General features: G+C 34.8%; 1 protein-coding gene across 3 annotated transcripts; it reads left to right on the forward strand.

Annotated features, from left to right (window-relative positions):
* Positions 1-101,593: 101,593 nt before the first annotated feature.
* On the forward strand, positions 101,594-195,662 carry SH3BGRL2 (SH3 domain binding glutamate rich protein like 2). 3 transcript variants are annotated; one of them, XM_051997312.1, is made up of 4 exons: positions 101,594-101,692; positions 159,682-159,867; positions 182,893-182,973; positions 193,638-195,662. In XM_051997312.1, the coding sequence occupies exons 1-4, from the start codon at positions 101,648-101,650 to the stop codon at positions 193,647-193,649; spliced, it is 324 nt and encodes a 107-aa protein (XP_051853272.1). In that variant the 5' UTR covers positions 101,594-101,647; the 3' UTR covers positions 193,650-195,662. The 3 variants fall into 3 exon arrangements, with proteins under 3 accessions (XP_051853272.1, XP_051853274.1, XP_051853273.1); XM_051997313.1 differs by lacking the exon at positions 101,594-101,692 and adding an exon at positions 102,434-102,472; XM_051997314.1 differs by lacking the exon at positions 182,893-182,973.
* The last annotated feature ends 92,696 nt before the right edge of the window (positions 195,663-288,358 follow it).

Here is a 288,358-nt window from a genome sequence, read left to right on the forward strand (position 1 = left end):
AATTTTTCAATTGCATAGGAAGAATGTGAATCATATTTCACAAATTAAGCTAAATGCAAAAATTATAAGGGATAGGAGCAGATTACCAATTGTGTTGTGTTCTCTCTGTCTCTGTCTCTGTCTCTCTCTCTGCCTTTCTGTCTCTGTCTCTCTTTTTCTCTTATACACACACACACACACACACACACACACTTGCCCCATCCTGCTATAAGGCTACAATTACCACACTGTTATTACTTGTCTATAATAATTTGAGGGTAATCTTCTATGGAAGCAAAGAGTATATTTGATGACCTTTTTTAACTCATTGATTTATTTTTTTAATCACATGACTTGCCCACTAATTACTTCTCTGGAGGATGCTGGGGTAAAAAAAAAAAAAAAAAAAAAAATTCCACCTCTTTTTGAGAGGAGAATTCAATGATAAAAGGCTTATAATGATCTTTGAGCTTTGCAGTAGAAACCCAGAAAAGCTAGGGCACAGGAAAGGAATTCTTTGGGGTTTGTTTTGTTTTAGCATTTTTCTCAGTATTAAATTGTGAAACATTCAATGAAGTATGGGACTTGTAACTTCCCCATCATAATATAATACAGTGCAAAAGATGGATTAATTTAGCATGTGATTGCTTGGTGGATTACTCATCCTCAATGAGTTTGCCACAATAAGTACAACTTATGGTAGTAGATGTTTCATAGAGGAGCTATGAACAAAGTATTGTAAGAGTTAAAAGGAAGGAGGGAGAATTCATTTCCAGTTTGGGAGCCTGGATCAAGAAGGCATCACAGCAGTGGTGGCATTTGAGCTAAATAGGATTTCAAAAAGCAGAAACGGCATTATTCTAGGTAGAAGCATTGATAAGAACAAAGGCTCCAAAATTCAATAAATGCTGTTGACTTTAAATATAATCCCTCCCAGCTCTCTGGCCAACACAAATTAGAACATTTTTAGTGATTTTGTTCTCCAAAGTGCCCTCCTACAAAATTTATGTAGTTATTGTCCAACCCATTATCATAAGAGACTTGAGCCATACATTATTGCTCCATTTGGAATAGCCTCCGTTAAGATGAAGCCCTGCTATTAAGCTTTCAGAAGGCAAAAATGTTGAACTCCTTTTTCCTTCTATTCTTATAAACTTAGTATTCAGTTTTTGTTTTCCACCATTTCTCTGGCATCCCCAAATCATGATAACAATATACTTAATTCTGAGTGGTACTTACGGATGAAAGTTTTTGACTGGATGTGTCCTCAGTGATCATGCTGAGATTACTCTGGGCAGGTAGATTAAAGATGGCTTATATTTCCTTTTTTATGTGACCTTTAATTTATTGTTATTCATCAGTGTCCAAAACCAGTTCAATTATCTGTTATCTCCCCATATATATGTCTTTATAATCCTTTCTCATAACTGTTAGTACTCAGGCATTGTCCGCTAAAAGGGATAGCAAGTATATAATTAGAGTTTATTATTTGACCAGGAAATGAAATTGATATTGTAGTGTTCATATAATATTCACTGCCTTCTGTTGAAGTGATTTGTTGAGGTTAAGAACTATCTTATGCATTTTTGAAACTTCTTACCCAGCCTAGCAACAAATTATTAATCTAAGTAAGCTGATAAAATGGAAGTTCCTTGAGGGCAGGGACTGTTTCATTTTTGTCTTTTCTCTAGGACCTAGCATGGTTTATAAAAATCCTTTTATTAGAAGCCTTCCCCAACACCTCTTAATTCTTGTTTCTTCCCTTTGTTAATTAATTCCTATTTATCCTTTGTATATATTTGTTTTCATGTTGTCATTCCCATAAAATTGTAGGCTCCTTGAGGGAAGGAACTGTCTTGCCTCTTTTTGTATCCTTAGTGCTTAGGATAGTACCTGGAACATAATAGGTGCTTAACAAATGTTTATTGGTTGAATGATTGATATGTCACAGCACCTATATCACACCTAACACATAATAGACACTTAATAAATGCTTGTTGATTGATTAATTGGTTACAGTTGTGATTATAAATTAAATGAATACACTAAAAAATCTATTTTTCCCCTTCTGTCATTCATATACATAGATGACTTCACAGAGAATTGTAACAAGGGTTTGGCTCCCTTTTACCCCAAACCAGCATGAAGCAGAAAACACACATCAAATGTAATGGGAATTAGCTAATGAGCCCAGACTTTAGGAGTATGCACAGAGTGCTTGGTAAATACAGTTCCTACATTAACTTTAGAGCTTTTTTAGACATTCTGTAATTGGTTTCAGTATGGTGAATAGAAACCTTTTTATGGGCTACAGTAGTGTATCTTGGAAGAAAGAGAGAATGTATTAAAACAGCATTAGCTGACCTTGACTTTTGTCTTTAGCTGTCTTCTTCAGACCTAGCCACATCTGATGAGAAAAGAGCTAAAATGCTATAAAGAGAGAAATCTTGAGCTCTCCCCATCCACAGCTAGGTGTGACCCATGAATATAGGATTCTTTGCTGCGTTGGGGTTTTTTTGGTTTTGTTTTGTTTTAGGAAAAGGGGATTGGAAGCCACAATCTTCTAAGTTTTGAAAGGTTAGAGGAACAAGTTACCAAGAGCTCCCAAAATAAAATCTTAGCTTTAGCTTTTAGGTCCCTAGGAAAGTCTTTGGGAGGGAGACTTTCCAGACCCAAGTGAGATAACAGTTCATCCACTAGTGATGCTCTATTTGGATATAAACTTGATGAGAGCAATGTACAGAGCAATTGCACAGTCTGAATCCATTTCCCCCAGAAACAGAGGTTATGTAGAGAGAGTATATTCATAAAGTATAGGTAGGCTGTGAGTATTTTTACTTCTGAGCTTGCTATATAAATGTCTCTTTACAGAAACAAATTGTTAATTTATTAATTAGAGCTAGAACTGACATAATAAGAAGGTTAACACTGGCATATCTCCTCAAGATTATGACATTACAAGAAGACATACCCTAATATCTGAGGGATCCCTTTAGGGAGATATGGTTGGTTTTGCTTTGGGAGAGTGTGACCAAAGTACTTGATCCTATATAATGTAGTGGAAAGAGCATTGAACAAGGAATTAGGAGATCTGAATTCTAATTCTAAATCTTCCACTAATTTTGTGTGATCCTGAATAAAACTTCATCTTCCCAAATTTCAAGTCTACACAACTTTAAAATGAAGAAATTGATGAATATCTATATCACTAGGATTCAGTCTGGCATTTGTTGGATTTGCTGTCTTAAAATTCTCTTAGAAAAACAACTTACTCGCTAGCACATACCTTCAAAATTCTAAAAATACCACAATTTAGTATTGTTATTTTTCAGTTGTGTATGACTCTTGGTGAGTTCATTTAGGGGGCAGAGATACAGGAGTGATTTGCTGTTTCCTTTTCCAGCTCATTTTTACAAATTAGGAAACTGAGGTAAACAGGATTAAAATGACCTATCCAGGGTTCCACAGATAGTAAGTGTCTGAGGCTAGATTTGAACTCAAAAGGATGAATCTTCCTGACTCCAAGCCCAGTACTCTATCCACTGAACTAGCTAGCCAGCTCTAATACAATTTTATATTTACATAACTTTCTCTTTTACCATCTTAGTATTTTAGCATCTTTGGTCTTTGATTGCATGGCTTCATTTATAACTTAAATGATTTGTGACTTTTAAATTTTATTTATTTTAATCAAATTTGACTTCTCACCTGTGTTAAGGTCTCATATTAACAACTGCTTTTATAATATCCCTGTCATTCCAAAAACATCATGTCTGAGAACTGAACCCTTCCTTTTCTCTACCCATAATTAGGTTCTCCTCCCCAATCTGTCAGTAGTGCTATCTTTCTCTCAGATTCCAAGTTTGCTCAGGGACACACTATAAATGTCAGAGGCAGGACATGAAATCAAGTTTTTCTGGCTCTGTGGCCAGCTATCTATTAACTATTTTTCTTCTGTGAAAATTTAACACAAAATAAGATCAACTAGGTAGATTAAAACCAAATTATAGATAACTCCAAAAGTGTAGAACAGTAGAGTTCAGACTTCATATGTTTGTCAAAAAAAGCAATGTTTTGTGTATGCTTTCTTAAATTGTATTTGGAAGCATCTTTATAGGATAACTCTCTATTGGAGGCATCTTTATAAGATAACCATAGGCTCACTATAGGGATTTAAAGGAACTCCCAAACAATCCCCAATGCATATTAAATTCTGTGTTATTCTATATTTTCTTGCCATCTTTAATGTGTGTGTTTTGCATAGTTATAATTGATGTACATGTACTATTTGGTTATATTAATTTCATTTAGAAATTTTCAGACATATATATGTACACACACATACACACATCTATGTATCAACATAGTCCCAAATATACAATTGTCATTGCTAATAGCAATATAGGGTTTCATTAGTTAGCATTCCATGTTTTGCTTAGTCAGGTAAAAGCTTTGAAATAATCTTCCTTTTTCTATATTGATGTTGCCCATATTTTCCTAACCAAAAACCAGAGTACATGGTTTTATTGAAGATAATTAATTTTGCAAATCTATATTAGAAGCACACTTTATTTTCTTGAAATGGGAACTCTAGAAAATGTGGGACATATGGTTATTGTATTCATAGCAAATCTGTCACCACATTCTGTTCTTTCTTTCTTGGAAATATTTTTCAGATTTTCCCTGTCTTCCCATTTCCATTGCTGCTATTCTAGCCTAGTGTTTCATTACCTAATGTCTACATTAATGCAAAAATATTCCTTATTCTCTTCCCTCAAATATGTATATTTTGTATTAAGACTAGATAGATCTTAAAATTCTACTTTCATTAAGTCACTTCCTTGCTCAAGTGGATACAAAGAATCCTTTTTTGATTAACTTATAAAGTCTATGTAGTCTACTGTCTGCTTTTCAGAGTTATTGACACTCCTTTCAACCTACCTAGTTGACTTAGGCTGAAATGGCAAGAGCCCATGGGAAGCAACATCAAAATTTACTTATTCAAAGCATAGCAAAAATTCAGGAATTAGATAAAAAAAAAATCCTTTGTGGTCAGAGATGGTTAAGAAAGAAACTTAAGAAAGTTAAAAAAGTGCTCCTTACCCTGCCCTGCAACAGTTATTATGTTATGGCCTCAGCTTATTAAATTCTATTTTTCTAGAGGAAAATCAAATCTCATTATATCTAGCAAATATTTACTAAATAATAGGCATTTATTAATCACTTATTAGGGTATCAAGTATGGTGCTATATAGAGAGGATACAAACATACAAATAATACAATCTGGGCCCTTAAGAAATTCACATTATTGTATGCATATAAATAAATACAGAGTAAATAGAAGGTAATGGGGGCTGCGGGGGTAGGTGGATAAGAAAGGCAGGGAGGTGTAAGAGTGTTGAGCAGAGCTTTAAACAAAGGTAAGGATTCTAAGAAACTGAGACGAGGATGGAATGTGTTCTAGGCACTTTCCCTTACAAAGGTACAGAAACAGAAAATAGACTATCATGTGAGGAACTACAAGAAAGTCCATTTGTCTGGACCATAAACTGTTTGAGGTGGGGTAATGTATAAAAATAAAATTGAAAAGATCTACTGGAGTTATATTGTGAAGGGTTTTTAAAGTCAGATGGAGGAATTTTGTATTGTATCCTAGAGGCAATAGGGAACCACTGAGTTTAATGAAATTTAATGATATGGTCAGAATGATGCTTTAGGAATGTCACTTTTCACAGCACCTTGGAGGATAGATTGGAGAGTAAGAAGATTACAAGTCTATTTCTGTAGTTCAAGTGAGAAGAGATGAAGGCGTGAGGACTCTGTATATGAAAAAAAGACTAATTCGAAAATGACATGAAAGTAAATTGATAAGTCTTGGCAACTGATTGGATATGAGAAATGAGGAATGATGAATTGTTGAGGAAGACACCAAGGATGAAAACTTGATTGGCTTGGAGGATGATGACTCCCTTAGCAGAAGTCTGGAAGGTAAGACGAAGCAAGGGTTTGGGGGAAAGATGAGTTCTATTTTGGATTGGTTGAGCTTGAGGTACCTTCTAAACATCCAGTTCAAAATATGCAATAGACAATTTGTAATGTAGTTCTGGAGCTTGAGAGAGAGATTAGGATATGATATATAAAGCTGGAAGTCAGCCATACCTATCTTAGGTACATATGATGTTCAAGGTACTCTAGTAGGCACTTGGATGTACAAAATGAAAAAAATAGCCCTTACCTTCAAGAAGCTTACAATCTACTGGAAACTTTTCCAAATTACTCCAGCCTATAAAGATCTAATTTTTGATCTGGAAGAAACTAGAGATCATTTATTTCTACTACACTTAGAAAAAATAGGCTATAAAGTTTATGCTTTATAATTAACTTAATAATTATTTTTTGTCATTTCATGCATGCTAATCTCTACACCAAAGAGATTGTATAGAACAGGGACTTTATAATATATTTTTGGTACCATTCACCAGCCCAAACATAAATACTTAATAAATTCTTTTTGATTGATTAAAAAAAAGGAAGCATACATACTTCAGAGATTTTACAGAGAATCAGAGTGGTAGGACTAGACTACATTGGAGTTCATCTCATTAATCTTGGGTGAATTACTATAGGCTATTATGGTAACCTGAAATCAGCTAATGACTGGTTTGTGCTTTTAGTTTTAACAGCTAATAGGATTGTGTCAATTTAATTAGGTTTTTAGAATTGAGGTGATTAAGTGCTGAAAATAATAGAAACATAAGTTACCTGGCCTTATATCTGTTCTAGGACTCTTATAGCATCCAAACATTATAAAGGAAAAAAATTAAAGAAAAACAAAAGCTGATCTAAAATATCTGAATTTATGGGTATTAAATAAGCTAACTCCATTTCCTATTTGTAATCCTGATTCTCAAAGTCATTTTTTATTTTCTGACCTGTTGAACATCTATCAGATAGATGGTCAAATTTCATCTATTTTTCTACTTATTTCTACCCTACCCCCTCCTCTTTATCCCCATCTTATCCTATAAAGGATTGTGCCACAAAAATGCCCAGGAGTTAATCGTTCCCTAAGTTTTTTTGATATGGCTGATGTAGATACTAGATGATGGTAGGCACCAAAAGTTGGAGTTCAGTCATGTGAATAACTCACAATGGCCATTCTCGTTGGCAAAAGGCACACTTATTTATTTATTTATTTATTTTATCTATCTATCTATCTATCTATCACAGACAAAATGAAGGGATATAACACATCAGGAATGGTAAATATGAAATTGGGAGAGCATAGAAAGAAGTTATAATAATAATAATTTAATAATTAATAATGGCAAGGAAAAGTTCCCTAGTGGAACTTGCCATTCACCAGGAAAAAGGAAAAATCCCATGAGGTTGGGGCATACCCTTAGTTGGCTGGCTAAATACTGAAAAGGATTTATTTAGCATCCCCAAAGAGTTAGCTAACCATAAGGAGAAGAAATGGGGCCAGGAGGAGCATCACAAGGCATGATGTGGTTAGGAGAGACCACGTGGCATGGAAGAGAGATAAGGGGAAAGACACCATGAGACAGAGTGCCATGGCAGACTGACCCATGGCAGACAGACATGGCCATAAGTAGATTTTATTGGGAAAATTTAACTTCAGGGACATGCCTGGGATTCCTGACAGGACATGGCAAGGTGAGACCCCCAAACCCCTATAAAGGATGGGTTTCAGGGGTTTGATATAACTTATATTTCTGACTGGATGATCTTCCAAGAGTAGGGAGCCATAGAACTAAATTAATCTTTATCAGTGCCTTAAGGATCAATGCTCCAGTTTCTGTTTGTCCAACATCCCCACCACTCGGGACCTCATTACTTATAACCTATGAAATAGAACCAGGATTATGAGGTATTTCTTTTTCGTTGAAGTTGTAAACTAAATTCAGAGATTTTGGGGGGAGCAACTTAGTTTTATTTGGTGAGAGAGTGAAGGACAGTTTAAAGTCTCTTAAGAGCAGACTTTTTACCTTTCTTATGTTTCTAGCATTTAGCACCTTGCCTTGCATATAACAGCTTCTTTGGTGAATGCCTACTGAATGCCTACAGTCATATAGCCAATAGATGGCAGAGGCAGAACTTGAATCCAATTCTTTCTGATTGTATGGCCAATTTTCTTTCTATTAGGCCATACCACCTTTCATGTATATTGATCTTTTGTCAGATTTCTGCCTCATTTTAGACTGTACTTGTACACATACACATGTTACAAATATTTTTAAAATCACATTATCTAGAAATAGTTTCATTCTCACAAATTCTTCTCCAAACTATTTTAGGAAGCATTGTATGGTTACCCAGAGAAAAAGCTGAATAAACGTCTGAAATATTAATGTGTTTTGTTGTTATTAGCACCAAAAAAGAAAAAAAAAAAGAAAAAGAAAACTCAGACTCAGGCACACTTCTGGAATAACAAGTCCTGCCTGCCAAATGGTATTATAAAAAGAAAGACAAAGATGGTTGCACATTGACTAAGCAGACAGATGGAAGGTGTGAGTCAAAACACTCTGGGAGTCTTTAAACTCAATTCATTGTGCTGGACTCACTGCCCAGGGAGAGATTGGGAGGGTGGGGAGTGGAGAGGAAGGAGGGGTAGAAATGAGAACAACATCAATTAACCCATTGGAAGAATTGTGAAAGGGCAGACAACCCCTACTAAAGGATAGGGAATTTCGAAACATAAGGGAAACAGCTGAGGTTTTAAATGTCTTCTGTTAACACTAAAGAAAAAATATAAATTGTCTTAACAGTTTTGTAACAAAAGCTCTTTCTCCTCCCTGATCATATTTACACCTTCTATTCTTGCAAAGTTCCCGGCAATGCCCAGTGCACAAAAAGGTAATTGTTTCTGTCCATTAGAGCATGGTTGGGTTATCACTGAACTAGGACCACCTGTTACTCCAGTTAACCTGGCTGGCTGCATTCCTATAAGGGAGGGTTCCCAAGGAGACAGGTCTCCACCCTAGATAAACTTTTAACTATATCTTAGCTTGAGATTCATAGTAGGATTTTGCTAACTCCCTCACCTTTGAATAATGAACAAAGCTGTCATTGTGTTGGAGAGACCTACTTTAAGCAAAACCAAGTCAAATAAATTCTCTTTTCCTCCAGTAACTTTTTTTCTGTATTTCAATCACAAAGAAAATGAACTACAATTAATATAAATGTAGTTATAGAAAAAAGCCCTAGGTGGAGCCTCAGTACTGAGTGGCACAGGAGTAGCAAAATACAAAAACAAAATGAAGCAAAAATATTCTCAGAGCTTAAAAAAAAAAAAACCCACAATAAAAATATCCTTCTCCACTTTGTCCATTAATTCAACATTTGCATTGTGCTAGTATGGTTCTAGGTACATGTGGAGAGTTTAAAAAATATATGGGATATGCTCCCAGTCTTCAGCTGATTAAAAAAAGTAGCCAAATTGTATTTTATACAGTTTTATAGAGTATACAAATTGTATTTTAAGAACAGCTTTTATTTGAGAAATTTCTCTGCTTTCTAAACTATTTACATAAAAGCCACAAATAGGTATCATTTGGCAAACAATTATTAAGCACTTAGTATGTACTAAATTCTGTTTTCAGGGCTAGCTAGAGACATCAAGACAAAAGCAAAGTGTGTCAGGCATTGTGCTAAATTAACAGTAGGGATTACAAAAATTAAAATTGAATACTCTTGCTTATAGGATATAAATATATACAAGGCATACACTAAGCAGATAAAAGATTGTCTTGGATGAGAAGATGTTAGTACCAGGAGGGACTAGGAAAGATCTCTTGCCAAGGTAGCCCTTGAGCAAAGTCTTTAAGGAAACCAAGGATTCTAAGAATTGAACATCAGATGGACTAGCATTGAAGCACAAAGAATAGCCATTAAAATCATTTGCATACAGTTAATGAAGTACCTAGATTGCACAGTATTTTGTCTTTGATGATAATAATGATAATAATAAAACTCATATATAACACTTTCAGGTTTTCAAAGTACTTTCATCTGAAGTAGGTACTATATTACTACACTCCACTGAAACCCCACGATTATTCTCTCCCTTTAGCTTCACCACTTCACAAAGGAGAAAACATATTTGGATAGCTAGAGTGACATTAGTGTCACATATATAGTAAGGTATCTGAGCTAGGATTCTATCCTCGATTGCTCCAAGTACATCATCTCTCAAAAAAGGAATGCTTTTAAGGACTTAATTACAATTGTTGATTCATTTCAACATGCAATTAAACATGTACTGGGTGCAAGACATTGTGTTAGGTATTGATGGCACAAAGATGAAAACTCATATGAGTTCTGCCCTTGAGGAATGTACAGTCTTTCAGAAGGAATATACCATTAGTCCATTGAGATAAGTAGCCCAATATACTTTTCTCCACTAATGGAACTACACCTAAAAAAATAAATTTTTTTTTCCCCAAAGTGGTCAAGATATTTGCTTACCTGAATGTGCACGAAAATTAATCTTTTTTTGTTCAAATCTTTTTATTACTAACTTCCTAATTGCTTCTCTAATTATTATATTTTGTAACATGTACACATTTATAATATTGCATATTATTTAATATTACAGAAATATTTTTTGAAGGATATAAAGTTTCCAACTCAGGTTTAGACCTTGTCAACCAGACTGGAGCCAGTCTCTGGTTGACTGAAGCTAAATAAAGCTAGCTCAAGAGAACTGTTCGGTTCTGCACACATATATTGTATCTAGGATATACTGTAACCTATTTAACATATAAAGGACTGCTTGCCATCTTGGGGAGAGGGTGGAGGGCGAGAGGGGAAAAATCGGAACAGAAATGAGTGCAAGGGATAATGCTGTAAAAAATTACCCTGGCATGGGTTCTATCAATAAAAAGTTATTTAAAAAAAAACCCCAAAAAACAACAAAGCTTGCTAGAGACTGGAGAGTCAGGCACAGTAGGCTTAAGCATTTCACCTTCTGAGAGTGCTTACAAAACAGTGTCCATCCACATACTGATGTGGGAAACTGGGGAATGTGTAGATAATATCCCAGTCACTAATACAGGTAGACAATGTGTGACTTATCACCCAGGAGAAGTAGTAGCATCAGGTCTACTGTTACATACTCCCAATAAGCAATTTGGTGATAGTAGCCCAGATTTTGACTCCCAGCAACAAAATCCAAGAATGTTCTAGATTGCAACTGTTATAGCTGACCATCCTATGCTCACTATCTATGTAAATACATACTACTGGAAGGGTTGGTAGACACAAGTGCAGATCGTACAGTCATTAGAGGTGCCGACTGGCCCACTCACTGGCCAAAGATTAAGGCAGACACCTAGATGTCTGGCGTAGGGGGATCAATAGCAGCTGAAGTTAGTGCTGCCCCTTTCAGATGGACATTTGAAGGTAAAATAGGAGTTTTTACTCCTTTTGTAGTAGAAAAAAATCCCCATCAATCTGTGGGGAAGAGACATCTTACAACAGTTAGCATTACAATTGAGTACTTCAGTTTTTTAGGCAGTGTTGCTGTTGAAGGCCTGCCAACACTCTCACCTGTTCCTATTCAATTGAAAACTGATACACCAGTGTGGGTGGAACAATGGAGTGGCCCTTAGCTAGTGAAAAAATTCAGGCCTTATTAGATATAATATAGAAACAACTTGATCAAGGACACTTTCTCTAAGTCTTTGGATTTTTTTTCTTTTATTGTTGATATAATCAATTATATTAATAGTTTAAAAGCATCCCTGTATTCTTGGTATAAATCTCACTTGGTTATATTATATAATCTTTGTAACATGTTGTTGTAATCTTTTAACTAATATTTTATTTGGTTTCTGCTTCCATATTTATTGATGAAATTAGTCCATAATTTTCTTTCTCTATTTTTACTCTTCCTGGTTTTAGTATTATATTTATTTCATAAAAGAAGTTTGATAAGATCCCTTCTTTGTTTTTTATTACAGATAATCTTTTTAAGATTGAAATTAGTTGATCTTTCATTGTTGACAGAATTGACTTGTAAATGGTCTTGGTGTGCTGTGGTCTTGGTGCTTCTTCGTTTCTTCCTTTTTTCCTCCATCCCTTCTTCCCTTTCTCCTTCCCTCCTTTTTTCCCTCCCTCCCTCCTTTTTTCCCTCCCTCTCTCCTTTCTTTCTTTCTTTCTTTCTTTCTTTCTTTCTTTCTTTCTTTCTTTCTTTCTTTCTTTCTTTTTTCTTTCTTTTTCTTTCTTTCTTTCTTTCTTTTTTCTTTCTTTCTTTTTTCTTTCTTTCTTTCTTTCTTTCTTTCTTTCTTTCTTTCTTTCTTTCTTTCATTTATCATCCTGTACAAGAAAAATCAGATCAAAAAAGGAAAAAAAAGAGAAAGGAAAAAAATCAAATAAAAAAAGTGAAAATACTATGTTGTAATCCACATTCAGTTCCCATAGTTCTTTTTTCTGGATACAGATGTCTCTCTCCATCACAAGTCTATTGAAATTGGCCTGAATCACTTCATTGTTGAAAAATGCCAAGTCAATTAAAATTGATCACATAATCTTGTTTCTGTGTACAATGTTCTCTTAGTTTTTCTCACTTCAGTTAGCATCAATTCATGTAAGTCTCTCCAGGCCTTTTTGAAATCATCCTGCTGATTGTTTCTTATACAACAATAATATTCCTTAACATACATATCTGATCCTTTTTTTTTTTTTAGGAAGCTCACTTGGGCTGTCCTTCTGCCTTTTATATATATCAGACAGAAACTATAAAAATGGGAAAATAATTTCACTTAAAAAAAAAAACTATTATCAATGCAATTTATGTGTAAAATCCTTAATCCTTAATTAATAAATTCTTAATCCAATTTTGAGAACTTATTATTAAAATATATTGAAAGCCTGAATTTCCATGATAGACAAATTTTGGAAGCCAATAACCTATACATACATGCATACATACATATATAAACATATATATAGTTCTTAAAAAAAAACAGTCTAATTCTATTGCTTTCTTAAAATTTTCTATTTCATTTACTTAGAAAACTTTTTACATTACATTTTGTCTTATTACCTTATTTAATTATTTCCCACTTAAAAGGATACTATCTCTGTATTATAATTTGATCACAAATTATAGATTAAAAATTTAAATGCTCATACTTGCATCCTATTATAGTAATTCAGAGAAGTTCTAATATTAATTATTTAACAGATTTAGTACTGTACCTACAAAACTTCTTAATTATAGAAATTTGCTATAAAAGGAAAAAGAGGGACATGGTTATACCAAAGTCTTATGTCATAAGAGGGAAAGACTCCCTAACTCTGTTGATTTTATGCATAAATCATATCTGACAACCAATCATAATAGTCACAAGGTGTCAAATGTAAAACTCAGGATTAAACAGATAGGAATTATCCTTTTCAGAAAGGAAATAGCATAAGGGGGAAATAGAGACAGAAGGATCTTACCTTGGGTTTTGCCCAAGTCATTTCCACAACTTTTCCCAGGAACAAGTATCCACTTTTAGTAGCTCCCAGAAAGCAGTACATACCATTTTCTATTATTGGCTTTATGGCAATTCAGAGAACTGTCCCTGTAATCAAAGTTCAAAACAATAGCAAATTACAGTCCCAAGGATTTTTACCTTAAGTAATAAAATTTCACTCACCACAACTTAGAACATAAATATCTTTCCTGTTGTTTCCCCAACAGTTAACATTTTATTAATCATTTATTGAAACTAATCATATTCTGGGACTTCAGACATCTAGCAAATATCTTCTTGCTGATTTATCATTAATATTTTGAAGTTATATCTTTGAGCCACCCTATACAATTTCATAATAGCTAAGAATTTTTAAGTGAAAATTCACTGTTATAATAAACTCATCATCATCATCAACTGTTTTATAGCAAAATATACCTCATGAAACATTTAACAGTTTTCAAACATCTATTTTTAACATGTCTTTTTAAAAGCCCAATTCATATGTAATAGTATCCCGATTAAAAAATTGTTTTATCCTAACAACATTTCTTTTACATTGATCTTTCAAATTTCGCAATATAAGAGAATTTAGAATATAAGAACAAACAATAAACTTCAAATAATATAAATTCAGTTAATTATATTTCCAAATCATCACATATAAAAATCATTTATCTTCAATTATGATAGACTTGGCTCTTTTCAACAAAAAGGTGATTCAAAGCAATTCCAATAGACTTGTGATAGAATGTGCCATCCACATCCAGAGAGAGGACTATGAAGACTGAATATGGATCACAGCATGGTATTTTCACCTTTTTGTTGTTGTTGTTTGTTTGTTTGCTTTTTTTTTCCTTGTGTTTTTTTTTCTCTTTTGATCTGATTTTTCTTGCATAGTATGACAAATTTGGAAATATGTTTAATAGAATTGTATATATTTAACTTGTATTGCTTACTGTCTTGGGGAAGGGGGAGAGGGGGACAAAAATTTGGAACACAAGGTTTGGCAAAGGTAATGCTGAAAGCTATCTTTGCATATATTTGTAAAAATAAGATATTATTAAGAATCTTTGCTTTTATTGCCTTTGACATCTTAAAACTATTTTAGAGTTATCAGTTAGTGCTTAGCATATGTCAGTCACAGTGTTAAGCATTTATAATCATTATATCATTTTGATCTCACAACTAACCTCGGAGATAGGTACCATTGTTATTTTTCCCTTTGCAAATCACAAAACTGGGGCAAACAGAGATAAGGTAATTTGCCTAAGATTACAAAGTTAATAAATTTCTGCAACTAGAACAGAGAAGAATGGGATCATCAACGGTAGAGGCTGGCTGCCCTCCCCCTAACCCCATCACCTCAAACTGCTTTGTTAGGTGCTACCAGGGACTCTAAGACCTTCCTAGACAGCAGTTGAGCAGAGCCTGGGCTGGGCCTGTACTGCAGATATTGTGGGGTTGGCAGAATCCCAGAGTCTGAGGTGCCTGGTGCCAGAACCTGCCCGTTGATGGTAGTTCCTGGTGGCAGGGTAAAGGGCATGTTAGTCTTAGGACCTGAGACCCTCCCTCCCCTACAGCTGCAGCTTTGGGGCCAGGTGCTGTTGGGACAATGTGGGCAGGATTTACAGCATCTGGGTGATACTTCCAGGATTACCTAGAGAGACAGGATGCAGGATGCCCAGGGTCACAGAGCCATTGGAGTCTCACTGCAGCTGCTGCCCTCCTCTTCACCAAGTGGCACAGAATGTAATTCAGGTTTCCCTATATTTTTCCAGCAATCTTTTCAACACCTTTATTTAGGGATCTGATCTGGGATGAGAGGGATTAACAGAGTAGGAAAGGGTCTTTGACCTGGGGGAGTTACAGGGGATCAAGACTTGTTAGCAATCTCCCCAACTCAGACACTCATGACTTTGGGGGAAGGGAATAGAGAAGGGGGAAGGGAATAGAGAAGGCAGAGGGGTTTAAAATTTAAAATGTGACGACCAGTGTCAATAAGGGCAAATAGCTCTTATCTTTGTATGAGCATTGAGACAATCCCTATGAATTACAGCCATGTTCTGAATATCCCCTTTCTTGTGTCAGTCTTTCTGTCAACCCTTCACAGAGCTGCATCATACTGAGTGATTGGTATTCTTCAACATTTTCTGGGGTTCTTTCCCTATGCTTTTAACATCTATCCTAGCCTTCATTCTGTGCTCTGTCTCCCAGTGGCTGGGCTCTTAAAAAATAAGTTTTGTAACAGAAAAAATTTCTTTTGACTCTATTATTAATTAAAGGGACCAAATTTTCCCAGTGGTGCAGAAAGGACTCGAGAAGAGATGGGTTGTTCCAAGAAAAATTTTCTTTTTACCATCTCTTAAATTCTATCCTCCTCCTTTTTTTTATCCTCCTCCACTAGAGTGACTGCCATTTGTACTGGATCTTGGGAAGGAATCCAATGTCAGAATGTTGCCAATCAGAAATATTCAGCTTAATTTGCACGAATTAGGGATCCTCAAACTACGGCCTGCGGGCCAGATGCAGCAGCTGAGGATGCTTATCCAGCGCACCCAGGGCTATGAAGTTTCTTTATTTAAAGGCCCACAAAACAAAGTTTTTGTTTTAACTATAATCCGGCCCTCCAACAGCCTGAGGGACAGTGAACTGGCCCCCTATTTAAAAAGGTTGAGGACTCCTGTCACATGCAAGGAAAAATTATTAGTAAAATAGGATAAAAACTGAAATGTCAAGGAAGGGTTAAGAAAAGATTATTATAAAGTGAAAACTATTTACTTACAATTAATATTTTCCCCCTGGGTTACTTCCAAACTAGCTGCCTTCCTTTTTTTCTCAAAAATAATAAAGCTTATTACTCTTGTCATTTACTTTTAAAAACTTTTGTAAAATTTAATCTATTTTTCCTTAAAAGAAATTATACAGAGTGATACCCAAAACCTACTAAATTATATCAGAAAGGAGTAAATTCCTGAAATTACTCCAAAATCTCAGAAGTTCTCTCCTACAATCTTAAAATGATTATTCTTCAAACTCCTTATTCTGCTAAAATGTTTAGTAGTTCCATAGACTGATATCTGACTTTATTTCTGTAATTCCAACTTGATCAATGTTGAAATGACAGAAAAAAAGTGTTTTGCTGATAAAAAAAAAGGGGGGGGTGAGGTTCCTAATATTTTGACAGTCTCATGGACTGTCAGTTTCTCAAAGTACTAGCTTCTCATTACCTTCAGCCCTAGAACTCTTTTATACTTTTTACATAATTTATTGAATCCTTGAAACTCTTATCAAGCCCTAAGTTACCTATCTAGGACAATGAATACATTTGACTCTTTAGTTCTGAAATCTGCTGAATGTAATTCCTATTCTTTTTCTTCTATTTCTATCATATCTAAGTACCTTTTCTTAGTATTTATCTTTTTTCTTTCTATGCAATTTCCACAAGTGCTAGAACATTTTTCAGTTTTATAAAATGAAAATTGAGTATACATGTTAAGAAGTTAAACTATAAGGGGAAAAAAAAGAAATCTACCTAATTCGCAAAGTAGATGACGCTAAACTTCTTTAATTCCTCAATACTAAAATGTCTAGGTCCAGCCTGGTTATCTTAATTCCCTCTCAAATAGGAATGGCAACCTCTGAAAGTCTATTCCCATCATGACTGGTGTATGTTTGAATCTTGGAAGTAAATATTTTTCATCCATTTTGGACTTTTCTTGTGGATGAACAGACCAAATTCCTTTGTATGTTACAGATTTCTTCAGGAGGCTTTGCAATGTCTTAAGGCTTCATTTAATCAATATACTGTTGTTTGAAAAACAAGAATATCTAGAGGACCTCACCATTCTCATAGAATCTTTCCCCAACTAAATTCTGTACTGGATGTACTATCTTACAGTGGCAAATACTTTTGGCAAGTACATGTCTTCCTGTTTTATGTCTTGCCTGATACTTATTAGTGTTTTTTTTTTTTTTTTTAAGAAAATATCCAATGTAAAACACTTAGTAGGATTATCTAGATCCCAGATTGATAGTTCATAGTTTCTAATCCAAGGTCCACTCTCAGCCAATCAGGAATCATCCCAATAATGTGGTAGACTTGTCATATATATATATATAATATATATATATATATATATATATATATATATATATATATATATATATATATATATATATATATAACAGCAACCCACTGAGATTCATTTATTGCTTCTAAAGAGACATGAAAGTGTTACAACTCTTAGATTTGTACAATATACATGTAAATCTCTTTTCAATTAATATAATGTAATCAGTGTAAGGGCTTAATGAAGTTTAAGTATATTAACTTTAAATATGAAGATTAAATGTATTCATTTGCCATGATCTCCTTGAGAAGTGTGAAATTTTTAAATTGAATTCAGAAGAAAATTTTTGACCCAATCTAGCTAAATGTATCTCTGGAGACTTTAAAAACGTGAATGAATTTCAGCAGAAGGAAATCTTAAGAGCAAAATAGGCAAATGGTAGAGGATTCTAGGTTTAGGGGCACCCTGAAGAAGCAGACCCTGGAACCTGTTTCAGAAGAGAGCATGTATGGGAGTGAACTTAGAGGAAGTGTTATTCATATTCTCCCCTTCCCCAAGATTAACTATATTAATAAAGAGACCAAAGAATAGAGAGAAATGAATCCAATGAGAGCAGAAAGAGATGCACACCAAGGACAAATACAGATTCTGAAAGATAGTCATTTGAGGGAGGAAACACTTCAAAGAATGTGATTCTGGGATGGATGGTGGGTGGGAGGGTAGAGCCAAAATAGTGGGATAGAGAAGCTATCAGTCAAGCTATTCCCCTCTAAACAACTTTGAAAAATGCCTCAGATTGAGTTCTGGAGTAGCAAAAGGTCAGTGAGACATTTGTACAGCCCAAAACAAGGTGAGAATTTGGAAAGAGAGATTTGTGACAAGGGAGAGATGCTGGTCCAGAATCCACGTGAATGAAATGCCAGTTATAGGACTAGGTAGTGGCAAAAAAACAGCAGCAGTTTTGGGAGCTCTCAAGCCAGAGATAGTAAAGGAACCTGGCCACTGGTCAAAAAGACATTACAAGGTACCTCTTTGCTAGCACAGGAAGCAGGATCAGATTCTATTAGTAACTCCATTGTTTACATCCTCTTCTGGGTAATAGTTTAAGGGCAGGAAAGAACATTTTTCTATCTTTTTTATCAAGAAGGAGTGGAATTCTTGAGGGGCAGTATCACTTCTGGCCCCAGGGGATCAGGGACTCTGAAGAACAAGATATAATCTAATTCTAAAGAATGAATGGATTAAAGAACAAATCATAGAAACATTAATTTCATTAAAGATGGCCACAGTGAGACAATATGCCAAAATTTATGGGATGCACAGAGGAAAAATTATATTTTAGAGGAAAATTTATATCTCTAAACATTACATCAACAATAGAGAGAAAGAGCAGAATGATGAATTGGAATTGCAATTAGGAAAATCAGAAAAAAAGAGCAAATTTTAAATCCCCAAATAAACACCAAAAGAAAAATCCTGAAAATCAAAGAAGAGATTAATAAAACCGAAAGTAAAAATAAAACAAAACCATTGAACTAATCAATGAAATTAGGATCTCATTTTATGGGGAAAAGACAATAAAATTTTAAAATAAAATAACTAGTATTAAAAATGAAAAGGGTGAATTCACCATGGTAAAATGAAAACAATTATTAGTGGTTATTTTGCTCAATTTTATGCCAGTAAAACTGATAAAGTGAAATAGATGAATATTTACAAGAAGACAAACTATGCAAGTTAATAGAAGAGAAAATAGAATACTTAAATAACCTTATCTTATAAAAAGAATTGAACAAATCTTTAATAAGCTCTCAAAGGAAAAATCCCCAGGACCAGATGGATTCACAAGTGTATTCTATGAAGCATTTAAGGAACAATTAGTTCCAATTCTAGATCAACTATTTGGAAAAAATATATAAAGAAAAAGTTCTCTTAATGCCTTTTATGATATATACATATGGTTTTGACATCTAGATCAGGAAGAGAGAAACAAAGAAAGAAAACTATAGCCCAATTCCTTAATGAAGATTGGTACAAAAAATTTAAATAAGATACTGGAGATTACAGAACTATATCAAAAAGATCATATACTATGACCAAACGGGATTTATACCAAGAATGCAGGGCTAATTCAGTATTAGGAACTGTGTTCGTATAGTTCCAAACTTTGTCTTGGCATATAAACTCCTGGTCTGTGTTCCAGTCCTTACCCAAAAGGATCCTTGATTCCCTTGGGATCATAATTAATACTGTTATTCAGGATTTCCATTCTCTTATGACTTTCTACTCTTGAGTTCTTACCCAGAAGTGAGTATAGGCAATGGAGTTACCAAATATCATTCAGTCCTGCAAAGAGTGCTAGTATAGGGATCCCCTGTAGTCTTTTTCTGTCCAGTTATCAGGTCCCCTTATCATCTCTGGCTTAAGAGTTAGTCATTACTTATAATATAAAGACTCCTACTTTGATACTTCTGTGGCTAAATCTGTAATCTCACTGAGGTGTGTATATTGATTGTCTTGTTATAGATCATCACACATCCAGGCTTCTTATTCCTATGTGATTTTTGACCACATCCTTCTATCAGTCTTTTATAGCGAATCTATCCATTACTTAGGAAACCTTAGCATTTTGTAGATGTTAATATATTACAAAGGCTACTCTCTTCAACTCTTGCTAAATGACTTTATTTCAGAGCTTCCAATGACCTCTTCCATAACTGACTTAATTTTGATAGATTACTGATCACTAAGTAGTCCTTTCTGTGGTTTATAGGGAGGGTTGAGGAAAATGAAGCACTTGCTTTGGATTTGTAAAGTTCAGAGGAACAGAAAATATACATTATTAAGTCATTAATTATGAGACAATTTTATACTCTTACCTAAGGTACACAAATGAATTCATTATGAAATTAGTGACATCCATTAAGGACTTTAGATTGTAATATGAATGGAACATGGTTAGCTGAAGAAGAACCTCTAAAACTATATTTTGCCTTATCAGGTCAGATGCTTCTTCCTTGTCTTCTTCTTCTTTCCTCTTCTTCTTCTTCTTCTTCCTTTTTTTTTTGGTCTCCAGACATTTAGGAGCACATGGAAAGAACATTGATTTTGTGGTTAGATGATTTATGCTCTAACTCCTTCCTGTGCTGTTTACTATCTGTATGTCTTTCGATAAATCACACAATTTCCTGGGACCTCAGTTTTCCCTTCTCTGTAAAAGGGATTGTATCACATGGTCAAAGATATCCCTTTTAGTTTTACAACTATTATCCAATGATTAAATGTCTTTTAACATCCCTTTCAGCTTTCAATCTAGGATTTAATAGATTAGATGTTTTATTCTCTATACCTCTTGGACAATTGTGTAATTGAAGATATGGTCTATTTTATTTTATTTTTTTCATTATAGCTTTTTATTTACAAGTTATATGCATGGGTAATTTTACAGCATTGACACTTGCCAAACCTTTTATTCCAATTTTCCCCCTCCTTCCTCCAACCCCCTCCCCCAGATGGCAGGTTAACCAGTACATGCTAAATATGTTAAAGTATAAATTAAATACAATATAAATATACATCTCCAAATAGTTATTTTGCTGCACAAAAAGAATCGGACTTTGAAATAGTGTACAATCACACAATGCCTGTGAAGGAAATCAAAAACGCAGGCGGACAAAAATAGAGGGATTGGGAATTCTATGTAGTGGTTCATAGTCATCTCCCAGAGTTCTTTTGCTGGGTGTAGCTGGTTCAGTTCATTACTGCTCTATTGGAACTGATTTGATTCATCTCATTGCTGAAGATGGCCACGTCCATCAGAACTGATCATCATATAGTATTGTTGTTGAAATATATATGATCTCCTGGTGATATGATCTATTTTAGAGACCTGTCAGGAAAAAAAGGCAGATTCATCAAGGATAGAAAGAATCATGATACAAATGAAAGAGTCCTGGATTTAGATTAAGAGAATTCAAATCATTTCCCCCTTTCACTCTCAGATTCCTCATCTGTAAAAGGAAAGGGTTAGACAACCTATCCTTCTACCTAGATGGTGTGGATAGAGCCCTATGTCTGAAGTCAGAATTTGGCCTCAGATACTTCCTACTTATGTGATTTTGAGCAACTCACTTGAACTTTGTCTGCCTCAGTTTCCTTAACTGTAAAATGGGGATCATAGAGAACCTATTTTTCAGGATTGTTGTAAGAATCAAATGAGATAATATTTGTGATGTGCCAAGCACAGTATCTGGCACATAGTAGGCACTTAAAAAATGCTGGTTGTCTTCTCCCCTTCCTTCTGTGTCTGTGGTCCTTTAAATGCATATAAATCACTTTTATAAAAGTTTTATGGAGATGAGAAAAGTTTATTGATCAGACAATCTTCTCAGTTGTCATTTTCTGGTAATAAAATCATTTGATTTTCCCCCATTATTTTGGCATTAAGTTTTTCAGTATATTCACTGTGGAAAACATATTAAAAACCTTCTTTTAAGGGAAACTGAAAATATCAGAATATTATTTTTCTTTAAAGCCTTTTCCAGCAAAAAGCCTCTTAGAAAAGAAAGTAATATAATAAATTGAAGACCAAATGTCTTTTCTTAGGGAAAAAGAATTAAAGGTGGTACTTTTTAACTAAGATTAACTTCATTGCCTCCTCACCCACCTGAATCTGATTGGCACCTTGACTCGTCCTTCTCTATTAAAAAAGCACATTAATATTTACTATAGGAAAGAGGTCCCTTTGTTTACTCCAAGAGTGAGGGAAATGATTAAGAGACAATGGGGTTGTTATTGAACTATTCTGGAATATTAAACCCCAAACATTTCATATTAACTGAAATCATTTTGGAATAGAAAGTCATCTTGGAGAGCAGGAGGAACTGTGTCATTCTAGATATTTCTCTGTCCATCCTAGGAATGCTTGGTTGTTAGATTAATGTTAAATTAAATAAATTTATTTCTGGCAAACAAGTCTAAATATGTTCTGATCACTATTGCTGGAATGTTGACTGACAAGCTAGCTTTATTTGCATTTAGTCCTATGACTCCCTTATTACTGAGTTCTTCCTGGAACCTCTCTTTTGGGGCAGTGGCCAGACCAACTATCTTTTTTTTTTCCCCCCATCCCAGATTTACATCTTAGTCTTTGAACTTTACCACTATGCCTTCATTTCCTTCTCACCTCGGAACTTCCCTTAATGCTTGGGACCTTGTCACTGTGGACCATCCTTCTGCCCCTTTCAAATGCATGGGATAAGTGTTCTGAGTTCCATTGGTCATCTGGGAAAACTTCATGGAGGAGAGAGGATGTTTGCTTAAAGGTGAAGAAAGAAAGAATTCATTTACTTTAAGTAAATATTTCATTAGAAACATCATTAAACAGCAATATGAGTGTGCTTTATTGATAATTATTTATCTTTTAATTAATTCATTCAATGCAAAGAGTATCATGGCCTTTTTAATTCCTTCCACTAAGTCTTCATCAGGTGTCTTTACTCATTCTCCTTCATTTTTCCCGATAGTGTCTGTTACATTCTTCTGGTTCTATTTTTTCTGCTTTGCGTTATTTTATAAAGACTTTTCCATATTTCTCTGTATTCCTTATAAGTAGTAGTATTAATTAGAATTAAAAGTTAAAGAAAACATTTATTAAATATTATTATATGCCAGACTCCAGGGTTGAGTTTTAGGAATACAAACACAAGAAGAAAAAGAAAAAACCATCCCTACCTCTAATGTGCTTGGATTTGAATGGGGGAAGACAATATACAAAAGGGAGATGGAAGGTAGGGAAGAGTAGTCCAAAAAGTGGGGGGCTGAACTGGGTTAGAAGTGAGCATCGCTATCATAAATATTTCATCAAAGAGAGTTTTCAAGAAGCAACTTGACAATTTTTCCAGGGAGCCTTTAGAGTGAACTTGTTGGTCTGAGAGGTAGAAAAGCAGTCAGTCAGAGCCTGGACCTGGTTAGAAGTAAGTATGGCTAGTGAGGATAAGACATTACAGTATTTCATTGTTTAATATCCTGAAATTCATTGACCCATTACATGGTTGTTTTTTGCAATTATATATTATCCTGCTATGAAAATATTTAAAAAGATAATACTTTCATTGTTTTTGATAACACTATCGGATTTAGTCTCCAAATTGTAATTATTGCGTTTGCATATGAGTATTTTTAGAACCTAGTAAAAACGTTTTCTACAGCACAGAAATATTACCTACAAAGACATAACATTTAGTCAGCTTCAGCAGTAACCTGTAAAACATAGTTTCTCCATTCTGTTTATAATCTAAGCCAGTGCCAGATCTGGAAGGTTTTGTTCTTTAGTTAATTAGACTTCAAAACAGAATACCTTCTTTGTTAAAATCCTCTTTGTTTTGTTGAATAATCAGCCTGGGGCTTAACCTTGTCTTTGCCTTTTTGTGAACCATTCATGTACATAGAATAACAAAAGAGGTTTAGGTGTGGAAAATTGAAGAACAGGTTCCTCTTCCCCTACTCCCTAGATTGTTGGTTATATAGGACAGTATTGTTCACAAAAATAATCAGAGACTCTCAGAGTAAGAAAAGGCAAAAAGGAGGTTATAATGATCTCTCGAGATCTCTTGAGAAAGGGCATCTCCCATCTGACAAGATGTTTGTCAGTAAAGAAGTGCAAAGCATGAACTGCAAAAGACAAAATTAAATACCCTAAATGCAGAAGCTCCCACCTGGCCTTTTCTCCCATTATTTGGGAGAGTCTGAGCTTACATTTTAATGGGGGAAATCTAACCCAGAAATAAAAAAGTCCAAGTCAATAATAATAAATTCAATTTAAATTTTCCTATAGAACTGCTATATAAGCAGTTATCAAAGCCAACTTTAAAAGAAGTACTTAAATGCTAATTAAGAGGTGATGGGAAACAGGAGGGGACAAACACCTGCAACTTTTAGCTATAGCTCTAATTGTTATTATAAAGTCTCAAGTCACAATTAAGGCTATGGTTTAAGACTATATTCCCATGAAAGTGTTTTCATTCAGTTAATTCCACACATTTGGTAGTTGGCTTCTTTATAATTTAGACTTGAGGAAATTGAAATTTGGAAGTATATGACATATTAATATGAACTAGATAAAGTAGGGTTGCTTGAGAAGATCCCAAAAGTTGAGTCCGAAAGAAGTCCTTCCATTGTTCCAAAAAGCTTGGTATCTTGCTGGAAAAGTATTTTGGAGATAGGGAACTTTAAGCTAAGGCTCTTAAAGAGAACCAGAAAGCATTTCTTTTCTGTTCTCAGGCAACTATTTCTGCCTTTTGTAAAAGAACTAGCAAAAATCTATAAACTTTAAGTTAAAAGAGCATAGCAGCAAGGAGTTACATCACTAACCTTGCAGTTTTGGATTTAATGTACTCCTTCACAAATATGTCCTGACTATGTGTTCTCTTTGTGTTTGCCTTCATGTGAATGTCCTATCCATATAATGGATATTTGTGGTATTTGTGAAGAAGAATGTCTTAGGTATATAAGGTTTTTCTTTTGAAAATTGTCTTTTCCAGACTTACAGGAACTGATGCTGAGTGAAATGAGTAGAACCAGGAGATCATTATATACTTCAACAATTATATGAGGGTGTATTCTGATGGATATCTTCAACAAAGAGAAGATCTAATTCAGTTCCAATTGATCAATGATGGACAGAAGCAGCTACACCCAGAGAAGGAACACTGGGAAATGAGTGTGAACTGTTTGCATTTTTGTTTTTCTTCTCAAGTTATTTTTACTTTCTGAATCCAATTCTTCCTGTGCAACAAGAGAACTGTTCGGTTCTGCACACATATATTGTATCTAAGATATACTATAACATATTTAACACATATAAGACTGCTTGCCATCTAGGGGAGGGAGTGGAGGGATGAAAGGAACAGAAGTGAGTACAAGGGATAATGTTGTAAAAAATTACATATGTACTGTTAATAAAAAGTTATTAAAAAAAAAGAAAATTGTCTTTTCCTAATCTTTTTTTTGTAAATTTTTTTGAAATTTTTGTAAATTTTTAACAATTTTGTATTTTTTTAGATATAAATTTCTAATCTGTCATATTTGCTAGAATTATTTTGCCCAATCTTAGAAAAATTTTTAATTACACTTTTTATTATATGGCTATTATTTCAATGTAGTCAAGTACATCTATCTTGTCCCTAGTAATTATTCCTATTTGTTGGACAGAAAAAAGTAATTTTTCCTTTGCAAAGAAGATAATACATCATTCCATATTCTTTCATCTTTTTTTATGTTTGTCTACCATCTAATGGATTGTAAGCTCCTTCAGGAAAGGTATTTTTCTATTTTTGTCTTTATAATCCCAAAGTCTCTCACATAGCATGCCCAAATGGATCTTTGAACTCAAGTCATCTGGATGTTCCTTTTAGTCATGTAGATTGCAAGTCATTCATGCCTGACCATGCTGTGTGATTCTTGTCCATGTCCTCCCATTAATTTCTTATGAAGATTCTATTCTTTCTCACTTCCATCAAATCAGTCAATCAATAAATATTAAGTACTACTATGTTCTGGGCACTGTACTAAGTGCAGAAAACGCCTCTCCCCCTCAAAAAAAAGAGTCAAAAGACAGCACCTATTCACAAGGAGCTCATAATCTAATCTAACTGATATAAATTGTGTCCCCTTTAACCTCTGGGGGAAGGGGGGGCTGAAACTCTGTAGGGAAAGGGTGATTTGAGGTCTCAAGCTCTCCCCTGGAAAAAAACACACCTTTTTCAGACAACACCCTTTCCAAGTTAAGTGGTTTCATTCAATTGGAGATCTTGGCCAGGAGCATAATCACAATCTTCCATTGAATTGGAGATTAATCCTTAGAATTGTTCTCAACTGGGGGCCTAGGCCCCCCCAAAAGCCTCAGAAGGGTAAATAAAAGGTGACTCTGAACCCTGAATCTTGGTGGAAGTCCTAACAGGATCTTGCCCACTGCTGAAGATATTTTCTTCTCAGTGTAACCCATCTTTGCAATAGTCCTGACTTCCTAGCAAGCTGTCTTCTCAGTGTAAATAAATCCCATTCTTCACCATAAACCTCATGCCTGTATTCTTTGGGGTTTGTTAATTGTTTCACAAAGCCTGCCACCAGCCAAGGGGATCCCATTACTGTTAGGACATTTCTTATCCTCAATTCTCACACTTCATCAAAACTACATTAGGTCATCCTTTACTCTTAACAAAGAACTAGCTCATCTTTTCTTCCTGTTATTAATTTCCCTGATTGTGCCTTCAGAATTTCATTCTTGATGATTTCCTATTTCATTTGAGCCAGGTCTCCACATAAAATTTTAGATGAATGGATCTAGTCTATATTTTCTGTGAACTTTCTGAATCTGTTCTACAAAAATATAGTGTATTCATCCAACTATGCATCCATCTCTGGACAACGTTCCTTTCCTCTCTCACAAAAAACTAGTAAATTAATCACCAGTTCTCAAGGTTTGTGTATCTTGACTCCAGCAATCAGGTCCCCTTGTTGGTTAGAGTCAGATTCAGAATAGTTTCTTTTACTATTTACTCTACTTTTGAAAAATGAAATTGTGATTAAGAAAAATCAAGAATTTAACAATACTTTTGGCAAAAAGAGTTCCAGCAGATGTTTGTGATGGGGTGAACTCTGAAACTGTGTCCCCTTTAATCTGTAAAAGAATCACTCTGAAACTGTGTCCCTTTTAATCTGTAAAAGAAGGGAGATTTGCAGTTTCAGGCCCCCTCCTCTGGGAAAGCATATCTTCCCAGACAAGTTAAGCAGCATCATTCAATTAGAAATCTTGGTTAAAGCACCCTACATTGATCTTTTGGGGTGGCCCAGATCTTCAGGAAATTCCAGAGTCTGAGAAAAAGCTTTCAAAATGATTTTATTCAATTGGAAATCTTGGTCAAATCACCCTCCACTGATCTTTTGGAGATACCCTGGACCATCTTTAGGAAATTCCAGATTCTGAAAAGGTCTTGGTCTGATAATCAGTTCAAACTGTTCCCAGCCACCCTGCCAAGATTTGCTCATAAAATAGGTTGCTTGTTTACACACTTTTTGCAAATCTCTTTATTAAGAATTTGCTCGCTAAAGGAATTCCCTCAGCGAACAATAAAACTTCCTTTTGCCACAAACAGATTTCTGGTTCGTGAATTCTTTCACGTTGGACCTGTGCTGAGACCAGAGGGGATTCTCACATCAATTCTCACACCTCAATTTTTTACCACTAGAACTACATCATTTGAACAGTTGAAATTTCTTTTCACTATTGTGTTATGCTTTCATGTTGTTTCTTTCTTTGTTTCTAAAATCCTCTTCTAATTCCTTCTTCTATCTAGGTAGTTTATAGTATAATTCTATAAAACTATAAGTTTCTATAAACTATAAAACTTTCTCTGTTGATGCTTACCAAATTCTTTCCACTCTGAATTTTCCCTAATTCCTGTATTTCCTCATATAAATTTATCTTCATAATACACAATGCGACTCCATTGCTTTTTCCCAATTATTATTGGGAAATTATCCCAATAATAACAATATTATTATTCATTATACAAAGATTATATTATCCTTAATAATGGCATAATAATCTAGTGACATAATATCTGTGAGGTACTTAGCACAATGTCTGGAACAAAGTAGGATCTTAATAAATGCCTGTTCCATCCCTCAATAGCATTTATATAACATTGGGTTTGCAGAGCACTTTACAAATGCCATCTTATTTAACAACAACCCTGGGGAAAAAGATGTTATTGTTATTTTCATTTTACAGATGAAGAAAATGAGGCAGATCGAGTTTAAAATGATCTGTCCATGCAAGAAGCTAGTAAGTGTCTGAGTCTAGATAGGAACTCAGTTTTTCCTAATTTCAATACCCACTATTCTACCTTGTCACTGGCTTTCTTTTGAATAAAGGATTTTCTTTTAGCAACAGATTCTAGTCATAAATTCCATTTCACTAAATCAGATACCTGTGAAATTAAATTTGCATCTTTATATTGGGATCTCTACTTTATCCCATTTATAACTTATATTTGGTACATAGATATTGGATGCTACAGATTTTATATTATGTGGTAAAATAAATTCCAGACTTAGAGTCAGGAAAAAATTGGGTTCAAATTCTGGTTTAGATCTGACACCTGTTATTTGTGTGACCCTGAGCACTTAGCATTCTTCAGTCTTATTCTCCTCATTTGTTAAATGGAAATATATAACAGCATTTGCATAGAGTTGTTAGGAAAGTACTTTATTATAAATCTGAATGAACTATATAAATATTATCTATTACTCTCTTCTTGGAGGCTGACATCTGCAAACTATTGATTTTCTCTTTTATTACTCTTCTTCTATTAGATCTATTATTCTTTGTGTTATTTGACTTGGCAGATATATGAAGATAGGTTTCTCACTTGGCCCCCCAAGTTTAAAGTATCCATGATAGAATTTTCAAATCTCCAGGAAAAAAAATTCTATTGACTCTCTGTAAATCTACTCCATATATGCTTGCCAGGAGCCTATTATTTCAATATTTTAAGCTGTCACCCAGAAATAGAAATTCCCATTCCAGATAGCATTTTCTTAGCAAACTCTTCACTTTCAAGATCACTCTTCTTCTTCTTTTTTTTAAAATAACTTTTTATTGATAGAACTCATCAGGGTAATTTTTTACAACATTATCCCTTGCATTCACTTCTGTTCCGATTTTTAAGATCACTCTTCTTTAAAAAAAAAAAAAAATTAAACAATTTTTAAAAACAACTTAAACAAATAATAACAGTCATTCTTTCCCCAAGACATCAAATTCTTAACAATGTTTTCTGGGGTCTTATTGTATGTCTTGATATGAATTATCACTATCTATTTGTTCTCCAAATTCAACAACTCTGCCTTTCTAAGTGTGGAAGTAGTAATTTAGTTATCACTACTTGAAAGTTGGGTAAAATATTTTATTCAAACTAATAGAAGATGATCTTATATTTCGTGTGATCCTTTCAAAGAACTCTAACTCTTTGAAGAATCTGTGATATCATTGATATAAGTAGTTCACACAACATATCCATGCCTCTGTGAAAAGAAATTTTTAAAAGTTGCTAAAATGGAGTGTATTCTTATCACATGATATAGATAAAAATATTCAAACCTCCATAGAGAAAAATAAATATTTCCGTACTCACCTTGAAGTAGTCTCAGTGATACTATTTATGATCTAATAAAATGTTTTATAATAATTCCTTAGGATCTTAAAGTTCACATTTGTAAACTTATGAATATATCCCCCAAAATACATATGATAAAGCAAAGCTTTTTACTCTGGGTCATGACTCCATATAGAATTGCATAATTGAATGTACAGGTCATGAAATTATGATTCAATATAAGAAAAACATTTGATTTGTATATATTATAGACTATATATCAGGATCACATAAAAATTTCTCCAGCAATAAGGTTCATGAGCGAGAAAAGTTTAAGAAACCCTGATATAAAGAAGGGGCTCTTGTTATAAAAGAATTCATACTATAAATAAAGAGTCTGGGAATTAGTTTTTAAAAATATTTTTGTAATGATTTCAATATAATTTGCTTTCTTTGTAATCCTATGTATTTTTTTGTATGCATGTATACATTTTTCAGAGAAGAGATTCCTACATTTTATCAGACTGCCAAAGAGACCATAACACACAAAAAAGATTAAGACTCTTGCTTTATTCTCAGAAGAGGTTGTCTCCTGTACCATATGGTCCTCACTATTCTAATATATTTTTCCTATTCTTTTTGAAAATCTTCAATTTGTGATACTGCAAGTTACAAATCAGATAAATATTTAAGTTAACACTACTCTTTTGAAATGTAAATAACCTTGAGAAGGTTAAGAGGCTAGCAGTTATTTATATCTAAGCATGAATTAATTTAATGAGATTGCTTTTATTCTAATATCCCCATTAGATGGCAGATAATTGTAGATTTAGGGCTGGAAGGCACCTTACAGGTCATCAAGTCTAACCTAATTCTACAGATTGAGAACATTGAAGTTGCACTATGAGAAAAGACATTTTGAAGGCCCTCAGTAAAGTGGATAATTTTAGATCATAAAACCTTGATTTAGGGAGGAAAGGGAAAACTAAGGGTTGACTAAGAAAGGCAGGATACCAGTTAGGGGTAGTCAGAGAACTTCAAGTACCTACCTAATAAGCAGGGTGAACAAAGGCAATGAGAAATGCAGAAAGTGAAATGAGAATAAACAGAGAACAAAAGAAAGGAAAAGAAACAAGAAAGGAAGAAAAATGCATAGGTGATATTTGATAAGTGATAGACAGACACAAACAAATAGATTAGATAGATAGATAGATAGATAGATAGATAGATAGGTAGGTAGGTAGGTAGGTAGGTAGGTAGATATTGAAGGCAAACTGTAAGAGCCAGATAAGGCTTATTGGAATTCATCACACAGGATTTGACTAACAAATAGGAATTTGGAAGGCAGGAATGTGGAAAAGTAGAGGTCAATATATTTGCCCTTAGTTCTTTTGTTCTTGCCACAGGTTCAATTTTTTTTTTTAACTTTATAAAAAATTGCATTAATGTCTTTTATTTTTACACTACACACTTCTACAGATTTTTTTTTTCCCCCAATAAGAAGATAGAGTAGGAAAGGGGATACTACAGATGGAAGAAAGTAAAAAAAAATTTTTTTAAATAAGTAAAATTAATAATTCAGTGATTTCATTTTAAGCAGTTTGCAACACTTCATACATATACATCCTGCCATCCCACTGAAAAACTTTTTTTTAATTTTAAAAATCAACAAAAAATATATTTTTTTGCTTATTCTTAATCCTATTCCATGGGGGGTGAAGGGAGAGGAGAGAAGCAAAGAAAAAAAAATTCCTTGTAACAAATATGGATAGTCAAGCAAAAAAAAAAAAAAAAAAAGTCCCTCATTGACTGTATATAAAAATGTCTCATTTTCTCCCTAAATCTATCACCTCTATGTCAGGTGTTAGATGATAGTAAGATTTTATCATTAATCCTCTGTCTGAATCATTTTGTTGATTATAGTTCTTGTAATTTTCAAAGTTGTCTTTACAATATCACTGTTATTGTACCCATTGTTCTCCTGATTTTACTCATTTCATTTTTCATTGTCTTATATCTTTTTTTAAAGTTCATGTCAATAACATTAATATTATAATGTAAATTGTTCTTCTGGTTCTGCTCACTTCATTTTTCATCGGTTCATAAAAGTATTTCCATGTCTTTGAAATTATCTCTTTCCTAATTTTTTTTATAGCACAATATCATTCCATCACATTCACACCACAACTCCATTACCTAGTTAGTCCTCAACTGAAACATATTCCTTTAGTTTCCTGTTTTTTGCTACTCCCAAAAGAGCTGTTATGAATATTTTTATATGCATAATACATTTTCCTATTTCTTCCATTCATTTTGGGCATTAACCTGGCACTGGTATAACTGAATCAAAGAGTATGCATTATTTAGTAACTTTTAATGCATAATTTTATATTGTTTTCCAGAATAATTGTATACATTCACAGGTATACCATTATTGTTTTAATGTGCCTGCTTTCTCAAAGACCCTCTAACATTTGTTCTTTTCATTTTTTTTTTTTTTTGGCCATTTTTGCCCAGGATGTAAAGTGGAAACTCAGAATTATTTTCATTTGCTCTTTTCTAATTAGGAGTGATTTAGAACATTTTTTCATTTGACTGGGTTTTTCATATACTAGATTTCTTCCCTCAAAAACTGCTTCTTAATATCCTTAGATCATTTATTAATTACCCAGTGGCTCTTATTTCTATAAATTTAAATTGATCAGAGGATTCTGAGAAGATAGTGGAGTGGGTCAGAAAATTCTAATTTCCCCCCCAAAAAACAAAACAAAAATTTACCTCAGGGTGAACATAGAATGGTGAAAAAAAATAAGACTTGGAGCAGAACAGGAGTCTTCCTGGGAGAACAGGAGAAGACTAGAAGAAAGATTGCAGGAAAGAGATTTAACAGTGTGTGACATATAAATATCCCGCTAGTTCCATAAAAACTGCAAGAGGAGAATCTTGGGATTAGCTGGACTGGAGGTAGCCTTGACTTGAATCATAGAAACTTTCATTTCCCGGACAACCTGGGAAATCAGGAATCTGAGTCTAGAGAATAATGAGGGACCTTCAGCTGATTTGGACCATCAGACCCAGCTGTTCTGCAGAGACAGACCCAACCCCAGTGAGAAAGAACTATCACATTGGTGAGTTGAGAAGCAGTGGGATGGGGATAGTGCTGGCTGAAGGCACTTGAAGGAGGACAGAGGTCTTGGTTTGGGGTTCCAAGCCAGAGGAGAGAACTGAAGTAAAGCTAGAGGTACCATCCCTCCTATCCTTAAGGTTAAGTAATAAGTTCTCATTAAAAAAAAAAAAAAAGAGCAGGCAAAGGAGAAACATACTATAGGAATAGGGAAGACCAGTGCTTATCTTCAAAGGAGAACTTTGAAGTAACAAAAAAAAAAAAGCCTGTCCTACTCCAAAGACTAATGTTAAATGGTACCTGCCCAGAAAGAACTTAAAGAACTCAAAAAAGATTTTAAAAACCAAATGAGAGACTGAGTTAACACTTAAAAAATAAACATAAGAAGAATAATTCAAGAAAAATAAAATTATAAAAAAAAAGTCAACAACTAGGAAAGAAGATCCATAGTTTTAAAGAAAATGATTCTTTGAAAGTAAGAATTGGACAAGGGGAACCTAGTGAATCTATAAGAGATCAAGAAATAACAAAATAAAATATAAAGAATGAAAAAATAACAGAATGTGAAACATGTTTAAGAAAAACAACAGATTTGAAGAACAGACCAAGAATCATTGGACTGCCTAAGAATCACTGGACTATCTAAAAGCTATGACAAAAAAAATGAACCTTGACACTTTAAAAAGAAAAATTTTTTACAAGAAAAAACAATACAAAACAATTAAAATATGCTGGAACTATTATAATTAGAATTGAACAGAATGTATCAGTAGCTACAATAACAGACCACAAGTCCTAGAATACTATATATCTTAAATCAAAACTCTAGGTCTATAGCCAAAAATATTATATTCAGAAAAATCAAGCATAATATTGAACAAAAAAAAAAATAGACATTCAGTCAATGAACAGATTTTAAGGATTTTGTCTCAACTAAACCTAAACACAATTTTATATATAACTTATTAAACTTATTATTATTATTATTATTTTAAAGTTTATTATTAAATAATTTATCAAATTATTATTTAATTTAATATATAAAAACTAGCTTCAAAGACCTCAATTAGAATAAATTGTTTAAGTTTTATACATGGAAAGGTAAGCCATATGTCTAAGATTGACATAAGTAATTGAGTAGTCCAAAAGAAAGATTGTTGCAGAGCTAACTATGATCTGACTCTTTAGCAAAACTGTTTAGAAAAAGGTAAAAATAAAAATCATCCTATATGAATGAGGCACAGAGGAAAAACTGACACATAGAGACATTAGATGGGGGAGGAGGACTGGTAATTTAAAAAACCTACTCACATTGAGACTGGGTTAAATGGGGAACAATATATGTATAGATCATGAAAATTATAACACCCTCCAAAAATTTATAAAGAAATAAGAGGGGAGTTAATAGAATAAGGTTGGTGTAGAAGGGTGTGTAGATTTATGGCAATGGGACTAGGTGTGTAATTTAATGAGAATGGGATAAAGAAGGAGGAAAAGAGTGGGGAGAAGTTAAGTAGTAGCAAGGCAAATTAAGGAGTAGAACTAAAATAGAAGAGTTAGCAGGGATAAAAAATAAGATAAACACAAACACAATAATAAGGATCAGAAGTGGAATTTATTAAAGAAAAAATAGATTAGTAATTATTGATCTCAGACAAAGTCAAACTAAAAGATTCAATCAAGAGAAATTAATATCGTTTTAGATGCCTATCTGTGTATGTGTAAATGTATGTGTGTGTCTATGTGTATAGGTATGCATGTGGGTATATATATATTATATGTGTTTGTGTATGTATGTATGTATACGTAAATATATCCATGTTTAATTGTGGCCTGCTTGGGAGAGATGGGGGGGAGGGGGAATGAAAGAAGAAAAAAAGAATAACATAAAAAGAACACAGCAGAGAACAAAAGAACAACCTATAAGGAAGCAAAGAGAAGATAGACAGTTATGAATATAATGTCTTTTTTAAAATATTTTTTAAAAAAATATTTTTTAAAAAAATTAAATCAGGTTCTTATTTATTTTGGATATGAGACCTTGTCTGAGAGACATACTACAAAGATTTTCCCCCCAATTAATTGTTTCCTTTTGTTTTCTGCTATTTTCTAAAACAACTTAATCCTCCTTCCTGCTGCTGCCCTTCCCAAGCAATTCTTTCAATTGAAGTGTGTATTCAAATCCTGCCCCTTCTGATCCTCCCAGGACCCCTTGTACTATGAAACTGCTGTGGTGCCCCAAATTGCAATTCCCTTGCCTCCATTAAAAAACTCCTGGTGATGCTTATTGGGTAATCCTCTTCATTTCAGGTTGGCACATGTAATAAATTCTTGGAGCAGAAGAACACGTTGGGACTCCTGACTCCTTTTCTTTCTTTGCAGAATTCCCAGAAAGTTTGTTTTATAATGAGACATCAACTATGGCAAAGTCATTTCCTTGTTCAGGGGGACCTGGGGTTTTTTTAAGTCAAGCAGATGCTGCCATCAGCTCTGGGACTTCAACTGTGAATAGAAACTTGGATGGGTTTTTTGGGATCTTCTGCTCTCATTGGTCTCCTGAGCTGTCTTGTCTCACTACACTGGAGAAACACAACACTAACAGAAGCCCCAGTTGCTCAAGGACATATGGTAGCGGGGTGGGAAATAGAGCAACCTGCCCTTTCCCCATCTGTCAGTTTACACCTCAACTTTGAATCTTTTTGCTCAAAAGTTACCTGGAAAGAATGTACAAGATTGGAATTTCAAACCTTTTGTATGCACATTCAGGCCTTGCTCAGCCTCTCCTATTTCATCAGATTTCATGCTTTTCAGCCCCAAAAGATTCTTTATCACTTGACAGTAGAGCCTTTCAGTCATAGCTGCTTCTATGAGGTGGAATCCTGAAGCTAGGCAGGGGAATACTGCAAATACTCTGAAGCAGGGGGAAGGACATCTCCATCTTACATGCCCCAAAGCAAATCTGACCTTAAGCTTCGCCTGAAATGCTGATTAAGTCCATCCCAGGTGTGAGTGGGACTGTAAGGAGATATTACATTACATATGTGTGACAGTTTGAAAGCAGTGCTATGTGAAGAGGGTGGTGTGGGTGGGAAGGTCATTTTGGATAAAGAAGATAAAGGAAAGTTTCATTGAGGGAATAATATTCTCAAATATAATTATTTGGAAATTTGTTTTATTGTGCTATGTAGATATGAACAGAGGGATTTTGTTCTTCAGGTTTTTAAAAATAGTGCTTGTGGAGTGATGGAGAGAAGGAATAATAACAAAATGCTACTTGAAAAAAAACCAGAAATTAAAAAATTTTTAATTTTAATAAATTTTAAAATCCATTTCTTAGATATTTAAAACAGCATGTAGATGCTCATCTTTCTGGGAGTGGTTTGATGTTTCTTGATGGCAAGGGGTTGGGAACCTGATTTTCATCAGGGTCCACTGACTGTCAGGATTTTTCAACCTGTATCAGAGGCATGTCTAATGGACAAGGGTTAAGCAAAGATGTGTTCAGGATATTTCTGTCAAGGACCTTGGAATAGAATCAATGTTTTCCAGCCTTTGGTATACTTTGTACTTAAGACTTTGAGTAGTTTATAATACAGCTGAATGTACAAGATTTTCCTATGGGACACACATTACAAAGAAACAAAAATACAGACAAATCCACCCAGATAACTTGGATTTTTTTTTTTTTTTTTGCATTCCCTTCTACCAAATCACATAGCTCTACAATTATATTATAATTCCATTCACATATGTTGTGTAGTACAGATATCTGTGAAGTACAGAATATGAACCTCCTTTTTTATAAATAAATATATATATATATATATATATATTTAGCTTCCCACGTGACTCTGAAGGAAGGGAAAGGAAGGAAGACAGCTATGTTGCCCCATCTCTAGTAGGGCAGCTCCTTCTTACTGATGTTGTTGTTTGGCCTTTGTTCTTGAAGACAATCATGGAATTGATACATGCAAGTGAATTGAATTTGAATGCCCCACAAGGTCATCATTCTTACTTTCTGCTCCAGAGACACCTGGGTCCACTAGCCAGATATAGATCAAGATAATGGAGATGGCCCTGGATATATCTAAGGTTTTTTTTTTTTTTTTTTTAACAGATCTTAGTATGACTGAGGCAATGATCAATCAATGATTAAGGATTGATAAGAAATGAGGTAGAGAATAATCTCTTTTACCTAGTCAAAAAAAAAAAATCAATCTGGGAGACGAAGACATTCTGGGGCATTCCTTAAAGAGCACGTCTTAAATCAAATCATTGGCTAATATTGATTGGTCACCAAAAGGTCTTAGACCAAGCTTGGTCTTTGTTTTGGCCCTGAAGGGCTCAGAGTGAATGTAAATAGCAATTATTGCCGTTTTGGCCAAAAACCTTAAGGGTGCATGTCACAGCATTAACTCCCTGTTGTCTTCAAGAACAAAGGACAAATAACAACCCAAAATGGGTACTACAAAGGGAGAAAGTTCAGACACAAGACAACATAAATCCTAACTCCCCTCCCTCCAATCAGTTTTTTCATAGTGATTTTTTTTTTTTTTTTTTGCACACATTGTCTCAACTCTGAGCAAGGCTAATATCTTCAGAAAAGGGCACTGTCCAAATCTCCCATTGAAGTGGGTAGGGAAGGAGGGCACCTGTTTGTGCCCATTATTGAACTGCTCTCAGTCCTGTATCAGGATGACAAATTAAAACCTGGTTTAGTACGGTTAGATCAACCTGAAATCATAAGCATAGAAGGAACATAGCCCTGCCCAAAAGAACCAATAAATAAGATACTCTGGGAGAGTTCTCTAAGGGTTCCCTTGCTTTCTCCAATTTTGTGGCAAAGGGAAGAAGGCTTTGAGACTTGTTTGCTTGTAGAGTTATATGTACAAATAAGATAAGAGGTCCTACAAGAACTGTAGAGAAATATGGACTGCATATGATAAGGAGGGAAAAGACCCGAAGAACCAACAATGAGTCAGCCCTCAATAAATTTAGAAACTAGGACATCCCTTCCCTTGCTTCCACCTCCCTTTCTCCCCTTTTCCCCCAAGAGTGTTCAAGAGCTGGAGTAAAGATATCCCTTTATCACAATCAGAATCCCCTCAGATAAAAGACCTGAAAGAAAACAGATAATTCTGCTTCTGACCATAGATGTGAGCACCATGTGTCAGCATGTGGGATATGTGGGAAAGGACCCAAGAAATAAGAACAGACAGTACATCTCCAAATATCACCTTTACTGGAATATTTGTTTTTGTAAGGAATAAAAGTGGAACCAAAGGCATGTATACATTGTCATGTCAATGTCAAAAAAACAAAAACAAAAATGGTTTGCTACTGAGAGCTCTTGAGTCAAGAGGGGGCAGATCACCTCACCCAACATAATTGAACATTTGAGATTAGGCAGTTGGATGCAGAGGTAAATCCAGGTCCCAAACGAGATATTTTTCTTTGCAAAATAAGTCCCCACATATAAAAACATGGATTTGGTTCTAAAGTGGCCTCTCTTTCTAAGCCCTATTAGCCATTTCCACTGATGTCTTTCTTATAAGGCCTCCTTTCTGATACTATACAGATATTTTTTACTCTCCCCAATACAGAAACACATAGGCTAAATGGCCTGGGGCTCTAAACGAAAAGCACAGATCATGTAATTCAGTCCTCTAGAATTGGATGCTTGCCAAAAAGCTCCCCAAAGCAGCTAAATGGCATGGTAGAGTCAGGAAGACCTGAGTTCAAATCTAGCCTCAGAAATTTACTAACTATATGACTCTGATCAAGTTACTTAATCTTTCTTAACCTCAGTTTCCTTATTTGTTAAAAAAAGAAAAAAGGATAATGATATCATCCTCTCAGAGTAGTTGTGAAGATCAAATGAGATAACATGTACAGCATCTTAAAATTCTTAAAGTTCTATATAAATGCTAGCTGTCATTATTTTTATAGTAGTAGTATTAATAACATGAACTCTCAACTTGGTTAGGTGTCTGAGAGCTCTTCTCCCCTATTTAGTCTTTTGGTCATCAGTTCTTACTCCCTCTGTTGTTTTAGTCTTGATCAATTGTCCAGATGGACAAGTAGGTTCATTAGAGAAATTGTAAGGAACAGAGAATCTGGCAGATAGCTCAGCTTATCATAAGTTTTAATTTATTTCTGAATCCCTATCAAATCTACCTCTTCTCAGACTTTGATTTTGGTACTCTATTTGGGCCCTTATTACTAAAGCTCGGTATTAACACTGCAGTGTTCCATGTGTCAATCAGTCAACAAGCATTTTATTATTCATTTACTACATGATATACTTGCTGGGGATGCAAGGAAGCACATAAGCAAATATTCCATCAAGGAGCTCATATTCTAGAGGAGGAACTATGTCTAAAAGTTACTAAACTATGCTAAAAGTCACTAAAAATCCTTTGACCCAACAATGCCTTTACCCTAAGGGTATTAAAAAAAAAAAAGAAAAGAAAATATTTGTGTGCAAAAGTAATTCTAGCTCTTTTTATGAGGTGGCAAAGCACTGGAAATTAAAGTGCTACCCATCAGTTAGGGAATGGCTAGATAAACTGTGATAAATGAATGCAATGAAATACTAGTATATCATAAGAAATAATGAAGTATATCATTTCAGAGACATCTCAGAAGACTTACGTGAACTGATGCAGAGTAAAGTGAACAGGCCCAGTAGAAGAATTTATATAATAGCAACAGTAATAGAAAGACAAATTACTTTGATTTTATAAAGGATGTTTTTCAAACATCTCTAAATTTTGCTTTAGGGAATTAATAGCTCTTCCAATATTTTTTGTCACATAGAAAAAAAATTAAGACCCCTAATCTAAATATTCAATACTGATCCATTAGTATTTACTATCTGCCTAGTATATGCCAGACATGGTGCTATACCCTGGGAATACAAGAATGAAAGTGAAATAATCCCTGCCCTCAAGAGATTTACATTCTACTATAAAAGATAGCAGTTTCCACCAAACAAAATTACTAAAGACCACCTAGATCCACCAACTTCTAGGAATTCAAACTGTCTGTAAAGCTTTAAGCATTTAAGAATCAAAAGAGAGGAAAGCAGTGTTGCAAACACATGCCTTTTATTCTTTCTTCTAATTTGCCTTTAGACAGAGGGTTGTGTTGCCTTTGCCTTAATGTGAGCACAACATTGGGGAAAAAAATCTGACAGACTAAAAACAAACCTAACTCTTGTTGCCATGGAGATTCCTTTGCCATCTGTTTTCTTCTTGGATGCTCTAGACGAAAGCTAAGGTTATATAACCCAGCAACCCGAATACATATTAACACTGACCTGATAGTGAAACCCTTGTTTTTTTTCTTAGCTTTAAAAGGGGATGACTTTGAATCCAAATGAGACACATTCGGTTGCTATATGTGCCCATGGGATGAACCTAGGATTTAAAGGCAGTTCATTCTGATACCCGAAGGAATATCCTAACTCCATCATTGGCCCTGGATCTTTCTCTCATGAGGAGACTGTTTTCTTTATTTAATTTAGATCTAGGCAATGTTATATAGGTTCATTAATCTGTATTATTACAATTTAGATTTAGCGAAGTTGAAATAGAACAGCTCCTGAAGAAGAGGACTTTAGTGACTTATGAGTGTTCTTTGCAAGAATATTAAGCCCCTGACTGACCATTATCAATCCCATTTCTCCTTGTCATTACCTGGGAGGGAGCAGAGGACACATCCTCTCCAGCATAGAAGAGCCAGAAATCTCTCTTTGTGCTTTTCTCCTGCTTGTTTTGACAGCCTCTAAATAAAAGCAACCTTCTCAAGAACAGCTTCAGGGAGCTGCTATGGGGCATATAGTGAAAGTCATGGTACAAATTATGGAACCTCTAACTCGCCTCCTGAGGATCATTAGATTTGGAGTTAGAAGAGTTCTTAGACATCATTTGGTCCAGCCTTTTCATTTTATAATAAATTGAGGCTCTCAACAATCATAGGCAGCTGGTGCAGCAATGGATAGAACTATGAACCTAGTATCAGAAAGACCAGTTGAAATAAGACCTTAGATTCTTCTTAATTATATTTACTAGTTATGTGATCCTAAGCAAGTTATTCAATGTCTGCCTCAGTTTTTTTAAACTGTAAAATAGGGATCATAATAGCACCTACATCTAAGATTATTGTGAAGATTAATTGTATAGTATTGATAATTGTAAAGTGCTTAGTATGTGGCAGATAAAAAATACTATGTAAATATTACCTAGTATCATCATCATCATCATCATTAAAAATGGTAGCCCAGTGCCTGGAACATAGTAGATGCTTACTTATTAAATGCTTATTTCTTTCTTTCAACGGACCATATATTTAGAACTGGAAGGAAGTCAATTAAGTTGTTGTTCAGTTGTTTCAATCACTTCATAGCCCCATTTGGGTTATTTTGGCAAATATATTGGAATGGTTTTCCATTTCTTTTTCTAGCTCATTTTACAGATGAGGAAACTGAGGCAAACAGGGGTAAGTGACTTGCCCAGGGTCACACAGCTATTATCTGAGGCTATATTTGAATTCAGAAAGATGAGTACTCTGTATACTGTATCACCTAGTTGCCCTTAGTCAATTGGGTACAATTTCCTCATTTTACAAGTAAAGAAATCAAAGCTAAAATGGATTAAAGTACTTGTTCAGAGTCACAATGCTAATAAACATCTGAGGCAGGATTAGCACTCAACTCTTTCTATCGTCCATATTAAATGTTCTTTCTTCTTATGCTCTTTAGGACTAGCATTCAAACTAGGTTTTCCAACAACAAATCGAATATTATTTCCATTATATCATATTACCTTCCATTTGCCTCCTTTAAGGTATCAGACATTGGAGTGTCTAGAAAAGTTTTCAGCTGTGGAGCAAGAGTATTGGACCAAATGGATGACATTAGCTAGGTATATATATACAATTTAAGTTCATAGGATGTATCCTAGAATCTTAGAATTGGAAAGGATCTGAGAAGTCTAATCTTCCTTTAAATTCAGGGATTCCTTCTCTAGCATTCCTGATGTGTATTCATCTAACCATTACTTCAACACTTGCGGTGACAGCAGCTCACTACTTTATAAGGAAGTCTATTTCATTTTTGAACAGCTCTGTTTTTAAAGTTCCTATTTATAATTGAACCAGAATCTACCTCTTTGTGAATTCCATTCACTGTTCATGCTCTCTCCCTGCTAAGAACAGAGAGAAACAGAACAAGTTATCTGCCTTGTTTGTTTAATGTGACAGCCCTTCAAATATTTAAAGATAACTTCCACATCTCCCCCTAGTTCTCTCTCCCCTGGGTTAAACATTCCTCATGTAATATGGTTTCCAGACCCTATATATCAGTCTTCCCCTAGACCCAAATTTTCCAATGTCCTTTAAAAAGTGACTTCCAGAACTAAAAAGATAAACATCAGAGAAAAAAAATTCATTTTCTTGGCAGAACAGAACAACCTCTCCTTTTGAAAACTCCACAACATGGTCAATCACCATTTCAGATGTGTTCAAAGGGTTCTCTGGGACAACATCATTATTACTTCTTATTTTGAAAGCGTCTTGATTTATATATTATGGTCTTCAGATATAAGGCAGGCAATCCATCATTAGGTCAAAACATGAAGTCTTTCATCTTAGTAGGATCTTCCATAAATTATACTCCTTTGATACAACTTTTAAGAACACATGGTCAATTCTGTGACAAGAAAAGACTTTGGAAGATTGGTAAAATAATTGTAATTACTAATTATAGTACTTTGTTTATTACTCCAGTGTACTTGAAGTTGTTTAGAATGCAGTCGTTTAGGATATATATTTTCCAAATAAAACATTGTATGGAGACCATTGGAATCAGTTCAATTAGTAGGAAGAGTTACAAAAAAGATATTTAAATGAGAAATTATTCCTCTTGGCACATGATGAAAAACAGATGTCGAGGGTATCTGATGGCAAGTCATTTTGGCAACATCCATTACCATGAGGTAAACCATCTGAAAATCTAATCTTGGTATAAGATTTGGCCTTTGTTAGTTTTTATTGAATGCTACATTGTAGATTTGATTCTTTCAGTTCCTTCTGTAAGACTTCTATGAGTTCCCTTACAATCTGTGATTTCTATTTTATAAATTACAATTCATTGAAATTTTGTGATATAATTAACTTTTATGTTGATCAATCTTCAAACCAGATTTTATAAAGAGCAAGTTAAGAAAACAAGAGATGAAAGGTTAAAGAGATGTTCTAGATTAAAGATATTATGAAAACTAAAATACCAGTCAGATAAAGTAAAGCTTATAAACCATCTGCCCTTCTTGGCAAATTTATGCATGAGCGGCTTGCAAGGGGAATTTTTACCCTCTGGAGTATCAATCAGAGATAGAACTGATGGGAACCTTCAAACTTCTTTCTTTCTCATTTTCTAAATGAGGATATTAACTTGACCTAGAATGACTTCCCCAAAGTGATAACTAGTAAGTGACAGGTAGGATTTGAACTTAAGTCTTGTGACTCTAAAGTTAATGTTTTTTTCTTGTCCCATCCTACCTTTATGATTTCATTAATGAGGGGCTCTCTTATTGTGCATTCTTTTTCCATCAATGCAGATGGACAAGAAGTCTCTGGAACTTTTTTGCTGGGCAGAGTTGGCTGAGGCATTGAGGAAAAATGCCCAGGGTCAATGGGGTAGATGTCAAGAAGGTCTTGAATCCAAATTTTCCTGACTTTAAGACTTCCAGTCTTCTATTGTATTATTAGATCCACTTCTAAAGTGATAGTCTTGCTAAAAAAAAAGGAAAAGACAAATCTAGAAAGCTCCATCCAAAGTCCCAAGTCTCAGGATTGGTGACTGCTTGCTGGAACATATTTCTTTCCTTTTTTTTTTTTTTTTTAAATCAAAGCTTTTTATTTTCAAAACATGTGTATATAGACAATTTTTCAACATTTACCCTTGGAAAACCTTGTGTTCCAATTTCCCTCTCCTTCCCTCCCCCTCCCCCAGATGGCAAGTAATCTATGTTAAATATGGTAAAAGTATATGTTAAATCCAATATATATGCATACATAGTCACACAATTATCTTGTGGCACAAGAAAAATCAGATATAAAAAGGAAAAATGAGAAAGAAAATAAAATTCAAGCAAATAACAACAAAAAGAGTGAAAATGGTATGTTGTGATCCACACTCAATCCCCACAGTCTTCTCTCTGGATATAGTTGTCTCTCTTTATCATAAGATAAACTGGCCTGAAACATCTCCTTGTTGAAAAGAGCCAAGTCCATCAGAAATTGATCTTCATTTAATCTTGCTATTGCTGTGAACAATGATCTCCTGGTTCTGCTCATTTCACTCAGCATCAGTTCATGTAAATCTCTCCAGGTCTCTCTGGAATTATCCTGCTGATCATTTCTTATAGGACAATAATATTCTATAATGATGAGGATGAACTCTGAAACTGTGTCCCCTTTAATCTGTAAAAGAAGGGAGATTCAGAGTCTTAGGTTTTCCCCTGGGAAAGCATAACTTCCCAGACAAGTTTAAGTGATTTCATTCAATTGGAGATCTTGGTGATTTGACCTCCATTGATCTTTTGTGGGGTGGCCTGGATCCCCTTCAAGAAATTCTCAGACTCTGGGGAAAAGTCTTCAAAATGATTTTATTCAATTGGAGATCTCTGTCTGATGGTCCTTTATTGATTAGTCCAGACAACTCCCAGCACAGGCCAACATTTGCCCATAGAAGCAGGGGTCTGTTAAACACATCTTTGCCAAACTTCTAATGAGGAGTTTTGCCCACTCAGAGAGCTTCTTAGTGAACAATAAACTTTCCTTTTTTGCCATTCAGACTTTTCAGGTAATGAATTCTTTCGTGTTGTACTTGTGCGCCAACTAGAGGGGATTCTCACATCCCAATCCCACCACCAGCACCACAACATTTTTGATTCCCTGACCAGAAATCCCCAAGAACCTGGATGAGGTAAAGCTTTTTTTCTTGTTGTTTTATTCTATAGCTAAGGACACTCCAAATTCCAGGGAAATTTTGGATTGTTGGAGCTCAATTCTTGAGCAGAATTCTCTCAGGAATGCTTGAAATGGGAATTCCTGCATTCTCTTACAAAAAGTCCCCTTAATCAGGGAGCATTTTGCATTTTCTCCATCATTAGAGACATCTAGAGATGGACAAGAAGCTATAGAATCAAGGAAACTAAGGCTTGTGGCAAAATGGGACAAAACACCTCTGTTTCTAAGAATCCTTCCTTAGGCAGAAACAAATTCAGCTTGAAAGATGTCAAACCTAAAAAAGCTTAAATTAAAAGAGTATTTATTGCAGGAGGCTGCTGAAACTTGCTGGAAGGAAATCAAAGTCCCTCCTTCCTGCTCCTCTAGGACCTCTAAATCCCTTTCAAAACAGGACCTTATGTCCAGCAATATCTCTAAAGCACTTTTAGTTAGAGTTAGATTTTGAGAAGCATCTTATCTTGATCTGCAGTCCTGACAGGCAGGGCCACGCCCCGGGCAATCCCAGTCTGGTGGTCTATTTTCTAGCCTCAAGGAGCTACAGGGTCTCCTTACCCAAAGTCCATGTTGCCTGCCAGCCTGTCAAATATTTGGGCCACAATCTCACGTCACTAGTCGCTCTTTAACTGAGGAGAGAAAACAGACCATTTAAGGCCTTCCAGACCCTGCCTCAGAGAAGCAGCTGCATACTTTCCTGGGCATGGCTGGTTTCTGCAGGATTTGGATCCCTAATTTTGAGATTATTGCCAAGCCTCTCTATGATTCTATTCAAGACCCCAATAATCTTCTCCTTGAATGGGGACCTGATCAGGCCAAGGCTTTTAAAACCCTGAAGGCCAAACTGACCTCCGCCCTGCCCTGGCCCTACCTGACTTACTAGACATCAGGCTCTCCTGCTAGATACCCCAGACCTAACTCTCTGAGCATGTCATACTTTAACTCCTGCCACCTTGCTTCCTGACACTTCCCACTCTGGAGAAATTATCCATAATTGTGAAGAAGCTCTAGATTCTGTCTACTCCAGCCTACCTGATTTAAGGGAAATTCCCTTTGAGAACCCAGATAGGGAGTGGTCTACAGATGGGTCAAGCTTTCTTGAAAATGGGGAAAGAAATGCGGGTTATTCTGTGGTGACTCTCAATAGCACCCTGGAGGCTAAACCACTGCCCCCATTGTCCTAACCAGAGCTTTGGAACTGGGGAAGGGAATGAGTGAACATCTCTACTGACTCCAAATATGCTTTTCATATTTTGCATGCTCACGGAGCTATATGGAGAGAGAGGGAGTCTGTTGACAACAAAGAATTTTCCCACTAAACATGTAGGAGAAATTCTATAGCTATTAAAAGCTGTAGGTTTCAGTTATATTTTGCAAAGGACACCAGAAAGGAGATTCACTTCAAGCCAAAGGAAATAGGTTTGCAGATTCAGTTGCTAAAGCTGCTGCTCATTTACCCCTGACTATCCAGCTCCCTGATTCTTATATCTCTTCGTATAGTTCATAGGAAAAAACCCTTGCAGAAGAAAGGGGATACATCCTTTCTCCCTCTGGCTGGTTTCAAACACCCTCAAACCCACTTTTATCTCCCCCTCTCCAAAGTCTGTTCGGGGAAGGGGCACACACCCAGGGGAAGATTGGCAAATAGACTTTACGAAAATGCCCCTTTGCAAGGGGTTTCAAAAACTGCTTTCAGTTTTGTTTACACTTTTACTAATTGGGTAGAAGTTTTTTCCTGCTGGACTGGGAAGGCTCTGGAGGCATCAAGGCACTTGCTAAGCCTGCCTGAGCTCATTACAGAAAGACAAATAGTCCAGCTTTTATTTCTCAGGTATTTTTTCAGAGTTCTCCTGTGAGCACTCTGGAGAAAGAAGGGTGAAGTTGTCTGTGTCCTTCTTTCTCTCACTCTCACTCTTCTATCTAACCTTTTCTCACTCCAAGGATGAGAACTTTTGCTCCTAGCATTTTCTCTCCTATTTTTTTTTTTTGATTGTCATTCTAAGATCCCTGCCAGCAACTAACTCCTTAGCATTCCTCTGCAAGTAGTTAAATCCCTCTCAGTCTTTCAGCTAGAGAGCTCCGTGGTCAGTGGGGGTGTTCAGCATTTTTGGGTGAGCTATCAGCATCCTTAAAGCAACCCACAGATGGTTACTGACACATTTTTTGCAAAGGCCCCATTCCCAAATGTCACCATCTCCACTCTGGATGATACCCCACTTTTAATCTGCTCCTGAGATTTGTTTCCTCTAGGCTTCAAGCTGAAAATTTTCAACTGCTCCTTCAGCCTGCACATCACAACTGACTGGGACACACAACACCCCTTAGATGCTGCTGTTGCTATTTTCAGATCTCACACTTCCTCTCCTGGCTCGGACCCTCATTGAACTTATGGACATCTCTACGACTTTTGCTAGCTTGAAGCAGTTACTGAAGATGAGACTTTCGTCCCATTACCCCAAATGATTTTAGGGGAACTGTTCGGAGAGGGGGAAATGATGGGGGTGAATCCTGAAACTGTGTCCTCTTTAATCTGTAAAAGAAGAGAGATTCAGAGTCTAAGGCTTTCCCCTGGGAAAGCACAACTTCCCAGACAAATTAAGTGATTTCATTCAATAGGAGAGCTTGGTCAAATCACCCTTCATTGATTTTTTGGGAGTGGCCTGGATCCCCATCAGGAAATTCCCAGACTCTGGGGAAAAGCCTTTAAAATGACTTTATTCAATTGGAGATCTCTGTCTGTTGGTCCTTTGTAGAGGGCTGAAACTCCAAAAAGGTGTGCTTGAATCAGACAAGCGAGCACTTAAGGCTAATCACCTATTCCATGAGAGACAATGACTCTATTAGCATATATTTGGATAAATGGCTTTCCTCTTGGTGCTTACTGAATGTTTGGTGTTAAGATAATCATAGGCAAGAATTGAGGCGGGGGTGGAGATAGAGAGGCCAGAGGCACTTGGCAGCATGAGAAGGAGAGAGGCTGGAGACTCTGGACTCCAGAATCCAGGATTTTGCTTGTCTATCTCCTTCACTTCTTCCCCTAAAGACCAAGGACTTTAATTTATCTTGACTCTGGCTAATGCTGAGGTCCTCCAGGGAGCTAGTCCGTACTCTACAATCCTTTATTGATTAGCCCAGACAGCTCCCAGCCCCAGGTCAACAACTGCCCATTTAACTAGAGGTCTATTAAACACATCTTTGCCAAAGTTCTAATGAGGAGTTTTTCCCACTAAGAGAGCTTCTTCTTAGTGAACAATAAACTTTCCTTTTCTGCCACTCAGATTTCGCGTTTGCGAATTCTTTTGCAGGCCCCGAACCAGAGAGGATTCTCACACCTCAATTCTCTACCATTAGAACCGCATCAATAATATTCATATACCATAACTTGTTCAGCCATTCTCCAATTGATGGGCATCCACTCAGTTTCCAATTTCTGGCCACTACAAAAAGGGCTGCCATAAACATTTTTGCACATGTGCATCCCTTCCCCTCCTTTAAGATCTCTTTAGACTATAAGCCCTTGCTGGAACATATTCCAAGAGGGGGCCAGGCCAGGCTCCACAGACCTATGGCTCTATTCTCCAAACCTTTTTTCATCTTCCTGTCAACCACTTTGCCTACAAAGGGTTTCCTTCCCTCTTCCCTCTCCTGCCTCCTCCCAGCTTTTGAGTCGTCTTTCTCTATTAGAATGGAAGCCATTGAAGACAGGGATTATATCATTTGAATGTATTTATCTCTCATTTGAATGTATTTGTCTCCCCTGTTTTTATTACAATGCCCAGCACATAATAGGCACTTAATAAAGATTTCATTCATCTATCTTTTATGGTCATTGATATATCCAAATTTTATGTTAATTCTAGGGATATATTTCTAAGTCCTAAGAAGTAGAAACCTCTTTGTCACCCATCCTGGTCCAGGTATAGCACCATCTTGAAGTGTTTCCTTTGCCAAATGAACTTCTTGTATCATTCCTCTAATTCTTAACAATGTGAAACCTCTGAAGGAAGATTTAAATTTTTACTGTAATTATGACCCATATTTCTTTTCAGGCCTATTGTTTATTGTGCATGGCCCTTATATCTTACAGAAGTCTATTTTCCAAGTTCTAGGACTGATTGCTTGGTGAAGCAGTTTGCATTTTGGCTAGAGTAGCTTAAACTCCTATGTCTGGGAAATTTGATCCCTGACTCTTTAGAAATCAGAAACCCAGACTCTGTCTCTTTTTCTTGGTACAGAATTTCAGAAGTCACAGACTCAAGACAGTCTCCTTTCTCCATTAAGATTATATAGATGAACCTTTCTTGTCAATTTAAATCTGTTCACTGTCTCTGAATATCAGGAGCCTCATTTAAGCAAAGCTGGCTTTAGAATCATGTTGTATAAAAAATGTGAACCAAAAACACACACATGGGGGGTCTGCATTATATGCCTATAGTTTATATAAATGTATATTGCTGAGGCATTTGAGGTTAAGTGACTTGCCCAGGATCACACAGCTAGGAAGAGTTAAGTGTCTAAGGCTAGATTTGAACTCAGGTCCTCCTGCCTTCAGGTCCAGTGCTCTATCCATTGTAATATTTTTTTTTAATAGCCTTTTATTTACAAATTATATGTATGGGTAATTTTATAGCATTGACAATTTCCAAACCTTTTGTTTCAATTTTTCCCTTTCTTCCCCCCACCTCCTCCCCTAGATGGCAGGATGACCGGTAAATGTTAAATATATTAAAGTATAAATTAGATACACAATAAATATACATAATCAAACCATTATTTTGCTGTACAAATAGAATCGGACTCTGAAATATTGTACAATTAGCCTGTGAAGGAAATCCAAAATGCTGGCAGGCAAAAATATTGGGATTTATCCATTGCAATATCTAGCTCCCCCTGTTGAAATTTTGTAATTTTAAAACATATGCAAGGATAATTTTTCACTATTGACCTTTGCAAAACCTTGTATTCCAATTTCCCTCCCCTTCTCACCACCCCTTCTCCTAGATGGCAAATAATCTATGTTAAACATGGTAAAAACAGCATTTATGTAATTATCTTGATGCACAAGAAAAATCAGATCAAAAAGGGGAAAAAATGAGAAAAAATAAAATTCAAGCAAACAACAAAAGAAGTGAAAATGCTATGTTGTGATCCACCCTCAGTTACTACAGTCCTCTCATTGGGTGTAGATGGCTCTCATCATCACAAGGTCATTGGAATTGGCCTGAATCATCTCATTGTTGAGAAGAGCCACATGAGAGATTATTTTTTTAGCTTGTATTTGTATTTCCAGAATTTAGCACAAAATCTGATATATGATAAATGCCTGATATTTCTATCTTTCTATCAATTTAACAGTTTGGATAGGGGAGGAGGGATGTATGCTTGCTCTTGAGTCATTTAATTTTTTTATTTGACTTTGATTAAAATAAAATAGAATTCTTACTAAATTTGTAGATGACAGAGTATCCTTGTGGGGCTCCACAAGTTCTCACTGGTATGCTTCTCATGAACAATTCAACAAATTTAATTGATAGTTAACAAGATTTCTAAAATGATATAATAAGAATAGTCAATGAGTTCTTCATTGAGTATTTACAAAGTTCTTACTATGTGCCAAAGGCTGTGCCAAGCTCTAGGGATAATAAAAAATGGAAAAAAGAAAAAAGAAAAAAGAATTGTCCCTCCTTTCAAGGAACTCACAAGGAGAGAGACAACATGCTAATAACTTTAGATAAAAAGTACTAACCATGTGGAGAACTAAGAAATGCCATTTGCAGAAATCTGAGTATATAGATCTGGGAATCATCTGCATAGAGAACATAATTGATCTGATTGCCATTATGAAATAATTAAGCCAGAGGAAAAAGAGAAAATGGCTCAGGGCAGTTTGTGGGGAACAAAACTATTCCCTTTTAAACTCTTGGGGTGCCATCTCCTTAAAAGACATTATGTCCATGGGAGATTGGGATCAAATGTAAATCATAATAGTAGTAAGGCACATGAGTAGGATAAATGTGTATCAAAGGGTAGTAATATAGTAGTGGAAATCCTTTTTTTCCTTCTTTAAGTCAACATACAGCTCACCTTGGGTGCAGCTCTCTTGGGAAGGCTAGCATCTTTGTTTCCAAGACCTGTTCCTTTCTTGAGTCCATAGCCTGCTATTCTCTCTGCCAGGAGGGTCATATTCTCTGAATCTGTTTCTATTCTTGGCTGACTGTCTTTCTGTATCAATGTCTGGCCTTGACCTATTTCTTTGCTCTCCACTGCATGAATTGCTTCCTAGGTCAGCCTCTCTGATGATGTGGTCATGACCTGCTTTACACCTTGTGATCACCTTTTGAGCTAGTTATTGATTTTTTTTGTAACTACATCAATTAAGGTGGGAAGTCTGGGCCTTCTGTGATTACATTAATTGAGATGGAGGGTAGACATCCCCCATTAAGATCTTTTTATGACTTTCTCCTTAACTATATGGGAGAAAGAAGTCCTAGTTGCTGGTATTTTAACATCCTATTCATAGTTAATCTTAATTTATTTCACCTTGATGGTGTCCAATAGCAAAATCCCTTCTGGAGTTCCCTTAGGAATCACTGTGAATGTGCTAGAATTTCTGCTTCATTGCCACCAAAATCATTTTTATAATTTATATTATATATTATATTATATATATTTATAAATATAAAATATAATTTATAAGGAAGATACAAGTAGTAAAATCCACTCAAAGTTACACAGCAATGGAACAAAGTTCAGAGAGTGAATTCTTCTCCAATATATAAAGCCTCATAGGCTTACATGACTGAGAGTGTATTATCTTGGTTTCATGACACTCTGTTGTCTCTGATGGGGGAGAAGTGCATGGGAGAGAGTATGTAGAGAGGGGATAATGAAGCAGAGAATCAAAGTGAATATTTGTATCAAACATAAGATTATTATTGAGGCCGGAAGCCTATTCTGATTTGTAAGCACAATCATTTTCACTTGTCTGATAAACCCCAGTGTTTTCCATTCAAGATTCTGGCCTTCTTGACCTGCATTTAAAGCTGGCATGATGATAATCAGCATTCAGATAATAGCCACCCGTATAGTGTGTATGGGTGTGGGTATAAACTCCTGGAATAAAAAAGAAATTCTGAAAATGAGAAAAAAAAAGGTTAAAAAAATTTCTGATTGTCTTACCATATTTTTTTTTTATTTCTAGGAAAGCTGTCCAGACCTCTCCAGATGAGTTTTACTGGAAGAGGAAGAATGGTCACATAAAACAGTGAGTGGCCTTGGTTCAAAAATGTGCCCTACCCTCAGCCCTGCCTTTCCACGGTACTTAGTCATGTCCTGTTAACTACTCCATGTTCTTCCCTTCCAACAAATAGTTCTTTGAATCAGTATATCTTCCTCAAAGGATTGCCTAAGACACAGAGTAGATTCTCTTTTATCTTTCTGAGCTTCAGTGGTAAGATTTCATTCATCATGGGCTTTGATCTGTACCATAACCAAATCATCTGTGATATAGTCAATTAGGTTGCAGTTGGAGATGCTATCAGGGATCCTCAAACTACGGCTGCGGGCCAGATGCAGCAGCTGAGGACGTTTATCCCCCTCACCCAGGGCTATGAAGTTTCTTTATTTAAAGGCCCACAAAACAAAGTTTTTGTTTTTACTATAGTCCGGCCCTCCAACAGTCTGAGGGACAGTGAACTGGCCCCCTATTTAAAAAGTTTGAGGATCCCTGTGATGGATAGCCCACTTAAGCACAATGATTGAAGTCTCTTATCTCAGTTCAGTCATTAAAAATACAAAATTAAGTAGAATTTTTTAACCCTGTTGATAGACACAGCAGGCTTCATCTCTCAGGTTCTGAGAATGTATCTATCATAGGAGTGGCTACCCAAGCAGCTAGAAAAACCCAATTCAAGTATCAAGGAGCCACAATAAGGATCACCCAGGATCTGGCAGCATCCACATTAAAAGATCGAAGGGCCTGGAATATGATATTCCGAAAGGCTAAGGAACTTGGTATGCAACCAAAAATAACTTACCCAGCGAGAATGAGCATCTTTTTCCAGGGAAGAAGATGGACATTCAACGAAGTAAGCGAATTTCATCTATTTCTGATGAAAAAACCAGAACTTAACAAAAAGTTTGATCTACAAATATAGAACTCAAGAGAAATCTAAAAAGGTAAAGATTAATCTTGGGAACTATATTTTGACTATATAGATGTATAAAGAATACATGTATACCTTGTTCTAGAAATTGATGTGGAAAGGACATTGTACCAGAAAAAGGGTAAAGTGGGGGTAGTACATCTCATGAAGAGGCATAGGAAACCTATTATATCTGAGAGAAAGAATGGAGGGGGATGAATATAGTGGGTATCTTACTGCCTTCAGAATTGGCTTTAAGTGAAAAATCTTAAGACATATTCAATCTATGGTGAAACTTCTCCCATCTCATTGAAAAGTGAGAAGGGAAAAGTGGAAAGGGAAGGAATAAGCTAAGCGGAAGGGAATACGGAAACTGGGAGGGAAAGGGGTAAGATAGGAGGAGGAACTCTAAGGCGGGGGGAGGGACACTAAAAAGGAAGGGCTGTGAGAAGCAAGGGGTGCTCACAAGCTTAATACTTGGAAGGGGGGGAAAGGGGAAAGAAGGGAGGAAAGCATAAACCGGGATTAACAAGATGGCAAGTAATACAGAATTGGTCATTCTAACCATAAACGTGAATGGGGTAAACTCCCCCATAAAGAGGAAGCGGTTAGCAGAATGGATTAAAAGCCAGAATCCTACAATATGTTGTTTACAGGAAACACACCTGAAGCGGGGAGATACATGCAGGTTAAAGGTAAAAGGTTGGAGCAAAATCTATTATGCTTCAGGTGAAGTCAAAAAAGCAGGGGTAGCCATCCTGATCTCAGATCAAGCTAAAGCAAAAATTGACCTAATTAAAAGAGATAAGGAAGGACACTATATCTTGCTAAAGGGTAGCATGGATAATGAAGCACTATCTATATTAAACATATATGCACCAACTGGGGTAGCATCTAAATTCTTAAAAGAGAAACTAAGAGAGCTGCAAGAAGAAATAGACAGTAAAACTATAATAGTGGGAGATCTTAACCTTGCACTCTCAGAATTAGATAAATCAAACCACAAAATAAATAAGAAAGAAGTCAAAGAGGTAAATAGAATACTAGAAAAGTTAGATATGATAGATCTCTGGAGAAAATGTAATGGAGACAGAAAGGAATACACTTTCTTTTCAGGAGTTCATGGAACCTATACAAAAATTGACCATATATTAGGACATAAAAACCTCAAACTCAAATGTAGTAAGGCAGAAATAGTAAATGCATCCTTTTCAGACCACGATGCAATGAAAATTACATTCAACAAAAAAGCAGGGGGAAGTAGACCAAAAAATAATTGGAAACTAAATAATCTCATACTAAAGAATGATTGGGTGAAACAGCAAATCATAGACATAATTAATAACTTCACCCAAGAAAACGATAATAATGAGACATCATACCAAAATGTATGGGATGCAGCCAAAGCAGTAATAAGGGGAAATTTCATATCTCTAGAGGCCTATTTGTATAAAATAGAGAAAGAGAAGGTCAATGAATTGGGTTTGCAATTAAAAATGCTAGAAAAGGAACAAATTAAAAACCCCCAGTCAAACACTAAACTTGAAATTCTAAAAGTAAAAGGTGAGATCAATAAAAGTGAAAGTAAAAAAACTATTGAATTGATTAATAAAACTAAGAGTTGGTTCTATGAAAAAACCAACAAAATAGACAAATCCTTAGTAAATCTGATTAAAAAAAGGAAAGAGGAAAATCAAATTGTTAGTCTTAAAAATGAAAAGGGAGAACTCACCACTAACGAAGAGGAAATTAGAGCAATAATTAGGAGTTACTTTGCCCAACTTTATGCCAATAAATTCGACAACTTATATGAAATAGAAAAATACCTCCAAAAATACAGCTTGCCCAAACTAACAGAGGAAGAAGTAAATATCCTAAACAGTCCCATCTCAGAAAAAGAAATAGAACAAACTATCAATCAACTCCCTAAGAAAAAATCCCCAGGGCCAGATGGATTTACATGTGAATTCTACCAAACATTTAAAGAACAATTAACTCCAATGTTATATAAACTATTTGAAAAAATAGGGATTGAAGGAGTCCTACCAAACTCCTTTTATGACACAGATATGGTACTGATACCTAAACCAGGTAGGCTGAAAACAGAGAAAGAAAATTATAGACCAATCTCCCTAATGAATATTGATGCTAAAATCTTAAATAAAATATTAGCAAAAAGATTACAGAAAATTGTCACCAGGATAATACACTACGACCAAGTAGGATTTATACCAGGAATGCAGGGCTGGTTCAATATTAGGAAAACTATTAGCATAATTGACTATATCAATAACCAAACAAACAAAAACCACATGATCATCTCAATAGATGCAGAAAAAGCATTTGATAAAATCCAACATCCATTCCTAATAAAAACACTTGAGAGCATAGGAATAAATGGACTTTTCCTTAAAATAGTCAGGAGCATATATTTAAAACCATCAGTAAGCATCATATGCAATGGGGAAAAACTGGAACCTTTCCCAGTAAGATCTGGAGTGAAGCAAGGCTGCCCACTATCACCATTATTATTTAATATCGTATTAGAAACACTAGCCTCGGCAATAAGAGTCGAGAAAGATATAAAAGGAATTAGAGTAGGCAATGAGGAAACCAAACTATCACTCTTTGCAGATGATATGATGGTATACCTAGAGAACCCCAGAGATTCTACCAAAAAGCTATTGGAAATAATTCATAATTTTAGCAAAGTAGCTGGCTACAAAATAAATCCCCATAAATCCTCAGCATTTTTATACATCACCAACAAAACCCAACAGCAAGAGATACAAAGAGAAATTCCATTCAGAATAACTGTTGATACCATAAAATATTTGGGAATCTATCTACCAAAGGAAAGTCAGGAATTATATGAGCAAAATTATAAAAAAGTCTCCACACAAATAAAGTCAGACTTAAATAATTGGAAAAATATTAAGTGCTCCTGGATCGGCCGAGCGAACATAATAAAGATGACAATACTCCCTAAACTAATCTATTTATTTAGTGCTATACCAATCAGACTTCCAAGAAAATATTTTATTGATCTAGAAAAAATAACAACAAAATTCATATGGAACAATAAAAAGTCGAGAATCTCAAGGGAATTAATGAAAAAAAAATCAAATGAAGGTGGCCTAGCTGTACCTGATCTAAAATTATATTATAAAGCAGCAGTCACCAAAACCATTTGGTATTGGCTAAGAAATAGATTAGTGGATCAGTGGAAAAGGCTAGGCTCACAAGACAGAATAGTCAATTATAGCAATCTAGTGTTTGACAAACCCAAAGCCCCTAACTTCTGGGAAAAGAATTCATTATTTGATAAAAACTGCTGGGATAATTGGAAATTAGTATGGCAGAAATTAGGCATGGACCCACACTTAACACCATATACCAAGATAAGATCAAAATGGGTCTATGACCTAGGCATAAAGAACGAGACTATAAAAAAATTAGAGGAACATAGAATAGTTTATCTCTCAGACTTGTGGAGGAGAAAGAAATTTGTGACCAAAGATGAACTAGAGACCATTACTAATCACAGAATAGAAAATTTCGATTACATCAAATTAAAAAGCTTTTGTACAAATAAAACTAATGCAAACAAGATTAGAAGGGAAGCAACAAACTGGGAAAACATTTTCACAGTTAAAGGTTCTGATAAAGGCCTCATTTCCAAAATATATAGAGAACTGACTCAAATTTATAAGAAATCAAGCCATTCTCCAATTGATAAATGGTCAAAGGACATGAACAGACAATTTTCAGAGGATGAGATTGAAACTATTACCACTCATATGAAAGAGTGTTCCAAATCATTATTGATCAGAGAAATGCAAATTAAGACAACTCTGAGATACCACTACACACCTGTCAGATTGGCTAAGATGACAGGAAAAAATAATGATGAATGTTGGAGGGGATGCAGGAAAACTGGGACACTAATGCATTGTTGGTGGAGTTGTGAACGAATCCAACCATTCTGGAGAGCAATCTGGAATTATGCCCAAAAAATTATCAAATTGTGCATACCCTTTGATCCAGCAGTGTTTCTATTGGGCTTATATCCCAAAGAAATACTAAAGAAGGGAAAGGGACCTGTATGTGCCAAAATGTTTGTAGCAGCCCTGTTTGTAGTGGCTAGAAACTGGAAAATGAATGGATGCCCATCAATTGGAGAATGGCTGGGTAAATTGTGGTATATGAATGTTATGGAATATTATTGTTCTGTAAGAAATGACCAGCAGGATGAATACAGAGAGGACTGGCGAGACTTACATGAACTGATGCTAAGTGAAATGAGCAGAACCAGGAGATCATTATACACTTCGACAACGATATTGTATGAGGACATATTTTGATGGAAGTGGATTTCTTTGACAAAGAGACCTGAGTTTCAATTGATAAATGACGGACAAAAGCAGCTACACCCAAAGAAAGAACACTGGGAAACGAATGTAAACTATCTGCATTTTTGTTTTTCTTCCCGGATTATTTATACCTTCTGAATCCAATTCTCCCTACGCAACAAGAGAACTGTTCGGTTCTGCAAACATATATTGTATCTAGGATATACTGCAACATATCCAACATATAAAGGACTGCTTGCCATCTAGGGGAGGGGGTGGAGGGAGGGAGGGGGAAAAAAATCGGAACAGAAACGAGTGTCAATATAATGTAATTATTAAATAAAAAATTAAAAAAAAAAAAAAAAGGAGTGGCTACCCCCAAATATATCATTGAATGATAATATATACTTAGCACTTTCAGGTTTGCAAAGAAAAAAATAAATATATATGTACACATACACATACACACACATAGATGTATATATACATTCACACAAATATATACATTTATATTCATAATCTAATTTGACCTTCACAAAAAAGATAGGTTCAGAATCCTTCATAACCATTTGCTTCAGGGTATTGGATACTTTCCAGTCTTTCCCTCCCCAGTGAAGCCTTTATGTAGCTGCTAGTGGAATCTTCCCTTGTACAATACAGGTCTGGGATAGCATTTCCCTGCTCAGAGGTCATCAAGAGCACTCTGTTGCCCATAGGAGCAAATACAAAGTCCTAATCATGGCTTTCAAGGATTTCAGCTACTTTTTTCATTTCAATCTAAGTTTCCACCCTTACTAATAGCATCTTCCTCTGTGAGTCAAGAGATCCGGTTTCAAGTCTGTTGTTTATAGGCTGTGAGTCTTTGGGAATATGACAAACTCTCTTGAGTCTCAGTTTATTTATCTGTTAAAGAGAGAGAGAGAGAGAGAGAGAGAGAGAGAGAGAGAGAGAGAGAGAGAGAGAGAGAAAGAGAGAGAGAGAGAGAGATAGAGAGGTACCATGGACAGTATAGGATGGTCTAGTCTAGACTAGTCTAGTCTAGTATAGAGTGGGCTAGCCTTAGAGTCAGGAAGATCTGGGTTCAAATTATGCCTCTGATACATACAAGCTGTAGAACTATAGACAAGTTAATTTTCTCTGTGTGCCTCATACAGCTAAGTCTATAAATTCTAGAGGATGAGCCCATCTTTACAGTTGAAAAGAGGCTTTTATGTAGAATCCTCTGTACTAGTGATGTCAAACTTCCTTTAAGTCCTCTTATTGACTTAGAAAACCACAAATTAACATAATATCTATTATATTTTAATTTGTTCTGTTAAACATTTCCCAATTACATTTTAATCTGGTTAGAACTGAGAGTTTACAGGCCAATTGGCAAGTTTGGTACCTCTGCTACATACTAATGGTGTCAAACTCCAGTAAAAATGGAGACCAATAAACTATATATAAAGATCCTTAAGGGATGCATATTGATTTAGAAAGCCACATAGTAATGTTATCTATATTTTATCATATTTTTATTTATTTTGTTAAATATTTCTCAATTACATTTGCAGTGCTAATCAGGGCTACCTGTTTGACACTTCTGCAATATACTGATGAAATTACAGGGCCATATTTTTTAAAAGACTAAAAATGAAGAGCATGGACTAGAAAATAATGATGGGATATTTGAGGGTAAGAATGTACCAGGTGATGGCAATATTTGTAAAATGCTTAACCCAGTACCTGGCATATAGCAGGAACTATACATATGCTAGCCATTGTATTATTATTGTTGTTGTTAATTATTATTTCAGGATAAGAAAACTCTAGACACTGAGGGAATTTTCCAGGCGAGAAAGTAGCTGAATTATGGTATTGCTATCCATGAAAGTCAGAAGCACAGTCTGGAAGGAAATGAAGCTCTGCTCTCTTGGACCCATCCTCAAAATAGAGAACCTCAAAGGAACTCACCAAGGGAAATCATCATTTGAGCTTTCTTACATGCTTATCTTATTCCTACTAGTTTTATTTTTATTTGGATCCATGGTTTACTTCCCTAAAAGGCTGCAAATGCTCAAGGACAAAGAGTATACCAATTTTTCATCTTTGCCAATCAGCACCCAGCAGAGTGAACTAGGCATAATGGGCCCTGGCTAAATATTTGTTGAAATTAGTTGAATTTCTTAAATTTACTTTAAACAAGTCTCATTACCTTTGGGCTTCAATTTCATCATCTTTCAAAAATTGGAGGAATTAAACTTCTTGATTTCTAAGGTTCCTGCCAAAACTAAAATTCTTGACTCTTACTCTTGCTTTGTGATTCAAATAGGTGGATAGCCATAACTTATGCCCAACCTGATTCCATTGCACTGCTGTGCAAATGCTAATAGTAGCTTTAGTGAATGTGGCTCTTTGTTTCAGAAACAGATGCTTTCCATTATTCTTTTAGCAGTTTTAAAAGAAATGATTGACCTCTTTTCTAAATACAAGACTAAGAGCATATCAACATTACCATTTTGCATCTCCTTTTAAAACTAAGTGCACTTAATTTGATTCTCCACCTCTGGATGCTTTCCCCTTTGGCTTCTGGTATAGCTATAATATTTAGTTACCCTCTGTTATGGACCACACACTTTAAATATCACAATTATAAGATGCTTTGTGCTGAAGCTCTCAAAGTTCTGTATTCATTCCTTGCTACAGGTGGTAGTGTTGATCTAGAAGATACCCTAACAATGTTAGAGTTCCCAGGTCAGTGTCGCAGGTAAGAAGAATTTGCTAACTGAGTTTATTTCCAAGTTAAGGGGCAAAGATTTATTAAACTGCTAACAGTGGGCTAAGTTCCAAAAGAATTTAACAAAGAGCAGGAGTTAAAAAATAAATTTATTGGAAAAAGAGAGATCAGGTGCTTTATATCACTGAAATGCTAATTTTATGACTTACAGGTGGATTTGAGGAGTGGTTCCCATATACACCTCATTATTGTCTCAGAAACTTTGTTATCATTGATCAACAGATTGTTATCTGACAGTCAGAAATGTCATGAAACTACAGCACTCCGAAAGCTAGGGTACCTTAGGTTTATTGACCCATAGCGAGCAATGTTTGTAGAACTATAGTCCTCTCAAGGCCAAGGGACTTTACAGTGATTGACCAATAGATTGGTCAGTCTATCCTATAGCCAGCAATGTTTGTAGAACTATAATACTCCCAAGGCCAGGGGACTTCAGGGTTATCACTACATCTCCCCTAGAAATTGCACCCTATCAATGACACTTTGTGGTATAATAGAAAAAGCATTGGATTTGGGTTCTAGTCTTGATTCTGTCACTAAATAATTGTATTACTAGTCTAGTCACCTTAATTACCATATTTTTTTTCCACCTGTAAAATGAGGTTAAAATCTCTAAAGATCCTTAGTTTCCCTTAAAACTCAGCTCATTAGATTAATTATATTGATTGATTCATTGTAAGCTTTTTGAGAACAGGGACTGTCTTTTTTTTTTTTTTTTCTTTTTATCTATCTAAGACATTGCCCATAGTAAATACTTAATAAATACTTATTATCTGATTGACAAGTAATACCTTCTGCATGAGGCCTCCTTATGGCTGCTAGTGCTTTTCCCTCCAAGGTCATCTTCTTTCTGTTACTTTATATTATTCTTTAATTGACTTTCTATTCTTCTCACCAATCACTTTGTTTCTAGAGGGCTATCCCTATTCACTTTCCAGTTCCCTTTATATATCAATTTCCCCCATAGATTATAAGCTCCTTGAATGTAAGAACTGTTTTTGTTACATTTATGGAATATAATAAATAATTAGTAAATGCTCAATCAATCTAGCATCTATTTGTTTTCATATAGTTATATATACAGTATATCTTTACTTATCTATTTATGTGTATTGTTGTCTTCCTCCTTGAATGTCCATCTCTTGTAGGACAGGAATTGTTTCACTCCTAGCATAGTACTTGGGACATAATACATGTAAAGTAAATAATAGTCAATTGTTGATTCCTGCAGATTTCATGTTCTTTGATTCTAAGCCCCAGCTCTACTTCAGTGTCCCTGGTCCAAATCTTACCTTTCTCTGACGTATCTGTAGAACTGAGCTAATGCATAAAATAGATTTAGCTCCTGAAATAAGAGACAATTCCTCACCCATCATTTTCTTATCCTTGTTACATTTAAAGCATCCCTGCTATGTAATCTTTCCTTACAGTGAGAAGGAACCACAGTTGTGTAATCCCAACCCAATCTTACAAGTGCTGAGTGGTGGAATCTTATCATTTTTGGGGGAGAGAGAGCTAGGTGATGTTTGACTATAAAGAACTGTTCTCCAGACTAAAGTTTGCAAAGGTTTCTGAATATATTTCTCTTTATCCTTCTATCCATCTTCTAAGTCTTCAAGTTATACTGAGAAAATACAATTTTGGATATAGTGACCATATTTTCCTGAACTAAACTGAGATGTATAACCCAAACAAAGATATACTTTTGAAAAAATCAGTAACCGTTGAGTTTTATTAACAGTATAAAGCTTAGTTTACCAACAGCTTGGTGTGAAAAGTGTTGGTATGTTTGAAGCTTTCTGTAACTCAGTTAAGTTTCCTGGAATCAATGCCTATATAACAGAAATCATGAAGCCAAGAAAATATGCCAGTGGTAAACCAGAAATTCCTTTTGAGTTCTCTCTTCCTAACAAGTGCAAAATAGTTTTGCAGGAGACCTATAATGATGAGCTTGTCAACATTCAGAACACCCTCCAGTGTGACATAAGATACCCTCTTTTGGCTAAAGGACATCTGAATTCATTTTTCATTTTGCTCCTCAGAAGGGGAAGTTGACTCCAAGAATGGTCAAATAAGATTTTACAAGCACACTTTCATTTCTTGAAATCAGTACAATCCGTAAAATCTGGGATGCATGGTTACTGTAAATGTAGGAATTAAGATAAGATGGCAGAACACAGGAGCAAGTCCTGAAAGAAAGGAAAAAAAAAAAGCTTGTGTCAAAAAAGCCAGCAGGTCCCAAGAGAGGGAGGAGTTGTCATTGCCTTTGAGCTGAGTTACTGAGAGGATGCCAGGCTTGTTTTAGCCTTTCTTTACTGTGCAGACTGTGGAGTAACCTTTTCTGGGCTTTGTGAAATCCCAAAGCAAGCAGTGTTCTATTCAGACCACAGCAAATAAAAGGCTAGCTCTGGCATCTGGTTTAGATTCAGAAATAAAAAGCAGCTTGCACTAAAAAGGGGAAGGGGAGCTCCCAAAGGTTCCTGTTCATTCTCATTCCATTGTCTGGAGGGGAAGGTACTTTTTAAAAATCTGTGTCAAAATCAAACTCTTTAAATATTTGAATCAAGTCCTTTGTTTAGGTTAGCTGAGAGTTATGGTTCCACTGAATGAAAGATCACAATTTACTTGCCTTGGTAATTGGCTAAAACTGGAATGTCTTTTGACCTGTGATTTTTTTTTTTAATAAAATCTGCTGGCATTTTGAAAAAATAAGGGTGAAATGAAATACCTTTTTTCTCAATATTTGATGGTAGTGAAATCTAGAGATAAGGTGGTTATAGAAACTTGGAAACAGAAATGAATGAATAAGATGGGGAATCCCACTGGCAAGCCAAAGTAGCTTTTTTTGCTTGCTCTCATTGGGACATTACCAATGCACTTCATTATTGGCTTTGGTGAAGGAAGGAGAATATTGAGCACTAAGTTGACTAACACAGAGACAGCCTTTGCTTTGAGGAAAGTGATCCCTGTCCCTATCAGATCCCCAAAGTTCTGTGTTCCCAAGCTCTAGCTATGGGTTAAGAAGTGAACAACAGCTTTGTTCCATTCCCATAAGTCTTTGCTAAAAGCTAGCAGGCTAGCAGGAATGTTAGCTGAGATGATACTAGAGTGAATGAGTGAATAAATATATAAATGAATGAATTAGCAAACATTTATTAATTTTCTTTTTTTGTTTGTTTGTTTTTTCCTAAGAAAACTGGAGTTAAGTGACTTGCCAGGGTCACAGAGCCAAAAAGTGTTAAGTGTTTGAGGTCATATTTGAACTCAGGTCCTCCTGACTTCGGGGCTAGTGCTCTAACCACTGCACCATTTAACTGCCCTCCATTAATTTCCTATATGCTGTATTAAGAGCTGAGCATGGAGACAGAAATATAGTAATCTGTTCTCATGTTCACATTGAAATTGGGAAAATAACACAGAGAAAACGTTTCAGCCTCAAGTCAGCAGAAAAATCCAGTAATCCTTAAGGTACATTGACAAAGCAGCTGGAAATGCATCTTCTTTAATGCAATATCCTACTAATAAAACCTTATCAGTTTCTGATGTTGAACTATATGGTTTCCTTGGATTATGGCTATTGGTGAGGGGAGGAAGCATTTAGCACAGCACGTATGTAGTAGATTTTTAATAAATGTTTATTCATTACTTGATTGAGGAAGAAGGTTAGAAGAAAAGACTTTATCCAAGATCCACTATTATTCCCCCAGCTCTTAGGTTCAAGGTCTTGGGTTGTCTCTACCTAAGAATAAGAGAAGGTTGTAATAGTAATTAGACTTATCTGATAACATGTAGCCTCCTGTCTCCCCGCTCTAGATGCTTTGCTGTTTTAGTTGGGTTGTCTTGCCTGTTCCATAGATCACTAGGCCAGCTACACATCCAAAATACAAACTTCAATAGAAAGAATGACTATTAAATAACAATTGTGTTTTATATTTGAGAAAAAGACAATTTTGTTAATCTCTTACTATTCCATTCTCTATGTGTCCATGTCAATATCTTAGAATTTAATATTTATTAAGCATTAATCTATTAGTGACTGTGATACGCACTGAAGATTTTGTTGTTTAGTCATGTTCGATTCTCTGTGACCCCCATTTGGGGTTTTCTTGGCAAAGCTATTGAAGTGGTTTGCCATTTCCTTTTCCACTTAATTTTACAGAAGGAGAAACTGAGGCAAACAGCAATTACATGCGTTGCTCAGGATTACATGTCTAGTAGGTATCTGAGGTTGGATTGAAATTAGGTCTTCTTAATTATAAGTCCCACATTCTAGTGTGCCAGCTCACTGCTTTAGGCTCTGAGGATACAGGCATAAAAACCAAAATAGTTCCTTGCTTTCAAGAAACTTACATCCTATTATTTTCCTTTCCCTTGGGACAAGTATTTACAAGTTAGTTAAGAATTATTTCTTTGGAAAACAAGGCCCACTATATTCAGAGTAGTATTATTGGATCTTCATAGGTATATAAGGAGCATCATCTCTTTCTCACTAATTGACCGCTTTTCAAAATGTGTAGACATGTTAATTTTAAATGATGTTTTTTTATATTTTTATATAGAACAGATGCTACACCTTCTGGGAAAATATTTTTAGTAGTTACTGTATCCAAGTCCCTACTATAGGAACATGCAAATAGTGGGTATTCAACAATGTTGACTATGATATGGAGGAGAACAATAAAGTTAAGCAAGTAAATATGTCTAAAGGGTGCTCTGCATTCATATCATCTTGGGTGGGAGAAAAGAGGTTGTTTTGAACCTTTGAATGGAAGACCCACGAGTGGTCTGAAGAAATTGTAAAATTAAGGTAGTTTGTCTTCCTTAGCCTTGTGATTATTATTTTTAAATGCAAGTTTATTTTATTTTTTGTCAAACATTTACTTTATCTTTGCTAGCTCTTTCACTCCACTGAAGGAAAAAAGCATTCCAAAACCAAAACAAGAAAAACAAAACTCTTGTAATGAAGATGCATAGTCAAGAAAAATAAATTTCCATATTGCCCATATTCAAAAATATGTTTCATTTTAAATATTTAGGAGGTGGGTAGTATTCTTCATTATCAGTTCTCTAGAATCACCGTATTGATCAGAAATCTTTAAATCTTTCACAACTGTTCATTTTTTTAATGTTATTATATTCACTCTGTATCAATGCAAACAATTCTTTCCAGGTTTCTCTAAAATTGACCCTTTCATCACTTCTTACAGCAAAATAGTGTATTACATTCATGTTAGCATAATTTATTCAGTGTTTCCTAACATGGTGGACTCATCAAATTAGTAGACCAGGATATGATGTCTTGTGCAGGCTTATCCACCAAATCTAAAGAGTCTTCACTCCATGTAGATGAGCCTTTCATAAACAAGGGGGCAGTTTGTGCCTTAATGCCCTGTGCCAATCAAGTCCCCAAAACAGTAATCATATCTTTCAGGGGGGGAAATAGCTCAATTCAAAAATGACTGAACAACATATTGGTCATGTTACACTCTAATTTCCCCAGTTTCTCAGTTTACTCAGTTCCCATGACTTACTCTTCCACGAAACATCAGCTATACATGGAGATGGTCATACTCTTGATCTTGACAATGTCCCACTTTGGTGTTCATGAACTTTATCTAATTATAACATTTTTAGCATTCAAGTTTTTCTTCTGTTTAACCCTGATTTTCATTCTCACCATGATCTCTGTTGCTTCCATCCTTCAAGTTTTTCTCAGGCTATCACCCTTATAATGGCTACATTTTCTTTTCTTTCTTATCTTGATCCATTGGTAAAATAGTGAAAATCTATACTATCCTCTACATTCAGATTACCTCTTACCTCTTGCACAGATTATGACTACTTTGTGACTACAAAATCATGATGACTGGGGCTACTACAAATTCATGTTATATGATCTCAAATTGGCATTTGTTTTATATTATACTTTCCCAATTAATTTGCCTTAGAGGTTATTTTATGCTTTTTTTCCCTTGCTGAAATAGTACAATCCTATCATTTTTCTGGTGAGGAAATAGGCTCATAAAGAAATGACTTTTCCAAAGTCACACATTAGAGGAATCCAAGTGCTTTGGTTAATCTAGCTCTCTTTCCCTGTACTATGCTGCCTCAAAAAAGTGCTATAAAAGGAATTGAGGAAGGAGAGAAAGCTTCCTTTCAGCTACTCCTTCCCAATAAATCTTCCAGATTTTGGTTATACTACATTCCTATTTTCCTCTCAATTTTTGTTTTACCTAAAACAATATTCAAGTTTTTTATAACTTCCCCTGCTTTCTGCCAGAGCCTAGTTCTATTTCACACAAATGTGGGCTGCAGTTAAATGTGCTAATGAGTTACCCTCTGTAGCTCTATGAGAAGATGTGAAAACCCAATTAAGTGTTATATGATGTTTCTACAGCAAAGACTTCACACTACAGAAAATGTCAGAAGGCAAGGAGAGGCAAAAAATCCTTCCACAGCAATACTGCCTCATATTTACTGGATTAGCCACAGCATAATGATTTTGGGAAAGGAGGCTACTTTAAGGACAGCTAGCTGACAAATAACATGAGGTGGAAGAAACTGAGTCATGAGATGATGGGGTATAATAGTAAATAATTTACAATAGGTTGGGGTGGTATGTAATAGAACACACTTTTATGTTTAATCTACATTATTAACATTTTTTCCATCACTTAAGGATAGACAATCAATAAAACAATCAAGTTATTATTAGTAGTGGTTGCCAATTACCTAGATGTAAATGCTTACATTAAAAATTTTACAATCAGCTCTCACAAGCCAACACAAGCTGGTTCCAACCACTGCTTGGAATAGAACACTAATAATTAGAAGATGTTAATAGGGTTTTAGACATATCCTATAATAATAGTTTTTATGGCCTAGAGTCCTTACCTATTTTACTGAGATTGAATTATTTTGCCTGGGATTCAAACCTAGGTATATAGAATCTGAATCCTGGATTTTTTCTATTGAGGAAAGGTGAACAAATATGGATTAGCCTGTCTCTGCAAGAAATAGAAAAGGCCACTATCTAGAAAACTTAGGAGGGAATCCTTATCTTTGCTACCTTTGGAAAAATGGATGGATATCACAAGAATTAGGGTAATTGCATTCTTGTATCACCAGCATTTATATGGTAGGTGCTTAATAAATGTTTAATTGTATTGTTTCAAAATAGTTTTTATTTCTGATAAATTACTTTGCTTTGCCTCAATCTGACTTTTATTTGATTCATCTTTGATTATCAATTTTTCTTTATTTCAACATTTAGAGGCCATGATCTTTTAAGCTGGTGTTGTGAATTAGGGTATTAGTGGAATTGGGGTGATATGAATTCATCCCTTCCTTCCATTTGACAACATCTCTCTTCTCTCCACTCTCCCAGTCATATCTTTTACAAGTGAGGAAATTTTGGTTCAAGGCTGGAGCAAATGGAGGTTAACTGTATGTACAGGCGTATTGATCTGAAACTAGTGGTGGGCTTTTTGGAAAGGAAGAGAATAAAATTTTTTTCTTTTGTTTTTGTTTGTTTAGTTTTGAGTTTTGCAGGGAACTTATAAAACCCTCCTTTGATTTTTATTCTTCTTGCAAGTAGTTTTTACACACATAAACAGACAGACAGACAGAGACAGACAGACAGACAGACAGACAGACAGACACACACACACACACACACACACACACTTTCATCCTTGGGACTGCTTTTAAACAACATTGAGAATTTTTATTATCTTAGAGTAGCAGATAAATAGCACAAACCTTGAGTTCAAATATGACCTCAGACACTAGCTGTGTGATTCTGTGTAAGTCACTTAACTCTTTTACCTTAATACACTAGAGAAGGAAGTGGTAAATCATTCCAGCATCTATATCAAGAGACTCCATGGACAGTATGAGTCATAGGTTCATGAAAAATCAGACACAACTGATCAATAACCTCTTTGTTTAAACCCTCTGGCTCAAAGTTACATATTATATCTGATGCTAGATAATGACCCAGAGTTCTGGAGGAGGGTAGTGTCTATGAACTTGTTTTTAAAATATTTATTTTGGTAACCATATTTCGATATATCAATATCAATAATATTGAAATATCACTATTGTAATCCTATGTATTTTATTTTACATATTTAAAAGCATTATTCTTAGAAGAGGTCTACTATATGTATGACTTCAAAGCCAGTAGCTTCTTAGTTCAAATTTGATACTGGGAAGACACAGAGATACACAAGTATAATATAGTAGCACTCAGTTTCTCTAGATCCAGGCTGCATGAACTTGGGACCTTTTATGCCTCCAAACCAGGAAACTGGGTCAGAGAAGCAATATCCAGGGAAAAACCTCTGTGAGGATCAGGGAAGCAGCTGGTCCTATCATAAGGTCCATAGACTTCACCAGATTGTCCAAAGTGCCCATGATGTGAAAGAAAACATTAAAAATTCCAAATTTAAGTTCTCTTATTCAGTATTCTGACTTGACTATGTACTTTCTTGGACATTTGAATTATAGGAAAAATGATAACTGCTGGGCAGGTTTTAGTACCAATAGGATGAATTTTAAATGACTATAAATCTATGATGGGGATCTCTAATTTATATGAGGAAGACTGAAAACTGTGTAGCCCTTAGGCCTTTCTGGAATCTAGAACAGTTAAATTTGATGTCAGAGTTGTTGTTGTTTAGTCATTTCAGTTGTTCCAATGCTTTATGACTCCATTTGGAGCTTTCTTGGCAAAGATACTGGAGTGGAATGATATGGAGTGGCCATTTCTTTCTCAGATTTTTTACTGATGAGGAACTAAGGCACACAGGGTTAAATGACTTATTCAAGATCTCACAGCTAGTATGTGTTTGAGATCAGATTTGAACTCATTAAGATGAGATTTCTTGATTCTAGGCCTGGCACTCTATCTACACCATCATCCAACTGTCCTTTAGTGTCAGAGTACTGAACTTCAGCTATTGGCTCTGATATTTATTATATTTGTGGCTACAGCAAATGATTTAATTTCTCTGAGCACTGATTTCCTTATCAGTGAAATGAAAGGTTTCAACTAGTTGATCTCTAAGGCCCCTATCAACTATAAATTTATAATACTATGATATTGGATCTCATTGTAAAATTAGCATAACAGTCCTTGTGGTTGATGGTGATCCATAACAGTTTCATTGAGTATGCATCTCTCAGTACATTCTGCAATCTCTCTGAAGTATGTTACTTTGAATCTTGTACCAATTAAGTGTTAATAATTAATATAAAATCTTAACTATCCTCTTGGGAAGATAAAAAGGGCTGCATTTGAAATTTTCTTCTCCTACTGGAGAAAATGCAAGGTCTCCTGTCTGTGTGTCAGACTTTGGATAGTCTTGAATAAATCATGTGGCTTTGAATGGCCTGAAGTATAGCATTAAGAATTGCTTTTTTCCAAGTAATTTTTGTTGCAATCAGTGTGTAAGTCTAGCTCTTAAAGTCCGCTGAGGCTTCTAAAAGGTGATGTGAGGGAGTAGCTATGAGACCTATCTAACCCAGACTGCTTCCTCAATATCTTTAGAAAACCTCTATCAAAAACCTGAGAGTGGAGGGAAAAGAGGTCTATTATTTTAACACATTCATTTAAAGGCTTAACAGTGACCACTTTATCAGAGTAGGGTGCCTGCTTTTTCAAATTAGAAATAAAAAGCAAGACCTATAAAAGATGGCCCTCAGAATAAATAAGCTTTAGTGGAGAGGAGGTGGGAGAAGGGTGAAAAACTAAAAATAGAGAAAATAATGGACAGCAGACATCCTGTTCAGTACCTTAAGTGGGATATTTCATAGCTCATAGACTCCTCAATTTTGAGCTAGAAAAAATCATCAACTGAAGCCTAAAGCAATGAAACTATTGGCCTGGGGTCACATATAATGCTGCACAGAATTCTAAACATTGGGAAATGGGAAATGAAGATGGTTTTATATAACTGTCAATATAGTACTTAAAGTCACCCCTATCTACAATATATAATATATACAATAAACTTCAGTAGCTCCCTATTACCTTCAGTATCAAATATAAGTACCTGTACTTGATATTTCAAGCACTTTACAATCTGCCCCCAAGCTATCTTTCCAGACTCATTTATATATACAATATATATGCAATATTGTATGTATACAATATTATCCTTCACCACATACTTCCTGTTTTAGCCATCTTGGCTTCCTTGCTATCTCTCACACATAACAGTCCATCTCGCATGTCTGTCTTTGTATCGGATGTTTCCCATTCCTGTCTTTGAAACCTCCCCACCTTTACTTTCTGGAATCACTGGTTTCTTTTATGATAGTTTGAGTACCACCTCCCACGTGTGCACAGGGACTTGACCTTCATCAATAAAGTGAAAAATCGCTTTACAGTGAGTTTTGGAACTGAGGTTACATACATCAGGCCTTTCCTAAAGTCTTTTATACCTCCCTCCCTTGGAGCTATCAGTCCCCTTCCTAAAGCTACTTAATTTTTTTTCAAATGTTTTTTGCCTACACCTCTATATGTGTGTGTCTTCCCTTTTAGAACGTAAGTTCCTCAAGAGCAAGAGTGTTTTAGCATTTACCACAGTGCCTGACACATAATAAGTAATTAATAAATGTTTTCTTGATGGATTGATTATTTGAGTACCTATACACAATAATAATTATGATCACTATAATTCCATATTCACATAGGTTTATCAAGTACTTTATGAATAACAACCCTTTAAGGTAGATAATTCAAATATCAATATCTCTGAATCTTAAATGAAGACTCTGAAACTCAAAGAGGGAAAGTATATTCCCTAATATGGCACAACTAATAAATTTCATAGGACATGGAGCTAGATTTTTTTGACTCCAAAACCAATGTTCTTCCTAAAATACAGAATTAGCAAGCAAATTGTGTTAGAAAAATACATTAAAAAAAAAAAAAGAAAATGGCCAGTTAATCTAACCATATTGCATTTGATATAGCCCAAGGAAAACTTTCTGTAGAACAGAAGAAGAAATACATCTTCTTTCTCTTAGTAGAAGGGGGCCATAGGTGTGGAATTCTGCATATGCTTTCAGACATAGTTGTGTTTTCTTATTTTGCTTACTTGTTTTTTTTTTTTTTTTTTTTTTGGTACTAGAGAGTTTTCAATGGGAGGTGTTGGGGAGACAAGATGTATGCATGAGAAATAATAAGGGAACAATGCCAGATAGCACAGGGCTTGGTATAGAGTTACATGCTCAATGTTTGATGAATGAATGAATAATTAAGTGAAAAATTATGCAGTAGAAACAGATTCAGGACTAGGCAAAATTGTGAAATACTGTGAGGCATTTCTATTTTATTGATGTCTTCTGTTCTTACAGACATAGTTATTTCCCAAAATAGTACTATTTGTCTCCCCAGCAGGACTATGAGCTATTAAAGTCTAGTAAACCATAAGTTCATTTTTCTTTTTTTTTGTTTCTATGTCCTTCTGTATTTACAGCTGGGTTGCACACATGATAAACTATCAATAAATGCTTATTGAATAAATGATTAGATTGACACTGATAATGCAGAGTGCTGAAATATACACATGTATTTTCTTTTTCTTTCTAATGGTAACATTACCATCTTATCCTTATGACTAAATTAGTCAATCAATGATTGTATATATTAAATGCCTACTAAGTGCCTAGTCACTGAAGGTATAAAAACAAAATGAAGCAAGACAAAGCACAAAGCATTGCCCAGATTTTCAGATTTCCTTTTTGTTTTATTTTGCTGCTGATTACTCTTTGTTGTAATGGTTCTGTTTCTTTTATGGCAAATAACTTTCCTTTTGGTGGTGCAGTCCTTGTGAAAATTAATTCTCTCAAAGCTTTACCCTTAGGTTGATTCCCTCACTTGTACCTTTATTCTCTGAAAAAAGGGAAGAATGAATTACAACCTATTTTATTACATTTTAAATATATGTAGACATTCTAAATTATTTCCATCTGGCCTTTATAAATCTGATAACAGAATGAGAATATGGTTAAAAGTCATTAACAAAAGAGTGTATGGTTATTTGTCAATATTTACACACTTTAAATTGCCAACTTATTTTGGGTGTGTTTCTGCTGGTTGATGAATCATTTAGCAACCAAGCTTTGAATAAATGATTTATGGATATCCCAAGGTTAACAATTCCTTAACAATTTTTAAACAAATAATTACTTGTTCATAGCAAATTGTTATATGGTAAAGATTAAATAAAATGGTAATAAATATTTATCCTTATTCAGAGCAGCAAAAAGAGACTTATTTATATCTTTTTATTAATATTTTTGTTTATCTTTTTATTAATTATTTTGTTTTTATATCTCATTTATTACCAAATTTGTCTTTGCTTCCTGCCCTACTGAGCAAGCCATCACTTAAGGAAAAAAAAAAGAAATTTCAAAAGCAATATATCAAAACTAATCAATATTTCAACCACATATAAGGAAAATGTAAGCAAAGAGGGCCCAGATTGTTATTCAATCACTTACTCAATCAGCAATTCAAAGCATTGGCTCACTATCTCCCTACAATGAATTAAAGACATTATTAATATAAATTTAGGATAATCTCGGTGAAGAACACATGTAACAGAAACAAGGCATCACAAACTATACTATTTGTGATTCTGTTATGATAGGTACCTTGTTATTGTCAGATCCTGCTATTTATGACTGTTATTGTCACTGCTAGTTACTGCTGTTAAATTGAAATGTCAAAGGAGGGTCTATACACTAACCCTGGAATATACATAGTGCCACCTGGAGATAGCTGGTGTTAATGCAATACTAGCTTAATTCTGATTTTAATGTAACACTAGTTTAATTCTGGTAGTAATATAACACTAGCTTAAAGAATATATAAACTCTGGTTCTCAGATTAATAAATAGAATTGCTCAACAGATTTCTCCCCCTGGTTCGTGCACATTAAGTTCATAATCACACTCTCAATATTAATTGGCATTGAACTCCAACAGAATAAATGCTTTAATCATTGGATAATGATGCCTGGGAGGAAATAGATTGTTATTGACCAAAAGAATGTCATGTACAGTAGAGTTCTGAATAGACAGAAAACTAACATGGAAGCATTCAATTGAATTATGATTCAATTCAATTGTGCAGAATTCCTCAGAGGGAATTCAATTGTGCAGAATTCTTCAGATGGAATTGTTATCACCTGTCTCTCTCCTCTCTCCCCCTTTAACCAAGTTACTTACCTTTTGAACTTTTATTTTATTATGTTTTGGCAAGACAATTGGGCTTAAGTGACTTGCTAGTGTTAAGTGTTTGAGGCTGGATCCGTCCTTGTGAACTTTTAAAGACAGGAAGATCTGGAATTCAGGTGTCAGTAAAAATGTTTCTATAACAGCAATAGCTGATAGCAAGATCTGTACGAGTTTTTGAGAATATTAACAAATTAAAAATACCTAGGAAAGACAACTTTAGGAAACATATTTTCTCAGGCAAAGAGAAATATAAGGTATGGAACTGAACAAAGTCACTGATCTCAAGAGCCCAATAGATAGCAACACCTAAGTAAAATATATGACTTCACAAAGAAAGAGCCTCCTAGCAATCAAAAATTGTGAAGTATGCCCTTTGTCATATTTGTTCTTTATGCATGTAGTTTGCTATTACTTTAGTATAAGTTTAAACTTTTGTGAGAAACCTTGTCTATAGAAGGGGGTAAGTTAAGGAGAGTTCATTTTGTAATAAATGTCTTTTCTATACCTGCTTAGTAAATACCCTTTCTAAAAATTGTCTGCTGGTAATCAATGTGAAACACGTTGGTGGGAGGTTATGAGCAAGTGTACTAGAACAACTCAGCATCTCAACATTCCTCCTAAAACTCTGAGAATAGTAGCAATTATTGCCCACTGAGGACATCATAGTCTCAGTGAGATTTGCAACACAGATGGAATGCTTCATTTGGCTGACAACTCATAAAACATTTCAAATCCAAAGAACCATCCCTATACAAAAAGTGAAGGGAAATGCATTTCCCCCCCAATTCTTCTCCAATGCTAAAGCTTTGTCATTATAATTACATAGAATTCAGTTTCATATTTTTGTTCTTTCTATTTACATTATTGTAGTCATTGTGTATGTGATTTATTTTATGATGAATTACTCACATGTATGTCTTCCCATGCTTCTTTGAATTTTTCACATTTACTGATTCTCACAGAATGGCAATATTCATAATATGTCAATCACATTTATCAAGCTATTCCCCACTAATGAGAATCTACTTTGGTCCAGTTTCTTGCTACTGCTGAAAATTACTAAGTGAATTATTTGTTTAGCTGAGACTTTTCTTTCTGTTTCTTAGGGGTATATGTCTCCATGAAGGGATCTCTCCATTACTTTCTAAAGAGTAATTACAAATTGGTTTCTAGAAGTGATATGCCAATTTTTAGTTCCACCATACTGTCTTCCTTAGTCCTCTCAACATTGACAACATCTTTTAACACTTATGCCAATTTCTTTGGGTATGGGATTAAAATTCAGAATTGTTTTCATTAAGAACTTGAAGCAAGCTGTCACAGGGTTGTTAAAAGTTTGCAAATCTTTTGTCAACTTTTATAGTAGATATAGACATATAGATATGTATATTGGCCATTTATGCATCAAACAATGGCTCCAAAAAGGCTTTTTTGAGGCCTCTTCAAAGATTGGCAAGTCTCTACTAATTAGTCTTGGTTAATTTAGATATCAATCTAGGAAGTATCTTTAATGTTGTTAAGACTTAATTAATAACTTTGTCTAAGGAAATGATTATATGTAGGAAGTCTTAGAAGAAGACATTAATTTGGTCTACAGAATGCCACATACATAGTTAGAGGATCTGGATTTGAATTCTGGCTCTATTATTTAAAACCTGTTTAATCTTACACAGATTATTTGATTTCCCTGAGCTCTAGTTTCCACATCTGTGAAATGGTAACTTACCTTGAGGATGTTTTAGAGCACAAAATGGGAATTTTTACCAATAATTTTTGAAAATTTTTTAGAAATACAGTACAAATTATGGGAACTCAAGTATCTTAACAGTGTTAATGAATATGTTATTAAATATTTATTAAATTGGACAGAAGTGGGTGGGTCTTGAAAAAAATTATATACTATGGACAAATTTAAGTTAATAAATGAAAACAAAAAGTTTTCTTCTAGAGATATACTTATCACTCATAAGGTCATCCTAACCTTTGTTTTTTGCATCAAAATTATTAATTTAATAATTATAGACAAACCCTATTAACATGATGTTCTACCCAAGGTATTTCTGTGGAATTAATTAATAATGTTAAGATTGCCTATATTATTTTTGTGGCTGAAAATATTTTATGCAATTAGATTTTTTTATTGATGCATAATTTACACATTAAACATTTCCAAACCTCTTCAAACATTTCCTATGTAGTACATGACTACCCCCATCCAAACAGTTAAAAGCCCTCTCCCTCTTTAGAACAATTTTGGCTGTAAATGTACAGTACATGCCAGCATTTGTAGATTACCATTTATTATGGTTGTTTTAACTTTAATGATTAGTACCAATATTGTATTTTACATTTGATTTGTAGTTTGACTATAGTTATGTCTAATGCTCACATTCTTCTTCTGACATATAATGTCTTTGTGATCTTGAACAAGTAACTAAATTCTCAATGCTCTACACAACTATTTATAAGATGTAGAGAAGATACCAATGTGTATGATAGGAGTTCCCTTATGCCAGTGAAATCATAGGTCTAACCCTTATCGCCTTTCTTTCTTTTGCATGTACATAGAAGTCTTTATATATTTCTCTAAATTCCTCAAATGTTCATTCATTACAGAACATTAGAGAGGTAATGTGACTTAGTAGTGAGAAAAATTATTATTTTACTATTATGTATCATTGTAATGTTCTGGTTAGCTTTCTGGAGGTCTTGAGACCAACCTTGGTTTAAGCAGAGAAATCACCAGAGAATAGTCGGGGATAAAGTCCAGAAGTGTTTATTGTCTCCTTCACAGTCTGTCTCCTTGCCTGGGGCCAGGCTAGCTTTCTGGAGGCCTTTCAGATGAGCCTTGGTGTCGGTGGGGGAAGTAGGAGAGCCACCACGAGGCTGATGAAAATGGAATGTCTCTCCCAATCTGAGAGCTTGAGCTCCAGCTATACTCTATTACAATTACATCATTACAGTATACTGAGTATAAACCTGTAATGGGCTGAAGCTCAAGTTGATGCACTGAGTCCCCAAGCACATGAGGCTAAATAGTAATTGGACCATACTCTACTAATATATATGCTTGGAGAAAGAATGGCCCCTGCCCACTCTTTGTCCTGATGTGTTGTATAAGAAATATCGATTTTGGTGGGTGGAGGATGAGGAGCAGGAAGAGAGGCAGGGAGGGACTGCTGGCTGGTTTTCTGTAGCAGCTGCTCACATTGCTATCGCGATCCCCCTTCACCTCCGATCCCCCTTCATCTCTGATCCTTCTTCACCTCTACTGAGAATAAAGATTGAAGATTTTCCCTTAACTTGAATTCCTGACTCTGGCTGATTTTAAAATACGTGGTCATCACATTTGGCACCCAAGAGTGGGAACCAAGGACCCTACTTTCATTGAAGAAGTCTCCAGTGACCAGGAACTTAGGTGAGTATTTTAATAGACTAACAGGGAACTTATTTTCTTAAAGACTAAACTAGTAATCTTTTTTGGCTGAAATAGGACAGGTGCTAGCTAAAGATTCTTCATACACCCCCCCAACCACCCCACCCCCACCCAGGAGTGGCACTATAGAAAGCATGCTTAAGCTGATAGAAGGACAAGGGCTACTTATAACTTGGAAACAGATAGCTAGGCTTCTGGGTACATTAAAACGCACCTCCCCTTGGTTCTTAGAGGAAGAGCAAATCTCTCCAGATAATTGGACATTAATTGGGCAACAGCTCTCCGCATATTACAATGAAAACAGCCCTCATTCAATTTCCATCAAGGCATTCTATTTATACAATATAATACAGTTGGCCTTAAAAAATTGTATAAGTTCTAGAAGAAAGAAAAAGAGCTCTAGGAATAGTCAAATGGGAAAGCCTGAGATAAAGGAGGGAGACAATGAACAGATTAATGACCATATCCCCACAGGGCATGGAGACTTAAGTAAGGCTCAAGGGTGTGGTGACTTTCCACCCCAGGAGGCAGCTTCAGCCCCATCTAAGGAGCAGGTACTTGACTCTCCTCCATCAACTCCACCCTCTGGGATAGAGGGAGGAGGGTAGTGGGGGGGGGGGGGAGCAGTGACAACACCAACACCTCCCCCCCAGCATCCAGCTGCTCCTATGACTAGATTGCAAAAAAGGACTAATTAAGGCCAAGGTGGAAGGGAGAGATGTAACGGAACTTCAATATTACATTTTTCCTGTAATTCAACAGTTTAATTCTTCAGTTCAAGAAAGTAGAAAATACGTTCCTTTTGATATAGAAATCTTCAAAGACCTGAAAAAGGCTTGCACTCTTTATGGGGCTACATCAGTTTATGTTAAGTTATGTTAAGATGTTATTACAGAATTTGGCTTTTGAAATCTTGACCCCTAATGACTGGAAATGTATAGCAAGGGTATGCCTAGAACCTGGACAAAACTACTTGTAGCTTTCTGAATATAGTGAGCTCTGTAGGATACAAGCCCAACAAAATAGTCAAAGTGGAGTTCATGCTGCAATCACCTGTGACCTACTAACAGGTGTAGGTTCCTATGCAGACGTCTCAGTACAGATTAATTATTCCATAGCAGCATATGAGCAAATTGCTGCTAATGCGATCAAAGCATGGGCTTCTCTCCACAGTAAAGGCAACAAGGGTGAGGCCTTCACAAAAATAACACAAGGGCCAAATGCACCCTTTGCTGACTTTGTGGGATGTTTGCAGACAGCTATCACAAGAACTAATGGGGAAAATGCAGTAACAGACATTTTGATAAGGCAACTTGCTAAGGAAAATGCTAATGAGGTTTGCAGAAGAATTATACTAGGACTGCACAAGGATGCTCCTTTAGAGGAGCTCATAAGATGCTGTGCCACAGTGGGCACAAATGCCTTTTATAGCCAGGTTATGATGCAGACTTCCCAAGATCCCAACATGGGAAGACAGGGTCCCTTCTGGCAAGGGACTTCCAGAGAGACTTGTCAATGCTTTCAGTGTGGTAAAGTAGGGCATCTAAAAGCTCAATGTTGGTATAGAGACAGAATGAGAAAACAGGGTAGGAGAACAAGACCCCAAACCCCATGTCCAAAATGTAACAGAGGCTTCCATTGGGCCTCAGAATGTAGACAGATTCAGGGAAATGGAATGAGGGGCTTAGCCCCAGGGCCCCAGGCAAAAGACACTTGGGGCATGATGGTAGCAATGGTGCACCCAGAGAGTGCCTAGAAGTCCAATACCCAGACATGACCAATCAGCCAGGAAGCCATATGATGGGAGAAAGGAATTACAATTGGGGAGAATAGAATTGTATGCGGCTAGGACAACTGAGATTCCCCTTGGAGAGGTGAAATCTGTTCCTCTCCAGCCTATGGATCCCTTGCCTCCAGGCACAGTAGGCTTGAAAATTTCACCTCCTGAGAGTACATACAAAATAGTGTCCATACACACATTGATGTAGGAAACTGGGGAATATGTTGATAATATCCCAGTCACTAATACAGGTAGACAATGTGTGACTTATTACCCAGGAGCATCAGGTTTACTCATACAGAATCTTAATAAGCAACGTGGTGATAGTCACCCAGATTCTGACTCCAGACCACAAAATCCAGGAATATACTGGACAACAGCTGTAACAGATGACCAACCTATGCTCACGATCTATATAAATGGCCTACCATTAGAAGGATTGGTAGACACAGGTGCAGATCGTACAGTCATTATATGTGCCAATTGGCCCAGTCACTGGCCAAAGATTAAAGCAGACACCTACGTGTCTGGCGTAGGAGGATCAATAGCAGCTGAAGTTAGTGCTGCCCCTATGAGATGGACCTTTGAAGACAAAACAGGAGTTTTTACTCCTTTTATAGTTGAAAAAATCCCCATCAATCTGTGGGGAAGTGATGTTTTACTCAGTAAAAATGAGTACTTTGGTTTTTTAAGCAGGACTGCTGTTGAAGGCCTGCCAACATTTTCACCTGTTCCTATCCAATGGAAAACTGATACACCTGTGGGGATAGAACAGTGGCCCTTAGGTAGTGATAAAATTCAGGCCTTATTAGATATAGTACAGGAGCAGCTTGACCAAGGACACTTACAACCTTCTCTAAGTCCTTGGAATTTCCCAGTGTTTGTTGTGAAAAAGAAATCTGGAAAATGGAGGATGCTGACTGATTTAAGAAAGGTGAATGAACAGATGGAAACTAAGGGAACTCTTCAGCCTGGACTTCCATCTCCTACTCAGTTACCTAGAGAATGGCCTCTTTGGGTCATAGATATTAAGGATTATTTCTGTTCTATCCCTCTGGATAAGGATAATATGAAAAGATTTGCCTTTTCAGTGTCCAGCATCAACTTAGCTGAGCCTTATAAAAGATATGAATGGACAGTTTTGCCACAGGAAATGAAAAACAGCCCTACTATGTGTCAAATGTATGTTGCTGCTGCTCTTGCTTCAGTAAGAAAAGCATTTCCAAAAGTTATGCTATTACATTATATGGATGATGTATTGGGATGTGCACCTGAGGAAAAAATGTTAGAAGCATGTCTACAAAAGACAATAGAAACACTAAGGAATTACAAATTGTACATAGCTGCAGAAAAAATTCAAAGACATGCTCCTTTTCAATATTTAGAATATGAAGTATATCCTAAGGTGTTTACAGTACAAAAACTGTCCTTAAGAACAGAGAAGCTAAATATCTTAAATGATTTCCAGAAATTGATAGGAGATATCCAATGAATGTGACCAGTGTTAGGCTTGACTACCTATTAATTGCAACCGTTATATGATATTTTAAGGGGAGACAGTGCTTTAAATTCACCACACCAGCTTACAAAAGAAGCTCAAGAGGCTTTGAGAGAAGTTGAACTGGCTTTATCCAATGTGGTTGAAAGAGTCACTCAAAAACCCTTGGAAATATCAGTTTTTGCTACACAAGAGAAACCCATAGCAGTCCTTCATCAAGGAGACAGTGTGATAGAGTGGGTGAACCTCCTGGCACAACCAGAACAAAGCCTTACTCCTTTCCCAGTGCTTGTGGCTAGAATTTTATTAAAGGCCATTAAGCAAGCAGTACAATTATCTGGGACAAGAGCTGACAAGATAGACACCTTTAATACCAATACACAAATTAATGTGTGCTGTGAGACCATCCCAGAGTGGCAAATTTTATTAGCTATGGTTCCACATTTTACACATGAGTCTCCATTAAAGATAACCAGACTATTACATAATTGGTGATGGATTTTTGAAGAAAAAGTTTCTAAAGTTCCTCTTAAAGGATCAACTATCTTTACAGATGCATCCAAACATAATTATTTGTGCTGTATACTCTCATGATTTAACTATAAAGAGAGTAGTCAGAACTCCTTTTCAGTCCACTCAGCAGAATGAATTGTATGCGATCATGCTAGCTCTCACTTATTACCCAGGAGACATAAATATAATATCTGATTCAGCCTATTCAGTAGGTGTGGTACAAAGAATTGCCACAGCCCAAATAAAATTTGCAGCCTCTAATATATATCAACTCTTTAAGAAACTTCAAGAGCAAGTGAGAAAGCATCCAGGTAAGATTTATGTTTTGCATGTCCACTAGTGGACTTCCAGGTCCCATTTTTGATGGTAATTCAAAGGCAGATAGCCTACTAACTATGTTGGTCAATATTCCTTTATTCCAAGAAGCCCAGACATCTCATTCTAAATATCATTAGGATGCTCGAGCTTTATGTTTACAATTTGAAATAAGAGAGGAAGCAAGGAGCATAGTAAAAGCCTATATGGCTTGCCTTCCTTTCCACCCTCCTACGCTCCCTCCAGGGAAGAACCCTCGTGGTTTGAGACCCATTGAAATCTGGCAAATGGATGTGATCCATTATAAATCTTTTGATTGTCTGTCTTTTATCCACGTTGTGGTAGACACCTTTTCAGGATTCACTTTTGCAATACCAGCAGCAAAAGAGACAGCCCGAGTGGTCACTGAATTCCTCACACAAGCATTTGCCATTATGGGTGTGCCACAAGCAATAAAAACAGACAATGGACCTGCATATACCTCCAAACATTTTGTACACTTTTGTGCACAGTGTAAGATTTTACACACTACTGGCATACTTTTTAATCCTCAAGGACAGGCAATAGTAGAGAGGAGAAACAGAGACATTAAGATGCTCCTCCAAAACAAAAGAAAGGGGAGCCACAGGTAAGCCTAAAGAACTACTAAATCTAACCCTTTATACTTTTAACTTCTTGATTTTTGACAAAGATGCACTGGCTCTGGCAGACAGGTTTTATAACCCACCGGAAGGGCAATGTCCAGTGTGAGCAGCTCCACTATCTTTAGATAATCGCCAGGTGATGTGGAGAGACCCAGAAAATGGTGAATGGAAGGGACTAGATAGGCTAACTGCTTGGGGGAGAGGGTTTGCTTGTATCTCTACAGGTGGAGAAGGAATCAGATGGGTGCCAACGAGCCGTATTTGTCTTGTCCATCGCAGAGAGACAGAGCAGACCCTTGAAACGAAGGAGAAGACCCAAGAAATATCAGGTGGTTCTGTTGCTGATTGTGCCCACCACTGAAAGAGCATGGCAGTTATGGCATTTGACTCATGGACATCAAAAATTGTTGGACTTCAAAAGCCTCAGGAATCATTGGATTCTCTGAGATATGATAAGATAACTATTGTAGGACTTGAAAACCCTCAGGAATCATTGGATTCTCTGAGACATAAGATTGTTGTAGGACTTGAAAATCCTCAAGAATCATTGGATTCTCGGAGACTTAAGATTGTTGTAGGACTTGAAAACCCTCAGAAATCTTTGGATTCTCTGAGACATAAGACTTGAAAGCCCTCAGGAATCATTGGATTTTCTGAGAAATGATAAGATTGTTACAGGACTTCAAAATCTGTTGGGATCATTGGATTCCCAAACACATAAAAAGACTTTTTTGCAGGACTTCAAAAACTTGAGGGGATCATTGGATTCCCTGACATATGAAGCAATGGACAATAGATTGGTTTTGGACTATCTCTTGACTGCTGAAGAAGGTATATGTGTGATTGCTGTTTATATACCTTCCTTCTAGGACTTCTGGCAATCTTTTACAACACCATGTTGATTTATATTGTTTGTTATACTGTTACTTGTGTGTACAATTCATGTTTGTTACATCACATCGAGCCTGCACTGACTGAGGGGAGGGTCATCACTAATAGCTTCTGCGTTATTGCTATGTGCTTGTGTAATACCTCCCATGCTGATGGCATTGTGCATAATAAGATCCTTCAGTCCAGAGACCCGCTAGCAACCCCTACTTCCCTTTGGTGCTTTTCATCTCCTTTCCTGAGATATCAGGGAGGGCATGATCATCTCCTTTTTAGTGCTTTCACTTCCCTTCCTCAGAAGTCAGGGGGGTCGTGATCACCTCCTTTTCGGTGCTTTCACCTCCTTTCCTGAGAAGTCAGGGAGGGTATGATCACCTCCCCTTGGGGGCTCTGACCTCCCTGAGGAATCAGGGATGGCATGACCACCTGTGTTCTAAAACAAAAGAAAGCGGGAGATGTAATGGGCTGAGGCTTGAGTTGATGCACTGAGGTCCCAAGCACGTGAGGCTAAATAGTAATTGGACCATACTCTATTAATAGATATGCTTGGAGAAAGAATGGCCCCCGCCAACTCTTTGTGCAAGCCCTCATGCATTGTATAGGAAATGACGATTTTGGTAGGTAGAGGCTGAGGGGCAGGAAGAGAGGCAGGGAAGGACTGCTGGCTGGTTTTCTGTAGCAGCTGCTCACATTGCTATCACGATCCCCCTTCACCTCTGATCCCCCTTCACTTCTACTGAGAATAAAGATTATATTTTTATTTTATTTTATAATAACTTTATATTGACAGAACCCATGCTAGGGTAATTTTTTTTACAACATTATCCCCTGCACTCGCTTCTGTTCCGATTTTTCCCCTCCCTCCCTCCACCCCCTCCCCTAGATGGCAAGCAGTCCTATATATGTTAGATATGTTGCAGTATATCCTAGATACAATATATGTTTGCAGAACCGAACAGTTCTCTTGTTGCGCAGGGAGAATTGGATTCAGAAGGTAAAAATAACCCGGGAAGAAAAACAAAAACGCAAATAGTTCACATTCGTTTCCCAGTGTTCTTTCTTTGGGTGTAGCTGCTTCTGTCCATCATTTATCAATTGAAATTCAGTTAGGTCTCTTTGTCAAAGAAATCCACTTCCATTAGAATACATCCTCATACAGTATCATTGTTGAATTGTATAATGATCTCCTGGTTCTGCTCATTTCACTTAGCATCAGTTCATGTAAGTCTCTCCCAAGCCTCTCTGTATTCATCCTGCTGGTCATTTCTTACAGAACAATAATATTCTACAACATTCATATACCACAATTTACCTAGCCATTCTCCAATTGATGGTCATCCGTTCAATTTCCAGTTTCTAGCCACTACAAACAGGGCTGCCACAAACATTTTGGCACATACAGGTCCCTTTCCCTTCTTTAGTATCTCTTTGGGGTATAAGCCCAGTAGTAGCACTGCTGGATCAAAGGGTATGCACAGTTTGATAACTTTTTGGGCATAATTCCAGATTGCTCTCCAGAATGGTTGGATTTGTTCACAATTCTACCAACAATGCATCAGTGTCCCAGTTTTCCCACATCCCTTCCAACATTCATCATTATTTTTTCCTGTCATCTTAGCCAATCTGACAGGTGTGTAGTAGTATACTGAGAATAAAGATTGAAGATTTTCCCTTAACCTGAATTCCTGACTCTGGCTGATTTTAAAATATGTGGTCATCATATAAACCAGTCATTATATCATTAGGGAACCATTATTTGTTGTAGGATTAAATCAATTATACTGAACTAGAGAACTCACATGCTAAATTAGGTAACCATTGTCTTATCAATTCCACTGAGTTAACACCTTGTTTAAATCAATCATACTGAACCTTAAGTATATTTCTCCAAAGTTCCTGTCCTTTACATATTACTAATAATTACATTGAGATCCAGGCTTTTCTGCTCTGTTTCTTCACTGAGACTTAACTCTTGCGGAAGGTCAGCCTCTAAAGAATATGACTGATTGAGATTCCCCAAACTTCAGGGAACATGCTCCTTCATCTTGGATCTGACCTTGCTCAAGTAGGAGACCTTACTTCTGCTTAGAGTATAAATCAACCTCAATTTAGTCAAGTTCTTACCCTGAGGAAAAGGAGCTGTGTCCTTTTAACCCTCCATTAGAGTTTAGAGTGACCCGTCTTATGAAGGAGAAAACCAACCAGAGTGATCTGGATGAAGATGTAGTCTCCTGACTACAATACTGGAGACCATTGAGTCTCAGGATCTGGCCATATTCTCAGTACAAGGAGTTGAAGAGTTTTAGCCTACATCCTCATTAAATGTCCACCAATCAGAGTTGATTTTTAGTTGTCAAGGGAATTTCCTTTGAAGCATATTTAAAGTTTTTAAACTCTTTTTAGATGCCAAGAGAAACCACTGACCATAAATTTATGGATCATTAGCTAATCTAATTAATAAAGTGATTATTAATTACCCAGAAATTGTCTTTCAGGTTTTTCATTCATCACAGTAGATAACACAATTAGCTTTGGAATTGAGAAGACCTAATTTTAATTATTGCTCTTGACAAATATGAATTGTGTCATCTTGAGCTAGTCACTTCATCTCTCAGTCTACTTAGTAATCCTCTAAAACTGAACATTACATAAACGTTGCTATCTTAATTGAAAGAAGGAACACCTGTCCAGGAATTCCTTGTATCAACAAAATCACAGATTTAAACAAAATAACAAAGACAATAATAGAGACCAATAATATCCATTGCATCTATATGTCATGCCTTGTTCTGCCATTTTCCAACCCCAATCACTGGGAATATAGTTCATTTCCAGCCTTTTGCTTTTAAAAATAGTGTTGCTAGCAAGATAGTTATATAAATATGTATACATATATTGGATTGAACATATGTTTTAACATATTTAATATGTATTGGATTACCTGCCATCTAGGGGAGGGGGTGGAGGGAAGGAGGGGAAAATTTGGAACACAAGGTTTTGCAAGGGTCAATACTGAAAAATTACTCATGCATATGTTTTGTAAATAAAAAGCTTTAATAAAAAATAGTGCTGCTAGAAATAGTTTTGTAATATAAGGCAATTTTATTGCTGTTTACAAATAATTATGAAAGATCAGGAATTCAGCTAAGTATCTGAGGAACAATGACCTTGATGTTTGAGTTTAGCTTTTTGTGCTTCTGTAGTTGGGTTTGTTTGTTTGTGTGTTTGTTTTTTGGATAGTCCACATGATGCATTTAAATGCACTAAAAAATTGTAGCAGATTAGAGACACAGCTCTGTGGATTTCTTTGGCAGACTCACATCTTCTTCTTGAAATGAGTTTAGGAACACAAGATTCCTATGAAGAATTAGACAGGAAAGTACATAGAATATCCTAAACCAGAATGAGGACTCAGGCAGAGAGGTTATACAGATGAATAGAATTTTAATTCTGATGATACTGGTGAGTTAGCACCTGGATGAAGACCTGTGATTTCATTCCACATGGATAATTTCCTGATTTAGAAAGTTCCTGCATTAAAGATGCAGGATCCTGCATTAAAGACTAGATTTTCTTTATAAAATGGGAGGGGGGGGGGACAATGAAATGTTAATGACACAGCCAGTATTTTAAAAGTTAAGAATCGAATGTACATCTCCTTGATTCCAGCAGCTAGGTTGTGTAGAGGCTAGAGCTCCTGGTCAGAGACAGGAATCCTGTCCTTGTATTCCTGAATTCAAATTCAGTCTTAGACATTTACTAGCTACATGACTCTAGGCAAGTCACTTTACCTCAGTTTTCTCATTTATAAAATGAGCTGCAGAAAGAAATGACAAACCACTTATATATCTTTTCCAAAAAATCTCCAAATGGGGTCACGGAGTTAACAACAACCTCCTAAGGAAAACCCTCTATCTTTTACATTGTTCTCCCAATAGCAGAATATGTAAACAGAGATTATCCTGTAATGAGAGAAATTAGATTTGATAATATATTGTTGTCTTATATACTGTAAACACTTAATAAAATGCTTATGAAATGAAGAATTTTCTCCAGGAAAGGAAATACCTATTTTAGCCAAAGCTCAGAGAAAAAGACTTTTATGGGAAAAATAGCCATTGGATTTTTTTTCCTGGTGTATCAATGACTGGGAATGTTGGAGATTTTGCCTTTGTAAAAGAAACTGTAAGAAAGGAATCCTTTCTTACAGGGTCCTCACTTTTAAGCTAAAAAAAATAATGCAGTGCCTCATATACTTTCTATTAAAAATCTCCTTTGAACACATTAGCTGAGGACTCTAGCTGAAGTCATAAAGAGGAGCTTCATGATCTTGTGCCCAGTGGAACTGCTACGGGCAATGATTAGAAGGAAAAAAGGGACTGATCAATTAGTAAACATTTATTAAGCCCTCATGTTCTAGGTACTATGCTAGATTTAGGAATACAAATACAAGCAAAAAGAAATATAGTCACTGCTCTTAAGGAGCTTCTTCTTTTTTTCCCCATTTTTTCTTTTGGACTTGGTCTTTTTTTCTTTAAAAAAAATTATTTTATTCATTTTGCACTTAAAAAACAAAAAGACAAAAATAATAAAAAATTCACAACCATTCCCATGTACTGTATAATATTAAAACAGGATTTATGAAACCATGAATTTCCATTTCATTTTGTTTATTTTTTTGAAAAAACTATGTAATAAATCACATCTTTTTGAAAACTACTCTGGTGTTTCTACTGGGCTAACACCTCAAAGAGATACTAAAGAAGGGAAAGGGATCTGTATGTGCCAAAATGTTTGTGGCAGCCCTGTTTGTAGTGGCTAGAAGCTGGAAAATGAATGGATGCCCATCAATTGGAGAATGGTTGAGTAAATTGTGATATATGAACGTTATGGAATATTATTGTTCTGTAAGGAATGACCAGCAGGATGAATACAGAGAGGACTGGTGAGACTTACATGAACTGATGCTAAGTGAAATGAGCAGAACCAGGAGATCATTATATACCTCAACAATGACACTGTTTGAGGATGTATTCTGATGGAAGTGGATCTCTTCAATAAAGAGAGCTAATTTAGTTTCAATTGATCAAAGATGGACAGAAGCAGCTACACCCAAAGAAAGAACACTGGGAAATGAATATAAACTGCTTGCATTTATGTTTTTCTTCCTGGGTTATTTATACCTTCTGAATTCAATTCTCCCTGTGCAACAAGAAAACTGTTCGGTTCTTCACACATATATTGTATCTAGGATATACTGTAACCTATTCAACATGTAAAGGACTGCTTGCCATCTGGGGGAGGGGATGGAGGGAGGGAGGGGAAAAATCGGAACAGAAGTGAATGCAAGGGATAATGCTGTAAAAAATTACCCTGGCATGGGTTCTATCAATAAAAAGTTATTAAAAAAAAAAAAAAAAGAAAGAAAGAAAGAAAGAAAGCTACTCTGCTTTTCTGTGCTTTCTTCTAAGTTTAAAGAGTTTACTTTCTAATTGAGAAGATAATATATAATAGGAAGCTAAAGGCCGGGGAGAATGATCAGATGGCAAGTTTAGAGGAGATGGGAAAGGAAGAGATAGGTGGTCACACTCCTTAAATGGAAGTTCTAGGAGGAACCCTCCAATTAGAGGGATGGACTCCAACTTGAGTCATAACTCTCTTAATAAACCTATGCAGTTTTTTAACGATTGCTTCTTTTTATGGTCACAAAACTTTCAGTAAATAGTCCATTTGTGAATTTCACAGTTTCGCTATAATCCTGTTTTCTAGCATGTAGCACCTGGACAATTCTCTAGGATTCCTCAAATACTATCAGTAGTGGTCTGGCAATGACATCAGTAAGTTATTTCAGCACCCTGGGAAGTAGTTTGCTACTTAAATTGTAAACTGAACTTATGAAGGACTGCTTGGTGATATCTTAGCATCTTTTCTCTAAATTTTGGGCTTTAATTCCCTTTTATTCATTTCTCCCCTCTCCTTTCTCTCCTTTCCAGTCTGAAGATCATTTTCCTTGATAGAGAAAACTGAAGCAAAATAAGTGTTAAGTATTTCAGTCCTCTCTCAATTGTCCATTATCATTATCCTATCTACCCATAGCAGCTGGTCTATCCTTTCCTTGATCTTCTTCTTGTCCCCGTTGTAGCTTTAAAGGCTCTTTTTGTTTTTCTTGGTACTTACCATAAGCATCCTCTAAATCTAGGCTTTATCCTTCCTGACACTGTTTTTGAAAGACAGGGCCACCTTTTTAGATTTGTCCTGAGTTGCCTGCCATGACATATCTTTTGTATATGGCTTTTAAACAGTTGAGTTTCTCCTTGGTTTCTCAGTGCAGTTGAAATAGCTAATAATAATAATTCTAATAATTATCTAATAATCTATTATTTAGACTTTCCCCTCTCTTTTCTTCAGCAGAATAATTTCCTAATATGTTTTGAAATATTGTTCTTGAGAGTCTTCCATCCCATTGATTTAATTTAATGTTTTAGAATTTAGAACTAAATATCTCTTGAAATCCCTTCTTTCTCCAGTTCTATAATTCTATGAACTTTAGAGATCATCAAGGGAAAACCCCTTATTTTATAAATGAGGAAAGAGGATCAGAGAAATTAAATGTTAAGTGAAGCCTGAGTTCAGAGAAGACTGAGGTTCAATTCTCAGGTCTGCCTCTTACTATTCATGTAACCTTGGGCTTAATTTAACACAACTTTCAGAACAATTCTGTTTTCTCAGGCTCATCTATTTCTTCTTGATGGTCTGGTAGCCTTTACTATGATTCTTGTTATAGTAAAGCTTCTATTTCTCTCTCATTTGTTCCTTTGAATCAGCTTGGTAGCACACTGGGCCTGGAGTTGGGAAGACCTGAGTTCAGACACTTTCTAACTATGGGATGCTGGGCAAAGCACTAAAATGATTTCTTCTGTCTCAATTTCCTCAACTATAAAATAGGAATTATAATAATGCCTAATTCTCAGGATTTTTTTATGAGGATCAAATGAGGTAATAATTTTTAAAAAATAAAAGAAAGAAAAAGAAAGTCCTTAATACAGTGCCTAGCACATAGTAGGATAAATTAGTAAATGCTTATTCTTTCCCTCCCTAGTCATTCTGATCTACATCTGGCCATTGGATCCAGGTGGCTCCTGAAAAGATGAGTCAAATGACCTTGCACAGCCTTCCTCACTTATATCCCATTTACTTGCATGTCATGGCATAACATCCTTGATGTATGATTCTCTTTGGGAATGAAGGACAGACAATAACTAGCTTTTACTTGAAAGTTCTCTACTAGATCTCCTCCAGATCTCTGAGTTTTCACAGTTGAATATTTCCTTGACATAAAATGTTACCCTACCACCCTTTTATATAATCTGTTTCTTTTAAGTTATATCGCTCCTTTGCTACTGTCTAGTCATGATTTCTATCTCAACAAGACTCAGTTATGATGAGATCATTGTTACCATGTTTCCCCAATAAGACACTGTCTTATTAATTTTTTGGGACAGAAAAACACCAGAGGGCTTATTTTCAGGGGAGGGCTTATTTTAATGAACATTGACAGCAATTTTAATAAACAGGTAAATGTGAACAAAAAAAAAGTACCTTTATTCAATAATGATCATGTCATCTTCTTCAACAACATCGTCATAAGTGTCCATACCCTGAATTCCGTCCTAGATGTCTTGCGCCTCTATTTCCTTCAGAAGAAGTGGACCCAATCTGTCATGTCCAGCAATATAGCTCTCTTTAAATGATCATGTCTTGTCCAGGTAACCTGCTCGTAGTGCCTTGGCGACACAGCTGTCAGTAATTTTATCCCATGACTTCTTCACCCAAGTCACGACTTCTTGCAGACAGGGCTTCACAAAGTTTCCACGCTGATTTCTTTCCATTCTATTTTCAATGTAATCATTGACTTCCATGCACAAATGGTCCTTGAATGGCTTGTTTATTGCAATATCAGGGGTCTGGAGATAGGCAGTCATTTCTGCAGGAATCATTACTTGATCTATTCTTCTCTCTGCAAGGAAGTTCTTCATTTCCTTAGCGCGGTGAGTGCTGGCTGAATCCCAGATTATCAGACCTCTTTGGTTACCTCGCATAACAAGTGGCAGCATTAAATCAACCCACTTTCTTATAAGGGCTTGTGTACACCAGGCTTTTTCGGTTTCAAGAACGTAAATGTCTGATATACGTTCAATCTTATCTTTCTTAACCTTACTGATGATTAGAGGTGTGGCTTTCTTTACATCCAAATGAATTGCCAAAACACAGGTGACCCGTGCAGACAGAATAATAAAATTATGACCATCAGTCCTTCTTTTCACTCCATCATGCCCCTCAATAATGTTTTAACCCCATCATGCTCCCTGAGTGCTCCTTCTGTCCTCCACGATGTCTCCTGAGTTCTTCTTTTATCCTCCATCATGCCCCCTGAGTTCTTTTTTTATCTTCCATCATGCCCCCTCACTCCTGCTTACATACCGGGTTTTTATGTTGTCCTGCCTCAGCTCTCTTCCGCGGCACTGCTCTCAATGGCAGCAGCAAGCAAATCACTGGGGAAGAACAGGATGATGCGCTCACTGCTGCAGCTCTGATTGGATGCAGCGCGGAGCGCAGCATACGTTTCACCCGGGGGAAGGGGGGGGGGCAGTGCATACAGAGGGTACTGTAATGTAGCATGTAGCGCAGGGGATCACCTTCACTACAGTAGCAATCTCAATAGGCTTATTTTCGGGGGAGGGCTTATTTTAGAGGAATCTTACACAGTACGGGGAGGGCTTATTTTCGGGATAGGTCTTATTATCAGGGAAACACGGTATCTCCTTGCAATAAGATCTCTGGCTCATTTTGCTTATTCTTAATACTCTGAAGCTTGATATACTATAACTTTGACTTCTTATTCTTCTCTTCCTCCTCTTTTTCCTCTTCTTCCCCCTTTTCCTCTTCTTCCTTTTCCTCCTCTTCCTCCTCCTCCTTCTCTTCTTCCTTTTTCTACCACCACAACCACCATCATCACCACTGCCATTCTACTACCACTGTCACCACCACCACTACTATACTACTAGTACTACTACTACCACTGAATATTTTTTGCTTGATATTTTATAAAACACTTTATTTATGTTTTTCAATACTTATCATAACCTTAGAAGTTAGGCTGGGCAGATACGATTACTTCCATCTTACAGATGAGAAATCTGAAGTTTTGAAAAGCAAAAATGATTTGCTTACTATGACACAATTAGTAAATTAACATAACCAGTATTTAAAGCCAGGTCTAACTCTAAATCCAATTTTCTTTCCTTTTTTTCTTCTTTATACACCATAGCTGTGGTATATTGAAACCTGACATAATGGATATTGTACTTTTTCTCTTTTCACTTATTGAGTTACTCCAGTGTAATTTTTCTTTCTGTGTTATACCTGTCATTCTCTACTATATCCATCTCAACTATTTCTAGGTGATTTTCTCTTTCTCTCTTTTCAATATAAAGCCCTTTTAACTCAGATCAACTCTTTACTAGATAAATGTATACTTTCCTACTCTCATCAGATATTCTCCTAGATAAGATCATCATCATCCTTATATCATGGCTTTATACTATCAATCTAAATCTACTATTTACTCCCCACAAAGTTCAACATAAAGCTTATCACATATTTAGACCTATTGTAGGCAATGATAATAGTAATGGAGACATACTGCATCACACAGAAAGTTTCTAAAATGGTTATTATCAGTGGTATCTATAACCAATGTTTTAATGGGCATGAGTAGGCTATAACTTATGACCAAGGTGGAACTCTGAAGAACCAAAGAGGTAAAAAATTTTATCAAAAACATCAACCAAGGGTAATAGGAAGAGAAAATGGCTGCCCATAAAGCAAGAATTGAAGATGATGGCGGGGGTGGGGTGGAGGGTGAGGAGGGGTGTGGTGGGAGGGAGGAGGGAAGAGGGAGCAGGGTTCTCTACTGGTACCATTGTAGTATCATGGAAAATTAAGGAAGGTCCAGCACTTTGGTTGGACCCCTTGTGTCAAACTTAAGGAAGAATATAGACAAGATTTACCCAGGCATGGAAAATCTATGATCTAGATCAATGAGATCATAGCGACAATCGAATACTTACATATAAAAATGCTTCTGTCTAAAGAAGCTATATCCCAATTTTAGCTGTTAAGTGTGACTATATAATGGTTGTTGCTTAAACTAAGGAAAATGTAGTTCTTGAATTTAAACTACTTATGGATTAGACAGGAAAAACAGACACACACAATGAGGGAAATGGTGATGAAAAAAAGATGGAGATATTCTAATATTACACTTCATTACGATGCCTCCCACTGCCTTGACTCATAGAAAGTTAGTACTGGTACAGAACCTAGTGATATTATAGAGCAGACTCCTCATTTTACAGATAAAAATAGCTCATATTTATTTAGTACTTCCTGGTTTACAAAATGTTTTATATATGATTCTCGTCAGCTTTATGAGGTAGGAACTATAAGAATTCCCATTTTGACAGATAAGGAAATTGAAGTTTCATGGAATTTAGTGCTGTGTCCAATGTCACTTACCTAAATCATAGCCTATGGGAGGATTTAAACTCAGGACTTTTTGTATTTAAATACAGGATTCTAGCCAGTCTACCACACATGGAAGGATTTACCTATTTTGGGAAAATGATAGAATTCTGATTTCAAGGTTTTTTTAAGTTTTCATCAAAACCACTTAATTTTCAGAAATTACTATGTTTCAATGCACATTCAGTTTCCATAGCTCTCTCTCTGGAGGCAGATGACATTCTTCATCACATGTCTATTGGAATTGGACTGAATCACCTCATTGTTGAAAAGAGCCAGGTCCATCACAGTTGATCACATAATCTTGTTGGTGCTGTATACAACGTTCTCTTGGTATTACTCACCTCACTTAGCAACAGTTCATGTAAGTCTCTCCAAGCCTTTCTGAAATCATCCTGCTAATTGTTTCTTATGAATAATAATATTCCATCACATTCATATACCAGAACTTATTCAGCCATTCTCCAACTTCTGGGCATGCACTCAGTTTCCAGTTTCTTGTCATTACAAAAAGGGTTTCCACAAACATTTTTGTATTTGTGAGTCCTTGTCTCTCTTTTATGACCTTTTTGGGACACAGATCCAGTGGTGACTCTGCTGAAACAAAGGGTATGAACAGTTTGATAGTCCTTTAGGAATAATTCCAAATTGTTCTCCACAATGGCTGGATTATTTCGCAACCCCACCAATAATTCATTAGGGTCTCAGTTTTCCTACATTCCCTACATTCCCTACATTATCATTGTCTTTCTATCAGCTTAGCCAATCTGAAAAATGTGAAGTGATACCTCAGAGTTGTTTTAATTTCCATTTCTCTAATCAATAATGATTTAGATCATTTTTCCACATGACTGTAAATGGCTTTAATTTATTCATCTGAAAATAAGACAAATAATTCCTAATTCAAAAAACTGAAACTCATTTATAATGTGATTTATGAAAGATCAAAAAGTTTTCAGTATTTCAATAGTAATTTAGACATACTCATCTCCCTTTAATACAACAGGGAAATAATTTTAGAAGCTGAAAATTATTCTTTGGAAAGCATTGTCAAGCCCTTGGAAATTCCCATAACTTTGCATAATGTTATACAAACAGATAACAATCTTCCTACTTCAGCAATAAATTCAAAAGTAGAGCAGCAATTTCATAGCACGACACCAATACTGATTTATTTTTAAAGTATATACTTAAAGAAAGATAGAAAGAGAAATTTAATGTTATGGGAATCTTCTGAGATAAAAACTTTACAATGCTACTAGAATTTAAAAGCAGATCTTTTTTTTTCCTTCTTAGTTATTCCTAAGCTATTTTGATTTGCTATAATTGATTTTTGCTATTTGATTCCATTGGAAGATGATAAAAATTGAGCAAAATTTTGATAATTGAAATGTCTCAAAAACAGGAGGAAAGATACTGCTCATGGGACAGCTAAGTGGTGCAGTAGATAGAGCACTAGGCCTGAAGTCAGGAGGACCTGAGTTCAAATCTGACCTCAGACACTTAACACTTCCTAGCTGTGTGGGAAAAGTCACTTAATCCCAATTGCCTCAACACCCCCCCCCCCAAATGTCAATCAATTAGAATTTTATTTTTCATTGTCCAGCACTCTAGGGATAGGAGGATGTTGCCAAGAGGGTCCCTCATCAAAAGAAGAGGATCTATTGGTAGATCCTTGGACTATAAACTCCCTTTCAATCAGAATAAATAATAAATGCTTGTTGGTTGATTTGTTTCATAGCCTTACCTAGTAGAGAGTAACAGAATCTCAGAGTTAGAAGATGACCTAGTCTAACAGTTCTCAGACTTTTTACAATATTAAACACTAGGTTTATATTGTTGTAATATAAATATTGGAAACATTTGTAATCTTAAAAATTAATGAAGCCTGCCCCCCCCCCCCAAAAAAAAAGCTTTTCTATGTCGGTTGAATCCAGGAGTATGCTGGTAAATGTTGACAACCATCTCTAGGGGAGGCCTGGTGGTAAAAAGCATGCAGAACACATTTTCACATATAATCTGCTTTGTTAATATTTCCCCATTTTTTCTTAAGCCTAAACAATCAAGAAAGAAATGCACTAAACTCTAATCTGTAGTATTTGTGAGATGTAGATGCTCTCACTGTAAATTTAACAATTTGCTCTTGGGAGCTATTCAAACTGTTCCAGCATTCCCTTAACTATTTTTATTGGCATTTAATTATCAGAAATAAAAATGTCATTGTATTATTATGAAAAGTTTTGGAAAATACCCTGAGAAGATTTTGGGGACCTCAGAGCTCCTCAGATCTTTGAGAATTTCTAATGTAGCTGAACCCCAATATTTCCACACCATTCCTGATCTAGCACCTAACCCAGTGCTGACACACAGTAGATATTTAGTAAATGCAATGTGTATACTTTTTTTTACAAAGCTCTTTACAAATATTAACTCATTTTGTTCTCATAATAATCTTGCAAGATAAGTGCTATTATTAACCTCATTTTACAGAAAAGGAAACTGAGACTGGCAGAGGTTAAATGAGTGTCATAGAACTAATAAATGTCTGAGGATTGATCTGAACTTGGATCTTCCTGATTTTAATTTTGGAACTCTCTATCTATTAAGCCATCTAACTACTACATTATACATTACAATAATATAAATAAATTATCTATCCTAGGGGTTCATAACCTGATTTCTATAAATATTGAATAGAATTCAAAGAGGTCTATGAATTTGTTGTTTTTTATTATTTTGGTGACTTAAAAATCATAAATGATTTCCTTTGTAATCTTTTATATTTTCTTTTATGCATCCCTGAAAAGGGATCCATAGACTTCATTAGACTGATAAAGACACTCATGACAAAATTAAGTAAATAAATAAAATAAAAAGTGAAGCTTTGATTCATAGGGAAAGAGCAGTCAGCATCTACTGAAGGTTTACAATATGCAGGATACCATACTATCACTTAGGAAAACTACAGAGAATATGACAAGCACATCTCTTATTCTTAAGGAATTTGTTTTAATGATAGATATAGGAGGAAGTACAAGTGTATATACATGTGAAGTACATATACATCCATGTTCATGGAGTCAAGTTCATAATCACCATTGTAACTGCCATGCGGCAATTATTCTCAATTCTTTCACATTCCTCCTATAGATATAAGCCTCCTTCTTGTCACAAGTTTCTCCTAGCCTCCTGCCTCTCCACAAAGTGTAATCTATTCTATTTTCCCAGGAAATAGTTCAAAGGCATTGCCAGTATTTTTCCATCTAGCCATGTTTTGGGGTATAAAAATAGGATGGAGTGGGATTGAGGATCTGAGAGTACTTCACCATGTTCTCTAAGCTGCTCTACATATTGGCTATCAGTGGTGTCCTCAGCATAACTCAAAGTACAAGAAGCTGTGAGCAAGTCTTGCTAAATGGGACTGCCACTTTGGGGCTAGTGGGAATGGATTATGGGGCTACTGAGTTCTACCTGATTCTGACTGTGTATGCATCAATAAAATCTTCAGTCTTATCAGTATCTCATGTAAGTCACTTCCAGCAATTTATGATTAGAAATTTGAGCACTGACTGTCTTGTCTGAAAGTTATATACATGACACAGAAATAGCTCAGTGACTTAGGAAGAAATTATTCACTGCTCCATAAGCATTCTCAGACCCAACTGTCATGTCAGCTTGTTTAACGGGAGAGCAATCTTTTTTTTTTTTTTTTTTTTTTTTAAACACTGAAATTTCCTAAGATATCATAGGGTTTATTGGCCAGATTTCTTTCTTAAGAACCATGATTTGAATTTAAATCATTGTGATTCTCATTGACTGGCTAACAGTGGATTCCAGGCCAAACCCAAACTGGTCATTGGTTGGGCCCTGATTGACTCAGAGTAAATGTAACTAGGAATTTATTTCTGTTTTGGCCAGAAACGTCCAGGGTCTTCCCCTCCAAAAATAGATTATTTATTTATTTTGACGAGGTTAAAAAAAAGGACATTCTTTGCCTCATTTCTCCTTATTTAATGAATGAGCATTGTCTCAAATTGAGATCTGTTAAAGACTTCAAAAGGCCAAGGTCTCCCAGTGCTTTCAGGGTCATCTCCAGTCTATCTTGATCTATATCTTGCCACTTGACCTACATGATGTCAATGTTTAATTGCAATGCCTGAACTTAAATCCAACTTTCTTACATGTCATGGCACCACCTTTCTGATGTCATGGTCCTTTTCAAGAACGAAGGCCAAACAAGTATCTAGCACAAATGTTTAATAAATGCTTGTTGATAATAATAATGAGATGGTAAATCAGACAGCAAATATATCACCTTTAACATTTTAATAAAGGCTGCCTGCCTAAGTCACTCAAAAATGACATTACTTGCGGAAGATGATGGGAGACCTGTTTTTTGGAGACAGGAGAAAGAGTGCATATGTGAATATTCTAAATTGGCCATAAGCAGTAGTGAAAGGTACTGATGGGGATCAGTTCAACCTTATAGTCCCACCCTCTGTGCAAGTCTTGGGTAGCCTTAATTTGCTATGACTAGTTAGAAATCCAAGTTATGTCAAACATCTAACGTTAATCTGTCCATGGCCCATTCCAACTTTGCTGAACTCCTTTTGGGTTATATCCCATCACAGCATTCTGCCTCATAGTGTCTTTCTCCTCACCTTTTCCCCAAGCTTCATGGCATCTTTCTCATTCTTATATCAATTTACTCTTATCCCTTTTAAGATTTAGCCTTCCAGTCAATAGTATACTTCCACCTCTAGGAGTATTTCCTTTTTTCTGGTTAATTGTGAGTTCTACTAGAGAACTTGTCCTTTTCATTGTTAATTGTTACATCCCCTTTCCTTGCTATATGCTCTCCCAACTCTATTTTATATTTATCATTCCTGGTATTTTTATATTTTGCCTGTAACCTCTTCTAAATAAATCTACCTTTTCCCAAAGAGAATGACCACTGTGAACTCTTATATGATGAACCCCCAAATTTGGTGCTGAGTCCCAAACACATCAAGATGACATTGTATGGGGACAAATAGATGGTGCAGTGGATAGATAACCGATCTCAAAGTCAGGAAGACCTGAATTCAAATCCAGCCTCAGACACTTAACATTTACTAGCTATGTGACTCTGGGCATTTAACCCCAATTGCCTCAAAAAAAAAAAAAAAAGTGGCCACAAAGCCATGTGGTTCCAAGAATTGGACTTGAAGTTTTGGTATTTTCATCATATTCATTTCTAGGTACACAGATTGGAGTCTCCAATATAGAAACTTAAGTCATGAGGATTGGGGAGTCCAGGAATTAAGAGTGGGTATTTCAAACAATCCAGTTAGGATGTCTTCAGGAACAAGAATCTGGGAGGCTAGCTCAGTGAGGATTTGAACTTGAACTTGTCAGAATTAATGCTATGAAGGAACTGTGATCCTAAGTCTTCTGTAGGATGGGATATACCTTCCTCTCTCCCCCAGACCCCAAGTATTAGGGAAAAGCATTATAATATATTTTTGTTATCATATCTTTTAATTAAACATCTCTTTGTAAAAGCCAAGATTATATATTAAGTTGTTAAATGGAACTGGGGTGCTGGTTACTGACTCCTCAAAATGGGACAAATATAATCGAGTGGCAGGCTCAAGCCAATGGCTAAAAGAGACTCACCAACTGCTCACTGCCTTAGGGTACGGGAGAAAGTGAGAAGATCAAATGTAATAGAGCTGGCCACTAAGTGGCATTTATCTTCAGCTCTTACACATGCCTCCTAGAGATATGATAAACCTCCTTCCTGAACAATGCTAAGTTACACAATTACTATGATAAGTTTAGAACAATGTAAAACATGGGGAATCTCAGAGGGTCTGGAGAATGTCCATGTTATTTCATGCTGAACCTCTTGAACATATGGATAGTATAGACTTAGGCACAGTCAGACCTGAAATAGTAGAAAGATTCACTGGACACTGGACTGGATTCCAAAGATAAAATCCTGAAAATTGAATGCCTAGAATATTTCAAATAACTCTTTAGTTAATTGGTGGATAAGTTTTACTTTTTTGGACAATAATTTCCTCATCTGTATAAGGAGGGAGTTATCATCTAAATGGTCTTTGAGGTCCTTTCCAGCTCTACATCTAGAATCTAATAAGGATCTCTCTCTAGATTAGAATTACTTGATTCAAAATTCTTCCTCTAAAGTCTTGTATGTGTATATCTGTACTCATTATTTTGCATTATTGTGGTAACCAAATTAAAACAAGCTTGCAGAGTTATAGAACCATAACAATTAAACACACACACACCATATACACAAAAATCCCATGGTTTTTTATTGAGGGACCAAGGTATTTTCATATTCAGAGGAAAATTTGCCAAAAGAAAATATTTTTGTTACTGAACTTTAGTATAACCACTGAACTATTAAAAAAAAAAAACTCATATAATGAGAAATCTATGGTAATAATAATGGCAGAGATAAATAATACTTAAAAATGTGTATATATGTACAAATGCATGTGTATATGTATATATATGTTTACAAATACACATAGATATATTTTCAAAATCATAGATTCCCTGAGTTCAAAGGGATCTCAAAAGTCTCTTGTCCAAATCATAACTGAAAAACAATTCCTTTTATATCCTGCCTGCCAAGTGATTGTCTTAGATCACTGATAAAAGACCTCCAGAAAAGGGTTATTCACTACTTTCCAAAGCATCACATTCCTCTTTAAGACATCTCTTGTTAAGGAAATTTCCCTTATAGTTTAAATCATACTCTGCAAATTTTACCCTTTGTTCCTTATTTTGCCCTCTGAGACCAAATAGAGCATTCTCTTACAATGACAACCCTTTATCAGTATTTATTTTGGAAGGTTACCAAATTGCCTGTGCTCTCTCATTTTCTCTCTATATCTCTGGCTCTTTCAGTCTCTCCTTCTAGTCTCTGATTGTCTCTGGGTTTCTGTGTGTCTCTCTCTTCCTCTTTCTTTCTGTAGATCCCTCCGCCCTAGGTATTAATTAACATTTTACTAGAACTGGGCTAACCTTCCCTGCTGAGATAAGAAAGTAAATATAGGACTACAGGTAGAAAATGGTTCATTTTCACTACCGAGGAAGAGCCTTGTATTTTTTTTTTTTTTTTGATCATAGAATTTTCCTGAAGTATTAACAATAACAAATGGCATACATGTGTGACATGAGGGAATAGGGATGATAAATGGACATCCTCCTTGTTTCACTGGTATCCATTCAATATAAAGAGAATTCAAAGATGGCTTCTCAGAACATTGGGTGGATCCCTGAGAAAGATTTATGGGAGGACACAGAAGTTTCACAAGGTAGCCAGGTATGGATGAATTGCCATTTTGCACAGTTGAAATCAATGGTGAACAAAGTGCATTTATTCAATAACAACTCCCTGGAAAAATGTGCTGGAAAATCTGTAATTAAAAAAGGCACACATTTATCTCAACTTTAGAAATTACTTGCAATGAAGTAAAACCCTACCAGAGTGATTTCCACTTTTTATGTACTTTGTATTTATGTATTTCAAGGTTCTCAATATTTCTCGTCACAGTTTTCCTATTAAAAAAAAATTGATTACATTTCCAACTTTCAAAATGAACGGAAAAAACCCTCATAAATTTTAACTAGTTACAGAGCAATCTATAGAACAAACAGTTCTAACATTGGCGGCCCTAGCCTATCTCCCCTCCAGGAAGCATCCGCCTGACCGATTCTGGGACGAGTTTTCAAAGTGGGGTTCCTAAGAATTACACAAGTCCACCTACTCGAGAACTGCCCACCAGGAGTTTATTTATTTTGCCTTTTCCCCCCCCCCCCCCTTTTTTTTTTTTTTTTTAAATTTATCATCAGTGACTTTCCTGGTCAGAATAAATGGAAAGAGTATTAAGTGTCAAATTTGGATTCTAGGGTTCAAATTCAAAGTCTTCCACTTGCTACGTGTGTGACCTTGGACAAGTAACTTTGACGATCATAGTCTTTTTTCCCTTCCCCCTCTTTCCCCCTCTCCCCCATCACCACATCTTCCCTAACCACCCATCCCATTTTACAAGGGAGGAAACTGAGGTTTAAGGAGTTCAGGAATATTCCCTGTTCGGCTTTAGTTTCATCCTCAGCAAAAAAAGTAGGAGCCAAGTACCAAGCGAAGTCCCTTCTAGTACAATTCTCTTTGGCTGTCCTTTGAAATCAATTTTTACTGCTCCTCACCAACCTTGGCGGAAAGCCTCCTTCCACACCTCTCAGGCAATGGGTCAAACTACAAGTCCCGCCAGCCCCTGCGGCTCGCCTCCTTCCCCGCCCCCGCCCCTCCCGCGTATCTCCCTAGGCTGGCGGCTGGGCTGGAGCTGGGCTTTTATCTCCCGGCTGGCGCTGGTCGAAGCCAGATCCCGTAGTCCTCTGAGACGTCAGGCTGCAGTACTCGTTCCGCTCCGCATCCTCAGCCCGCGCTCGCGCCTCCCGTTGGAGCACCGTCTCCCCCATCCGCACCCTGCCTCCAACCGGGCGAAAAGTCGCTGGGGGGTCCAACCCCGACTGTCCAGCTCTCAGCCCTCCAGTCTCCTCTCAAGTAAGGGGCAGCGGATGAAGTGAGACGATGGTCATCCGAGTGTTCATCGCCTCCTCCTCAGGCTTTGTGGCGGTGAGTGAAGCAGGGGCGCTGGAGGGTGAGGAGGAGCAGCCCTGCCCGGATTGGGGACCACCGGAGACCGTGGCTGTTCCCTGGCCGTAATGGGTCCCTAGCCCGGCTCCCGGCGGGGCGGGAGCCAAACTTTGCAAATGAGAAAGAGAAGGTGGGAACTTGGCAGCTCCACCTATAAACCCACTCCGAGGTTACAGTCTGGGAGAAGATAACTGGGTCTATAGCTAGGAGGGACCTTTGGGGTCTTGAAGTCCAGCCTCTTCACCTCAGTTTACAGGTAGGGAAACTGAGAGGCCCAAAAAAGGGAAACGACATGTCCAAGGTCAGGCAGGGAGTCCGTGAAAAAATCGATATTTGAGCCTCGAGTTCCTGACTCCAGATCCCACATTCCTCCCTCTAGGAAAGAGAGTTCTCCTGCCTCATTCCTTCCCCACCTATAGGGTCATACATTTAAAGCTGTAAGGAATCTCGGAGATTATCCAGTCCCATTCCTTCCTTTCACAGATGAAGAAACAGTTCCAGAAAAGGTTAAGGGACTGGGTTTAAATATTTTCTACTTAGATAAAAAATGAGAGCACTACGGGAGTTTTGACTTCAAATTTAGCACTCTTGTCTACAAGGGACCAAGCAGTCCCCTTCGAGTTTTTGGAAACTCTCTTCTTTCCACCTGATTATCATATCATAGAGTTAAAACTGGATCTAATACGACTCCCTAATCAATCATCAAGCATTGATTAATCATCATGTGCCTGGCAGATGAAGAAACTGAGGTCCATCAAGGTAAATATCCATAGTCCCTCAGGGAATAAGAGACATTGGAGAGATTGCAACATAGGTTTTCTACCTCTGAATCAGAATTCCTTCCAGAGGGGAAGACGAAGATGGCTATTGGCTCTCCTCTTCCCTGACTCCAATCAATCCCCTAATTCCTAGATTTAGGGTTAGAATGGATTTTAGGGATGATCTTTCCCAACCCCATCACTGGGATGAATTGACTTGGCCAAGGTCACACTAAAGTAGTAAGTTATCCAAGTCCACTGATCTGAGACCCAATGCTTGTAGATCACACTCTTGGACTGTATGGGACTCAAGAATTGGGGGTGAGGGACAAGAGGATGAACAATGCTTCTTGGCAATGCCTTTTGGGAGCACATCAGAGAAAATTTTCTTTTTTCTAGTGTTCTCCTTTGCATCTTGAGTCTTTTAACCATTTTTTCATTGGCTATGCCAAGTCCATTGTTTTGTTTTTAAATTTAGCTCCCAAAGGAAACATTTAAATGGGAACCTCCTCCCTTCTGTTCCACACTACCTTCCTCCAATATATTTCTGCAGCTTTGTCTGGGTCCAAAGAAAGGCAAACCAGGTTTTTCCTGCTCTGTCAGTTTTTAATGGTCACTCATAAAAGTAGTTCCTCCCTTTAGTGATACCTAAAAATGTAATAAATGTTTGTTTCAGTTACATATTCTTGCTTGATTTATCTCTGGCCATGCTGGACATTTATCTCTTAGTAATTTAGAATTTAGATCTAGAAGGGATCTCAAAGAATATCTAGTCTAGGTGTCCAGAACCCTCCAAAAGATCTCTGAATAGATTTTAGGGGGTTTGTGAAATTAGAAGGAAAAATAAATTCACATCTTGATTCCTCCTAACATCTAATTGAAATTTAGTGTTTCCTTCCTTGACACACAAAAAGGTTAAGAACCTTTGATCTAATCCAGCCATATCATGTTACCGATAAGGAAATTGAATTTCTGGGAGGTACAGTGACTTTCCCAAGGTGACAGAGAAGAATACCAGAGACAGGATTAAAAATAAATCTATATAGAGAGGTAGATATAATTTGTTTTTCCAATACCTTTATTTCCAAAATATTTTTCTTCTCCCTCCCTTACTCAGAGTGATTCCTTATAACAAGGAAAAAGAAAAAAAAAAACCTCAGGGAAACTTAGCAACACATTAACCATAACTGATAATGTTCCACACCCAAAGGATCGTAGATTTAAGACTGGGAAAGACTTGGAGATTTTGGAATCCAATTTTCTTCATTTTACAGATGAAGAAACAGATCCAGAAGTATGAAAAATTTGTTCAAAGTTACCCAGGTATTAAATAGTAGAGATGGGGTTTGAATATATGCCATATATATATTTTAGCTGCTATTTGGAGATAGTTGTTACTGTATGTTTTAGCCTTGGGATAAAAGCAGTGAGGAGAGCAAGTCTCATTTAAAGAGCCAGAGAGTTTTCCTTTAAAAAAATTGAGTTGACATCTCATACTGCAGGAGTAATCTGTACTAGAGTTAGTGCAATTTAAATTTCTTGAATGGGCAGTTAAAAGTTCATATTAAATTTATAAGCATATCCTAATATTAACAAATGCTTCATTAAGACAAGAATCTTAACATGCCTAAAGAAATGAAGGGGTTTCACTAATTTCTTGCCCTGTACTTGGGTGGAGTAATTTTATAGTGGATTCTTTCCCAAAGGGATTGGTGGAATTAAATATAGGCTGTGATGGCTTATAAACCATCATAAGCATTTTAATTACAAGAGAAATCAACTCCAGAATACTGAGGCATTTGCCCAGAGAAAAATGGTGGGAAGTTATCATTTTGGCTAGGGAGGTTTGTGTGAGGTTTTTGTAATTTTGTTTCTTTTGCTGCTGCTTAGTCATACCTATTTACTATAAATTTCCCCATTAAGTCACAAATCATGTTTCTGAGAAGAGTCTGTCTTAGGAGTGACAATGACTGTCTAAATGTATCCTTCAGTGAGGACGTTAGAAGGCTTTCACTTTTATCCCTGCCCCCTGTGCTTTAATAATTCTGTTCATGAGTTTTTATTTACTAAAGGAAGGGTAGTAATGTCTTCTAGAGATTCAGGCTAGACCTAGGCCTGATTGTCAGGAATTAACTTGTCATATTAATAACTGGATTCATGGGTAATGCAAATCAAAGTAGTTATGTATGACCAAATCTTTCTTTCTCTCTTTAAAAAACAAAAAAAACATTTCTTTTCATTGAAAAGAACACTGGACTGGGAATTAGGAGATCTAAGTTCTCATCCTTGTCTTGCCACTCAGTGATGCCCTATACTGGACAAATTGCTTCACCCCTCTGGGCCCTTGAAGTTTTTAAATTCAAGCTAGGGAATATATAGAATAAAGGGCTGTGACTGGATGATCTCAAGATCTCTTATAAGCACTAACATTCATCCTTTCAATCATGAATCATAGAGATGGAAGGGACTTTAGGGATCATCCAGGCTAGAGGTTCTCAAACTCTTTATGTTCTTAAAAATTGAGGATCCTTTACTAAGAACTTTTGTTTATGGGCATTATATCTATCTCTATTTACTGTAGTAGAAATTAAAATGTCTTAGTTTATTAAAATAGTTTTGAAATGTGAACTCCATGAAAGTAAGGGTCTTGGAAACCTTCAGCTTCCCTGGACCTTGAGAACCACTGATATAGCCCAATCCATACCCTCCAAAGAATTTCCACTGCCACATAGTTGATAAGTGGTCACTCAAGCTTCTACTTGTGAGGTATAAGCCAGTGCTTCCAGAGGTAGACTTTTCCACTAGCAAAGTTTTTCCTTGTATCAGGCCTAATCTGCCACTTTGTAACTTTCACCCATTTGTCCTTGTTCTTCCCACTGAGGCTAAAAAGTCTAATCTTACTTTTCCTCATTACATCCCTTTCAGTGCTTAAGGGCAGCTCTCTTTCCCCCACTGAGTCTTTTCTTCTTTGTGAATTGACTGAATCTGGATAATTTCCTGAATAAAGTCCATTATTTTGTGTAGATAGGTCCTTAAAGTACCTTTATTTCTTTTCTTTAGTGTTTAACTCTGTGGCATCTGTATTCTGTTCAATATAATGCCTTACAGGTATTCTAACAGAGCTTGGCATGAACAGTTAGAAATACTTAGCAGTTGTATACTCACAGCTAATGAAAACTAATTATCCATTTCAATGGACTTCTGTATAAACACTGATTCTTTTCAGGTTTCAAACAATAGACATTCATTGAGGCTGCCTAACGGTAATATCCTATCCCATTAACCAATAGTTCACTTTTTCTGTAATAATTCAATACTGATTTTTTGGTAATTCTGGAGACTGTACCCAAATACAGGAATTAATAATTATTCCAAGAAATAATGAGCTGTTTATAGATTTCATTTAGGTCACCTGGGTCATCTGGCTGGGCAGAATTAATGGGGACTTATTGCTCTCCTACTAGTTATAAGCCTGGAAATAAAGCCCAGTTTCTCCCCCTCAAATAAACATAGTGATCATATTCACAATTTCATTCTTCATAAAACCTAGAGGTTTTAGTTCTTTCCAGAAAAGAGTACACACACACACACACACACACACACACACACACACACAGTCTTAGTTGTCCCAAATGAACAAAAATGACATGATCTTACCATGATTGGACTCTGGAAGAATAAATAGTTGGCTCTGTAAGTTACTTTGGCTTTGGCAGAGTCTTAGATAGCTGAGGTAAGAACTAGATTGAGCCAAGTAAGTAATTTATCAGGGGCTGCTTAAAAAGAGAAGCATTGTGGCTTAGTGAATAGAGAGTTTGCTTGGTATCAAGAAGACCTACTTTCAAATCTGGCCTCTGACATATACTAGCTATGTCACTTTGAGCAAGATAATTAAGCTTTCAATGCCCCCAAACATCTTTCCAACTTGATAAATTGCAGATGAGTTTCTCTGTGTCAATGGAGGAATTTCTTGGTACTGGGAATCTTCACACTGATAATGCCACAACAGAAAAAAACAAAACAAAACAAAAAATTGGACTAACCAGGCCTAACTTTGAACAGTGATTGCAAGTTAAAATTCTCGCACCCTATTCTAATTCGTGTGACTTTAGGCAATTCTGTCAATTCCGTCATTTCCGTGAGGCTCCAGATTCTGAGTTTCATTGTCAAGAGATTTGGGAAGAGGGAATCCCAGGGATTCTTCTATCCATCCCTAAGGAATCATCTGTCCCAGAGGGATTTGATGTATATTGAACTGTAGAGGAAATGGAATTGAAGAGACATTGTAAGTGCTTATGAGACTTGAGGCAGGAGATACCTGCCTTCCTGAAATATATAATCTAGTAAAAGTTGGGGGAAAATGTGACACATATACAGGCAGTACAGACCAGAGTGGCACAATGGATAAATTGTAACTTTAATTTTATATTGTACATATACATACATTTTATATATTATATATAGCATATACACATATGCAGATATATATTATATTGCTTTATGTGAATTTAGATGTGTGTATATATTTGCACATATACACATAAAATATACATTTATAGTTATAATTTATCTAATGTGCTATTGTTTATGTACACACATGCATGCACTCTTAACATTGACAAAACCTATTTCACTGTGAAGTAATAAAATATTCTGTGATATTGTATATATTTGAAAATTGTATATATATTATGTAAATGAAAGTTGGTATAATCCTAATAAGTGGCCATTCATTTAAATATTAGACCTATACTGGTCCTGAAATCAAGAAGTCTTGAGTTCAAATCAGATCTCAAGCTATGGGACATTGGGAAAGTCACTTAACTTCTAACTGCTTTGGGGTCCTTAACTGTCAAATGAAGACAATAATATCACTTATCTCAGTGCTGTTGGGTAAGTAAAATGAGAAGATATTGTCAAGTTCTTGGCACAGTACCTGGCATATAGTGGGTACTTAATAAATGCTTGATCCCTTTTATTTCCTAGAACATGTTAAGTGAAGTACAAACAGCTTAAGATAGATCTGAGAAAGTGACAATCTCAGTTCTCCCCAGAAAATGGAGGCCTTAAAGTATTTGAAAAGGTAATATTAATAGGCTTTTTTAAAATTAAAAGGAGGAAGTTGCAATAATAATCATTCAAAAAATCTTGCTTCTCCTTATTTTATGTATAGCACTATACTAAATGCTATTGCGTAGAATGGTCAGAGTGGAATGAAAGAGAATACCAACAAATCAGAGGACATGAATTTGTAGAGTGTGGAAAGCACTGAACATATAGTCACAAAATCTTGAGTTGTTACCTGGCTTGGCTTTTTGGTATCTGAGTAACCTTCACTAAATCACTTAGCCTTTTTGACCTCATTAGTCTCATCTGTAAAAGGAGAAAGTTGGCTCAGGTGATTCTAAGGTCCCATTCAACTTTGAATCCTGTGCTTCTATCTTCTGTCCTTATGGTACTTACTATTAAACTGTATAAATTAATACTTCTGCTAATAAAAAGGACATGTCATAAAGACACATTTCTTTGTCAGAAACTTTACAATCTAAAGTAGAAATGATAGACTGGGCCTAAGAATACTTTCTAGATTGGCTGATATGGGCATTTGCTTCTAGATACTAATACATCAATTGTAATTTAAAAAAATTAGGAATTACAGAGATTTCTCCAGGGAGAAAAATAATTTCCTTTCTGCTTCAGAAAAATTTTAAACTAGGGTCAAAGTCTGCAATGACAGATACCTCAGTATATCCGGTATCTGTGATTGATCAATGAAGTATATAAGTCACTGCCTTTCTCTGGAAGAAGGTGGTCTTTGAGAGTCTGTTATGCCCCCAAAATTCATCAGTTATGGTAATGAACCTTTCCAAGCTTAAATAAATTGTTCTTCAAACAATATATACATTCAATCTACCATCTGACTTTTACTTGAATCCTTTCCAGCTTGGTAGTACCCAAAGCTTTTTGAAGATTCAGAGCCATCTCTACATCATGAAGAAGGTTCAGGAATGGTTGTTTTATGGAGAAATAAAAGAAATAGCTTAAAGTTTATATACTGGTGTAATTGAAACTTTGAAACTCATTCATATTAAAATACAATCAATCAATCTTGAAGTATAAGTGAGTAAAATGAATGCTTTCCTGTTTTTATAGGTGGATGAGGCAAGAACTGGTTTAACAATTGATAATATGGAAAGAATGTTATGACTTAATGTAAATAAAGCAGTTCTAGAACACTATACATACTATGATTATTTAAGAGAAAAAAAAATGCACTAGGTACAGTGGAAAGGGTTTGGAATTGGAACCAGATTCCTTTACTACTTTTGTGACTTTGGTTTATCCTCTTTAGTTCTCAGTATTCTCATATACAAAATAAGCCAAATGATCTTTGAGATCCTTTATAATTCTTGATCTGTGATCCTTTATCATTTGAATATTAAAATTTTAGGCAAAAGAAAACACTATTCTATGGAAATATGTTTAAGAGGATTGCATATGTTTAACATATCAGATTGCTGTCTTGAAGAGGAAGGAGATAAAGAGGAGAAAAATTTGGAACACAAAATCTTACAAAAATGAATGTTGAAAAGTATCTTTACATGTATCTGGAAAAATAAAATATTACTGAGAAAAAAAAAAAAAAAAGAAAACGCTATTGATTCTGCACAGTTGTTTTTGTTTACTTTCCACGACAACCTGAAGCTCAGGAACTTGTCACTACCCTGTAATTTAACAAAAATCTCCTAAGCACCTGCTTTGTAAAACATATTATATTTAGTGCCAATGATATAATGACAAAATCTGAAGGGAAATATCAAAGGAGTACTACTCCTAATAATAAATGCAGATGTTATACATGTAAAATAATTTTCAGTTATAAGTAGTTTTAACTGTCTATTTGTTTTTGCTGTTTAAAGTCAAGTATAAAAATTTTTGAAAAGAGAATTTCTATAGTTGCAAAATAACAGTTAAATTTCATTTTTATCAATGAACATTAAAAAGTCCTGACTAAGCTCTAGTTATGATTAAATTATCTCAGTGGACAAAGCTGAATTTTTAAAGGTGTCAAAGGGAGTATTTGTTCAGCTGTTAACCTTCAGCAAACTTGACCTCTAAGTTCTAATTGCAGATGAAATTTTTTCTTTCTCATTTACAAAATACTTTTTAAAAGGACATGTTTTGTTCTGACTTTAATTTTGAATGTAGGATGGTTTAGTTAAAAATATGAACCAACTTTTATTGATTCAAATACACAGTACAAATTTTATTAATTTGCTTTTATATGATTCACTTTACATTTTGATTGATTAAAACTCAAAGGGAAAATGGCATTAGATTCCCCAAGTTATAAACTTTATGATGAGTTTGCCTCTTTCTCTTGCTGGGTCACATTGAATGCTCATTAAAATTTTGGGGAAAAGAAAACACTCCTGACTCTACATAATTGTTTTTTGTTTACCTTCCAAATGAAGTTCAGGGACTTGACATTGAACCTTTCTGTTCAGTATTTTTGGCTGATCTTAATGCATCATAGCCCAGGGAAGCAGGAAACCTGCTTCACATAGCTCACACAGCTTGTAGAAGGAATTTATAACAGTGCTAAGCTTTTATTTTGGACTTGTTCCCTTAATAGGTCCCTCCTGATTGGTACCACCAAGACTATTATTCCCAGTAATAGTTACAGTAGACATAGTTATTGGATTAGTTGGATTAATTCACAGAAGTTTGGAAGAGCATAATTCAGTTTTTTCCTTTAAGGCCCATTATGTGTTCAATCAACATGCTAAACATCCAAGAATAAAAATCTAGTCAAATGGTGCTCTACTGCATCATTGGTTCTCCTCTAGGACATTCTCCTAGATCAGTTTCAATGCAAGAATACTAAAAGCTTATTTAGAAATTGATTTGAATCATCAGGATAGCCTAGAACTAAGCTGGTCTTCAGAGGGCTTCCTGTACCCTTGGGTCTTTTGGAAGTTGTTTACTTTTTCATTAGAAGGGGATTGATAGGAAGCATCTCTCAGCATTGTTATAAAACTCTCATATCAGAGGAAAGTAAATCAGTTAATCAACCAACCATTTTATCAAGCACCTATTTTGTGCCAGGCATTGTGCTAGGCAAAGATCAACAAAGAACCTTTCTCACAAGCCAGATCAAATTATTAGACTAGACTTAAATATAGAGGGTGATAGTCACACTATGTTGTTTCAAATTCCTATCAATCAAAAAAAAAAAAAAAATAGATGTGGAAATAGCTCCTTGTCCTCTTGGATTTAATAGCATGGAAAGCAGAAGATTAGTACCTGGATAAATAGAAGTAACTTTTCTGGACAAGAAGTAGCTCAATTTTATGTGATAAACAGATACTGATACAATGCCTGTCAATAAAAACACAGCAGTTTTTATACCTTGGATAAATTCCCTGGACCTGGGATAGCCTGTACCAGTGCAGATTACAACTCAAGTTTTTTTTTTACCCTGTGTGATTTTAGTCTTTTTCCTTTAAAACAGAGCTGGTGGCTAAGTAGATAAAACAATGGGCCTAGACTGGAAGGAGTTCAGATTTGGCCTCTAAATACTTAACTAGCTGGGTAATACTGGCCTAGCCACTTAACCTCTGTTTGCCTCAATTTCCCTATTTAACAGAAGCAGACTGTGGCACTTTTCTGAGGGCCCTGTGGCCTGGTAACAAAGAAAGCTCATAGGGGCCACCATTTTCACCAAAGACTTTGAGTGAGAGCTGACCAAGTCTTTTATACTTACATGAACCTTCCTTCTAATTGGCTTGGCACTATATCATTGGGACCTCCTATGGCAATTCTGATTGATAGATATTTTAATGAGGAGCTAGAATAAAAGTTCTCACTTCCTCACATTGAGAAAAGCAGTGGATCAGCCCTCAGATGTGGTCAATCACATACTTCTGACTCCTAAGGAATGTCTCAGTTGCTAACATTCTTAACAAGAAAAACATAAGGCATCTCAATCAGGTTTTCTCCCTTTTATTTGGCTATTTCTCCCATTTATAAACTGGGTCACCCCAAACTTTAATGAACGAAACAAGGACTAGATTCCTACTTCTTTGATAGAGTCTTATGCAAACTGGGAACATTTATAGACTAAGAAGAAAGGGTCCCACTTGGATGGGGCCCACCCAAACTAATTAAGGAGCAGATGCCTTGGGGGGTAGGAGTGATCACTTTACTCTGATCCAAGGCCTTCAGAGATTGTTTAGCTTGTTCAGAGGTAGGGTCTTGTCAAAAATAGGAAAAAGTATGGATCACAAGTTAATTGGTTATGGTATAATAGCCCAATATTAATTTCCCTCCTATGTGACCAATTTAAAAGTAAAATAAAACCCTTGTAACAAATATGTATAGTCCATGCAAAACCAATTCCCACATTGTCCATGTCTAAAAATGTATGTTTCTTTCGCCATCTTGACTCTGTCTCTTCTTAGTAAGGAGGTGGGTTGACATTTTTCTTCAGTCTTTTGATAATAGTGTGGTCATTACATTGATCAGAATTTTTAAGTCCCTTAAAAATTATTTACATTTATAATGTTCTTATTATAAAGATTGTTCTCTTGCTCTGCTATTTCATTCTGCCTCAACTCACAAAAATTTTCTCAGGTTTCTCTAAAGTCATCTCTCTTTTTGTTATTGGTAATGGTTTTATTTAGAAATATGGATTGTAGTGAAGCATAGGGGTAATTAAATTGCCCATCAGGATATAGGCAAAATAGTAAAACAAACTAATATATATGCAGTCACAAATATTATTTCCAGGGATTTCAAATTATTATTTTTTAAATTTATTGTCATGTTACTTAGTGAATCTTAAAGTATAGGTTTTTTTCCAGGTGATTGATTCCCAAAAAAATCACCAGTCTTTTTTAATCTTTAAACTTCTTATATGATATTTTTTTTGCTTATTGCCTGTGAACACATCCAGGTCTTTCTCTCCAAAAGAAAACAATATCCTCTTTTGACCCTGCCATCCTTTTAACATATTATCATATTTTCCCATTCTTTAAGATAAAGCCATCTCTTTAGACATTCATATAGTATAATATATTCTCTTACATTCATATGCATAATTTATTCACCCATTTCTCATCTGATAAGCATTTCTTTAGTGCATTGCCACTACTTAAAGAGTGGCTATATAAATATTTTTGTACATATGAATCCTTTTCCTTTTTATTTAATTTCTCAATAGTAAAAATCAATAGCGGCATCTCTGAGAAGTCATAGGGTATGTACTGTTCAGTGACTTTTTTTGTGTATATGAGAGGCAGTTGGGCTTAAATGACTTGCTCAGAGTCATACAGATAGTAAGTGTCAAGTGATTTGAGGCCCGTTTTGAACTCAGTTTTTAACTTCAGGGTCAGTACTTTATTCACTTTATCACTTAGCTGGCATGACTTTTTTATTCTAATTCCAATTTTCCAGAATAGCTAAACCAATCTGTAAATCCCTAACTCTTCCAACACTTGCCATTTTTCTTTTTTTTTTTTCTCATTGTCAAATCTGATAGCTTTGAGGTAGAATCTCAGAGTAATTTGCATTTTCCCTAATCATTAATTATCTGAAGTTTATAGATATCTATATGTATAGCTATGTATATTTAACATATACATATATTTATATATGTGTTAGATAGCTTTTGATATCTTTTGAGAACTGCCAATTTGTATCCTTGGACCATATATCAGTTGGTGAATGGATCTTATTATAATTTTGAATTGGTTCCCTATGCATCTTAAAAATGTCTTCTGTCAGAAAAAAAAATTGCTGCAAATATTCTTTTCCTGGTTGCTAGTTTCTTTTCTAATTTTAGCCGCATTGGTTTTGGTTGTGCAAATTTTTAATTTTTATGTAATGAACGTTTTATGTTCTGTCATCTTTATACTTTATTTCATCATGAACTTTTACTATGGCCTACTTAAATTATATCTTTCTTGATTGTGTTTTGGGTTACCTAGTTTTGATGTTTTGAAGATTGTGATGTTCCCATGATTTGGAACCATATGGTATCACTAACAAGTTAACTCCCATGAGTATTTTAACCTAATGTAAGATTCCTTGGTAGATGCAACTATAGAGATAATTGTGTAGAGTAGTTCAAGATTCTGTATTCTGGGCTCCTTAGAGATATTTACTGTTGTTGTGGAGATAACTTGTACATATTTCAAATAGAAGAGTAACTCCTTATCAGTGGTGAAATTCTCCAGTTGCTCCTACTTGCAGATGACATTGTGCTGATTAAATCAAACCCCAGACTGTAGGAGGCCTCCTGACTGAGATCACAGATAATCAAATGAGATCCATTTAGTACTCCACACAAGGGGAAAAAAAAGTAGATAAAAAGAATATATTGATACCCATTTGGATAGGCAATTTGTGGCCTTTGTCCATTAGTACATCTTTTGAATAGAATCTGCGTACAATGAATTAGATCCAGAAATGAACAGAGAAGGAAAGCAGACTGAATTAATTCCAACGGGAAATTGTGCAGCATTTTCAGTGATAATAAACTGTTCCCCAACAGAGGAAGACATCAGTAAAATGCTAAACAAAATAAAACAAAATAGTGTTAATATGATCCTGGTCAAGAAACTTAATTTCTGTTTGCCTTAGTTTCCTCAACTATAAAATGGAAATAATAATAATACTTCAGGTTGTTGTGAGGATTACATGAGATAATATTTGTAAAGTACTTAGCACAGTACTTGGCTCAGACACTTAATAAATGTTTATTCTCTGTCCTCTTATGCATGTTTGTCAAAGTAAGTACAAGTCTTTTTTCTTTCTCATTCATGACATTTCTGTGTACATTGGAAGTATTCTTTCTGCTTAATTATGTTTATTAGGATAATTATTGAAAGATGGTCTCCAGTAGGTTTTGTGACATTTCAGTGAACTAAAACTCATTAACTGGAATTAAAAAAAAAAAAAGAAAAACTAAAAAACCCAGACCTGTAATTTCATTGGTATAGCGAATACAAAGGTCATTACCTTCTCTTCAGCTTAATCTTATAGAATTGCCTGGGCCTGTGTGAGTTACCTATGGTCAAATAGTCATTATATGACAAAGACAAGGACTTAAACCCAGATTTTTTCCCATTCTCTCTTCCCATTAAGCCACCTTGTTTCTCTTAAGTGGAATTTTTAATGGTGCTATAATTTTGGGCAAAAAATCAAATGGGGACAAAACAAATTGATGTCAAATTTACATATACATCCACACATATACATGCAGATTTAGTTCTCATTTTTTTCTCTTAGCTTACTATTGGAGCTGTAACGTGGTAGGACATAATTGTGATTCAAAAACATGATCCAGTAAACTGCAAATTCTCAATTATCAAAGAAACTCTAAATTCTATTTAGGATATACTACTAAAACAGGAAAGCAACATTTTAGAAAAATTCTTGATAAGATTCAAATAAAAAGCGATTATGTTTAACCCTTAGGTAACCAGAAAACTAATTTAGTTAGAACAGTCCATTCCCTAAGCATTCTCAATTTAATCAAGGTTCTTCTGTAATATTTTAATTACTACTGGGTATCTAATGCTTGCCCAATAGTAATTAAAGTTTTATAACTCGATGTAGTCTTTTTTGGATGCCTCTTTTATGTGCACTACTATGTTAGAAGTCACGGGTTAAAACAATTCTTTGAGTAATAAGGAACATTAGAATTTGACTTAAGGCTAAGATTTATATTCTAAGATATACCATTACTGGCTTTCATTCTAATTTGGACTGGAGCTAGAATATTCTGGGGCTGTGAGTGAGTATCATGGAAGAAAAGTATTATTTTTGTGAATTTTTTTAGAAAAACATTGTAATAACTTTCCAGTGATTATTTTCTTCTTCCCCCTACAAGGAAGTATAAATGTAACAAAGAATATTCCTTGTGCCAAGTATACTTTCTCTTAGCTTCACCCCTTAAAAATGTAGATGCTGCCTTCTGCAGAGGTTTGTTTTCCCCTTAAGACTCCCTTATATACATGTTTTTTCCACCCTTCATAAGAGGTTTTTTGAAGGCAGATATATATTTTTAAATTTTTTGCCTTTGTATCCTTAGATCTTAGCACAGTGACTCACACTAGTAAGCACTTAAAAAATTCATATTGATTGATAGATGTCTAACAGCTTAGACCTTGTTCTATAATTAAAGTCTGTTAACCTGGAAAAGGGCAGGTAGATGATAAAGTGAATAGGGTACAAGACCTAAAATTAGGAAGACTTATATTAATGAGTTCAGATCTGTCCTCAGTTACTAGTTATGTGACTCATATCATTGTTGACTTCAGTTTTGTCATCTCTAAGATAACCTGGAAAAGGAAATGGCAAACTACTTCAGCCAAGAAAACTCCAAATAGGGTCTCAAGAGTCAGACACAACTGAAAAATGACTAAACATCAAAATTTTGGCAAAAAATCACTTATTGTGAACATTCCTCCAAAATCTATTTCGTTAATAATCAGAATTCTAGTTTCTTCCAATGTTGGTTTCCTTTAATTTAAAAAAAAAAAAAACAGATCCATGATTTCATTAATATAAGGTACTCTCAGGGAGGAGAATCCCTTTAATCAATGCAAATTGGTTATTTATAATTTTATAATTTTTAGAGAGTTGGCTGGAGGACTAAAACGTTAAATAACGTTCTGGAGGATACATAGCCAGTATTATGTCAGAGCAAGGATTTGAATCCTTTTTCCTTTCTTCTTTGGACTTTCTATTATGTTGCAACAGGTGGCAAAGTACAGTCAGGAATTGTAGATCCAGCCTAGGACAATTATTAGCTGTGGGACTTTGAGCAATTCGTTTAACCTTTGTCTGCCTCAGTTTCCTCATCTGTAGAATAGGAAAAATAGCATCTACCGCCCAAGACTGTTATTAGGACAAAATGAGATAATATTTAATTAATAACTGTTAACTAGCCAAGGTACTCTTCTTTTTATCTAAATTAAAAAATCACAGACTTGTGATTTAAAAGGGACCTCAGTAGCCAGTTATTCAAACACATAAACAAAAAAATTGACACTAAAATATACCCGAATAGTGTAAATGCAGGCTCTGCCTGAAGCTCTCCAGTGATAGGAATCCATAACCTTTTAAGGCAACCCAATTCACTTTTGAATAGCTTTTATGATTAGGAGCTAGGAATTATTACAAAGTTTTTTTGTTGGAATTATGCCTTTATTTGCCCATTTCAGTTTTTACCCCCTTGATCATGGCTTTTGTTTTTGTTTTTCTCTCTGGGAACAAACAGGACAAGCCTAATTCTCCTTCCACAGGTCAGCCTTCAAATTCTTGAATGCAGCTCTCATACGTCCCCTTGCGCCTTCTCTTCTCAGTACTTTGGATGGATCTTCATCTCACCATTTTGAGACCTATGTCATAAGGTTCTATTAATTGGGTAAACCTATAAAATGAGATGGAGATGCTTGCAATATGTAATCATTGGAAAAATAATGATCAAAACAGTGTAAAATGTTAACAATTATAAGGGACTTAGAGGCCACATCATTTAAATACAAATAGACCCAGAAGGGGCAAAATTAGTAAAATCACATAACTAATTAATGGCAGAGAGATGACTAGGAATTAGCCCTCTAAGGGCTGTATTATCTCTCCAGATTCACCAGTTTACTTTTGCTATTTTTAAAGATGTTTTGCTGATGCCTTTTGTTTTTATGCCTCAGTATTTTCTGGATATTAATACCCTGCCTTCACCTTACCCCCACTTTGAATCTTCCTTTGAAACAAAGTAAAGTAGCTAAGCAAAACTGACTATGATTTTGTCTCACAGTATATGCTAAATTCCACACTCATATACCTCATCTTTTTACAAAGGAAGGTATACTTCCTTATTTGCTTTCTGGAACCAACGTTAATTATTGAATATTTAGTTGGCTTTTTTAATGTTCATTTTGTTCACATTATGGTAATAAGGTTGTTATTATCTTCTTGAATCTGATTTTTTACCCTGTGTTCATATATTTTCTTCCTTTCTTTTTTTTTTTTTTAAGGATTTTTTTTTTTAATTAAAGCTTTTTATTTTCAAAACCTTCATGGATAATTTTTCAACACTGACCTTTGCAAAATCTCGTTCCAAATTTTCCTCCTTCAACCACTCCCCAGATGACAAGTAATCCAATATATGTTAAACATGTTAAAAAATATGTTAAATCCAATATACGTATGCATATTTACACAATTATCATGCTGCACAAAAAAAAAATCAGGTCAAAAAGGAAAAAAAAATGAGAAAGAAAACAAAATACAAGCAAACAACAACAAAAAGTATGAAAATGCTATGTTGTGATTTATACTCACTTCCTATAGTCTACTAGCTCTGGGTGTAGATGGCTTTTTTCATTACAAGATCATTGGAACTGGCCTCAATCATCTCATTGTTGACAAGAGCTCCATTCATCAGAATTGATCATCATATAATCTTGCTGTTGTCCTGTACAATGAGCTCCTGGTTCTGCTCATTTCACTTAGCATTAATTCATGTAAGTCTTCCCAGGCCTCTTTGAAATCATCCAGCTGATTGTTTCTTACAGAACAATAATTCCCTAACATTCATATACCGTAGCTTATTCAGCCATTCCCCAACTGATGGGCATCCACTCAGTTCCCAGTTTCTTGCCACTGCAAAAAGGGCTGCCACAAACATTTTTGTACAAGTAGGTCCCTTTCCCTCCTTTAAGATCTCTTTGGAATATAAGCTTAGTAGAAACAGTGCTGGACCAAAGGATATGCACAGTTTGAAAGTCTTTTGGGTATAGTTCCAGATTGCCCTCCAGAATGGTTGGACCAGTTCACAACTCCACCAACAAAGTATAGTTTTCCCACATCCTCTACAACATTTGTTATTATCTTTTCCTGTCATTTTAGCCAATCTGAGAGGTGTGTAGTGATACTTCAGAGTTGTCTTAATTTGCATTTCTTTGATCAATAGTGATTTAAAGCACCTTTTCAAATGTTCACATATTTTCCCACATTTCTCTGAATTCATCATTTTCTATAATTCACATTACATGTATATAATATAATTTATTCATCCATCACTGAAAAATGGGCACACATTCCAATTTCTTTGGGAAGTCGTAACAAACAGTAAAAAAACAGTGGTTTTTGCTATCACAAAGATCATTATTATGTTTGTTATTAGCCTGCTTAAGAATTTCCAGTCATTCTATATTGACTATAAGACATAGTATAGAAACATCTGATTGATATTTAAATCCTTTCACAGACTGGTTTTACTTAACTTTTAAAAATAGGCTAATTTCAAATTGCTATCCATATTGTTAGAGTCAATAAACATTATTACTCGCCTACTGCCTATGCTAAGTGCTGGGGATAGAAAGGCATTAACTAGTCTCTGCCCCTGATTGTAGCCTTAATAGATCCTTGTTGAATTGAATTATTATAGATATTGTCATGTATGTAGTTATTGTTTCTATCTTTACCTTCTTGTAGTTTATGCTCAGTAGTGAGATAACTAGCTGAAAGGATATGAGCAGTTAAGTGGTTTTTCTAACATAGTTCTAAATTGATTTCTAGAATGATTTTTGGCTGTACCAATTAAATATTAATATGCTTGTCTTTTCACAGCCCTTTCAACATTTCTAGTTTGGACAAGAGTTGAGGCCTTAAACTTATTTTAACTTGACCTTTCTCTTGTTATTATTAATAATTTGAAGCAGTCTTTCAAATAGTTACAAATGATAATTTGTAGTTCTTTTGAAAATTTTTGAAAAATTTTCATATCTTTTCATTACTTGGATATTGAGACCAAAGCTCCCTGTATCACATAGTCTCTTTAGTACAGAATTAATTCTGAGGTAAGCATCTCCAATTTTGTCCAAAAACATTAATCAGTTGATCATGTATTGAGCACCTGTGATGTGCTCAGCCCTGGAGGTAGGCCCTGTGAGAGATGAAGAAAAAGCATCAACAAGATAAAGATAAACAAGATGAAGAAAAGTCAATCAACAAGCATTTATTAAGCTCAAACTCAAACTGTATTGAGTAATAAGACCATAAAATAGGGTGAAGCTAGATTGTGAAAGATTTAAATGGTCAAATGGAGAATTTCTTCTCTAAAAGAATTTAGAAACTGATCAGGGAAAGAAGACTAGTTCATGAAACAGAAAATGAAACTTGAACTTGAAATCAATTACAAAATTATGTGGTTCTGAATTTCAACTAAAAAGTGTTTAGAGATGGAAGAGTAACAAGAGCAGCAGTAATCTTATTTGAATTCTAAGAATGTCAAGGATATTTCCCCTGCCCCGAGATTTCAACAGCACATTAAAAGGTTATGTTATAATTTATAAAATGGAACAAATGCCAGCACATCCCCTCACTTATTTAATCGGTGCTATCTTTTCCATTAGATTTGGAGATGATGGTAGCTTGTTCTCTTATTTATGTCTAACATTGGTTTGTAGAAGACATAGCCTATAGTGATACTTAAACATGAGTTTCATTCTAAAGGATAATTAGCAAGAATATGATAATTAATCATTATCTATTCAGATTTCTTTTTGACTTTTCAAATAAAATGGTATATTTTTAATCAATCAATCAGCATGATTTAAGAGTCTGAAAAAAAATATTTGCTCCATTCACTGTTATATCAAAATTAATTTTGCACTGAATAAGAGTTTCTAACTTTACCAATGAGGAGATCATTCTTTAAATAGAAGCTCCTTGAGAAAAAACATACATACTCTTGGCTTCTTATGATGTGGGTCCTTATCATTTGTTTTTGAATAAGTTTTCCATCAGAATGTTTAAAATTAATGTAGGGACCTTTCATACAGAGAGACTCAATCTACATAGGCAGGGTAGTATCTTCTTTGTAATTTACAATCTTATAGAGATTTGCCTAGACTTCTGAGAGGTCGTTACATCATACAACATATGTCATAGGCCTAGATTTTTCGGGCTCTAAGCTTATCTGTATTTATGATACTGTAGTAGTTTTCACTAATATATATACGGCAGACCTTTCTTATCAAGAGATCATATGATAACCTTAGTTATTAGTAATTCAGAAAGGACTCTGAGCAACAAATTTGTCACAAAGCCTTGACACTATACTTGCCAGGATCATCCTTGTGCCCATCCAGACATATGTGGAAAAGTTACATATTAGAAATGAGGAATGCAGTCCTCTCCGTTGTGGCAAGAGGTATAACTGGCAGCAGAGAGTTGAAAAATTTAAAAATAAACAGATAAGTATAGCAGTAATCTGGGTTATAAAGGCAAACAGTCTTAAGAGACTTCACTAGTACCTGAGGACATCTTTGTATTTTTTCACTATCCCAATTGGTTTTATATTTTTCCTATGCTTGTTTTAAAGGACAGAGAAACTTTCACAAGAAATTTGATCTAAAATAGTTAAAATAAAAATTATACTCAAGGAGATAAACTTTAGTTATCTTGAAAATTCAGTGATATGGAATGCATAATATCCTAAAAGCGGCCTCACTAAGGAGTTCATTAATTAAAAAACATTTATTTAGTACCTGCTGAGTTCCAGGTATTAGTTCAAAGCTGGAGATACAAAAGCAAAAATTAAAATAGTTCTTGCTTCTATCAGTGAGACATTACTGTACATCCACGACCTGTTTTACTTAACCATTCTTTTTTTTTTTTTTTGTTTATATTTGTTTCTATCTGTTTGACTCTTTCTTGTCATCTTACCATTCTATTTCCATATCCTTCTCTTCCTCCCAGTCAGTATCTCATTATTACATGATCTTATCTGTACTTTTTCATTCTTTTTTTATATGATATGGTATTGTACAGTAGATAGACTTGGAGTAAAAAGTACTTGGGTTTGTGAACCACTTCAAACACTGGCTGTGTGATTTTAGGTCAAGCCAATCTTTCTCAGTCAGCCACCATTTGTTAAGTTTCTCTTTCTAAGTGGCAAGTACTGTTTGAAGTGCTAGGGATATAAAGACAAAAATCAATGTCTTTGCCCTCTACAACTTTCTTTTCTTTTGGGGGTGATAGTATCTACGTAAATATTTATAAAGAATATAATTATAATAAATATCAAGTCATTTGGGAGGGAACTAGGAACTGGAGGGACCTTGTGTAGTGATTAGTTAGAAGACCAATTTGGCTGTACTATGAAGTTGGGAAGGGAAGCAATGTATGATAAGGCTGAAAAGATCTGATGGGACCGTGTTATAAAGAGGTTTTGATACCAAACAAAAGAATTTATATTATATCTTTCAGGCAATAGGGAGCTATTAGAGTTTATTAAATATTAAATAGTCTCATATTTTAGGAAATCACTTTAACAGATATATGGAAAAAAGATTGAAGAGAAGTGAGACGAGGCAGGGAGAACATTTGGGAAGATATCACAATAGTACAGGCAAGAGATGGTGGGGCCCTAACAAGAATAGGTATCTTAAGAATAGGGAGAAGAAGTAGGATGTGAGAAATGTTGTCGAAGTAAAAAGAACAAGATTTGGCAGTTGAATGGATATGTGAGTTGAGGGATAGTGAAGAGACAAGAATAACACTGAATTTTTGGAACTGGGAAATTGCAAAGATGGTGGTCCTCTTGACAGAAATAGGCAAGTCTTAAAAACGGATGGGTTTGGAGAGAAAGATAATTGAGTTTGAAGTTAGAAATATAAGAGCCTTAGCTTCTATATACATTTAAAAGGTTTGAAAATACCTATAGTTGCTACCTCATGGGGGTATTGTAAGGACTGAATGAAATCCTAAAAGGAGAATGCTTAATTCTCTCATTCTTGATTTTTCTCATGATATCTTTAATTTTCCTGTATTTCCATCCATGTTTTTTTTTTTTTTAATTCACTTTGAATATAGCACTCCTTTTAATTTTTTTTCCTTTTCTTGGTACCTACTCTTTACATTAAGCTCTATTTTATTGTTTTTTCATCCTTTTCTTCCTTTTCTTATTTTTGCTCCTTCTTACGAGGGAAAATCTGTGCTCATTTTGTTTTTCTTTGGAGTAAACTTAGGTAAAAATTAACTTCTACTCAAGGTAATTTCATGTACTTTACATCTTTCATCTCTATTGATCTCCCTATTATGCTGACCCAGGTGGGGAAGGAAGGAAAGAATGGGAGCTATCATAACCTGGTTTCCTGAAGCTAGTAGTGGAGTTGTGGTTGATTCCTCTTCTCCAACTCTGGCAGGGGAAAAAAAAATACAGTCCTCAGTATCTGTCAGTGGCAGGAATGTTACCGAACTGTTTCTAGAAATGTTAAAAAAAAAAAAAAAGTTCCAAAAAAAATGTGCATCACACATTTGGCCAAATAATACCAAAGTACTAAAGCGTATAAAGAATTCTTAGGGAATTTGAATTGTCTGTTCCTTTTCCTTACAAAGACTTAAAACAAACAGTTATTTTGATAGAAATGGACATTTTGTTTTTTAAAGAGATTGTGTTGGGTTTCAAGTCATATTTTTCTTTGTTAAAAATTTTAAATAGTCATTTTAAGTATCTATGTCAAATTTTTAAATTTTAGGCTGACATCTTAGAGTACATTTTTATGCTCTCTTTTAATTGTAAATTGGCATATGCTCCAGATATACTAACTACTCTTATTACTGATCCTTTCATAGTATAAATTGGAAGATAATTCTACCATCTTTTTTCTCAAAAAAAAAATCATATTATAAATTTAGAAGCTAAATGGAAATGCTGTGGCTATATTACTATGAGTGCAAATTCTCAGATAATTGAGGTTACTCTCTAAGAAATTTAATAGATTCCAAACCAAATTGTTTTTGCAAGGCAAAACATTGGGGTAAATAACTTAATAGCTTAGGATATTGGGTAAAGGGAAGGCCTTTGGCTGGAATCCTATGGAAAATATAGAGCTCAGCAGGATTTCTTTCTTACTACAGCAGGATTTTGACTGTTGTAATAGCAGCTTGTGCTGGAGTAGCTATTCTGAAATGTAAGGCAGTAATTAACAGGAAGTAGGGAGTATGAGGGCTTGTATATGGTTTTCAAAAAAGTGTCTCCTTTAATAATTGTTCCCCCAAGTTTTCATTTTATGCCTTGAAGAATGCAGATTTTTTTGTAAATAGTAATTTTTCTTCTATTACTTATAAAAGTTTTCAACATTCATTTATATAAGATTTTCAATTCCAAATTTTTCTCCTTTCCTCTTCCTTCCCTAAGAGGGCAAGCATTCTGATAGAGGTTATGCATGTGCAATTATGGAAACATTTCCACAGTAGATTTTTTTTTTAAGCAAGTAAAGGTGTTATAATCTTGATATTATATTTGAAACCAGGAAGCAGAATACTCACATCTTTCAGTCTGTGTTTCTGTTAATATTTTACAATGTCAATTTCTCCTAAATAGTAAATTTGTATATAACATTGTTTTTCATGTCAAAGACTAAAAACAGTATGTTAACAACACCTACAAATTTGGTGAAACAATCCTATTACTTAGAGGCAGCTAGGTAATGCAGGGGATAGACTAATGGAATTGGAGGCAAGAAAATCTGAGTTCTAATTTGGCCTCAGGCACTTAATAACTGTGTGATTCTGGGTAAGGGATTTATTTGGTCTCTATCTGCCTCAGTTTCTTCATCTGTAAATTGAAGATAAAATAGTATCTATCAGAGTTGTGAGGATAAAATGATTTAACATTTACAAAGTGCTTTCTTTGAAAGTCTTTTTAGAGTGTTATATAAATGCTAGCTATTACCTGAAGGAACTTGAAGGAGAATGTATCAATGAGTGTTTGTGGAATATCACTCAAGGTTTCAGTCTTCTGTAAATTGCTCATTGAAGGACAGAAACAAAAGACTTGCTGATGAAGTTGACACTATGATTGTTGACATGCTATATTGATGCAGTGTTGGATACTAGTGTCTACACATGGACACACTATCTCCTTAAATATGTCTTCAAAGAGCTACTGATCTAATGGAATTAGAGCAGGAATTAAGATTTGATCTGTATTTTAAGAAGTAGATATAACTTGGGATAGATAGAATGGAGAGAGAGAAATTTTCTGAGGGAGAACTATAAAAGTGGGGGTCAAGGTAGGAAAGAACTCAGAATAGTTGGAGATAAAGTAGATAAATAGGGTGAGACCAGATTATAGGTAGTTTAGAAAGTCAAGTAGAAAAGTTTAGACTTAGATTGAAAGATAGTAGGGTACCCCTTTTAAAACCCTTTCTTACCAGTTGTTAGATTATATTTCACAACAGATTTTATAAAACTGTAATTAATAAAATTAATAGTAACAGTAGTAGCTGATATTTATATAACATTTTACTTATGTCCTCTCATTTGATTCTCATAAAGCCCTATGAATATGCCATGAGGAGGGCAAATACCTTTGACCCTTCTCTTTCCCCTCTGACACAGCCAGTTTGGAGGAAACTGGAGTTCAACGTGGCTCAGCTAATAATTATAAAGGATGTAACTCAAACCAACACATATCTCCTAACTCCAGATCTAGTGCTTATACCATTCCTCATTGTAGCTCCTCTTGAGTTGATTCTATATAAAAGACAGCTAGTAATATTAGAACAATTTAATTATCCTTAGCATAAAGTAAATATTTTATGAAATAGCATAGCTGAAGATGACCATTCCTTAAACATGAATCTAAAAGAAGAATACCATTTGGTTGCTTCATGTATGCAAAGTAATTTTTCCTATATTTTAAAAGAAAAAATAAACCAGACAATGAAAACCATGCATTCAGAAACTTAAAAAATAAAAGCAAAGATAGACAATGTTGTAAATTTCTAATTTAATTTCATTTGTAATAGAGGACATTTAGTAAATTTATTTATTTATTTAAATTATTGAGGGTTGTATAACTGTTTAAAGATAGACATATGGGAATTGAATCTGTGACCTTGACTTCATTAGTTAACACTGTGCGCTAGAAGACTGAGCTCATTGACCCATATCAAATCATCATTAATAGTAGTTTTAAATGCCTGATACTTTTCAATATCTTCATTACCTTTACAATCCACATTTTGGATTATATCCATATATATGTGTGTATATATATATACATATATTGAATATATCTATTATACCAGTCATTACCTACTTCATTGTCTCTCCTACCATTGAAAAATGTCTCTCTCCAAAGTTAATTGCCAAATCTCATAGCATTTTCTCAGTTCTTCTAGACATTGCTGCAGCCTTTGACACTATCCTTTACTGCTTCATACTTTCTTCTCTTTAGGTTTTTGTGATATTGCTCACTTCTGGTTCTCTGAGAAAACTAAGGTAGTGCAATGGATTGATTTCAGGACTTCGAGAGTCAGGAACATTTGACTGTAAATCCAACATAAGACACTTAACTAGCCTGGCCCTTGGCAAATCAGTTAATCTTTTATTTTTCTCCATTTTACTTAACTGTAAAATGGGGATCATAATAGCATCTATCTCATAGGAGTTTTGTGGTAATTTGTTTGGTAGTAGTGCACTGACAGATTGAGCAGAGAAGAGATTGGAAGCGGGGAGAACTGGTGAAATAACCCTTGTGAAAGTTGATAAACTCCTGGCCCAGATCTCTGTCAATGGGAATGGTTTGGAATGAGGGAATAATCATGATGCTGCTTGGCTAAAAGGAGATTTAAGAGTTTTTAGCTTGGATTACAAAAATGATACTACTATTGTCAGAATTAAAGAAGACCTGTAGGGGATTGGGAAGGGTTGGTGGTTTTAGAGGGGAAAAAAAAAAAAAAAAAGAAGTTTGGTTTTAGGCACTGAGTTTGAGATATCCATGAAACATCTGAATGAAAATACTTAGCTAGTACTTGGAAATATTGGAGTGGTGCTGAAGATAAGTGATCCTTGAAATGTAATTTAGAAATCTTTTATGTAATAGTGATAGCTAAAACCTTGGAATGGAAGAATTCTCAAGAGGAGGGATTTTTTATATGTTATAGAGCAAAGTTACAGAAGAGAGCAGCAGCTCTGTCTTGCAGAAATGATTCTGCTGAGTTTTCCATATCACACCAGATAATGTATAACCCCCCATCTTTGTTTGCCATATATTCATACAGTCTGCTCTTTGGTTTTCCATCTATGAAAAGATCTTAGAAATCAAATCTTCCATAACATTGTTTAGAAAATAAGATATATGTAAAAAGTAATTGTTTTTTCTCTGACATCAGTAATCCTTGAGAGTAGGACAAATCAATATCTCATTTAAGCACAGCAGATAATTACTATAGCTCATGGCATTTTATTTTTAGTGGAGGCTTTTAAAATAAGATAGTTTGAGAATACTTTGAAAAAGAAAGGTGGGCTATTTGCTGTATGTTAAAAGGCAATGCTAGCAATACTTATATAGAGTATGCTGTGCCTTTTTACATTGTACATTATAGTTTTGATAATTTATTCTGTTTTTAGAGGCAAATAAATAGGTAGAGTTTGTATAATTTTTAGTTAGATACTTAAACTTTAGTAGGATGAGGTTAAATGCTTTTATTTCCTGACTTTCTCATATTATTCCCTTTACTCCTTAAACTCTGCTTTTCTGCTAAAACCCAGTACCTCATGTCTTTTGTGCAAACCCATATTGACTCTATGGCTTGGCCAACTTATTTTGCAGGCTGTTGTCTGCATAAAACAATAATTCTTTTCATTCTATTGTGCCAAAGGAATCAAGGAGTTTGTGAAGAATGAAATTAAAGATAAGTTTATACCTAATCACCATTAATAACACTTCTCTTAGTTTTATTTTGATAGTTAGGCAATCTCAAAGGGAGTGCTGCAGACAGTATTGGTGTATACTTCATTTTGTTCCCCTTTAGATGACTTGTTACACATCTGAAAAAAAAAACACTTTGAAAAAGATGAAACTGAAAATGCATTTTTCCTGCAAGACATAATAGAAGAATTCAGGCTGAATTAGGGGAAATCCAAGTGTCTTGTCACAGCTCCTTTCCAGAGTATAAAGGTCTCCAAGGTGAGGAGAGTAACGGATATTGTTTATTACTTTTGTCTTTTTCTAAAACCCATAAGATCACATGAACAAATAGATAATCTTGATTTTTGGTGAGCAATTTCAAAATTCTGACATGTACTCAAGCAATAAATGTACACACATGTACGGATATATATGAACATAAACATATATATGTATATACAAATGTAAGATTAATATTTGGCCCCCTCTTCTATGCTAAACTGACCTTTTCTTTGTTCATCACACATAATATCCATCTTCTGTCTGTGAATCTTTGCTTTAGCCATTCCCCATCATTGAAATGTTCTGTCTCTTTATTGCTGCCTCACAGATGACTCTTTCTTTAAAATGCAAGTCAATCATCTTTTTTTTTTTTTAAATACCGTGTTTCCCCGATAATAAGACACTGTCTTATTAATTTTTTTGGACAGAAAAACACCAGAGGGCTTATTTTCAGGAGAGGGCTTATTTTAATGAACATTGACAGCAATTTTAATAAACAGGTAAATGTGAACCAAAAAAAGTACCTTTATGCAATAATGATCATATCATCTTCTTCAGCAACATCGTCATAAGTGTCCATACCCTGAATTCCGTCCTGGATGTCTTGCGCCTCTATTTCCTTCAGAAGAAGTGGACCCAATCTGTCATGTCCAGCAATATAGCTCTCTTTAAATGAACATGTCTTGTCCAGGTAACCTGCTCGTAGTGCCTTGGCGACACAGCTGTCAGTAATTTTATCCCATGACTTCTTCACCCAAGTCACGACTTCTTGCAGACAGGGCTTCACGACGTTTCCACACTGATTTCTTTCCATTCTATTTTCAATGTAGTCATTGACTTCCATGCACAAATGGTCCTTGAATGGCTTGTTTATTGCAATATCAAGGGTCTGGAGATAGGCAGTCATTCTTGATCTATTCTTCTCTCTGCAAGGAAGTTCTTCATTTCTTTAGCGCGGTGAGTGCTGGCTGAGTTCTTCTTTTATCCTCCATCATGCCCCCTCACTCCCGCTTACATACCAGGTTTTATGTTTCCTGCCTCAGCTCTCCTCCGCGGCACTGCTCTCAATGGCGCCAGCAAGCAAATCACTAGGGAAGAACAGGATGACGCGCTCACTGCTGCAGCTCTGATTGGATGCAGCTCAGAGTGCAGCGTTCGTTTCACCCGGGGTGGAGGAGTGGGGGGGCAGACAGTGTATACAGAGGGTACCGTAATGTAGCGTGTAGATCAGGGGATCACCTTCACTACAGTAGCAATCTCAATAGGGCTTATTTTCGGGGGAGGGCTTATTTTAGAGGAATCTTACACAGTAAGGGGAGGGCTTATTTTCGGGATAGGTCTTATTATCGGGGAAACACGGTATTAAGTATTTTTATCATACTTTAGGAAAAAAAAGTAAACAGAAGGCTAAACTTTTTTTTTTTTTTTAAATAACTTTTTATTGATAGAATGCATGCCAGGGTAATTTTTTACAGCATTATCCCTTGCATTCACTTCTGTTCCGATTTTTCCCCTCCCTCCCTCCACCCCTTCCCCCAGATGGCAAGCAGTCCTTTACATGTTGAATGGGTTGCAGTATATCCTAGATACAATATATGTGTGCAGAACCGAACAGTTTTCTTGTTGCACAGGGAGAATTGAATTCAGAAGGTATAAATAACCCGGGAAGAAAAACAAAAATGCAAAGGGCTAAACTTTTAAGAGACACATGCTCTGTCAGAAGGGAGAAAAAAGGAAAAAATGGAGGAATAATTGTTTTGTATTTCTTCAATGATGGGGATGTTCATGAAAAGTTTCAGCAATGCAGCTCTCTTAATATATCTCATCCACAATTCACTCACATAGCTCTGCTCTTAGATTTAGTAAATAAAGGATTCTTTGGTTGATGTTGATGGAGGGAACTCCCTGATAGCACTTTCCCCTCTTTCAGTTTCAAGTATTGCTTCTGTGCTGGGGTGATTGGTTGTTAGAATCCTAGTGCTAACTCAGTGGAATTGATACAATGCTTATTGGTTCATACATTAGAGCAAGGTATTAAGTCACTAGTATTGATAGAAACAATGTTTAAGTTAACACCTTACATTAGAGCTCACACATTAGAGCTCACACCTTTGAGAGTTCACACATTAGCTCACACATTGAAGTTCACAAGTTTGGGAGATTCACAAGTCAGAAATCCACAATCCCACTCTCTCAGAGGAGGAGTCAACCTTTGTGTTCACACCTTTAAGAGATCTTATATAAGAAGCTCTTACAGTCAGTCAGTCAGTGGAAAAGATTGAGAGGGGAGCGTCAGTTGGAGATTGAGAAGTCACAAGTCGGAGTTGAGCTAGAGGCAGAAGCCCAGAACTAAAAGACAAGCTGCAAGAGCTCTTGGAACCAAGGAGTGAGATAGGCCTCTAAGAAAGCTACCGGGTCCAAGGAAAGAGACAAGACTTTGTCAAGGAGAAAATAAACGTTTGAATTTTAACAGCTGGCTGCATTTGAAGTGATTATTACTCAGAACTGAAACTAAGACTACCTCCAGAAAACCTCCCCAGGAAACCTGCTCCCAGAGAACTATTATATTAGAGAAAAAGAAGAGAACACTACAATTGCTAGATAAGATTTATCTCTCTCTCTCTCTCTCTCTCTCTCTCTCTCTCTCTCTCTCTCTCTCTCTGTCTTTCTCACTTCTTTCTTTTTCTTTCTCTCTTTCAACTTTATTATGAACTTAAACACCAAAAAAAAATCATACACAGAAAAACAATGCCCTAGGTACTAAAGATGCAAGTTCAAAGAATGTAATAATTCCTGCTTAGCAGGATTTTAAATTCTAATGGGGGATCAAGTAGATGTAGTTGCAGATGTACTTGCAGCATAAATATAAAGTGAATAAATACAGATAAATACAAAATAGTTAATAAGGTGGTTTGAAAAGGAAAGTACTCACAGTTGGGGGATCATAAAAGATCTCATGTAAAAACTGAGACTTGTGTTTCATAAAAAATATTCTTTTTATATTCTTCTGTGTGTATAGGTGTGTCTATGTCTGAATCTCTTGTGTGTAAGTAAATGTGTTCTCCATTATTTTCTTCATTATTTGAAATTTTTTTCTTTTCAAAAAAATTTAACTTTTTTAATTAATAAAAACTTATTTTCTTTCCCTCTCACCTCCTCTTCATTGAGAAAAGAAAAGAAGACAAAACACTTGTAACAAATATCAATTTTCTGGATTGACTATGTTCAAAAATACACATCTTTTTCTGTACCTAGAGACCATAACCTCCCTGTCAGGAAGTGGATTGTGACAACTGCACTAGCACCCAGGATACCTTAGAATTAGCCGGAGTCAGGATAAGCAAAAGTCCTTAGGCTTTATTCTTGGTCTTTAGAGGTAAAAGTGAAGGGGGGGGGGGGTGGAAGTAGGATCTCCACAATCTCCTTCTTCCTCCTCCACCGCCACAGTAACTCTGACTAGTCTTATTCTACTCCCTAGTCCCTCCTACATCCTCTGTAGACACCAATCATCGAGCCAGCACAGAATAGTGGGAAGGGTCATTTTCCAAGCATATGCCCATAGAGTATTGTTCAATCGGTAACTAGCCTTAAGTGCTTGGCTGTCCTGACCTCAGTGCATGGATCAAGAGTTTCAGCCCTCTACAGTGGATAGCATTTTTCACATTGATCTTTAGGAATCATAGTTTGTCATAGTTCTTTAGTCTTTTAAAGTTATATATCTTTACAGTGTTGTATAAGTTAATCTAATTCTCCCTACTTTATTCTGCATCAGTACAAATGTCGTCCTAAGTTTCTCTGAAACTGTACATTTCATCATTTCTTGCAGTAATTACATTCATATCTTATAATTTTTTCAAACATTGCCTAATTAATGTCTTCCCTTCTTTATGAGACAGTAATCAATTAAAGTGCATTTAAAGTTTATCTGCACAGATTTATTATATGTGTTTAGTCAGTTCCCATTGTTCTGACTTCCATCATCCTTAGTACTATTACTATTTATTTATAAAGTTTAACAAGGGCAGAGGTAGTAAAGAGTCCAAAAGTAGTGACTCCACTATTTTTGCCAATGTGAATAATCATTTTATTTAGAAAAAAAGTAAACAGAAGGCTAAATAAACTCTTTAAGAGACAGAAATAAAGCTTGAGACAAAATGCAAGTAGTTCTGTTAACTTTTTTTTTCTTCATTCTCCTTCCAGTTTCATTTTTCAGGATATTATGGTTTAGTTTATTATGGACTTTTTTCACTGAACTGCTTTTTCATATTTCGCAATATTATTTAAAATTTTCTGCAATCCTTTTCTACTTTACTAGTATTTTGCAAAGTCTCCCTCTCTGTCCCCTCCTCCTCCTCACTTCTCCTTCCTCTCTTCCCCACCCCTGCTCAAGATAATAGTAATAATGAACTGACAATGTTGTAGAGTGTTTTATCATTATTTCATTTGAATTATTTCATTTATCACATAGTTACCACAGATGTTATTATTCCTCTTTCATAGTTGAGGAAACTGAGACTCTTAGCAATTAAGTGCCTTACACATAAATGATTGTTGGAGACAAGATTAGAATCTGCATCTAGTAAGATGATATATTACTCACTATGTCTAGCTCCAAAAAAGCTACAAAATCTCCTAGCAAAATGATCAGTCTAATGAAACGTACTGAGGAAGAAAAGTGAAAGGTACATTGTGCATGATAATATGGACATATAGGTTGCCTATTGAAATATTTTTCTTTTTAATTAAAAAATCAAATTAGTCAATGATTTAATCTATTGATTTTTTTCATAAAACTACTTCCTAGTTTTATTAGTTCAATGATTTTCTTACTTTGAATTTTATCAATTGCTGCTTTTTAATTTTTTTTTTTAAGGATTTCTAACTTGATATTTAATTGGGAATTTTTAATTGATATTTTTCTAGTTCTTTATTTTATTACTATGTGTTTAAAAATATAAATTTCTCCCTAAGTATTGCTTTGGCTATATCATAAATTTTGGTATGTGAAATATTCTTCAATATGTTTTTCTTAGGAAATCTTAAACACTAATGCATTGTTGAAGTTGTGAACTGATCCATTCTGGAGAGCAATATGGAACTATGTCCAAAGGGCTATCAAACTGTGTATACCCTTTGATACAGCAATATCTTTACTGAGACTGTATCCCAAAGAGATCATAAAAAAGGGAAAAGGACCCACATGCAAAAATATTTGTAGCAGTGCTTTTTGTAGTGGTAAGAAACTGGAAGCTGAGTGGATGCCCATCAATTGGGGAATGGATTAATAAGTTATAGTATATGAATTATAGAATATTATTATTCTCTAAGAAATAATCAGCAGGATGATTTCAAAAAGTCCTGGAGAGACTTACATGAACTGATGCTAAGTGAAGTGAGTAAAACCTAGAGAACATTGTACACAGCAACAGCAAAATTATACAATGATCAATTATGGTGGACTTGGCTCTTTTCAACAGTGAGATGATGGAGAGTCATCTGCACTCAGAGAGAGTACTGTGGTGATTGAGTATGGATCAGAATATAGTATTTTCACCATTTTTGTTATTTGCTTTTTGTTTTCTTTCTCATTTTTTTCTCTTTTTGATCTTATTTTTCTTGTGTAGCATGATAACTGTGGAAAATATATATAAGATTTCCATGTTTAGCATATATTGGATTACTTGCTGTCTAAGGGAGGGTGTGGAGGGAAGGGAGGGAGAAAAAAATTTGGAACACAAGGTTTTGCAAGTGTGAATGTTGAAAACTATGCATGTATTTTGAAAATAAAAAGCTAAAATAAGAGAAAGAAATCTAGCCAGTAAATCCCAAGATACAGAGGATTCAGCAATTCCTTCTGTCCCTCCCCCCACCCTCCAGATGCTTTTTAAGAGCATCTGTAAGTGAAGGTATGAAAGCCTATGAGCTATACAAGGTAAACTAAGGCAAGATAGCCTAAGGGGAAAAATATTTTATTCCTAAATTAAAATATTTTAGGGTTTGCAAGTTACTTCATTCCCAAGGCCAGGTAGCCTGGGTTTATTACTAGATTATTCCTAAGGGCTATTCCACATCATTATGATGACCAAATAAGATAAAGAATGTAAAGTGCTTTATGAACCTTAAAGTTCTATATAATGATTAAATTTTTTTGGTAGTATTGATCTTGAATGTAGTATCAATGAATAGTTGTAAGAGTTGTAGACATATGTCAGCGTGTGCTCAGGTCACACTCTAGATCTGATGAGCCTTGGTGACATCAGATCTTCATAAGAATTAGAATTAGTTTTAGGTCCCAGTTCTATTCCTTCCTGAATGTGTGATACTGAGAAAGTCACCTGGAACTTTATCTCATGAGTCTTAGTTCATCATTTATAAAATGTGGGCCAAAATACTTGCATTGTATATCTCTTAGGGTTGCTGTGAGGATCAAATGAGCTCATTGAAAGAAAAGAGCTCTTTTTGAGTCCTATAGTCAGTACATGGACAAGTCAATTAATGTTTCTGCATCTGCAAAATGGTGATAACTCTACTACAATATATCTCATCAAGGTGTTTGGGTGACTGAATGAGGCATTATATTTTGCAAAACACTTTATAAAACAAGACATTATACAAAAATATTAAAGCATAATATAAAAGAAAAAATAAAAGTATTGCATAAATGTGAAAAATGTCTTTTTGTAGGCATCATAAGAGAAAAAATCAGTAATAATGAATTTACATATGTGTATGTAACATACATACATATATATGTATACATGCATATGTACACTGATATCTTTAAGGTTTTTGAAATACCTTACACATATTTTATTTGAACTTCATATTAGTCCTGTGAGGTAGATACTATCTTTATCCCCCCCTTTTAGAGATAAGGAAACTAAGGCTAAAAGAGGTTAAGTAGGTTGCCCACGGTCACACTTCCACCTTGAAGTCCTTTAATAATAACTCAGTAATTTGGGGTTTTTATTTTGCAACCCCACCATCCTACAAGGATTTCTTTCATCTCTTTCCCTGGGGGAATGTGTTCCATAATCATGAAAACTTTATATTTATATATATTTAATAAGGTAATATATATCTCAACTCCGATGGCTCCATAATAATGGGCACTTAGCCTCTTTGTTTCCTCATCTATAAAATGAAAAAAAAAAAAAAAACTTGCACTACAAAATTCATAGGAAATTTATGAGGAAATTGCTTTGTAAATTTTAAAGTACTACATGATGTGAACTATGATCATAATCACCATTGTATAGCTATATACATCATCTACAGCTATATAAAAATATAGAATGCTTAGTGAAATGAATGGAAAAAGGAGTTGCTGAGTGATTAGATTCATCTGTGTTTGTATAGGAGGGTTTTTTGCTAGAGGTGAACCAGCAGAATTTAGTAGGAAGAAGGAAGTGTTTCTTTTATGAAAGAGACAAGAAAACATTTCAGTCAACAGACATATTCTCAGTGAGAGAAGAAATGATATGAAGTGATAGCTTTGTCCAGCTAAAGATGGATTGCATATAGTATATTGTTAGAAAATCATAGAAAAATTCACATAGGATGAAGTGTTAAAAATTAATCTGGATTAATGAAGTGAACACACATGATTGTGGTGTTAACCAGCTGGGCTATAACAAAAACTGAAGATAACTAAGAGCCATAAAGGATTTTCTCTTTTTTCTTGTTTCTTTTTTAAATGGAAAAGCAATTGGGATTCTGAGAAATGTGGTGATGTGGCAACTTAGCACAAATTCTGCTTGCTGCTGTAACTGGGATATATTTCATGGGATCTCATAATTGAAAGACACTTCAGAGAGGAAAGAAAAATTCTCTACCTTTGAAAAGTTTTGTTATTAGAAGATCTCTAATGATGGGAAACCCATTACATTTTAAGATAGATAGTCAATTACACTTTTGGATAATTTCAATCATAAGTAGTATTTTCCTTCTAAATCAGTGATTTTCTCCTTCCTCATATTATCATATCTGTACTCATCTTTCTACATGCTGTATATTCTTTGAGCTCAGTGATTTCCCCCTCCCCCCCCCCCCATTTTTTCTTTGTATTTCCAGCTTCTAGCATAGTACTTTATTCATATAATTAGTCATTTTCAGGCTCATTTGGGGTTTTCTTGGCAAAGATACAGGAGTTGTTGCTACTTCTTTTTCAGCTCATTTTACAGATGAAGAAACTCAAACAAATAAGGTTAAGTGACTTGCCCAAGTGTCTTGAGGCCAGATTTGAAGTCATAAAGATGACTCTTTCTGACTGCAGGTTCAGCACTATTTGTTTTACCACCTAGGCACTTAACAAATGCTTATTGGATTAAATTGGATCTGCCATTGTAACTTCAACCCATTGTTTTTATGTCTGCATTTTTTGTGTCAACTGAGCAAATCTAATGGTCTCCTGCCACTCCACTATTCTGATTGCCCTATAACATGTTTCAATTTTGTCGGTGCCTTTCCTAAAATGTGTTATCCAGAACTGAACATGAAAGCTTGGTTTTGGTTGGCCAGAGCAGAGTATAATGGTCCAAATGAACTTTCATCTCTATCATTTGTGCTTAAGATAGTATAGAGGATTATCATCTCCCTTGTTCTAATAGTTTTTCATCTGGTAATGGAGGACAAGCATTTTTGTTGACCATGTCACTTGACTTATTTTGAATTTGTAAACTATTAAAATCCCCAGACTTTTTTTCCCCACATGAACTATTGCCTAACAATGACTTTCTCCATCTTATGATTGTATAGCTGATTTTAATTATTTAATGTGTGGGATATTTATATTTATCTTTATTAAATTTCATTTTATTACATTTGCAAATTTGACATTTATGTTATCATTTTCTTTATCTGCAAATTTGATAAACATTATTTATGCTTTTCATTTAATTGTTGATTATGATGTTGAAAAATGATAATAAAATGCCATTATAAATATGTCTCACAATAATAGATTTAGAAGTGGGAGACTTAGCACTACTTTATAGATCATTTTGCCCAAAATCTTCATTTTATCATTGAGATAAAGTGATGATTAAGGTCATAATAGTTTTGGATAGCAGGTACTAATTTTGCACCTAGAGGCCTCAACTCAGGACCAAAAGAATATTGTACTATATATTCTATATTTTTAGGATTTTCTTCACATGATGTGTGACAGACATATAAGAATTTAAATATACATATATATTCCTAGTAAATATTAGCTATAAGATTTGAACTAGATCTTCCTAATTTTAAACCTATCGTTATATTACATGATGCTGACTTTCACATACCATCTTTTAATTGATAAAATAAACACTAAAAATGTTGATGTGTTTAGGGTCAAGGGCATATATATGGAACACTTCCAAGAAAGAGACTGTTCTCCAATTTACCATCATTGAAGAGAGTAAGGTTGACAAGGAGACTTTTGAAATAATCTGTGCATGGGCCTGGAGTGAAATGGAAACAAATAAGATTCTAAAAACTGAATTTTCAAAACTTGGCAGATGAAGGAATTGGATTTAAGGAGCACAAAAGAGATGATGATTCCCTGGTTATGTCCAGCCAACCATGAAAAAGGAAATGAATGTTATTATACTTAGTGATGGGGAAGCTATGAGGGGCGGAGGGTTTATGGATGAAAATAATGAGGCTGTTAGAGTAAGTCTTGGAAATAAATTATCATAGCTCAAATGTTCTTTAAAAAGGTTAATTAAAACATATGGCTGCTATTTAGGTTATAGGCTAGCTGATTTTATTCTCAAATTTACTGCAATATCTAGTTGCCCCTTTTAAAAAGCTTAGAAATATTAGAAGTAAACAAATCATTTTAGTAGCTTGTTTCTGATCACAGATGTGATGTAATAAGAATTGAATAAACTGCTTTATGAAAATATTTATGTTCCTAATCAGAAACTATTTACTGGTAACATTGTATTCTGATTATGAATTAGATTACAGTTCCTGGGAAGAACTGTTTCTGGCAGCTGTAGGGAAACTGTCTGATTTGTTATGAAAGATTACTTTGAACTCAAAGGTACTAGACCATAAATTCAGACACCTGCCTGCACCTTAGTCTAGTGAATAAGTTGACCCTCAAGAAGTTTAATTTTGTACTAACTCTCTGTTAGTTTTAATATCAGTCATGGCAGATCCCATATTGACTGTCACAGAAGTTTGATCTGTTACATTTAAACAAAGGATTTAAGTCCGAAGTCCCAAGTTCAATTCTGCCTGTTAATTACTAGATACATAACACTGAACAAATCACAATATTTCTTAGCATTAATTTCTTCATCTGTAAAATGGGGATAATAATAGTACCTACCTCCCAGGATATTATGAATGAAAAAACAGATTTGGAAGGGTAAAACTAAAAAAAAAAAAAAAAAAAAAAGACTTTAAAAAAGTACTTTTTGAATCTTAAAGTGCTATATGTAAGTTATCATTGTCATCATCCTCATTGATGGTTACCAAAAGGAAACCAACTGATTCACATATTTAAAAAGACCAAAAAAATTATATTGTCTACTTAGGATAACTTTTAAACCACCTTAAAATGAACTTTTACTTTTAAGGCAGAATTATAGGGATATTGGATTAATTGTTTTTTCTGATGTCCCCATTTTTCACCTCCACTGGTCCATCTCACCACTTTACTTTCTAGCCTCAATTTCATTTTTTGTCTTAACTTCATTGTAACTCAGTTCAAATCCAAAATTAAAAAAAAAATTACTGTGAATGTTAAATCAAATACTGTATTATTTGTCTATTATTTTTTCTTCTCTTTTCTGAGGTTAGTTCATTAGGTTCAAATATTCAGCCAATTTATGGCCAGATAGTTTCACATATAAACAACCTTTTGTTTTCTTTGTACTGTTGTCAACTTCACCTCTGATCCTGAACTGTTATGTCAGGAATAATGATGATAATGATAAAAGTTAAAATTTTTAGAGTACTTTAAAGGTTGCAAAGTCTTTTCTATTCATTGTGTTATTATTCTTACAGCAGTCCCTGACATAGATGCTTACTGACAATATTATCCATATTTTGTAGATGAGAAATCTGAAACTCAGTTTTTTTCAATTAAATAACTGGAAAGTGTCAAGGCAGAATTTGAACCTAGATCCTCCTAATTCTAAATCTACTTAGTTTATGCTGTTGCTCATATGACAAAAAATTAATTAATACAAACTGGAGGTAAAAAAAGTAAGTTCATGTTCTGTTTACATGGGGATATTTAGCACCACATATATATTTATGTATATATGGAGAGTTTAAGTCCCTAGAATGTATAAACTATGTTTTATTTTTTAAAATTGGGTCATCCTATCTCACCCAGGCTGAAAGTGCAGTGGCTACTCATGGCTTGATCCTATTATTGATTGGCATTGAAGTTTTGATCTGTTCTATTTTCAATCTGGGGTTTGGTTTGCTCCTCTTTAGGGAGCCTAGTGGTCCCTCTGCTCCTGAGAACTTATCATATTTGTGCCAGTTTGAATGCACATACCTGATCAACTTTCACTCTATTTCAGCTCAGAACATCTGAGCTCAAGAGATCTGTGACAGCTTCCCTGATAAGAGAAATTATAAGCATGTGTCATCATCTGTGTTTTCTGAAATTTGATTTTATGTACTGTCTTGTTCTATCCATGATTCTTCTGGTTTTGCTTTTTTTCTTTTTACTTGTATTATTTCATAAAAATATTTACAGATTTCTCTCTATGCATCATATTTAATCTTCATTACATTACAGTTTTCCATGACATTCATGTAGTATAGCTTTATTTATCTATTACCAATGGTTGACATTTAGGTGACTTCTGGGGAGTTTTTTGGTAATTATATATTATGCCATGAAAATCTTTGGAAATATACATGCTAGTTTTAAAAAACAGAGATAAATCTATATAGAATTTCCTTTCTTTCTTGACTAGTTGTGCACATTGTAAAATAACTGGTATAATTTGTTGCTCCGACACATGGCAAAGCCAGATGGACCATGTGAGGATCAAATCCACAACCTTGGCCTCATTAGTTTAGGCGGGCATACTGAGCTGACTGGACACAGATACAATATAGAAAATTTCATAGATTTGCACATCATACTTGCATAAGGGCCATACTGTTTTCTTCCATTCAAGAAATATGTATGCTACTAAATTGAGCACAGTTTATAGAGTCTCTTATTTAAGATTCTAATTGAGATTTTTGGAACCATAGAAATAACTTATTTTGTTATAATTATAAGAGAATGAAGATTATAATGCATTTAATTTCATTTAAGTGTGGTGATAATCATTGGATCCTGCTAATATCCAGCTCTGAAACCTCATTATGAATTCGAGGTGACCCTGTATTCTTGAAGGTTAGGGCAGTAGAGCACAAGCCCTGGCAGGGCCCACCAAGCTGCAAAATAAATGAAGGCAATGGAGCCTGGAAACACTTACCATCTTTATCGCCTCATATTATAGTCAATCAACTTTGCTTTGCTGCCAGAATTTTGCAGGTTTACTGCCAAATGCAGTGTAATGTTTGAAGACTTTAAGATTAGAAACCACTGATCATCCCTGATGCATCCTGCTCTTCATATCATAGGCATAAACCCTATGGGCAGAGCTATCAGTATGCATTTTCATAGATAATCTTTATTTTTTTTTTCAGCTTATAATTCTCTATCTTTTGTAACTTTCAGTCTTCAGTGATTTATACGGTTTTTGTGTTCCTATGCTTATGGACATGATTTGTTCAGTTTCTATTTGGTCAAATATTAGAATTCTTGATACATTTTCATTGTTTATGGGGACAACAAAATAGAATATTTAAAATTGTGATTGGCATAGAAAATTCAGGATCTTTGGTTTTGTACCTTCAGGCCAAATTGAATATTGTGTTAGTTCATTTGAATTGATTGAATATATTGAATTAAATATACTGTGTTCAGTATATAAACTATGTGTCAGTCAGTATTATATAGTTCAACAACATTGAACAAAGAACAGTTTTTAAAATGGCCCTCAATCTTGTCTCACTGCAGGTGGTGGAATAGTTGAAAAAGGGAGTAACAATTGTAAGAGTTAGAGTTTTAGATTATCTATTATACTTAAGTATTTTAAATGGGTATGTTGTCAGATGACCAAGAAATTGAGGTGCTGTTAAAACAACTGAACCATATTGGTATTCTTGTGACAAATTAAATCAAATGAATGAAAATTGTAGCTAATAGAAATTCACAGGTTTCCTCTGGAAAGATAAATAAGGATGTCAGAGGAACTGGTTTTATTGTGGGTATATTCATGGAATATTTGTTCATAGCCCTTTGTAACATTAGTCAGCCTAAGCAAAAAGACCATAAGAAAAATAGCTTATGTACTGCTGTAGCAAACTTTAGATCACTATGCAAATGCTAATTTTTGTTTGATTTCCAATTGATGTAGAGGTTCCTTGTTGGATACTAGAGGTGAACACTGGCCTTTGGAGGTGATATGGATGTTTTTGTTTATGGAATTTCTTGCATAATATGGTTTTATCAGGTAGCACTCTTTAAAGTAGTATTTGACTGTTGTGATGGTCCAATGAAGTAAGTGGTGAGGGTAGTGTGTGGGCTGGGTGCTAGACCCCCTTTCCCAAATTAGCTAATCAGAGACATCTTCAGGTACAAAGAGAAAGCATTTATTTAGTCCTTGTAGGGAGAGGCCCAGACACCCACCAGGGAGCCATCCCAGCTCCCCCATGTTCATGAATGTTCATGAAACCCGACCATTTTCCTGCTTCTTGGTTTTAAATAACAAAAAACTCAAGCCTTTTCATTGGATAGACTAAAAGGATGGAACTATCCTTGACCAATGATTACCAATTTTGTCTGCTTCCCACGGGTCACATCACTTCCTGTAACTTCACTAATTTCATATGACTTCCTGCATCCCAGGGTTCAAGACCTGGGAATAGGAATCATGTGACTTAGTCTCAAACTTAGAAAACTTCATCCAATCAGTCCCATTTGTTAGAATCTGTAATTGGGGTAGGAATAGCACATCCTAAATAAAGTGTGAATGGAATTGTTGAAACAGTTCAGGAATAGCTAAAGGCAAAAGGGTGCCCATTTATTCTGGTGGTAATTCATTAATTACACAGAGTTCAAAGGTACAGCTTTTTCCCTCATCAGATTCTTGGTCTAAGGTGTATAGTGGGAAGACAGAACTTGATGTGCAATGTGGGGAAAAAAGACCCATCCAAAATGAGAAACTAAATGTGATCTATGGAGGGTGAGTGAGTGGAAAGTGAAACCAGAACATTTCCTAGAGAAACAGTTATTTGTTTACTCCAGACTTAATTTAGAAATCTTACTCTTCAAGATCATCAAGAAAAATTTCTAAGTAATAGGAAGTCAATTTTCAGCTGTTTCCATATGTATCATTAAATGTATCCAGGGATTGGATTTATGATTTCATTTGTATAGGAATCTTCCAAATGAGGAAATTCTCTCTGCTAATTAAGATGATAGTTGCTGAGGATTGCCTTGGAACATTGAAAAGTGACATAACTTTCCCAGGATCACATAATGTGTGACAGATATACAAAGATTTATATATATATGTACATACAGATGTGTGGCTATGCATAAGTACACATATATTTTATAAGTATTGAAATTATCAATTTTCTGTAAACTCCTAACCTGAAAATTTAATTTTTCTTCTTTTATTGATTTTATTATAACAGGGTTCCCCCTATCTCATCCAGGCTGGAAGTACAGGGGTTACTTATAGCTCCAGTTTCATTCCAATTCACACAGGAGCTTTGTCCTGCTTTGTTTTAGACCAGGGCTGGTTTGTTATTTTAGAGGCAATCTGATGGCCTCCCACTTCATATTAATTTTCACCATATTAATGCCAAACTTAGTTTGGGTAACTTCAGCATAATTCACTCCCATTCAGAGATTTGTTGCTCATGAGATCTGTTAGCTTCAGTTTCCCCAGAGCTGGGATTACAAGCATAAGCATTTTCATATCATCTAGATTTCCACAATTTAATCGTCAAATAGGCTTCATTGCAGAGTAAATTAAATTATCAGCTGTAAATTTATTAGAAGTCTGCATACAATAATGGTAAATATTATAGTGTATAGATTAGCTATTAAGTTACATCAATTAGGAGAAAACTGTTTCTGTCAATTTTAAGTCAATGAATTAATAAAAAGAATTGTGATTATAGACTACATACAATTCTATTAAGCTTGAGTGGAAAAGGTGGTATAGGTTTTATATGTTCTTGGCACTGGATTCACAACACCTGGACTTGAGATTCAGCGCAAATAATACATTTATTAAGTATATGACCTTGGGCAAATCACTTAGTCACTCAGTCTCAGTTTCCTTATTTGTAAAATGAGCAGAATTATCCTGAAGATCCAATGAAATATGTGTAAGTGCTTTGCAAACTGTAAAAGTATGTAATTGTAGGCTATTATTACAGTGATTAATAATATTCTATTCCTGAATGTCCATGTTGACAAAGAAAATGCAGGATTTAAAAAAAACTAAATAATTTGTATTACTATATTTAATGAATCTGAAGAATTACTGTCATAGCAATGTAAAGCTCTTAAACAGTCTTGAAAATCATGGACATCTAGAGAGGCTTGTTATCAGAATAAGGTCTTTAAACAGGTAAAATAAAATATGAAGAATTACAAAGAAAATCAGTCAGACTGAAATAGTCATTTAAAAAAAAATTCACTTATCTCAGGTTAAGAACCCTTGTTGAAGTTCAACTCCCTTATCTGACCTAGTCACTTTCTCAGTCTTAGTTTCCTCATCTGTGAAATTAAAGTATTGGGGCAGATCATTTTCAAGGTCCCTTCCAGTTCTGAATCTGTAATCCTATGATGACAGGGAACAGAAGCCCAGAGTTGAAGTAACTTGTATAAGCATAATGTATAGCTTTTCAATGGTAGAGTTTGACTTTAAGCAGAATTGAGAGGGACCTACTTGTAATTTAGAGCTGTTTTCTTTGTAAGAGTATCTAAAATTTTTAAGACATATATACAGCTCATTAATTATTGTTTGTTATCTATACACGTGACTCATTATTCTATTAGACAGGATGCTGGTGAGATAAGGAAAAAAGTGAGCTTTATTCAAACTCCATAATTCCTATGTCTGGCACAAGGTTCTACATTCTTCATAAGAATAAGGTTCTTGAGGGCAGAAACTGTTTTTATCTTTCTTTGTATTTCTGTATCTTAGCATATAGTAAATGCTTACTGTAAATCCTTCTTGACTGACTTCACTCAATCTATGCTTAATAAATATTTGTTGAATTAGACTTTAGGAGATATAAATCAGACTTAAAAATATCTCCTACCCAGTACCCATATATAGGAAACTAAGCAACCTAAATCTATTTTCTCTACAGGGTTGCTTTATTGATTTATTGAATGAATAGTGCCATCCCATATAGTGCTTTTGCTTTTGTTCTTGAATGCACATGAAACACTTTCATGTTCAAACACATTTCAGTGTGACATTTCTCTTCAAAAGCTAGCCTGAGATGGAAGCTGAATGATTCACTGCACTGTGTACAGTCTTTCAAAAGCTAGGAGTGATTTTGAAACTCCCTGCCTTCCCAACTATGTTCCCTCTCTACTTTGCCTCCTCCAAACCCCCCAATCCATGGATAGAGAGGGAGAAGGGGACATATTTAGTCTGGGTAGCCAGACCTTTATGCTCACAGAATCTGAAAAGAGAACTCTTAAATTCAGTTTAACTCATCAACCATTTATTGATTGGCTTCTGAGTGCCAACAACTATTTTAAGCATCAAAGATACGAACACAGAAGTGGATACAGGGCCTCTCTCTTAAAGGAGTTTAGGTTCTAACAGGACTGTAACATTTTTCTTTCCAAAATATTCTGGAGGACTGTTTGGTAGAGCTTTCCAAAAGTCAAATGAGTGAATATTGTTGAATGAAGGACCAGTCAAGGATTCTAAAATGAGGAGAGAAACAAACTAAACAATTTTGGAGGTTGGTAACCATGACCACCCTCTATTTATGAGTCAGCGACTAAGGAAGGCTCTAGAATTAGAGGACCTGGGGATAACTCCTCCTGTGAGGCTATCTGTGTGACCTTGAATAAATCACCTTCCTAGTCCTACTGTTCAATGAGGGGAAGGGAAATGATTAGGACTAAATTATCTTTGAAGTCCCTTCAGTTCTGAATATTGTAAATTCACCATAAAATGGCTAGCACAGCACATGTGGCTAATGGGTACTTAAACATTCTGCTTGAATTTGCTAGTGATGTATATCATTATCTTCCTTAAAGACCTACTGCAGAACTGATCTGGTGGGAGAGGTAACCTTTTGAAGGCTTTGAAGGCCTGTGTCAAGAAAAAATGAGTTGCAATAGTGTCAAACTAAATTTTGAGTAAGGTCCATCAGTAGGACCACCCATCTTATCTTGTGAGTATAAGTAGATGATGAAATAGATAAAATAGTCAGGAAGACTTGAGTTCAAATCTGGCCTCAGACACTTACTAGCTGTATGCCCACTTAAACCTGATTATCTCAGTTTACTCATCTGCCAAGTGAAAGATGGAAAATGGAGAAGAAAATGGCAAACCATTCCGATATCTTTGACAAGAAAATCCTAAATGGGGTCATGAAGAGTCGAATACAACTGAAATGACAGAATAACATCTGTCTTCTGAAAACAGGCTTTTCTGCAAGCTGATTACAAGAAAGTTTGTCACTAGATGTTGAGTGATTTTAATTATGACAATGAAACAGTTTTGCTAAGGCATGGAAGTAGTTGCCGTGTGCATAGCTGGAGAGAAGCCAATGCAAAAATGATATGATTTAGTTTGCTCTCCTCCTCCCTTCCCTCCAACCCCCCATAATTTTACAGGTAAGGAATCTGAGTACCTATAACACTTAACACAGACAGCATAGTCAACAGTTGAACCCAGATCCTATCATATATAACTCCATTGTCTTTGCAACATTTTGTTCAATTATTTTTCAATTATGTCCAACCCTTTATGACTCCATTGAGGATTTTATTGACTATAGTCGTTTGCATTTTTTTTCCTCCCACTCATTTGACAGATGGGGAAACCGAGGCACACAGCATTAAGTGACTTGCCCAGGGACACATAGTTAATAAATGTCTGGGGCTAGATTTGAACTTAGGAAGGTGAGTCTTCTAGACTCTTGGCCTGGCTCTCTATCTACTCTACTTAGCTGCCCCTTGAATCTTTTGAAATATTAAACTGTTTTGTCTTGGGCCCATTTCTCTTCTCCTACTATACAACTTTACTTGGTGATCTCATCAGCTTCTGTGATTTTAATTATCATATCTATGCTAATGATTCTCAGATTTGCCTATCCTGCCCTAACTTCTCTGCTGACCTCCAATAACAATAAATTGAACAAAGTTTTGTGATATTTTAAAAAATCAATAGTTGTTATGACTTTTAAAATCTAGAAACTCTTAGCTTATATGATCAGTATTATATTTTCACTTGTTCTTATATTTGTTAGGTGTGCTGTACTCTAAAAGCAACTCAAGCAAAGAAAATGAACCAAAATTATTTAATCACAAAAATCTAATATTTTTATAAGGCCTACATGCAACATGGCCCAGTGGAATACAGAGCCAGCATTGAAGCAAGAAAATCTGAGTTCAAATCAAACTGCTGATTTATACTAGTTATATAGCTCTGGGCAATTCACTTAGCTATTCAATACTCTAAGAAAATCATAAGTACAGAGTATATGCTGACTTGCATTGCTAGGAGAGATTTTCTCCACAGGGAATTCCCTATGCCAGGGAAATTACAAGTTCAAACCCCAACCTTTTCCTTGTAGGGTCTAATAATCATTGGTCCAATATAAGCCTAGCATGCTTCATGTTCCTTCTAAAATACCACCCATCTTTTAATGTTATCATCCCCACTGTTCTTGTAACCTGCTTTCTTGAAGGTCAAATAGTTTTGCTGTTAAATGACCTGGTAGCTGCTTTCTAGCAAGATAAATTGGAAAAGAAACCAGACATAGTACTTATGTACTATCTAGTGTTTTTTTTTATTTCAAGGACCCTAGAAAGTTAACAATTAACCAGAATGACATTGGAGTAACTATGCACTTTAAAGATTCAGTAGTTTTGCTATTTTTTGCATTTCAAATGGTAACCAAATTCAGATTATTTTATCCGATTCTTTTAATGGTATTTATTGTGATGATGATACATAAAATTGATCAGTAGTTGTTTATTCTTTAACCAAAAACTTTGCTGTCAGACGTAAATTATAAGTGATCTTAACTGCAATCCTCTGATGTTCTTAGCAAGGGAAGGAAGGATGTCATTCATTCTTTTGCTCCTTATAAGAATGCTGGATAGACGTGGGAACCTTCAAATGGGACTACAAAAATAACATACTGATAGCTCAAACTATCCCTTGATTTATTTAATTTTTGGTTTGTTTTGAAAGCTTGTTGTTGCAGTAAGTACCATTTTACACTTTGCATCTGTATAGAGCCACTGTGGTTAAAATATTTTAGATTACTCCCATTTCAGGTTATTGATGAAGAGAAAAAAAACCCATAGATTGTTATTCCCCTTTGCAAATTAAGAAAAAAAATCCTAGTTGTGAATTATCCTAGATCAGAGTTGAAGTAGAATTTCATTTTCCCTAAAAACCTAATCTAGTACTTTTTTTTTTTTTAAATACTGAGCTGGAGGATTTAGTCACTTCAAAGAGAAGGTGTGGGAGCCTGAACTTTATGGGCCTCCATTGATAATCTTGATTTCATATATAATGAAAAACTATAGGTTCTTTGTGCTTTGTGTATTATCTAGTTTTGAGGGGGCCATTTTGATCTTGTAGTCTTGCCATATCTGCCTTACCTTCTTATAATGAAATGTAGTCTCTTGATTATTATTAACTGACTGGACCAAGTAACAGTCTCCCTGGACCTTGGTTTCCTTAAGTATAAAATACCTCTTCTTTCTAAGCTTCAGTTTCTTCTCCCCTTGGCTAATTTCTGTCCATTTTGTTGATACTTCTATCTGTATATGCTAGTCAGTCAGCTAGCACATTTTAAGTACCTACTGTGTACCAGGTTCTGTGCTAATCTCAGTTTGGTTTGAGATCTTTGAGACCAGAGCTGGTTTTTGTCTCTACTTCTCCAGAACTTAGCATAATTTCTAGAACATAGGAAATGCATCTTTATTGAGACATTTGAATTAGTTGACTTCTGGTGTTTCTTTCAGGCTCTAGTTTTGTCCTACAATATAATTTGAATTAGTGTCTTTCTTAAATTGGAAAGGGATCCTGATTATTCAAGTAGAGGAGATGACCTTTAATAATCTATACTTTACTATTTGGTAATTATTCATATTGAGTATAAAGCCCCTTATTGGTCTAAGTTACTTGATATTATAAGTGTTTTTTAATGAATCAAGTCAAAAAAAAAAAGGATAATGCAAAGAACTCTTTAATTAGGCAGTAAATCTACAGGTAAAAATGAACAAACTGTCTTAATCTTTATCATCTATGATAATTGCATTTTCCTTCTGTCATATGGTTCAGCCTGATTTTTAGTTAGGAACAAAACCAGAACATTTCAATATTTCTGTTTGAGGAAGAATCATATTTGGTGTCTGCCCAGTGACTCATCTGGGAAAGTAGTTTTAGGATGGCTTTTTTTCTTAACTATAGCCCTAGAGAAAAGACAGTGTGACTGGGGATAGAAGGAGGAAGGACAGAAAGGACACTGTTGGGTGTGTTTCTATGTGCAGGGTAGCCAAAGGCAATGTTATCACAACTCAGAATCATAAGCCTTTCAAACTCATAAGCCTACCTACCACAGGGAAGGAAACAACTTTAAAAAAAAAAAAAAAGGCAAAATGAGCCAGGATTGCCATTGTAGGAGGCTAACCCAGTTAATCTTCTGGTTAGCTAAGATCAAATCAACACAATTTCCCCTTTCCATCCCCTATCCTTCCTGAAAAACTGGGCATCACAGGTTGGAGAGAAGAGGACTCATATTTCCACCAAACAAGTTTGGAGTATTATTAATGATATAATAAGATAGTTCATGGATCATAAACACATGATTTATAAACTTTTGGTTTCCATTGTAATCTATCAATAAGCATTTATTAAATAGTTGCTATGTGCCAAATACTGCTGCACAGATAAAATAAAAGAATTCCTGCACTCAGGGAGCTAATATAAGTTTATACACAGCCTATATAAAATAAATTCAGGGTAACTTTAGAGAGAAAATAGTAGCCTCTGAAGAAACTGGCAAAGGATATGGGATAGAAGATAGTGATTAAGGCTAGTGATTTCCAGAGTCTAGGATAAGGAATAAAGGAATGTCTTCCAAGCAGAGATGTAGCATGTAGAGTGTCCAGTACAGAAAACATCAAGAAGATTTGTTTGGTTAGACTTTGAAGTTTGCTAAGGAAGACTGCAAGGCAAGAAGCTAGGGAGTACTTTAAATGCCAAACAGAGAAATGTATATTTTATCTTGAGGCACCTGGAGAAAATCATTTTTGGCATCTAGGTGGAAGAAGGTGGCATCTAGGAAGGAGAAGGAATAGACTTGTAAATTCCATGATTGAAGTGATTGAGTCTTCTTTATCTTTATCAGACCCCAATTGAGCATTCTGGATACTTAAAATATATTCTAAGTGACAGAACCTCTCCAGATAGCAACCAAAATGTATTACACTGACACTGCTACTCCTTAGTTACTAGTATGGTGACCTCTTTCCCATTCCAGTATGTTCTCTTTTTTCTCTCCCAAACACCATGCTCCTGATTTCCTTTGTGGCTCTTACAGTTCAGTTAATTCTACTTCAAGCAATCTCTTTTGTACATGTAGAAATACACTCTTTAACACTACTTTTTCTTATATACCCTTTCTCTTTCCAGTGCTCTCCACTTAACCTCAGAAAGTTCTCTCTTCCTTTTCAGTGATGTCAAAAAGCAATTCTAATCATGGCTGGCAGGCATAAAAGGCTAAAGAAAAGGGAAACCAAAAGTTGTGAAATGAAATTGGAACAACATAAAGAACCAGTGCTATTAAGCCCTTGAAAGATCTCAGAATGTTCTTCAGAATCTCCATAAAAATATCTAAGTACTCCATGAGATAGTTTCTCACTTTATCCTAATCAAAGCATTCAAAAATTGTTCCTCATTCAATTTTATCCTTAAATTTGGTTTAAACTTTTTTGCCATGATATAATTATTAGCTTTTAAACATTTTCCATTGTAAATGTGATTTCTATTATGAGATTTTGAGGGTTTTTTTGGTCTGCAAACTACTATATATAACATTGTTCCTGTGTGAATATGAGTTTCTGATTTACAAATGAACACTTGTAAGTTGGGGACTTCCTTTTCTTAGATGTACACAGTGGTTTCTTTTTAGTACTTATTGTTCTGGCACTGTAGATTTTTGTAACCACCAGAGATTAGAATGATCAACTCAATTGACATTTATCAAGCACCTACCTACTGTGCCTAGTACATACTAATAAATGCTTCTTTCCTTTTAAAAAAAAATTATTGTATTCAAAAAATAATTCCATTTTGCCTTAGAAAAGAGAGATATGATACAATGACTGCCTACAGAATTCCTGCACTCCTGCAGAATAAAGCCTCATTTCTTTCCCTTAGTGCTGTAGTTATCCACATTTTAGACTCATTTTACCTTTGGTCTCATCCAAACTGAGCTATTTTTTCCTCAAATATGCCCCACTTTTCCTGCTACTAAGGCTTTATCCATGTTATTCCTTCCATTTAAGAATGCCCTTCTCTCCCCCACCCCCAGTTCTACTTTTCTGATCCTTACTCATACTTTAAGATCTAACAAAAACCCTTAGTCCTCAAAAGAAAGGATTTGTCTTTGCTCTTAAGTCAGAAAACTCTTTTGAAGTTTTAGAATTATGTCTCCACAGTCTACTTTGCATCAAAGTTATCCATGTCCAGGACTTCAGTTTCTCAGATATCTGTTAAATGGACAAAAAAAAAAAAAAGTTGCCTGGAAGGGAGGGAAATGATGCTAAAAATGAACAAACAAACAATTGGTTTAATCTAAGAATTTTTTTCTAAATTTTATCATGAGCTGTCAGTATTCTTTGATGTCTCCAAGAAATTAGATATATACATAGATAAATAATCAAATAGTTATGCCTAACTAAGCAAGTCAAGTATTTGAAAAATCAGAGTTTACCTAAAAAGTTAATTAAGGGTTCCTTGTATATTAGAAATCCTAATATTCCTTTCTAAATATTGTTTATTTAAGTATCTAATACTTATACCAATTTAAATATAACCCATTTACAGAACTGATTTATCCTCAAATTTTTCAAAATACATCTTTTTGGTATGTATGTGCATATAGCTTGTGTGTGTGTGTGTGTGTGTGTGTGTGTGTGTGTGTGTGTGTATGTATGTATGTAAAATGAATTAAGCTTACGTTTATACTTTAGATTCATGGTTTCATTACTGTGGGTAACTCTCACTAAAACATACCATTTCACCCTTTGTAGTGCTTATTTATGACTTCCTAAAATCACCAATTTCAGATCTAAGAGGCCACTTAGTTCAATTCTTTTTTTTTTTTTTTTTTAATGGACTTATCATTGGTTTAGGAGCTCCTAAGGAAACATTCCTTATACCAGTGCACATTCTTCATCTTAAAATCTTCAGGAGTTGCCTGGGATGCTGAGAGATAATTACATGACTTGTAAAGGGTCATGGAGTCAGTAGGTGTCAGAGGTGGTAAATGAACCCATTTCTTTCTGACCCTAAGATTAACTCTGTATCCACTCTACTGAGCCAACATTCATACCTAAAGAAAAATCCTCTGTGCTATGTGGGTGACAAGTGCTCATGCAGCCATTACTTGAAGGCTTTGGATAAGGAAAACCTGCCTCTTAGTAACACTGGCAGTCATTATAGTTTCTTGATCAGCCTATTATACATTTTGAAGCTTGAATCAATCAGTTTTTCTTTATATTGAGCCAATGTCCATTCTCTCTGACAATTCCACCCATCTAATTTTTTCTGGCGCCTAAGACAATCTTTCAAATAAATGTCCTTTCTTCCCATTTCCTTCCAAATCCTCTCTCCTCCAAATTAATCATCCCTGATTCCTTCAGTGAGTTCTTTTGTGGCATGATCTTGAGGCCCTTGAATCCCTTACTATCATGTGGCCATTTTTCAGCTTATTGACATTCTAACTATGCTGTGTTGCTCCATTGATGGCTTATCACTCTACCTGGAAGTCTTCCTTTGGTTCTTATGTTATTTTGACATATCCATATATGTACTGCATTGTATGGTTTATAATCATTAATAAAGAGTCAGTGTTTTCATCTAGGAATTGTAACTGGTAATTATCAAGGTAATAAAAAATTATTCTTCTAAGTTTTCTAATGTAGAACAAGAATCCTCAGTTTTAATCTTGAGATTTTTTTTTTATGGACAACTAGCTTGTAATCCTTCAGGTTATCCCTAGATGATGATAAAATTCGGAGTGCTTTGTGCTTTTTTCCATCCCTTTTCTTGGGAAATAACTGCCTTGGCATAACCAAAATCACTAGCTGTATAATTCTGAGCAAGTCACTTTAACTTAATGTGGAATGGGGAGATGGAGGAAGGGAAGAGAGGCTCTCTTCTTCCTTAATAAAAGAAAGGCATTTAATTACATGATCTTCCTGTCCTATAATCCTATATATATATTAATATTTCTCATAGGGCAGCTCTGATATCACACTGAGAATTTAAGAACTTCCTGCCTTATATTAGATCCCTTCAAAGAACACATAGTTTTGAATGGAAAGTATTATGGGTGGTTCTTTTATGTTCAGGTGTCAGCATGCTGGCTGTTTTGTCAAGCCACTCCATTTCTCTCTGCAAGACACAACTCCTCTTTTAGCCTACATTCAAATCAGGCAAATGTATTTCAAAATGTATTCATTTCAGAAGGCACTTGGAACAATGCCTACCAGCATGACTAATCATCTTTCTTGGATGCATTTTGGTAAAATAAATTTTGTAAACTTTCTTTTCTAATCTTACCTTTGTGGTGATTTTATTTCATCCTAACTTTATTTTGTCTTTTCTTATTGTTATTTTCAAAAGCTTATTTTTCCTAATAAGTGAAAACAAATCTGAAGACAGAAGCCTGTTAGGTAATAAAACGTGAAGTTTGATTAAGAAGGGGAAGTCTCCTAATTTAAAAAAAAAATCTCACCTATTATTATAAATGCACAAGGAATACAAGACTATTCATTCCATTTTTATGTCTGCCTCAGTTTCCCTCTATTCCTTTAAGATGAAATTTAGACATTATCTTCTGCATGAAGTCTTTCCTCATTCCTATAATTGCTAGTGCTCTCCCTTCCATAGTACTTTGTATTTTACTAAATTTTGCATTATTTAAGTGCTAATGTTTTATCAGAATATTCAGTGCCCACATAGGATTTAAACCAGATATGCAGGGCTTTCAATATTAGGAAAATTAAAAGATAATTAAAGATAGCAATAACAAAAATTATATGATTATCTTAATGGATGCAAAAAAAAGCTTTATTGACAAAACAGAACACTCATAAAAACACTAGAAAATATAGGAATCAGTGGACTTTTTCTTAAAATGATAAATAATATCTATCTAAAATCAAGAACCAGCATCATTTGTGAGAGCATAAACTACAGACATCCCTAATATGAACAGAGATGAAGCAATGATGTCCATTATCAGCACTTTTATTCAGTATTGTAGTAGAAATGTTAGTTTTAGCAATAATACAAGAAAAAAAATTGAAAGAATAAAAACAGGCAAAGAAAAAACAAAACTATCAATCTTTGCAGATGATATAATGATATCCTTAGAGAATCAACTAAAAGTAGTTAAAACAGTGAGTTGCAGGATATGTAATAAACCCACATACATCAATATTTCTATATATTGCCATCAAAACCTAGCAGGAAGAGATAGAAAGAAAAATTCCATTAAAATAACTTACAGACAATGTAAAATACGTGGGAACCTGACAGTCATGACAAACCCAGGAATGATATGAATATGATTACAAAATACTTTTCACACAAATAAATACATCTAAATAACTGGAAAAACATTAATTGCTCATAGACAAAATGACAATTTTATATAAATTAATTTACTTATTCAATGTAATATCAAATTACCAAAAATTATTTTATAGAGTTTTTAAAAAAAACCCAGAGTCAAGAATATCAAGGCTATATATATAAATGTGAAATGAGGCATTTTAGCAGTACCAGATTTCAAACTAAATTACAAAACATTAATTATTGGAATAATCTGGTATAGGTTAAGAAATAGAGCAGTGAACCAGTAAAATAGATTAAGTATTATAATTCATAGTAAAAGACCTTAGTAATCAATCTAGTGTTTGATAAATCCAAAGATGCAAGTTTTTTGGATAAAAACTCAGTATTTGGCAAAAATTCCTGGGGAAATTGGAAGGTAGCTTGGCAAAATCTTAGCATAGACCAACATCTCACACCATATACCAAGGTAAGCTCAAAATGGATAAATGATTTAAGTATGAAGGATAATATTATAAGCAAATTAGGGGAGCATGGAAAATTTTACCTCAAATTTGTGAATAAGGGAAGAGTTTGTGACCAAATAATATAGATAACCATAGGAATATAATGGATAATTTTGACTACATGGAATTAAAAAAAAGTTTTCACACAAACAAAACTAATATAGCCAAAATTAGAAGGAAAGCTGAAAACTAGGAAAAAGTTTTAAGCAAGTTTTTTTGATAAAAATCTCATTTCCTAAATATATAGGGAATTGAGTCATTTATAAAAATAAGAGCATTCCCCAATTGATAGGTGATCAAGGAATAGGAACAGGAGGTTTTCAAAAGAAGAAATCACAGCTAACTATAATCATATAAAAATTCTCTAAATTGCTGATTAAAGGAATGCAAATTAAAACAACTCTGAGGTATAATCCATCAAATTGGTTAACATAGCAGAAAAGGAAAATGACAAATTCTGAAGGAAATACAGAAAAGTCTAGACAATAGTGCATTGTTCATAAAGTTGTGTACTGGTCCAATCATTCTGGAAAACATTTGAAACTATGCACAAAGGTCTATAAAAACTGTCCATATATTTTGACCCTGCAATACCACTAGTAAGTCTGTTTCCCAGAGAGACCAAAGAAAAAAGAACCTATATGTGCAAAAATATTTCTACCAGTTCCTTCTATGGTGATGAAGAATTGGGAATTGAGGGAACATCTATCTGTTGGGGAATGAATGAACAAATTGTGGTAATGATTATGATGGTTATAGCATTGTGCTATAGGATATAACAAGGAGGATAGTTTCAAAAAAAACCTCATAAGACCTATAAGCAGAACTGGGAGATCATTGTGCAAAATAACAACAATAATTTTAACAATGATTAATTGTGAAAGACTTAGCTATTCTATCCAAAACTGTTCCAAAACCTTCATTGTAAAGGGATGAAATTCTTGGACAACTCGAGCACTTAAGGCTAGTTACCGATTGGACAATATTCTGTAAGAATATGCTTGGAAAATGGCTCTTCCCACTATTCTGTGCTGGCTCGATAATTGGTGTATACAGAGAATTGTAGAAGGGACTAGGGGGTGGAATAAGACTAGTCAGGCTCTCTTTGGTGGTAGACGAGGAAGAAGGAGATATTGGAGATTCTGCGTCCATCCAATTCACTTCTACCTTTAAAGATCAATCAGACCAAGGACTTTTGCTTATCCTGACTCCGGCTGATTCTAAGGTATCCAGGGTGCTAACGCGGTCATCACACTTCATGATGAAAAATGCTATTTACCTCCAAAGAAAGGATTGATGATTTCTGAGAGCAAGTTCAAGTATAATTTTTTTCATTTTATTTATTTTACAACATGGCTAATATAGAAATATATTTTGCATGATTTCACATGTATAATTGATATCATATTGCTTGTCTTCCCAAATAGGTGAAGGAAAAGGTTGGAGAGAATTTGGAACTCAAAATTTAAAAAGAATGCTAAAAATAAATAATAACATTTTAAAAAGAAAATTTCATGTTTAACTTAAAAAAAGGATTCTCTTTTTAGGAACTTTCTTTGCCTTTCCTTCTTAATTCCTCAGACCAAGTATTTAAAAATATTTTAGTCATGAGAAAGTCATCATTCTGTTTATAAAAATTGAGCTTAGGTTAGGTAAACATTCTTTACAGCAATGTTTCAGTTTTCTAAACCTATGTATGTCTGGATTAATATTGGTAACATCATTGGCTTATAATATTTATTCTAATGCCATTTTCAGGACCATTGAACATGAACCATTCCACTAAACTATCATGTCTGTCTTTCCTTAAGTCACTGGTTTGGAAACCAGTCACAACATTCAACTCTCTTTGTGTATGGCATGTACCATTATTAGTAGTATGAGTATTTTACTATCTATTGGTAACTGTGTTTTATTATTCCTTAATGTCAAAGACATCTCCTTTTGAATTTATTGTAATCAATTATGTGAGTACTTGCTCCCCAATACAAGATAAAAAATCTTTTAGAATATTGCTTGATACATTAGTATCAAGCACCAGTGCCATAATTTTGACTGTCCATATAGAAGAATCTCTTCAATTCAAACTACAGTGGTCCATAAAATCATATGTAGTTGCCTAAGTCTAAGAGAAATTTAATGATTTGCTCATAGTTTAACCACTATTTAGTCTCAAAAGCAGACATCCCCCTCCCCCCCGAGGCAATTGGGGTTAAGTGACTTGCCCAGAGTCACACAACTAGGAAGTGTTAAGTGTCTGAGGCCAGATTTGAATTTAGGTCCTCATGACTTCAGGGCTGTTGCTCTATCTACCGCACCACCAACTGCCCCAAAAGCAGAATTTCAAACTATATTTTTTGGATTCCAATTCTAGCATCCTATCCACAATGCTATTTTTATATTAGTTATTTTTTATGTTAGTTAAGCCATCTCAAAAAAATTGTGTGTGTTCCTTGAGCAATTATATTTAGCTACTGTTAGAAATTTATTGTTCCACTCTTCCTGGCACCCTCAGGAGTTTTCAGATTGCCTGTATCAGTATAGAAGAACCACAGAAATCTGATTGATTGAATTAATCATTTCATAGTATAAACTAGACATGGACAAGCCATTAATCAATTTCAGAGCCACAAAATGCTTTGATCTTGAATAAACATTTATTCTACATAGGAAACATTTTGTGCTTGCCTGACCTAGATATATCTCTGGGCTTATATACAAAACAACAAGCCATCTAACAATTTCAAAGCCAGTAATGGTTTATTCCAAAGGTGGAAGAACTCCAGTCAAATCTCAGGGTATCTATTGGAGGGAGAAGAGTGTTTCTTACTTCTTTCCCCAATGTGAGGCCATTTTAGGGTTTGGAAGATCTTTAGTTTCCATTAGGTAAGTTTTGCCATTAACCAGAGCTGGTAGTTGTAGCCATTGGAGTGATAGTGGCTAATAACAAAGAAAGAATTTGCAGTCAAAGGTGGAATGACAGTCATTTGAGAACAGCATCAACTTCAGGAAGTGAGACACCTCATGGCACTTAAAAAAGATTCAACTGTGAACTCAATGGAGGCAACAATCCTTGTAGTCCAGTAAAGAGCTACACACAAGGGGAATTTCATGAGAATTCTTTGAAGGGAGAAGAAGATTTTCAGTAAATAGGCACTGTTAACTTATCCTTTTGGTCTCACTTATTTTCCACATTTAAGCTTTACTATCATTGTTCTATCAAGGACTACCCAACTATCTTATGTATATAGTGGGAAGGTATACCTTTAGTTTTTAGGAATGTTTTTGTAACTTTTTGCTAAATGTTCCTCAATAAATATTCTTTTCTAAAAATTAATTGATGATACTAGTTGTTAATAGAGAACATTGGTAGAAACTTGGGAGCAATAGTACTAGGAACCCTGTGTCTCAGGGTTACTTCTAGAATACTGATTTAGTAGTAGTTATCTGCTGGTACAAACTGGAGGAAATGAGTGGTGTGGTTGCATAATCTTGTTCTTTAAACAATACTTAATGATGATAGTAAATAATGTTTCTGTCCAAAATGTTTCAATATATGCTTTTAAATTTTAAAATTGAACATACATTTTTAAGACCTTGTTAATAAGTAATTCTGGCAAAAGAGTACAGGTGACACCTAGTGACTAAGAAAGGTAATAGAAAACTAGAGGAACAAAAAGGGTTAAACCTTTAATGAAACTGAGTTAGACATTGCATCCTTACCTCTTATTTTAGAAGTAGAGTGTGTGTGTGTGTGTGTGTGTGTGTGTGTTTTGTTTTTGTTTTTGTTTTTTTTGCTGTGAATTAATGAAAGAAAATATCTTTAAGATGAAGTTGAATTGTTGCTGTGCTGTTTAAAAAAAAATAAACTGATGAGAAAAGAACACCTCCCAATTCCCCAAATAACTCAAATGTTACCTCCATAGATCATTGGAAGCATAGTTGGTGAAAAGAGCCCTGGACAAAAGTCAGAAGATTTGAATTCTAGCTTCTGTATTTCTATAAAAGTTGTGATTCCTTAAAAAAAAAAAAAAAAAAAAAACTTTTTAAATAGCTTTTTAAAGTATAAATTAAATACAAAATAAGTATACATGTCCAAACAGTTATTTTGCTGTACAAAAAAAATTGGACTCTGAAATAGTATACAATTAGCTTGTGAAGGAAATCAAAAATGCAGGCGGACAAAAATATAAGGATTGGGAATTCTATATAGTGAAAAACACTTAATTTCTGAGTTCTATTTCCCATTATAAGCAATACTCTGTCTATCTTAAAAGGTCATAAGAACTGAGTGCATGTAAAAGTGCTTTGTAAACGGTAATGTTTATACTGATTTTTTAAAATTTGTCCTTACCATATTATCATTTTGCAATTAATCAGTAAATAATCACTAATTAAAGCATCTATTATGAGCCAGGTACTTTGTTGAGCACCAGGAATACAAAAATATAACTATCTTTTGTTCTTTTGAAAAAAACAACACATACACACATAAGTAAATACAACATATATAATTAGTTTGAGTGAGCACTAGTAGCTGGAGAGAGGTTAGGAAAGAGCTCATGTGAAAAATGGCACTTAAAAGGAGCTTTTATAGAAACTAGGAATCTAAAGTTGAGGATGAAAGGCATTATAGGGACAAGAAAAGGGAGGACAGCTTGTTCAAAAGCGTGAGGGTGATAAATAGAATGTCAGAAGGAAGGGACAGCAATATGGACAGCACTTTGGCTGGAACGTAGCATCCCCAAAGGGGAATTAGTATAATGTGCGTGGAGAAGTAGACTGGTGACAGATTGTGAAGCTTTTTAAGAAGGTTTTGCATCTTATTGTAGAAGTAATTAAGGAGCATTAAAATTTCTTTGAGCTCAGGAATGACATCGACAATTAGATCTAGGCTTTAGGACTGGCATTTTTGTAGAGGTTGGACTGGAATAGGGTTCTTCAGGTAGGGAGACCTAATAGAGACTATTGTAGTAATAAAGGTATTATATGATGAGCATCTGAATCTGAGTGGTGACTGTGAATAGAGAGAGGGGGATAAATTGGAAATAAGGTAAAGGTAGACTCAATGTTTGGATATTGGGGGAAGGGGAAATGGAAGAGGAAAGAGAGTGAAAAGGAGAAGATGATTCAAGGATTTTTAACTTTTTAACTTTTTGGCTTTTTATCTATTTGGCTACTACAAGGATGGTGACAGAAATTGATGGAAATACTAAATTGAGACATTTCATTATAATAAATAACCATCTCTCCCTCTTATGTGGTGCTGGGTTTGAGTCTGCATGTGATTTACAATTAAAAAATGAATGTATATTTCTTTTAAGTAACCTTAAAGTATCTCAGAAAACCTTGGAGTTTAGTGAGAGCCAACTGAAAAACAGCTATTCTAGGAATTACTTCAGACATCCCTTGGTATATATTGCAGGTTCCCTGTCTGATTCATTACTTCTTTGCACAACTCATCCTAAGAAATTAAATTTGGTTCATTTTGAATGAAATTCAAAAAGTCTCCCCCAACAAAAAAAAAGAAATCCCTTGCCTGGTTCAAATTTCCTCTCATTTGCTGATCTTTTCTCTCTAGATAAAAAAGAAACAGCAAGATGTAGTTCGTTTTCTGGAAGCCAACAAGATAGAATTTGAGGAGATAGATATCACCATGTCAGAGGAGCAAAGACAGTGGATGTACAAGAACATTCCTCCAGAAAAAAAACCAGCTCAGGGCAATCCAACGCCACCACAAATATTCAATGGAGATCGATACTGTGGTGTAAGTAACCAAAATAGTATATTATAACTTAGATACGTATGCATGTTGATTTTTCTGTATATAGCATATGTTATTTCTGTGTATATTATATGATATATAGCATTTACAAAATATTTTATATAATATGAAAATATGAATGTGGATATTATATTTATGTATATATAGTTTGAATATTATATTTATGTATATATGATTAGAACAGGTAGATAAATAGGTAGTCTGACAGACAGATGGTTTGAGGAAAGGAGGGAGGGAGGAAAGGAGGGAAGAAAAGAGAGAGAGAGAAGAAGAAGGAGAAGAGGAAGAGGAAGAGGAAGAAAAGGAAGAAGAAGAAGAAGAAGAAAAAGAAGAAGAAGAAGATAATGATGATGATGATGATGATGATGATGATTTTATTTTTACTGGTACTCAGTTAGTTTCAGACCACTAACAGAAATAGAGTCTGAAGACAAACACAATAAAGTTTGTGTCTTTCTAACTTTTATTTATGGTTATATTTCATATTTAGATATAAATGACTTTTGAATTAACTTTTTTGGAGACAGGAGAAAATTAACTCTGCTTCTTTGCCTTTATATTAGTATGAATAATTAAGAATTGACTCTGAACCTAAGTTCTCTTCAGCCATCTTTATGAGCTTTTCAAATATATTGGGTCCATATAACTACACATAAGAGAAAACCCAGTACCTATTCTCTAATGCATAACTTAGGTCTTTCCAGACATACTATTAATTTTGCCCCACAGCCTTAAGAAGAAATGAATTGGAGAAATTGGAAAGATGCTTAGTGCTCAAAAACAGAAGTAATACTTTTGAATTAAGATGTCCAAGTTAAAACAGGTAGTTTGATTCTTATTAAGTGGGAAAATAGGAAAACAAGATTTATCAAATGAAATAATTTATGTGAAATACTGTGCAAATATTAAAGTGCTATGTAAATGTGTGCTTTTATTATTATTTATTATAATTTGAAGAAACGGAAAGGGGCAGTTAGAGCAATGGAGCATAAAGTTCCAAGATGAACTGTTATTTTCTTTGGTGGCTGGACTACTAGTCTAGTCTAGGTAAAACTGCTGTTTTATGCGATGAAAAGTGACTTTAGTTGCAGAAACTACACCCTGTATGATTATGAATGAATTTAAAAGAACTTGGGCACTATGCACTGCACAAAATAACAGACTTTTTTCAATATTTAGGTTAATTTTGATAATTTTTTTCTTTCCTCTTTTTCATTCTTTATTTTAAAGGTAGCTTCATCAGAGAAGGGAGGGATATGTTGGGAACTGAAGATAATACAAAAACAATAAAACATTTTAAAGGACTATCTTTACCTACTTAGAGGCTGTGAGTAAATTCTTTAAAATGGGCAGCCTTGCATAATCTGTTAAGTGAAAAATTGCCTCCAAATCTTGAAGGAAGAGGATTTTGAAGCCTTGATATTAAGCTCATTCTTCCTTTAGTGTCTTTTGGGCAGATTTAGAAAATAAATGTTCATTTTTGAATCTTTATTTTATGGCACATAGCTAGTCATAAAACCATACAATGCTAGAACTAGAAGAACTTAGAGATCATCCGGTCAAACCTCATTTTATTTGTTAACAAGTAAAGGTAGCTAGTAGAAAGACCCAATTTCAAATCTAACCTCAAATACTAGCTGGGAAAGTCACTTAGATTTTTTTTCTGCCTTAGTTTCTTCAACTGTTAAATGGGGCTAATAATAGTACCTATTTTCCAAAGCTGTTGTGAGGATCAAATGAGCTGTTATTTGTAAATCACTTAGCATAGTTCCTGGTACATAGTAAGTGCCTAATCCTTTCCCAAATAACAACAATAATAATAGCTAATATTTATATAGCACTTTAAGATTTTCAAAGTGCTTTTCATGTATTATCTCATTTCTTCAGAAAGATAACTTTCTCACTTAGAGAGGTATATCTCTTCCCCCGACATATACAACCTAAGATCTAAGATAAGTAGAGGAAGAACTGTGACTGGAACTCTTCCCTGATACCCAGTTCAGGCCCCCTCTCCAGGGGAACCTCTTTCCTTCTACTCTAATTTTTGAATTTGCCTTTTTGTATTTCATGGGTTTTTTGGTCAAATGGAATATTTTAGGGATTGTTGCATAGAGCACACATATTGAAATAACCTAAGCCAAACACAGAATCAACTTTTAATAAGCAGTTTAATCCCAGGCTGCTCCCTGTCCTTTTTGTCTGTTTTGGAAGGAATTCTGCAAAGAATATCTATGCACACCAAGGCCACTTCATTTTATTTCAACAGAATTACTAAGGAACAAATGGCCAAAGAGTCAATTTCATTAGCTTTCCTTTAAAAATGACTGAAGCTTCCTTTTTTGTCTCTTGCACGTTCCCTGTTGCCTGTATAGCTAGTAGAAGAGTTTGGATTTATCTTTTTGATCTGTGAATAGGAATAGAAATATAAGACTTTACTCTCCCCTTGCCCCTTCACTAAGATGGGGGTGTAAAGATGAATTGATCCTAGCAGAAAAAGAGCAAATGAAGAGGCTACTGAAAGGATCAGTGCTGCCTTTCTTTCCCGATCTCCTGATCTCTAAAGGAGAAAAAGAGAAAAACATATGGCAACTGTTATTCTTCCTTACTTGGTATCCTTCATCATACCTATCAAATGTTTTTGCGATGAAAGAGCTTTATAGACTATAAAGTGTATAGAAATGAATGAATTAGTTTCCCCCTCTCACCCCCCTAACTGAATTGTTAGCACAATGTAAACAAGGGACTGTGTTTCTCACTTCCTGGACACATAGTGCCTTATATGGAGGTGGTTAAAGGTGTTTGTTGAATTAGATTGAACAAGGCCAAAAAATTGGTCTACAAATAAAATTCATTTTATGTATTAGGTCTATTGCCCAAAAAGTATGAATAGATCAGATACTCAAAATTTAATCATAGTTTAAGTGTACTGAGGAATTCGCTATTTAAAGGAAACTAAATCCTATCATAAGGCAAATTATCACTCCCTAATTTATCAGCTTTGTAAATTCAGCTTTCACACACTGAATTTTCCTTAAACAGAGATCACATATATAAAAAAGCTATTTTGCAGCCAGAACTGTTACAAAATGGTGGAGATGGCAAGAGAAGATTAAAGCCCTGGTGTAGGATTGGTTTTGAGCATTTCTTATTAATGTGTGTGAAGTGTTGTATCAGAGCACAGACTAGGAGAGGAAATCTTGTAAAAGAACGTATTCCAGTTTTACTTCCAGCTTCTTGGGTTCTTCAGCCAACTCTCAAAAGTTTCTTGGAAGTCTACTTTGGCTTCTTAAATTGGATGGGAGAATATTTGGGAGGAGATGCCAAATTATTCAGATATTAAGGTTTACAGTTTTAAAGCCCTAACCTTAATAATAATTAGCATTTATATAGATATTTACACAGACTTTATAATAATAGTTAGCATTTGCAAAGTGCTTTACAAATAGGATCTCATTTTTTTAAATAATAGCTTTTTATTTTCAAAATATATGCAAAGATAATTTTCAACATTCACCTTTGCAAAACCTTGTGTTCCAAATTTTTCTTCCTCCCTTCCACCACCTCCTCCTTATTCTAGCAAGTAATCCCATATATGTTAAATGTTTACAATTCTTCTATATTATCCTCACTTTATAATTAAGAAAAGTAAGGCTGACTAGTTCAGTGATTTGTGCAAGGCCATACAGCAATTACATGTCTAAAGGCAGGATCTAAACTTTTAACTCAGGTCTTCCAGCAGTCTTTCTACTATACCTAGTCAGCTGCCTCATAAGGTATTTTTTTTAAAGTGTTGGGAGTGGAGGAAGTCTCTCATAAATAGATGATATGTCACAAAATTGTTCAAAGATTTAATGCAGTAGGTGGCAGTACAAGTGTATTGTGATCTGATTTCCTCTAGCATTTTTTAGTTTGATTCATGGTCCTCCCAGTAGAAGCTTCAGGCTCTGTGAAAGAGAGTCCATTTCATTTTCTCATTGGTTTACTCAATTCCTTGTATATATTAGATCTCTAAAAAAACACCTGTTGAATTTTATTCCATTGAATGCTGCCTCTTCCCCATCCTCTTCATTTGCTTCATGTTCCAGCCAACTTTGGACCTCTTGCTGCACCAAACTTGAACTTTATTGCCAGTTTCTGCATGGCAATATGAATACACACAGTACACACAAGTCATCTTTGAGACTTGGTATATACTCATTTTTTCCTTTAAGGAAGATTCTCTCTTCCTTCAATGCTTTGTCACTTTTTCTTGCAAGTCTTTTATGATTGCCCAGTTGCTAAGTACTCCCTCTAACTTATTTTATACTATAATCATGTCTATATTATATCTCCAAGTAGAATGTATGTTTCTCTAATGGTAGGTACTACTTCATTTTTCTTTGTTTCCTTAGTGGCACATAGCATATTAATCAATCTTTGTTGAATTGCTGTGTTGAATCCTAAATTTGTATAGTTCTCAGAATGGTGGACCACCATTGTTTCACTAATAAAAACTAGTGTCAAATGGCTTTCAGTTCTAGTTTATCATGAGCCTTTTAAAAATTGTATTCAATGAATCTTGTCTGATACTACCTCAAACTGAAGCACCTCTGCCTTAAATGCCATTTTTTTTTTCTTTTCAAAGATTTGTCTGAGTTTTTCACAAACCTATATCCATGAATTCATAGGTGTAGATCTGGAAGGGGCCTCTAGTGAAACCTCATCATTTTACAGATAACTGAGACCAAGAATGTTTAAGCAACTAAGGCAGTTTATCTAAAAAAACTCAGAAGGTATCTGAGAGAGAATTTCATCAATCATATTTCAGCATTTAGCTATCTGTAACACTGAGATAGAAACTTAAAGGTCAGTGGGACCTCAGTGGTCATTTAGTCAACCCATATCTCAACAAAAATACTTTCTTATAGCAGATTCCCCAAATAGTCATCCTGTCACCACTTGAAAACCTCCTCTGATGGGGAACCCACTTCTTCGTGAGGCAGTCCGTTTTATTTGGGGATAGCTAATCCCAAGAGCTCAAATTGTTTCTTCCATTTGGTACTGCTAATTCTGCCTTCTGGAAGACCAGTAGAACAAGTTTGACCCCTCTTCCAATTAATAGCTCTTTGATGGTACCTATCATGAATCCCTTGCAGTGACTTTTCTCCATATTAAACAGTCTCTTCCCAATCCATCTAGCATTCTTATTACCCTTTTTGGATGTGCTCCATCTCACTGACAGGTGGGATAGAGGTCTGGTCAGTTCTCAGTGCTATCTGAGGTAAAAGAATATTCTGATCCTGTAAATATCTCAAGGAGAGGGGGAAGTGTTTACTCCTCAAGTAGGCTAAAAAAGAGCAAATGTGTTTGAATTTCTCATGTCCTGCTGATAAATCTTCAATCTTGGATTTTATGCTCCAAAGCATAAAAATTTATATGATATCTTTTGCAATTTTATCTATTCTTTACAACTCCACTTTCTTTTCTACTTTTCTAAATGTTTAATTCTGCTCCTTTTTCACCTTTACTAGGTTGTTTGCCTTAGTGTTCTACAATGATGAATCCCTATGATGTGATTACACCATGAAAATGGTGATTTGTGCTGTGAATATTAAAACCCCTCAACTAAATAGTTTTCAAGGCCACTCACAATTCCACATCCAACCTTGAACTTGGCCTATAGACTTAACCCAAACCTTTTTTCCCCTTAATGCTCTAAATCTGTGTCAAAACTGGGGTTAGACCAATAGGACCATTTTATTATATGCTTAAGATTAAAACTTGGGAGGAAAAATTTCACAGTTCTGCAACTTAATTTCTTTAGGATTACTTATTTCATTCTAATGGTCTATCAGGCTGTATGTCTCATCATACATACAGATTAAATATTAAAAGTTTTTCCTCAAAGAGAGGAGAAACATGTTTATTTTGAGCACTATAGTGCAAGTGAATATGAATAATTACAGTATTGTATTTTTCCCTTTCAGGCTAATTCTTTGATTGGTTAATGTTAAACATTTTTTCCTTTCTCTTCTCCAATTAAAATAGCTTTTACTGGAAAAATAAGATATACACATATTTTAAATATGTGTATTTTATTTTAAATCTACCTTTTTAAGATTTGCCTTTACTGTTATATTAAAAGAAGTAGTCTATTAAAGACTACTTGAATAGAACTACTTTGTGTAGGTATATCTTCCATACCTTTTTAGGAGAATGTCAGCTTCTCCCATCATGATTTCATGAGATGGACTGAAACAGAAAGTAGCCTTTAGCCATTAAGTGAAGAAATTCAGCTTGTAGGATGCCCTCAGACATGAAAGAAACAGCCCCTGCCCAGTTTAAGCCACTGGCAAAAACCCTTAGACTTTTTTTTTTTTTTTAATTATGTTCATTTCCTTCTCTAGGGCAAGCCAGTTTACCTCGCTTCATTTGGTAGTGATTGAAGTCGACCTTTTTCTTAGTGGCTCATTTTTGTTTTTATCCTGTTTGGCTTAGACTTCCTTATTCAGCAGTACAACTGGTAATATCAGCTTGTTACCTGATTGTCTCTGATTTTGCAATAGGAAACAGCCTAGCTATTCAAAGTAGCTGGAAGGGAGGGATCTATTTCACATCCAACCAAATCTTTTTCTCTTTGGGGGAAATATTGGAATATCATAATACTGTAAAGTTCTCTGTCTCAAATGCTGTCTAATTCAAGACAGCTTAATCAATTCGCCTTTAATATTCTGCAGTGCTCTCAGACTGTGAAGCCTGGATTTGATAACTCTGCTATTTGCTGCTTGTGTGATCTTGAATAAATCACTTCATCTTCCTGGGCCTCAGTTTCCCTCTTTTGTAAAATAATGATTGATTGCACTATATGACCTCTGAGATTCCTTCCAACTCTTGCTATATGATCAATTGTTCCTTCTCTTATTAAATCTTCCCAACACCACTTATAAAAGATTTGACTTAAGGATAAAGTAGGAGCATAGTTGATAAGAATTTTTAAACAATTTAAAAACTTTATAATTCTTATATCTAGAATGGTCAGAGGAGTGTTTTTAAAAGCAAATATCCAGATAGCATCCAGGAAATTTCTGTTACTTTCTTAACCTATAAACCTATAAACCAAGTGATTTTTTTCTTCTAGTCTCAGAAGTTCTGTGCAGGGAACTAAGTTTCTGAAACTGGTTGAGGGCATGTGCAGACTTGCCCTTAATGATATTTGTGCATTTTCATCTTGCCTCAAAGGAGTTGCTGAACTAATTGTTGGATGGAATATTTATGGGTATGTTTGAAGAAAAAATTAGCATACTTAACTAGAGTAAAAAAAACTTCATTGTATTTTAATTGGAACATATATGTTAGATAAAATAATTGTTGATGAGAAAGCAAGAATGTTTTAAAAATGCAATTCCATTAATTATTCTCATGTAATAGAAAATACTTTTTTCCTTCCTATAGCCATACAAGTATTGGACTTACTACTCATTTTATAGTATTCGATGTAAATAGAATGTAAACTACTTGAGGACAAGGACTGACTGACTTTGACTTTGAATCCTTAGTACCTAGAAAGTGCCTGATACATATTAAGCATAAATGTTTATTAGTTGTTAAATTTTTTTTCAATCTGAGATCAATAGGTTAAAGATAAAGACAGAAAAATCTGCTTGCTTAAAGTCCTAAAATATGAACTATCAGTTACTATTCTTTAATCTAACAATTTGAAAATGAATGATTTAATATCTTAAGAATTCAACACACCATCAGGAATGAACTAAATATCACTAATGGAAAGAAGAGTGATGTCAGGGTGGAAAAAGATCACATTGATGAGCAATACAATAGAATTCTGATTCAATAAAGTTTGTGTTAATAACATCACACTATCCATAAAGTGAAATTTTTGCATGTTACTAAGTAACAAATATTATTACTGTTAAGCATCAAAATGCAAAAATATTTTCTTTAAATAAAGAGCTATTCACTCAGTTTGAGGTTTAACACAGTTTTCATCACTAAGGGCAGATTTCAACATTTAGGAACCATGATACATTATACATTTATTTGTAAATGGCTGAAACCCAAATGTCATGTTAATATCTTGCATGAAAAAGAACATGGCACCCAGTTGAAAAATAGCAGGAGAAAAAATACATTTGACTAGTACAGCAGTGTGGTATAGATGATTAAAGAGTGTTAGAATTACTTTAAAACACTTTGAAACATGAAAGTTTTTATTTTTTAGAAAATTGTATGCTTTTGTTTGACTTTTTTTTTTTTTGTCACAAGCAAGGATTTGTTGGAGATAGATGGTAGTTTGAAATGTATGAATATAAAAACTGGTACCCAGTTCAAAAATAGCAGAAAAAGCACATTTGATTGTATTACAGCAATGTGGTATCAATGATTAAAGAATATTAGGATTACTATAAAGCATTTTGAAGACACGAGTGCTATTTAAAAAAATAGATGGTTTTGTTTATTTGACTTTTTTTTGTCACAAGCAAAGATTCATTGGAAGTGGGTGGTAGTTTGAAATGTATGACTATAAAACAAGGCATCAGTAAAATATATTAAAAGAGTAAAATTGCCATTTAAATGCAGTAAAAGCCCTGAAGTAAGGAGCAACTGAGTTCAAAACTGGTTTCAGACGCTTAATACTAACTAGCTGTGTGATCCTGGGCGAGTCACTTAACCCAGTTGCCTCAGCCAAAAAAAAAAAAAAAAAAAAAAAAAAAAAAAAAAAAAACAAAAGATCTTCAACAAACAGTAACAAAAATAACTTTCTCAAGGTTTTATTGTTTTTCAATCATGTTTTTAATCATGTCCAACTTTATGTGACCCCATTTGAAGTTTTCTTGACAGAGATACTGGAGTAGCTTGCCATTTCCCTTTCCAACTCATTTCACAGATGTGGAAACTGAATTGTGCTAAGGGTCACATTTGAACTCAGGAAAGTAATGTTAGGCTTGCCATTCTATCCACTACATCACCTAGCTGTCCTTTCTAAAGGGTTAAGGAACACTATTTGTGAATACCTTTTGGATTTACTTACAGAGTTCATGTATGTGTAAAGTTAATTTCTTTAGAAATTACTTGAATCTATTGATAAATGGTCAAAGGATATGAACAATTCTCAGACGAAGAAATTGAAACTATTTCTAGCCATGGAGCATGAAAAGATGCTCCAAGTCATTATTGATCAGAGAAATGCAAATTAAGACAACTCTGAGATACCACTATACACCTATCAGATTGGCTAGAATGACAGGGAAAGATAATGCGCAATGTTGGAGGGGATGTGGAAAAACCAGGGACACTGATACGTTGTTGTTGGAATTGTGAACACATCCAGCAATTTGGAACTATGCTCAAAAAGTTATCAAACTGTGCATACCCTTTGATCCAGTAGTGTTTTTGCTAGGCTTATATCCTAAAGAGATTTTAAATAAGGGAAAAAGGCCTGTATGTGCAAAAATGTTTGTGGCAGCCCTCTTTGTAGTGGCCAGAAACTGGAAACTGAGTGGATGCCCATCAATTGGAGAATGGCTGAATAAATTGTGATATATGAATATTATGGAATATTATTGTTCTGTAAGAAATGGCCAACAGGATGATTTCAGAAAGGCCTGGAGAGACTTACATGAACTGATGCTGAGTGAAATGAGCAGGACTAGGACATCATTATATACTTCAACAACAATACTATATAATGATCAATTCTGATAGACGTGACCATCTCCAGCAATGAGATAAACCAAATCAGTTCTAATAGAGCAGTAATGAACTGAACCAGCTACACTCAGCAAAAGAACTCTGGGAGATGACTATGAACCACTACATAAAATTCCCAGTCCTTTTATTTTTGTCCGCCTGCATTTTTGATTTCCTTCACAGGCTACTTGTACACTATTTCAAAGTCCAATTCTTTTTGTACAGGAAAATAACTGTATGGACATGTATACATATATTGTATTTAACTTATACTTTAACATATTTAATATGTATTGGTCAACCTGCCATCTGGAGAAAGGGGTGGAGGGAAGGAGGGGAAAAATTGGAACAAAATTGGCAATTGTCAATGCTGTAAAATTACCCATGCATAGAACTTATAAAAAGCTGTAATAAAAAAAAAAAAAGAAGCCTCTCCTTAAAGCTAGCTAGCACCTTATTTCTGTATTGTCTTCAATGTATCCTGAATGTATGTTGTCTGCACATAGTTGTTTGCCTGTAATTCCTTCATTAGACTGTGAGTTCCTTGTGAGAGAGGCTGTCTTGTCTCTCTCTGTATTCATAGCATTTAGAACAGTGCCTAGCATGTAATGTCTTTAATAAATGCTTTCTATTGTTGTCATATGCATGATACAGGCTATCAATACAGTAGTTCAAAGAACAATAATATGGACTATGTGCAATCAAGGAAGGCTTTAAAAAAAATTACCTGAATCTGAATTACACATTGTACTTGTTTGATATTCTGTACCAAAGAAATTTTTTAAAAAAATTTGATTATTAAGAAACCAAGGAAGTTTCATTTATGAAAATAAATAATGTAAAAAAATTTTAAGAAACAGGAAAAAAGTCTTTCAGTTCATTTTAATGAAAACTCAGAGTCAGGAATCAAATAAAGGAAAGAAATACTATCATTGCTGCATCATTTGGTGGAATTATAAAACAAACAGCATGTAGGATGTGCAGTGAAGCAAGTAACTTTCAAACGTTGTTGCATACAGAACATTTTCAGGTGTATATCCCAGACACAGTCAGATACAGACTGAGATTGTAACACAAGCATGTCTCCTTGCAATTCTGAAGACCTAACATTTTAACTTTTGATTCCTTTTGTTTGCCTCCAGCATCTTTTTTTTTTTTGTTGTTGTTGGGTTTCAGTCATATATGACTCTTAGTGACTCCTGTTTGGGATTTTCTTGCCAAAGACTATAGTGGTTTGCCGTTTTCTTCTCTAGCTCATTTTATAGATGAGGAAACTGAGGAAAATAGGATTAAGTAACTTACTAGTTGTCGTTGACATAGTAAATGTTTGAGGCTAGATTTGAACTTATAATGATGCATGTTTTTGACTCAAAAACTGGCATCCTCTCTACAATGCCAACTCAGGCCCTTCAAACTTTTTTGTTTTATGAAATCTGTCTAGGTTGCCTAATATTTAGAAATGCACCATACATTGAGATTAACAATGTTCATTTAAATCTTGGCAAGCCTTTAGTTTTGAAAAGATTATGGTGAAACTGAAGCAGAAACTGCTGATAATCAGAAAATAATACTGATTGGTTACATGTGAAAGTTTTTTCAGATGAGTTAGTTTTTTTTTCTCATTTCTCTTTTCTTTATAGAAAAAGACCAAGTTCAAAAAATGTAACTTTGCTACAATATGTGTTTATTTTTATCTATTCAAATTTTTGTTTCTTCTCAAATAAAAAAAAAAAAAACTAAGATGGTAAATTTTTAAAGTTTCATTTTCACTTTCTAATTTTAAAAACATTACTGATCAAATGTATAGAAATATGTCTTGCTTTCACAGAATCAGTCTCAGAACCAGGACCTCAGAAGCCATTTAGTACAAATAGACCATACTTTGACATCAATTTCCTCCTATGCAGATGGGGAAACTGGTCATATGGTCTTATTTTGAAGAGCTCCTCTAAATCATTGTTAGAATTAAATATATATATATATATATATATATATATCTCAAGCCTAAATTTGCTTCTTAAAGATTTCCATCTATACTTTTCTAACTGCTTTCTGAGACAGAATAGATCAAGTCTAGTTCTTCTTCTACATTATAGCTCTTCAGATACTCAGACGAAAATGATCATTTTCCTCCATGGGAAACTGATCTTAATATGGCATCAGCTCACCATTCTGTTTGCCCTCTTATGGAGGCTTCCATTTTATCAATGTCCTTTCTAAATGTGCTGTCCATTCCAATATTTCCAAACTAGGTGAGTATAGCCTTAGATATTGCCAGTATAGGGAATGCTCTTCATATTAATCGTACTTGCTTCTACTGATGACTTAATATTCAGAAATCCTGTTTCTAACATCATAATAGGCTAATAGGAAACTAGATGCAAGTTTGATGAATCAAGGATGTAGGACTTCCATGGTGTAGGAAGGGTGCTTGGCTCAATCACTAAGTGACTTTGGGCATGCCAACTGACTTGCCTCAGTTTCCTCAGCTTAAGACTGAAGGACAGAAACCTGGACCCACCAGCCTTGGGGCCCAATGCCAATTGTTTCCACAGAATGCTGTACGGGGCAAGCTGCAATGGTACCTGAGTTGAATTTCAGGGGCAAGGATTATTGTGGCCCAAAGCATTATTCACATGGATATTAATTTTAGATTCATGATGGAAATTACCAAATCAGAATGGTGGGTTTTTAAAATTTTTAATAATTAGAAGTTTTCATCTTGCCATATGATTTCTAAGGTTCCTTCCAACTCTACATCTTTGATCCTTTGATTTGAAGATTTTTAAGAATTAGTGTTTTAACATTTTCAGGTAAGATTTCATGAGAAAAATTAATTATATGAAAAAACCTATGTAAGGATTCAGAATGTGTTTTCTTTACATGTGTACACTTAAATGCCTTTATTTATATAAATATGTATGAAAAATTTTATGAGGCTATTGTTTATAGTTTCTGATTATTTTAAGATTGAAATTTGTAATAGAAACATATTGAAACCTGGAATGTAGAAGATAATTTCATATAATTTGTAGTAATTTGTAGTATAATCTTTCTAATGTATAGAACTTGAGAATTATATAAAGTCAGTCTTTTTACAGTCAGGTTCTAGTTACATAGATAATATGTGATAATTATTCTTCATTGTTTCAATAGTAAGAGACATAAATATGGTGTAGTATAGCAGTTTTCAAAGGTTTTAGTATTGGGATCCCTTTGTAAGTCTTAAACATTGTGGAAGACTCCCCAGAGAACTATGATGTAGGTTATATCTACTGATATTTAACATTAGAAATCATTTGTATTACAAATTAAGATTTCTTAAGATTATTATGAAAATAATTGGACCCCCTGCAAGGGTCTTGGGGATCACTGGGGACTCCAGACCACATTTTGAGAACTATTAGAGACAAAGAAGTAACCTCACAGTCTGAAAGACTTAGGATAAAATCATACTTCCAACACTTTTGGGTTATGTGATTTAAAAGTTGTTGCAAAGCAGCTTTTAAATATTCATTGGAAGAGAACTCTTCCTTTACTAATAAAATCACTGATCCAGCCTCTTCCAATCTCAATAACAAATATACAAATTGTCTAAATTCCCCTGTTTCTCTTCCAATTTTAATAAATCAGCCTAGCTGAGTTTTAACACTTAGCAATTCAGAGTTGTTTTTAGAGACTCTGGGCTCTTGGATTGTTTTCTTTTTGTCTTAAAGGTAATTGTCAGGCAATAATTTGCCTGACCAACTAGAGCAACTCTTCTAGCTCATCCCAGTAATTATCCTTATAGTAGAGTTTTCAGAGCTTGAGAAATAGTGACTGAAGGTGATGTAGTCAGTCACACATTGCTATTGTTCCCATATACTACCCTTCCTTATCTCCAACAATTAAAATCTCCAATATTCCTTACCTCTGCTATTTACATTCTTTTTGTCCAGGCTCAGTCCCAACTTTCATCTAGATCTGAAAAAGAAGAATGAGTGAGATATATTGTCATAGGAACAGAATTGCCCAGTCTAACTCTGGTTATATATAAAAGAACATTACAAACTACTCCCTGAGATACCCAGCTTGTTTGCCATAGTATAATTTAGTCACAACTGAACTAACTTGAATGACTACAATGAATAGGCTGTATGTAATCACATTCCTGGCCTGCAGGGATTGGAAATTAAACAAATCCAAGAGCCAACATTTCTGTAGAGCAGTATGTGTGTGTGAGGCAACCGGATCTGTCACTCTCATCCATTTATTTTTGCAGGCTCTAGAGAGGTCTTTTGGTGTTATGTATTGTCTTGGTGGGAGTAAAAGGTTTGGCAGATTGAGGAAATTAGATTCCTAATTTTTGGAGGGAATAGTGAGGATGAAGATTAATTTTTCTATGTGTGTTTCTTCCTTGATGGTAGGATCCATGTATATTTATCTCAGTTTACTCTTTGCATGTATTTTACTATGCAGTAGAGGTAGTGTGGTCTATTAGATAGGCTTTGAAGTCCCAAAAGATTTCAAGTTCCCTCTCTGATACATTCTGACTGTAAGACATTGGATGAGTCACTTACCTTTAAGGTGCCCTAATCAACTCTGAATGTTTTAAGTTGCAGAGAAGGTATTAAAAGAGGGAAAGTGCTCCTTGGGAGTTCCCTTATTATGCCTTTTTTATTGTCCTGACTCAGTTTCCCTAATTGTCCTTCCTTGGTTTCTAATTGTTCTGCTCACTCCTGCAAAACCACCCCTCCCTCTTAATCAGAACATTTGATATGGATAAAAGATCTTATGTTTTAGAATATAAGAATGCCTCTCCCCATCCCAAGCTATCAGAATATCAGATACCAAGATGCCTCTCCCCATCTCCTGGGATTTCTACCCCCATTATGTCATCCCATCTCTGATGGCTTGCCCCACCCTGTCAGAATCCTCTTCCCACTTTCAGCACCCTGACTCTGCCCCTGCCTCAGTCTGCCCCCTGAAAATGAGCCATGTGTATATATGTCATTGAGAACTCACATTGTTTGCTGGATTCTTGGAGACGATAGTCTTATTCAGCCCTGGGACCAAACCATGCATTCATTTGGTCCCCGTAAATCTCTCCCTTTTAAATAAATTATTAAATACTCTCTAATCTCTTATCTTGCCTTAGTTTCTCTGCCTGTGCCAATGAAATCAGAAGTCCATTCCTCATCCTTAAACTTTAATATTGATGCTTCAAATATCAGTGTTTTATACCTATCTAAACTTAGTAAGTAGTTTTTGGGAGTTGCCATGGCAAGGAAAAAAAGGAAAAAACACCGTTATCCAATACTAATGCAGACAAGATTAGAAGGGAAGCAATAAACTGGGAAAACATTTTTACATTCAAAGGATCTGATAAAGGCCTCATTTCTAAAATATATAGAGAATTGACTCAAATTTATAATAGTTCAAGCCATTCTCCTATTGATAAATGGTCAAAGGATATGAACAGACAATTTTCAGATGAAGAAATTGGAACTATTTGTAGTCGCATGAAAAGCTGCTCAAAATCACTATTGATCAGAGAAATGCAAATTAAGACAACTCTGAGATACCACTATATATCTGTCAGATTAGCTAGAATGACAGAGAATGATAATGCAGAATGTTGGAGGGGCTATGGGAAAACTGGGACACTGCTACATTGTTGGTGGAACTGTGAATGGATCCAACCGTTTTAAAGAGAAATTTGGAACTATGCCCAAAGAGATATCAAACTGTGCATACCCTTTGATCCAATAGTGTTATTATTGGGCTTATATCTCAGAGAGATTTTAAAGAAGGGAAAGGGACCTGTATGTGCACAAATGTTTGTGGCAGTCCTCTTTGTATTTGTAGTGGCCAGAAACTAGAAACTGAGTGGATGTCCATCAATTGGAGAATGGCTGAATAAATTGTGGTATATGAATATTATTGAATATTATTGTTCTGTAAGAAATGGCCTACAGGATGATTTCAGAAAGGCTTGGAGAGGCCTACATGAACTGATGCTGAAAGAAATGAGCAGGATCAGATCATTATACATGGCAATAACAAGATTATATGATGATCAATTCTGATGAACATGGTTCTCTTCAACAATGAGAGGATTCAAACCAGTTCCACTTGTTCTGTGATGAAGAGAGCCATCTACACCCAAAGAGAGGATCATGGGAGTTGAGTATGGAACACAACATAGCATTTTCACTCTCTCTGTTGTTATTTGCTTGCATTTTGTTTTCTTTCTCAGTTTTTTTTCCCCTTCATTCTTGATCTGATTTTTTTTTTATGCAGCAAGATAACTGTATAAATATGTGTGTGTGTGTGTGTGTGTGTGTGTGTGTATTAGATTCAACATGTATTTCAACATATTTACTATGTATTGGACTACCTGCCAACTAGGGAAGAGGGGTGGGGGAAAGTGATGAGGTGTGGGAATAGAGGGAGAGATCCCCTCTGCTTGCAAACCCGAAATCTGTTTGTGGCAAGAAAAGGGATTTTTATTGTTCACTAAGAAGAAACTCTCTTAGTGGGCAAAACTCCTCATTAGGAATTTGGCAAAGGTGTGTTAACAGACCCCTGATTATATGGGCAAATGTTGGCCTGGGGCTGAGAGCTGTCTAGGCTAATCAATAAAGACAGAGATCAGACAGAGATCTCCAATTGAATAAAATCACTTACCTGGGAGTTTGAAGGCTTTTTCCCAGAGTCTGGGAACTCCCTGAAAGGGCCCCAGGCCATCTCCCTTCCTTCCACCTCTCCCCCCACCGTCCCCTCCCCCTCCCCCAAACATCTCAGTTTCAATGGAAGGTGATTTGACCAAGATCTCTGATTGAAGGAATCCACTTAGGAAGGGCTTGTCTGGGAAAGATATGTTTTTACCAGGGTTTGGGAATATGTGGGATGGGGAGGTGGGGTGGGGAGGCAGACGTTACATCATTTTCCCCCAAACATCTCATTTTAGATCAAAATGAGGGGCAATTTTGGAACAAGGTTTTGCAAGGGTCAGTGTTGGAAAAATTAATTACCTATGCATATGCTTTGTAAATAAAAAAAAGAAAAAACATTGTTATCCTGCAAACTGGCAAAATAAATGCCTTTGAGATAAAATGAACAATTATTAAGGGTGTATTATATGCTAAGTACTGTGCTAAGCATTTGAAGATACACACACACACACACACACACACACACACACACACACACACACAGGAAAGTCTTTCTCCTCAAGAAATTTATATTCTAACAGGGGAGAGAGACAAGACAACCTATAAAGGGGAATTGGGAAAAGGAGGTAGTGAAACTGAAGGAAATGGAGTGTCCTTTTGTTCCCAGCCAGATAAAGTAAGAGACTCAGTTATCAGAGCTTGGGGAAATCAGCAGTTATAGCCTAGTTGTGGGGGAGATGGAGCTGATCTACACATAATAGATACAGTTCATCATTAAGTTCATATTCAAAGTCCTTTTGGGTTGGAAGAAGCTGCTAGAGGTTATTCTCCCTGCCATAACATTGGAGAATTCAAGGTCACCTTCATGCCCCAGAAAGCTTTGTAAGAGCTCTTTAGTGGAGATCTTGAATCTAGGCCCCTAATGTTTATTTGACTGAATTGCTACATAAAGGAAGACTAATGAATGAATATTGAAGTCACTTAATTTTAGCTTTTGTTTTCCCTGTATTTAGTGTAAATGGCATTATTATATAACTAAGAACCAGAGAAAGCATTTGTCATGAGATCATGTTCTTGAAACCAGATTTTTTGAAATATTATTATTAAGGCCTCACAGCTTGGACATTAAGACATGCAACAAATATTTATTTTAAGCTGCCTTAAGGGCAGGAAGCCTATTGGTTTTCCGGTTCCTTTTCTTCCTCCTTTCTCTTTACTCCCCAGTTTTTAGCTTAGTGCTTTGCATATATAAATCATTAATTATTTTAAATATTAAAAATAACTATAGTAAAATCTGTTAAGCCCAAGGTCCCAGACTAGGTGCTTCAGAAGATGCAAATTAAAGAAGATTAAGGCATGGTCTCTGCTCTGATGGAGTTAACAGTCATCCAGGAGAATAGAGAACATCTAGAAAAGGAATTCTTCACCTTTTTTTGTATGTGCCATGAACCCAATCTGGTGAAGTCTTCTCAGATTAATGCTCTCTGAGGTATAAAATACATAGGATTTCAAAGGAAATCAATTATATTAAAATATCATTTTCAAGAGCAGCTAGGTGGTGAAATCGATAAGAGTACTAGGCCTGAAGTCAGGAGGATTCATTTCCCTGAGTTCAAATCTGGCATCAGATACTTACTGGTTGTGTGACCCATGGACAAGTCACTTAAGCCTGTTAGCTTCACTTTCCCTATCTGTAAAATGAATTATAAAATGTAAGGAACTCATAGACCACTCCAATATCTTTGCTACAAAAAACTCGATATGGTATCTGAAGAGTCAGACATGACTGAAATAACTGAACAACAAGAAGCAATTTTGAAAATCAAAAAATATTTTTTAATGGATCTTACATTAAGAACCACTGCTTTCTTTATTTTAAAGATAAGGAAACTGAAGCTCATAGAGGTTCTATCACTGCCAAAGATTCCACAGCAAGTAGCAGAGTTGAGATTCAAAACTTTGTCTTTTGCTTCTAAATCAAATGCAATTTCACTACCCAGTGTTGCTTTCATGTATACAAAATACTTGTAATTCAAAGTAAAATGCACATTCTCTAAAAAAGACAAATAATATCATCACTAGAAAATTCAGAAGTAGAGGAAATTATTTCCTGATGAATGTGAGAATGAGGAAAGGGCAAAGAAGAATCATAGAATTTAAATCATGCCTTAAAGTGACTTGGACAAGTGGAACTGTCCGGAATCAGCATTCCAGGTGGAGAAATAGCATAAGCAAATGCTCAGGACAGGAAAGCTTGGATTGTCAGGGAATGTTCAAGGTTCCTCAAGGAGCTTGGATTGGCTATAGCAAAAGATATGTGCAGAGATATTAGGAGGAAATAAGAATGAAAAGGTAAATGGAATTCTAATCATGGAGGGCCTTAAATGCTAAGGCAAACAAGATTGGACTTGTATTTTTTAGATAATAGGGAAAGAGACATTAAAGATCTTTGAGTCAAAGGGGGGTGGGTGGGTAATATGTCCACGAATGTGAAAATTGGGTCTCTTATTTCATTCAGGCTCTACGTATACTCACCACCCACCAGTCTAGCCCCATCACTGGATAGGCACAAAATCTTTAATCAATGTAGTTTTTCTGACTGGAACTAGTTCACTCCTCCCTAAACAGCTTGCTAGTTTTCTAGCCTTCAAGGTTTATTATACTGATGCCTTACTTATTATGGCCCCTCATTTAGCCTGAGATCAGTTCAGAGTTCAAAGTCTTCTACCAGTCTCAGCCTCTCCTAGGAATCTACTCAAATGCCACCATTCCTGGCTTAGAAATGTTTTGTTTTTGTTTTCGTTTTTGTTTTTTGCTATTTTTTTGTTTTAAGATTTTACTAGTATTCATATTACACTTAATTATGGATTCATGCAACAATTCACTTAAATCATAACCTTATTTATAATAGGCAAACCATTTGAATTTAGTATTTTTGTACTGTCTGAAGAGCTGCAAGCCTACATAAGTATGATGCTATTAACTTCTCTGTAGTACAGGTGCTGTATTTTGTAAAGAACAGAGACAGTCATGACTATGGTCTCAAACAGCTGGCTTCTGACTAGCTGCAGCCTAGAGATAAGCTGGCTGGAACAGCAGAGGCACTGCTGTCACATAGTTCAAACAATTATGAATCAAATGCACTAGGAAGTTCCAAGAAATAAGGCTTTTCCAAGAAAAAAAAAAGTTACTTTTCTTTTTACAACTTCTGGATAAGGTTCAGTTTGTAACTCTGCAGCAAGAAACTAGGAAATGTGTTAATCAAGGGCCAGTAATCTTTAGCATTCAAATCATATCAGTATTAATTGATGCCAGCAGTAGCAACAATTAAATGTTTATTGTCTGAGAAATCTCAAATGAAAGCAGGATTTTTTTTTTTTTTTTGCTCTAAAAAATGTATATGTAAAGAAGCTTTATAAAAGTTCTCAGTTGCAGACAAGCCATTGATGTTAATAATCTTTTATATTTACTCTTTCTTGTTCATGAGAGGTAGCATGACATAGTTTATAATAATCATCCTTGGAACCCAGAAGATCAAGATTTAAGCCCTGCCTCATATATTGCATATATGACCTTGGGCAAGTGACAACCTCTTAGTGCTTGAGGCAACTCTTATTTAAGACTATGTAAATTACAAAGAAGGCTTCTTTGATGGAAGGAGTCTTTTCACTGAGAGTTCTTTAAAGCAAGAAAATCAGAAATCTGAAATCTCTGAAAAGGATACATAAGAGCTAAACTTGGAGGCAAATTTTCTTTAATAATTTTGTGTATGGTTGTCTTTCCTATATTTGCTCTCCTTTATTTTGGTGGTGTTTTTTATCTGTTTATGAACGCTTAAGAAATAGTACTCTCTACTTACTTCAGGCAAGAGTTTGCAACTGATCCTAGTAACCAATAAGTGTAGTTATGATTATAATCTCAACCTCTTCTTCTAGCTTCATTGGGTTTTACTCTCTGTCCCACATTTCGTGATCCAACAGGACTGGCCTCCTCTGTCTTCATTCATGTTATTTCATTTCCCATCTCTTTTTACCTTTGTCCTCATTGGTCTTCAATCACATAGTAAATTTTTCCATCACAGAAACCCACAAAGAATTACCATGGACTGTGGTCTATAACAATGGAGGACATGCTTTGGCTAATATAATCATGGACTCCTGCAGTATGAAAATACATAGGCAGATGAGGCACAAAAGATACACAATGAGCCTTAACAAAGAATGTTACTAGGCATTTCAAAATTTGCAGCTTTGAAAATTGTAGTTCCTCCTCTAAATATATTTGTCCTCTTTAGTACTTACAACAGCATATTCTTAAGCCACCCTCCAATCTGTATTGGTGTGATAATAAGCAAAAAAACTTTTAAGTTCTCTGTAGAACTCGGCTGCTCCTGAAGAAATACCCCCATTTTATGTTATTTTTATGAGTCAGAATGGTAAGAATGTCCTTGAAGAAACTTTGCCTGCTTCTGTAGGACATTTCATTTTGAAGCTTTTGTTTATCACTGTTACAGAGTTCTGCTCCTTTATGCCTTCTCATCCTATTTAAATATTGTCCCATTTTTTCCTGTGAATTGTCCACAGAAAAGCTGTGCTATATTCTAGAAGCTCTCTAGGTCTTTAAAAAAAGAATAATCTACGTTGTGATTACATACATACATCCATAAAGCAAAAAAGTTTAAAGATAAGTAGTTTAAACCTAGGCTAGGAATTTTTTTTATTAAATGAATGAATTGATGGTGCTGCTTCTACTAAACCAATCAGTCAACAAGCATTTATTTAGTGTCAGGCATTGTGCTAGATACTGGGCTATAAAGACAAAAATAAAAAAGTCTCTTCCCTCAAGAAGCTTTCATTCTAATGGAGGAAACATGTATGTAAATAGATACAAATAAGATTCATGTAATGAATGGAAGTATAATCCCAGAGGGCAAATTAGTAGCATCTGATAATACTTTAAGGCTTATAGAAATGCTTTTCATATGTTCATTCATTCATTCATTCTAGTTCTGTGATGGTTCTTCCTGTAACATAGAGGTAGTATAATATACCTGAAGGAGTTGTATATTTTGGGATGACAGGGCCTGAATGAAGACTTCAGCTCTATCATTTCATAGCCTTGTGATCTTGTGCAAACCACTTCTCCTATCTGAGCTTCAGTTTTCTTAATTTGTAAAATAAAAAAGATTTTATTATATGACTTCCAAGTCTCCTTCCAATACTGGAGGAAAGATTTTGTGATCTGATTGCAGCAAAAGAGAAATAGTTTGATAATTGTGGAACTATGTATAGAAGAATTGCATATGTTTAACATATATTGGATTACTTGCTCTCTAAGGGAGGGAGAAAAATTTGGAACACAAGTTTTTTGCAATGGTGAATGTTGAAAACTATCTTTGCATGTATTTTGAAAATAAAAAAAAAAACTATTATTTAAAAAACAGAAATGATTCTTTAGATAATGGTTTTGAAAACTGTAACTTTCCTATTGAATAATTAACACATTTTAAAACAGCATTTTTAGTATTACAAATGCTACCATCATTAAACACACACACACACACACACACACACACACACACACACACACACACACACACACACTTACTTTCTACTTTACCAAGGGAATCCAGAAGCCCTTTTCATACTGTTTCTTAAAAAGAATAGAAAGTGAATGAAATTAAATAAATGAAAAAGACTACTAATGTGCCAAGTACCAGGGCAAGCAATACAAAAGCAAAAACAATCTTTGTAATTTCTCAAGGATCAAACATGCAAGGGGGAAACTAGACAAATTAGGGGTGTGATTTCCAGGGAATAGTGTTTTGATTTGTGAATCAATAGAACTATGAATCTGTCATAGATGAATTGATCAATTTATTTTTTCTGGTATAGCTAATAGTATTGATATTTGTTAGAGAGAGTTGGAAAGTGAGCTTCTGTGTAACATGTCAAGACAATGTGCAAGGTGGAATGTGAAACAGGACTGGAGCATTCTGTATCTAGTGAACTATGGGAGTTCATGCTTGTGCACTCACCAATCATGACAGTATGAGCCTGGGGCCAGTGTTGCAAAGCTTGAATGGATTAAATCACTCAGGGCACAGTCTGAGGCCCTGTTGTCTGTTTGTCCTATTTCATCTGGGGTGGCATGTCAGAAGAAAGTGCATATACCATTTCAGGAAAATTTGCAAGCACTTAGAAATAGTATGGGGTAATTCTTAATTTGAGTTCATGATCTTTTCTTTTCTTTTTTTTTTTTTTTTAAATTAAGAATTGTATTTCAGTATAATTTGTTTCCTTTGTACTTTTATTATTTTATTTTATGCATTTAAAAACATTATTTCAAGTTGTCAATAAAGACAAAGATTAAGAACTTCTTTCTTAAGAAAGCAAGAATGTAGGGGGAAATGAGTGCATTATTGTGTCATTTTCCCTTTTTAATTTATATGACTCTAGACTTTACATTTGTGTGAAAAGAGAAAGGAGGATTTGAAAGCAAAGTAGAATAAAAGCAACAAATTATTTGGGACTTTCCCTAAAAGTAGATACAGATATGTTTTGTTTTTATTTGCATAGACTTTAAGGGATTATGTGTCTAAGACATTAAAAATAACTGTTTGATTTTGTTTCTTTTCTCTTTTTCCCTTATTTTATTTTTTTAGGATTATGACAGCTTTTTTGAATCAAAGGAAAGCAATACAGTCTTTTCATTCTTAGGGCTGAAAGCAAGGTTGCCATCAAAGGTAAATAAACATCTTCTTAATCCCCTTTTGGAATTTGTTCTTCTAAATCCAGGTGAAACATGTGGACTCATTGCTGTCCTACATTTCAGTTTCCATTTTCCCTGCTGATTAACTGATAAGAAATGCATTCAAAACAGTTATGTAATGATAGCTATGGATAGACCATCAGGAATGATTGAGTATAAATCCTACTCCAAAACCATTCCTATCACCATTGCTGGGCCTATTAGTAGCCAATGTCTATCCAGCATGGGTGAGATAGGGAGAACCAGTTTCAGAAAACAAAAATAAAGAGCACAAATTAAAAATAAGTATCGTCCGTACTGCTGGTATAAAGTGATGTTTTGTTTTTCATCATTTGAGTCTCCAGATGGTTGTGGGTGTTTCCCCTACATATGTGTTAAGCAAAAACAAAGCCCACACATACACGTTTTAAAAGTTCTTGGAAGTGTTCTTAATATAAAACAATTGTGTGCTTGTTAAAATTCTAGTATCTATATAAAATTTTTCACAAAAAGATCTTTAGAATGCAAATTTATCTGGAAAGAACTAAAAATATGTGTTGTGGGTTAATAAAAACTGAAAGGTATCTTAGTGGTTATCTAATACACCCTGTATTTGACCAAAACATTTCTTTACCACATCACCAATGAGTCATTCAGTTTATGCTTGAAGACCTTCAATAAGGGAAAATATCAAGTGGGCTAGTTTGACTGAACAAAAAAAAAATATTTGAAGGGGAATAATAATGTATATAAAAGCTCAAAAGTTAGATTAAAGTTAGATTTTTTTCTTTTTCAAAGAAAAGCTAGTAAAATTCGCTATTTTCCTAATTTTTATTTTTGACTGATTTCCTAATTCCTTAATCAAATTTTGTCTCAACATTTTTGAGACTTTCTTTCTTTCTTTTTTTCTTTTTTTTTTTTAAATAATTATAACTTTTTATTGATAGAACCCATGCCTGGCTAAGTTTTTACAACATTATCCCTTGCACTCACTTCTGTTTCGACTTTTCCCCTCCCCCAGATGGCAAGCAGTCCTATACATGTTAAATATGTCATATATATCCTAGATACAATATATGTGTGAGAACTGAACAGTTCTCTTGTTGCACAGGGAAAATTGGATTCAGAAGGTAAAAATAACCCAGGAAGAAAAACAAAAATACAAACAATTTACGTTCATTTCCCAGTGTTCTTTCTTTGGGTGTAGCTGCTTCTGTCCATCATTGATCAATTGAAACTGAGTTAGATCTTCTCTTTGTCGAAGAAATCCACTTCCATCAGAATACATCCTCATACAATATCGTTGTTGAAGTATATAATGATGATCTGGTTCTGCTCATTCCACTTAGCATCAGTTCATGTAAGTCTCTCCAAGCCTCTCTGTATTCATCCTGCTGGTCATTTCTTACAGAACAATAATATTCCATAACATTCATATACCACAATTTACCCAACCATTCTCCAATTGATGGGCATCCATTTGGTTTCCAGTTTCTAGCCACTACAAACAGGGCTGCCACAAACATTTTGGCACATATAGATCCCTTTCCTGTTAGTATCTCTTTTGAGCTGGATCAAAGGGTATGCACAGTTTGATAACTTTTTGAGCATAATTCCAGATTGCTCTCCAGAATGGTTGGATTCGTTCACAGTTCCACCAACAATGCATCAGTGTCCCAGTTTTCCTGCATCCCTTCCAACATTCATCATTATTTTTTCCTGTCAGCTTAGCCAATCTGACAGGTGTGTAGTGGTATCAGAGTTGCCTTAATTTGCATTTCTCTGATCAATAGTGATTTGGAACACTCTTTCATATGAGTGGAATTAGTTTCAGTTTCATCATCTGAAAATTGTCTGTTCATATCCTTTGATAGATTGGGTTTTAAATGCCAAACAGAAGTTTGTATTTGCTTTTAAAGGTATGTAGGAAAGAGAGACATGATCAAACCTGTGCATTAAGAAAAATAATTTTGGTAGCTATATGCAGTACAGATTAGATGGGGGAAAGATTTAATCTAGAAATGCCAATTAAGAGGCCATTGAAGTAGTTCTGGTAAGAGATGTTGTAGACCTGGACTACGGTGATGATCATTTGACTAGAGAGAAAGACACAAGAAATATGGAGGTAGAATAAACAAGATCTGGCAACTAATTGGATATGTGAGGCAAGGGAAAGTGAAAAGTCAGAGATGACTCCAAGGATATACACTTAAGTTACTGAAAAGATGTGTCTCAACAGAAACAGAGAAGTTCAGTTAAGTTTGAGGGAGAAAGATAATGAGTTAGTTCTGTTTTAGATATGTTGTATCCTATTAGAAATGTCTAAAAGACAGACAATGGTGCAAGTCTGGAGCTCAGAAGAAATCAGGTTAGATATAGAGGTACAAGAGTCATCTGCATTTGAGGTGATTTATTAAACCCATGGGAACTAATAAGGTCTGTGAAAGAGTATATTGAGACTGAGCCTTGGAGTATATTGATGTTTAAGAACAAGATATGGATGAAGAACCTCAAAGGAAACTCAATAGTTTATGTTGTGTAGAACAAAAACTGAGAGAACATTGTCAGAAGAACCCAAATAGGAGAGTTTCTAGAAGAGGGGGGTTAACAGCATCAAAAGCATCAGAAAGATCATATAGGGTGAATATTGAGAAAAGGCTGTCTGACTTTGCAATACAAAAATTATCTCAGAGGCCGATTTCTGTTGAGTGATGAAGTTGTAAGGAATTGAAAAATGGAAGAAAGAAGGGGAAGTAGAGATAACAAGAGAAGAAAACTTTCTGTAGGACTTTAACTTTGAAAGGGAAGAGAAATAGAAAACAATAATAGCTTGTGGCAATATTAGAGGCATGAGTTTTTTTTTTTTTTTTTTTTTTAAATCATGCAGATCAGGGCATTTTTTTTTTTTGCATCAAGGAAGGAAAGATTAAAGATGAGAGAGAGGGATGGAGGGAATGAATTTTAGGAGCCAATCAGAACAAGTTTATCCTTTTTATATTTCAATACTTTTGATAACTTAAGACAACTAACACATTCCCTCCCCACCTTTCCTCACCAGCTGTTGCCTTTTCAAGCTGCTATCCCTAATTCCTTCTGCATAAAGTCAAACCATTTCATGATCCTGGTCACTCTTTTTTGAATGATTTCTATTATTTTACATCTTTGCTAAAATATGCTCCAACATGACTAACCTAACTAGGACAGAATATGAAGACTCATTGCCTCCTTATGCTGGACACTAAGGTTCTCTTAATGCCGCCTAGGAAAACATTAGATTTTATTTTTTACTATCATGCCACATTGATGATGCCACTTATTTCACTTTCACCCCAAGACCTTTGTCATAGGAACTATTTTACAGTGATTATAAACTTGCTATTTTGAACCTAAGTTCAAATTTTATATTTATTTCAATTAAATTTTATTTTATTAGAGTAACTTCATTGTTCTGGCTTGTTAAGAATTTTTTGGACCTTTTTTTTTTTTTTTTTTTTTTTTTGGATATATCTTCTGTTTTTTCCATCTTCTCAAAGTCAGAACAGGAGTCCAACAAAAGTCTGGAGAAAGGGAAATAAGATTTTTCAGGCAGTGTCAAAAGGAAGCTTCCCTCAGTCCTTTTGCCTAACTATCCCATTACTAGTCCATATTGCTCTACCTTGTCACTTATTTGCATCTCTGACTTTGTTAAATGCTTTGATAAAATCTGGGGAAACTTTTTCCTGCATTCCTGTGACACTGATGTTTTTGATATGTGGTTTACTGGGGTTATCTTTTCTTCTTTGTCAAAAAGGAAAAGGAAGTTAGTGTGTTATAACCTGTTATTGATGAAGCCATATTCCTTTTAGTGATCACTGCTTCTTTTTTAAGTGTTCATACACATACACTATCCTCTTAATACTGTCTTAAAGAATTTTTCAGGGAATAAAAATCAAGCTTCCTTGTTTATAATTTCCATGTCCCTGTTTCCTCTCTCTCTCTCTCTCTTTTTAAAAAAGGATATTTGTCCTTCCCTAGATCTATAGCATTTTTCCTATTCTTTAAAATGTTTCAAAAACCATTCTTGGCAATTCAGTAATCTAGGATGTACTTCATCCAGACCTGATGACTTGAATTTAATGAAGATAGTTTGATACTGTCAAATAATATGCTCATTTATTTTGGGCTTCTGTATTTTGCTCACCAATTTTATTCTTTCCTTCCCAGGCCTTTGAAGAAAATAAAAGAGAAGCAAAATATGATTTGAATAATTTAGCCTATTTAGTCATCCTTTTTCACCTTCCTGTCCATCTTGAATAGTAGTTCAATCCATTGATGATTTTTTTTCTTGCTCCGAACATAGCTGAAAATCAAGAAAAAAAAAATTGTCCCCAGTAATTAAGATGCTCCTGACCCAATTTTTAAAAGACCATGTGTCATTTTCCTTCATTTCCTCCATTATTATGATCACCATATAAATTGTTCTTTAGAATTTATTCTGTATCAATTCATACAAGTCTTCCAAGTTTTTTGAAACTCTTCTTATTTGTCATTGATTAAATTATAATGATATAAAATTTAATTATTAAGAATTTTCCATCTTTCCTTCAAAAATATTAAACCATTGAATTAGGCTTGTCCTTTTTCTGAACCTTCCAAAAAGTGTTCTTGTAAGAATTTGCAGGGTTTTTTTTTTTTTTTCTATCACAAATTCTCTGACTGAGTATTCACTTTCCCAAAGGTTGCAGGTTACCTATAGGTTATAGTCACGTTTTCCTTTGAGAATATACAGGACACAAAGATAAATGGGTCCAGTGACTCTCGTTGCTCATTAAGTTCTATCAAAAGTTATGAGCACTTATTACTCTTGGTTTTCCTTTTCCTGAAAGACAAAAGGAATGTGTAATTATTTAGAAATTATAAAGGCTATTTTCAAGAAATTCAATATCAGATACATTGTTGTTAAAAATTATCTAGCAAATTAAAAGAAATTGGAAATTTATATTGGCGTTTTAACTTATGACCATAATATTGAACACTATTTTAGGCCAACAGAAGTTTGAGTAGGTAAAGGAAAAAGAAGTATGACTATTTTATTTCTCTGAAATTTCAACCATTTTATTTTGTGACATTTTCCAATCTGGTGTATGAAATAGTTCTGATACTGACATGAATCTTTATTTTTTGAGTGAACTATTCATGATCCTGAGGATTAATAAATACTATATCATACTTTATTTTTACATAAAGGATGTACGTCTTGTCTTCAGAAAAAAAAAATCACCTTTTCTTCCTACATAACTGATCATTTTTATATTAAGTGATTTTCATTTTGCCTTTTGTCTCCATTTGGAAATCTTTCATAGTAGTAATTTCTAGGCAATAAGAGACAATAGAATAAATCATTATTATACTATGTTAGAATAAGTGTATTGAATTCTAAGATATACTGAGTGGAGATGGGATCAAAACGATTCCATGAATCACCAAAATTGACAGAATTGGCTTCTTCAGAAACTTTAGTATGACTCATTAATCAAGCCCATTGCAAGGTAATTAAGATAAAATGCAGCAGGATATGCCAATTGGAAGTGACACTGATTTCTCTTTTTATGTATGCAGAGGCATCTAGCTGTCTGAAAGTTACAACCCTCAAATACATTTACTTGTGGAGTTTTAGAATTGCTTCCTGGAACATTTTGTAAAACATTAAGAAAAGAAAATGAAAACTTCAATTCAGTGATGTGATTTAGTGTATATTTATTAACTACCTACTATGGATAGAGAATTAGCCTTGTAGCTGGGAGAACCTGGATTCCTGATGTATGCAAACTCTGTGATCCCGAACAAATTTCTTAAACTCTCAATACACTAGGAATGTTTCTTAGGAATATAAATATTTTTAAGTAAAATTTTTTCTGATTAAAAAAAAAGTTCTTTCTTTCTCTGTCTCCCACCTCCTCATACACCCCCCTATCAGGCAAAACAAAATAAGAATAAAAACCAAACTCCCTCATTAGAATCTGAGATTGTTAAGTTACAAGGAGATTGCCAATCTTCAGTGATAGGAAGTTTCACAAATCTGAGAGTTTTTTTTCACAAATGAAATCATTATATCCAGTCCCTAGCTAACATATTTTTCAAAAATTCTAGAATTTTGTTTAAACTTTATCACATCCTTTAAATATTTCTATTTCTGTGTACATTTTACAATGAACATGTTAGCATGGTAGCACACACATATATAATAAACAAATATACATATATTAGTGGTACATGCTCAGAATTTTTTACTGATATTTATGATCCCAAAGAGTTTGAAGATCTTTGTATTAGAGGAAATACTGTGTATGCATATAAATAAAAAAATAATCTGAGAAGAGAGAGAGCAGTAACTATTAGGGGCATCAGAAAAGGATGCCCTTTAGAAGGTGGCACCTAAGGTGAGCGTTGAAGGCCCTAATGATGTTAAGAGGGTAACAAGAGACAGTGCTAGGGGATGGTGTTAACAAAGGCACACAGATGAGAAAAACAGCATCTGGGCCAGTTTTTCTAGTGCATGGACTAAAATGTGGAAGGGAGTCATGTGAAATGTGTCCAAAAGGAGCCTGGGGTCAAATTGTGAAGGGTTTTAAATGCTGACCTTATAGGATGATATTTTGTCCTGAAAGGGATAGGAATCTACTGAAGATCAGTGAGTGGATATTGTGGAGGGGAAGAAAGTTCTTTTACAAAAAATATTTCAATCCAATTCATTTAGTTCATACAGAGAGCTATGAAAGCACAGAAAACCCCCCTGGCACTGTCTTTTTGCCTCTTAGCTGAGGTAGTTAGGTGGTACAGCATATAGAACACTGAGCCTGAAGTTAGAACTATTTGTGTTAAAATCCAGCCTCAGACACTAACTAGCTATGTATCACCCTAACTTCTGCTTCAATTTCCTCAACTGTAAAATGGAGATAATAACTACTTCCAGAGTTGTTGTGAAGATCCAATGAAATAATGTCTGTAAAGTTCTCAGTATGGTGTGAAGCACAGAGAAGGAGCTTAATAAATACTGGTTCATTTCCCTCATCCCCCTGATCAGGAATATACAATACCTTCGATATTTATTGGGAGGCAGTGTGAAATAATGGAAAGGGCACTGAGTGTGCACTTGGAAGCACCTGGAGTCCTATATTTTCCTAAATGACTTACTGGCTGTTTGATATGGGCATGTCACTGAATCTTTTTGCACCTCATCTGTAAAGTTAAGTAAATAAGACACTGTATACTTTAAAGCACTTTACAAAAGGGAGTTTCCATTAACCTAGGGACACTCCTTTTAGATTTAGTATATTGCTCTAGAAAGAACACTGGCTCTAGATTCAGAAGACCTAGATTCAAATCCCAATTTTGATATTTACTATCTCTGTGACTTTGGAAGAATTGCTCTCTGAGGGTCTTAGTTTTCTCATCTGTAAAATGAAATGATTGGTATCTGAAGTGAAATGATATGACCTCTGAAGTTCCTTTGAGCTCTAGATTTATAATCTTACATCAATTTCATCCGTAAAATGAAAGCAATGACTTTCAGAAGTCCCTTCTAACTCTATGATTCTATAATCTAAAATCATTTAATTTCTTTAGACCTTGATTTCCTTAACTGTAAAATGAGGGAATTGACTTTATTGCCTTTTCTGAATTGAGTGCTGTGATTCATTTTGGGCCATTTTGACCATAGGGACTTAGGCCAGACCTTGGATTTCTGTCAAAACTAGCCCGGCTAGTGGTTAGAGTAGCAACTCTACTCCAGTGATTTTCATGTATCATGCTGACAGTAGAACTTTGAAGTATATAATTATTGGCATCTCCAAATAGGGACATCCTTTCCTTTATAGAAATTCACTCATTGGTTTAAGCTTTCATAAATTAAGACAGAAATTCACTTTGCAGAAGTGTATCTGCCCAAACTTAACTGACTTCTGTCCCTGCCACTATTACCAGCTGAAGAGTTCAGCTTTAATTCTTTGTCTCAAGTTAGCCCCATCAACTACTCATGGCACCACCCCAGGAGCAAGGAGCCTTGTCTTAAACTCCTGCCTTAGTGATAAATTAGAGGCACAAAACATTCTAACCTCATATTGTTCATGCCCATGTAGGCCTGAGATAAATATTTGTTGAATTGAATAATGAGGCTATCAGCCAGTAACATCAAATAAATCAAAACAAATTGAACATGAAGTTGAGCAGATTTTTTTGGTTGGGTATAGTGTGTTAATCAGACATTAGTTTCTTTTAGCAAGGTCCAATTTGAAACAAATATTAGAGTTGAACTTTGTTGCCTCTTACAATGTGAAAGACAATTGTAAGGAAGAACACTATAAATATCTTCCAAGTACTTGAAGGCTATCATGAAAAGGAGGTATAGCTCTGTTTGGTCACAGAGGATAGAAAGAAGAACAGTGGATGAAAGTGGTAGAGAATCATATTTTCACTTGACCTAAGGAAAACCTTAATAATTAGAACTATCCCATAGTAAAATGTGCCCTGAGTTCCCCTTCTCTGGTTTCGTCAAACATAAGCTTGTTAAGTAATTTTTAAAATTTTTGTAGACGGAATTCTTGCAACAAAACAAAAGTTGGACTAGGTGATTGCTGAGAGCACCTTTACAAATCCTGATATTCTGTGATTCTGTATTCTGAGGATATTATTAAGTCAAGTCAACTAGCTAAACCTTGGGGATACAAAGTAAACAAAAAGAAAAACAGCGCCAGTTTTCAAGGACCTTACCTTTTAATGGGTGAGACAATATATAAAAAGGAACTGGCAAAGCAGTGGTAGATGATATTGACTCAGGAGCAAAGTGATAAATGGTGGTTGAAGTGATAAATTAGGGATGAAGAATGGCAAGATCTAGGCCCTTCCTCAAAATGGAAATTCCAGAAAATATTCACCAATAAGAAATGATGGCAGAGGTGCCATTATAATTGTCATAATTCCTGTAATCATGACCAGTAAGTTAAAATGATGAAAAAAGCAAAAACAAAAACAAAATTACACAATTTCATTTGCATATAAAATTAGAATTAGTAAGTGATCTGAAGTTGGGTAATAGAACAATGAATGAGTAGTATACAGTAAAACACACATTCAGCCTGCTAGTTTTTTTTTTTTTTAATTTTCTTTTAAATGCAGTACAATTGTTTATATTTTTTTTTAGTATTATTGATACTTTATAGAAAACATGTCTTCTTTCCCTTTACATTTGCTTTTAAAAATCTCTTTTGTTTTAGATTTATGTAAGGTTATTTATATATATATACACACACACACACACACACACACACACACACACACACATACACATATTTAGGTGACAAAAATTTTCCAGAATATTATTTTCTGCTTCTTTATGAAAGCCAAATAGAAAAGAGAATTAATGGAAATTTATTTTTATAGGAGTGATGAAATATATTTATTCCATTAAGCTCGGATATCTGTCAAGTGGTTCTAAAAATGTCTCTCTTCTTTCCTAGCAGTCTGTGTAACCTTGTCACTAAGTGTTAAAGCCACAAAAAGTACCTAATTTTCACTTTCCAAGCCTTTCAGTAGGAGAGAAATTTTTACATCTCCAATGAAAGATAAATGAAAAAGAAAAAAAAAAAAAGGAAACAACAACAAAAAACTGACCTATATCTTATTTACTAAAGTAGGCTTTGACATCCAGACTTAAATAAGAAAGTTCCTTCTCCAAAAATTGCCTTCTCATTAAAATCCTACTTCAGGTTTGGATACCATTAATCAGAACACTTGGATTAACAGATGGTTCATAAAGTAAGATACTATGGGAGGTCCTATTGTAGTTTGAGGCCCTGAAGATACATTAACATCTATGAAGAAAAATCTCTGGAAAGGACTTGTATCATGGAACATAGGGATGGCACATTTAATGAGGACAAACATTTTTCTATGTTTCCCAATAGGATATATAAGTTCTTTGAGGGAGTGTATTGAATTGTTTTTGATTTCATAGTTAGTACTTGGTACTTTTTTTTCTTTGGATCTGGATCTTAATTTCATTCTTTTCACCTGGAGCCCTTCCCTGCTTTAGAAACTTCCTGTACTGATACAAATCAATAACTCATCTGTATCTTGGAACCTTAGATGTCTGAGCCACTGAGAGTTTGTCACTTGCCTAGGATCACATAGCTGGTATATGTCATTATTCTATACATTAAGGCTTGCCTTCTCTGTAGTATAATTATTTACTCATTAATAGGAAACATGAACTGGGATTAAGCCATTTGGAGACAGGTTAATTTTATCTCAATGAGTTTATTGAATTACAGTTTGTTTAATTGAATTGAATTGTTATTATGTTTCTGCTGTTTTTCTTTTCTTTCCTCTTGGTTACAAAACTCAACTTTTAACTCATGTATCAGTTTATAGAATATAAGCTTCTTAAGGTCAAAAACTGTTTAATTCTTGTCTCTGTAGGCACATTGCCTGGCACACAGCACTAAATAAGTTCTTATTGATTAATTTATCATTTTTTTGTTCAAGGCAACATTTCCTTCCATGAAAAGTTGTTGCCAATGTCACAGAAAAAATAGTGGGTTGGAGATAGAAAAATATTGTTTTGCATTTCAATAGAATATGACAAATCATGGTTCTCTATGTTTTCTTTCTTATCACATCTAGGCAGAGCCCTAAGAGTGGAAAGGAAAATACGAAGGCAGAAGCACATTTGGAAGAACAAGAGAAGTGTTCAGCAAACAGCCGCTTACCTAATAGATCACTGTGATAAAAGCTACTTGCAACATCAGCACTTTGCTTGCCACTGAAGAAATGCTTTCCAAAGATGTGGGACCACTGGGCATTACAAAAATCTATAAATCAAATTGGTCATATGGTGGATTGTTCCTTATTTCCTGATTTACCTACATTTGATGAGCTGTCTTGGGGGAGTCTTTTATTGGGTACTCATAGTCTTGCTTCATAGTTTCAAAGTTGTGGATGGTAGTCAGCAGATGATAAATGTAGTATCCCTGTGCTATTGCAGTATATACCCATGTTAGTTAGACATGCTTTCCTTTAAGCTAATGCTGCCCAGATCATGTTCTTGAAATTAGTTTATTAGGAATTTGCATGTCTTGAGCCAGAAAAGGGGCAGGGGAAAATGATGCTTAGAACAAGCAGGGTGATGAAGAAAAATATCTCATAACTAGGAATGATGATATTTCTTCTATTTGTAAATATCACATAAATATAACTTGATGTTACAGCCTACTTACCGTTATAGGAGCTCTTCAAACATATAAGTGAAACATATAAGCGACTTGAATTGAGAAAAATCTTCCTAGAGTATTGAAAACTCTAATGATATTTTGGAAAGTATCTGGGGTTTTTTTTTCTTTCTCCTTAGAAAACTTTTCCACTTAAATGCCATAAGATGCTTGACAGAGATATTTTAAATTGTTAAGGCCATGCACTAATTTAATCAAAACTTAATAAGAAAATTGTTTGAGTTACATCTGAAAGTTTTGTGACTACAGAGATGTATTACATGTGTGTATGTGCATATATGTATATATACACACACATATCTATATGTATATCCCACACATATATTTTTAGTGTACCCCTCTCCAATAGCTACTTATTGTCTCTTGTAAAAGGATTATATTTTTTGAAAAGGGAGCTCTTGGTTAGATATATTTTGTGTACCCACTGATGAGTAATATTAAATGATACTAATACCTCTGCATAAGTGAATATTTCTTTCTATGTAACCTTTCCTTTAACCTTGCTTCTCCTAAGCCCTATGCTAACTTTAATCTTTTAAAAATTTAAACATTTCAACTTAATGCATATAAATACAGTTTTCCTACTAATCCTGCCTTCAAGGATAAATTTGCAGACTATGATTTACAACCAAATTACTTTATGGCATACAGTATCCTTTCCCTCCCACTTGAAGCAGCTAACTATAAACTTTGTTAGGTGATTCTCCCATTTGGACAGGTGTGCTTTTCTGCATCTTAAGTGTTTTTAGTGCAAACAATTTGTATTTTTATAGTATGTGATAGCTAAATATGGGACTTGGGCACGTTCTTTGCATAAGACATCTCAGAGCACCCTTGAAAAACTCCTTGATGTGCATACAGACACACACATACACACATACTCACATATACATGTACAACAATATCTGAGCTATTAGTCCCAGAGAACTGACACAACTGGAATTTCAGCAGGAAGTTTATACAAAATTGAAAGAACAGCTGAAATGCCCACAAGTCTGTTTCAAAAGTCCTTGAACAATTTATTCAATGGGGAAGCATTTCATTGTGAAAATTAAAACAAAATCTCAGACCAGATATTTTTAGTCCAACACTTTAACCAAAAAAAGAAAAAAAAATACAATATTAATTTCTATTCCATAAAAACCGGAGACTTGATCCAGGATCTATCCAAAGAAAAAGTTAGTTAGGAAGCTTGCATGTCATTGGTTGTTTGGCAATGGGTAGGGTAAAGGTCAGATCCTATTATTGTGAATTCCAAGGGCTTGTCCAGGAATTTTGTGTAATTGAGTATTGATTGAATATATGAGCCTTGTGCTGCAATTTTGAAACTGTTATGAAGAGATTTCTATTGTATGTGATAGAATTTAATACATATTCCATTTCATTAAACTTTGCAAACAACAACAAAGTTGAACTTGAAGGATAAGGGTGAGTTTGGATTCTTGGAACAATGAGACCAGTGACATATATCCTGAAAAAAACAGTGCCCAGATTGGCTGTTTGCCTTATGAATTCCTAATTTCCCATTGTAAATCTTTCATCTTTATGATAAATGAGTGTTTGTTTTTCTGAATTCATTTGACATGCAACATCCATCCTTTGTCAGTTAAATAATAAAAGTAGAGCAGGCAATGCATTAATTCCAATGAATAATTAATTTTGGAAGTATGTTATTTATATTAGGACCAATGGATGAACATACTGTTTTAGGGTACTGCATATTACCTGAACATTGTGTCTATGCAATAGTTATTTATTTCATTGTCCAGGCCTAATCAAACTACTGAATAACATACTGATAATGATCTTCTTTCTCTTTCAATTAAATTTAATACTTTTTTTTTTTTTTAAAGCACATACTATATACAAAGGACTAATCTAAATTTGAGTGGTCCCTGCTCTGAAGGAGTTTATAGTCCAATACAGGAATAAAATACATTTATAAATATTTTTATAAAGGTAGATACTGTTAAGGGCAGAAGTAGGATTAAGCTATATGAAGTACTATAAGAAATGTGAGAAATAAATGAACCTGCTTTAATGAAGAAGTCAATTAAGTCTTCACCAAGGAAGGGGCACTTGAGCTGTCCCTTAAAGAAAGAGATATCTTTTGATACAACTTTCATGTGGATGAAATACTTTAATTATTATGGGATTATGGTGGCCAGTGTCTTAAAAACCAAGTTTGGGGAGGAATTATGATTATGGGAACTATAGTTACAAACTTTAAATGTTAGTTCAGTCATTCTCTTGTGAGTTCCTATTGGAAATGGTTTTAGGGCAAAAATCAAATTCTGTGACTTTTAATCAGAGTCTTTTGTTGCTTCCAGAAGGTTTTACAGTATAAATTATTTAGGGAAGGAAATTTTTATTTTTTCAGGTTTTAAATGTTATAATATATCAGATATCAAAATAGACAAGAATTATCTTTGATTCCAAAACAGTTTTCAGAATTTTTTAAAATAAAAAAATTCCAGTGTGACATCTATAGTTTAATATTTTCTTTTTTTAAGACTTTAAAAATATAGCAAAGTAAACTGACTATATATTCCCTTTAGAGAAAACAACAGATTTTGTTTTTACTTTTTTTTACAAGTGTTTTTCATTTTGCTGTCACTCTGCATATTGCATTGTAGCTCCTCTTATGATTTTGTCTTTTGTTTATCTGCTCATAACATAAGTTGCATACCTGGTTGTAAATCTAACAGCAAAAGAATGTATGTGAGTCGCTTTAAAGCATTTACTGAAATTGGGGTGTTCCCCTGCCAACAATTTTCCACACCTATACCACCTTTGTATGATTTTCTTTACAAAGCAAAACTTCCTGCTTAAGTATAGTTGTCTGCCTTATTTCAGCTGTTCACATGCATGTAGTAGTCTAAATACTAAAGACTCTGCTTATAACCAGTATAATAAAAGGAGTAGCCAGTGAATAGGACCCTGGGGAAAAAAGTTTATCAGATAGAAAACCATCAGTCAATACAGCACAAAGCAGCAGCAATTGTATCAGCTCCTCTGTTTTTAGATTAGTGAATCCTTGCCTGCCTGAGCACATACATGCTGCATAGTTGATGAGTTAAAAGTAGAGGATAAAATTCTGGGCTTAGACTTTGGCCTGACACTACTAAATGAGACTGGATGTATTATTAATCTGTACATTCCTAAGGCAATTCCTAGGATTTCTCTAAGTATATAATATATAAGTCATTGGGGATTTTGATCTGTAGAAGCAGAGGGAGTTCCTAGACTGATGAAATCGTACATCCTTACATATCTGGGTAGCAGAGAAAAAAAGAAATCTTAGCTTGTATGGAGATAAGTAGTACCTTTTGTTCAACATGTCACTTTAAAGGTAACAGTACCTGAAATTCATCTATCACTAATTCCAGTTACTGATATTGGTCCATTACATTTTTTCATTGTATTGTGGTGCATTGGAAACAACCCTTAACTGCACGAATCACTTAACCCCATGGGTCTCAGTTTCCTCATTTGCAAAATGAGGAGATTGGATCAGATGATTTTTAGATATCCTTTTCACCTCTATATGATCTTATGATCTTACCAGTCAACAAGTAAATATATTAAGGCAGCTTTGGAAACACAGTGATGAGTCAGGAAGATTAGAATTTGAATCCTGCCTTAAACACTTATTAGCTGTATGACTTATTACTTATATATATAAATCACTTAGTCTCTTTGACACACTTTCCTCATCTATAAAATGGAAATAGTATTAGCATGTTCCTCATGAAGTGCTTATAAGACTTATAAGCATGTAAACTGTTTCTCCAACCTTAAAGTATTGTATAAATACCAGCTAGATACTAGTTATTACATGTTGGTTGCTAGAGATAACAGACAAAAAAATGAAACAATATTAGTGACCATGTATTTTAATGGGAATAAATCTTGAAAGCAGGAGAAGGAGGTTGGGGAAGTTTTAAGACTGTCATGTTTTTACTATGTCCAAATCAAAGAAGAGGAAGGAACTAACCAAAAGGCTATTGCTGTTAGAGGAGAAATAATTCTTCATTCAATTTGTATTATAGGTGCTAAATAGAACTATCACAATGCAGAAATTATAGGAGTAATTAGAAGTTTTATTATGCTTCAGCATTGTTTCAGGATTCAGAAAAATAACTGAGCAAAGAATGAAGTTTCTGACAAAGACATTATAGAGAAAAATTATATCAGAAAAAGTTTGGGTTTGTTTATTTATTTATTTAAACATAGCCTTTTATGCCATAAAGATCACAGAGACATAGTCAAATATTCTTTATCTCATGCTTTCTTCAATTAAGGTTGAACAAACTAAGAAGTAAAGAGACAAAGTTATAGATTTAAATGCTTAGTTTACAAAATCCTACATTTCCAAAACTATTAAGGCTACATTCTAAAGAGGTCTTAATGGACTAATTGAAGGGAGAAATTTACATGTAACAAAAATAACCAAAGGTTCAACATCAGGGAAATTGTTCCAAGGTTTGAGTTAGCTAAATCACTTGTCAGATTTTGAAATTTTTTGTAATTATGTTATTCCCTTCATCCTCTTCTTTTGGTTTCTTATCTCAGGAATATAAAAAAGTCTTCCTTTATTACTGTCATCCATGAATTAGATTTTAGCTAAATGAGTTTAGTAAGAACAGGAATAAGTTTGTTAGCCAAATGATTCAACAGTAATGACATAAAATTCAATAAAAGGGAATAAAAAATTCTCAATTTATTAATGATAATAAGATGCCAAAACTACTAAGACAAATGTAATCAATACTATGGTTCAGTTTTTCCAAGTTTTCAAAAAACATAAAATTCAGACTGGGAGATAGTTTAGAATTTTTGTTGCTACTTTGAAATGAGGATTTGAGTATTTTCTAATTACAAATCAGAAGAAACAGTGTTAAGGTTGCTTCAAAAGTATGTAAAGGAAATTAATTTCTTTTAATGACTAAAAAAATATATTTCAGCATAACAAGGATCCTGAATTGTTGGTAACTCAGTTTCCACAACTCATATTCCAATTGATCCATAGCTTAAGTTATAGAGAAATGCCTGTGGCATATTAAAAGTAAAAAACTTGGTTTTACAGGACCAGTAAGTTTCAGAGGCAGAATTTTTTTTTAATCACTTTTTATTGACAGAACCCATGCCAGGGTAATTTTTTACATTATCCTTTGCACTCACTTCTGTTCCAATTTTTCCCCTCCTCTCCACCCCCTCCCTCAGATGGCAAGCAGTCCTAGACATGTTAAATTATGTCACAGCATATCCTAGATATGATATATGTGTGCAGAACTGAACTGTTCTCTTGTTGCACAAGAACAAATGGATTCAGAAGGTAAAAATATCCCAGGAAGAGAAACAAAAATGCAAGCAGTTTACATTCATTTCCCAGTGTTCTTTCTTTGGGTGTAGCTGCTTCTGCCCATCATTGATCAATTGAAATTGACTTAGATCTTCACTTTGTCAAAGAAACCCACTTCCATCAGAATACATCCTCATACAGTATTGTTGTTGAAATGTATAATGATCTCTTGTTTCTGCTCATTTCACTTAGCATCAGTTCATGTAAGTCTCTCCAAACCTCTCTGTATTCATCCTGCTGGTCAATAATATTCCATAACATTCATATACAGAATTTACCCAGACATTCTCCAATTGATGGGCATCCATTCATTTTCCAGTTTCTAGCCATTATAAACAGGGCTGCCACAAACATTTTGGCACATACAGGTCCCTTTCCCTTCTTTAGTATCTCTTTGGAGCATAGTAGTACTCCAGTAGTAGCACTGCTGGATCAAAGGGTATGCACAGTTTGATAATTTTTTGGGCATAATTCCAGATTGCTCTCCAGAATGGCTGGATTCGTTCACAACTCCACCAACAATGCATCAGTGTCCCAGTTTTCCTGCATCCCCTCCAACATTCATCATTATTTTTTCCTGTCATCTTAGCCAATCTGACAGGTGTGTAGTGGTATCTCAGAGTTGTCTTAATTTGCATTTCTCTGATCAATAGTGATTTGGAACACTCTTTCATATGAGTGGAAATAGTTTCCATTTCATCATTTGAAAATTGTCTGTTCATATCCTTTGACCATTTATCAATTGGAGAATGGCTTGATTTCTTATAAATTAGAGTCAATTCTCTATTTTAGAAATGAGGCCTTTATCAGAACCTTTAACTGTGAAGATGTTTTCCCAAGTTTGTTGCTTCCCTTCTAATTTTGTTTGCATTAGTTTTGTTTGTACAAAGGCCTTTTAATTTGATGTAATCAAAATTTTCTATTTTGTGATCAATAATGATCTCTAGTTCATCTTTGGTCACAGATTACTTCCTCCTCCACAGGTCTGAGAGATAAACTATCCTATGTTCCAGAGGCAGAATTTCAACCCTAGTCTTTTTGACTCCAAGCCCAGCACTCTATCTGCAATCATACTGCCTCTAGTAATTTATATTATTTGCAAATAATGTTAATTTTTAGTCCTCTAAGTGCAAACAAAGGTACTTAGAAAGTTGTCAGTGTATCTTGAAAGACAGACTAAGGCCTTTGCTTATGCTTTCATTTCTTTGTTAGAAATCCAAGCCATTAGAATTACAAATTGATTTGCTGCTATTGAATTTCAGTGAAAGAAAATCTTTGTATAAACTGGAAGTGTGTCTGTGCATCCTTGCTACATGCCTACATGCATGCTGTGCATGTAACAGCAGGAAGATTCACAAATAGGCAAAATAGTGTTCTTATACATTAAAAAAACATGAAGAAGGTTATTTGCTTAAAGCAGGCGTTCTTAATCTGGGGTTCATGGGGTAGATTTCAGGGCCCTATGAATTTGAATGGGAAAATTGCATTGGTTTCATTTATATTTTATGTATATATTCCTATGAATTTATGCATGTTAAGACATGATTCTTAGAAAAGGTCCAAATGTTTTACTAGACTGCTAGTGCAGCCATGTCAGAAATAGTTAAGAACCTCTTGTGTTAAGCCATTGGAAATTTAAATAACTTAATTCAATAATAATTAACTGAATGAAAGTCTTTAAACACTACATAGAATACCTCTTATGCAAGCAGCATGCTTTAGTATATTAGTTAATCACAGGTTGGTTTATGTCAGGAATATGAAACTAGACAGAAGTTATATTCTCTGTGGAACCTGTTGACCTAAAAGGTTAATATTTTTATTTATTTATTTATTTTTTAATAGCTTTTTATTTACAAGATATATATATGGGTAATTTTTCAGCATTGATCTTTGCAAAACCTGTTCCAACTTTTCCCCCTCCTTTCCTCCATCCTCACCCCTAAATGGCAGGTAGACCCATACATGTTAAATATGTTAAAGTATGTATTAAATATAATATATGTACACATATCCATACAGTTATTTTGCTGCACAAGAAAAATCAGACAGAAATAAGGTAAAAAATAACCTGAGAAGGAAATCAAAAATGCAAGCAGACAAAAACAGAGGGAGTGGAAATGCTATGTTGTGGCTCATACTCATTTCCCATAGTTTTTCACTGGGTGTAGCTGGTTCTCTTCATTATTGAACAAATGGAACTGATTTGATTCATCTCATTGTTGAAGAGAGCCAAGTCCATCAGAATTGATCATCATATAGTGTTGGAATACATGGGAACTGCTGCTGAAATACACAGGAGCCACCTGCCAGTAGCTGTTGGAAATTCAACCTAGAATGGATCTCTTCTTGTGAGAGAATGATACAAGGAGACTGAGAGACCGTTGTTCTCTGACCTCTCTGACTGAGAGGCCATTGCTTGTCTGACCTCTCTCCTCTTCCCTCTGCCTCCAGTTTATCTCATTCCCATTCCGCAGTACCTGTGTCAGCAAAGGCGACTGTGCAACTCCTTTAGATGTTATGATCCACAGCTGTAGAGGCTCAGAGAATTGACCTGCCTCTTATAAATTCCCCCCCCTTTTTTTTTTTTGGTTGTTGTTGTTGTTTATTTGTTTTTTGCTGTTATTTCCCCCCAGAGCATGGTCCACATACTGAGGAATGCAAGCAGCACTATCACTTCTGAATGGTTGTAACAGGTGTTGATCAAGGCAAACTTTCGAATGGAAAAGAGGATTGTTGTCAGAACAGGCATTTAAATCTCTCATCAGTCTCCTGGCTCGGTCCTTTAATGTATAGGCCCATTTAATTATCCCGACTAAAAAAGTCTTACCTGGGCTTTTCCTTAACTCTGGAAGGATCCTTCTCATAAACAGCTCTAGATCTTCTTGTAATTCTTGTGCTTTTTTATACCCCACGTTCAGGCGCCATATGTTGGAATACATGGGAAAGCTGCTGAAATACATGGGAGCCACCTAACAGTGGCTGCTGGAGATTCAACCCAGAATGGATCTCTTCTTGTGAGAGAATGATACAAGGAGACTGAGAGGCCGTTGTTCTCTGACCTCTCTGATTGAGAGGCCATTGCTTGTCTGACCTCTCTCTTTCCTCTGTCTCCAATTTATCTCATTCCTAGTCTGCAATACCTGTCAGCAAAGGCTGCCTTGCAAACCCTTCTGATGTTATGATCCACAGCTGTAGAGACTCTCGGGGAATTGACCTGTCCCTTAACAATATAGTATTGTTGTTGAAGTATATAATTATAAAGGGCTGAAATTCTTGAGTTCATGCACCTCAGTCAGATAACCAAGCACTTAAGGCTAACTACCAATTGGACAATACTCTATTAGCATATGCTTGGAAAATGGCCCTTCCCACTATTCTGTACTAGCTTGATAATTGGTGTATACAGAGAATTGTAGGCGGGAGATGAAGGAAGATCATGGCGATTCTGCATCTATCCAATTCGCTCCTACCTCTATAGACCAAGAATAAACACCAAACTTTTGCTTATCCTGACTCAGGCTGATTCTAAGATATCCAGGATGCTAACACGGTCATCACATATAATGATCTCCTGGTCCTGCTCATTTCACTTAGCATCAGTTCATGTAAGTCTCTCCAGACCTTTCTAAAATCATCCTCCTGGGTCATTTCTTATAGAACAATAATATTCCATAGCACTCATATACCACAACTTATTCCCCATTCTCCAATTGATGGGTATGCACTCAATTTCCCATTTTTTGCTATTCCAGAGAGGCCTGCTACAAACATTCATGCATATGCAGGTCCCTTTCCCTTCTTTAAGCTCTCTTTGGAATATAAGCCCAATAGTAATACTGCTGGATAAAAGAGTATGCACAGTTTGATAACTTTTTGAGCAGAGTTCCAAATTGCTCTCCAGAATGGCTGGATGTGTTCACAATTCCACCAACAATGTATCAGTGTCCCAGTTTTCCCACATCCCCTCCAACATTCTGCATTATCTTTCCCTGTCACTCTAGCCAATCTGACAGGTGTGTAGTGGTATTTCAGAGTTGTCTTAATTTGCATTTCTCTGATTAATAATGATTTGGATCATCTTTTCATATGGCTAGAAATAGTTTCTATTTCTTCATCCGAAAATTGTATGTTCATATCCTTTGACCATTTATCAATTGGAAAATGGCTTGATTTCTTATAAATTAGAGTCAATTCTCTATATATTTTAGAAATGAAGCCTTTATCAGAACCTTTGACTGTAAAAATGTTTTCCCAGTTCATTGCTTAAGGGTCAATATTTTTAATAGCCAATTTTTAAGACACTGGTATTTGAAAACTCATTGGCTTTAAAATATTGGGACTTATAAAACATATACACACATATATGCACATAATATTACTTTTTAGTGATAAAATTGAGCACAGATGTTTTATTTTTATATTGTTACACAGTAATAGAATGCTGGACATGAGAGTCAGGAAGACTTGAATTCAAATTCTGCTGCAGATACTAGTTTTGTGACCCCAAGTGACTCACTTAACCTGTATCAACTTCATTTATCTTTCATTATTTATAAAATAGAGATTATAATTGCAATTACCTAATAGGGCTGTTATGAAGATCAAATAGGATGATAGGTAGAGATTATATCTATATTTAGCTATCAAATCCATGTATAGATATGAGACATTTATGTAAGATCTATCAGCTAATTTCTATTATATTCCAGACCATAAAGCTCTATATAAATGTTAGCTATTTTCTTTATAATTTTCATTATTACTACTATTATTAGATTATTTTCTGTTTTATCTTTGTATCCTCGGTGCCTTGTACATTTTTTGTGAGGAGATTAGACTTGTGATTCCATAGTTCATATGATTGTTATAGTTACTGTAAAGATGCAAGTCAGAACTAGCGCTACCACTTACTGACTTAGTTGCCTTGGATGTGCCTTGGATGACCTGAGAAATGTGGGCACAGTTAGGTGGCACTGTGAGTTTTGGAATGAGGAAGATTAGTTCAAATTCTGCCTTAGTATCTATTAGTTGTATGATCCTGGGCAAGGTATTTAGCCTAAGTTTCCTTATTTATAAAGTGTGCATCATAATAACATCTACCTTCCATGGATGTTGTGAGTTCAGATGAGATAACAGGTAAAATATTTTACAAACCTTAAAGTGCTCAATTATTGTTGGTTTGAATACAAACCTTGACAAAAACAACAGGAAAATATATGAAAGTTATTTGACTCTGAATTAAAACTAAAATCCTCCACATGCAGCTTCCCCCCCCCCAAAAAAAAAAAAAAAGAATTTCAAGAAACACAAGATGGAAACATTCATCACTTGGGTAATATAAGTGAAAGTTCTATACTAACCTTCAAAATTGAATTTACAATAGAAAGATAAATATCTCTAAAAGCTTGTACCATGTGTTTTGACGGAATCTTTTCTTCTTCAATCAATGCTTTTAGTAGAAGAGGTGGGGAAATATATTATGGACTATAATTCTTTAGTACAACTGCCAAGATAAAATGCTCTGGGTTTATTTCTTGCTGTAGTTGTTTGTAGCAGGTTTTCTTCTTTAAAACAAACAAAAAAAAGATTTGAGATCTGCCTTTTCTCCTATGTAAAGAAGTAATACATGTGTGTCTATAGCATGTGACAGCTGTCCATATATCTTGTTTCCTAGAATTGGACTTCAGTCCTCTGCTTTTTACATTATTTTATAAAACATTTGTTCTCACTCATTAATCATTTAGTGCTCATATGCCCAATCACAGTGTTTGTTTTTCTTAAGGAATGTGTTTAATAGGTCAGATTCAGACACCATTAATAAAACGCAGGACAGCAGAATAGAAACCTAGAATAATTCCTCTAGAATTCCTGAGATATCGACTCCCTGTGTCTGGGGAAATGTCATGTCACTAATCACTGTTTACCCATTCTCCTGATCAAATAACCAAAAGGATGTGGAGGTTGTAAAGGGAATTTTATTTTGATTTTGTTCTTTATCACAGTATATGGGAAGCTAATTCAGAAAATCTTGGTGATGTTATTCTGAGGGATTTACCTAAAATGAAAGTTCACCTAACATAAAAAAAAATAACAAGTTTATTATAATCCTGGTGAGGTAAGAGGTTGGGTATCTACTGTAATTGTCATCTGAACTCTTCTAACTTCAGTTACATAGATTTGGATTCTGTTTTTTGTTTTTTTTCCTTTGTGTTCACAGCACCCTGAAAGTTCCTCAATAAATGTTTGCTGATTCGAATTTAATTGAATTATTTAAATTTTGTGATGCCAATGAACAATCCTGCCTTTAGGTCTGTGCTTGATTTTTTTGACTTCTTTTTTTCCCCTTTCACCAACTCATGTTTCAAAGCTGTTAAATTTAAATGTACATGAACCATTTCCTTTTAATTTTCTTCAACATGTGGGTTCAGGTTTTCAAACTCTCTTGCTATCCTTCCTGTAAGCTTGTTTCATATTGTGTGCCACTGACATCACTAAGGCTTCAATATTAATCAGTAGCACTAGATTAGCTAGATTCAAAAAAAGAAAGGAAAAAAATGCAAAGCCCAGTCTTGCTCAGTCCAGAAATTGTCTCTTTTATAGCTCAGGCCTGAATGCCATATAATTTGGGGCCACCTGGGTCATCTTAACCCATTTGCCTATCTTTCATTCATCTATAATGGCAAGATACCCACGGACCATTTTACTCCTTCCCACCACTCCCTGATCAATGCCAGGAGCAGAAATAATAATAAAGGCATTATTTCTAATTTTCAAGACATTCTTGGAATCAAAAGAAATTGAATTTTGAACTGCCATTCTCATATTTTTGAGACACCTAATAAATATTTATCATTATTATCCCATCATAGAAATGAAAAAAAACAAAAAACAAAACACTGACAGTTTTTCCATTCAAGCTGTGGATAGGTCGTGCAAACAATCTTAGAAGATATATATACACACACGTATATCAGACAAGATGACTACAATACAACTGTAGACAGTGAATGAATGGAAAAGATGGAGCCCTTCCTTGTCACTCTGTGATTGAGAGCAACAAGCTACCTTCAAGGAAAGCCATCTCTAGGGGGACTCATTTCCCAGTATAGATTGTGGCAGAACTAGGAAATGAGTAAACAGCTACATTTGCAGCGAGGAAGGAGAGAAGATCTCTTTAAACTGAAATTGGATAGATGCAGGCAAAGTGACAAGTTGATGATAAGTGGAATTGGGTAGTAGTCAGGCAGACGGTAATCAAGGGGACAGCTGTCGTCCTGAAACAAATCATTTTGGCAGAGCATATATTTTAAGTTTGATGAAAAGCTGCTTTTTCTAATGTTTTCATCATCATCTCAAACTGTTTATTAGTCACTCACATGCACACAGTCTTCCATTAGGTTGGTAACACTGTGGTTACTAATGTTCCTGTTGTGGCCGATTTGAAATAGGCTCCCTCACATGCTTTTGGAAGAGGAAGGACTTGACAAGGAAAGCTTTCCAGTCAGAACTTAGGCTTCCCAGGAAATACAGAGGCAGGGAAATCTACCTTTTTCCCACATTGTGGTACTGAGAGGGATGGGGGGTGGGGAAGGATGTGTTATCTGGTGGAAAATGTAAGAATAAAAATGCCTGCCCTGGCTCCTTTTACCTTTTTGAAAGGCAACATAGATGGGCAGGCTTTTATGAGATTCTGGGTGTGAGGTCAGTATTCCACAGACAGGGGAAGGATCTTCCCAAATACATAGGATGAGAATCAGAAGGTAGTTCTGTGAATTGGAATCAGAGTTGCATCTGGAAGGAAGGTAAGTATTTCAGAGAGGCAGGATTGAACAATAGATAGGGAACTGTATTTAAAGTTAGGAAGACCAGGGTTCAAATTCCACCTCAGACAATTGCAAATTCAATCACTTAGTCTTTTTATTTTCCTTTATATCTCATTTTCTGGAATATAAAGGGGTTGGATTTGATAGTTTCTATGGTCTTTTCCTGGCATCAAGGTGGCACAGTGGGTAAACTGTAGGACCTGAGTACTTAGTTCAAATCTGACCTCAGATATATTAGCTGTATGACTCAGGGCAAGTCACTTAACCCCATCTGCCTCAGTTTCCTCATTTATAAAAGGAGCTAGAGAAGGAAATGGCAAACTACTCCAAAATTCTTGCCAAGAAAACCCCAAATGGACAGACCAATAAATGCTTAGTCCAGAGTTTCTTCATAATAAAGTTGACCATGTGCCCTGCTAGGAAAGTGATCATCTTCAAAAAAATCAAAGGCAAAAAATAACCAGATAACCTTGGCACCAAACCATCTGCATATGCATTCCATTTTCTTGACAGCTGATTCATCAGATATTTACTAAATGCCTTCTCTAGCCTCAAAATTATTTAGTATATGTTGAAAAACAGAATAGAAGGACATGAACAAATAATAGGAAACAATTTACAAGAGTAACCTAGGGTTTGGTAAACCCAAGAAATTAAGTGACTGAGAAAAAGGACTCCTTTTTTTGGGGGGGGAAGGGAGACACAAGAATTTCTTGAAAGACTAGAAATCAGTATAGCAAAAATTAGATTCAAACATCTTATATAAAGTAGCCAATAAATTCAAAATGACTGTGATATGAATATAAAAGGTTATAACATAAAAATTAGACAAGCTGGGATATGCTCTGCAACTATTGCTAGAGGGAAAGCTCTTAAGAGAAAAATCATAAAATATAAAATTTAACTAATAATAGCTAACATATAACACTTAACATGTACTAATATTGTACTAAATCTTTTACAATGCTCATAACCTGGAAAATAGGTGCTACTTTTGCCCCCATTTTACAGATGAGGAAACAGGTAAAAATCAAGTAGCTTGCCTCTTTTCACACAGATATTAAGTGTTTGAGATTACATTTGAACTCAGGTCTTTCTGACTGGAGATCCAGTGTTCTATCCACTGCATCATCTACCTATCTAGTTATGTTTTAAAATATTTTGTGTGAACATAATAAATTTAGACAGAATTTGAAGAGAAATGGTAGTATGGGAACTTTTTTCTATCTTATGTCATTGATAGTCTGATGTTCAATATATATATATATATATATATATATATATATATATATATATATATATATATATATATATATATATATATATGAAATTGATGAAAAGGCAGGGTACTAATAGCCATTTCCCAATAGATAAAGTTATTAAAAGATACTAACAGTTTGCAAAAAAAAAATGCAAACTACAAATGACAAAAGGACAAGCTGCTATTGATCACTAATAAGAGAAATTCAATCCTGAAATTCTGTCTTACACCCGGCAAGGAAAACAAAATATAGAACAAGGTGATAGAGAAGAAGCTGTGGGCAAACAGGTACAATATTATGCTGTTAGTGTATAGTTGTGAAGTGGTCCAACTATTCTGGTTATCGATTTGGAAGTGGGCCAAAAAAATTACTATTCAGCACTTCTATGGAAACAAAAAACTAATAATTCTTGAGAAGATTTTTTAAAATAATAAAAATAGATTTTTTAAATACATGCAAAGAAAGTTTCCAATATTTGCTTTTGGAAAATCTTGTGTTCCAAATTTTTCTTTCTCCTTTTCCCATTTCCTTGACAATAAACAATCCAATATAAGTTAAACATGTGCAATTCTTCTATCACTTTTTGAGATTTCCTCTATGGACATTTTGTCCTCATCTGAATTGATGTTTTAGTCTTTCTTGTCACCATAGTAGCTTTCTATGATCAAGATTCTTTTCTGTTTCTTGCTCATTTTATTTCCTTTTCTTTTTGTAATTTTTTTTTTTTTAACTTTTAAGGTCAAGCTCTGTTCCTAGGATAAGGGGGGTGCTGTCCTAAGCTCCCTGTGTGGCTTTCAGCCTTGGCTTTGATCACAGGGTCCCCTTGTGTTTTCAGGGTGTGGCTTTGTCTGTTCTATTCGGGAAACAGTCTGGTTTCCCAAAATTTGCCTTCTGAGTTGGGACTGGAAGCTGCCCCACTGTTTTGCTTTTATACTGGGCTAGGACTGAGGATCTTAGTTGCTGATTTGCTTACATTAAGACCCTCTCACCATCTTTCCCAGAGTCTCTCTTCCTCTCCTCTCCCCTCCCCTCCCCTCCTCTTCCCTCCTCACTTCTCCCCTCCCCTATTCTCTTCTCTTCTCTCTCCTCTCCTCTCCTCCTTTCTCCTCCTCTCTCCTCCCTTCCCTTCCTCTCTCCTCTCTTCCCTTCCTCTCTCCTCCTTTCTCTTCCCTTCCTCTCTCCTCCTTTCTCTTCCCTTCCTCTCTCCTCCTCTTTTTTCCCCTCCTCTCCCCTCCTCTTTCCTCCCCTCCTCTCCTCTCTTCTCCATTCCTTGTATTTTTATCTTTGTATTTTGTATTTGAGAGTCTCCCTCCCTTCCTCCCTCCCTCCCTCCTTCCTTCCTTCCTTTCTTCCTTCCTTCCTTCTGCCCTTCCTCTTCCCCTTCCTGTCTTCCTCCTTCCTCTTTCCCCTTTATTCCTTTCTTCCCTCCCCATTTGTTTGCTTGCTCTATTCAAAGGAGAGGATTTGCCTTCCAGGATTGGAGTTATGTTGAAAGTGAGAAGTTGGTGGTAATAGCATTGCCATTAGAAGGCTGAACTGTTGCACAGTTGCCAGCAATAGCCCTTGTGAGCTAATTATTCCGTACAGCACATTTCTTAGACCCACTGAGTGGGTGGGTGATAAAAGCAGCATGTTCTCTTGTCTAACTATATCCTTGGGCCTATTCAAAGACATCAGAATTGGGATGTACTTTTTCAAAGGCCCATGTGCTGTAACAGCTTGTACAGTGGGTGTGTCCATTGCAGAACAGAGCAAATTATTCTAGATTAGAACATATTTAACAAGCATTTCTTGGCATTAGGTAGAGGCTTTCCCCAATTCCAGTTCTAACAATATCTAACTTGCTTATAGGTACAGAAGACATTTGTAATTTGAGACAGAATTTTCACATTTCTCTAAAAGGCATCTTTCTTGTGAAATAGATACTAAAAGGCAATATCTGACTTCAAATTCTAGTCACTACCTGTATGATTTTGGGAAAATACAATCACTTCTCAGGGACTCAGTTTCTTCAGCTATAAAATGAGAGGATTAGATTTGATAATCTTTGTGGTATCAGTCTTCTTCTATACCATGCTTCCTCCACATTTGCCATTATTCTTAGTCCCTCCCATTAGAGATTTATATTCCATCTTTGGGATTCTCAGGTGTGATTGGTAAATTTTCACTTCATCTTGCCCAGCACTAAAGCAACCATACCACTTCTCAGCATCTCCATATGAACACTTCTCTCTACCCTTCTAACTCCCCTTAATATGCTGCCTCCATTAGAATGCAAATTAGCCCCTTGAGAACAGGGACCATCTTACTTACATTTTTATATTCATCCCTTAGCACAATGCCTGGTACATAGCAAATACTTAATAAATATTCTTTTTATATATCTAATCTCTCTGCCTATCTGTATCTATATCATAAATATATATATTTATATAATCAATCTATCTTTATCATCCACCTATCTGTCTATAGTCCTGTGTATACACATATACCATTATTTTAAGATTGCACCAGTTACAAAGTCTATATATAAACTATCTCACTTTATCCTTCCATCAGCTCTGAAGGACATACAGACAAGTACTGTGTTACACAATATGATTTCCTTCCACTTCAGCTTAGCTCTGTCACTTATAATATTGCAATATGAGAAGATTTTTACAAAACCCAGTCTTTCAGAAAGACAAAAGTATTGAAACAATTTCAGTGCAAATCTTAAGAAGAAACAAAAAAAAAATAGATTAGATGCTCTGTTAAGTCTCTTTTGGTTCTAAATCTGAGATCCTATGTATATGGGAATGGTCTGTGAAAAAATGGTCGATCTGAGCAAAGCTTGTGGGACTTTTCTTCTGACATGATACAAAATATTTAGCAAATATCTCTTATTTAAAGTCAGAGTCCTTTTTGGATAGCTCTTGTATGATGCTGACATCTAGAGGTCTGAATATAAAACATTTCTCAAACTGTGCTCCTTGCTTAGCTGAGCTTGGAGCAGTGGAGCCTTTGGATTGCTGGAATAAAAACCGAAAACAGAAAGAGAGGAATGAGAGTGAGAAAAGCTTTTGTGAGTCCTTCAAAAAAAGCATCTAGGCTAGACTGTCGATTAATTGACCTTAGGGATAACAAACTGTTTCCATATGGATACACTTATGCCATTTATTTTCTGAGACAGCTTTATTTTTTTCCAGTTCTTTGTATTCATTATTCAATTCGATTCAATTTCATATTTATTAATCTCCTACTATGTGCCAGGCACTGTGTGAGACTCCTGGGCATACAAAGATGGAAATAAACTAGAAAATTAAACACAAAATATGTAATGATGATTAGCATGCATCTAGATAGTGCTTTAAGATTTACAAAGGACTTTACAAATATTATTTCTATTGATCCCACAATAACCCTGGAGTAAAGTGCTATTATTATCTTCCTTTTTCAAATGAGGAGATTAAAACAAACAGCAATTAATGACTTACCCAGAATCATACATCTGGGAAATATATAGGCATTATATTTGAACTCCAATCTTTTTGACTACAGGTCCCAGCCTGCTAGCCACTGTACTATCTAGTGGCTGCAGTGCTGACAAGTGTGTGACTAATAAAATCAAGAGATCCATTGCTTGGTTTTCTTTGTCAATATATATGAACCAAAAATTTATAAAGTGCTTACTTAGTACAGGACACTATACTAAGATTTCTGTGAAGTAAGCTGAAAATTTAGGTTCAAAATTTTCCTTGTTTAAAATGCAATAAATACTTGTGAACCCTCATAATCCAATATTTGTTGTTGTGAATGCCTAAAGTCAAATGTGAACTCATATATTCCTGACTCCAGGCTTGGTGCTCTATTCACTGTATCTCCTGGCCATCCAAAATCATATATACATGTATGTATATGTATATGCATAAATGTACATATTGGATTCATATATATATACATATGTATATATATGTATATTACTACTGTGTTTTTAAATGAGTTTGATATATTTTGAGTTTTTATGTCTGGGCTTAAACTTTAGATTTTAAAATTCAATATGCATTGCTTTAAAATCAAATGTTTACAAACACACCCACACAAACAAAATACATCCATTAAAAACTCATTTTAAGGAACATAATAACACTAAGATGAAAGGATATAAAACATATTTCCCCTGAAGAAGTAAGGAACTTGAGGAAGAAGTGCTGACAGTTAGTTCAAACACATGGAAACATTTATGATTCTCTTCCTATCCCCAGGCCAATATTTTTATAATTCAAACCATCATTGTTATAAAGCTCTAGGGGATAGGGAAAGAGGATTGCTGTTTGTGTCCACCACTGCTATGTAGGTGTTGGGGGAAATGTAGCTACAATGGAAAAAGTAAGGGATTTGGAGTTAGAGAACTGGGATTTGATGAAGGCAAAGGTCGTGAAAGTAAAGCCAACTAGAATCAAGCAGTTAAGAAGTATCTGGGACAGAATTTGAACTCAGTCCTCAGGTGATCTGGATTTAAATCCTGATTCCATCTCCTTGTATATAACTTTTAGAAGTTACTTAATCTCTGGCCTTCAATTTCCTATTTGTGAAATGAAGGACTCGGATTAGATGGTCTCTGATTCCATTCCAGTTCTAAATCTAGGATTCCCTGATATTATGATGTAATGATATCCATTCCCATGAAGCTTATTTATTCTTTTTAGGGTCTGTCTGTAGCATAAAGGATGCTTCTAAGAAGGTGATTTTGATAAAGAAAATAGGACAGTGGGTCCTTTTGGACAAGAGACATCATTTTGTGCTAAAAGAAAAGGTTATGAAAATTCAAAAACTTTACAAATGTAAATAACTGTGAGGATAATGATAAAGTAGATGATGATAGTGGGGGGGGAAATAAAGGAAGATTTTAAATGGAAAAATAAGATGAAGATCAAAATTAGACAGGATAGGTAGAACTCTATCTAGAAGAATCTATAAAGCATCCTGGGGATTCAGAGATGGAAGTAGTTAAGCAAGATAAAAGGCAGAATTTTTGCAAAAATCTCCTGAATAGACCAGAAACAAGAAAGAAAATCTTGGAGATGAGAGATATTTAAAGACCTGCCAGTAAAGAAAGAAGAAAAGTTTTTAGGGACACAGTAAAGCCCCAGAAGCTTGCAAGTTTTTCATTTTCTATATGAAAGAACACACCTGAATCAAAAAGCACATGTGGATCTCTATGTAGTTTACATTTTTTTAGAATATATTTCACGATATGTTGGAAACACTTCTTTATAATACATATAAAAATGTGTCTAAATGTAATCCTCAAATCTGGCAAAAATAAAACTTCAGTATTGCTTATAGTCATATTCAGTTTCATTTGAATTAAAACATTTATTTTTAACTTTCATGAGAAATAAAAATACTTTTCAATTATCTGTAATTATTTTTCAATGTATACTGTCATATACATTTTTTTTTCTTTTTAAAGTGATCTAATTTGGGAATGTGACATATATTTGAGCAGTGGACCAATACAGTAACCCTATGGATTATATTGTAAAATGAAACTTTTCAGCATATTAGATAACTGAAATTATTCCATCAATTTCTAGCATTGTTTTAATTTAACAGAGACTGTTGAATGCAGCTACATATTTCCACAGGTAGTAATTTCTTTAATTTTTTTTTTTTTGGTTACAACTTTATTGTCAAATAAATTGCTTCCTCAACCTTACCCACTGAGATATCTAACACTTGTGAGCCTAACCCATGTAGCTCCATTCTCAAAGATATATAAATAATGTGCCTTTTGCTTACTGCCAGGCCTGAGTCCAGAAAAGCATGACAAGATAAATTGTGCCCTGAAATTGGGGCACATTTAAAAGGCATTAACTTACCAAAGGCAGTCTCTCTTGTTCTTTCCTGCTGACTGTATTTAAGTGAGGAGGTAAAGTCTACTGTAAGCATTAGGAATATGTCCTTGATGGAGAGATAAAGATCTGAGACATCCCTTCACATCAGTGCATCACATTAGTTCTTGCCTCTTCCACAAACACAGGGATGCCAATTAACGTTGGTTCATCATTCTATGGTTAGAAAGTGGGAACCAGTTGCAGAATGATTGTGCATGCTCAAAATTGGCGAGCAGAACCTTTCTATTACACTTCATAATTCCTTTCTGAAAGCAGTAGGCTCTTCAGCTACTTTAATGTGGGTTTGCAAACAGGTGGAATATAGAACACAAATAGAGATCCATTATTCAGGCTCCTAATGCATGTATTTATTTGTTTTTATAATGCTTTTTATTTTTGAAACACATGCATAAATAGTTTACAACATTCACCCTTGCAAAACCTTGTGTTCCAAATTTTTTTCTCCCTCCTTCCCCCTATTCCCTCCCCTACATGGCAAGTAATCTAATATATATTAAATGCGTACAATTCTTCTATACATTTTCCCACAATTATAATACTGCACAAGAAAAATCAGATCAAAAAGGAAAAAAAATGAGAAAGAACAAAATGCAAGCAAACAACTACAAGAAAAATCAGATCAAAAAGGAAAAAAAATGAGAAAAAATGCAAGCAAACAACAACAAAAAAAAGGTGAAAATACTATATTATGATCCACACTTAGTGTGGGTACAGATGACTCTCTCCATCACAAGATCATTGGAACTGTCCTGAATCAGTTTACTACTGAAAAAAGCCACATCCATCAGAATTGATCATTGCATAATCTTGCTATTGCTAAGCATAATGTTCTCTTGGTTCTATTTATTTCACTTGGCATCAGTTCATGTCTCTCCAAATCTTTTGAAATCATCCTGCTGATCATTTCTTATAGAAAAATAGTATTCTATAACATTTATATACCATAACTTAATCAACCATTCTCCAACTGATGGGCATCCACTCAGTTTCCAGTATATCAGTTTCCTAATATATTTATAACAAAATAATTTAAATAAAGGAGAAAAAAAGCAGCAAAGAAAACCAATCAATACAGCAATCAAATCTGATAGTATATATAATATTCCATATCCATAATATACCCCCTCTGGAAGTAAGGGAGGGAGATACACATTTTCTGAGCTCTTCTCTACAGCAAATCTCTTGGCCAATATAACTACAGTATTTAATTTCAATTTTTTTAATCTTTTAATTATTTTAGTTTAATAGTGGTTTTTGCTCTTCTTATTCTATTTACTCCATTCTTAATGGTTTATATATCTTCCTGTGCTTCTCTGAAATCCTTATTTTTATTATTTTTTCCAAAGCACATTATGGTACATTAATTTACCACAACTAACTTGGCTATCTTTCAGTTGAAGGGAATCTATTTTGTTCCCCACTCTTGTTATGAAAGACATGATTATTTCTTTGTCATATTAATAGCCAATTATTAAAACTAGGGAGACCCAAACATTTTTCCTCTATGCTATTTCATTGTACAACCTCTCAAGGAAAGGGTTGATGAATGATAAGATTAACATTCTCCTAATTCTAGATATTGCTATTTCACCCAATTCTCTCAGGCTTGAATGGGAGATACAGATTCTTTTCTAGATTGCTGGGGGTGTTCTGGTTATAGGGATAGTCTCTTTCCAAGAGTGACATGATGTCACTCTCAGTCCCTCATTGAAGTGAGCTCACTTTGTTTTGTAAACTCCACCTTTCACTAATTGTTTACTAATCAGAGTTGATTGTCACTCTCAAGAACAGTCATTTTCCTAATGGCATATAAGCCATGACCCCACTTCTTTGACATCCTTGGAGGAAATGCCTAATGGTAGATCCCTGAATAAAAGGATATTTCCCACCTCGTGCATCATTTTATAGCTCCCCCCCTTACTTATGGAAGTTATCTCAGGTTCAGGATTAGCATCTACTCAAAATCATAGCCTAAAAGCCCCCAGTGATGATCTTAAAAACAAACAAACCAAAAAAACCATATTTGACTAGATAATACTAATTTAAAATAAAAGATTTTAATTAAATAACATATCAAAGTAGATAAAGGGAAATTCCCCACAGACACAGTTATATACCTGTGGATTCCTACAGCAAACCATCTAATTTCATATTGTGAGACCAGTCCTTATTTCTTCCAATACTGCCTCTTTGTACCAGAAGAGAACAGAGGTATGGTTTACAGGAAAGTTTCCTGACTTTCTTTTTTCTCCCCAACAAATGTAAAGAACCGATATGAATCACAGTTGAGAACCTGAGTTCTGGGGATACAGCCCTGGCCTGGTCCTTAGGGGAAAATATCTTAGAAAGGGAACCTAAAGGAATATTGACACCCTTCAACTGATTCTGGTGCTGAGAATAACGAGAAGCAACAGATAAAAGCTCATGCTTTCTTGTGCTATTTAAAAACCTCAGTTCTCAGAGAGACTATTTAACATTGGGTACTAGGTAAATGCCTCTCACATTGCAATCTAAATCTTGCAATTCAGGATCTGTTCCCAATCCTGAAGCATTGTAGAAGATGTAGTTCAGAAAGAAACATGGGAGTCTGTTTCTGACTTGTTCCTTAAAACTGAAGATATTCCTTACATTTGAACAATGTACATTCCAGGTGGCTTGTTCTATCAAGCCACCAAAGCTTTCCAAAAGATTTTTTCCAGATAATAGTAACTGTTTTAGGATTTGGGAGACCAGGTTTAGATAAATTCAGATTTACAGGGTATGACTGTGAAAACTTGGGCTGAAAATTTCCACATTTCCTTATTTTTTTAAAAATAGTAATTAAAATTCAGATGAATTCACATTGCTCTTTTTTGTAGGATCTTGTGTGTGTATGTATTTTTCTCCCCAAATCATGTTACATCATGTAAAATATCATTCTCTGAATCAAAAATCAACATGTAGAAGAAGTTGAAATTGGCCAAAGATTTATTTAATTCTCTATCCAGGTGCTAATTCCTAAATTTGAATTTGTTTACCGTAAGGAAGAACTTTAATATAAACCATTCATTCACTAAAAATAATTTGGCTTTTTTTCCTCCCTGAATTAAATGAGAATGAGTCATATTTAAGAAGCTAGATGGACAGAAAGAGTTAGTTGTAACAAACTAGGGAAGGGAACCTAGGTGACTAATACTTATAAGCCTTTCAGGTTTGCAATAGTGGGTATTGAAAGGAAGGTGGGGGAAAGGGCAATAACTTATTTAGACAGGCACTGTCTTGTGAACTTCTGTGAATATAAATATAAGCAGAAAAAGAGAAATAACACCAGCCATCATAGAAGAAAGACAACACAAGAAAGAGAACTGATTAGGGGGTTGGAGTGGGAATGATTTGGGGTAAGGAATGGAAGAGAAAGTCTATTGAGTCAGAAATGAAGCCTGGAAAAGAATGAATGCCTAAGAAGATTTCGTCTTAAAAATGATAATTCCAAAATGAGAATAGGGACAGAGGTTTTGTGAGTTTCTAGGATAAAGAATTTTTTATGACAAAGTAGAGAAAGTCCTTGAACATGAGTCAATTGTGCAGTCCAAAGATGAAAGGTATGGAAAAAAGAAAATGTAATTCCAAGGTTTCATGCTTGAGTGACTGTTGGTGTTGGTGATGTCATTAACAGAAATGTCAAAGTTAGGAGGAAAAAGACATTTAGGTAGAGAGGTGATGAGTTTGCTTTTGGAAATATAAAGTGAAATTCAATAAATATTTATTAAATATGTCTATTCTGTGCCAACACAATCTGCTATTGATTAGGAATAAAAACAGTTCATTTTTCACAAGATGGCCTCAAGGAACTTTATAATCTATTGAATTACAAATAATGCACATAATAAACATTTAATAAATGCTTTTTCATTCATTCATTTATAGAGAAGTTGAAGCTTGTATATGCATAACTTTAATCTATTAATGTGTGAAGGATCTCTGCTTCCATCTATGGGAAACCTTTCCGGATCCCCCAACTTTTAGCGGACAGACTCATTGTTTTATAGTTAATTTATAATTATTCTATATATGAGAACACATGTACATATTGTTTCTTTCAATAGAATGTAAGCTCCTGGAGAGACAAAATTTTTTTTTTTGTCTTGGTGTCCCCAGTGCCTAGCACAACTGGCACATAGTAAGCACTTTAATAAATGCTTATTGATTGATTAGATGACTGAGAACTCCTTTCGATTGTTACAGATTGCAACCCTTTAGGATTTCAGAGACAGGTCCAGAAAACTGCCTGAAGCACTGAGAAATTTAATGATTTACACAGTCACACAACTATTAAGTATTTCATGCCAGATGTGGCATGATTATTCTGATTATTCTGATTCCTCGTCTAGTACTCTTATAAATCTCACAGTACTGCCTCTATAAGTGTAATTAATGTGTATGCAGTTATATTCTCATTCTCTCTACAAATGAGAATATACCTACATTTGTAAGAGAAGTCAAATATAGTATATTGAGAATTTCAAGAAAAGGGGGGAATAAGATCACTTCATTTCTAATTCAGGGAGTTGGGGAAGGATTCATTAAGGAGGTAGTAATCTGAGTTAGCAGGATCAAAATTAGTCTGGCTGCTGCACTGAATGTGTGAATGGATTAGAGTCTGAATAAGGCTAGAAAGGTAAAGTGGAATCAAATTGTGTTGTTTTTTTTTTTTTTTCAAATTAGAGCCTAAGAGTTTGTAGTTTATATAATGATCAGAACTAAGAAAACACTGTAAAGCATAACAACAATATTATTTTATTATTTTAAATTTTTTCTTTTTTGCTTTTTTTGCTGAGGCAATTGGGGTTAAATAACTTACCCAGGGTCACACAGCTAGGAAATGTTAAGTGTCAGAGGTCAGATTTGAACTCAGATCTATTATGTTTGTTGATTGGTTAGTCAAATCTCCCCTATAAAACTGTGGGATAAAGTATTTGGGAAGGCTAGGAGATGATTTCCAGATTTTTGAAGAGTAGAGCAAAATATTTAAAAGAATCCTGTTATATGATGAGAACATTATGAGCTAGGAAAAGGAATGGAGTTTGGCAGAGCAATCAGATGCACAATCTTGCTCTTCTCTGGAACAGTAATTAGTGTGCCAAAGTGAAATAGAGAAGGAAAAAGAAATAGTCTCAGCCTCTAATCTAACTGGTACAGTGTAAAAGAGACTTGACTTTAGAGTCAAGGGGCCTGGATTTGAATTCCAGCTTCTCATAATCTGTGATCATTTGGACAAATTATTTAATCTCTCTGAACCTCAAATTTTTCCACATGTAAAATAGGCAGATTGGACTAAGTAACTTCTAAGGTACCCTTTAGCCCTCCATCTATGATCTTATGATATTAATGAATAATAAATCACATTCTTTAGTACTTTGGAACTAATAAAATACTTTCCTCAGCACAACCTGTACAAGACAAGTCTAAGTACTATTGTCATAATTTTATTAATGAGGGAACTAGGGCTTATAAAGGCAATATGATTTCTCTAAGTTATTCAACTAATGTGACAGATAGAGGGTTCCTTCCCAGTTGTCCTGATTCTAAACCTAACATTCCTTCTTCAATGTCTTCAATGTCTACCTATCTATACTCAAACAATAGATATTTGAAGAATCTTGCAGTTTGAAAGGACCTTAATTAATTTTTTTCCAGAAAAACAGCGATCATTTATTTAGCATGCACACATGTATATCCCCATTGCCCTTTGGGTGACATGTGTTTTGAGTTTTTGAAAATCACATTATTCCATAATTTATCTAGAATCACCAGAAGAATAATGATATTATAAAGATGGTTTTTAATTGTATGGAGAAATAAGGGTTGTCAAAAATACAGTATCTCAAATGTAATCTAGCTCATGCTTTTCCTCCTACTTAATTCAGCACACAACTCATTTCCACATGTAGTGTCTGGCTGTCTATTCAATGGTATATCTTAGCCTAGACAATAGAAATTCTTCTTCTTATTTCACTGACCTCTTCTGAATGGTTGTAGATCTCATTTATTCAATATTCTTGGGTCTGATCTGATCAGAACAATGTCATTTGCAAACAGAGACATTTGGAGACCATCATCATTCATGAGGAAGCCTTCTTAAGAGGACTTGGATGCTATAACGGACATCTGACTGCAAATAGGAAGGATGGTTGAGGAATGTACATCTTGTTTTATGCCATGTTTGATTTCATTAATTGGAGCGTACATACAGAGCTCCCAAAGAATCTATAGGCAGATTTCAGGGTGTTATGGCCAGATAATGGTGGACACCAAATGTTGAGGTTCAGTCAACAGGTTTATTTATGGGAAAATATTGTATTGCTATTGTATATAATTTGCTACCTGCTATCACTCTTTGACACCTGATATCACTTTGCTTCAATCACAACATAAGTTGTCACTGCCCCCTGACTTCTCAGGAAAGTGGAGAACCCTTAGGGGAGATGGGAGCTGAACCAGACATTGTTAGCAGGTTCCCTCTGGGCTGAAGGATCTTATACCTCACCCAGAGTTTCCCTACTGATTGTGACCCTCTACAAATCCTAAAAGGGAGTAAGCCTCTAAAAGAGTTAATTAGCTATAAGGGGAAGAAGTGGGGCCTGAGAAGAGAGACACCATAAAACACAGTAGAGTTAGGAGAGATACCACACAGCAAGGCGGAGGAATAAGGGAAAGACTCCTTAATGCAGAGTGTTGTGGCACACTGACCCAAAGGAGGTTCAGCAAAAATGGCATGCCATAAGCAGATTTATAGGGAAAATTTAACCTCAAGTTCTGAATGAGATTTATGACAGGACATAGCAAGGTAAAACTGCCCACAACCCTCATAGAGAGTGGACCTAAGAGGCTTGACAAAACTTGGATTTCTGACCCTATGATCTCCATAGAGAGTAGGACCATGCTTTAAATTGATCTTTATCAGAGCCTTCTCCCTGCCTGCCCCCAGGAACAATTCCATCAGTGCTTCAGTTTCTCTCTGTCAATCCCAACCAACTAATTTTGGTTCCTTTGTGTTTTATTTTCTGCATTTAACAAGATTTTTCTGAGAAAGTGTTCCTAGTCTTCTCCAGATTCCCAAAGGGGTCCATGGAATATTAAAAAAGTTAAGAACTGTTAAAGGAGAGGATCAATTCTTTGTTGTCATATCTATTAAAGAATCTTGCATGATTTACACAGGAATGGAAGACATTTTTATATAAGACATTTATATTTTATTTATTCTTTAAGTCTGAAATTTGTTATATTCATTGAATAAAGTGTTTTTGAGAAAAGGAACACACAAGATAATGAAGGTGGGAGGTTGAGCAGAACCAGGAGATCATTATACACTTCAACAATGATACTGTATGAGGATGTATTCTGATGAAAGTGGCTTTCTTTGACAAAGACACCTAACTGAGTTTCAATTGATAAATGATGGACAGAAGCATCTACACCCAAAGAAAGAACACTGGGAAACGAATGTGAACTATTTGCATTTTTGTTTTTCTTCCTGGGTTATTTATACCTTCTAAATCCAATTCTCCCTGTGCAACAAGAGAACTGTTCAGTTCTGCAAACATATATTGTATCTAGGATATACTGCAACATATCTAACATATATAGGACTGCTTGCCATCTAGGGGAGGGGGTGGATGGAGGGAGGGGAAAAATCGGAACAGAAACAAGTGCAAGGGATAATGTTGTAAAAAAATTACCCTGGCATGGATTCTGTCAATATAAAGTTATTATAAAATAAAATAAAATAAAATATTTTTTAAAAGACATAGTAAATGACTTTGGGGAAAAAAGGAAAAAAAATGCCAACAGACCTTTGTCAAAAATGTCAGAAGTGGCCTAAAGATGGAATTGATTTAGAATGCCTTAGACAGTGTCTTACACTCTCTCTAATTACTATTGTTTAATCATAATTGAATTGCATCAAGTTTCTAAGTGTATTAAACACAAATCATAGTGTGTTAGGCTTTTTCTCTTCTGTTCCTGAAGAATATCTTGAAAAGGCAACAATGAAATAGTAATTTAAAGCAATACTTGACCCAGTCTCCTCATCACAACCTATATCCAAACAATCTATTTTTTTCAGAACAACAATGCTTTGAGAACATAAAATTCTCATTCTTGTTATCAAAATTGATTTCCTGATTTAGAGAATATCCTTTTCTCAAAGCCAAAATTGCTTTAGGGGCTAAATAAGGGAAGAAATCTCCAGAATGGGGCTGGAGATGTGAGGGAGGGCCTCTGCAAAGTTTTGTGAAGGATAGCTGATTGAGATTGTGTTGAATACAAAATCAAACTTTTCCTGGTTGTCTGTTCACAGGAAACCTCCTTAGGGGGCTTTAATACAAAAGTCAGTGTTTATGTGGCCCTATTGTTGTTCACAAGGTCCTGTCTATTTCTTGGTTTACAAACAATGGACACTTTATTGACAATGGCAGTGTTTAAGATTATTAAAAGAGAATTTGGTTTGGTTAGGTTTTAAAACAAAGAAGAGGCAGCTTCTTGCTTCACTATATCCATGTTTTTTTTTTAATTTAAATTTTATTTTATTTAATAATAACTTTGTATTGACAGAATCCATGCCAGGGTAATTTTTTACAACATTATCCCTTGCACTCGCTTATGTTTCGTTTTTTCCCCTCCCTCCCTCCACCCCCCCCCAAGATGGCAAGCAGTCCTATATATGTTAAATATGTTGCAGTATATCCTAGATACAATACATATTTGCAGAACCGAACAGTTCTCCTGTTGCACAGGGAGAATTGGATTCAGAAGTAAAAATAACTTGGGAAGAAAATCAAAAATGCAAATAGTTCACATTCGTTTCCCAGTGTTCCTTCTCTGGGTGTAGCTGTCTCTGTCCATCATTTATCCATTGAAACTCAGTTAGGTCTCTTTGTCATAGAAATCCACTTCCATCAGAATACATCCTCATACAATATCGTTGTCGAAGTGTATAATGATTTCCTGGTTCTGCTCATCTCACTTAGCATCAGTCCATGTAGGTCTCTCCAAGCCTCTCTGTATTCATCCTGCTGGTCATTCCTTACAGAGCAATAATATTCCATAACATTCATATACCACAATTTACCAAGCCATTCTCCAATTGATGGGCATCCATTCATTTTCCAGTTTCTAGCCACTACAAACAGGGCTGCTACAAACATTTTGGCACATACAGGTCCCTTTCCCTTCTTTAGTATTTCTTTGGGACTATATCCATGTTTTCTTTAAATTCCATATACAGCATGTTTTTTCTTCAATACAAAATATTAACTTTGGTGTAACTGCCTTCTCCACCTCCAACTTACTTCCAATTTTTAAGGCTCATATTTCCCTCAGCATACTCCAGTTTTATGCAGGTGGAAGAGAAGCACTTAATAAGCAGAAATCAACATTACCCAAAGTATGCTTTTTTTTTTCTGTTTGATTTTATACTCTCTGGACTTATCCCAATTTTAAATAGGCTTATCTGGCTAGTGAAAAAAAATGTTTTATACATTGCATGCTAATTAAGGTTCAGGAAATATGAGTATTCTCAGCAGATATATAAACATATATCTTTATTTGGACATTTCCACTCTTATTAAATTTATAAGAGAGATATAGGGTCTTTTGTATTATTATACTGATGCTAGAATATGTAGCTATAATTTCTTTTGCTATTCATCTCCTGAGTTTGGTGACCCACAATTTAAATATATTTTTCACTCAATTTTGCTAGCTAAATAATTACATTTAAATCAAATAATTTTTCTCTTTTTTTAAAGTTATTTTTTGGTTTTGTTTTTATTGTTCTTTCCAAATGGTTTCCTAAAGTTGTTATAATATGATTTGACTTGTTTCTATGCAAAAAAACCCCTCAGATTTGTCCAGTTAGCTGTTTAAGAAAAAATTGATATCTTTTGTTTTTACATAATCCATATTTCCTAATGTATTCATCCTGTCTGCCCTTCCAGAGAGCCATCACTTATAAAAATAAAAATAAAAAAAATTACTCAATTAGCATTTATTAGTTGCCAGCCACCTTGTTCAGTGTTAAAAGACAAAATGAAATAGTTCCTATTATTAAGGAGCTAACATTCTATCAGAGAATTTTAAATCAATTTCTTCAAGTAAATCTACAACTTTTTTATGTTAGAGTTCAACCATTTTGATAAAGTGAATTTGGAAAAAGAACATTAGCTGGTGATATATCTACCTTTTTTTCTTCACATGAAAGCTGATAATAATGAAGGTCTGACCAAGAACCCTATCAACTTGCTTGGCTGTTGCAACCTCTTTATGTGGATGTGTGATGTTGTACAGTGCCTTGAAGACACTACAGAGCATATATAGATTATCTGCTTCTTGTTCTAGTTTGTTGTGAAGGAAAGGATCTCTTTGACATCAGAGACACTCAGAAAGGCCTTTAAGCATCAGCTTTCTGGTCTTTTGCCTCAATCACTCATGGGGAGATTTTGGTGACTTCTTAACAATGTGAGGAGTCCAGAAGGTCATTCCTTGTTCTTCAAAGCATCATGCTGAACTTATTGCAAAACTCTTACCTGGAATACCAGGATGCCAAAAAAGATGATTGTAGGCTTTACTCCTGTTCAAAATGGAAAAGGGGGGGGGGAATGCCTCAAGAACCACATGGCCTCAGAAAAGAAAAGAAGACTTCCTCTGTGATATCATATTTTCTTACTGGATGATGTAAGCAAAAACATTTCCAAGCAAGTTCATTCAAATAAGCAAAAGGGTGAGAGATGCTAAGAATCAATAGCTATGGCAATACTGCCAATAGAAATAGGCCCTTATTAACCACATAGTGGAACAACCAGAATAAGTTATATAATATTCACAGATGTTTCACTTTCTCTCTAAGGCACACTTACCTTACAAGTCATTATGATTTTCTTAGAATTCAGCTCCCTAAAATACTTCTTTTGGAGAGGTTGCATCCATCAAGCAAGTTAACAGGAGCTGTCTATGTATCAAACCCTATTAAGCTCAAAGTTCAAAATATCTTTGAAATGTTACAACTTCCCAAGGGCCTAGATAATATCTTGTGCATAAAGTGAGCTCAGTAAATATTGTTGATTGATAAACACTCAATGTGTTATTGCAATGATTAGAAGTATTTCCTCCCTTTTGGTCTCATATTCTCTCTTTTCAGGGCAATTTCACTCAAAAGCTTTCCTGGTAATCTTCAGCCTAAATGAACTTACACTTGTTGAACATTATACACTTTGATATTATTAGACTATGAACACCTTCCCTAGACATGCTAGATCCAAGATGATTTACTTTTTATTGTTTTATCTTATTGTTTTACTTAAAATAATGAATCTTTTTAGGACTACAAGTGAAAGATTCCTGATTAATGTGAAACATATTTGTGATACAGTTGAAGTATATCATCAGAGACCTGTAAGCCAAGAAGAGCAAAAAATAGCTGATGGGAAGTCTTCATGCTATATTTGTAGCCACCTATTCTGAAACAGACCAAGTTTTGTTAATTTGTGTCAGGGATTCCTTTAGTTCTCTGGTGAAGATATTATTATCAGAATAATAAATAAATAAAGTAGATAAAGTTGCAAAGGCAACCAATTTTATTGAAATAGAGAAATTATTTTTTTTTCTCCATGAAATCCCAATATTCAGTGTCCTTTTCAGTAACATCTTATAGACCTCAGAATGCAAGAGTAAAACACAGGAAAGAAAATTCTCAACCGATTGAAAATACTTATGGGAAAAGCAAGGTGGCACAGTGGATAGAGCACCAGCACTGAAGTTAGGAGGACCAGAGTTCAAATCTGACATCAGACACTTAACACTTTCTAGCGGTGTGACCCTGAGCAAATCATTTAACCCCAATAGCCACAGCCAAAAAAAAAAAAAAAAAAAAAAAAAGAATACTTATACCAGTGAGATAATAAATCCATTAAAGTATGCAAGTAAGAAGACTGACAGTCTAAAAGCCTTGGGATCAAGTAGACTTTATTCTTTTGGAATCCAAATCTCTACAAAAATCATTCTCTATTTCCTCTTTGTGGCATGTAGATAACCCTATGCTAATGAAATAAATTCTAGAGGGTCTTATGAAACTGAAAAGCCTTCACATATGAGCCCAACAATAGACTGCCTATTGTTCATGTGTGATCTCAAAAAATACAGAAGCTCATCACTAGCAGACTGGACATTTGCTAATGAAAATTCTTGAAAAACTTTCTATACTTGTCCCTCATTTCTTTCATTCCTCAACCCTTTGCAATCTGGTTTCTAACCTCCTCATTCAATTGAATGATACTAAAGACATTAATGATTTGCCAAATCTAATGGCCTCTTCTCAGTCTACATTATTCGCAAACTATTTGTTTCATTTCATACTGCTGACCACCCACTCATCCTGAACACTTCTTTTTATAACACTATTTTATTCTAAATCTCCTCCTATCTATATGACTCACTCCTCAGTCTCTTTGTTGCATATTCCAAATTTCTTTGGCTAATCTAGACATAATATGGATTCAGTGGCTTCACCAATCTTTATTGCCTTCCTCTGAAAGTTCTCCAGATGATAAAAATCTTGTGGAATACATAAATGAACACAATAATCCAGATATGTTCTAATCAGAGTAGAGTACAGCAGGACTATGTAGATATAGGGTCATTGAATCGCACTAGTATGTGGAAATTATCCCAGAAATATCTTTGAAATGTTACAAGCACTATGCAAGATACTATCCAAAGCCATCTTTTTTCTACATACTCTCTTTTTGGTAACTTCATTAACTACCATAGGTTTAATTATCATTGCTATACAGTTGATTCACAGATATGGATAGAAGCCCCAGTCTCTATACAAAGCTTCAGTTTCACATCACCAGTTAACTGGAAATCACAGAAATATTTCAAACTCAACATGTCCAAAATCAGACTCTTAATTTTGCCCCCAAAACCCTCCCTTTTTTCCAACTTTTTTATTTCTTTCAAAGTCATTTAGATTTTTCTCATCTCTCCAGTCAACTTCATAGTCTCAACACTATTCTTTACTCTTCACTCTCATTCATGTGTCCAATTGGCTGCCAGTTCTTGCCACTTCTATATCCACAAAATTTCTAGCATTTGACCTCTTCCTTCTCATCATTCACACAGTTACTATCTTATTTCATGTTCTCAATATCATCATCTAGATCAGTGGTTCTCAAAGTATGGTCTAGAGAATCCTGGGGATCTCTGAAACCCTTTTAGAAGGTCTACAAATTTAAAAATAGTTTTTTATTTCCAATATGGTAAATGTCTATAAATATAATCCAGATAAACAAAAATACTTTGGAGAGATCCTCAATAATTTTTAATAGGATAAAGATACTGAAAACAAAAGTTTGAGAACCACTGAAGATTATTGTAACAGTTTTGGTCTTTTCATCTAAAGTCTCTCCCCACTTCAGTTCTTTCCTACATGAAACTGTCGAAGTAATTTTTCTTAAACACAATCTGACCTTGTGATTCTCCTATTCAATAAACCCCAATGGTTTCCTATACACTCAAGGATAAAATGTAAACTCCTCTCTCTTCAGCTCTCTACTGAGATGAAGGAAGTATATTTCAACAGCTATCCTTCTGAACTATGTTGATACATTTTAAATTCTCTATCTATTCTTTGTTACAAAGTCTATTTGTTTGAGCTATCTCATTACTGAAAAGAAACAGTTCATAATAAATTCTTTTTCAATTGAATTGACTCTTAACTACCTCCCATTCAGGAGGCAGCAGGGGAGAGCAAAAGCCTGTCCACAGCTATAACTCATCCAGTATAGTCAAGCTGGGCAGGTTTCCTGAGAGGAGAAAAACTGCCTACTATAGCTCAACATTAGCAGCGATTGTTAATGAATATGTCTTCTAGACATGAGAAAATATTCTATGCCTTGGAAAACAGGTCATTACCATATTTTGGCCCCAATTCTCACCAACAAGGAAGAATTTTTGCTAGAATAGAAATAATGGCATCCTTAGAGGGAAGTGATTATGTCCTTATGGAATTTTTTATGGAATTTATGTTGCAGAAGGAGAAGGGAGTTGGGCAGTTTGGCATGTATCTGATGTGATGAGAATGTAAATTTGAAAGGGTTCAGAGCAAGAATAGATGGGATCTGAATGGATTAAATGTTACATAGACTACAATTCTACAGTGAAAGTCAAGGTTTAATACTGAAACTGCAAAGGTAAACAATTTAGATGAGGGAGAAAGAAAGAGCTTTATCTGAAGAACCCAATATGTGCTCACAGAAACCTTACAAATCCATTTTGATTAAAAAAAAACAAAAAACAAGATAGGTTGAGAGCCCAGAGAGATGTCTTACATGGTTCTTTTCCACAATGAGATGATCTGATTTATATTGTGTAGCAATGTAATTGTATAAATATATATGCCTATATTGGATTTACCATATATATATATATATATATTTATCATATTTAACATATATTGGATTATTTGCCATCTGGGGAGGGGATGGGGAAAAAAGGGGGGAGGGGGAATGGAACACAAGGTTTTTCAAGGGTCTGTACTGAAAAATCATCCTTGCATAATTTTTTTTGTTTTCTTTCTTTCTTTCTTTCTTTCTTTCTTTCTTTCTTTCTTTCTTTCTTTTCTTTCTTTCTTTCTTTCTTTCTTTCTTTCTTTCTTTCTTTCTTTCTTTCTTTCTTTCTTTCTTTCTTCTTTCTTTCTTCTTCTTCTTCTTCTTCTTCTCCTTCTCCTTCTTCTTCTTCTTCTTCTTTTTTTTTTTTTTCTGAGGCAATTGGGATTAAGTAACTTGCCTAGGGTCACATAACTAAGAAGTGTTAAGTGTCTGAGACCAGATTTGAACTCAAGTTCTCCTGACTTAAGGGCTGGAGCTCTATCCATTGTGCCACCTAACTCCCCCCCTTGTATATGTTTGAAAATAAAAAAAAAGAACTGTGTCTTTATCATTTTTATCAGTATTTACATAAAGATATAGGCAACCTGTATTACAGATTTATAGATGACACAAACCTGGGGAGGATAGATAACATATTAGGAGGTTGAATCAGCATACAAAACTATTTTTGCTGACTTGAACTTTAAATTTAATAATATGAATTATAATAGGAATACAATTTTTACAATTAAGGAACAAACTTTGTAGGAGAAATGATTAATTAGAAGTTTCTCTGGAAGAGATCTGGATTTTAGTGGATAGCAAACTCCATCTTAATAAAAATATACAATGACAGCCAAGGACTCAAATCTTGGATTAAATGAAGAAAAGCATACTTTCTAAGATTAAGAAAACATAATCCTGTTGTACTCTACTCTGATTAGATTTTACCTGGATTATTATGTTCATTTATGTATTCCACAAGATTTTTATCAACTGGAGAGTTTTCAGAGGAAGGCAATAAAGATTGGTGAAGCCACTGAATCCATATTATGTCTAGATTGGACAAAGAAATTTGGAATATGCAAGAGAAAAGAAGAACTGGGCATATGATAGCAGTCTTCAAGTACTTGAAAACATTTTATGTGGAAGACTCAGAGATGTGTTGGTAAATATTTAACAACAGGCTCTCCAAAAAAAAGTATGTAGAATACATTTTTAAACTTAATCCGCATTTTTGACAATTTTTTTTATCACTTGGTTAAATCTAGAAAATCAACAAAGGAATAATTAAAGCCCCAATGTGTAGTGTTTGCCAATTTCTGAAGTGTAAGTGTTCTCACAGAAAATTTTACTATTGATTCTTGAGAGTTTTAACTAGTGGGCTTTAGCACATCTTGGAGACTTATTCTAAATGGCCAGAGAAAGTAGAAATAGAAGTTGATTGTGAAAATTGTAAATCAAATTTAAGCTTAAAAATATTCCTATAGGAACCATTCCAAAGTAGAAAGGATTGAAATGAGACAAAGTGGGCCACCCCTTACTGAAAACTTTTAGGCAAAGGCTGGATGACCATTTATTAGGTATATTTTAGATGATAATATTATCAGGTACAGATTGGACTAGATAGTTAATTGCTGAAATCCTGTGATTCTGAGAGTATTTTGAATACTGTTTTCAATTGTTAATTCAATCATAACCTAAATAGGATTGTGCCAAGTATTCATCTAAGGGGCATAAGAAGGATTTTTAAAAGGGAATATTACAACTCAAGCTACAATGGGGGATTTTTAATTGTGCGCTGATTTTCAGACATGACTTTCTTCCACTCAGGAAGTAACAGTAGTAACTAAAAGATTTTCTACAAATGTAACTCATCTGGTAGAGCTGAGCCAGGCAAATTATTCGAAAGTCCCAAGAGTAAATTGTCCTATCATAGACCAAACTTTAATGGTAGCTCTTAATGACTGCCCCCAGGAAATAAAAATCTATGCCTTAGAATAAAGTTTATTATTTATATTTTATGGAATTCTGTGGGGGATAAAAACATTCGCCATGCATGATGCCTTTTAAATTGCTTCTTGGCAATAGATCGATTTTAGTGATTCACTGTTTGTGCTATTAGTCACACCAATGCTAAAAACATTTTTTCACTAACATTCTCACCCAAGGAGCTCTCTTTTCCTCAAAAATACTCCCAACTTCCATTTCCACTATCATTTTATATATTTTTTACTCTTTTGTGACTAAATTTCTTGAAAATTCTGGTCTATAATAGATGCCTTCACTTTTTCTCCTTTTTCTCATCTTCACTCCCTATAACCCGATTTATAGCCTCATTATTGCACTGAAACTGCTCTTTCTAAAGTTGCCAATGAGCTCTAGGTTGCCAAGTCAAATGACCCTTTCTCAATCTTCAATCTCCTAATTTTCTTTGACTCTCTTGATGCTGCTAGTCATTTTCCTACTTGATGCTCTCTAGGTTTTCAAGACACCATTCTCTCTTTTTTTCCTCCTACCCATTAAACTGCTCCTTTTCAAGCTCCTCTGCTGGATTTTTACCTAAGTTATGTCTTCTAATCATAGGTGTCCCACAGGACTCTATCCTCGGCTCTTTTGTCTTCCTTTATATTATTTAATGATCTCACAAGATATAACTATGATTTTTATGCTGATGATAATCAAATATACCTACTCTGCCCTGACTTCCCTTCTGTCTTTCAGTTTCATATCTCCATTTACCTTTCAAATATAACAAATTGTGTATACAGTAGAATTTTAAACTTAATATGTCCCGAATAGAACTCATTGTCTTTCCCCCTAAGTCTTCTTCCCAATCTTAATTTCCCTATTATTATACAAGAGACTACTATCTTCTCTGTTCCCTATATTCACAGCTAAATATCATCCTTACTATCTCTCACATCCCATATCCCATTTTTGTCAAGACTTGTCAATTTTTATCTTTACAATATTTCTTTAATATTCCTTTTTCTTTCCTCTGACACTGACACCATCTTGGTGAGGTCCTGCGTCTTGTCCTTGTAATGTTGCAGGAGCATAATGGTGGGTCTGTCTGCAAGTCTCTCTCCATTATAATAAATCCTCTATTTAATTGCCAAAAGGTTTCTCCTAACGTACTGGTCTGATTATGTCACTTTTATATTCAATAAACTCCAGTGACTCCATGTCACCTCCAGAATCATATAAAAAAAATCTGCTTAACATTCAACACTTTTTATAACCAGTGACCCCATCTTTTTGTCTTCTTAGGTCTCATTCCCTTCTGTTCTTTAATATAGTGACACCAGTCTCCTTTTTTGTTTAATGAACAAAATACTCCATATCTCAGTTCTGGTTTTTTCTCTTCCTATCTCCTATGCCTGGAAACTTTTCCTTCTTATCTTTTGATTCTTGACTTCCTTAAAGCCCCAACTAAAATTTCATTTTCTATAGAAAGCCTTTTCCAACTCCTCTTAATTCTAGTGTCCCTTAATTATATTTATATTACAAAATTATATCTTATTACTAAATAAAATTATTTTGTAGTATAGGTCATTTGTACAAACTTGTTTGCTTGTTTTCTCCTTCACTATACTGTGAACTCCTTGAGAATAGGCATTCTCTTTTACCTCATTTGTATTGATAACACTTAGCACATTAACATAAAAGGGTTTTAATAATAGTTTATTTACTGAGTGACCAGTTTCATTTCCTTAGTATTCTTTGCTTTTGCTTCCTTCCTCTTCCTCTCCAGTAGTTTTTCTACTTTATTTTTTCCTGTCTCAGTGTATTTGGTGACCCACTCACTACTGAATCCCCATAGTCCTAGTGTAATAAATTGTATTTTCCTTGTATGTAAATTCTTTTGTTGAAGAAGAAAAAATGCTGTTATTAAAATTCATGCAGGGTGATGTATGGTACTTTATTTATCCTAATCTTTTTCTTCTTCCTCAAATTTCATTTGAACTTCTGGTCAACAAGACTAAGTTGATAAAGAGTAAGTAATTGAATTTTCAGTGAGGTATAACGACACAACTCACTTGTCCTCAATTGATAAGCCAAAATAAGAGAAGACAGAAATACAACTTTGCTGACTGAGAAAAATGTACCGCAGAAAAGTGTTTACGTGATATGAGGAGCAACTATTTCTCTTCAAAAAAAAAAAAAAACTATGCCTTAGAATAAAGTTTATTATTTATATTTTATGGAATTCTGTGGGGGATAAAAACATTCGCCATGCATGATGCCTTTTAAATTGCTTCTTGGCAATAGATCGATTTTAGTGATTCACTGTTTGTGCTATTAGTCACACCAATGCTAAAAACATTTTTTCACTAACATTCTCACCCAAGGAGCTCTCTTTTCCTCAAAAATACTCCCAACTTCCATTTCCACTATCATTTTATATATTTTTTACTCTTTTGTGACTAAATTTCTTGAAAATTCTGGTCTATAATAGATGCCTTCACTTTTTCTCCTTTTTCTCATCTTCACTCCCTATAACCCGATTTATAGCCTCATTATTGCACTGAAACTGCTCTTTCTAAAGTTGCCAATGAGCTCTAGGTTGCCAAGTCAAATGACCCTTTCTCAATCTTCAATCTCCTAATTTTCTTTGACTCTCTTGATGCTGCTAGTCATTTTCCTACTTGATGCTCTCTAGGTTTTCAAGACACCATTCTCTCTTTTTTTCCTCCTACCCATTAAACTGCTCCTTTTCAAGCTCCTCTGCTGGATTTTTACCTAAGTTATGTCTTCTAATCATAGGTGTCCCACAGGACTCTATCCTCGGCTCTTTTGTCTTCCTTTATATTATTTAATGATCTCACAAGATATAACTATGATTTTTATGCTGATGATAATCAAATATACCTACTCTGCCCTGACTCTTTCAGTTTCATATCTCCATTTACCTTTCAAATATAACAAATTGTGTATACAGTAGAATTTTAAACTTAATATGTCCCGAATAGAACTCATTGTCTTTCCCCCTAAGTCTTCTTCCCAATCTTAATTTCCCTATTATTATACAAGAGACTACTATCTTCTCTGTTCCCTATATTCACAGCTAAATATCATCCTTACTATCTCTCACATCCCATATCCCATTTTTGTCAAGACTTGTCAATTTTTATCTTTACAATATTTCTTTAATATTCCTTTTTCTTTCCTCTGACACTGACACCATCTTGGTGAGGTCCTGTGTCTTGTCCTTGTAATGTTGCAGTAGCATAATGGTGGGTCTGTCTGCAAGTCTCTCTCCATTATAATAAATCCTCTATTTAATTGCCAAAAGGTTTCTCCTAACGTACTGGTCTGATTATGTCACTTTTATATTCAATAAACTCCAGTGACTCCATGTCACCTCCAGAATCATATAAAAAAAATCTGCTTAACATTCAACACTTTTTATAACCAGTGACCCCATCTTTTTGTCTTCTTAGGTCTCATTCCCTTCTGTTCTTTAATATAGTGACACCAGTCTCCTTTTTTGTTTAATGAACAAAATACTCCATATCTCAGTTCTGGTTTTTTCTCTTCCTATCTCCTATGCCTGGAAACTTTTCCTTCTTATCTTTTGATTCTTGACTTCCTTAAAGCCCCAACTAAAATTTCATTTTCTATAGAAAGCCTTTTCCAACTCCTCTTAATTCTAGTGTTCCCTTAATTATATTTATATTACAAAATTATATCTTATTACTAAATAAAATTATTTTGTAGTATAGGTCATTTGTACAAACTTGTTTGCTTGTTTTCTCCTTCACTATACTGTGAACTCCTTGAGAATAGGCATTCTCTTTTACCTCATTTGTATTGATAACACTTAGCACATTAACATAAAAGGGTTTTAATAACAGTTTATTTTCTGAGTGACCAGTTTCATTTCCTTAGTATTCTTTGCTTTTGCTTCCTTCCTCTTCCTCTCCAGTAGTTTTTCTACTTTATTTTTTCCTGTCTCAGTGTATTTGGTGACCCACTCACTACTGAATCCCCATAGTCCTAGTTTAATAAATTGTATTTTCCTTGTATGTAAATTCTTTTGTTGAAGAAGAAAAAATGCCGTTATTAAAATTCATGCAGGGTGATGTATGGTACTTTATTTATCCTAATCTTTTTCTTCTTCCTCAAATTTCATTTGAACTTCTGGTCAACAAGACTAAGTTGATAAAGAGTAAGTAATTGAATTTTCAGTGAGGTATAACGACACAACTCACTTGTCCTCAATTGATAAGCCAAAATAAGAGAAGACAGAAATACAACTTTGCTGACTGAGAAAAATGTACCGCAGAAAAGTGTTTACGTGATATGAGGAGCAACTATTTCTCTTCAAAAAAAAAAAAAAACCCAAACAAAAACCTAAACTTATTTTACAAACTGCTTACAAAATACACTGAAGGGGATAAGACATGAAGTGTTTTGCTTAGAACATAATATGATTCTAATGCACTAATCCCTTAATCCTAAAATTAGCAAATGTTTGCATTTCTCAAAATTAAAGCTCATCTTTCATCTTTCCTAGCTTATATTTCCCTATTAGTGGATCTGCTATTTCTTTGAAGTCAATATTTTCTCATTGGCCCATTTGCACCTTCTTAATCCATGTGATTCTTATTCATATTTTCCCATAGAATCATAAAGAATCATCCCAATCTGTTAAAGTGTTATTAGATTTTCTAGCTATGAGTATAACACTCTGGCTGTCCATCTGTTATCTCTTGGTCTTATTTCCTATATTTTCTTAATTATATAGTCTTATGCCACTTCTTGTCCAAGAATATGTTTTAGCTTATGATACCCACTATGGGTAAAAGGGTGCAAATTCATACTAATACTTTGATATAATGTAAGGAATATTTTCATTACAGCATCCTTGATATGAAAATCTGCACTTATCCATCACCATCACTCATCCTCCACATCTACTCGGTTACAAAGTCTTATTAATTCCATCTCCAAATCATCTTTTTAAACTGTCCCTCTCTCATAACTACCCCAATTTGGGGTAGCTCATCATCTCTCACTTGGTTTATCACCATGATCTTGTTCTTTCTGTATCAAGGTTCTCCCTGATCCTCCATTGCCACAATCTTTTTATTTAATCAGTGTATATGCCAATTCCGGAAGAATTTTAATTCCTCTTCAGCAGAAATTAAAATCTTGAAAGGAAGGACTATTATATTTTTGGTCTCTTTTTTACCCTCAGTGAAATTATATTGGATTGATTTTTAGAGTTATCAAGTGGTAAAGCTGTAATTCTAATCTAGGTTTCTTGAGTCCAAAAACAGTACTCTTTTGACAATACCAAGTTGTATGTACAGATCAATTTATTTCCTCCTGGGTCTTTAATTTTTCTTTTCCTTCCTATTTCTCCCATGTGCTTTTCCATGGTCATTTAACATTTTACATACACACACTTATATGTATATTATATGTATATATATACCCTTATGTGTATATATATGCATATAAAAATATATATATATTACATATTATTCACACACACTGTGTAGTACAGAAGCAATATTATGACAATTTAGGAGCTCATTTTAAAAGTAAAGGGATTAGATAAATAATCTCTAAACTCCTTTTCAGGGCTGACATGATGTGATTTCCTATATTCTTACAAGGAAATAGCAGACTACAATGGAGATGTTCTATTTCTAATATCTTGTATTGAGGCAGCATGATATAGCTGAAAGAATGGGACCAGCAGACTTGAGAAATAGGCCTGGCTTGACCCTAAGGGTACCTCAAGGAATTATAATAAGTTATCTCTCTGAATTTCAGTTTCCTAATCAGCAAAATGAGAAGCAAGACTTATCCCCAAATTCAAAGGAGTGTGGATGTTCTCCAGAAATCTTCTCTTCTTCAGGCTGATAACTCCTAGTTCTTTCCATTGGTCCATCTATTTCATTGTATCCTATCTCCTCAAACACATCACTGTGTTAAATGAGTAATGTAATCATCATATTCTGGGACAAAGGTTCCTAATCTGTGGATTTGGTTTTTTCTATAATATTTTGATAACTATCTCAATAGAATTTATTTCTTGGTAATCCTATATATTTTATGATATGCATTTAAAAACATCATTCCAAGAGAGGGTTCATTAGGTTTTACTAGATATTAATCTATGATATAAAAAAGTTAGGGCCCCTAGCTCTGGGAAGAAAGAGACAAGATATATACATTGCTCATATATCTAATAAGGTTTATTGAATTTTTTTTTCAGCTGGTAGAGATTTCAGAGCTACTGGAAACAGAAAGAGACTGATGTGGTTCTGATGGGTCTGCCTGTAGAACTAGGTCTAACTAGCTCTCTGGCTAATCTTAGAAAAATTAGGGAAGTAGTTTCCCAAATGATAAGTGGAGGGTTACAATATCATAAGAGTATTTCAGTGCCAAAGATTTTTTTTCCAGAACAGCTTGTAGCTGGTAGGTGATACAGTGGATAGAGCTCTAGGCTTGGATTATAAAAGACCTCAATTTAAATCTCACCTCAGATTCTTACTAGTTGTTTGTCCCTTAATCTCTATCTGCCTCAGTTTCTTCATCTGTAAAATGAGGATAAAAACACCATTTATTTTGTGAGATTGTTGTGAGGATCAAATGAGATTATGTTTGTAAAACATTTTGCAAATTTTAAAACACTATTTTTATTTTTATTTTTGAGATGTATAATACCAAAGAATGGATCACAGTTCCTCCAGAGAAAGTCAGCTTCCCAGGTGAATATGTCAGCGCCAAAAAATGATTAACAAACTTCCTTTTAAAAAATCTACAAAAATGGTTTCATCTCTAGAGCATATCAAGGGTATATCAGTTTTGCAGTTCCCAGGTGGTGAGAGGATGCCAGGGACAGTAAGCATAGTATTAAAAAAAAAATCTCAGGAAATGGAAATCTGAAAAAACAAAAAAGAAAACAAAATTTAAGAACTTTAATCAATGCAAGGGCCAAATATACTAGGGGAATGGATTCAGACTGTAGAAAGAGATATATTTATACAAACATATACACATATACATATACACATGTCTCAGATATTACCAATTTGGAAATTTATTTTGCTTAACTATGCATATTTGTAACTAGGATGTGTTTTTTTTTTAATGGGAAGGTAGATGAGGATAGCTAAAGTCAATTTTTATTCAGTGAAAAATTAAAAAGTATTTTTTTAAAAAGAGGTGTTGGAAATCTGTTATCTATGATCCCTGGATCTAGAATGCTAGAGTGACTTCATTTGAGCTGACATAAATATTATTATAATTTTTTGGGAAAAAGGGAAAATTTCACTATACTCCTAAAATATGGGCAAAATAGTGACAAGCTGCAAAATTGCACAGATAAGCAGCAAAATATTAGTAGGTACTGAATTCTCAAAAGAGTGTTCTATGATTCTTTTCTCAATCTCTAAATCTTTTGATGGCCTTCAAGGGAAATGGCCTTGATGCATGTTCTGGGAAGACTATAGATTCTCTTGGCTTTTAGGAGTTATGTTTTCCTTTGAGAGTCTACCTTTGAAGATTAAATTGATAGTCATTAGGAGAGGAAAACTTCTGGAGAGTACATTGAGGGAAAAGCTTTACCTCATTCGCATAAGCTTGGAATAATGAAGAAGGAAGGTCAGTGAGTTAGGACATCCTAGGTGCCAGTTCTGTCTTTGACACAATAGGGCAGTTAGATGGTAAAGTAAATAAAGTGCTTGGCCTGAAATTAGGAGGACCTGGGCTCAAATGTGACTTCAGATACTTATTAACTCTGTGAACCAGGACAATCACTTTATTTCTATTTGTTTCAGTTTCTTTAACTGTAAAATGGGTATAATAACAGCACCTACCTCGTAGGATTGCTGTGAGGACTAAAAGAGGTAATATTTTAAAGCATTTAGCACAGTGCCTGGCTCATAGTAGGTGCTTAATAAAGCTTATTCCATTCTATTCAACATATTAGCTGTTTGATTCTGGTCAGATGACTTAATCTCTCAATTATTTCAGATAACTCAGTAAAACTGTAAATTACAGGATGTATCAATTTGCATTAATAGAAAGGACTTAGTTCATTAGGAAATTTCCTCATACTAAAGAAATCACAGATCTTTTCCATGTTACCCCATTCTACTCCCATTTCCAAAGTATGCATATATTCTTGAACAAGCAATATCAAATTCTTCAAGAGAAAACCATTTACCATCTAAAAAATTCTAAGTAATAGATATATAATACTTATTTTTAAATGTTTTTACTATCTTGTTATCACAAGTATTCCAGGGAGTTATTCCATGTGTCAAATAATATTTCTTAAGAGGAAAAAAAATTCACTGCAACTGATCAACGCATTAAAAATGTCTGAAAACATGTGCATATATAATACCTATTGACTTCCCATCTCAACCAAAGGGCAACTTGGGGGGGGGTGTCATCTCATGTTTCTTCTTTTGAATCTTTCTTGATTAATAGTTTTTGTTATATTTACTTTGGATTTTTTAGTGTGTCATTGTTCTTTCCATTTACATTTTTATAGTCACTATGTATATTGCTTTAGGGGTCTGCTCACCCCACTCTGTATCAATTCATGTAAATCTTTCCATTCTTCTTTATATTCACCATATATATCATTTCTTACAAGTTGTTTAGAAGGGAATTTGGAAGAGATCAGGTGAGTTTCTCCTTTTCTTCTTTGTTCTCATAACCTTGAATTAGGATCTATGAAACATTTCTTTCCAAAGCAAAGGAGTTAATATTACAACTAGGAATTACCTACCAAACAAAACAAGCTTTCCTGATGAAAAGACCCAAACTGAAAAAAAAAAATCTGATTTTCAAACATGAGGCTCAAGAGAAGCATAAAAAGGTAAATAGGAAAGAGAAATTTTAAAGGATTCAATAAGGTCCAATCGTTTACATTTCTACATGGAAAAATGATACTTGTAACTCCCAAGAATCTTCTCAGTATTAGGGAAGTTAGAAGAAATATACATAGAGAGAGGGCATGGGTGTGAGTTGAATATGATAGGATGATAATCTAAAAAAAATAAATTTAAGGGATAACAAAGAGTAATGCATTGGGAAAAGGAGAAAGGCAGAAGGAAAATGGGGTAAATTAGCTCACATAAAAGAGAAATGAAAGAACTTTTATAGTGTAGGGAAGATGGGGAAGGTAGAGGGGAGTGTCTAAACCATATTCTTATTAGAATTGACTCAAAGAGGTAGTAACATAACACAGTTATCTGCGTACATAAATCTATCTTTCCCTAGAGTAAAGTAAGAGATAAAAGGGAAGGAGAAATATGGGAGAGTGATAGAAGAAAGGCAGATTGGGGTAAGTGGTAGTCATTAATAAAACATTTTTGAGGATGGACAGAGTAAAAGAAGAGAGTAGGACAAACAGAGAGGTAAGTAGTATAGAGAGAAATACAGTTAGTGATCATAAATGTGAAAAAAATTTATAGCAAATTTCTTTGGTAAAATCCTCATTTTTCAAATATATAGAGAACTAAGTAAAAATATAAAAATAAAAGCTATTCCCTAAATGATAAATGACAAAAAATTATGAACAGGCTATTTTCAGAAAAAAAGGTCATCAAAGCTATTTATAGTGATGTGAAAAAAATTCTCTGAATCATTAGATTCAGATTAGAGATATGTAAATTAAAACAATTGTGAGACACCATCATACATATATCATATCAGCTAACATGACAAAAAAAAGAAAATGACAAATGTTAGAGGGGATGTGGGAAAATTGCTATATGAATGCATCATTGGTGGAGTTGTGAACTGATTCAAACATTATGGAGAAAAATTTGGCTATTCTTAGCAATATAATTATCCAAAACAATTCCAAAGGACTTATGTTGGAAAATGCTACTCACCCCTAGACAAAAATTAAAGTATCCTTTTAAAAACTCTATTTTGTTGTCTGTGTTTTCTTTTACCACATGACTAATGTGGTAATATGTTTTGCATGACTGCACATATATAATCTATATTACATTGCTTGCCTTCTTCCTGAGGGCAATATGGCCTCAATTTGGAGAGAATTTGGAATTTGGAAGTCAAAACAAAAAAAAAATAATGTTAAAATTATTTTAACATGTAATTGGGAAAAATAAAATATTAAATTAAATAAAAACAACATTTTTTTAAAAGACAGAATATTACTCTTTGGCAGTGTCTCCCTCTTCAAGTACCTGATTATATAACCCATCATGGAACTGTATTTTTCCCCTAATCCCATTCTTTCTTTAATCTGTCTCAAAATCTTTTCCCCATATCCATGCCAAAAATTATAATAGGAACTATTTGTCTCTAGGCATTTTAATTCCCTCCTTCTTCTAAGACAGAATGAATGGTCTTTTTAAGCACCAAATTTCAGGTGATAGCACTTAGCATGAAGTCCTTACCTCCTTTCATAGAACATCTATCTTTACTTATAGATGTATATTCAGCTGTGGAATCCTCTCAACACTGAGACAAGGTCTCTCTCTCTTTCCTCCTTTTTAAATTCTTCTACCTGTTCTCCCATCCACTCCTTTGTAGAAGCTTCTCTTCTTTAAGAGATTACAGGATTATTGCTAGCCTTCAGTTTGACCTAGACACATCATATACTTCCTTCTGTCCTTCTCCTCCCTTCTCCCTTATGAGGGACCCCCCTATTTTTGTTGTTGAGTCCCCAAACTCAAAACTCAACACATTGAAAGCATAAGATTCTGTCCTTAATCCTCCAGATGCTCCTCTTTGCCATTACCTTCACCTGACTTCCCCTATCTCCTTGTGTACATTTAGAAAAAAAGTCTCCTATTGATCTCTCTGCTATCATCGTGTTGCTGATACTATCCTTGGGTGCTATATTCTTTTATACCTTTTACATTTCTATTGTCTCTGGGCATTTGAGAAGCAAATAATCTCTTCAGTTTTGGTTTCTTTCTAAGAATGATTCAAACAGCTTTTTATTATTATATGTTCATCTTTTTTCATTTAGGATTAAGTTAAATTCTGCCATACAGGTCACCCTGGGTTGCACCCTAAACTCTATTGTTCTTCAAAATATATATTTTCATTCACTCCTGTGTTTTCTGAGGGCTGCAGAGAAATATTGTGTTATTCAAATTTCCTTTATATTTGAAAAGTCTTTCTCCTGATCATTTGAAGAATTTGTTGTTTCTGAAATTTAAAAAATCACTATATGTCTTAGAGTTTGCAGCCTCAGTTTTTTTTTTCTGGTAACAATCTATGATTTAAAAAAAAAATTGGCATTACCTTTCTTGTGTTCAGAAATTCTGGGCAGTTTTCCTGTACTATTTCTTGCATTGTAATGTTTGGATTTTGTTTGTTTGTTTGCATATATTGGTTTAATTTTTTTTTCTTCTACTGTTCTCTACTAGAAAACCTTTAATTCTTAAACTCTTTATGCATCTTGTCTTCAAAATCAGTGCATATTGCTTTAATAGAAAGCATGTTTTCTTTTAATGTTATTGTTATTGTTTTTGCTTTTCTTCTTCTGAAATGTTCTTCACTTCTATGTATTTGCATTCCTGGTCAGTTGTTTTCTCTCTCTCTTTCTCTCTGTATCTGTCTCTCTCTCTGTGTCTCTCTGTCTCTCTCTTTGTCTCTCTCTCTCTCTCTCTCTCTGTGTCTCTGTCTCTGTCTCTCTCTCTCTCTCTCTCTCTCTCTCACTCACTTTCTCGTCTCGTAAGAGTTGCCATGCAATTTTTCTATTCTACGAATATTTTGTTGTATAAATACATTCTTCTCTAATAATTCTAATACTTCTTTTAAATCACTTAGGAACAATGTGTTGTGGTTCCATATTCTCCTCAAATAACATGGGCCCTCTTGTCTCATCAAGTGATATTAATGTTTTCTGTACTGATTTATTCACATATGCTCAAGATCTTTGAATTTTCTTCTTTTTGAGATTTTTGGTAATTTTGGTTTTCCCTACCCCCTTATCTTCTTCTATTACTAGTTTTCTGACTTGCTCCTCTTTGATAATCGTTTCCTTGGGGATAGATCTCAAAGCTTCTCAGCTTTTTCCTACACCTGGCAATTCATGGTTCACCAACCCCCAAGTGTCTCTGCCCCAGGAGAGTGTTACAAAGTCACAAATTGCTTCCCCTTACCTACTGCCCTACCCCAGTGGACTATCATGTTCTCTCTGTTCCTCAGTTCTCTAGCCCAGGAGTATAAAACATTGCCACCTTGGTGCAGTAAACGTTGACTTCTGTCATTTGAAATTGAGTCACCAAGATCTAGGAAGAGCAGAGGGAGGATGAGGTGTAAAGTTAAACTTTATTTTAACTCTAAATATATGGTTTGTTCCTTTCCATCCATGTCTCTGCTCTTTTGCAGAGATCTTTTGTAGTAGGGAGAGTAACTAGGGGACTGACTATTTGCCTCAGTAAATTTCTGTAGTTTGGAGTTATTGCAGTGAAAGAGAGGGTGTAGGGGGACTCAACTGTATTTTGTTGTGAGCAGGTGAATCAGTTTGACTACTGCAGTCTTGCTGTTAGAAGAGTGGATGGTTAGAAGAGTTATAAACAAAGGAGATGCCAGATTTTCCTTGTATAAAAAAGACTTTGGGGATACTGAAACTTAAAATAGGGGAGTTGAAAGCCTTACAGATGTCCCTGAAGAGCTAAAACCCTAAAGACCGTAGGTAAAAGGAAGGGAGAATGAAGGAAATAGCATGTCTAGAGCATATCCTACATACCAGACACTGTGTGTGCTAAGTGCTTTACACAGATTATTTCATTTGATTCTCATAACACAACTCTGTGAGGTAGGAACTATTATTATCTTCATTTTACAGTTGAGGAAACTGAGTCCAACAGAAGTTAAATGACTTGCCCCACATAGCTGAGAATTTGAAATCAGGCCCAGAACTGACTCCAAGCCCAGGACTGTATCCATTTGGGCAGCTAGTTTCTTGGCAACAAGAACAAGTTCATTGTTCATAGGAGCAGTAAACTAGGTCCTGAGGTTGGTCTGGGAGTAGTATATTTTTAGATATTAGAGAGCTGATCAGTCTTCCGTTAGAAGCAAATGCTTCCTAAATAGATGTGACAAATGTGACAAATTTATTTATCCTAGAGAGATTAATTGAAGGAGATATATACATATACACACACTCACACTCACATATATATACACACACATACACACACACAAATATATATATTTGCCTAGAGACTGCAATTCTTTCAGATCTTCTAAGAAGACTGCATTTTGCTTCAGGTTTACAGATAGAGTCTCCTGCCAACCACCCATATCATGTATCTCCGAATCAGTTTGCTTTCTAGCTTTTCCTTTAGATATAGATGCAGTAAGTCCCACCTTTGACCTATACTGGTTATACTTCACTGATTTTCTCATTTTCCAGAGATTTTAAGAGAATGATTGTTGGAGAAACATAGTTTATTTACTGCTTCTGTCCTCAAACTTATGCTTTGGAATCTTTCAGAATGACAGTTGATTTATGGAATAAAGAAGAGAAAAAAGGAATGGAAGGGCACAGAGAGAGTCTTACTCCTTGGAAAGAGTCTACAAATTTATTGCTCAGCACATAGAGGTGAAATCTGCTTTCATGGCCTTGAACTGGGGTCTATGAAACATTTTTTATATGACTGTTTTGAGAGCTGAGGGTTGCAAATAGCAACAACAAAAAGATAGAAATTTTATTATGTCTGCCCATGGACTAAATTGCTGACTTAACTTTTTTTTTTTTTTTTTTTTTTTTTTTTACCTGAGCCATTCTCAAGACTCAAAAGCCTACTCTAAAGTTGCATAGTTCCCTGGAAAGCCATGTATGAGAGGAAGTGCCTTTAAGGGTCACAAATCTTTCTCATTGATTCATATTAATTGAGTATTTATTGGAGATACTATGATATTATAGGTACATTTTCTCATGGGGTAATACTTCTAAACTTTAGAACATAACTCATTTCATTATCTTCAATTAGAGAGCAACATTGACTTTCATAGTTTATGATATTCTGTTGGAAAGGAGGTAGTATTATTAACAAAACTTTTTAAACTGCAGATTGCAACCCCATATGGGGTCATGTAATTGAATATGGGGTCATAAAATTGTGATTTATTATCAGTAAATATTTTATTTGTATACCTATTTTATGTACCTGTATACATGAGATTGTCTTGGGCAAAAGAGGTCCCAAGTAGAAAAAGTTCAAGGAGTCCTGCTATAAGAAATGACAAGCAGGATGATTTAATTTTTTATAATAGCTTTTTATTTTTCAAAATACATGCAAAGATAGTTTTCAACATTCACCCTTGCAAAACCTTCTGTTCCATGTTTTTCTTCCTCCCTCCTTATCTCCTCCCTCCCCTAAACAACAAGTTATCCAATAGAGGTTAAACATGTGCAATTCTTCTGAACATATTTATTTCCACATTTATCAAGCTGAACAAGAAAAATCAGATCAAAAAGGAAAAAAAGATTGAGAGAAAAAAACAAGCAAGCAAACAACAACAACAAAAAGGTGAAAATAGTACATTATTGTTCCATGTTCAGTCCCCATAGTCCTCTCTCTCTGGATACAGACGGCTCTCTCCATCACCAGTCTATTGGAATTATTCTGAATCATTTCATTGTTGAAAATAGTCAAGTCCATGACAATTGATCCTCACATAATCTTGTTGTTGCTATATATAATGGTCTTTTGGTTCTACTCACTTTACTTAGCATCAGTTCATGTAAGTCTCTCCAAGCCTCTCTGAAATCATAAGCAGGATTATTTAAGGAAAATCTGGAAAGATTTGCATGAATATGATGCAAAACAAAATGAACAGAGCCAGGAAAATTTTTTACACAGTAACAGAAATATTGACAATGAAGAACTGTGAATGACTTAGTTATTTTCAGCAATACAATGATCCAAGACAATCCCAAAGGACTCATGATGAAAGAAGCTATCTGGTTCCAAAAAAAAAAAAAAAAAAAAAAAAAAAAAAAAAAGAATTGATGCTGTCTGAATGCAGACTGAAGCATGCTATTTTTTCACTTTCTTTTTTTCATTCTTTTTACAAGTTATTTGATTCAAAATGACTAATATGAAATGTTTTACATTGCACATGTATAAACTATAATGGATTATTTACTCTCTTAGGGAAGGGCAAAGAAGAGGGAGAAAGGAGAATTGGAATTCAAACTTAAAAAAAAACTCAAAAATTAAAAATTTACTATGTGATGGGGAAATTGGAGAAAATAGAATATTATAAAAATAAATTAATAGTGGATTATTCAGTTTAAATAAGGTAGAAGCTGTATCTTTAGCTGAAAGAAATCAAGTGGGTACTTGCATGAGCATGGATAGAGGAGACAGACAAGTGTGCAAAGATGGAATGATCAATAGATTTGAACTGAGTTTGGAGTCTGAACAACTGCATTCTCTTCATGGTCTACTAGTCCATTATAAAGAGTCCAAATTACTTTATGTTCTGAGGGACATGGAGGAAGGTAAAACTAACATGGATTTCAAACCTAGGACTCATTCCACTGTTATGAATTGCTTTCCACTTTCTATTAAAAGAATACCACAAACACCAATCAATATAGAGACTGAATCCCTAATATCACCCATTGCATTGTACTCTTTCTCTAGGAAACTTCAGAATCTGAGCATGGATAACAGTGCACAGACTTAGAATAGATTTTCTTTCTGTTCATTAGACAAAACCTTATTGGTGATCACAGAGACAGGTGTTTACCTTTTCTGCTTCAAGAGGAGATAATATAGGGAAATCTTATTTAAGAAAAATTATGTATACTAAATTCTTAACACAGAGAGAAAGGAAGCAAACATAAACTTCTTAAGCACCTACTATGTGCTAAGCACTATGCTAAATGCTTTTACAAATATTATCTCATTGTTATCATCCCTATTTCATAATTGTAGAAACTGGAGCAGATACACATTAAGTGACTTGCCCAGAGTTAAATAGCTACTAAGTGTTTGAGTTTGGATTTCAACTCTTAACTTCAGGCCCAGCACTAGCAAAGTGTCCTTGGGCTCTTTGCCATCAAACTCTAAATTAATCATTTTACAAACACTTGCCATGAAGATTAATAAAAAAAAAAAAGTGTGCCACACATGAAACAGTGAAATATCAGAGGAGTGATACTTGTCATATAATTGATAGGTATTTGTTGACCTCATGGCATTTCTAGGACTTTTTCCTTTAACCCTTCCTGGTCATGAATTCATTCATATGATGTGGGCTTGAAAAGAAATAATGATCTTCTAATGAAAAGTTGTAAGAAGGACAGAAGCAAAATTTATGGTAGGATAAGCTCTATTTCATCACTGATATTTACCAATCGAGGCATGGTGATAGGTAGAATAAAATTAATACCTGACAGTACATGTTTATTTTGATTTCAGAAAAATGAATACATTTCATTTGATATGAAATTAAGATAGTACCTGATGCCAAACAGGAAATAATAATCATCCTTCTAATAGTTATTATTTGTAGCTCATTTGCACAATTCTTATCATTGGTGGAGATCGATTGCATTTAATATTCCCTAAGTTGATTAGAGCTTGAGAGGAGAAATCCTGGTTTCTAGATCTTATATTCCAAAGAAAAAAACACATGGATCCATGTGTTTTTAGGCCCCTGAAGGAAGAAATGTTCTAGGAAGAAACCAATCTGCCGAGAAGTTGACACTTGGGTCATGTGCCTATCCCCAGCTAACTATACTTTTCAGAAAGCTTCAGTTTAAGTGAGACATGAAAACTATTATTTTTGATGGAGCTGAATTATCTAGCTCCCAAAGGACACAACTCATTTACTCTGTATTGTATGGAATATTCTCATATGGACATCTCTGATTTCTGTCTTGTTACCAATTTATATAAATAAAATTCTTACAGACTCCAGGCCCAGTGCTCCATCTATCGCACTACCTAGCTTCCTTGCTAGTCTCCTAATCTCCTTGCTAGTGTTTTATTTAAAGTTGTGGTATTAAAGGGAATTGAGCTAGAGTCTTCTTTCTCTGTCTCCCTCATTTTGGCAACAGCACCATGTTTGTGTCATCAAACGGATTTGGTAGGATTCCTTCTTTACCTATTTTTTCAAATAATTTATAAAATTGGGAGATTGATTTTTCTTTAAATGTCTGGTATATAATTCACTTGTAAACCTGCCTCATTTTCTGGAAACAAAGAAATATCTAAGAGAGAATTATAGGATCATAAATTTAAAGATGAAAGAGAACTTTAGTTCAACTTAGTCCAACCCACCTTTGTTTTGTTTTGTTTTTCTTTTACATATGAGGAAACAGACAGTCTTTTGAGAACATTCTTAGAGTCATACAAGTACTACATGTCAGTTAGAATTTGAACTCAGATTTCTCTGACTTCAGTTCCATCTTCTAATTTGTGAGTTTGGGAAGGGATGCTTTACACAACTTTGTAACTTAGTTTCTGAAAATCATGAGATCATAAAACTATATTTCACCACATGTAGCTGTGCTTTCTTTTTCTTTCCTTCCCAACTTCCTACTTCTGATTCCCATTTCAATAATTTAGGTGACTACACTTAACTGCTTGCAACTAGCAAGCAACAACATGACTGCATTTATGTGGAGGGGGAGGCAGCTGCAAGTTCAATTTTCTTAGTACTACTGTTGATTTCCAAGAGGTTGATTTTTAGAGTCCTGTAGGCTTCTATGGGCTTATGACTAGTCCTGACTTTAAATGAAGCCAGGAAGAACACAGCAGAGAAAAGCAATATTAGCAGTAGAGGGTTGTTTTAGCAAACAGAGTTAAGTAGAAACTTCCATTCTCCCAGGATGAAGACTGTAGGAAAAAACCCAGGAAGAAGGAAATTGTTTTGTTTGAAAATAAAAAAAAAAAAGCCAAGTTTCCCCATCCCTCCCAAACTGATGATGAGACTAAAACCCATTTTTGTTTTGAATTTTCCTTCTAAGGCTCCACCATCCTTCTAGTTTCAAAGATTTGCAATATTGGAGTCATCCTTAACTTCTTATTCTCTCTCATTCCCAGATTTGAACAGTTCTTAAGTTTTGTTGATGCTATGACCACAGTGTTGCTGTGACTGCATGACTACAATGTATGCTAATATCTAAAAAAAAAATTGGTATCTTGTGTTTCATTTTAAATAAAATTTTTGATGTTCAGTTATAATTTGAACAAAATTGAGTTTCAATTTCTTGAGTTTGACGATTAAAATTACGATCATGAATAATCAAAGTTTACCTTATATATTTATTTAATTTTCTGAGTGTATAACCAAATAAACATATTCTCTACAATTGAAGTGATTTTCCTAAAGAGCAAGTCTGACTGTTTCCTTCCCCTACTCAAAAAATTCCCATGGTCCTTTATGGTGTATGCTGAAAGTTCCTTTCACTAGAAATCACAAAGCAAAATTATCTTATTCTTTGTTTTCCCCATGGTACAGCTGGATTGGGCAGCAAATAGAGTGCTGGACTTGGAATCAGGAAGATTCAGATACTTACTTATTGAAGGACTCTGGGCAAATCACTTAACCACTATTTGCCTCAGTTTAACTCATCTATAAAATGGGGATAATAACAATACCTACCTCCCAAGTTGTTGTGAAACTCAAATGAGATAATATGAATTATATAATAATGAATGATGAACTGAGGCAGATGAGGGGTTAAATTACTTGCCCAGAGCCACATAGCTAGTAACAGCACATTTCTTGGCATGTAATAAGCACTGTATATCATTATTATAATTTATTATTATTATTATTCCTAGCACAGTACCTTGCATGTAGTAAATAGTACAAATCTATGGATGGATGAATAGATGTATGAGCCATTAAACATTCTTCAGGGTAAATGATCATTTCTCTGATGATAGTCAGTTGACCTTCTCCTATGTTATTTGCATGGAAAATATGGAGCTGAAATTGGGCCAAATGTGAGAAGGAAATCTTTCTACAGCACAAGGTTCTAATATTTTCCATTTCCTGAATATTTGCGTATTATCTTTGCTGTGGCTGCCAATTTCTCATTTCCTGTTCTCTTACTAAATTAATAAGGGATCACTGTTGTTGTTTCCTGCCACCCTCTCTCTCCCTCTCCTTTTCCTCCCCCTCTCCCCCCCCCCCCCCCCAAGCCTGGCTTTTAAATTTTAATAGAAAATTTGGCTTCAGTTGCTCCTTCCTTAGTGTTTCTTAAGAGACAGCTGCTCCCATGTTTTAAAATGTAGCACTATAAGAAATTCATATTAACAGTGACCGCTTTGTTGATCCTTTTCAGTGTTGTTCTAATTAATAAGTATTTTCTACCTGATTGGGCTGAAAATTTATATGTGTAGTAAAATCTTTGACCTAAGGAAGATCTTCTTGTCTACTAGTACTGCATCTAGAAGAATAACTCATTATGGCTACACTAATTTTTTATTCAGAATATGACAGCATTTGGGACTGATCAACTTCACCAAAAACACAATTTACAATAAATCCTGTTTGTTTCACTTACCTTTGGAATAAAGACATAAAAGCAGCTCATTTAAATGGTCCTATTTATCTTTCTGCTGTGATATTCAATGTTGATTTTATTTTTTCCATGACAGAAGCAATAATGTAAATTTCTCAGGTGGCAAATGGTACCTGGTCATACCTTCTCATTTAGTTTTTCTAGCCACAGTTTGAAACATTTGATTTTGCACTTACTATAAGCCTATGTTTGTATATTTATGTGATTGCATCGATGTGACAGGAATTGGGTGAGCAAATTGCCCATGCATTTGAAATTGTGTTCTTTAATAATGTAGAGACCAAGTAATAATTATCATCTTTCAAGCCTAGAGGCATGGTATTATTTCAATCTTTTTAGTAGAGAGCTGAGAAAGGTAAAAAAAAAATGCTGAGCTAAATATCTGGAAGTACTTTATCATTTCTGGATTGTGGTTGGGTCTTGCTGTTGTTTGCATAGTGCTTCAAAAATTTAGTTATTTGATGCAACAAATACAAACTATTCCAAAAGTCTTGGTGTTGTTTTAAGCTATTAAAGCTAGTGAAGCTTAAAATGGTATTAAGGCTTTGGGGACACCTGGTGTTTAAAATGAGAACAATTATCATCATGATTAATATGTATGGTGATGACAATGGACTGAATACAAGGGCTATCTATCCAGTCGATTACATTGATTAGATTTTTACATTGTTTGTCTTTGATCTTAAATTCATCTGTATGAGTCAGATTATGTACTGTTAAAAAAGTAAGATTGAGCTGTTATGTAGGGAGCTATGATGTTTAAACGGTCATGACTTGGATATTGTTGCCCTGACCTACTAAAACCTGAGAAATAATCAGTTCAAACTCAGCTTTGTTTCTAACTATAGAGTATGCTTTATTTTAAAAAGGGAATCCTACTATTTATCAACCTCTTAATCTCTGTCAGTAACATTAAAATGATATAGCATCTTAGAAATGGATGGGTACTTTTATTTACAAAAAAAAAAAAAAGGGAAACTGAGCCCAAAGTCATACAGATAGGGGGTGACATAACCAAGATTCAATTGCTTATCTTCTAGCTTCAAATTCAGAGTTTTTCCACTGTACCCAAATGATTGGTGAAATCAATCTCTTTTCTGCCCAGAATTTGGTAATAGAGGCTGTCTGGTATCTAATCAATTCTCAAGTACCCATGAACTGATTAGAAGAATAGTAGGGTTGAAAGATTATTAAGTCCAATCTCATTTTGAGAATGGAAAACTGAAGCTTAGAGGAGATAGTTAGTGACAGAATTAGAATTAGAACAGGCTCTCCTGAGACCAATTCGTTGTTGACCTACTGCTGACCTAAACTACTGCAGCTATAGGAGAGTTGCTATTCAGTTGCAGTCATGTCTGAGTCTTTATGACATCCATTTGGGATTTTCTTGGCAAAGATATTAGAGTCATTTGCCCATTTCCTTCTCCAGCTCATTTTACAAATAAGGAAAATGAGGCAAATAGAATTAAGTAACATGTTCAAGATCAAATAGCTTGTAAGTGTCTGAGGCCATATTTGAACTCACAAAGATAAGTCTTCTTCACTCTAGGCCCAGCATTTTCCACTCTGCCAGCTAACTGCCCTTTGTAGAGGGTAACCAAGTCCAATACTTTGATTCTACTGAAGAACCCCTGTACATTCCTACTGCCAGTTGGGAGAGAATGAGGCTGTGTAGTTCTAAAATGTTATGAAAAATCAGTGACAGGAAAAAAAAAATCCTGGGGTGTTTATAAATAACAACCACAACAACATTTATATAGCCCTTTAATGTACATAAATCACTTAAAATATTATCTTATTTGATCTTCTCATTAATCCTGAGAGATAGGTACTACCATTATTCCCATTTTGAGAAAATGAAACTGAGGCACATGAGGAATTAAATGATTTGCTCAGAATCACATAGCTAGTAAATGTCTGAATCAGAATTTTAACTCAGGTCTTCCAATCTAGCACTCTAGCCACTTTGCAACTTCCAATACAGGAGTCCTCAAACTTTTTAAATAGGGGGCCAGTTCACTGTCCCTCAGACTGTTAGAGGGCTGGAAGATAGTAAAAACAAAAACTTTGTTTTGTGGGCCTTTAAATAAAGAAACTTCATAGCCCTGGGTGAGGGGGATAAACATCCTCAGCTGCTGCATCTGGCCCACGGGCCATAGTTTGAAGACCCCTGGACTTTCACCACTAAGTCATTCAAGCAGACATTTACTAAGAATCCACCATGTACTAATTTTCTCTCTAGTGTATCTCTGCTTCTTTTTGACTCACCACCAAATCTTTTGCTTTGGAACATCAGTATAACCTTGGATGTACAACTTTTGAATATCAGAACTCCTGAAGGAATTCAAATAGCCATGCAATCTCAATCTCTCTCTCTCTCTCTCTCTCTCTCTCTCTCTCTCTCTCTCTCTCTCTCTCTCTCATTACAGTCTGAAAATAGTGAGGGGAAGAAGGTATAAGGATTGTGCCAACTTTTCCTTCTGTCTTTTTATGTCAAAGAAAATGAGAAAAGTAGCCAATTTTGGGTGCAGGCCAAGAAAAGTAGTGATTTCAGGAGATCTAGGTTTCAACAAAGCACCAGAAGATTAAAATAATATTAGAGGAACAGATCTAGGGTAAGGGAATCCTGGAGGTAGCAGCCAAAGGTCTGGAGAGCAGTGGGCCAGTCTAGCAACCATCAATTCATGAGGAAAGGGCAAGAACGTGTACTTCCAGGGGAGAAAAAGCTCCAAGCCCCTTATATCAGTACCTAGAATGAAACCTCATCATGTGCTACATTAATGAACTATCAAACTTAAATTTTAGGCAGGAACTATTTACAAAGCAGGGAAAAATATAGAAAAATAAAGACAAACTGAGAGTAGAACAGCATATAAGATGTCATCTTTATCAGTTACTATAAGGGTGAAATTATTGTAGCAGGTATTTAGTATCTTCTATTTGCCTGTTGACATATCAAAGAACATTGCTGAAGAGATAAGTGTTAATCACTGTAGTTAAAATTAAAAAGGAAAAAAAAAAACTCATCTTTGGGACATGACCTGTACTTTTAAAAGATTATGATGTTTTTGGTTTCAATTTATCAGTTTCTAAACATTTTTAAAAATCTCCATATCATGCTGCCTATCTTCTTTAGCTAGACTTCTTATACCATCTTATTAAAAGAGAGCTTTTTTTTCTTAAGATTTTCTAAGGAAAAAACCATCAATCATTATGACTATAGTTAGCTTACTTACTAAATTTCATTCCTCAGTGTCAGTAGACCAGAACCAATGTTTCCATTACAGGAAATATTGTGGAACGGATCCACATGTAGTGTGTTTTTGTCTTTAAAAATTTCCTTTTTTCAAAGAAACATGCAATTCTGGAATTGTTATAACTAAAATAGATTTTCCACTCTTAACATCAAACAGAAACTCCTGAGCTCCAGCTTCAGTTTTCCCTAGTAGCTTTTTATTCTGTAATATCCACATATATTCCCCCATAACACAGGTCAAGCAAACAAGCAAAAAGTGAAAGTAATATTTAAATTAATTTCTTAAATTGTTTACTTATTGTGAGAAGAGAAAAGATGAAATAAAGTCAATGCTGGTTTAAGTTCATTGATATATGCCTGGAGTCTGATTTTCCTGTTAAAGATAATTAAAAGGTAAAAGATAAATAAGTAAAATGCTTAAGGATAATGTAAAACTGAAGTGTTGCATTAACTTATTAAATTCGAAAGGAAATATTTATATAAAATTTTTACTTATCATTGCATTTTGTTTTGATATAATATTTTTTAACAACCTGAGAAGTCCCTTTAGAAATTACATGTCCCTTTCCAATAATAAAGAAAGAAGAAATATGTCCTTAACTTTGGGAATATGGCATTACCATGTAACATTATGATTGACTAAAATTTTGTTTGTATCTCTGTTGTCTTTATTTATATTATTGTTATCATTGAGTATACAATTCTTTTACCTCTGCTTTTTCACACCATATCCATAGATCTTTACCTATGTTTTCCTGAATTCTTCATAGTCTTCATTCCTTATTGCACAGTTGGTCCTCCAATACATTTGCATTCTATTCCAATACATTTGGAAACATATTTCCAAAATTTGGACTGTTTTTTTCCATTTTTAAAAACCAATACAGATAAAATCACTATAAATATTTTTTTGGGGGAAGGGTAGGGGATGTTGGAGTTAAAGGGGTGATGATAGTAGAATTTTTCCGATCAATGACCTTCTGGAATTGGGATCTCTGGGTCAAAAGGTATGGAGCAATTCAGTAATTTTCCTTGCATAAACCAGGAGGATACCATTTAATAAATCATTCATACACTAACTGCTGTCATCTTGCCTAAAGAAACAGAGACACATAAAGAAATTTGAGCATGACTTTCCTGAAAGTGAATTTGACCAATGTCAAAAGGGTTTAGTGTGAAGTAGTTTCAAGTTATTAAATACAGGTCAATATCTGTCTATCTCCTTTGCAATGAGATAACAACCTATGCATCTAAGTCATTCCTCTCCATTTCAAATGGAAATTGATAACATTTCTTGTTATTGACAAAAATGCAGCTTTGAGATATCTCAAAGAATTCAGTTGTCAGCCCCCTTTCACATTTTCTTCTTTCTTAGGAAGCAAATTTTATTATAGAATTTTGAAAAAATATTTATTTTATTTTACAATAAAATATTTTTGATATTTTTTATTTTGTTATCATTTAATTCCCCCATATTCTTTTTTTCCCCATTCCAGAAAGCTTTTCTTTATTATGACAAATACTTTTTTTCAAAAAAGAAAAAAAGGAAGAGAAGAAAAAAAAACAGCAAAAAAAATCATACAATATATGCAATGTTTCATATGGTCCATGGACCATTCCCCTCTGCCTTTCCAAATGAGCTGAGTGATATTTTGTCATATTTCTTCTTTGGGATCATGTTTACTCTTTATAATTTTGCAAAATCTCTGTTCCTTATAATCTTACAAACTTATGGTGGTTTTTTTTTTTGTTTGTTTGTTTTTATTCCTATCTTTTATTAGAGTATTTTTATTTTTCTAAATACATGCAAAGATAGTTTTCAACATTCACTTTTGCAAAACCTTGTATTCCAAATTTTTCTCTCCCCTGCTCAAGACTGCAAGCAATCTGATATAGGCTAAACATTTGCAATTCTTCTAAACATATTTTTATATTTGTCTCTTGTTCTATTTTAATATAGAGCTTCAGATAAAGCACTAAAGATACAAATTCTGTTAGGGAGAATGCCTAGACTGTTCCATTAAACCAAATTCACTAGTTCATATTAAATTATACCAGTCTGATCCAGTGAGGTTTGAGACTGGAAGCAATTACAGCTCCTCGATCACTGTTATAAGATGGTCTAACTCCATTTGACTCAAGCTGAGCTAGTGCATCCATCCATCACTATCCCTGCTGTCCAATGTGAGCCCTGACAGTTGATGATGTTTCTTTAACTGCACCAGATTCTGCAGCCTCTGACTTTGGAAGCAGTATGTTTCAAGAGAAAGTGAGCTGAACCTATAGTCAAAGGAAATGGATTTGGATCTCAGTTCTGTCACCCATTGCCTATATAACCTTGGGCAATTTTCTCCTAGGGCTTCAGTTTCCTTATTTATAAAATGAGGGGAATATGGTTACATCTTCCCTGAGGCTCCTTCCAGGGATCTATAATTCTATGGCTTGCTTCACTAGCAGGAGCCATCCAGATTTGGCTAAGCTCCTTAGGTTTGCATGAGAACTGGCTCAGTCTGCAGTTCCTCTAGGAAGTCTACTTCCGTTGGCAATTGACCATCAGGGTGCTACTGCTCGGATAGCCAGAAAAATCAGGCTTTGTGCAATATCTATTTAATGAACCCTTAAATCTACTAAGAATCTTTATCTCCAAAGAGAAAATAATAAGACTGGTGGGTTATTGTTTTATATTTAAATATTTAATGTTTATGAATCTTGTGTTTTAAGGATGTTTTCTATAGTGGATGAAATAAATAATTGTGCTGTACTTGATATCTACTATTTTGTATACTATTTTTCTAATTAATCCCCTTTTAGAGAGGCCTAGATATAATTCAGACCTAAAATTTATTTGAAAACATTTCGCTGGGACTCTAGAATTAGGGCAAAATAAGCAAGAGAGTATAAAAATAAGTTTGATACTCTTACCTTAAGGAGACCTGTTCTTCTAAGACTGAATGTGAGTTCTATGAGTGTCCAGAGGTGGGGACTACTAGTGGAAAAAGTTCCCTCATCCTCACCAAGGTAACACTAAAGATTTATTTAAATGCAGTCTTTTCTAAATCATTAACTTATTCAAAATCCTTTGTTTCAATAATGACTGTACAATATAAAATTTATAAAATATGCTTAATGCTTTTCATGGATGAGACATTTGAAAATCTTTGGAGACAATTTTATTAGGATACCAAAATGCTCCTTTTTTTGTGTTTAAAAAAAAATAGCCTTTGCATTGCAAAAATACTTCAATGAGATTTACATTGTGATCTAATTGTATAATAAGAATCACAGAGATTATATATTAATGACACATAAATTGTCCTATGTCTATTCTTAATTCAGGGCCCTTTCATCATTGCTTTTTTCTTCAGATCCTTGTGATGCCCTGTGCTCTGTAGCTTGGCATTAGAGAAGGCATGGGAGAGAAAGGATAGTAATTTCAGCGTATATCTATTCCTCTTTAGCTTTGCCATATTTACAGGATTCACAAAGGACTTTTAGAGGTTTCTTGATTTTCCAGTCTTCCATGCCTTTCTGAATTCCCACAGGAGAGCAAGATTTGACCAAGCAAAGTGCAAATACTATAGTGAGCCCAAGGGCTAAGATACAGAATATATTTTTATTGTGGTCAGTTTTAGCTTTTTATGATGTAGTACATATTACCATTGTAAATTTTGGTTAATATATGATTCAATTTGTATATTTTGCTCCTTTGATCTTTGGGACAATTTGGTTCAAAGCTCTAGCAAGAAAAAGGATCATTGCAGATGATCTGAAGGAAACAGAAAGATTTAAAGAGTTTCTGAGCAATCTCTCCTTGGTTCCCTTCCTTGGTGGGCAAGAGCACCAGATAGGAAGCTGTTCTCTTTTTCTGTTTTTGGGGGTAGCTGAACTTTTTTCTTCTTTCTCTAGCTCTTCTCTGGTACTTCCACGGGACTCAAAGAATGATTCTTAATCTAATTTTGTCCTTTGTTGAAAAGCTTCTCTGTTATGTCTTTAGAGTAACTGTTAAGAATTGAGTTTTGTTGAAAACTATCTTTACGTATATTTTGGAAAAAATACAAAAGACAGAAAAAAAAAGAATTAGATTCTCAATTTATAGAAGTCATTGTTTAGGAACTTTAATATGTTAAACTAAGACAATAAAAAGACAGTGAGGTTTATTGGAAAGAGCAATTCTTTCAGAGTTCTAGGACCTAATTTTTTCACTTTCCTTTTTAAATCATTTAATTTCCCTGGCCTCAATTTCCTTATCTATAAAATGAGGTCTTTGGATTATGTGACTTCTAAATGTTTTTGTCAGATTTAATCCTAACATCTTAAAAATCCATTTCCTTGGGTGGTTAGGTGATAAAATGTAAAGAGTGCATTTAGGAAGACTTGATCTTACTAGTTGTATGATCAGATTATCTGTCAAATGTAAATAATGATAGTACCTATCTCCCAGGGTTGTTGTGAGTATCAAATGAGGCTATAAAGTGGTTAATACAATGCCTAGCATGTAGCAAGGGCTGTATTAATGTTTGTTGCTATTATTTTAGTTCTCACTAAAATCTCCTTCCCTTTCTGTCAAACTCATCTCTCTTTATAATATTTATAATATCTAAATAATATTTAAATATAATAAAAATTAAATAAAATAATAACAAAAATATTAAAATCTTTAAAATATTTAAAGAGACTTTAGAGATCATCTAGCTCAACTCCCTCATTTTCAGATAAGGAAACTGAGGTCAAGTTGTTTTTTCCAGTCAATAGAGTACTAAAGAGCAATGTTGAGCTCTGTACCCCAAGTTGAATGTTCTTTCTAAGATACCTCATTGCCTCCATTTTCTTCTTCAGCCTACCAATTATCATCCTATTGCCCAATGCTAAAAGATACACTAAAGGTTTAGAATTGTTAAAGGAATTGTGGCTTTAATTCACAGTCAGTTCCCTGTCAGTCAGTTAACAAACATTTATTAAGCCCCTATTATGTACCAGGCAATGTACTAAATACAAGGGAATTAAAATATGGCAAAAGATGGTACCTGCTTTCAAGGAACTTAGATTCTTTGTTTGTTTGTTTGTTTTTAATAGTATTTTCCAAAAACATGCAAAGAAAATTTTCAACATTCACCTTTGCAAAACCTTGTGAAGGAACTTATATTCTAATGTGAGAAGAAGCTGAAAGGGGAAGGGAGGGTGGAAGAAAGAAGGTATGGATGAAGTACAAGTTTAGGATTGAAGTGACCTTGCCTGATGAAGAGGTTACTGAGGCATGAAGAAATCCAGAGGAGTGCAGTGAGGTGGCAAAATAAATAGAGTGCTGGAGCTTGAGTTCAAATATGGTTTCAGATACTTATTAACTGTATGATTGTAGACAAATCATTTAACCCTGTTTGCCTCAGCTTCCTCATCTGTAAAATGGGTTGGAGAAAGAAATGCCAAAACCACTCCAGTATCTTTGCCAAGAAAACCCCCAATGGAGTAACAAAGACTTGGGTGTGACTGAATAATAACAATGGCACCAGTAACAATCTTCCCAGGGCAACTTTCTTTTGAAACCTTACTGTAGTGGATTTATTTCTCCATTGACACCTACTGTGATAACACAATAAGGCACAAAGGCTAAAGCAAGCTCTGGGGTCTGGGGAAGTAAGGGTCTGGCAAGATCATTTCTTTTCTCTTTCTTTCTTTCTTTCTTTCTTTCTTTCTTTCTTTCTTTCTTTCTTTCTTTCTTTCTTTCTTTCTTTCTTTCTTTCTTTCTTTCTTTCTTTCTTTCTTTCTTTCTTTCTTTCTTTCTTTCTTTCTTCTTTCTTTCTTTCTTTCTTTCTTTCTTTCTTTCTTTCTTCTTTCTTTCTTTCTTTCTTTCTTTCTTTCTTTTTTTTTTCTGTAAGACAATTGAGATTGAGTGACTTGTACAGGGTCACACAACTAGGAAGTGTTAAATGTCCGAGGCCACATTTGAACTCAGGTTCTCCTGACTCAAAGACTGGCACTCTATCCACTGAGCCATCTAGCTGCTCCCTGGCAAGGCCATTTCTTGATGGTAAATGCTACTATTGCCTCCCCTAAGATGTTTCTCTCTCTCTCTCTCTCTCTCTCTCTCTCTCTCTCTCTCTCTCTGATTGTTTATCTGTCTATTTTTCTCCATTTCTGCCTCCCTGTCTTCAAGTCCCTGAAAAGCTTCTCTGTTATGTCTTTAGAGTAACTGTTAAGAATTGAGTTTTGTTGAAAACTATCTTTACGTATATTTTGGAAAAAATACAAAAGACAGAAAAAAAAAGAATTAGATTCTCAATTTATAGAAGTCATTGTTTAGGAACTTTAATATGTTAAACTAAGACAATAAAAAGACAGTGAGGTTTATTGGAAAGAGCAATTCTTTCAGAGTTCTAGGACCTAATTTTTTCACTTTCCTTTTTAAATCATTTAATTTCCCTGGCCTCAATTTCCTTATCTATAAAATGAGGTCTTTGGATTATGTGACTTCTAAATGTTTTTGTCAGATTTAATCCTAACATCTTAAAAATCCATTTCCTTGGGTGGTTAGGTGATAAAATGTAAAGAGTGCATTTAGGAAGACTTGATCTTACTAGTTGTATGATCAGATTATCTGTCAAATGTAAATAATGATAGTACCTATCTCCCAGGGTTGTTGTGAGTATCAAATGAGGCTATAAAGTGGTTAATACAATGCCTAGCATGTAGCAAGGGCTGTATTAATGTTTGTTGCTATTATTTTAGTTCTCACTAAAATCTCCTTCCCTTTCTGTCAAACTCATCTCTCTTTATAATATTTATAATATCTAAATAATATTTAAATATAATAAAAATTAAATAAAATAATAACAAAAATATTAAAATCTTTAAAATATTTAAAGAGACTTTAGAGATCATCTAGCTCAACTCCCTCATTTTCAGATAAGGAAACTGAGGTCAAGTTGTTTTTTCCAGTCAATAGAGTACTAAAGAGCAATGTTGAGCTCTGTACCCCAAGTTGAATGTTCTTTCTAAGATACCTCATTGCCTCCATTTTCTTCTTCAGCCTACCAATTATCATCCTATTGCCCAATGCTAAAAGATACACTAAAGGTTTAGAATTGTTAAAGGAATTGTGGCTTTAATTCACAGTCAGTTCCCTGTCAGTCAGTTAACAAACATTTATTAAGCCCCTATTATGTACCAGGCAATGTACTAAATACAAGGGAATTAAAATATGGCAAAAGATGGTACCTGCTTTCAAGGAACTTAGATTCTTTGTTTGTTTGTTTGTTTTTAATAGTATTTTCCAAAAACATGCAAAGAAAATTTTCAACATTCACCTTTGCAAAACCTTGTGAAGGAACTTATATTCTAATGTGAGAAGAAGCTGAAAGGGGAAGGGAGGGTGGAAGAAAGAAGGTATGGATGAAGTACAAGTTTAGGATTGAAGTGACCTTGCCTGATGAAGAGGTTACTGAGGCATGAAGAAATCCAGAGGAGTGCAGTGAGGTGGCAAAATAAATAGAGTGCTGGAGCTTGAGTTCAAATATGGTTTCAGATACTTATTAACTGTATGATTGTAGACAAATCATTTAACCCTGTTTGCCTCAGCTTCCTCATCTGTAAAATGGGTTGGAGAAAGAAATGCCAAAACCACTCCAGTATCTTTGCCAAGAAAACCCCCAATGGAGTAACAAAGACTTGGGTGTGACTGAATAATAACAATGGCACCAGTAACAATCTTCCCAGGGCAACTTTCTTTTGAAACCTTACTGTAGTGGATTTATTTCTCCATTGACACCTACTGTGATAACACAATAAGGCACAAAGGCTAAAGCAAGCTCTGGGGTCTGGGGAAGTAAGGGTCTGGCAAGATCATTTCTTTTCTCTTTCTTTCTTTCTTTCTTTCTTTCTTTCTTTCTTTCTTTCTTTCTTCTTTCTTTCTTTCTTTCTTTCTTTCTTTCTTTCTTTCTTTCTTTCTTTCTTTCTTTCTTTCTTTCTTTCTTTCTTTCTTTCTTCTTTCTTTCTTTCTTTCTTTCTTTCTTTCTTTCTTTCTTTCTTTCTTTCTTTCTTTCTTTCTTTCTTTCTTTTTTTTTTCTGTAAGACAATTGAGATTGAGTGACTTGTACAGGGTCACACAACTAGGAAGTGTTAAATGTCCGAGGCCACATTTGAACTCAGGTTCTCCTGACTCAAAGACTGGCACTCTATCCACTGAGCCATCTAGCTGCTCCCTGGCAAGGCCATTTCTTGATGGTAAATGCTACTATTGCCTCCCCTAAGATGTTTCTCTCTCTCTCTCTCTCTCTCTCTCTCTCTCTCTCTCTCTCTCTGATTGTTTATCTGTCTATTTTTCTCCATTTCTGCCTCCCTGTCTTCAAGTCCCTTTATGTGTTTCTGTCTCTGAATCAGTCATTCAATAAGTATTTATTAATCATGCTGCATGTGAATACAAACAAATACAAACCCCCCCCCCCAAAAAAAAAAAAAAAGACATTTCCGCTTTCAACTATTTCAACTTTCAATTTAATGGGGGACGACAAGACATAGAAGGAAGTTGAAAGGAAGGTCAGGGGGAGATAAAAGTACCTGTCTTGGGAGCATGGTGGAGGATGTCTGGAATGTGGGGTTGAGTGGAATGAGACATGACTGGCCTGAAAGAACTATCCAATCAAGGTGAGAGGTGTCAGGTGGAGAGTGTTTCTGACATGTTACTTCCAGGGGCTGGAATGAGCTTGGAAGATGAAGAGTTGGGGGAAGGCAGAGGAGATCCAGTCTGGAGAAGAATGCTTCTCTCTCACTCAGTCTTTCATACATTTGCACACAAACACAAACCACACACACACACACACACACACACACACACACGCGCGCGCGCGCGCGCGCGCGCGCGCGCGCGCGCGCACACAACTTCAAGGGTTTCTGAAAACCAACATTCCCATCTATTCTAGTCACAAAACTTATTTCCTAGACTTTCATGTTACACTCATTGACTGTGAATATCTGAGCAGAAAGGGATCTTATCATCTAGTCCAGCTGGCTCCTTTTACAAATGAGGAAAGTGAGATCCTGAGAGGTAGAAAAGGTTCTCCAAGGTCACACAGATAGCTAGAAGTAAAATCAGAGCTGGAGCCCTAATTTCCCACCTTAGTATTCTTCCTATGAGATCTCATTATCCTATACTCTACGTTTATCTTTTATCTCTTACCTGCTGCTTTTAATATTTTCCAAGTAGATTGATTACTCCAGTCTCCCAAATCTTAATTGATCCATCCTGAGTTCCCTGTCTCACATCCTCCCTTTAGTATTCTCACTACTTTCCAACTCACAAAGTCTTTAAGAGAATACAATTTTTTCATAATTTTTTCTATGTGGTCTCACCCTCCTCACTTCCCCAATCAAGTTACCAACCTGCTTTTGTATGTGTAAGCTAATGTCCTCTAGTTATGAATTAGACTATTAAAAATCCTCATTGGATTAACACACCCAGCTCTGGTATTTCCTACTTTCTTGAAGTATTCTCAGAGACTCACATCTTTTCTAGCCCATGTAGGGCCCCTCATCATTCACAGTACATTTTCAAAAGAAAGATTTGGTATTTGAGCATTTTATTATGGCTGGGCTCACCACTGGTATGGATTTTAGATTGACTAGTGTTAAAAAGCACTCATCCATTTGGTTATTAGAAATGTAGATCCCAGAAAAATCATTTACTAAACATTTAGAATGCATATGTAATTTGAACAAAAGACAAAAATCTACCAGGCTTTCTCTTTTAAAAAATCCTTCCATTTCTCATATTCTTGCTTATTTAGTTTAGTTGTGATGCTGCTGTTAGGGTATTATTGTTTTCACTTAAAGTCTTAGTCCCTGTTAAAAATGAACATTTCAGTCCACAAAGACAGAAAAAGGTAATCCATATCAGTCATTTACATTTTACTGTATAAAAGACTTTCCAAAGATCACATTTTAATAAGGAAGAGGACAGAATGAACTCATGCTTCTGGACTTGAGGACCTGGGTCTCTTGATTGAAGAAGATGGGGATTCTTCAGAGGTGGAGATTACCTGATTCCAAAGTTTTCCATAGCTTTTCTTTCCTCTTTTTAAATTTTTGTTTTAACTTTAATGACCAAGTTTTTATTACTAAAGAAATTACTTAAAGAAACGAAAGCCAAAATACCAGCTATAATTAATGGGATCAATTGTTCCTGGGTATGAAAATGATGAGAGATATTCCATGTTTTCCTAAACAACCTACTAATTGTTCACACAGGATAATTTCACTGAACCTATATTTAGAGACACTAGATTAAATATTTTCTTTCATTGGCCTTGATTTCAAGCAACTACACTTCATTGATATTATGAAACATTGGAATAAACATAGGATTGGGAGTATTTGGGTTGAAAATTCAGCATTTGAAGAAGGCAATCACATGGATGTGTCTATAAAACCTAAGTAAGGATTGATGATCATATTCTTTCTATGAAACCCAGAAGGAGCTTCAGTCTGAGGGTTTTCTTCTTTCTTTTAAAATGTATAGATAATATTCTTATTGCCATAAGAATGTTTTTTATATTTCTTCAAGTCATTTAGAATAGAAATGACTCAGTTGATGATCATCAGATTTGGGAATTTTGCTCTCCATGGCAGCATATTTCTTTCTACAAGGGAAGGTAGTTTTTCTTTAAGAGAACTTGCCAGAATATAAGCAGGTTTCTTTGCTTCCTATTTTCCTCCATTCTTCATCTGTACCCACGCAGTTTATTTTTCTTTATTTATGCTTTCAGTTTACTCAGACCTCCTGGGAGCCTATTTATCCCTTAATGTGCCTGTGTACAGTAACTCTCATTAGCTTTAATGGAAGCTGTGTGTGTGCCCAGATGAACAGGAAAAGGAAAAGAAAGACTGAATTTAGAATTCTTCCTCTTGTTAACATGGAGAATGTTCTTTTATGATTTAGAACTAGTCTGTATGCTCAAGGGTTAAAGTGATTTAATAAACTGTTATGTCATTTTTGTATTTCATGATACTTCAAGACTTTTATCAACTGTTTTAGAAGATGGAAAAGAAATACATTGAAGTTCAATGTCTATTTCTGCAATGATATATAATATGAAAAAGAAGAGGATATATTTGAAGATCTGTGAAAATGACCGGTATATCTATCCTGTCTACATAGTATTTGTCTTTATCCTCATTATCTGCTTATCTACTTTTTCTCTTTCTATCTGCTTATCTATCTACCCACCTATTATCTATCAATGTATTTATCTGTCTCTTTCTTTCTCATCATCATGATGGTAATTGTTGTCAACCTTTCTTATCTGCTTATTCTCTATATCTATCATCTATCTATCTATTTGCATATTTATCTACCATTCATTCATTTAGCTGCCTTTCTTTCATCATTAACATCTCATGATCATCATCATTGTTCCCATCATTATCGTCAACTTTTCTGGTTATAGCTTATTCTCTATATCTATCTATCATTTACTGGGTCTATCTATGTATCCATGTACATATGTCTTATCTACTTATTTATATATTATATTTTAGTATTGTATTGTATATATAGTACTTATCTATATTTAAATATTATCTATTTATCTATTTTAGTTTTAGACTTGGAAGAGATTTCTATTTCAAACTTCACATTTTAAAATAGGAAACTGAATCCCAAAAAGGCTTATCCAATACCACACAGTAGGCAGAGATAGAATTTGAACAAAGATTGTTGGATTCCAAATTTATTGCTTTTTCCATTTTATAGCAGTTCTGGGATTATATACATGTATACACATAGGTACAAACATATGAGTATGTGTGTATTGTTTGTACACAGACACACAATTGTAAATGACAAGGGGCCAGCTTAGTGGGTAGCCTAAGGCTCATTAGTTTCCTGAGCAGGATTGATTCACTCACCCTAGAATAGAGCTCACTGCTGTTAGATAATTTGTAAAGAATTGGATTTTACCTCTACCTTCCTAATTAGTGACTGTTTTTTTCTTTCTTCAGAGAATTTGGATCATTAAAGGAGAAATATTCAGGATTTCTCTGGAAGCACTAGTTAGGTTTGTATAGACTAGAAATGCCTGTATCTGTTTCACCTCAAGCTGGGCAGCAGAAAAAACAGAGGATTTAGGATAGCTCCAATGTTAAATCTACCACTTATATCCAGTGTGATCTTGGGCAAGTTACTTTACCTCACTTTGTAAAATCAAGTAGTTGCTCTAAATAGCCTGGAAAGCCTTCTCTAGCCCAAATGACATCTCCACACTATGTGGCCCCCACTACAGCAATCATATCATCTTCTTCCTCCCAGATTTTTGAACTTGACCCCTGAGCTCCAAGGTCTCAGATCTGATAAATAAGGTTTTAGAAAGCTTCCCTTCCCTAGACCAAGGCTCTATGATACTTCTTTTTAAAATTTAATTAAGTGAATTTCCTCCCCCCCGCCATTTTCCCCCATGCTACTTCTTGGTCATTTCCGTCTACTAATTGTGCAGGTAACCTTCTTTTCCTTCCTTTTCATTTCACCCCTTTCCAATTCCTCTTTATTTGTTGTCTTCCCCTCACTAGAATATAATATTCTATATTTTTTGTGGGGAGGGAGAACTATTTTTTTGCTTGTATTAGCATAGTGCTTGACATGAAGTAAGTGCTTAATTAATGTCCCCTCTGTCTGTCTTCTCTCTTTCTATCTTTCTCTTTTTTTCTTGCTTTGTTTCTTCCTCTCTCTCCCACTCTTTATCCTCATTCTATGAACTTGAGGTCCACAAAGATGAAGTGACTTGCTTGAAATCAAATAGGTAGTAATATCATTAAGATTGGAACTTACGTCTTCTGACTCCAGATCCCAAGTTCTTTTTCTTATGCCATACTGATTCATTCATGTGCATTATTACTCCTTTGAGAAATCATAACCTTGTTTGATTGATAATTTTGTTGAAATGAAGTAAAAAGTACTGAGAAACAGAGACAGAGACAGAGATAGAGAGACAAGACTGAAACAGAGACAGAAACAGAGATAGAGACAGAAAACGAGACAGAGGCACAAAAAGAGAAAGAAAAAATGTTCTTGTAACACATAAATTGCTGTGGAAGATAAAAGGCTTAATCCTTCCTAACGAATCCTTCTTTGGGCAAAAAATAGGGTGGAGTTTAACCCCTAGGATCAGAGCTTATGTCCTCAGTCTATTAGAGGAAACCTCATATAAAGTTTTAGGGTTCTTCTGGGGAGAATTATAGAGTTATTCATAAAATTGAATTGTACAGGAGAGTACCTAGGGAGATCTTTTAACTTCCTTTGCCAGAACTACAGGTAACTCTTGGTATGACACAAAAATTAAATTTCTCAGGGAAGTCCCCCATGCACATTCTGATCTCAAGTAATTATATTTCCTTAGACAAAGGGAACAAGCTCATTTATAAAAGAGAATCAGATTTTCAAGCTATCAGAAGCCATTAGGGATAGAACAATGACATGTTTTAGCTCTGCTTAAATGGAGAGAGAGAAGAAGGAGGGGAAGAGAAAGATGATAGCCCTTAAGCTACTTGGCTTAACTGAATTTGCTTCAAGAGGCTATGGTATGCACAGTGGCCACACCCCAGTAAATCATTTTGGCAGATGAGCTAAACCAGTTTAATGGTAAAGACAGGCCTCAAATCCGGGTAAATTAGGGAAATGTATACACTAAGCATGTGTGTACTCCACCCACCATCACAGCAGAATGGGCAAAAAAAGAACAATTTGTTCCAACAGCCATGGAGACAGCTGAAATAGGTGCTGTTGAGTGCTTAAAGTTTGGTTAGACAGTGAAAACATCAAAGTTATCCACTGTAATCTGAACTATTGTTGGGGGTGTGAAACTGTGTTCCCTTTTGATCTATAACATTAACATTCTGAAATTCTGTCCTCTTTGATTCCTGGCCTTCCAGACTCCATAGAGTCTGAGAGAGAGCATATCCCCAGACAAGCTAAACATCGTTATTCAATTGGAAATCTTAGTCAAAAACATTCTATTGATCTTTTGAGGGTGCCGCTTCTTCAGGAAATTCCAGGTTCTCGAAAAAGATAATCAGTCTGATAATCAGCTCAAACTGCCCCCAGACCCCACCAAGATCTGCTCATAAAGTAGGTTTCTGCTCACTCATTTCTTTGCAGAATGTCCAAAGTAGTATACTTTGGTATAACTGCCACAATTCCTGCCCGCTGAGAAGATATTCTTTTCTCAGTGCCAGTCTCCATTTCCCTAATAGAACTTTGCCACTAGGAAGTCAGTCTCCTAGCAAATCTGACTTCTCATCCAACAAAAAAAAACTTCCATTTTTGCCACTTAATATTTCGGGTTTGTGAATTCTTTCACAAAGGACCTCTGCCTCCAATTAAAAGAGGATTTTCACAACTCTCTGACTGCCACTATAAATCTTATTATTATCATCCTTTAAATCCAATTCCCATACAAGTCAAAACATTATTCCATGATGCCATTGGTCATCTTCTAAAAATAAGGATGGACAACAAAAACTTGGCTTCTTAGAAAAGGAAGAGGAAGTAAAGAGTGAATAAATTCACTAGTCTATAAGACCATAGATGACAGAAAACACATAAAGTCCTCAGAGTAATCCTCAGAAGAAAACTAATCAGAATTGTCATTGGATCAATACGTTGATATTCTAGTGGAATCTTTTCCATAGAGACTTACTTATAAGGTCACCCTGTTGATTTAACTCCCCCCCCCCCCCATTCCTGAAGGCAAATGCACTTTGGAATTTTGATGGGCAACTTCCTTTCCATATAAAGAGATGATGATAACAATATATGACAGACCCCATCCCAGTCACATGGTTGATCACCTAGAAAAGACTATATCAGGTTTAAGATATTCTATGGGTCTAAATCCACTCAAAATCATAATGCCCCACTGATGAATTTGCCTTTATTTGTCAGATAAAGGATACACCTAGTGTAAAACAAAGATATTTAATAAAATTGAATAGTAATAAAATTAGTAATAAAACATTTTATCCCATATACCTGGTTCATACTCTTCCACATGTGGAGAGGACATAAGTAGGGAAGATGTAGATGGAGCCATGTAGGAAACCCATATGTCCAGAGTATACCTATGGACAGGCAATATATACTCCCAGGCACAGTTCCACTGAACAGATTTTTTTCCCTCTGATTCTAAGTTCTGGATCTAGTTAGTGAATTCTTTCACAAAGGACCTGTGCCTCCAATTAAAAGAGGATTTCCACAACTCTCTGACTGCCGCTAGAATCTACAATGTTGTCAGACATTTTTAATGAGGATGATCACAGCGTTATGGTTAACTACTGCACTGATAGTAAATTATTTAACTTGAAGATGCTATAAGCCAAGACTAAAGTGGAAGGAGAGTTGGTGTATGATTATTTTTGCTCACAGATGATTGTGCACTCAATGCAAACTCAGAAGCTGAGATCTTTTCTCTTGGGTTTGTGTTAATTTTGGATTAAGGAGAACAAAACCCTTACAGAGCATTCCTTTTTTATCTGCTGCCAACTGCTTTAGAACCCAGCACTTTGGTTAACTAGAGTCCCCCCACTAATTTTCTTTTGAAACCTACATTCCTTAGTTACCATGGGCAAAGTTTCTTTAAAGAGTGACTTAGGGTCAGAAAGTCTATGTAATGCATTGTTTAATTTCTGATAAAAAATCTTATGTCTTCAAACTAATTTAAGGAGGGTCATGCTCAAGAAACCTTGGTATGACTTCTTGTTTTTAGGGACCCAAAATGCTTCAAGCCTGCGACTTCTTGTTTTTAGGAACCCAAAATGCTTCAAGTCTGCTATGCAAATGAATGAGATAGGAAAAAAATATCTGGAAAAAAACTGGGAAAAGGGGGAAATGAACAAGGCCATTGTCCTTCCCTGCTTAGCCATATTCCTACTTTGAATATCATCAACCTGATAATTTGAGAAGGAAGGAAAGAATAAACAGTAACTGAGAAGAAGAGGAAAGGCTTTCTGCAGAGATGGCTATTAGCTGAAAGAAATAGGAATTCTAAGAGGTAGAAGGAGTGTATTCTGGGGCTGGGAGGGTAGCCTATTCAATTAAGAAAGTGGAAGAATGACTGTTGAGTTTGGGGAATGGCAAGTAAGTTAGTTTGGGACATGGTTTAGGGAAAAATTAATAATGTTAATGATAAATTTAGAAAAGAAGACTGGATCTAGATTATGAAGGGTTTTACATGCCAAACTGAGTACATATTTATTTCATCCTGGAAGCCTTACAGAGCCACTGGATCTGACAAATAAATTTTATATTTTCACACACACACACACATCCACACCTGCGTGTGTATACACATATACACATACATACATGCATATATACATATACACACATATATTTAAATCTTTAGTCATATATTGATAACTAACAAAATTTTTTGTTGTTGAGTCATTTTTTAGTTGTATCCAACTCTTCAAGATACCATTCAGAGTTTTCTTGTCAAAGATACTGAAGTGGTTTGCTATTTTCTTCTCTAGTTCATTTTACAAATGAGGAAAATGGGGTTAAATGACGCGTCCAGGGATATACAGTTAGTAAATATTTGAGATCATGTCTTTCTGACTTTAGTGCTTTATCAACAGTGCCAAACAGCTGTCATGGAGAGTCATACAAAATTAAATTGTTTCTACTCACAGTCATTCCTGATATGGATTATAATGAAGTCATATTTTTTTTTCATTCACAACAAATATTAAAATTGACAACTACATAGAATGACTACTGTATACAAAGGACATAATGACAAAGTCAATCATTTGTCCCATAAGAAATATGGAAACAAACAATGAGTTTACTGATTTAATCTTCTGTGTCAGTTTTCCACTATCTATTGCCTTTCTGAGGATAATCAGTTCAATTACTCATTTTCATATCAGATTGAGATAAAATGTAGTGGCCAAAGAAAAAAAGGTAAGAGGTTGAGTAGGATTTTCTATCAACTGGTATTAGGACTTGTTCTGGCTCATTAAATGATTCATTTTAATAGAAACCACAAATGATTCTCAGAAGTTAGAATACCAGTCAGCTATTTTTGTTATTAGGATCTTTAAGAAGATTTTTTTCTTTTTATTAATTTTTTGAAAATTAATTTTCTCATTTAATAATATTTTCTTTTTCCAATTACATGTAAAGATAGTTTTCAACATTCACTTTTATAAGATTTTGAGTTCCAAATGTTTTTCTCCTTCCCTCTTTTTGTCTACCCCACCTCCTCCAGGATGGCAAGCAATTTGATATAAGTTATGCATTTACAATCATATTAGAAGATTTTTGACATGTAGTGAGATGACATTGACCATATCTCTGGGGTTTCCATGACTGGTATTCAGCAAAGTTTATCATTTTGAAAAACATGATTGAAGTAAGGTTTTCTTGTTATATCACTGCTTCATATGGAGACTGATGTATTTACCCTGAATTAAAGTCTTTCAGCTTGGCTCCTAAGAAGAGAAGAGTAAATCAATCTCCCTTCCTTCTTTGCCAAGATGGAAGACTACAGATGTGGAAGACTATAGGTATTAAGACTCATTCATTGAGCTTTACTGAAATGTTTTCTCTCTTTTTGTCTATTCTTTGTTACAAAGGATAAATCTCTGAGAAGGATATATTTTGAAATCAAAAAGATATATGAACTAAAGATATAATTTTTTTTAAAGACATTTTTTTAAAAATTAAGTTCAGTCTAACACTATATATAATCCTTGGGGAAAATAGGAGTTTTGTGTTGATTTTTAAAAATCAGATTATTCAGGCATTCTTTGTGGATTTATTTTTTGTTTGTTTTACAAATTTTACTTTTAAAATTGCAAGCCTTGAAAGAGAATGCCAAATAAGTATTGCTAGAATTATATGGATTGATATATTCTTCTAATAAATAAGATTTTGAAAAAAAAAAAAAAGAAGTAATAGCATAGTTTTGTTAAGATAAAGAAGATTAATCAATTTGGCTAAAAGTGAGAAGAAGCATTATGAAGATATCACACTGTAATTATAGCATAGTATTAGAGTGGGATGAGGCCTTAATGATTATCTGGTCCAACCCCCTCAATTTTCAAATTAGGAAACTGAACAGATTGACCACTTTGTTCAGTAATAGTTGTAAAAAAATCAATGCATTATGTTTACATCACATTTGTTTCTGAATCTACTCTTTTCTCATCCTTTTAAACAAAGATTAAAAAAGCAAACATAATTCTTCAAAAACAACTGACTCACCAATCTCATAAGTCACTAAATGCAATATCCTACAGCTATAGTCCTCTTTATCTTTTCTTTTCCAGGACAAAATCTGTTATTATAATTACACAGTTTCATTTTATTATTCTAATTATATTGTTGTAGTCATTGTGCATTGTTTTCCCAGCTCTTTTTACTTTTATTGTGCATCTTGCTTATATGTCTTCCTATTTTTCTCTGAATTCTTTATTTTCATCATTACTTATTGCATAATTTGTATAGCTATTCCCCCCAAACTGGTTACAATTTGGTTTTGGTTATCATGGATAATATTGATATTAGTATTTTGGTATACAGAGAACCTTTCTTTGACATCCTTGATGTATATAAAAAGCAGTGAGATTTCTTAGTGTTTAGTTGCTTGTTTTTTTATATAGTTCTAAGTTTTGCCCAGTGATATATTGATCAGGACCACAGGGTTTCTGAACCTTCCAAAATGACTGCCACTGACAATGAGCCTTCTCCCTATCTCTTGGGGAAGTCAGCAGTACAATTTCTGTTCCCGAAAAAGGAAAAGTTCTGCAAGTAAAGATTCACAACCAGATCACCTTGTGGTGTTCTACAATTTGGCTCCACTGACATGCTAGCTCTTCTTCACAAACTATACATACTCTGGTCATTTGTGCTGGCTATCCCCTAAGCTTACAAAATTCTTCTTTTTAATCTCTGTTTTTTTTTCCTATGACTTATTTCAAGACAGCTCAAATATCCCTTTCTGTAGGAATCTTTTCCCATTTCTTCCGCATCCTAATGTCTTCCCTTTGAGATTACCTTCGGTTTTTCATTGTTTGCATTTTGTGTTGATATAGTTATTTGCACATTAGCCTCTCCATTACAGTATTAGCTCCTTGAAAACAGGAAATGTGTTTTTACCTTCCTTTCTCATATAGTCATTGTCTGGCACATGATAAATATTTAAGAAATGATTGTTGACTGACTGTCTTAATGCATTCTATCTCATTTGCTGCTAATGATGGCATCCTAGCCTCAAGAACATTAATGCATTTTGGTGGGTTCCATTACCTAGAACCAGAAATCCGGAATGAGAAGAACTTAGGTTGAACCTTCAAGGATTAGAGTAATAAATACTTCTCTTATCTCATGCCATTAGTCACCATCTCTGGGAAAATCAGAATGCAATTTTCTTTTAGCTTTTCCCTTGGGACTAAGTTAAGTTTAATTTCACTCTTGCATCAAAATTTTTGACTATAAGTCTTGTGGTCTTTCCAAGACACCATGATGGTGATGAATTTTATAGGCTCTATCTATGCACTCTCACTCGTCCCCTTATGACTAATGGCATATATTTCTAAGACACCTAATCAAAATTAAGCAATCTATAGCTACTGAATAAATAGATTGTTAATAGACCCTTGCTGAGGAACATGGGACTAGTATTATCATGCTCTGACTAATTCATTTGAATAGATGGACTCAGCCATAGAGTTATAGAATGTTAGAGCTTTTTTTATTGTTGCTCTTCATTTATGTGAAGAAACTGAAATATAGGAAAACTACATTACATGTTATAAATCATAAAATTAGTGGTTGAATTGGGACTAAAAGATCTGGTTATCAAAGGCAAGAGCTCTCTGGACCATATACCATGATCTATCTGACTGTTTCCCATACTAGAGTTATAGAAGATAAACGTCTATCTGTAACCAGGACATTCAAAGTTTCCTCATAAACAAAAGTCAGGACCAAATCTGACCAAACAATTGGAAAATGGAGAGTTTAATTTTCTCTCCTGATTTTGACTGTGATCTTAGGCAGCTGGGTGGTACACACACACATACACACACACACACACACACACACAGAGAGAGAGAGAGAGAGAGAGAGACAGAGAGAGAGAGAGAGAGAGAGAGAGAGAGAGAGAGAGAGAGAGAGAGAGAACTTAAATCCTGACAGGTACTTATTAGCTATGTGACCCTATACTCTTTGTGCCTCAGTTTCCTCATCTGTAAAATGAGGGTATAAGAATTGATGGCCTCTGAGGTCCCTTCCAGCTTCAAGTTTCTACTTTTTTTTTTTTTTTTTTGGGAGCTTTCCTCATCTGTGAAATGAGGAGTTTGGACAGGCTGACTGATAATCTTTTATGATTTTAAGATTCTTTGAAATCTGCTGCCTAGTTATGATTAGGTACATAAATATAATTGAGACTGAAGGAGCTGCCGCAGGGATGGAATAAGACATCTATGCCCTATATTCTCTTTTCTTTTACTCAGGGTTTTTTCACCTTGGGTAATCCGGAGCATGGGATAATTAAGCTCATACTGTAATTTTCCTTGACGGGAACTCTGTGAAGTGCATAAATTTGGCTTCATTATTTAGTTGTGTTTCAAACTAATGTCAGTAAAACAATTAAATTTTGAAATGCCAATTTAATTCATTATTTTCACCTCCCCTCCCAAAATTTGAAAGTATTTTGTTCCTTTTTTTAAGGAAAAAACTTAGGAAAACTCATTATGTATTTTCTGTAAACATGCAAATAATTGAGGCAGACTATTAAATTTTAGTTAAATACCTAATTTTGTTTCATGTCATGCATAAAGGGATAAAGCGGTATTATGGGTAATTAAAATGACAATTTGGGGAAAATCTGGCTTGAACTCCTCTACTTAAAAACCGAACTGAAGTAACAATTGTTTAAACCTTTTCAAATAAGTCCTTTAAAATAAAATAAACAAAATATTTTTACCACTTTGTAGTTGTGGTTAACACTTTCTTTGCCATTTCATATCATATTTTCAGTTAAAACTTTAATGATTTACTATCAATAGAGAAGAGAAAATATTTTTGTTCCCACAAATATATGCCACACAATTAGTCCTTCGATAAATTAGCATCCAGGCTAACATCTCCTGGAAGGAGTTTGAAATTAAATTGAATTGTACAGAAAAGTGGACTGAGCTAATTATAATGATGATAATTTACATTTATATAAAACTCTAGGGTTTATACAGCATTTTTCTCATAATCACCCTATCATCCAGCATGACAAATATGGAAATATGTTTAGAAGAATTGCACATGTTTAACCTATAATCGAATTGTTTGCTGTCTTGGGGATGGGGAAGGAGGGAAAGGAGGGAGAAAATTTTGGAACACAATGTTTTGCAAAGCTGAATGTTGAAAACTATTCTTGAATATATTTGGAAAAATAATAGAATACTATTAAAAATAACCCTGTGATCCAGATTTCTAAGCCTCAGTTTTTTTCATCTGTAGAATGAAGTTTGTTTATGTGTTTTCTGATTCTTTGTGACCCCTTTTTAATCCCACTCTCCTGACACTGTACCTAGTAGTATACCCAATACATGAAACTGTCTCTCACTCATGTGTAATGAAATAAAAATAATTTATAATTTATGGCTGAATGTATCTTCTAGTTCTTTTATTTTAGGACCTGTGGGCTGCTGCCATACAGTTTACAGAACTAGACGTGGTTTTGTGGACACTAAATAGCAACACTGTTATACTGTTTTTATAATTTGTGATGAAAAACAGCATACTTAGGACCTTTGCCTATCTCTGGGATTGGTTGGCAAGTATTTCTGCATCTTGAACTGTTAAATCCTGGCAATTAATTTTTCAAAATTGTACTATGAGAATAAAAATTAGAGGAGCAGCAGATATAGTAGAAAAAAGCACAAGATTTTAGTACAGACCTTAGAGATGTATCTTGGTTCCAACAATGACTAGCAATGTGATCATGAATAGCTAGTCATTATACCTTTCTAAACCTCAATAACCTTATCTGTCAAATAGGAATATTAATACCTACTCTATCAGAAGTATTCATAAGATTTAGAGTTGGAAGGAATTTTAGCAGATATTTAAACCAACTTCCTAGTGGTGAAGCATATAGACCACTTGGCTTGGAGTCACAAAGACCCAAGTTTAAATCTGATCTCAAATACTTACTACCTGTGAGATGCTGCACAAGTTATTTAATTTTATTTGCCTCCGTTTCTTCATCTGTAAAAAAAGAGCTGGAGAAGGAAAATGGCAAATAGCTTTGTCAAGAAAACCCTAAATGGGTCACAAAATGACTTAACAGAAAATAAAATTGCTAGGTCGGCAGAGGAAAAGGACATAGAAAGATTAGGAGAGGTAATACTCCTAGGCCAACATATCATATTATCTAATAAAGGAATGAGATACATACCAAAAAGAGCTTGAATTCAAAATAATTGAAGATATATGAGAGATGCAAGCAATGTGCTATATGAGATCCCAGTGAGAAAGGTCATTATCCAGGATGGCTTCATGGAGGAGCTTGCATTTGAAATGGTCTTTAAAATATGAATAGTGATGATAATAATAATCATTGGCATTTATATAGTACTTTAAAGCTTGCAAAGCACTTTCGAAATACAGTTTGTATGAGCACAACAGTCCATTGAAAGAGGCCCTACAAATACAGTTATTGTCATTTCATGATTCTAATTGTTTTGTTTTGTTTTGTTTTAGGCAAAGAGTGATTTGTCATTTCCTTCTCCAGCTCATTTACAAATGAGGAAACTGAGGCAAATGGGGTAAATGGCTTGAACAAGATTGCAGAGTTAGTAAGTGTTTGGGGCTAGTTTTGAACTCATGAGCCTGATTCTTCCTGATGCTAGACTCAGTGCTTTATCCACTGCATCATCTAGCTGCTCAGCCTTATAATTAATAATATAATTATGACTATCCTCATTTAATAAATGAGGAAAGTTTAATTATTTGCAATGGTTCACATAACTGGTGATGCTAGAGATAGGATTTGAAATCTACATCTTCCTGACTTAAGTTTGTTTAGTACTCTTTCCATTATAATATGAAATAACTAGGGCCGGAGAAGGATATTTTGATGGTTGCTGTTAAGAATAACAATATTTTAAAAATGATAATGATAATAGCATTTATATAGTATCCCTTAAGATATGCTAAGTTATTTTCATATCTTATCTCATTTGCTCTTTACAACAACCATGAGAGGCAATAAAGTAAATTGAGTACTGGTTAAAAAGTCCTGAGTTAAAATCTGACATCAGCCATTTACTAACTATGTGACCTTGGACAAATCACTTAGCCTCTGTTTACCTCAATTTTTTCAACTGTAAAATAAGGATTACTTCAGTATCTATTTCCCAAAGTTGTTATGAGTATCAAATGGGATAATATTTGTATGTTAAATGCTTAGCATGTTGCCTGGCACAAAGCAATATAAACGTATATTTCCTCCCCTTCTTCCTATTTCTCAGAAGGAGAAATTAAATATTTTTTCCTCAATAGTATTTTATTTTTCCAATTACACATAAAGGTAGTTTTCAACATTCATTTTTCTAAGATTTTGTGCTCTGAATCTTTCTTCTTCCCTTATTATCCTAAGAGAGCAAGCAATCTAATGTAGGTTAAACATGTACAATTCTTTTAAACATATTTCCATATTTGTCATGTTGTGCAAGAAAAATCAAATCAAAATGGAAAAACCACCAGAAAGAAAAAAACAAACAAACAAGAAAACAACACTTTTGCTTTGATCTACATTCAGTCTCCATAGTTTTCTCTCCAGATGGATAGTATTTTCCATCCCATCTATTGGAATTTCTTTGAACGATGGCTTTGCTGAAAAGAGCCAAGTCTATCACAGTTGATCATCACATTATCTTGTTGTTGCTGTGTATAATGTTCTTTTGATTCTGCTCACTTCACTCAGTATTAGTTCATTTAAGTCTTTCCAGACTTTTCTGAAATCAGCCTGCTTATCATTTCTTATAAAACAACAATATCCCATTGTATTCATATATTATAACTTATCCAATCATTTCCCACATATTCAAATTTACAATTCCTTGCCACTACAAAAAGAGCTGCTACAAGTATTTTTGCACATGTGGGTCCTTTTCCCTTTTTTATGATCTCTTTAGGATACAAAGTCAGTAAAGGTATTGCTGGATCAAAGAGTATGTACAATTTTATACCCCTTTGGACATAGTTCCAAATTTTTCCTCAGAATGGTTGGATCATTTCACAACTCTACCAATAATGCATTAGTGTTACAGTTTTCCCACATCCACTCATTATCTTTTACAGTTTATCATTATCTTTTCCTATTATCTTAGCCAATCTGTCAGATGTGAAGTGATACCTCAGAGTTGTCTTAATTTGCATTTCTCTAGAAATTAAGTCTCTTTAAACCTCATCGGAAAGAAAACAATTTGTGGGACCACCAAATACATTTGACCTCATTTCTGCCCTGTCCAAAACAATTCCCAGGCCTCCTTTATCTTTTATAATGAAGAAATTCTGACATTACTCAGTTCCATTTGATGAAACTTTGGATCTCTCAAATTTATAAGGTCACGTCCAAACATAGACACACAATTCTCAAGTTTGCTGTTCAGTCACCTAAGTAGGAAAGGAAATACCACACAGACAAGGCAACTGAGACAAGCACAAGATTGGCTAGTTGAGTCTCTTGCTCTATCTATCATCAGGATGCCAGAGTGTGGAAGGAAGCCAGTCCTTCCTCATTTTTCATTGGAAGTATCAGAGTTATACCCTTCAGGTGACATCTTCTGTCCCTTGTCATTGTCATGGGGCTAGGGGTGAAGGAGATTAAGAAGTCAAATGAGATTTTTTTGTATCATATCCAAGTAATAAATACTTTCAATACAGAGCCATGGCTGAAAGCAATCAGGAGGCTCATTACCCTCAAAGGGTCCAAGTAATGAATAACACTTATGGATATGAGTTATTGGTTGAGCTAGGTGAATTAAAGGAAACTCTGACATCCTCTAGAGTAGGGCTTCTTAAATTTTTTTCACTTGTGATCCCTTTTCACTCAAGAAATTTTTATGCGACCCACTTTTCATCCATCAGACAATAACTTGATATCAACAAGTTTTGATTCAACAAACATTTATTAACTGTTTATTAGGTATAAGCCTGGTGCCAAGTGATGCAACTATAAATATAACAAAACAAAATAGTCCCTGTCTTCAAGAAACTTATAGTCTGTGAACAGGATGTAATATGTACAGAAAGTAAGTTAATAAAAAAGTTCCTTTAGCAGGGATGGGAGTGGAACAAGAAAGGCTCTCCTTCTATTAAAGGAGGCACCTGATCTGAGCTTTGAAGCACAGAGGTAGGTGGGTGGAGCAATGAATAAGACCAAGGATGAGGAAATATAGTAAATATTTAAGCATTATAGGACAAAAAAATTTCAAAAACATTTTAAACACTTTTCAAAAATTCCTGTTTAAATGCAAGTATCACACAAAAGATTTTTTTTTTTTTGGAAGCAAAACTTTGTGGAAGTAAACCCTTGGCATTCTTAAATAAAAATAATGATTCACATAAGAGAAAAGGAGGAGAATTCCCCTAAAGATTCTGTTCAGAATTTTATAGTTGCATTCCCCATAAGTTGGGCTTTTGACAATGAACAGACCCGGAGGAGTAGAGCTACTTAAGCTGTGAAAGCACTATAGATATAAATAGCTAATTGGGGGTGGGAGGGGTGAATTGGGGATTTTTTTTCCAGACAACCAGCTTCCAACTTCTAATGCTAACAGGGAAGACTTCTTGAATATGTTTTAAAACTACATCTTTAATAATCCATCTGATGCTCCTCAGTAAGAGGGGTTGTAGTGGTAGTACAAAAAATCCTGGGAAATTTTTAGATGTTGAAAAGTTGGGGGTCAACCTCCAAGTCAGTGTACCTATTGCATCAATAGCAGATGTATTCAGATCCTCCAATAGAATTCAGCTTCCACCCTTCAGTGAACAGAGCTCCTCTCTTTTAAGGACCCTAGATCATAATATTATTATGAATAAAATAACTGTAAATATTTAAATTTTAAAGAATGTAAATCAGTAAGATAAAAATAACATTAGTAATATATGATATATAATGCTTTAAAGTATACAAATAATTTATGTATCTATTATATCCTTTGATGTTCACAATAATCTTATAATGTTAGGTCTAGTATTATCTTGTTTTACAGATAAGGAATTTGTTGAGTTTGAGAAAGTTAGTTGTCTTGTTAATAAATGTTTGTAGTAACTGCCTTATCTTTGCTGTATTGTAATTTAGGGAGCACATTTCCAGTAGCTTTACAAAGTATACTAATTAGTGCTAGAGAAACACTCATTAGACTTATACATGGAATCAAAGATAATTTAGGCAAAATGTGAACAGTACAAACAATGCCTCCCTCTAAAATGAACTTCCAACCTGAGTCTTAAAGATCAAAGTAATTTTTTCAGAAGGTGCTCATGACATGGCTCTCTGCCCAGCCAGAGGTCACATATCTCCCTCTGAGGCAGTTATAGGTCTCTAATCAGTCACTACTGATCTCAAACTAACATGAGGATGCTTGAATCTCAAGTGCCTGGAAGGCAGGAATCAGTTCTAGTGTGTGACCCAAGAGTAGGCTGAAAGCTGGGACGTCTGGTGAATTGCTTATGGATTTTAGTTGACTGGTATTCCAAATTTCTTTACCTCATAATTTGATGGGTAGTTTTTACATAAATAACCAATAAATTGTAATAATTTTTCCTCTGAAGATCTGTCCTATTACAAGATCTATATATATTTATCAGTTTTTAAAAATATACACATTTACCATATCAAACCACAAAAGCAGCTTATTTTATTTTTGAAAAACAACTTGCAGGAAAATACTTAATCAAAAGAAATGAAGGCTTAACGAAAAATGGAGTTAGTAATACTAAGTTGATAAACTTATTTGTTATCTAATTAAAGTAATAAACCTTTTTCTCATCACTACCTGTTCTCATGCATACAAGGGTCTCTTGCCTTCTTCAGTCACCTACCTAGATTTTCTCTTAGTTCCCACTAATGAAATCTTCCCAATTTATGGGTAGGACTGCATGATCTTACCCAACTATCCATCACTAAGCCCAGGTACTAAGAGATGCTGAACCCTCCCTGCCCCATAGGACTGAAAGATACCTACAACCTCTATTTAGACTAACTAGCAGGTTGATTTATCTGAGGCATCTAGGTGGCACACTAAACAAGGGAGAGGAAGAGGAAGGGTATAACTATATATTGTCTACTATGTTCCAGACAATGTGCTAAGTGCATAAAAAAATTTTTTTTAACAAATATCATCTCATTTAATCCTTGTACCTCTCTCACTATGCCACCTAACTTATTTGGGTTTTAAAAAGTCTTCTTTTTAAAAAAAATATGTCATTTATTTTTGGCATTTTTTTTTTAAGTTTTAAGATCTAAATTCTCTTCCTCTTAACCCTTTTCCCACCCACTGAGAAGGAAAGCAATATACTATCCATCTAACATGTGAAGTCATGCAAAACATATTTCTATATTAGCTATATTTTTTAAAAAACCAAGAAAAATAGAGAGAATTTTCACTCAGAGTTCAAATCATCATCATTTTTTAGGAGAAAGAGAGCATTTTTTCATCATGAATCCTTTGGAATGGTCTTGGATCATTGTATTGATCAGAGTTTTAGCTTCCTTTTAAATAAAGGGTATAGCAATTAGGAAGACCTGAGCTCAAATATGGCCTCAGACCCATATGATCCTGGGCAAGTCACTTAACATGCAATTGTAAAATGGGAATGATTATAGTATCTAGTTCCCATATTTGATGATTATTGTGAAGATCAAGTACGATAATATTTGTAAAGCACTTAGCACAGTGTCTGGTACATAAAAAACCTTTAATAAGTCTTCCCTCCCTCCCTCCTTCCCTCCTTCCTTTCCTTCTTTCCTTTCTTCCTTCCCTCTTTTTTTCCTTTCTTTCTTCCCTTCTTTCTTCCTTCATTTTTTCCTCCCTCCTTCCTTTCCTCCCCTCCCTTCCTTCCTTTTTATTTACCAGTTACTGAACACTGACACTAACAGCAGAAATGTGTTAGAAATGTTAAAAATCACAGAAAATACTGACTAGGGGAAAAAAAAAAACCATGAAGTTTTCCACACAGACATCCAGCTTTGTACTGTGATGTGATTTTATTTTTCTCTTTGTTTTTGCTAAAAGGTAAAGAAGAGTCTTGTGTCATAGGATTAACTGAGAAAATGAAGAGAACACACAAATGTCTTCTCCCTACTAGATTTGGAGGAGAGAGAAAGGAAAGACTAAATTTAAGGTGCCTGCAGGGGGTTTGTGTGCTCAACTGACAAAAGGTGAAACACCAGAGACAAAGTTATTTTTTCTTTATTTCCTGAAAGGCTTCTGAGTAAAAAACAGCTCATGGTGAATTAGAATGTTATTCAGCTTAAGATTAGAAGGAAACAATGGTGGAGGAAGAAGGGAGATTGAACAGTGATTAAAAATAATTGATGATTAGTGAGAAAGGTACCTTACTGTACAAAAGCACTTTGAAGTGCATTTCTTTAATTCTTAATATTTTTTGGACCTTTAAATAGGGAATTTTGATGAGAAGACTCTCTGCCAATGGTGATCATTGATTTAGAGAGATATTCAGTTAAATGACTTGGTCAAGAGTAAGGCAGGATTTGAACCTAGATTTCTTTACTTGACAACTTTGTACATTAATCCTTGTCATCGCTTCTGTTATACTAGAGTATGTCAGCAGTTCTCTAGATCATACTTGGAGAATCACCACTAAAGTTTCTCATAGTATACTAATATTTGCTCCTCTGCTTTAATATAGAGTATAATTTTTATATTACTTACTATTGTATATTATTAGGACTGGTACTATTATATTATATAGTATGTATTATAATTATAATAAGGAAGTTGTACTTGTTTTATAATAATAAAATATTAATATTTTGGGATATCATTTGGTAACTATAAGAGACATACTGGTCTTCTATGTCTACTTTTCTATAATTTACATTCATGGAAAGCCTATCCATTTAGACTGCAAGGTCATAGCCCAAACTACTATGCACCTGGTGATAGCTTACATTTATTGTTAAGTTGTGCCTTGCACTCCATAGCAAAGCAAGAAATATGTCGCTTCCCAAATGCCCTTTCACTACATTTAATGAGTGTGATCATACAATGGTGGTGCCTTTTATTATCTCTTGTGGATATCTGGAGATATTCTGTTACACATTGCCTGTGATAGATCTTACCTTGATTCCTGTTCCAGGACATATGCTGAATGGATTCTGCTTTCTGATGTCCTTAATTAGAGACACAGGATATCAAATATTGGCTCTAGGTCTGTTTTTCTTCTCTACCTTTTCTTTTTTTGTCAAAGTGACCTGCTGAGCTCTTCAGTGCATAAAGTACGTGCTAACTACATTGTAAACATCTTGACATAGAAGTTCAGTCTAAAATGAACTGCAAACATAAGCATGTTTGAAAAGAATAAAATTATGTTCTCAAACTTGAAAACAGACCAAGAAATAAGTTTTACCTGATTATTATTGGAGGGAAACTAGTTTTCAAATTCTCTTCTTTAATTTGAGAAAAAGAAAGTGCCCAAATGTCCATCTTTTTTATGTATGCTTATTTCTCTTGTTAAGGAGTCAACATTTGGGAACAGTCAAGTGTAATATAAAATGAACTCATATAGAAGAAAGAGTACCTAGTATATAGGTAGAGCTACAACTAGGAAGTCTGGCCACTGAAGCAAATAGGATGTTAAAAAGAAGCTGGGAAGAGCCCATGAAGCCAGTCATAGGAAGGGTCAGATTGGGGAGGACCTCATCTAGGGTATGATAAAGTTCCTTTGGGATCCCATCACTGGGCCAAGATAGTCTTCACCTTCATTGTGCCATGAGGGACTCTCATGGGAACCACTCATTGTTATAGGTAGTCAGCAAAAAGGGAGAGCAATCTGGCCTGTTTACCTTGTAGCCTGGCCAATAATTCTCAACAATGCTCAACTACTAGATTCCTCACAGAAGCAAAGATGTATCAGAGAAGAACACAGCAGCTGACAAGAGACAGATGTCTGGACAGTGAGAGAGATGTGAAGCAGAGAAACCACCATAAGTGGAACAAACCTGGAGCATTCCTCCTATAGGAGGACCCACAGATTCTACCCAGAAGAAGTTGAATTTATGATAATTCACTTGGAGGAGAGACAATGTCTTATTGGAGATGATGTGATAAGTTAATCAATCAGGTTAGGTCAATACCAGAATTTATTTGGAATGTCAGTTTTTTAAGAGATTAGACACAAAAATAGAATAGTGGATGTTGAAGAAAGGATTTGGGCCAGTAGGCCATAGGAAAAAAGATTCAAGAAATACACAGGTCAAAGGGATTCTGATTGTTTGATTCTATTTGTCTCCTTAAAGCTGATAATTTTTGGTGGCTACTTAGCTTTCTCCTCTCACTGATATTCTGGTGTAATCATGACCTAATTGGATACTTTCCTGACTCAGCTATACCAGGAATAGTTTGGTTTGGGAAATAAAGTCTTGGTTACAAGCCAAACTGAGATAATTTTTAAAAAGGGACTCAGTTACAGAAAAAAAGGAGGGAGCACCAATCTTGTACATAAGGTGTGTAGCTTGATCACTGTGAATAAGACAAATTTGTACTCCTGAGTCACAACATTTTATCATTATAATCATTATAATATAAGCTAGAGTAATGATTATTTGATATACAGTTCTTTGGGGCTCATTATTTATGATACCTTATATCTCTTTGGACAGAACTAAATCTACAGATGGGGTGTTAAGTCACCCCAGATGGAGAAAGGGGGAGGATAATGAAGTAGATTCACAATGCTTAAAGGGAACTTTTTGAGAAAGCCAGGAATGAACGAATAGAACTTTCAGCGTCCCTTTGCTATACATACTCTCTAAGCTTGAACCCACTTTCTCCTGGAATCCGTATGTACTGATGAGAATATCACTAACATTTGAAATAAAAAAATATTCTTATAATTTACATAAAATGTTCTTTTATAGTTTATAAAGAAATTCCTTTATTTTTATATGTTCTTATATTTTATATAAAATGCACATTTTATATACCATAATCTTATTGTACCAACTTAGTAAATATCTATTCTAAAAAATAACTTAAAGCTAGCTGACTAAACTATTCTCAAATGACAATTTTGCCTAAGGCTGCAGAGCTAGTTAAGTGGCAGAACCAGATCCATTAACTGTATCTGTTAGAACTCTATTTAGAAAATTCCATTCCCTGGACCATTATTTTCTAGATGAGGAAACCTAGAGAGGGGAAATTACTTTTTCAAAATCATAGAGGTAATAAGAAATGACAGAGGTAGGATTCGAACACAGATTCTCTGACTCTAAATATAATATTATTTTTACTAAGCCATGTTCCTACTTAGATAATTGCCAAAAGCACATTGAATTTGCAAGAATGGGATACCTTAACAATGAAATTCACAAGACATATGGACCATAAGATTATAGCTCTGAAGCTAAAAATGACTTTAGAAGCCATATAGATTAAAAGCCTCATTTTATAAATGAAGATATAGACCTCTGGAGATTAAGTTGTTGGCCTATGAACATACAACTGCTATTAGAGGCAGAGCTGACTAGGAAGCAATAAAACCTGATTTCCATAAGTCATGAAAAAAAATATCAGTTATAATCACATCCTCTATAAGAGACTTAAATCTTTTTTGGTATCTACTGACCAAGTCATTGCCTCTTACTCTCTATCACCCCAACTGACTTACCACCTGGATTTAGTCCCTTTTTCATGATTTGCCATACTCGAGAGACCTCACAAATGACAGCTGCATCCCCCAGACACTCATGCTGGCTGTGGCAAGAAGCCCTCACCATCATTATTTTTTAAAAGGACAGATGAATAGCAGCCCTGCTTCCACGCATAAAAGGCTTGTAATAAAAAATGGGAAAACACAAGCTTTTCAGCATATTTCTCTATAATTCATCCAGACAATGGTGTGGTATTATGCATTAAGGAAGAAAAAAAAAATAGAACAAAACAGTTCTGAGTCTTTCCCTATTTCTTTCAGGACAGTCAGAAGCAAGGAATATTAATAGTTTTAATATTCTCTGTACCTTTTACAAACATATAGATACAGTATTTTTGCCTTTGGTACAAAGGCTTTATTCTATCTTTATTAACAGGTAAGAATTATAAGGCATGTGACACTGAGCTGCTCTGTCAGATTTTCTATTTGTTTTCATTCTTGTGAGATTAATCAGGCATATTAGCATATTGGCAGTGATTAACAGATTCATTCACCAATGAATTTCATGATAAATCTCCAAGTTCATAGAAGTCACTTAAATGTATTTGAGGATAATAAGAAATAAAGCAATTGAGACACCTACAGACACTTTACACTGGGGAGGAGGAATCCACATCTGGAGGATTTTTATTGACTGGAGAACTAATTAAAATTACTCATTGTAAAGTAACACTGAAAAACCAGTTATTCTTTTCAACTGGGGGCTTTTGGAAATGAGATATGAAAAAGATGTCTGTATAGGTTGGCAGAACTGTTCGAAAATGAATTCCAAAGAGGAAGATTCCTGATGAGGCAGCTTTTTTTCCTTTTTTCTCTTTTTAAGTATGAGTTTGGCACATTCTCTTCCCAGCAGTAAATCCCTCCTGGCTCCTTCCCACCCTGGAACATTTTATCTGATTTTGAAATGGCCTTGGCCCTAATTGGGCTCTGTAAGTCCTGGTTCTCTCATTGGACAAAACAGTAAACAAGAAGAACTGAACTGGGAAAATAATTAATTTTAATGAGTGACACAGTGGATCCATATGATTGTCTTCCTTCAGTGTTCTTTGATCTAAAATAATGAGTTTTCATGCCAGCAAATAGAGCAGAAGGATTGCCAAAGGCCCAGCACTGAGCAGAGGTGACACACTTAGACCATCTAATGAAATTTCCTCTTACACCGTGTTCTCACCACTGTGTTTGCTCAGGCGTAACTGAATATCCTGCAGCTTTTTCTTTTTAATCTTGTAAGCGTCTGCTTGAACAGAACACAATGTGTGCTGTCCAAAGGGCAAGATTCTGTCCAGTTCCATCCCTTCAGATTGTTGCTGAGATATTTTGTAAACACTCCATTCCTCCTCTGGGTTATGTATTTTTACTTTTGGATGCAGGTTGCTGTACAGGGGTGTGTGTGTGTGTATGCAATAAAAGCTTATATAGCTAGTTGCTCAATGTTCAACATTGCTTGAGTTTTCAAAGAGCATTGTTCTGACCTCTCAGGTGTGAAAGGATATGATATGGAAAGGCATAGCTATCATTCTTTGATAACCTGAAGGATAAAGGTGGCTTATATCCCAGTCACTTTCCTTCCTACCATCCTCCTTCTCCAGAACCTATCCTGCATTTTACTGCCAAATTAATCTTTGTCAGTCTTTTAGTCAAGAATCTGCAATGGCTCCCCAGTTACCTACTTTATTAAGTCTAAATTATAAAATTATAGAATCTCAGCATTGGAAAAAAAATCATTGGGAATTTTGAACCAGAAGACCTGGGTTCATATGTTGTCACTCACTACACATGGGACCTGATCTCTTTGATCCTCAGTTTCCTCATCTGGAAAAAGGAGAGGTTTAGATTATATGACTATCAATGACTTTTTAGCTCAACATACACACACCTGTTAACTTGTACTTTAACAGCAATATATATATCTCCTCTATAATATTCATGTCCAGTGATCACTCTGTTTCTTTCTGAAGAGTTTCAGTGGTGAGTAACCCACTAATTGTTGAGAAAATCCTTTCTAATTTTGGACAGCTCTAATAATTTGTAAGTTTTAAAATGAACTAAATGCTTCTCTGTGTAACTTCCAATTATTGCTTCTAATTTTTTTTCTGGGTTCAAGCAGAATAAATGTAATCCCTCTTTCACATGATAGCCCTTCTAATATTTGGAGCCAGCTATTACATTTGCTGAATTTTTTCCAGATAAAAATAAAATAAAAAAAAAAACCTCACAAAAATCTGTGATATTATCAATGTGGAGAACTTGGTGCAAGAACTAATTCCTTTCAATAAGGTAGTTTGTCTATAAATAATTCCTAGATAGTTATTTGATGTTCAGTGTCTTTAAATGACTTGACCAGGGTCACACAGAATAAGTGACAGAGGTCAAATTTGAATAGAGGTTTTTCTTTGACTCCAAGCCCACTCTACCAGTCTATATTTAATTACTTCCTCTTGATCACTAAGAATATTTTTGAGTAGAACAAAGCAAAAGGTATATTCAACTAGATCCTTTAGTTTGAAATTGATCTATGCTTCATTATAATCCTTTGAGTCTAGTCTTTCAGCTAACACTAAATACATCTCCCTGTAATGTCCTCTAGATCATATCTGCCAATTTTGTTCATAAGGAGAGCAAAGGATT

The sequence above is a fragment of the Antechinus flavipes genome, chromosome 4, assembly GCF_016432865.1.
Source record: "Antechinus flavipes isolate AdamAnt ecotype Samford, QLD, Australia chromosome 4, AdamAnt_v2, whole genome shotgun sequence".
In the NCBI taxonomy this organism is placed as follows: Eukaryota; Metazoa; Chordata; class Mammalia; order Dasyuromorphia; family Dasyuridae; genus Antechinus; species Antechinus flavipes.

Bases quoted from the DNA above. Each gene is read 5' to 3' on its own strand.
- SH3BGRL2 (XM_051997312.1), top strand. From the start codon at position 101,648: ATGGTCATCCGAGTGTTCATCGCCTCCTCCTCAGGCTTTGTGGCG. The intron at 101,693-159,681 runs GTGAGTGAAGCA...TTTTCTCTCTAG, and splicing joins CCTCCTCAGGCTTTGTGGCG to ATAAAAAAGAAACAGCAAGA. The intron at 159,868-182,892 runs GTAAGTAACCAA...TTATTTTTTTAG, and splicing joins ATGGAGATCGATACTGTGGT to GATTATGACAGCTTTTTTGA.